Raw genomic sequence first — 288358 nt, forward strand, 5'->3', positions numbered from 1 at the left:
GTTGCATATCTATTGTTTTCCAGAAAAATAAAATGTGCAGTCAAGTTTATGTACTTATTACATAAAACTTAGACTCACTAGTTGTCAGACACACCTCTCCCATTGTGCTATCCATAAGCAAAAAAGCAACAAATTTAGCAGAAAATTTAAACATTGCTTATCCCTTAAAAACAGCACAAAACTCATCCTTGGTCTTATGTAAAGATCAACTGTTGTCTAAAGGGAAAAATAAACATAATTCTCTAGTTCTATATTTTGCAACTTAATTGATTATGCCAATACTTAACTAGCATTCTACACACAATTTAGGTTTTTTACGTTTGGTGCTAGAAAAAATGAACAGATGTTACAAAAAATTATTTTCTTATAGGTGGAACTATAGTTTATTTACTTGTACCTGAAAATATAACAAATTTTTCTGAAAAAGTGTCCTTTACATGTTTACTTGCAGTAAGTACCTACTAGGGCCCTAGAAAGGAAAAGATAAATATAGAAGTCTGCACTCTGTGTAACAAATGAAGATGAGGCAGCATATATTTTTTCATGTAAAACAAAATTTTTCTGATACTCTTGGGTACACTGAGAGACTAAATTTTTGTAGCTATTCTGAACAGTTCTAAGGAGAGAGCTAAAAGAAGTTGGCTATTGTGCTTTATAAAACTCAGAGGATAATGTAAAAAAAGCGTCCCTGCATTCTTACTCATTAAGATCCACTTTGTAAGCATCTAAAGCGTTTTTTTCTGGGAAAAAAATTAACAGATACACTTGAGATCCTTCTGAGGGTTTTGGCATTGCTGCCGTTGCTGCTTCAGTCCCTTAAAGTGGAAGGCAAGCTCAGTACTGGCTTCTGCAATGGCCTGGTTAAAGGGAGAAAGAATTGCTCCTCTTCCACTTTCCCAGTGCCCTTGAATGGTCATGTTCATAATATAACAGTGTTGATATATTTTTAAAAATGGATAAAAATATAAGAACTCAAAACATATAAAAGACTCTCTTTTTTTCTTTTTTCTTTTTTCTTTCAGAGTATTATCACAAGGGAGAGATTTTGACTTGTTCCAGCACAATGTCTCTGAGAAAGATGTGCTTTCAGGTCAATACCAGCTATTTCAGGAAAAGATGCTGGCAATATCAGACCAGGGTTTCCATCAGTGAAGTCACATAGGTCATTGTGGAGAAAAACTCTCATTAATGGTGCAGGTGTTGGTCTCAGAACACACCAGGGTTTCCCTTTGACTTGAAAAAGCAAAAGTCCCAGTGTTACATTTTTTAAAATAGTATAAAATTTTCAAAGTGAAATGTTAGACACATGTATTCTCCTACACTCTGAGGGTTATTAAGCATAACATAATTAATTTCTTTGACAATAAAATTACAAAAACCATAGCAAGAGCTGTAGAAATGATGGATTAAAGATAAGCTATGAAGGAAATGTACTAAATGCTCATTAAATGTTGAGAAGCAGCTGAAATGTTTTACATAGTCAGAAAATATTTAACAATAGGGCAATGACTTCAAAGGAAGCTGTAGATTTCAAATTGCTCTCAGGAAAGTGTATTTGGAATTGAAGAACTGGAGAAGGATCAACTGCACCCTTCAACAGTCTCTCAAGGAAAGTGACAGAAGCCTTAAATGTGCAGAAGATTTAAGAATATGGGGCTAGTGATGGGATGGACTGAACTGGTGGACCATATTAATTTCCCTCATAAGCTTTTTATGTGGCTCCATGATCACATTCAAGAAATCTACAGGATATAAAAATCTTCTGTGCACTCCTATAACATGTAAAGAAGCTTTTAAAAACTTGAATGACTGTAATATCCGCCGTATGCTCTTATTGTTGAAAATAGCAGCAAAAACCACAGTAATGGAAGACAGCTTCTGAGTCTGGTACATTTTTAACACCAAGAAACACACCACATAATCTTGTTCGGAAATGTGTGAAGCTTCATTTCAAACCTAATTAAATGTTGCCCCTCTAATTCAATCCAGTACTGGCAGCCCCAGTACCTCATTCCTTTCACACAAACCTTCATTTAATTTTAGCCCATACTTATTGACTGCTTACACTCAATTGTTCTTGTGCCTGCACCATCCTTTGACTTTAACAGCTCTTCTCTTCCCTGGTATTTTTTTAGAGAGGGCAATTATACCCCATTTTCTTCCCTTGTGTGGCAAGACTAAACAAGCCAAGTGCCTTTACTGTTCTTGTGTAAAATAGGTTTGGCATTCTTCTGATCATCTTAGCACACTAATTAATTGCCACTTTCTTCAGTCTGAATTAATTTTTCTTGCATGTGTATGATCATGCAGGAGCTTATCAAGAGCTTTATTCAGAGGGATTTATAAGTTCCCTGTCTTGAGAGGGAATACCTCACCTGATACATTTATTTTCATGACAACAGCAGCATTTGAGGTTCACAGACATCCTGTGATTGATTAAAACTCTAAATCATTTTTATTCTGTGTCACTTTCAGTTGATGAGTTCTCTGTTTATACTAGTGGATCTTGCCAAATGCATGAGATGCCACTTTGTATGATTAAATTTTGTCCCTTCTCAGTTAGTTCCCTTGACCAGGTCATTTAGTTTTTCCTGTATGTTATTCTGATTCTCCTGTGTATTGATGATGCCTCTCAAATCTGCACTATCAGTAAATTTAATTAATTGCATTCTCATTTCTTGTTCCCAAGTCATAATTGTCTAAGATCTGTCTGTCAAGCCTCTGAAGATTCCACAAGTAGCTTTTGACCAGTCTTGTTAGTACTGTCTATTACAACTTCCTTTCACCCTTTCTTCCTTTCTAGTGATTTCTGTAGTAATGACCATTTCCAACATCTTAGCCTGGCTATGAGCTACCATTCTATGATATGTTTGCTTGAAATCAAGTGAGATAAATCTGTCACTCACCTTTTGTTCAAAAAAATACATGTTATCAGAGGGTCTATCCAACATGACTAAGGCTGTCCTTGTCAATCCCTTTTTTTAATGATTTTTGCCAATGTGTTTAATACAACCTATATTTTTATACTCACATTTCATTCTCCCAAAATTTATTCACAAAGTTTATGTTGGACAGATTGTGTCATGTTTGCTCTTGAATACCTCTCCTTGACAAGTATCTTTACTGTTCTGCAGTCAAGCAGTATCACTTCAAGCAGATCAATCATAAAATCTGTCTACTGGACCCAACACTTTAGACCAGACCATATTCCAGAGACTTCGTCTTCCACCTCAATCTGTGTATGCTGGCTTTCAACACGTTGACATGTCTATTTCAAGTCTTAAATATAATTATACTGGTGATTTTGCATCACCTTTCTTACTGGAAAATGAAGCAAAGATCACATCATGTTTGTCCCACATCTGAATCCCTTCTACTTTGCATCCTGGCCCCTGAATGTTTTTCCTGTCCTTTCTTCTATTTCTGTAACAAGAAAATTTCCTTCTCTACTGTGTGTATATTTTTGATTTTCCTTAGCAAGGCTTAATGTGGTTTGATTTTCCTGGCCATTCTGACTTTATCATATGCCCCCTGCTCTCCAAAAGATAGTCAACAGTCTTTTTTTTTTAACAGTCAACCATCTGTGTCCTATTTCTTGCATATTTTTGTTTGTTTTCAGCATCTTTTACTGAGAGGGAGAAAGATATTCTTTGTCAGTAGAATTCCTAAGGCATCATCTTTATAAACTGCAATACTACAAGTATAAAAAGGCTCTCAAGAACAGAAGAAGCCTGAGATTTATAAAAAACAGGATCTGTTCCCTTCAGTGAAAATAGAGGTGATTGGGATGCTTTAAGTGTGTTAAAAGAAGGAAAAAAAAACACAGAGTAGGGGAGGGAAGGGTGTAAAATAAAAGATCTGGATATTAGCTGGGATTCTCTTACTCAGGTGACTACTTGGGATGGAAAATACTTGTCACAGTCATTATCAATATTTTCACATGTCTCTATTGAAAAGATTGTGTTTTCCCTTCCTTTTTTCTTTGTCCCATCTTGCTTTTCTCTCATGTGCAAGAATCTCTGCTAAATATTTTTGTGTCACTGAATAAGATTTTCTAATGTTTTGAAAGCAAAGAGATCATGACAAATGGCAGGCAAAGCAAGAAAAGCAGCTGAGGGTTCTGGGGTAAGAGACTAGAGGAAAGAAATATTTCATAAGCCCATGACAGAAGACTGGGAGGAGAAATGGATGGATGGACGGACGGATGGACGGACGGACGGATGGATGGATGGATGGATGGATGGATGGATGGATGGATGGATGGATGGATGGATGGATGAATGGATGGATGAGTGGATGGATGAGTGGATGAGTGGATGGAAAAAATAAATTCAAAGTGACTAACTGGAAAGAAAATACTTGCTGTCCTTAACTTTCTCTTCTGTTTACAAAGAAACTCTTATGAAATTGATAGGAATTAAGAAGAAAATGAAAGGCAATCTCTGTGTGTGTTTGTATGTGTTTTATCATGTGTTTCATTGTATGTGTATCCTCTGCCTTTACTTTTTCAGTTTTATTAAGACTGTACTGTCCAGAAAATTCATATCACGTTATGATATATATCATATAGAGTATATATATATTATAGATATGCTTTATATATTATAAGAGACAGGGGAATGGAGATGGGATGTAGTGAAGCACAGGCTTCTATGTGGCTCAAAAACCTGAGCCACACCTCAGGCATTATCAGTCTGGGTGTTTCACTATGTGCCATGGCTACACTGACACAGGTGGTAGTACAGAATCTCTTAGATGAGCAGAAACCACTGAAATGATAAGTAGGAATACAGGAGAAGAATGGCACTATAATAGAATGAACAGGTGAATATTAGAAAAAAATCATAGTATTAGAGACTGTATATTTGTATTATTTTGTTATTGGGGAAAAAGATGCTAAGGAGCAGCACCATGAAAAGGGATATAAAGGTCCCAGTTAATGGCAAGTTGAACATGGGCCAACAGTGCTCTGGCAGCCAGGAGGGCCACCATGTCCTGAGGGGCATCAGGGACAGCATCACAGCTGGGCAGGGGAGGAGATTGTCCCTTTCTACTGTGCACTGGGGCAGCCTCAGCTCCAGTGCTGGGAACAGTCTTGAGTGCCAAAACACAAAACAGACACTAAACTGTACTCAAGTGTCCAAAGGAGGGCAATGAAGATGGTGAAGGACCTTGGGGGAAAGTGATATGCAGCTGAGGTAACTTGGTCTATTCAGCCTGCGAAGGAGACTGAGGTGAGATCTCATTGCAGTGACAACTTCCTCATGAGGGCAAGCAAAGAGGCAGTGGTCTCTTTTTTCAGGTGACAGTGACAGGACCCAAGGGAATGGCATGAAGCTGTGTCATGGGAGGTTTATGTTGGATATTAGGAAAAAGTTCTTCCTCCAGAGGGTGTTCAGGCACTGGAAGAGGCTCTCCAGAGAAGTCATTGAAGCACCAAGCCAGACAGAGTTCAAGAAGTATTTGATCAAAGCAATCAGGCACATGGCGTGACTCCTGGGTCTGTCTTGTGCAGAGTTTCATTGATCCTACTTGGTCCTTTCAGACTCTGGATATTCTGTGATTCTATGATTTACAATATAAATGAGGTATGGTCCTGATCAGCTGCTGAATCAGTGGTAAAATTGTATTAATTGTTGAAGTCAAGGACTTTGTAGTATTAGTTGACAGTTTATTAGTTTATATATGTACTGTGTAATAGTTTGTATTTCTTATTTTCCTTCCTAGTCTTATAGTTTAGGACAAGAGAAAAGTCCTGTACACAAGAAATTGATATTTTGTCCTTAAATCTTGCTTGCAACTGAAAATTGAGAATCAAATAAAAAGCATCTTCAGTTGCAGACCAATGCACATGGTCTAAAACTCTTAGTGACATTTCTGTTGGGACAAGAGAAGGAGATGATCCACATCATCTCATCCTATTCTTATTTGATATTACTTGGTCTTGAGTGTGGAAGGATTTAAAAGGAGATCTTCAAAACATTCATGAATATGCCTGTTTAAATGTACAGGGAAGCTACATTCTTGCAGAAACTAGACTTTAATCTCTAAACATTAAAATAAACATTCTGGGAAGTATTTGCATCTATTCACATTTCTCAATGTCCAGAATACAGTGTGGGTATTTTTAATAGTAAGAAAATTAATAGATATTGAGAGGCATATCAATGGTTAATTAAAATTACATGGAGAGATAATGTGTTACATAAACAACTTTGTGTACTGTTTTGTTCTAACTCTTGAAGCCTTCAATTTGATACACACTTCGAAGAACAATTGAAGTGATCCTACTTTGCACCTGTAAAACAAGAACCAAAACAGTAATGGACATATAAGAGAGCAACAGCTATGGTATTCACATAAGACACAGGTCCCATGACAGTGTGTTCTATTCCAGAGAAACATTTCATAGAAATTACTCTTTTCCTGCACTGTATTGGCTTTGTCCTCAGTAAGAGCAGCTGAGAAGTAAATTGCTAGAGAGGCATGTCAATGACCAGGTTTTAGGACATTATGTACTTGAACCAGACTCCCCATAGGTTGATGAAATAGTTTTCTGGACACAACAGTTTCTGCTACATATTTTAGGCTCCTGCCCTGCGATTTCTTATTTGGGACCTATCTATATCCACTGGCTGCCAAGATGCACACCTGACATTCAGTGCTTCCTGGGAAGCTGATATCTGACAGATGCTGTCAGGTAAAGGTGCTGCTCAAGGTAAAATGCTATCCAAGATGAGGGTCTCTAGATAAAAGAGCTGCCTTACATGGTCATAAGCATCCTATTTAGACAACTATTTAAGTAACATGGTCTTATTTCAGGAAGGTTTTGGTCTTGTCTTATCTTTCTGGGTGTCTAAAGAGAGATCACATTGATTTTTGTCCTCATCTTGGCTCATGAAAGGCTCCACATCACTCTCTCCATAAGGCATTGGCCTCCTGACAGCCAGGTCAATTGCCACAACAATTCATATATAAGATTTCTGTATGTCTATCTGTCCGTCTGTCTGTCTGTCTATCTATCTATCTATCTATCTATCTATCTATCTATCTATCTATCTATCTAATCTTTTCCACTTAGGAAGCATGGCTTAATTCATAAAAGCAGAAGAAAACACCTTCTAACAGGGCTACAAGGCCCTTTTATCCTTTTTAAGACAGGTATCTCTTAATAATAAAAGATTTGCTGCATTCACCTTCTGCTTCCTGAACTAGAAGACTCTTAAGCTACATAAGTTTGGAACACATGTGAGTGAAGGTCTGACAATGGGACTTTCCTTATGAATAACAACGTGGCCAGCATGACATGCCTGCAGACTTGAGTGTTTAGGAGGAATCATGCTGGAGAGTGTTTTTAGGTACAGATCCAGCTATACTACATCATACAGTATGATAGGAAAGAAAGCAAGTATAATAGGAAAGAAAGTAAGGAAAAGAAAGCGTAAAAAGGGATAATAATGTCTTGCTGGAAGGAGTGTTAAATTAATGTGAAGAGCTATCCCTCAAGTAGATGCATAAAAACTACAGGCTGGCTATTCAGTATCCAAATGAATTACTTGCAAAATAATTCCTTGGAGCTGCACCAGATTTTGCCTAGTTAGCATTCATCAACACAACTGCCACAGTTCTGCTTGCAGGCCTGCATACAAGCCCACATGCATGCCAAGAAAGGGAAACACGAGAAGGAATAAAATGAGAGAAGCAAGAGACAAAATCTCCATCAGCACAGCATGATCATTCACTCTTACAAAAACAGCCTTGTCCAGCTTTCCCAGGGCAAAGCCAAAGAGATATAATGAAGAGAGATTACAACAGCTGTGCATATCAGGCACACAGGGTTTCAATGCAAAGATCTTTGTCAGTGTGAGGAAAACACAGTAGGGGCTTCTCTGTTGCTGTGACATATATGTAGGATTCATGTAGTATCTATATGCTATCAATACTCAGAAGTATAGGATAAAGTAGCCAAAACTAGTTAGCATTTCTGGTGTCAAAAACTAAACTGTCTTTAAGAAAATTTAGGTATAGATTTATCTTTCACTTTCCAAGCAGGAAGTGATGCTCCCATCTTTCACTCACTGCCTACTACAAACTACTTTATCAGCCTTTTAAGAGACCAGTGACTTCCTCTGAGAAGTCGTTTCCTATGGGTGGGTGTAAGAAATTTAAAGAAGTATTCTGACAATAAACTACTGTTTATATCACTTAGAATTTCTCTGGAGCAAGGAGTACATATTAACCACCCAAAAACATTAGGCTCCAGGCTGTATATAGCAAAAGCTTCATCCACCATTCAAGTGACTGGACATGAAAAAAAAATTAATATATTGAAGTCAACACAGATTCCTACCAGCAAAACTGCCAGTCCTGTCTGGGGGAGGTTCAGGACTGCAGAATGCCAACTGTGGCTCAAATCCTTCATAGGCTTTATTGTACATCTCAGGAAGACCATTGTTTTAAGGTTTGTCTAAGTTTTCAGCAAGTGTTTCACATCAATTGTCAGAAAAAAATAAATATGGTAGAAAGATTTTGGTCTTTATAAGCTTTTCTTCTCTTTTCGGCAATCTCCAATGATTCCTCATATTTGGATAATATATTACAATAGCGTCATTTCCAAAAAACCTCCATGCTTGTACAGAGGTAGAAGGCAGGGAAAAAGAAAAGCTGGTGAAATGTCTGCTGAGGAATACAATTATTTACATTTAGGAACAGGAATACACAGGGAAGAAGCCACAGAAGGAACAAGTAAAGCATAAGCATAGAAACTGCTGCATAGGATGTAGTCTAGGTAACTTCTAAAATTTCCTTAATCCTTTCCTCCTTAATCCTTTCCACATCCCACCCTATCATCGCCATCCAATAGGAAAAGAACTAGAATTTAATGTTACTAATCATAGCTCCATTTCTTCATCCTTCACTGAATAAGTTCCCCATATTTGTTGCACCAGTTGATGAGATTGCATTAGAGAAAACATTCTCAGTCTCCTAAGGCAAGAAAGTAATCTCTGAAAGGATGAGTAACATATTTGGGAGAGACACAAAATGCTTTAGGTTCTCAAGGCATTTAAAGGACCTGTGACAAGGACCTAAGAAATTTGGTTGGGAAATGCTTTTGTTTTCAATTTCACTTTCTCTAAACAAGCAAGTGTGATTTCACACAATATTCTGTAAACTGATACTCTACTGGGATTTTAAATAACAACAGAAATGTGTTCAATACAATATGGGTGTTGCTAATTAAAGCACAAGAAATATACTTTTAAAACATTGGTTTAAAATAAATAAAAGAGCTTGTAACTGTAAGAAAATAACAATTGTTAGGCTACACCTCAAGTACTAGAGTAACAGGGAAGAGAAGGGCAAACAGATTGCCATCAGTCCTTGGGCAATTCCTGTGTGCTTCTCATATTGAAAGTTCTGTTCCCTTACTTTAGCCTGCTTTTCACTGATAACACATTTTCCCTCCAAACCCTATTGACCTCCTTTCTATCAGCTCATGTACAAGGATCCTCCATAGCAGAGTGTCCATCTTTGGAACAGGCTGTGTGGAATAATTGCAGACTAACCATCCCTGGAACTTTTTCACATATACAGTGAGGCCAAGCTACATCACACCTGGTTTAGTTTTGGCTACCATCCTGCTTCAAGACAGAGGTTGGACTAGATGACAGAGATCCAGTCAATGTTTCTATGGCTCCATGAAATGGCAACACATATTTTCTGAAAGATTTATTTAGGAAGAGGACAGATTTTGCTGTTTGGAGTTCTCCACATTGGATAAACTTCCTTTGGCCAGGGACAATGTCTCTCAAATAATGTGATCAAAGCATCCACCAGAATGAATACACTTTGAAAAATGTTTTTTGGCAGAAGATTCTGCCTTCTGTTCTGAACAAAAGATAAGAAAAACTAAGATATTTTATTCAGTTCTATTACAATCTATTTTGTGGTATTATTACTCATCAGCTGTGCAACATTTTGGATAAATCAGTAATTATGAGAGAAAAAGGGGATATTTTTTCATTTAAATCTTAATCCAATCTTCAAATACACATTATTTTATTTCTTTACTTGAGATTATAAAACAGGGGTTTTTTAAGCTATCATCAAAAATCAGGTTTTTGAGCTAAGAACTGATATATGGTGGAAAGACTTTTACTCAGATTTTCCTTCCACTGAAATTTAAATTGTATTGTTAATGCAAGAACTGAGCTGAGAGAGAAACCTGAAAATAACCTCATCATTGCAGAAGGTCGCATCCTTGTGCAACCTTCTGGTACTTGTAGCAAAAAGGGACAAGTCAATCTGCCTGTAGGCCCCTTCAAATACCAGAAATATTGGCTTGTTCTGTGAACAAGTCACCTTATGAAAGGCTCTTGCTGGGGCAAATCATTCATTTAGAAAGAAATTTAGAATTGAGCGCCAGGAAAACTTTCTTAGGGATTCAAAGAGGAAACCAATTAATTTGTAGAAGAGACCAGTTAGCAGACCAAAGATAGTTTAATCAGATATCCTAGCTATAGTTTTCCTCTTTCTTGGGAATGTAAGCAGCACTCCCACTGGAGACCAGAATGTTGGGGCTTCTTTGCTTCCCATCAACTCTAGGCAGAATCTTGGGCTTCCAAAATCTCTCTTGGGCAAAGCCTGAGCTGAGTTTGTCCAGCTGGAGTTTTCCAATCCTGGGATGTTTGCAGGGCAGAGGTGCAGGTGGCTGCCCCTGTGGTTACTGAGTTTGGGGAGAAGCAGTGTTTCTCCTGGTATGAGTTTAACAGCCCTGTGGTGAAACCACATCTTGCAGCAACACGTGCATTGTCTCTGCTCTTGGCTACATGAAGACCTGCCGGTGAAGTATTTCTATTCTCCAAAGAGTTAGTCATGAGGGTTTTTTATGTAATTAACTGCAAACTCTACAGCAAACAGTTGAAAATTCTTTAATACAGTAAAGTCAAAATCCTTTTCTATTTTGGACTGTTTGATTAGCATGCTTTCTGAAAGTCTAGTGCAACTCACTCTGCAAGACCTTACTACTTCAGTAAAACTGTGTTATTTTAGGGAGAGAAAAAACTGAATCCTGTGTCAGATTGTTTCAACATCTTGTTAGTAAGAATCTGAGCATCTGCAACATGCTTTTCTGTATAGATACTGAGTAACAGATGTCAGGCTCAGTGAGGAAAATACTTAGAAAAAAAACCTACAGAATTATAGAATTCTCATTGCTAAAATGATGAATTGCAGTGGCTGAAGTTTAATATGTCTTGAGAGAGAAAAATGTTTTCTAAAGCAATGATTTTATGTCAAGTTCTAGTTACTAAAGTAAAAATATTTAATTCTGTTATCTGAGTAAAATGCAAAACAAAAGAAATCAATGTAATAAAGTTAGTAACATTAATTCTATGTCTCTCTTATTGAACAACTGAAAACTAGATGTGCTCTGATAAAGTGTACTAATATAGAAATATATTGATTACAGGAGTGAACCTCCTTCAAGTGTTTCCTGAAAGATACTGCTATGTCTTTTAGGAGTAAAAGCTCTTACCAACCTTCCCATTTACACAAACTTTCATGACTTGAAATAAATGAACAGTAGATAAATAGCAGATGCTTCTTTATGAAGTGCCAGCAAACCTGTTGATACAGAATCATTATTTGATTCCAGCTCATGGGTGTAAATCTTGCTAACCGCTGGACACTAAAGCAGAAGAGCAAAACACCTGCATTTGCATAAAATCTGACCCTTGGGAATCTTTCCAAGCTTGCAACCTCTTAAAATATTATTCTGTTTCACTTTCTTTCCTCTCTTCTGAAAAAAAAAAAAAAAAATCAAACTTGATTTTTCTCTCAGAATCTTAAAATTGTTTTTTCTAGTGTACCAGAGACAGTCTCCACTTACACCCTAAACCATGCAAATTGTTGCTGTGGCATGTTATTTTATTTATTTATTTATTTATTTATTTATTTATTTATTTTAATTATTTTCCATGAGAGCAGTGGAAAATATTGTGATTTCCTTTCTAATGGAAACAAACTTCTTCATTTTACAATTTTTTAATATTTATTTATTTTCCTTTTTCAAACTCTGCATAATATAACTTCAAATTATTATTATTTTTTATTTTCTTTCCAGAAAATATTTAAATGTTCATATTCTAGCTGCAGAAGTGAAAAGAACATCCAAGGAGCATTAGTGGAGCTTTCCTCTCAAAACAACATAATCAATGCTTTTTAATCAATAAAAGGATCTGCAGACTCTTATCACACATTAACGATGTTAGAATATCTATAGAGGTTTTGGCCCAGATACTGTAGTTTGCCTACATTTACTGAAAATCACTTTAAATTACTTGAGCTGTTTTTCAATATTTGAGTAATGTATTATAATAGCATGAGGGGCAGTCTGGTGGTCTGACTAAAGCATGTTTAAACAGACTAAAGCTAGATTGCCAAACAGTTCAGTGCAAATATTTTGGGATGTACTTAGAGAAAAGGGCCAATATTCCTAAAAAAATTTGTGCTTCTCCTTCCTTCTGACCCACTTTAAAAATAAGAAATCATCAGAAAGACAAAAGTCAAATATTTTATAAAATGCAGCCTCTTTTTAAAAATCTCAAGTTAGAGATTGAAAAAAATAGGATCCCAAAGTCACTGTCATTATCTGTCCAGAAAATAAAAGAGAAAAACCTGTGAGATGTATGTGTTTCACAGGACTGAAAATTAAAATTAGTTGATTTTTGTAATTTGGAACTGATAATTCAAATCATCCAAAACGCATATTCACCATTCAAAACACAGGTCTTACATTTTTACTATTTTTTCTTTTCACAATTCCCTTCCCTTCCCTTCCCTTCCCTTCCCTTCCCTTCCCTTCCCTTCCCTTCCCTTCCCTTCCCTTCCCTTCCCTTCCCTTCCCTTCCCTTCCCTTCCCTTCCCTTCCCTTCCCTTCCCTTCCCTTCCCTTCCCTTCCCTTCCCTTCCCTTCCCTTCCCTTCCCTTCCCTTCAAGATATGCAAAGACCCACTGAGACCAGTGATGCCTCTGTTCTTATGTTCCTGGTTAAATTGCAATATACATTTTTTATATGAGTTCTTTATGTTTCTGGGAAAATGTTATCTAGAAGAAGTAAGACTAATTAAAATTTTTGTACATTATAATAAAACCGTTTACTATTGGAATGTTTTCTCTACTTACTCTTTGCTTTTGCATTTTAGATAATGATGCATAATATTTTCATTCTTCCTTTGTTTTGAATGTATTTAGTTTTTATTGATCTTCTGGTGACATATTTGTTCATGTTCTCAAAGCTGATTCTGCCAGCATTGCAAATAGAAATAAAACAGCAAGATAATATTTGATCTTATTACAAAACTTTTATTCTTTGGGAAAGTTTCAGCACACTTGGTAAGATATACCAAAAGAAAACTTTTACTGTCAAATATCACTGGGTATAATATTGATTTATAGAATTCTATGTGATTTGATTTTTCCCGAGTTTTGTCTTTCCCAAATGACTGCTGCCTCCCAGATATGATAAGGAACATTTGTTTTTTATTAGTTCTTAGTTTTTTATGGATATTTAGACGGTACTAATGCAGCAGATATTTACTCTTATGGTTGACTTTGCTAATATGTACAGTACATTGAAATCAAAGAAATGGTTTCCTCAAATCTAGTTCAAAATATGGGTGTTTATATGAATCAAGGACTTAAAGTTCCTTTAACACTTTTTTATAATGAAAATCCTTAGATCCATGCTTTTGATATTCAACAGGAATACTATTCAAATTGCAAACTGCTAATACTATCTACATATGCCATTCATACTTGTAAAATTATAAAGAAGATTATTGCAGATGGCATTGAAAAACACCTGAGGGACAATGCAGTTATTGGTCACAACCAGCACAGCTTCATGAGAGGAAGGTCCTACTTGTCAAACCTAAATTACTCTTATGACAGGGTAAACCACCTATTTGATCATGGGAAGCCAGCAGGTGCAATCTTTTTGGATTTCAGTAAAGCTTCCAATACTGTCTCTCCCTGTATCCTCCTGGATAAAACATCCGGCTCACAGCTGGATAAACACCTCATGGGGTGGGTGAGCAGCTGGCTCACAGATGAGGCACAAATGGTGACATCAGTGAATGGGGGGACATCAGACTGGGGACTTCCCCCTCTGCAGTTCCGGCTTGGAGAAGGCAACAGTGCAGGTGTAGCCGCTGTACCATTATGTTGGTTGTTCCCAACGAGCCTGGCAAGAACTTGGCAAGGAGTTGGCAAGGACTTGGTGAAGACCCAGCGTGGACCCAGCACGGAGCGGCCTACTGCAATTCCTGCTTCACTCTCCACCTTTAAGCCAAATGAACTGTTGGGGTGACCCTGGTGGTCTCTTACTGAAGACCCCTCATCTGCCTCGCTACCACCGTGACAGACAGAGATCAAGAACCCTCTGCCCAAGGACTGAGACTGAGACCCCTACCACAGAGATTTGGGGGGGGGGAGAATGACCTGACCTGTTTTTCTCCAGTAACTTCAATGGACTTATTCTTCATTGTGTTTGTTCAGCCTGGATGATTTTATGTACATACACCTGTTCTCCCCATAAAAATTTCAATAGACTCTCATTATTCTGCATGTTCCCCCCTTTTCCCTCTGTGGACTATAACTGGAACACAACAAGATGGATCCCCATCACCCGGACCAGTGAGGACCTTGCCTATGTTGGTAGCTATTCCCATCCCTCCTTCTCTCTCTCTCTCTCTCTCTCTCTCTCTCTCTCTCTCTCTCTCTCTCTCTCTCTCTCTCTCTCTCTCTCTCTCTGTCTCTCTGTCTCTCTCTCATCTTTATTTCTTTTCTGACCCCACTATCACATTTATTGTTTTTGGCCCCTAATAAATGTGCATCTGTTGTGATTAAACTGATAGTCCCCTGATGTTTGTCATTTGCACTTTGGCTAACAAACCACCACGACACCCTGCTATAAGCAGATTGTGACAGTTTATCAGGGGATAAGTAAAGCCACTTTCTCTACAGGCTATTTAGAAAGTTTTGTCAATTCAAATTATGTGCTTTCTTCCTGTACACCACATATATTTCCCAGGACTAAAACATCTATCATGACTAAAACTAAAATTCCTATTACTAGCACAATATAGTTCTTCCATTTTTTTCACCTCCTGGAAATCTCTCAGGTCTGTAAACCTTGAGATTAATCCACTTTAAAATCTTTGGGAACAGATTTACTGTGGAAAGTAGTTGTAGAAAGGAGGTAATTAATCCATGAGATCCCTGGGACTCTAGAAAGGAAGACCTATTGCCACCTGCTCCAAGCAAGCTAAAACAATCTTAAATCTGTTAAACAATCTTAAAATTGTTAATCTGCAGCTTAAGCACTGCAATGACTTGGGAAGTCCAGTCCTGAGTCCATCAAGGTAGGCATCACCCATGGCATGTGTGAAGACAGCACAAGTGGGAAAGGCAGAGCAACACCAGCTTAGATCTGGCAGCACTGAATAGCAAGCAGAGAATATTGCAGCAAAAGGACAGAGGAAGGAGGGGATTGAACCTAATGTGCAGTGCTTAATTGGTAACCCATGTCCATTAGGGGTACTTAGGCTAGAACTATTGCCAAGACACAATACAGTGAGAACTTTTCTTAGTGAGTGTTTTTTGTACAAGTATTTTCAACTTTCTCTAAATTATTTTCTTCCTTATCCTGACATAGAGTTGCCTCTATCTTCAAATCTTTAAAGTAATTTTAATGTAAGCAACGTTGCTTCTCAAAAGAAACCAAGGATCTTACTTGACACAGTTTCCTGGGAATAGGCTCATTTTTCATTAATAAATTTACCTCTTTAGATGCTAGAAATATGAGATATTTTATGGTTTTACACCATTTTATCCCCCCACTCTCAATTTTATTCCCCATTCACTAACTACACAAAACCTTTCTGAGACTGAAATTTTAAATGCTTCCTGTTCATTTCTTAATCCTTGTAGGAGGTTTATTTTTTTCCTTTAGATTTAGAATGATTTTATGCAGAATTCTATCACAGTACTATCCAAGGTATCTCAATGTAAAATTTACAAATGACCTCTGAAAATATGCCAAATAGGCATCTTGGGCTTTCTTCCTCAGTAGATCATACATTGGTATTAAATCTTTTAAAAGGGCAACAGTACTTGTCACCTACACTATTAGGGATTTGAAAAAGAACAAGAATCATTCAGATTATGGCTGGCTAATGTCTCATATAATGATTATGAGATGAAGAAAATCCTTATTTCATGTGATGTATGAAAGTTATATATCCAGTTTCATTTTGCAAGATTACCTTATGCGCAGCTCATGGAGCTGCCTCATGGAGCCTCTTAATACAGAGGACTCCTAGAAGATCTTCTTTTCCCATTATATTTCCACTGAAGTTGAAGGGATTTGTGATATTAGTAAATTTTTTTTCTGCCTCCTTCAAAGTGACTGGTGCATTTTTTTTATCTTCAAAATATATTGTTTTTCTTTTGTTTAGCTATGCAATTCATCTACTCTATCTTCTGTTCTGGTTCCAAATAGCAGTTCTTTGGGGCTCTGCTCCATCTTCCATGAGGCAAGCTGTCCCAAAGGCCTCAGACAGGTGAGGTTTTCTTCTCTCCCTTCTCAGTAGGCATTGATAGCCCTGATCAGTCCAACATATTGAATGAGAGTGAGAGCCTCACACAGTTCTTAGTTCTTAGTGTATCCTGTCTTTCCTTACTGGGCGTGTGTCTATCCACATGTTTTTAAATCCAACTAAAAAAGAAACCATCAGTTATTCTACTCATGCTGCACCATTTGACATGACTGTGGCTTCTTCCTCCTTTTCTTACATACCAAAATTTCATCCCAATAGTGTATAAAAGCCTTGCACCTTTCACTTTTGCTGGTTTCTCCTTAGCCCCTGATTTAACAAGCTCTTTACCACACAGTCCCAGCACTATGATTTTACTTTCCTTATGATGTGTGTGTCTATTCTACAGATTTGGTCACAGCCTTTCCTTACAGTTCTGCAATTTTCTCAGCTATGTGAGCCAGGGCTCTGCCCAAAGCAGATTCATACAGAGCTGAACAAGGGACTCTGAAGCACCAGGAGGTCAGAGAGATGGTGAAAGATTCTGTCTGGGCCAACTGTGGCAGAAAAAAAAGTCTTGAAGGATGACAGCTGCTCTGGCCTCACATTTTCACTCTCTTTCCCTTGTCTCTCCAAGCATCTGCTTCTTAGTAATTATTTTCTTCCCTCAGGATTTCCAATCCAGTTGACTTCCTTGAACTTTGTTCCTTTGTTTCCTCAGACATCTTGCTCCTACTCAGCTCTGCTAACTTCCCATTTAGAGTCCTTTGCAGTGCACTACTTTGTTTTCAAACCAGCACAGCCTTCCAAACAGGTGAAAAGGGAGGCAAATGGTGATGAAATTATGATCTGGCTACACAAGGAAGATAAACATGATTGCATTCATTAAAGGAATAGGAAAAGAGGGTGAACAAGAATGAAGTGGAACAAAAGCTGTACTTGAGATATTTGCGAGCCCAAATAGCTACCAAAATTAAAAACCACACCCAAAAAATGGCATAGTATAAAGTAGCATTAGATGTTCTAAAACTGTGTTGACAACAATAAACAGAAGGATGCCATACCCAGAAACTTTTAAATGAACCATTCAAAATTAAGAAGGAAGACAAGAGAGGGGATTAGAGTGCTTAATTTTTAAGGAGTGGTGAGGGGATATGATGCAACTAATTCAAAACTGAACCAGTGGTGAGAAACTGGCATTTCATTTTTTTGCCTTTATTAGTTCTTTACACTTCTGGTTTCACTTGAGTCTAAAGAGCAAAAGGATCACAAGATTACTCTATTCTCTCTAGATTCCTGATTCTGCTAGAACTGAGGAAGTGGAAAACACTATTATGAAGGTTGTTCATAATAGTAAACAGCCTCATATTATGAGGCTCGCAGCTATACAGAAATTCTAAATCTGTTTAGATGCAACTTTTGAAAAGACAGTGGTAGCTTATGTCACTACCTCTTCACTTCAGCACACAAGATCACATGAAAGTCTCAAGGTCAATGAGAATTCCTTCATTTATCAGCATAATCCTGGAATCAAAATGATGACTGAAAGGATCTGAAAGTTGTCTCTATGCCTTCCTTTCAATATATGTACTGCAGTAAGTGCTTTTCACACAAGCTAAATCTCAAAACAAAACATCCATATGGGAAATATACTGTTTTAATTTATGTTTCCCATCATGAGTCTCCAAATCTATTTATAATAGTGTAAAGCAATAATCAGCAGCCATACTTTTGATATGCAAATACTGTAATACACCACAAGTTATCTATAACCATTACATAGGAAACTTGCATGTGACACCAGGCACTTGTCTGCATGTTCCAACTCTGTATCACAACAAAGGCTTGTTCACTGCTTTGAAAAGACTTCAAAACAACCTTGCATTTTGTCAGACAGAGAGGCTTAAAGGTCTAAATGCCTGAATGGGGATGAAAATCATACTGAAGATGTGTGGATGATGCAGCCCAGTAACTGGGATCTTTGTTTATCTGAGGAGCTCTAAGACATATTTCACTGAAGATTGTATTTTGTCAGTTTTTCCTTTTAACAGACCAAGGAGGTGACTTATGACTAAGCCATGCTGAAATGTTTTCTTCCATATGCTTCAGTCCAGACTGGAATAAAAGGACCCTCGAATTTCCTCCATAAAATCTGACAGAAAAACAAGAACTCTGTTATTTTAAAAAGTTTTGTAGTTTTATTCTAGACCAAGCCATTAAGGGGAAAAGGGTATAAGTGAACTTTCATGGTACTAGGAGCAAAGATTTTACCTGAAAATCTAGAGACTGACAGATACATCCCTGACTCTAAACAGAAGCTGAAATTCCACACTAAGGACAAATGGCAGTTCTGATAAGATTATTTTAGACTAAAACATTTTCTTTCTAAAATACAATTTTATATATTGTCATTTTCTTCATGTGCCATACTACCATTGCATTTTTTTATCTGCCTAATGAGAGTTCAAGTGATAGGGATTGATCTCTCTTGTGAACTGGGGTCTTGTTCCACTGTAATTATCTTTCCTGTACTGTTAATATTATAATTCATCATGAAATTTCTGTTGTACCCTAAGTTTTTTATTTACATTGACATATCTAGCATTTGTCTACACATCTTCTAAGAGCTGCACTGCAGATGACCAAAGAAAAATAATTATGATTTTTTTTTTAAGGCATGGTAGTATGTTTCTATGACTATACTTTGAGAGGTTAAATATAAGTCTTAGAATTTTTAACACAACCTTAGTTATGTTGAAGTTTGTGGAAATGCTGGGATAAACTTAAGCCATATCAGTTTTTTTTTCCCATTTTTCCACTGTGAATACTTCAAAACAATAATTTAAAATAATATTCCCATTAACATGATGCAATATTTGCTTAAAATCTCACTCTTCTTTGCTAAAAATTTCCATCAAGCTGACTACTTTACTCACAGAGAGCAAACATGAAAATAAAGAAATAAATAACACTTTGTCAGTCATTCTAACTAAAAAAACCATAACATTGTTTTCTAAATTATGCTTGAGTTTGTTAGTCTTTCAACAGATTTCAACACCTTTTGGATCCAGCAAAAATTTTAGCTTTCCTCAGAAGAAATTAAAATTTTAGTTAATTAACATAGCTGAAATTAATTTTAATTTAAAAATACTAGTTAATCATAAACTATCTAATTATATCAAATACACACAAAATTTTAGTTCTAAAACCCTTAAAATTCAAACACCTGACTTCACTATTGCTTTCACAATCAACTAGAAAAGAAAAGGGAGAGAGAACAGAAGGAGCAAGGGCTGCTTTCTGCAGAGAGCTCCACAGCAGGACTGCCCCAAGACCTAGGATTAAAGTCCTCAGCCTGGCTCAGGTTAGTTTGATGACTCACAGGCCCTGAAAGCCCAGCAGCAGTTTTGCTTTAATGAAGTGGTACAGGCAGAGGTACAGTGTGATCAGACAGTCACAAGTATGTGTTTCACTGTGCCTAGTTCACTTCTCACTTGTCACCAGAGGACCTTGCTGCATGACATTATGTGCCATGCAACACCTTTGGAAATGGTTGGATTGCTGAAATCACCCAATTTTTCACTAGTCCCTTTTGCTGAACATTAATCTAACTGGTAAAGTTATAACAAGAAAATACATCAGGTAGAGCAGCATCAGAGCAATCAACAGCTGAGGGACAGATAAAGGGGAGAAAAGAGAGGGCCATAAATGGTTGAAATAATCAGAAGCAAACAGTAACAAAGTGAGCAGGGAGTTTGAGGATCAGGAAATGAGCACCTATGGCAGTGAGCCTCTCCAGTTTCTCCTGCTTCCTAGAATTACAAAAGATCAGTTAAACCAGATTAAAGGAAATATTGAAGGGGTAGGTGGAAATAGGAAGTCTTGGAAATATTTTGTGAAAAGTTTACATTATCCAGAAGGCACAATCATGTAAAGATCACAAAAAGCATTTGAAGCTTGTCTATCAATATTATGCACTTTCTAGAAGTTTCTTGTCCCTGGTATAAATTTACTGGTTTATTTATGTTTGGTTTGGTCATAAAAACTAACAACAATGGTTGTGAAAGAGGGAAGTGGAAACTGCTGGTTACATGTTGAATTCAGTATTTGAGATAATAGTATACTTTAAAAATAAGCATAACATATCTTCCTAGGTGAGAATTTCCTTGGCATAGTTATGGTCCATTTTCCTGCTTTGAGATGAAAGATAAGATCTATGATGAATCAGACCCATAAATTATTTTTGGACCAGCATAGTTGGCAGAGAATTTACTCCTTTGCCAGCCTCAGATTACACAGCTTAAACTCCATATCAATGCAACCTAGATGAAAACTTGGGAAACAACCCTTGCAATCATCAAATACATGCAGAATTCATAACTGTAAACTTACAGCAGAGTTCTAGAAGCAACTCACAGCTTAAATATATGGGAAAGGCATGAAACATGTAGGTGTGAGGGTAGAAACAGGATTTCTGCTTTCTCTTTAGATAATTATGATTTCTGAAAAGCAAGTTATTGCTCCTGTAAAACTATTTGCTGAGCCATTGGCTACACAAACTGGTGTAGAAGAGGGTATTTGCCAAAATGTGTATTTACCAACATAGTTATTCTGCACAGTACCCTTTTTGTCTCAGTAGAAGAAATAGCATTCAGAAAATGATCCTGAGCCAGATATAGTGAGATGGGCTAAAATTAGCTTCTGGGATTATTGCAATTCCACTCACAATAATTTAACATTAAGGGATATTTGATTATGTGCATGATCACCAGTATACCTTTCCGGGGACACATTTATCCATTGAATTTTAATAGTCTTTCAGGAAAATCTTTCCACAGAATATGTCAGCAAAAACTATTTCTGAGGTACAGAGTGAGAGTTTTGCAACAGGCACTGAGGACTCTATGGGGCAAGAAAAGCATCTTCTTTAGAGAAATAGATATTACATGATTAAATTAAAAAAATATTTAAAGCCATTCTGGCTCTAGTCCCGTTATACATCTGTCATATTTACTGATTCAAAGAACTTCAAATCAAGCAATCCAGCATTTTAACTAAAGTTAAAAGTTTGTCTTTCTTCAAGGAACATACAGAATGGTAGAAAAAAATATTAAAATGTCGTATTTTAAATAGCGCTGTATAGTTCCTGAAATAGAATTCACCCTACAAGTTGTTTATCAAGTCAACTGCTGGCCATTTGCACAGTTGTGTACCAATAATGGTGATAACTTACAAACTGAAGAACATTTCACATAGGATAAATAAATGCATAACAGTAGCATCCAATGAGCAAACTCCTTATTCCACTTAATAAAGTCATAAAATCACAATTAGAAAAAAAAAAAAATAGTTCCAACCAGATACCCATTTATCAAGACTAAGTTCTGTAAAACTTGATTTTGAACATTTTTTTTTAATTGAATCACCACTGTGGCTAAACAGAGTAACAGATGATAAATTTACAATTGACAAAATGTTGATACAATGAACATTGACATCACAGACTCAGTACAATGTTTCCTTTATTTGGAAGAAGAGGAAATAAAACATAAAATAATTTTAATGACTATAAATATTACTAAAGTAAGCTATTTTTAGGTAGAAAGAAAAACAGAGGCATAGCTGAAAAGAGATACCATAAACATCATGTGTCAAATATGTCATGGATCATGAACCTTTGTCCAACAGTTTTGGACAAGCTAGAAAAAAATTGGTGGACATAGGTTGCATGTTTCCATTGGGTTGAAGTTGTGGAACAACTATTCCTCATAAGTGAAGGAGGTGATGGGGCAGGTGATACAGGGGCAAAGCTGGAGAGAAGATGAATTTTTTACTCATTTGTCAAAAAAAACCCATTTTCTTCATATTGACAAAAAAAAATTGCAATAAGTTTCACATATGAGGATTTTCCAACTGAACAGAAAACAAAAAGTAAAACTGGAGATAGTAATATGGAAGACTGGCAAAAAACCCAGGAAAAATCAATTGGAAGTGGAGAGCAGAGGGAAGGGAGAGGGGAAAAACCTACAAGTATTCTCAGGCTGTGAAGTTTTAAAGAAATACTAATGTGTTTTCCTGTAGGTAAGATTCTGAACAAGTACTGAAGATGAGATATGGATCCTGAAGATTCAGTTAGTTTTGAATCTAAAAGGAGCCATGATGAAGAGCCTATTTCATGTGAGAAAAATTTGGTTATTTTGCTTAACTACTTCTAATTACCATTATGTCATTTTGTAAATGAATCATATTAGTTACTTTCCTTTTCTGACCTAAATTATGAAATGAAAGACTTGAATATTCCAGTATCAAAATTATTTGGAGAGTTGGTGTAAGTATTTTGTTGCTTTAGTAAGTAAATACAATTTTTTAAAATTCTTAAATAAAAAAAAAATGTTAATGTTAAATATTTTAGCATTATCAAATACACTTTCCATTAAATGTAGTAATATGACACATAAATTTGCTTTCAATATATATCAGTATTCTATTGATTTGACAAAGAAAATCCTATTGTGAGATATAAGTTGAACTCTGAAGTAAAAAAAACCAAACAACCCAGTAAAAATAATTGCCTGGCTAAAGGACCACAGAAGAAACATACTGTAGATACTGGCTCATTTCTATCTGCAGGAAAAATACCTGGGCCTATTAGATGCTGATGAATAATAAAATGCTCTTCATTAATGAAGTTGAGAGGAATGAAAGTAAAATAATTCTTAAATGCATATTTTTGTGTGTGTCTATAAGAACCTGTCTTTGATTAATACAATAGAACAATGTACATAAGCAGTTCTTAATTTTTCAATCAAATGTCTGCAAACTTAGGGCAGTAATTAAATAGTGCAGTACAATGGAAATTTTCTCAGTAGACCTTTACTATATGTCAGTACTAAAGTCACAGAGACTTTGTCTAGTCCCTTGTTAACACAAATAAAGGCATTTTTAAAATCAGATGAAAGAAACCGTATTTCTTAGCTCAGAATCTTATGAAAAAATACAAATGAGCTTAAGCAAATGTCCCATTCTTTTTTTCCCACAATAGGAGCTGGAGTTTGTTTCGCCTAATATTGATACATCGGGAGGTTCAAAAATTAAGCACAACTAAATTCTGCTTATGAATGTGCTCACATCTCAAGAAAAAGTAAAAAACCAATTTGTTTCCAGTTGGAAGACACAAAATCAGGTATTTCTGTAGCACAAACCAGTAGACTCAGTATACACTGTCTGAGCCTGTAGCAAACACTTAAAAAAAAATGTAAAGAAATCTTTCATGAGTCAGGATTTCAAATCCTACCTGCCCAAATGGGCACTTTCTTTCTAGCCTACATCACTTCATATTGAATTCATGCCCTGGAGCACCTTTCTGTATCATTATTTCTATTAAAGTGCATAGTATAATTTTAATATTTTTTCTCACTATGGTAACACTTCTTGTGAAACAAATAACAGTTTTTCACTCCTTCTAAACACTTTTTCACACAACTGTCCTGTGGCAGTGTGTTTCTGGTTAATTTGGAAATTTTCTTTCCCTATATTTCACTTTAGTTCCTCTAGAAATTTGTGCCTGCCTCCCCACAAACTGGCCATTGTCGTTAATATTCCCACTCTTTCTCTTCCTACTCATTCTTTTCCTACTTTCTCTAATTCCTTCCATTTTCATGAGAGGAAACTTGCAGTTACTGGGAGAAGACATGAGACTCTAGGGCATCCTCTCACCCTGGACATACCTGGAAGATCTCAAAAAATGTGTTGCATCTTCTAATAAGTTTTATTTTCTATCTAATTCTATTTCTAAAATAGCCTGTTTATTCTTTTACTAAGTAATAATAAGGCAATTAGTACATCATATTTTACCATTCACATAATTTAGAGATCAAATAGCAAAATTATGTGATTTTATGTCCTAGGGACAATTCAGGTCTGGCAGGGGAAGACATATTTCCATTGACTATACCAAAACTACAAAGGCAAAATTAGACTGGATTTCACTTGATAGACTACCAGTTTCAGCTATTTATATTTCTTTTTCTTTTACCTATGTTATAAATATTCCACTTTGTGAGTCATTGCACACAGTTACCCTTCTGACTTTCTCCTAATTAGCAAGCATATACAAGTATATGTAGAGGGGAAAAAAAAAACCACCATGAAGAAACTACTTAACAAGGGATAAAACTTAATATCACTGAAGACTGATCTCAGAAAATTTGCTACTGTTCACCATACAGAACCACAAAATATTTCTATGAAATCAGTCATTTTTTTTAAGGTTTGGAAAAAGGACATCTTTTATCAAAAAAGAATGCAAGAATAGTTGCAAGAACAGTTTAATGTACATCTAAAAAATGTAATTTTGATTAATATCTGTGTCTGAAGGCAAATACATAAAATTCATTAGTATTTTTCTACTTGCAGTGTCAGCAATCACTTCAAGACCATTCATAAAATCTGAACAATATTTGTGATCTCTAAACATAGATCATGTGCCAATGGCTTCACATGTATTGATTTACTTCTATAACAACCCCCAACTAGAGGCCATGTGCCATTCTTTCAGAAATTTCCTATCAATGTATAATAACAGTCTTGGAAATCTTGATATGCCCTAATTTTGAAGATACAGCCAGTGTGGTGTTTTCATGCTGATGGTTTCATGCTGATAAAGGAATTCAGAATAGATTTACAATTTAAAGTATGCCAGATTTGGTTTAATTCAGTCAGAAGCTCATTGTGCTTAAACACAGAAAAACAACAGCAAAATTCCCCACAACAAACAAACAAAAAAACCCTCGAAAAACAAATTCCAAACACTCCAGACAGTATATTTCTGATTTTGTGAAATTCAGATAGAACCAAAGATCTCACACAACCAGTAAAGTTATGGCTTAGAACAGGGAAATGTGCAGAAAGAGGTGAGTATTCTCACTGTTCAACCATGTATGGAGAGTAAAGATACTTATCATCAAAATTGATGATTAAATTTTTTACTTTGACAACCTTTGTAAGCATTCAGGAAAATCGGCATTAAAAATAAGCTCAAATTCTGCTCTGAGACTGAATTAATATGAAAAAGTTTGCAATCGTGGAGTTTCATGCTGTAACTGCCAGATGAGTGGTAAGTTCTAATGCATATCACAGTGAAATTTCAAATTATATTGAGCTCCTTAGCACAAAAACCAGAACAAAGTTATATTTATAAATAATTTCAAGAATCAGATCAAAATATATAAACAGGAGGACAGCATTTATACATTTGTGAAAAAAATTATTGTCTTTTCCTTTAACTGTGTAGTTTTGATATTCTGATACTCAGAGTTGATGACACTGGCAAAGTAATTTCTAAGACAAGAAATCCATCTTTAAAAACTTCATTTTAATTGTTCTTGTGGAGAGAACCCTTGTTCATATCTATAACATTTTATAGTAAGATATCTTTCTCCTGAATGGCTAAATAAGCAAATAAACAACAAAGAAAATGTTTTTATTTCTTTTTCAGTAGATAATGAGAAAACACTGAAGAAAAAAGGTTAAGAAAACTACTTTCTCTGGCAAAAATAGAATCTTCTAATTTAGATCAGAATCTTATTTCAAAATTAAAGATGGCATATTTTTGTCAAGAATAATTCCTCTGGAAATTTACCTTTTGTTACAAAAAATCTATTAGATATTTCTATTCATAGCACTAAATCACATTCTATTAGCTGTATGTTTATCTGTTATTTAGAAAAAAACAATAGATCATTTATTCTGAACCCACAGACTGCCTATTAATATGAGATTATTATAAATTATTGGAAACATTTGCTTTCCTTCTCATGATTAAATGGGAACACATTTTCTTTTGCTGTTTGGCATTTACTTCCTCCTCTACAATTATTTTGGTCACCTGCAGCCCTCCTCTGGATGCTGTTATCTGCAAGCCATGTGAAAAAATAATTTCTTGTGTATCACAGAGTTGAGGAGAAATACGGCATCTGGCAAAGCTGTGCTCACAGAGACATGAAGGGGCTTTTCTGCTGGGGACTGGGGGGAACATTAATGTCTCATGATTTCTGCCCAAACCATCTACAAGTGTTGCACTTGCTAATGGTAGCAGAACTTGAATGCATGCTGAGCACTGCAGCACTGAATGATTTCAGCTGGGTAGTTGGATGGGTTTTTCCTCCCAAATGTGTTACAGAACCCAGTTTTCACACACATATGCAGGACTTCACCGACAAAAATGCAAACTGGTATCACATTGCAGAAAAAGTCACACTCAATGTAGAAAGAGAAATAAATTTTATCAAGCAGCTTGCTAGGGAAAAATGAAAGGAGGAGTGTTTAGTACAGCAATAAATAACCTAGATATCAATATGACTTGTGAAGTCAATACCAATGTCTACTGATGTTTTACCCAGCACCACAAGGGTAATGATTCTAAGTTCAAATTAAATTTAAGAGCACCTGAAAAGGCACAAAGTATGCAAAACCCATGGAATTAATTTTTCCAGCCTTCTTCCTGGTAACTCTTCTGCTATCACAGAATTGCTCTATTACCCTATCGCTGCCAGAGTCTGTTAATTCTTTCATTAGGAAAGGACATTTCTGTCAATGAAAACATGATATTATAAAGTTTATTGCACTTCAGACTCACTCCGTGGACAACAGCAATGAAGTAAAATCCAAATATCCATCAGCTGTATTTCCATATCACACAGAATGAGATGTTTATTATTCAAGATGTCTTTTTTGGTCCAATTTGCAGGTTGGAAATAGTCCAAGAGAGGAAAGTCCAGTAACACGTTGGAGTTGGACAAGTTCAGGAGGTTCTCAGTCACCTCAGACAAGATAAAAACACAAGACTTTGTTGAAATGTCAGCTGAGTCTTGGGTGTGGTTGAGCTGTGTATGGTATGGTCAGCCGAGTCTTGGTAGTATGGGTTTGAAAGTTTGGTCATCCCTATAAGGTGGTACACAAGTGTTTTTCAACAGATTCAGAAGTCCTGTTTTGAAATATCTTCACACAAGGGCTTGTCTAAATTTTGGCTGCTTCCTGCTAGGTCATGTACCAAGACTTCTTTCCCCTAAGTCAGCAAACGGGCAGAGGAAAAGATGTGGCATGTCTGGACCTCATCTCAGAGATGAGCAAGATGAGAACATTCATGCCCAGAGTAAGATACTTTTTAAGAGGACTATCTCACCAAATCACTAGAGTTTTTTCATTATTTCATTTGCTTTCAGGTCTCTTCCACCACTTCATAGAAAAAATATAGCCTAGATGAGCAGAAAGTTAATTTAAAGGATTATTTTAATATGTAATATAAAAAATTTCACCAAGACTAAGCTAGGAAACTTTGCTGTCTTAGAGAAGATCTTGTAAATAAGTTTCTTTTCAGGCTTTCATTTTAAAAGCCACAGGCAGAATCCTTCTCTCACCCTTGTTCATCTTAAAATCTTTTCTGGCATAAGACAATTGAGTTTCAACCTTAAAGCTATGCCATTACCTCTCCTATCAAAAGGAAACTTGCAGCAGCTTTAATTAAACACCAGTGGTTAACATTTGCTTTTACAGATCTGAATTGGATCAAGTATATTCCTCTTTTATTTTTTGTCCCTTAAGCTTTTTCATTGGCAAGATGCAATAAATTGCTTTTTGATGTGTAATTTTTCCCTTGGGGACTGTACTTGTATTGACTGGAACATCTATAACTTTTGGCACCAGAAAGACTTTCTTCTCTCAAGGCTATTGTTTAGGTTTGTCCAAAACTAGGTGGAGCATATCATCTTCCAGGCTCTTCCAGGCAGTTCTACACATTTCCTCTCTTCCAACCCATTTCAACCAGCCTTGCTGTACCAACCACATACCTCAGACAACTTCTACCCCATTGTTGCATACATGACCTTCTTGACCCACACATGAGAGTGACTTACTTTCCTTTTTTCCTGCATTTCCCTTTGCCAGTTAGAACTACTTGGGTTTTTGGTTAGTTTAGACATGATGGTTTGGGTGGAGTCTACATTATGATCAGTATGTTGAAAAATAAATGAGTCTGGTGGTATTTTTCAGGCAGCTCAAATACTCTTATGCACATTGTTCTAAATTACTTCTGCAACTTGCTTAAGTGTCACCAAAAGACTGCACTTCTCACAAGTCAGTTATAAAGTTACTTACTGGAGAAGGAACAAGCTGCCTCTTTCCTTCCACTTGTCAAGTGATTTATGGTGTTTCTATTTAAAAACCAAGCATGAACAGACATCTCTCTGGATATCCAAGGAGTCAACATTTGCCCCAAGCCTGTTCCAAAAGGAATTGCTTCAGGCAGCAAATAACATAAAAAGACAAAGATATTTTTGTATAGGGAAACATACTAAGATACTATCCTCCCATTCCTTCCTCTTTTTTTGTTTTTGTATGTTTGTTGGTTTGGTTTGGTTTTTCTTCTTGGTTTTTGATTTTTGTTTTAAATAGCAAAACAGAAATTTCTTTGTGTTTTGTTTTGTGGCTTTTGCTGGTATTTATTTTCTTGTGGGATTTTCTGTTGCATAATATATAGCTGTTCACTGCTGATGAATTTTGGCCCAATATGTTCCTCATTGGAAATGGTTTGTGCCATTTAAAGTGTAAAAGCTCTGAGACAGAAGATTGAAAAAGAGCACTTGATCTCTGGGCTTAGGAGATAGGAAAATGGATGGGTAAGGGTATCATGTTCCCCACTGCTGGAGGAAAATTAAATACAATATTACAATATTTACAATATTTCCTTTTCACACCGACACACAGACAGTCATTTATCATTCTCAGAAAAACACAGAAAAGCATTAACTTCATAACTATAGTTTATAAATGGTACCTGTGTGAGATGTGCAGGTTGCTCTTTTGGATTTTGTATCTCAAGAGTGAAACTAGATTTTTCCAACTATTGTTGTACAGTAAAGGTGTAGAAAAAAAGCAAAGACTGTCTTCAGAGATGTGTAAGGAGCTCTCTGAAAAGCAGAAAGAAAGGTTTCCTTTTTGATAGCTTTTATTCTATAGCAGGCAACTAGTAAAGAAAAGGGACAGTCTACTCATGGTTTTAAAGAGTCCCTGAAGAGTTTTGCATTGTCATAGCAGAGACCATGGAGAAACAACATGTCCTATGCTGGGATAGTGCAGAGCTGTTCTATGTAAGAGCCAGCTGGAAAATTAAGAAAGGAGAGAAAAATCCATAAGAGTTAAAGCAGAGGACCTATAATTTAAACAATTTTGCAATTATCTACTGCAAAGCCTTAAAATACAGGAAAGTTCTCTCATTTTTTTGCTAGAGAAAAAGTGAAACAAACTACTATGGTTTTAAATTATTTTAAAGAAGTATTGTTATATTGTTCTCACATGCTTGGGAGCAGTTTTCCCATAAAAGCACTAATACTAACACTGTTGTAGATCAAAAAGGAGGAACACTCTTGTATTGCTTGTGTATTCTACTGGCAGATGCAAAAATGTGGTGACCATGAAATAATCCCTATATTTTTGTTCTTCTTTTCTTACCAAGCAATGACTTACAATGCATGTTTCGGCTTTCCAGGAGTTAGGTCATGAGCCTCTGCACACAGTGCCATGCTATATTCTATTTCCTGTTGATAGGTCTCTTTTCAGGTTATCTCTTGTCCCTGATTCTGCCAAAAGTTCAGGGCAATTCTGCTTCAAATTGCATAAATTTACAGACCTTAAATATACTGGATTAAAACAGTGTGCACAGCCTACGAGGTGTTTGAGAATAGCTGTAGCTTTTATACATTTCTTGCTTAATTATAATGCTATCTTTGGCTGGGATACAGTAGGGTTGTACAGTAGTACAGTATGAGGGTTGTTTTAGGACTTGTCCAGGAGTATTCCTCCCTGCTGATCAGGGCTTGTACAGGGCCAAGGCCTTTTCTGCTCTTCACCCCATCCCAGCAGGGTGCTGGCTGGGGTACTCAAGGGCTGGGAGAGGACGCCGCTGGGACAGCTGACCCTAAATGACCAAAGGAATATTCCAGACCACATGTAATGGTGAAGCATAGCACATTAAACTGGGTGAAGAGGAAGGAAGAGGGGAAAATAGGGAATGCTGGTGTTTGTCTCCCCAAGTTACAATTTGCGCATGATGCTGCCCAGATCTCCTGGAGATGGATGAAATTGTACCTGCCCAGGGTAAAGCGTGAATGAATCCCTTTTTTACTTTGCTTACATGTGTGATTTTTACTTTACCTATTAAACTTTGTCTGCATCTCAGTCCATGAGCTTCTCACACTTTTTCAATTCTTTTCCTCATCACATGAAGAGGATATTGTCTGGAGCTTAGTTGCCAGATACGATTAAAAACTGCATTACTTGTTATGAGGTCATGGCTCAGAAGCCTGTTGCAAATGATAGCAGAGAAAGACCACCACCAAATGAATTTTTCAGCATACAAAACTTGTGCTAGATTAGTAATTTGATGTTGGTTTCAGTTTAAACAATAGGATGCCTCAAAACTGTTTAGTTCAGAATGTAACTATCTTCATGAACAGCAGCTGGAAGCCATAAATGGATTTTAGTTTCTCTACCTGAGAATGCTTTTGTGTGTTGACAAAGGTTTTTTATTAATGTCACTCTGAGAAGACACAGAAGAGGATATGCTGAATTAGACTGTATTTCTAGGTCTCTCTTTTTGGTTTTGGGGAATTTTTCCCTTTCTTGGTTAGACAAAGTGTTTGTAGGTTTAAATATCAGACTTTTTTTGGTTGAGAGCAGAAGGTCATGCACACTGATAATAGAATGCTATTTTTATACATAAAAAGCAGGATGGGGATGGGTAGAAGGCAGCTGTAAAGTGGCTTATGTCTGAGATGAATGCAGGAGCTTAGTTCTGTACAACAAATTTTACAGCTCCTTGGCAAGCAGGATGGACATGTAAAAGCTTTGTGGAAGTACCTAATGTCACTTGTATGGTTCCAGACTTCAGTATGAATAGAAAGAGAGAGCTGCCGGCAGCCTCAGGTGATACAGATGGATTAGATTTTGCAATGGAAGCAAAGAGATTCTAAATCTTCAGTAAAATTAGATCGTTTACCAAGAGAGGTTGAATAACAAAGCTCATGAAAGTAAAGGAGATTTTTCAGGGACAAAACCATGGAAATAAGTGAGGAAATGAATCACAGCAAATGGAAATGCAAGTGAAGTCTGTAACTTGAAACGCTGTACAGCTTTCCAATAATAATGATAAATTAAAAGAGAACAAAAAAAAAGAGGAAAAAATTTTAACCAAACCAACCAACCAGCCAACCAATCAATGAACCAAAAAAACACCACTCAAAAAAGCATTCAAAGATTCAAGAAAAACATGTTTTAACACCAAATTTTAAAATCAAGTGTAATGCTGAAACAACACGTAATATCAGATCCTTTATCCTCCTAGAAGAGTTAAAAGATAGTTTGTTTCTTTATGCCAAAGAGAAATCATTTATATCTGCAGAATCAACAAGGAACCTGTATGTTTCAAAATTAATTCATATGCTTAACATTAATTTTCAAGATGAAAACTAATTCTCTCTGAAATGACAACAGCGAAGTTTGAGAGAACAACTTATATGCTGTATCAGGGTACTCTCTCATCTTTCTCATAGTTCACTACTGAATTGAAATTACTGTTATTGGAATTTCTAACATGTCAATAAGCAGACATAATTTCTCAATTCTGGGAAAGCACATGCTCCTTTTGGTAGAGAAGCCAAACAGTACTCCCACAGGGATTTAGCCTGAGTCAGTATTTTAACAGCCATACTCGTTAGAGACACTAGATATAGTAACAGTAAAAGTGAGGATAACTATGATCCAATAATTTCAAATTTTTTAACATTTTCCCAAGTCAAAATAACTACTAAGCTTGTGGAAAATGAAGAGATGATAGGTGTGGGAACCCCAGCCATGCTCTGGGGTCTCATATGGTGGTGAAATTTCTCCTCCAACCTGTGCTTCCAAAGAAAAGCTCCGCAGGCTCTTGCTGTTCGGTCTCAAGGCAATTTATTGTTAGTTATAGAAAAGATTGTCTTCACGGGCTGCGGCTGCTTGGTCAGCAGCCCGGGCAGAGACACACACACACACACTGACATCCTCTCTGTCTGGTGTCTTCTTCTCTCTCCCCGCCCAGGGCTGCTGCTATCTTTTATATGATATATTACCTATTACATGTTTATAGTTTTCCCCCAATACCTACTACCTATATTACAAAGTGTTTTTCTACTCTAAAACAATCTGTGAGTGCCAACATCACCAAGAACATGGAGGCAAGGAAGAAGAAGGAGGAAGAACAGGATCAGCCCACTTTCCTCCATCTTAGAACTGCTGACCCCCATGTACAAAGTAAAACCCCCTGTACAAGTGCTAAAACCCCCCTGTACAATACTAAAAAAAAATTCCCCTTTGTTTTGTAACTACTTTTACTATACTATCTAACCCTTTGTGACTGCTTGTTCCACCTCCAAAGTTGGTAACTCATTCCATGGCTCAAACTCAAAATCACAGCTGTTTCCAGCTGCCTGCCAGGGTCTAAAATGCTTCTGACCAAGGCCTGGAACCTCTAAAAATGTCTGAGAGACATTTTGAGTTCCAACAGATAGGCAGTAACAGGTTGTCATTATTTTCTTGAAGGAAAGTGACTGGCATTAATGTGATGAAAAGTTAGTAGTGCTAATCATGAAGATGATTTGAATTACTCTCTATAATAAATCAGCAGAAGGCATTGTCAAAAATTATCAAGTGACAGATCATAAAAGTTTCTCTCAATTCAGACTTTAATGTTAGATATACATTCTATGACATAGATATAAATTCTATCTGTGGCACAAAAGATATTTTAGGAATATGGGGTCCAAAATTCTTTATAAAATACCTTTATCTATGCATTTTTCTAAACAAAGCTGATGTAGCTGCTGACAAGCACTATTTGACCTTGCATTAACTATTGTTTGCTTCACAATAAGTTATTACATATATTACAATTTCTTATTTTATTGCTTTTCTTAGCCATTGAAATAAAGTTGACATACTGAGTGTCTGAGATGGACCACTCTGCACTGCCGTAACCATTTATAACTTTTTATTGTCTTCATAAACATGATTTATAAGATTCACAAAGATATTAAACTGTGCCAGTATGCTACTTTTTTGGAATAACTAAATGCTAATTAGTTCCCTTATTCCCTGTGGGAGAGAGTCACTATTATGCTGCTTAAGCTCACAATATGGAACAAAATAGTTTAAGCTACTTATCAGAAGAGAATTTTTTCAGAAGTCTCTCAACTTCTATAAAAACAGACCATCAAGAATTCATAAAAAAACATATTTCTGGGGTTTTTCCATGTAAATACAGCAAAGAACCAAAGTTATTTTTTCAAAAATCTTGTAGGATAGAAGTTAGTATGTGCTGATCCTTCTAATTCACTATGGTTTCTCTAGAAATTTTCTTTCAAAAGGTGTAATTTTAAGACTTCCAGGCTATTTCTGTCTCCACTATAAGCACAGAAATAAATTTATTTTCTTAGCCAAGGCAGTGAAAAAAGGTATTTGAACTTTGAAATTTACTTTTCCTTTTTCATTCTTATTTCTGTCTCTGTCCATTTTTCTTTACACACCAGCTTTCCTTATTGTGTTTAGATACAGCACACCTCTCACATATATATTTGCATCTAAGAATTAGATATTTGCATTGGAAGAGAACCTTACTTCTTATTTTTCATACATCTTTTGCAATTTTCCATCTTTGAGAAATTCTTCCCGCTCTCATTCACCTCTCCATTTCCCAGTTTTTCTCTTTTTTTATTTTCCCCACTATTTAATTTATGATTAGCAAGGATCTATATTTCATTATGCTTATGTTCTAGACTGAATAAAAATAAATATTAAACCCAGCATTTTTTTATCAGTCTCTTAAGAGAGAATTGGAACTCAGATATCCTGAGACCTCAAGCCTAACCTTTTTTTCACAGATGATACATGGAAGAATGTACAGAAACATTCTTCAAGCTGTATTGCAGAACTCTGTGTTGTCAGATGTAGCAAATCAGCCTGCTGCCATTTACCTAAGAGTAGATGATCAAGGATGTTTGAAAAGTTGGTCCTTAGTTTGATTTCAAAAAGTCTTACCCTTGCCAGAGCTCAATTCAGATGTGAATACAGGTGCTAACTCACTGTGAGTGAAGTTCTGATATTTTGTTACACGCCTCCACCTTGAACTTTCTATCATCTTGACAGTAGACTCTCATTTGCAGCAAAAGGATAGGAAAGACAAATCTCTGGCTTGACACCTTGTGACATCTTTCTATGGGTGATGAATTTCTCTTACATGACAGGTTCAAAGTTACCGAGCAATGGATAGATGAGTGGCATGGTGACTTCAGGCTTGCTGAGAATGACAAGAATGCATCAAGTCATAAAAATCAAAGCAGTGTGACACCTTTAGGAATGGGTTTTTCTATGTACTTAAGTAGAAGTTAATATATTTTATTTCTTAGGAAGTTAAATTCTGTCAAAAGTAACAGATGCGCAAGAGACCATAAGTATATTTACTACTACTTTCAGCCCTTTAATATTTTAACCTTGATAGAAATTTCTCAATGTAGGATAAGCCTCACTTTTCTCTTGCACAGACCATCAAAGCTTTTTTCCTGATAATTGTTTTGCCTCTTCTTATCTTCAGTTTCTTGTTTGTTTTTTTTTTCTGTCAGTTTTTATTGCTATAGTTTACCTTGCCTCCTTGCCTTTCTTATCTTGCTGTAAGAAAGAATTTCACAGGGAGCATACACATTGATATTGGGAATATACATATGTAAGTATGTACATTCAAAGCCACAGAGCTCTGGTTTAAACTGAGAACATGACATGCAAGGATTGATGCAATTCAGTGTCAAAACCTTGGGGTAAAATCTCCTACTCAAACTATGAAAAACCCAGTTGTAAAGTCGTTCTCTTCCTTATGGAGTCTGAGCCTGTGTTCCTGAGGCAAAAGCCTTGAAAGTCTGACTTGTGGTCTGAGTATAGCTGCACTGTGTTATTCTTGCCAAAGCTGCTCTACTTTCTGTGGGCTACTTAAAGATTCACCCTACCAGAGAGAAGCAGAATGTGACCATAAACCTGGCCAGGGCATTGAGCACAGTTTTGCATTTGAAGGACAGAAAAATAATATCTATTACAGTTTCCAATTCCATGGTCTATGAGGCATCTCACCTGTGATTAATTTAAATAATAGTAATTATATAACATATATTGTAATTAATAAATATATTTATCATATACAAAAATAAATATAAACATAAAAATTATAAATATAAATGCAATTCACTTTCAAAAAGTCTTCCAAAAGGGGAGGTCACAATGAACTTTCTGGGGCAAATATACAAATATACATTGTTTTGTTGGCTTTCCTCTTTTTCTGAGAAATAATGACACTTTAGAAAAATTAAACCATTAAAAAATTTATAATAAAAAAAACCCCTCTTTACCTACTCATGATTTTTCTGAATTTGGAGATTTATCCCTTGATATTTCAAGACAGGTAATCCATACTTAGTAACATTTCAGTAGCAATAGTTAACTGAAGATCTGTCTATTTTTGACAAAATATTCTGTTAGTGCTAAACAGGTATAAAAAATTGCAAATTAACACCTGTTAATCCAGAAGTAATAATTAGTAATAACTAGGGACCACTAATTTACTTTCTTTTTTAGTCCTTCAATTTTTTTCACAGCACTCCATTAAGCTTTTAGAGGGAAGAAACAAATTTGATTTGCATGCCATTTTTTCAACTACTGCCTTGTCTGACTATGGGCACAAACTTCTAAACTCATCCCAGGACTTTGAAATGGCAACTGTCTCCATAAAGCTTTGTTGGCAATGAAAGGTCTGACCTTTAAACAAAATATTTTCTTAGTTTTATTTCCTCCATAGCTAAAAGAAATGAGACTCCTGAAAATTACCACAGGTTTTAAAACCTGTGTCTCTGGAAGCCAAATTTGTTATCCTATTTGGATCCTATTATCCAGCTACTCTCTTTTTCCTTTGTTTGCAAAGATACCTTCTGTGGAGCATGTACTGCCTAGACTGCCCCTCCTGCTCTGTGCAGCAACAAGATTTCCTCTGGCATCCCACTGTGATCTGTGGCTTCTCTAGCATTGTGATGACAAGAGTGGTTACACAAGTTGTAATTTGTCCTTGCCTTGGGTCTGCTCCCAGAACAGCAGAGCTGCTGGCCTTGGTAACTCCAAGTGCTTCAGCACTTCTGTTTGGGGGGCTGCATTTGAAGCCTGCTGCCCACCTCAGGGGTTCTGGGCACCTCCTTTACTTCTAGTATGGATTTGCTATATCTCCTTGCGTCTCTTTATTGTGCTTCTCACAAAAGCAACCTCACTCACCTGGTCATGTGTATGTGCAAAGAGCACTCCTGATGACATGACCTGCTGCACCAGAAAATAGGGAGAAATATGACCTTTTGACCTTTTGTGAATTCTTCTCTTCCTCACACTAAAAAAAAAAAAAAAAAAAAAAAAAAGTCTGGAGCAATTGCATGTTGATTTGAGACTTACTTGAATTCACCAACATAAACACAGGAAATCAGGACTGTACATTTCCCAGTGTCTGCCTTTGACAGGGTAAGGAGATGGTTCCTCAGTAGCTGGACTTCTGAGTAAAACAACAAATCCCAAATTCCAGCCACGAGAGCCGAGTACCATCTTGCTCTTAAGATCAGTGGACGGACCTTTTTTGTAGTTTACACTGCGTTTTCAGATATTTCTTCTTGGAAGAGCTGTTTTATTCCTGTTTTCTACTGAAAGTTATTACTCCTAATACAACCAACAGAAGTCATTGATACAGTATAGAAAGAATGTGGATTAATTATATGTAATATGTTACAAGCTTAGTAAAGTAGATCTTGGGTAAGATATTTTTAATTGATGTAAGGTATTCTGATGTGTTTTAGTCTATAGGTTTCTATATTCTTCTCTAAGTATATGAATTGTGCATTTTTCTACTTTAAAGAGTAATGCACTAATAAGATGTTTGATGTTTTGCATTTCTGTCATACAGGATATGGAAGTGGAAAAGATAGAAGACTGTAAAGTTGTCTGGACTTCTCTGTCAGGTATAGCAGACCAGGAAGGCTTTAATAACCCCGAAACTATGAACGTCAATATAATAAAATAATTGCACTTTAGTGTTCCATGTAAGCATTAAAATTTTTTCTAAAATTTGATGGATAATCCTAATGCAAATTCCCCGCCCCCCCCTAGTTTTCAGTGCAATTTTTGTAATAATCTGATAGATTACTCCGGTTGTAATTTTTACCATGGTCATGATAAAATATGGAAAATTCTTTATTTTCTTGTACAGTTGTCTGTGGCATTGTTTTAATCATTGTAGAAAGGTATATAATATTTTCTTGCAGTCTCTGAAAGTAGCTGAATCCTTTTCTTAATGCTCTTAGCAAGGTACTTAAGCAGATATTTCTCCATGCTCTGGATAATAGTGAGTGCTCCCAACAACACTCAACAGCCACTTTTTTGCATGGTGGCTAGTGCAGGCCTGGAAGGAAATCATATTGATACTACCAGCTCATCCCATGGATATTCAAAATGAGCTCCATCTCCTGTGAAAAAGGAAAGATGAAGAAAGACAAGAATTAAAACCAACAAAAATGTACTGTAAGACTTAAGATGTGGTAAGGTGCAACCACCTTCTTTCCGCATCTATTTTTTTTCCTTCTGTTCACTTACAAAACTACTAGTAATTTTCTAGCACTACAAAATGCTAGTTATAGCTGTTGTAGCCAAGCTTTGTGGGATGAATGCATTATAGACAAAAACCTTCTTTGCACCTCTCAAATCCCATTTTCACCTGTTCACGTGGTATTTCCCCAAAGCTCATAAACAATATGTTTCTATGCTGAGTGAAGGAGACTCAGATTCAGCATGAGACTAGCAAAATTACATTTTGCCTTGTGCAATTTTAATACACTGTGCTTTAGAAAGTGTGGGAGAGGCTACTATGTGAGATTTAAGAGAGTGTGGTGAGAAAGGAAAGAAAGGAAGGAAAAATGAACAAGTGTTTGCAGATGGGAAGTTAGAGAAATATAAATGAATGCAGACCAGAAGTTAGAGGAATATGAATTACTGACACAGAAGAAGAACTACAGAATTTAAAAGCTGCAGAGAGACAGTTCACTGCAGCTACTGCATCTATCCTTAATCCAGCTGCTTTTCAATTTATTTTATAGTCCAGAGAAAAATACTCATCTCCTGTTGCACAGAGATTAAGGTCTGGGCAGTTTAAAATCTATTTTTTTTTTGTTTATCAGACTCAAACTGTGCATTTTGAGTAGTATTCTTCTTGATGTGGATCAGGTAGACTACAAGATAGTAAGTGCATGTTCATATCAACGAATTAGAAGTAGATGAAATAATTTTCTAACTTTACAGATTAATTTCTTTTATCAAAACTTCATATTTGATCAGAAGTTTTATGTACATTCTAATGCATATTTTTAAGAATGGTGGAATGACTTCAACAAAGTCATAGGATATGAATTTACCTTATACAATTTATTGAGAAAAATTGGTATCACTTTAAATTAAAAAATAAATACAGGAAAAAACCAAAACCTGAAATTTTAATTTTCCTGAATAAATATTTAAATAATATTGATTCAGATCTAAAAATTGCTCTTAGTCAATAGCAAAGTTTTATTTAAGATAAAAGAACACTAAGTAATGGCTTCTCAACAGAAAGTAAGATAAATTCTTCTAGCAAGAGTCAGAGATATCACTGGATACAATACTTGCATATAATGTAAGAAAATATATTCCTTTCATACTGCAATTAAACAGACATATTCCCGAGTTTCATAACTATTAGTAAATAAAATGCAAAATTAATAAGGCATTTTATTTCCTTGGCAACTTGCTGTAATAATGTTAAGCTTCATAGATGAAAACTTCATAGAAAGCAGTACAAAATTTATTGTTATATAGGTTACTTATACTTTGATTACCTGTTTTTCTCTATAGACTATTATAGACTAGATGTCTATATTGCATTTTAAACATTTGTATGTTGCAAGGTTTATTTGGAAGCACTTACTGCTTTCACTTCTTTCAAATAGTGACAGTTTAAGGGATCACTAGAAAATCCAATTAAATACTGCAGCAAATGGTTTGCTTCTAAAATGGTATTTGAACTACCATATACTCTTGGTGAAGGCTCATAAAGAATCATACAAATCAGTCTTCAATTTTAGGAGAGAAGGGAAGAAGGGAATTCTGTAGAGTTCACAGCATATGTAACAAACATATAACTCTGCATTCATTCCTAAAACAAATATTCTATTCCAGTGTGATTTTAATCTTTAATTTAGCCCTCAATACAGAGTGTAAATAATGGGATAACTGCATAAAATAGTAATTATATTGTTTAGAGAAATAACATTACAGCTCATATCAGTGTGGCACCTATGAGCAAAAACGAAGATGCAAGAGGAAAGATTCCTAGCTTATAAAATTTCCTCTTAAATCCATAATTCCAGTTATAAATATATAAATAAATACTGGATTTTTAATGAGATATTCTTATCCATCTACATATCTTAGATTTTTCATGTTTGACATTGTCACTTGACTGAGAAGCAGACACCAGTGTCAAATTAATTCCGTGGTTTTGTTATTATGTTCTGTGTTTTTCTGCATTCACTAGAAGAAAGGGCCACTAAGCCAGAATCTGATACCAGTACAAATAAGAAAATCATAGAAATTAATTTGGTTATACAACTGAAAACAATCATTTTCTATTCTTATTAGGTTGAAATATTTAAGTGTTAGTACTATGACAAAAACACTAAAAAAAATCAAAGTCTACCAAGAATATCAACATAATTGAGAGCAGGAGAAGCAACCTGAAATTAGAGAACCACAGATAATGTGAGTGCCCAGTCCATGAGGAATCCAGATGACAAAGGACTGTACTGATATCTTTTACATTGGCTATAAGATGTACTTATTAAAGAAAAATAGTACTTAGCATGACCAAGTCTCACAGAAAGTTTTGATGCATTTCTAGGGTGCTCTTTTTGTCTTTTGTATGAGTAAAACAAATTCACCAGAGTTCAAAAAAGGTTAAATGTGTAAGAGCCAGCAGCACCTTCTAGAATACCTCACTCAGCCATTTCTTATTTTGAAAAAGGCTAAGGCAAACAAGGCAGTTGTTATAGTCAGAAATTCTCCAAAACTAGATCACTGTCCTAAATATTTATCAGTATTAGCCTTTCACTGATTTATTTTCTCTGTTCTGCCCAACTCAGTTGGAAGTGCCTATTTGTCACTCACTACTTTACAGAAGAATGAAGGATGAAAACTTTTGAGGATTTATCATATTGATAAAGATGGTTACCTTCATATGTATTTGAATACACTGCAACTATGTCCAAAACACACTGGTAAGAACTTCAGAAAATAAGTTAGATCCATGACAGTGAACACTTTTGGAAGTTCTTGCCTAGGCTTGTATTGCCCACTTGATGGTGCTGCATGGGTGGTGGCCATATCATTTATAGTTTTTCCACACTATGGTGAGCTCTTGGACTTGTGCAAAAACAAAACAGATATTTAAACCCACCCTCTCTCTACCAGATGCCCCTCCTAGAAGAAGAATTTAGGATTGCAGCTAAGCAGTGCATCCCAGTATAGATATAACCAAAATGGGAGACTTCATCAGTGGTGAGTGATATTAAAGCATCATTGTTACAGAATATCATTTCAGTATGAATGCAAAATTAATAGCAGCAAGTAGATTGTTGCTACTTTTTTTGTTAATTTTTATTACCTAAATCTATGCTTCTTGGGCCAAATATCCATTAAATTTAGAGATGGTTATAATATGTCCACCATAAGCCTCTCCCAGCTGAAATTAATTCCAGTAAATGAATCAGAGCATTGGGTATAGAAAAGACGTAAACAGTGTAATATAACTTAACCTGAATTCCTTTTTTCTCCTGAATGCAGCAGAAGTTCGTATTTTTCTTTTGGTCAAAATTGGTAATTATATCAAATTGCATTGAATTTTGTGGGAATGGTGCTCCTGAACAGAAAAGTTCCTTATGTGATTGCTTCAGCAAAGATTCCACAGTTAATAAAAAGGTTAAACACTTTAATCTTACTTCATAATTATCCAGTATTCTGCTAGTTGATAATTGGAGTTGCACATTTGGAGGTATTCTACTTCAGAGTAGTGCTGGCCAGAGCCAGGCCACAAGGAAATCTGCTTATTCTCCCTGGGGTCTGGGTAAGGTATATGAGAAGGCCCTCTAGTCAGGCATGGCTGTCTGATTATTATCAGCTTTTATTCTTCATATTGTCAGAAGCAAGATAAGTAAGCAGAAGTCCAAGGGCAACCAAAATTTCAGGGTTTGAGGTGATGTGTTGAAGAATGAGGAGCACAGACAGTGTTTTCCTTGATCCTTTCACTAGAAGGGAAAAATACTGAAAGGACTACATAAACCAACCAGAACAAAAATGGAACAAGGATAGTGATATGGGCAGAATGTTTGGGTTTCAATCTTGGGATGATTTATAAAACACCTGATGGGATGCACTTCTCTTAGGGCGTGAAAAGGGTTTTTCAAAGCAGTTAGCAGCTCTGATTGGTAGAGCTTTAGACTAGATTGGCCAGAGGGACAGGCATAGCATGGCAAAATGTAACCCAGTGCATGATAATGACATCCTTCAGTTTGGTCTATAAGATGTTGGCTGGAGTGTTACCTTTGAAATGTTCCTAGTCCAACATGGGCAGCATGAAGATCAAACAAAAACTCGAAGCTTTGGCCCAGTCCAGAGAAATTACATTACTAACATAAAAAAAAACCTGGTGTGACGAGTTCTGTGACTGGTGTGGTTAAGAGATGGTTGCAGCTATTTATAACAAGAAGCAGTGTTGAAATAACACCAGTCCATTCTAAGATGAAGATGGTAACCTCACAAACAAGGACACGGACAAGGAAGAGGGGCTTAATACATTCTGTGCCTCTGCCTTCAACACGAATGATGGGCTCTGCAGGTCCCAGTGCCCTGACCTGAAGGACCATGGCTGTAGGAATGATAATCTCCCGGTCTACTCTGAACTCAAGTAGTATTTTCTGCTCTAGGTGGATCCCTATAAATCTATGATGCCTGGTAGAATTCATCCAAGAATACTCAAAGAGCTGGCTGGTCTCATCAGAAAGCATCTCTCAGTGACTTTTGAAGGGTCTTGGAAATCTAGAGAGCTCCCAGCCAACTGAAGCTAGCAAATATTGTCCCAGTTTTCAAGAAGTGCAAGAGGGATGATCATGGTAACTACAGTCTTGTCAATCTTATTTCAGTGCCCATGGAAAAGGATATTCTGGGAGTTACTAAAAATCACCTAAAAAACAACAAAGTCATTGGTCACAGCCAGAATGGCTTCACAAAAGGAAATTTCTGCTTGTCAAACCTGATTTACTCTTATTACAAGGTAACCCTCCTTGTCAGCAGGTGTACAAGGGAAGCCAATAAATATAATCTATTTTGTAATCTATTTATGAAGTTCTTTAACATCTTCATAAAAAACTTGGACCTAGGACATGAAGGGATACTTAGTAAGTTTGTTAATGACACTAAGCTGGAGGATTTGGTGACTCTCTTGAAGGCAAAAAGGCCCTGCAGAGAGATCTTGATTAATGGTTTTCAAATCACTAGTTACCAGCTACATGAAGTTTAAGAAGGGCAAGTAACATATTCTGACCCTAGAATAGGGCAATCCTGGATGTAAGGACAGACTGGGGAATGAGATGCTGCAAAGCAGCAATGTGGAAAGGGACCTGGGGATCCTGGCTGATGGTAAATTGAACATGAATCAGCAGTGTCCTGCCACCTGTGTCCTGGGGGGCATCAGGCACAGCATCACCATCTGGGCAAGGGGGTTTTTCTGTTCTGCTCTGCTCTGAGGCAGCTTCACCTCAGGTGCAGAGGGCAATTTTGGGTGCCACAATGTAAGAAAGACATTGAGCTGTTAGAGAGTGTCCAAAGGAGGGCCCCGAGAATGGTGAGAGGCTTTGAAAGGAAGACATGTGAGGAGAGACTGAGGACACTTGGTCTGTTCAGCCTGGAGAAGAGGAGACTGCAGGGAGACCTCACAGTAGTCCACTGCTTCCAGTAGACCAACTGATCTCTTCTCTTTTGTGACTAATGACAGGACCCAAGGAAATGGTATGTGTTTGTGTCTGGTTTAGATATTAGGAAAGGTTTTATACCCAGGGGGTGGTTGAGCATTGAAACAGACTCCCCAGGGCAGTAGTCACAGCCCCAGGCTTCACAGAGTTCAGGAAGGATTTGCACCACATTCTGAGGAGCATGTTCTTGAGGCTAGACTGTTCAAGGCCAGGAGATTCACTTAATAATCCTAGTGGGTCCCTTCCAACTCAGGATGCTCTATGATTCACTATTATTTTACTTATTTGTTCTAAAGAAAAAAAAAAAAAAAAAAAAAAAAAAAAGGTTTAGATAGTAAAACTCACATGAAGCAAGTAAAATAGAAAGGATATTTGAATGATACAATATTTTTATTCCCTTGGGGACTCAATTCATTCCCCCAGTCTGATGATGACTAATATAGTTGGAGAAGGAAAGTTGTTACCAGATAATGAAACCTGTTTATTGTGTCTTCTGCTATTAGGATGAGCTATTTTCCCCAGTAGAGTATTCAGGATATCTCAGGGATAGCATTTCTATAGGACATTTTACTTGTTTCTGCTTCTTCCTTCATTTTTTATGATAAGAGAAAAATGCTGTCCATGATCAAAAGAAGCAATTTAAAGGTAGAAAGTTTTTCTAAAGTTTGTAGACTCCTAATATATTCTAGGAGTTTCTGTAATCATTAGGGCTGATGGACTTACCAACTGCAGGCAGGCTATGTCCATAATGACTTGATTCAGGGGTGAGCAATAGCAAGGAGCTTAAAAATATGTGTATTGTGGCTAAAACGACACAAGAGAAGCACTCTACATATGGGCCTTAAGGATGAACAGAAACAGATTTCATTTAGCAGTCTTGGTCTGTACAATAATTCAAGAAAGGTTTTTAGGGACCCACGAGTTAAACTGTACATTGCTTCTCCCAATGCAATAAGGTGTTTTTTCCATCTCCATTCCAAGCCTTGGTTCTGCTTTGGTGCACATGAAAAATGTTTTTTATTTAATGTTATAATTTATCCTTTTATTTATTTTTTAATAATTTTAAATAAATTTTATAAAATATATAATTTTATTTAATTTCTATAATTTTAAATATAATATGAAATATACCTTTCACTGATAGAAGGTCTAAACAAAATATTTCAATACTTCTACAAATAAAATGCAATATTTATGTAAGAAGATCTTGCATATATCACTTTTGCCTTTTCTGATAGAAACATTCCACTGAATGTGGAATATGTCAATAATATTTGGAAATTATAATGAGACAGAAACTTCTTAACTTTTGTATCCCTAATGTTTTAGGCAGTTGTTCCTTGATGAAATTTAGTAGATTCTGGAAAAATTAATAAGATCTCACAAGTAGCAATTATTTCAACTTTTTTTTAAAGTTCCTCCATACCAGTTGTTTTTTTAAGGATATATTTTGATACTGAAGGAATCATATAATTAAATAATTAATCTTTTTTCATTTATAAATCTCATCTTATGTATATTTTGTGTCTCTGTGGTGAACAATTAATTATGCTTTTGTACCAATTCTACTGTCCACTGCACAGGAATGTTGAAGATTGCTCAAGAGCAGCACTTATGAGAATGATCAGGACAGGCAGATGGAAGATGTGACAGGCACAACAGCACAAGGAAATAGCAAGAAATCGTCAGGTTAAAAGGCATTAAAACAGAGAGGGTAAAATAGTAAAGTTTCATTATTTAAAAGGCACACCTTAAAACAACAATAAAAGCAGATACTTTGCCTGAGGAGAGAAAATGAGGGATGACAATTAGAAAATTGTATTCAGTGTATTGCAATATATATTGGCCAATGTACTTCTGAAAACTTTGCTGTAATATTGCTAGCCTGCTCTACTCACCTCAAGTTTGTCCACCTCAGTCTTGGGCCTTCTTACCAAATAACCTGAAAAATTAAAGTTTATATATATAGCATCCTGTTATATATATAAAGCATGTTTCCAGACAGTTTTACCCTGTTAGCACAAGAATAAAGCAAAGCATCATGGGAGCACAAATATCCAGCTTGCGGGCAGCTTTAAAGTGCTAGCTTTATTCTGTTCTTACTGCTTTTGGCACTGGTTTTAGTTGATTTATGTGCTTCATGTATTAGGCAGATACAAAGCTTATGCTTTTGCACTTGAAGGAAAAGATAAATCACTTAGGATGAATAAACAGACTCATGGTTTTAATACAGAAAGAATATAATTATTTTTAAATTCTGTCAAGTGTTGACAATGTGGTAGTAGAGGCATAGGAATGCTCTTTCTTTTTTAAATATATATTTCTCTATTTCTCTGCTTTTAAAATCACAGAATAAATTTGAATATTTGTCCTATCTTTACATTTTTGTCCCAGAAACCTAGACCAGACAGTCACTGCTTGTGGCAGGGTCAGAGAGCAGAAATGTCGACTGTTAGTAATGATTAATCATCACAAAGGGTAGAAACCTATAAAAAACAATTGTTTAGATTAAATGAATGTTGACTTGTTAGAAATACTTATAGAAATATTTCTGAAGTGAAATATTCTCATGCCTTATATATTTAGAATGCTCATACAGAGCACAAGAAGAAATAAAATAATCAGCTCAGTAAGACTTGGCACCCTCTTCATAGCACTGTCTAAAATGGAGGGTTACAGAGCTTGAAGAAGCTCTATTACCTATCATGAAGTAGAAATATTCCATTTCCTGTAGTGCATAGTGTGGGGATATTGGCAACACCTCTCTGTTAAATAGAAATAGTGAATAATCTAGGCCTGTAGGATCTTTCATTCCCACAGTAGTTACAAAACCCAAAAGCATATTAAAAAGAGAATTGTTGCTTGCCACTGCTCTTAATTGATAAAACAAAAATAGGAAAGATATTGTCTGTCCACTTAGAATCATGTAAGAATCATGTAATTTAGGTGAGAGTCATGTTTTCCACTCCAGTTGTTTGAGAACCTACCTGTTGCGGTGTGGGTTGACTTAGTCACTTTGTTTCACCAATGTTAGTTAGCCTATGCTCCCCCATGTGTCCCCTTACCCCAAAGGTTCCCGCACTTCGCTCCCCAGTTATATGTCAATCATCTCACCTCTCCCTGTTTTCTCCTTATTTGGTTCCATCAATCCAAGTTTGTTATCATAGATTGCTATATCCCTCTCTGGTTTATCCCTATTAGGCCAGAGAGGTTTACACCCCTGCCTGACTACCCCCTATTTAAGTTGCTGTAAACATTGATTTCTTCAGCATTTGTCACTGCCCACACTCAGAGGGCACCTTTCTTGCCCCACCTGGGGAAATAAAGGACTCTTTGGGCTGGCATACAAGTGTCCTTCTTTCATCCCTTCATCTCCCCTCAGCATGCAGAGTTGCCCAAGCTGCGCATCCACGAGCAGCGGCCACGCGGCCTCACAAGGGTTGTGCCAGCCCGGGGCTGTGGCAGGTACCGCCGCGCCTACCCTCAAATTTCTGTTCCTCTTAATTCTCTGAGTAAATTGTCACTGCATAGGGAAACATCTCCTTGGATTGCTGTCACCTATAAATTCATATTATTCCTGTCACACACAAATTCATCATTATTATTTTTCTTGAACCCTTGAAGATAGAATATATCCTTCATTGTTTGGCAAACCAGTGCCTCACAACTGTTTTCATAAATATCTCAGAACTAGCAAAAATTATCATTTTAAAGGAGAATTTTTAAAAAATCTGTTTCACAGGCCTTCCTTACTTTAATAGTAATAACTGTTTTAAGAACTTCCTGAATGAAACTGCAATTTGGTGACACAGAGTGTTATATGCAAATTTTTCATTCCCTTATTTCAGTTTAGTAGAGAGCTGTGTTGATTTGGCATAACAGTATGAAGATGGAAGGCAATGGAGGGAAGACAGGAGTGACACTGTACTGAGATAACTGGGTTAAGTAAGGGTGCAGGAAGCAAATTTCAGCTGGAAAGTATTTTCCTTTTTTTAAGAAAAATTAACAATTTTAAACAGTTTAAAACAAAATTAAACTTTCAATGTATACAGTTCATTGAGACCTGTTTTACTTTTGCAATAAAAATGCAAATTGTGGACAAATTATAGCAAAAAGTCATTTGAGAAATAAAATAGTTCTGAGTTTTCCATGAATCTTTGATTTTTTCCTAACAAAAATGTTTAATAAAAGCAACATGTATTCTCACAGCATCACTGAATGAGCAACTTTTCTCCAGAAAGTTCACTTGATTTTGAATTATTTCAGTTTAATACAAGAAAAAGCAATAGATACACTGAATTCACTACGGGCATGATACATCTTCACCCTTTGGTTAAGAACTATTAATTTATGACAGATTTTTAGGAGTAGTTTGCTCTTAGTAGTACAGTTAAAGTCAGTGTTATACACTATGACATTATGCTGTAACTACACATGAAGTGTGATAGTAACTAAAAGCCTGACAAAAGAAATAGACTTCCACAGCATAGGAAAAAAAACCCAAACAAAATTATTGGGTTAATAACATTTTATTATTAGACTAAAAATTTTAAAACAGAACAATGCAAAAAATAAGGAAATGTGAACTTTGCATCAGCAGTGTTGGCAGACAGGCCAGAAGATTGGCCCCTATTCTTCATTAAGATTGTTTGCTGTTTTTGTCATAGATGTTGTATGTGGCAGAACAAGGGTCAACAGACTTAAGGTGAGATAAGAACATTGACTGGTCATGGGTGGAGACCCCCAGCTAACTGGACAAACACTGAACAGATTGGTCTAACTTCAAGACTGGTTTTCAGCACAATTTTGGGTTAGCTGGCCAAGGATATATGCTATGATTGAGCAATTCCCAGCAAACTTTTACTTATTTTGCAGCAAAAACTTTGAGGATGGTCTAAAGAAAAAGATGACTACTTTTGATTCTGGGGAAGTGCTTACCAAACCTGTGGAGTGTACAGTGAAAGGGGAGATGTATTTGAGGTGGGTACTACACACCCACAAAAATGTTAGGAAGATATGCCAGCATTTTAATATGGAAACTCAGAATATATTATGCTGTTTTATTTTTATTTTTATTTCATTTTGTAATTTAGACAATATATTGCTCTTATAGCAAAGTGTTGATAGAGAAACAATATAAGAGAACACAGAGATTATATTGAAAAACACTGATATGTATTTCACATAAATTAAACTTTCTGTGGTGGTCTAGTCATAAATTTTATTCAATAAAATTTACAGTTTAGTGTATTTTTAAGTAGCACTCAATTTTTTATTCCCAGCCCTAATTCAAAGGTAGACCTCAAATCAAACATCTAACAAATCTTCAAGATCAGGAGTTGAGAAGGTTTCTTTTACTTCAGTGACCTCTGAGAATTCAAGGTTGTGGTGAGTTGACCTTGGTTGGATGCCAGGTGCCCACCATGTCTGACTACCACTGCTCTCCCCAGTTGGGCATGGGAGACAAAATACAACAAAAAGTTTGTGAGTTGAGACTGGGAAGGGAGAGATCACTCACTCATTACCATCACGGGCAGACTCCTCCTGGGGAATTTCATTTAGTACTACCAAGATCTTGTCATGCAAACCCCCCACACAAGGAAAGACAGAAGTCTGCAAAGACACTTTGAATGAAATCTGATAAGTTCTGTCACCAAAAAAATTTAGTTCACCTGTACACTTTATACTTTCAAATAATTTCATAACTATTCAGCTAATTGTTTGAGCTCTTCTGAACCAATTATACAAGAGAAAATATTTAAACCTCTATAGTTCTGAAAAATTGCTATGATTTTTTTGGTGTGTCTGTTTGTGCATACAGCTGTTTAACATGTATAAAGTAACATCATTAGGAGTTCTCATTTCAGTATTCTAGTGATGAATAAAATAATTAAGTAAAGTGGCAGAGCTTGCCAGTATATTTTTCTTTTCAATCTCTGTGAAAAAAAAATAATAGAAGTACATAATTTCTTTGTTCTTCAGGCCACTTTTAATAAATTTATGGAAATGAATGTATTGCATATAATGTAAAAATAGAATCTTGTCAGTTAATAATTTCAACTGGTGACATATATTTTCTAGTGAATTATGTGTGAACAAAAGTTTTCCACTTACTGCAAACAAGGTTTCTACAAAAAGGATTAAATGGTTGTAGTTGAAATTATTTTCTGATGAGCAAATGATTACATTGAGAATTAGTTTTCAACTCAAAATGGAGTATAATATGGCAATTTTAATGTAGCAATTTTAATAATACCTATGAAGGTAGTGTCTGGGTTTTGATCACCAGACAAATTATGCACAGCTCAATTTGGGTCTGGAGGGATGATTTTATTCCTCTCACAAAATCTTTGATAATAAATACCACTTGGTTCTGATGATCATGTGCTGTTACTTTTAAAGAAAAATGGTATGGAGAGGGAGCATAAGATAAGATCTCTTGGGAAGTCATTCAAGCATCTTAAAAGAAGAAACAATGAGCCTATGTCATTTTGTCTACATGAGCTTAAAATATTCCTCATTACCTCATTATGGATAGAGTCAAACCCCTTAGATCTTCCTCAACTGCCTCTTACTTTTATATCATATTCTTTAAATAACTTGCAGTTTTGCATTATTTCAGGCTATGTTAATATGATATCTACATTAAAACTTTCATCCTTAAAATTTTAGCTTGTTTCAAATGTTTTCCTAACATGAAGAATAGATAATGTTTATTTTTTACTTGCTCAACTTCTTTCAAAGAGCCCAGCCTTCTTTGCTATTGTTCATTGTTTAAAAAGAGATCACAACATCTCTAATAAAAATATATTAATTATTAATAATTATCCATTAATTTCCTCAATAAAATACCTTTGGTATGTAGATCAAGGAAATTGCAAGTAATATAAGAATATAGAATTGGAAATAGAATTTTATACAAGGCAGAACACTGTAGCCAAATATATATAGTCAAGAAAAAGTAAATTTCAAATGTTATATGGAATGCATTAGAATATTTATTACTTACAATATGCCATTTATGCAAGTCACCTACTGAGATACCAGCAATGCTAAGTCATTTTTATGGACTTTACCAATGTAACAAAAAAATTTGTTACATGCGTTTTCAGTCAAACATTAAATGCAGGAATAGTCGATTATGTGATCCAAAAAAGTTTGACAAGTTCAATTGTTACAAAGACTTGGTCCTTGAGTTGCTAACTGCACTGTCTCAAACTTTATAATCACAGAGTCACCAAGGTTGGAACAGACCATCCGGTCACTAAATCTGTCAACCTAGCACCATGTTCACTTCTAAACCATATCAAGTGTCACATTTACACATTTTTTGAACATGTAGGAATGGTAGGTCCACCATTTCCCTGGGAAGCCTGCTCCAATATTTTACAACCCTTTCAGCAAAGAAATATTTCAATCTAAATTTCTGCTGGCACAGCTTGAGGCCATTTCGTCTTGACCTGTCACTGGTTGCCAGCAAGAAAATGACAACATCCACCTGGCTGCACCTTCCTTTCGTGTGCTAGCAGAGAACAATAAGGTTGCACCTGAGCCTCCTTCTCCAGGATAAACCCCCAGTTCCCTCAGCCCCCCCTTATACAACCTGTGCTCCTGATTGTTCCCCAGATCTGTTGCCCTTCTCTACACTTTCTCCAGCACCCCAATGTCTTTCTTTTAGTGTGGAGCCCAAAATTAGACACAGCACTCAAGGTGCATCCTTAGGTGCCCAGTTGTCAGGGGGATGGTTGTTGCCCTGGTCCTGCTGGCCACACTATTTCTGACCCAAGACAAAATGCCCTTGGACACCTCAGCATACTCTGCTCCTGAGCCACTGTCAACCAGAACACCCAGTCCTTTTCCACTGGTCAGCTTTCCGGCCACTCTTCTCCAGCCTGGGGTTGTTGTGGACAAAGAGCAGGACCCACTGCTTTGCCTTATTTAAAGCCGCACCACTGGCCTTGGCCCACTAAACCAACCTTCCCACATCTCACTGCAGGGCCCTTCTGCCTTCCAGCAAACATTCCTACCATTCAGTGTAATTTTCAATGTAATCTGAAAACTGACTGAGGGGGCACTCCATCTTGTCATCCCTATTATCATGATATTAAGCAGGGCTGGCTGCAGTATACAGCCCTAGGGAGCACCACTAGTGCCTGGTCTCCAGCTGGATGCAGCTCCATTCACTTTCACTCTCTGGGCCTGCCTATCTAGCTGTTTTTTAACTCAGTGTACTCAGCCAAGCCATTGGCTACCAGTGTTCTTCAGAATTCTGTGGTATACCATCAAGGACTTTACTGATGTCTGGATTGACATATCCACAACCTGTCCCTCATCCACTAACCAGATTATCTTGTTGTAAAAGGACACCAGGTTTGTCAAGCAGGATTTGCCTTGATCTGAACCCTTAGTTGTTCTGTATGACATGTTCCACATAATCACACTCAGGTGATCAGCTCCACGACCTTCCCCAGCCCTGAAGTCATGCTGACATCTCCTTCTGGCCCTTCTTATCACATTTGATGGCTTCCAGTTATGCAGGACTGGTGGTAAAAGATTGAATGTGGCTTGACAAGCTCTTCCATTGCCTCCCCAGCACTCTTGGACAGATCCTACCCAGCCACATGGGCTTGTGTGAGTTTAAGTGGCATAGCTATTCACTGACTATCCCCCATGCATTCTACTCGCTCTCTCTGTCTTTCAACTCAGGATGCTGGGTACCTTGGTGACTACTGGTCTCACTGTTAAAGACTGGGACAAAGAAGGAATTCAGTATCTCAGCCTTTTTCTCACCCTTTTTTCTCTATGTTTCTGCCATATTGAACAAAAGGCAGAGATTCTTCTTGGTCCTCCCTCTATTTGCTGCAGATGAATTTCAAGAATACTTTTTATTGTCTTTACTTTTAGTGTCTTTCACATACATACTCAAATTAAGTTCTAAAAGGACTGTGGACCTTCTAATTTTATCTTAATAATTTCACAAGTCTTCTAGTATTCATGAGCTGACTACCTCTTTTCTCCTTTTTCATTGGCCCATTTTGCTTCCTTGATGCTAAGTAAAAGCAGTTAGATTCTTAATTAGAGTAAAATATTAGATGCTCTTGAAACATTACCATAATTTATCATTCAATTCACATTGAAACTCCTACAAATACTTGAGTTAATCCTTTTAATATCTAAAGGTTTTAATTGTTTTTTTTAATATACAATGGAATTAAGAGTTAATGATGAAGTATGATATATTAAAATATAGAGGAGGAAAGAATATTCTTAACTTGGGGTTAACTTGCATTCCGAAATTGAAGATTACTGAAATGCACAGGTATTCTAATTTTTGTTAATTTAATTACAAGATGATTTATATATACTCAACTTTGTTACTGAAGTACATTATACTCTAAAACCTGTTGCTAAACAGACTTCTGTTCTGCCAGCCTATGGATCACTGCTCATTAAGCAAGTCTCTTTTGCTACCATGAGCCTGTTTTTGTAAATACATAGTTAAATATATTGCACAAGAAAAGTTTTCAATTGTAACTGAAGTAAGAGATTAAGTTAATTCTTGTTTTTCAATTAGTGCAATGAAACAAGCTATTAGAATGTGTACATTAATATAGATGATAATTTCTTCTCTTAATTACTATCAAGACTAACACTTGGCTAAAAGAAATCTGATCTTATCCATCTAGCATTTACCTTTGAAATCAATAAATCATAATATCTTTCTCTGAAGGAGTCAATTACAGTTTATGGTGAGCATAATGAATACTTGTATATAAATTTGTGTAAGAATACATTGACAAACACATGAAGAATTACGAGAACTGTGATTTGATTCATAATCCAACATTCCTACCTTGTAAAAAGACTTAATTGGGTGTCATTTTAAAAAAACTTTTACTTATTTTTTGGTTACTGATTCATTCACAAACATTTTCTACATTTTTTGTATATCATACATGTTTATTATCTACAAAAATTTTGCTTAAGATAATTTCAATCTACTCTGAACAGTGAGTGAGTGTTTAAAAATTCAATACAAAATATTGTTATCTCATACAATTGCCTGAAATGCAAAAAAGATCATTTTTTCTTCAGTGACAGGATCAAATTATGCTATCTACAGATAAATATAATGGACTGTAATGATAACTCCAACTGGCTTTGTACTTTTGCAGAGTAAGATGGTCAGAACCCATCTCTCTTGCACCCAAGTAATGATATGTCATCTGGGAGTCTTTCTCCTCTCAGATTTTTGTCAGTCCTTTCACAACATGAAACCAGGATTTTATTTTTTAAATTTTGTGTAAATGGTGAATATATACCACCAAAAGCAGATTACATGGTATTTATTTAGCCTCAACATTTTTATCATATTTTTTTCTCCTTTTCTCAATATGAAAAAACTCAAAGTTAATCCTTTTGCAGAGTATCTATCTGTCGGTATGCATTTGGTGAAGAAGATTACATTTCAAGTCTTTAAGTTTCATGAGTGCAATACTGCATGCATAAAAACTGTATCTTTGATATTTAATGGTGTCATTTAACACTTGAATGAGCCATAGCCAGGAATAAAATTTACTTCTGTTTGACTAACAGGTTTGATTTTGCCAGGAGTGTGACCAGATAAATAAAAGGTGATTAAAATTAATGAAGCTGTGAAAACCTTGAAAGCCTCAACTAAACAGAGAATTTTTAAGCCTGGTGAGTTTTCAAGTCTTAAGAGAACTGAATGAAATTATTACCAAATTCCTCAACCTAGTACGTGCAAAGACTTAAAACAGCTGAGTTCCATTCCCATCATACTTCTTCCTGTACTGAAGGCAACTATTTTTTTCCCTGTCAGGCTTCACAAAATGAAACAATCAACACCCAGGACTGAAATACTGTCAGCTTTCAAGCTGCAGTTTCATCCTGGTAAGTCAGCATGCCAGCCTTAACAGCAAGGAGCTTGTGAGATCTTCTACCACAACAGGCTTGAAAGGGTGCAAAATGGGTGAATGAGATAAGGAAGATGAGTGCTTCAATGATTTACTAGTCTTTTACCTCTGTGGATAGTATTTGATCATCACTGACCTTCACACATTTACACTGAACATGGTATTGATATCATATTGAACAATTGTCTTATTTTTGTACAGATGGCTTAGTGGAATTATAGAATCTTGAGCTCCATAAAGTCCTTTTGTGTATGTTATTTCTACTTTAGTATGATTAAACTTCACTTATGCAGTTTGAGCTCTCGCCTGTACAGGACTCCAGTGTCTCATCTTTATTGTGGCATGAAAATACAACAACTACCAGGAGGAAGTCCTGAGAAGGAGTATCTTTTACTGCCCAAACAACTCAATAAATCACAAACTTCATAATCACATATCTGCATATTCATCATCTGCGTATTCAATCATCTGCATATTCAGAAATTAAAAATGTAAAAAATACCTCTCCTCAAAGTATTTACTTAATGAGGTGATTAGAAAAATTCCTTTTGAGTGGTAATAAAGTCCAGCAACAATGACCAAGGAAGATGGGACCTTATTGCCCATTTTAATTTCCTGAAGGAGTTGATGAAGGATTGATATATTCCACACTTTGTAGTATTTTCTAAGAATGCAATGCAAAAAACAGGGTGATTTTGTTTTTTTTAGCAATAAGCAAACTATACAGGTCCTACAAAAACTAAAAAAAATCTGTCAGAAATAATTATTTTAAGTCCTTGAGACAGCTGACAGATTTTGATTGCCGTGAAGATTTCTCTTCTGCCATGAAGATTTCTAAGTCCAGATAAGTCCAGGACTTGTCTTTTCTGGGTTAAGCAAATGACTTGATGCTAGAAAATCACCTAACATGTAGATGGACCTTTACACATAAGTTGCATGGGAGTAAATGAAACTTTCACAGGGTGAAGTCTGATAGCAAACTTGAGAGCCATGTGACATCATCAAGACTATGTCATACTAAGAGAAGTTTGGCACACTGACAGTTAATTTCACTCTATGCATACAGAGTTTAACCATATACATAGAAAATATATATTTCGTCCTTCCTTGCTGACCCTGAATAACTGAATTAGTAAGATCCAGCATAATATCACCTTTTTCTTCTTAAAAAGAAAAGCATGGGTTCAGACACTAGGATATGGGTGATGTCGAAAGGGAAAACCATCAATATTTAAATAGTTCTGGTAAAATTTAGATCTGCAGCTCGGAACTTCATGTCTTAACCAAGGATAAAAGAGGTTTGATTTCCACCTGATTTTGCTGCAGCATCCACAAAAATAAATCTCAGATATGAAGACCTATGTTCAATAATTTTTAAATTATTGGATTTGGTTTCAATTTGGGATGTTATGACTCATGCCCTATTTAATCTAATTAATACATAAATTAAGACTAAGGCTAAAATAATTTCTCACCAACAAACATACTCAGATAAAGAGGCTTGAAAATGGTACTCCCACTTGTTTTTTTAAAAGCATGCTGTCACTCTTATGCAGTGGTCTGAAATTAGGGATATATTCCTAAAACCCTCAGTACACAAAGCATTTCAGAAGAAGGTAGAGTGTCATGGTATTTCTCATAGTCTTAAGCGTTTGTTTTCAAATCACTTTTCTGCATGGAAATTGTTGGATCATGTTTCTAAAACACTGGAATGTCCAAGGTTGCTAACACAAGATTAAGGATTACATCTGGAAACCACACTGATGTATTTCAACAGTGAATTTGCAAAAAATCTATGGTGCTTTATTAAGCTGAACAGTAAGTAAAAATCAAATAGATACTAAAATTAGACAATGATTTGCAAATGTCTATGGTTTTTTATCTCTTCTAATTTATATTAGATTTACTGGGAGTGTCTAAGCATATGCATTTTAAAATAAATCAATAAAATAGTGTTTGGTTAGAAATTATGAATTTGCCATTGATTATGAAATAATTTTTTCTTGAGCTGAAACTTTAAAGGAGTTCATCTGAAAAGCTGAAAGAGCTTAGGGAAGAGAAAGCTCAGCTGACTGACTTTGCATAACTTCATTAGTAAGAACTTTGTATTGCCTGCAGAAACTTAACATTTCTACATTCAAATCTTCTCCAGCTTAGGGAGAGGCATTACAGTGCTAAATTTGTACATGGAAAAATCTTTGGATATTGTTCTAAATTAATGTATCTGAAGGCATTGGAATTTTTTACACTGTATTGCATGAAGTCTGTAACTCAAAATCAGACTAAATAGACTAGGAATAGATATGAAGACAATAAGTGCCTTTCTCAATTTTCCATTTAAAAATATTCAAATATTTTGAACAAGCCAATTAGAAGAATGAATCATGATAAAGGCTTTATAGATAAATTCTTAATTTACAACTTACTACTTGCAAGCATATTAGACTTTTAGGATGAAATTGCTGTTCTAGGAATTTTATAGAGTTTGATGATAAAGAATAATTATAAAAATAGAAAGTAAGTATTTACAAACCATGCTGCTGGTTTTTTGCAAATCTTTAAAATGTTAACACTTCAGCTTTTCTTCAGCTTGTAAAAATTTGTGTCCTTTTTTATAATAATGCCAATTATCCTGACATGTATTTGGTGTGAAAGCAAAAGGTGTTCCAGGGTGTCAGGAAAAAAAATTATAATTTAAATATACTTTTATAGGTGCTTTCCTAGCCAGATGGAAGATTTTGTGCCAGGCCAAATATGTGGTTGTTTTTGACAGAGAGACTGATGCTTGTATACAGATGTGTGTATTTCTCCTGCTCGAGACCTTGGCATAACAGACTAAGGGCTGAAGCCTGCAGTCTATATCCAGGAAAATTCCCACTGCACACACAGGGTTTAACAACTTCACAGGAAGCTTTTTCAGAAGCTATGAGACAGGAATCATCACTGCCTCATGACAATGCAGGGATCAGCTAGTTACTCTCAGTTCAGTTTTGACCCAGTAACTCATTTTTATGAAACTCCAGACATCAAATTTTGCTCCTGTGACTCAATGTAGTTGTTCTCTCAGAATTTTCATGTGGAGTATTTCTCTCCAAATTTTTATGTTTGTTCTGAAGTGTTCTGAAATTGTTTCTTTAGACTGATATTTGCTGCTTCAAATAAGGTTTTTCCTGGTCTAAAAAAGGGGAATGTAATTTGAAGTAGAACAGTCTCTTTCTAACAAACTCTAACAAATATATTAAATTGTATTTAATTAAACTTTAGTAATCAGGTATTTTATGAAGTTTGGTTTTTTTCATTAAAAAACCAAAACCAAAACTCAGCTATAAAACCATTTTCTGTGACTATGTTTTTCAAGAATAAAGAGTTCGTATTATTAAATTAACATATCTGAAACAGGGCTGATATCACTAATGGATATTGACTCAGTAGGCTAGGTAGCACTAGATTAAACTAGATTGAATTATTATTGCTTAATAAGGCTATTCTCATGTTTATCTTCACCACAAAGAAATGTGTATGCATGTTTAAGCATTAAAGTTACCCTCTCAGAGAGTCATGATGTCATTTAAATAAAAGGGACTTAGATATTTTTTCACATTCAATAATACTATTGATTTAAAAAGTAAAAAAATCAGAATCCTGAAATTACATTTCTCCTAGTAATTATTATTACAGCAATACATGTGACAATTAAAGAAAGGGTGTTTCCTTCTCCTGAAAAATCATATGTGAGATATAATTGGAGAAAGAGATCAAATTGATGGCATTAATTGAAATGCAGCATAGGCATTTCTCCCTAAATCAATCTTTTTAACAACTATAATAAAATAAATCTCACCAGTTGTCAGTGAATAAAGGCATTCATTCTTCAGAGACTGATCACTGATGAAGGTCTTTGAGGGAATTTTTCTGCAAAGCACTCTCTTCATGTGTCTTTTCTACAATTGCCATTTTTTTTTTCACTTGGCAAATTAAAATTTCCAATAAACTCATTATTCTCATTTGGACTCTATTTCAAGTCAGTGTTTGTTTGGTTTCATTCTTGAAAAGTTAGAAGTGTTCCCTGGCATTAAAAAGATTGTAGAGATTCATTCAATTAGAATGTCAATATTCGATTGAGAAAGTGCAGTAATGAAGAGCAGAGCCGTGACAGAAGAGTGTAAACAGCAGGCAGTTCACAGATAAGGGTGAAACCTTAGCCACATCCTCCAGAGCTGGGGCTCAGCAGGATGCTCTCTCTGACACTGCTGCTGAGCATCCTGTCGTGCCTCACTGCTGCAGGGATATATGGTGTCTGAATCCCTCATCTTTACAGTGAGTGTCATATCGCACTCTTAATACTGTCTGGTGCAAGAATAATACAGAAGAGGGCCCTGCCAGGAAGCTCCTAAAATCTGCCTACCTGTCGTATTCATTCTTAGAACAACAAAAGCTTGAACACATGGAAAGTTAGAAGGCAGATGTAAAACCAGAGAATTTATAATGTAATGACTTAAACATTAATAGGTTGAAAGAACTGATGTGTGAAGGCTGTTATTTTTTAAGTGTCAGGGCAGATGAAACACAAATTTGTGTTTGCTACCCTGATGTGAAAACAATCAGAAAATTAACTGCAGAGCAGGATTGCTTTTTAGATTCAATTAAAACATGGTTATATGTGTCTGTATGCATTTTTCTCAATTACTTCTACTTTTATCTCTGTGGAACTCTAGCTGCATTACACTTGGCAAAAAAAAGTAAAAAAGAGGTAGAGTATTAAATTCAGGTAAATATCATTCTGACTAGTAAATGTAGGAAGAACAGTTCCTGAATATCATCAACATGGAAGAGAATTAATATGACTTTTCCTATTTGCTATCATATTCTACATTTACTGTGAACATGCCAATAGCCTAGATTCACTCCCAGAATGCAGAACTGGGAAAAAGAAGATGTTTCCTAATAGCATTAAAATTATAAACTGCAGAAATGAAGATTTAAAATTTTAAGCCCTAAATGGGCCAAGGGAGAGAAAAACACCAACACTGAAGAGGGAAGCATCTTGCATTTAATGTGATAAAACTGTTAAAAATGGAAGAAAATTGCAGTTGCATTCCCTGGAACATTAATGTAATGCTTTTCAAGAATTGGCATGTCATCTCCAGGCTAATGTTATTTCTAACTAAAATACACCTTAAAATCCACAGATTGATACTAATGAAATAGGGAGAAAGAAGACAATTAATTATCAATCACTCTTTTCCAAATTGGTGAAATTGAATCGGTTATGGGATAGTATGAGTATTTAGGGTTAAGGGTCGCCCTGCTAGTGTATTACCAAGGCTGTATTACCAAGGCTGTTGTTTGTATAAGTCACACCCAGGCTGTGGAAACAAATGTCCTTTCAGCCCCACAGCCAGAGCTCTTGTTCACCTCTCCCATTGAAGTGACAGCAGCATGGCAGATGACCATTAACCAAGTTGAAAAGTGTGCAGGTACTGCTCTGTCAGCTCTGGTTTCCAACCTTCTCATCCCCTTAGCCTGCTTTGTACTCTATCAGTCACAGAAAAAACGTGGACCAACCAAATAATTGATAAGTCTTGATTAATAGTATAGCAATGGTTGGATTTCTTTGACCCGTGTGTCATGAAAGATGCCCATACTCCTTGCTGTATAAATAAATTGCCTAGAAAGAAGAACACTGATCTTCTTGTTCCCAGTACTTGTAACATAAAACTGGTTGAACCATTTTTTGATTTATCATGGAAATTCTTCTCCTTGCACAGACACAGTAATAAAAATAACCTTTAGAACATCCATTTGTAATGCCATACTCTATGAAAACTTCAGGAGTTCCCAGCTGTTTGATGTTGAAAGAAGCATCTCAATTTCCTAAAATTGTGTCTCACTATTTGAAGGTGTTTGATCGAGGAAATATGACATCTGCCTTGTTACTAACCAACTTTTCATTATGACCATCTCTTTCCTTTCAGATGTGTACCAAAGCACTGAGAAAAGCACAAAGTTAAATCAGTGTCTCTCATATCAGGCTTTCACCTATCAATGTTGACACAAAATTACCTAGTTTCTAGTAAGTCACCATGACCTGTATGATGGCATTTAAAATACTAAAAATTGCAAGCCAAGATATCAGAGGTGCTAAGTTTAAGATGACCCTCTGTTATGTAGCATAAATCCAATGGGAATATGATTTTACCTGTTGTCTCTTATTGCACCCTCTTCAGTCCAAAATATTATCCTGATTTTACTTTCATCCTGTACATATTAGGAGGAATAATTTCTCCTTAACTTTACTGATGTCCACAATAGCCCATGGTTTTTAGACTCCAAATTAGTGTTTACAGAAAGTGGGAAACATTTGGCTGATACAAATGAATTAATGCATCACTCGGGATGGCAGTTTTCAAATTGTGAAACTGTGCACAACCTCTTGAGAGCTTAGTCTAAAATTTCTAATCCCCAGGCAATAGGAACCACAATTAAAATTCCAGCTCAGATAATTTGGACTATATAGAGGTTTATCCTTCTTCTTTTAATGAAGAGCTGTCATCAGGAGGATGTTGCAGTAGAAAAACAGGTTTATACTGGTTCGTTTCTGTCTGCTTAATTAGGAAAGTCAAATTATTTTAAAATACTGATTTTAAAATACTATTCTTAAATAAGACATGCCATTCCTTTAAGCTTATAGTTTCCTGAAAATTTTGAAGCAATTAATCATTTAATATTGTGATAGAATTTCAAATCAATAGTTGAAATGTCACTAGCAAATAAAGAAAGCTAATTAATTGGAAAATATATAGGAGTTGTCAAATAAATGTTAATCTATGATATTTTAAACATTAAATATGCCCAGAAATGAATGTAGTGATTACTTCAGGTTTGACGGGTAGGAAGGATTGTTGAATAGACTGCAGGAAATTCATACCACTTCCTTATATAAGTAGAGGCTATGGGGTCAAAGTCATACACTGTAAGTTTTATTTGCAGCTTGTAGGCATAGCCCCATATTGAATTACAAGACCCAAAATATAACCCCTGTTTGAATGATGAAAGAGTACTTTAAGATCTGGTTTACTTAGGAAATATTGTACCTAACTACTTTTGGTAATTGAGATTGTTTGACGGATGTCTCTACATCCCACATTGCTTATCTGCTGATTTAAAAGAGAGGTCAAATGTTCAGTCTTTCCTTGGAAGGAAATGTGAATTGTTTATGCTTGAGAGGAAGAACTGGGGGTTACCTACACTTTCTCATTGCTCCCTTTGATTCACTGAGAAGTGCTTTTGACTGGGGCAGCAGAAGCACCCAGCTGAAGCACAGAAAAAAATATCAATTCTCTGGAGGGCAAATTCATGCAAAAGTAACATAAAAGGATGAACTGTTTGTGTGAGAGGAATCAATATTCACATGCAAATGAAGTCTCTGAAGTTTATGAGGCAGTTCCATGCTTAAATGACTCACTCTGGAATAATCACGTGAAGGTTCAGCTCTGGTTTATTCTGCCACAGGGAGTTTTGAAAGCATTCTTTACACCTGAATTTTTATGACTAAAAGGTCTGAGGTAAAAGGGGGGTTTTGGGATCACTTATACATGAAAACATGTTTTTCTCCAGAACTAGAAGTCTTTTGCAATAAAACTCAAGGTTATGTTAAATATTTTGCACCTGCATTTCAAAAAAACATCTTTCAAGTCCTGCTAACATGTATTAGTCTTAAGTCAGTAGAGGGATGTAGATCAATAGTCAAGGGAAATTGCAGAGGCTTTTTCAAGGACTTTTGAAAAAGATTTCTCTGGAGCTTTGGACTCAGTTCATAATAGCAGTCTGCACTACAAAAGGGAATTTTCTTTTGAAAAAAATTAACTAAGTATAAGGGATTCACCACATTGAAAAATATGTGTTATTTGTAGAGCTCTGTTTTGATTTCTATTTTGTTTTGGTTTAAGTTTATTAACAAAGAGGGTGGACTCTTATACTTTCAAAGACAAATGCGACTAAATTGTAATGGTGACTTTCATCTCTAGAGCAGTTAGCCGGAGGGCAGCACAAAGTGTTTAGTCTAAAAATGAGTTTAAATGGCTTTATTTAAAATATATATATTTGCTGAGTGGACTTTTCTGGGTTTTTTTCCATTAAAAGAAAGATTCTAGTTTTATAAGGATCTTTATGAATCTGCCTAATCATAAAAGGAGCATATTTCTCTGCCTTTGCAAGGAACCTTATAACTTTTAACAGATAAGGAAGTAACTGAAACAGCTAATTTAACCATTAAAATTAAATTTTCAGGTCCAGTCCAGCATCTACTGAATGTAATGGAGCTTGCAAATTCAGACCAGAGAAACAAGCTGAGAAACTTAAAAGGCTCATTCCTTCCATATTAAGAGTTTACATCTCTTCCACAGAGTTAAAAGCTGGAGATGATGAAATCAGGTTGAAAATCTCACTGGACAGCTGGAAAGCTGTCCATTAACATAAACTTTTTGCAGCAGGCTACTTCCTCAGACATTAATATTATTGGAGCAAAAGATGTCTTTTCCTTCTGCATTCAGATTCCAAATGAGGTACAGATATGAAATGTAGGGCATAGATATGAAATTGGGAGTGAATGGCTCTGACTAAAGAACTCCAGCTTTGTCCTCATCTACTGCACAGGTGTACTCAGGCTTCATGCTAAGAACCAAATTAAATAGGGCACTACATCACCTGTTATGGTCTGATGTTGGTGGAGCAATCAATCTTTAAAGTACAACTTATTAACCAGTAAGCAGGGAGTTTCCTGATCCTAAAACTTGCTTTATTCTACCCAGTCCCTCTATGCAAATATTTAATAATAATTCTGCAATTCATGTCCCTCCAGTTGTTACAGGTGGGCAGCTGGAAATTTTTGTCTAGATTATAAAGATTATATCTCTCCTATACTTTTAGTTCTTATGTGAAATAGATGTATACTTCACTAATAGCTGTTCAGTCGTCAATATATTAATTATTTAAATGAGTAAAAGATCAATTCCAGCTGATGTTTTAAAACTATGCAGGTATTTTCAAAAGTGGAAGGGACTTCCCAATTTGCCTCTGGAAAAATTAAGCAGACTTTTTCAATAATTCCCAGAAGCACCATTTACCAAAACAAGTAACATGTTTCTTTGTTTTCTTTAACTTCTACAGAGCCAGGTTTGGACCCTTTTGTATTCCTCCTGGAGAAATCTGCTCCTACAGCAAATATGGAAAAACTTGCAAGAAAATCTGGAGCCTGAAGTTCTTCACTGCCAGATAGATCAGTCTTCATAAGCTGAGGAACAAGAAGGATGACTATTCTTTCTTCCATTCATATATAACTTTAAATACTCACAGTTTGAATATGCCTGAATGTGTTTCTCACTAGGAAGTCATCTTCACTGTTTTCCATTAACCATTAGCCAATGCATAATCAGGATGGTCACACTGCTAGTGGATGTGGCTGAACATAGCAGTAAACCCATTTTGGCCTCAAGGATGTGTTAGGATCAGCTCTTTAAAAGCAGTGCATGCCCACTGAAATGTACAATAGCATACATAGCCTACAGTAATGGGCAGGCCTACAGAAAGGTGGTGCAGCAAAGGAGCTCACTTACTCTGAAGTAATGGTTGCTGAGTAAATGGCATGACCTGGTGTTTGCCTAGTGGGAACATCCTACCCTTAAGCTCCAATTTTCATTCAGTTTGGTTCAGCATCAGAGTATGCTCCCGAGCCTGTATTATCGATAATACCTGTTCTGCTATCTAGTTGCTATTGCTCAGTATATAACAGAATAACTACTGTTTCACAGCACCCAGATCAGAAATTATACATTATTTTTCATTAGCATTTCTACTAACAGCTTATTCCTAACTTTCAGAGTGTTTTCTAGTTACAAACATGAAACAAAATTCCTCATGTAGAACTTTGACACTCCAAGACCAAAAATAGATCAAACATTGAAAAGGTGAAATGAGAAAAGGTTTTTGGCTTCTTAGTTACATGTATAAAGCAATTTTTTTAAAAAATTTACTTACTAAGAAAGGTTATATTTTTTGTTTATGTAAAGAAGCAGGTAGGTTTGTTTCCTGTCTGACTCACCTTAGTTAACCAAAGCATTCAGTCTCTTAAATCCTCTCAGATGCAAGGAATACTTCAATTAAAAATGTATCTAATAGAGGAAATAGTCAGCATATGTTTTGTACTGCTACTGGGACTGATAATAAAATCCCAGTACACCAAATGGTCCTTATATTACACAGCTTCTATAGATATCATTTGTAAAATAAGATACCCTGGAAACACTGAGTGAAAGTGCTTACTACTTTAACAAAAAATCAAAGTGTTTCTAAAATGTTTCACAGATAAACTGCATAGATTGGGAACCTTTCTGGGTGCTTTAACAAACTCTACAGGATGGAAAGTGGGACAGAAAAAAATCTTTCTGGGTTCCAAATATATGTATTCATTAGTTAAAGAGAGTTTAGTATAACTAACATTTAGTTTTAGTTCTAACTATCTTGTGGTAGCTATAAAGTCAACTAGAAAACTAGTGTGAGCTCATGTGCAGCTGAAGAACCATTAAAATGTTCTCAATTAAAGTGAATGACTCCTATTTCCCTGAGAATTTCAGTTGGATCTTCTGAACTTGCTGTATAAATCTACTAACCAGTCAAACAAAATTGAGTTATATTGCTAAAACGATTGAATATGAATAACAGATATCTACAGAAAAATTAAATGTTTCTGTTTCAATAAAAAGCAGAAAATATGCCTTGAAGTAGCTGAATATAAGTAGACAACTGTAGGTTTTCTTTTTATTTTCTTTTTCCTTTCAAAAATATATACACACAAAGCCATAAACTTAGACACAATTTTCTGTCTATTACTACTCTATTAATTCCATTAGAAAACAGATTTTCTTTTTTGACTTCTTGAGTAAAAATAACACACCAAACAATTTCATTTGTTTATTTATTTATTTATTTATTTATTTATTTATTTATTTCTGTTGCAAATATCTCCCAAAAGCTACAACTAGCTCCTAAAAGCCAGCTACAACCCTCCAGCAAGCATAGAACCCCCAGATTCTACTCTGGAAGTATTGATATAATAGGAAGATGCAGCATCCCCTTAACTCTTTTGTCATGTGCTATTGCCAAACTAGGAAAAACAGCTCATTCATCTAATCTCATCTAATTAAATATTCTCAATTTTCTTGTGTTCACTTGTTGTACATTTGTTTCTTCTCTTTAATCATAAGGTTTATCATCTAGTGAAGAAATTCATCAGATCTGAAGATAACATACAATGGAACACAACCCTTTTTAAAACACAGAAGGATGAAAATTACCTGAAAACAAGCTACTGCTAGGGAATTAGCAGTTATGCATAGCAGATCACACATACTCTATGTTTATTTTTTCCCTTATGAATGACTGCAACAGGGTAAAGAAATTAGCAGAATATATATCAATAATTTTCTACTATGGTGGGTGAAAAAATACTTCCCATATTTGTTTTTTTAACTTTTAAACAACTAAAAACCTCTCAGCTAGAGCAGTTATATAAATGTCTGGCTGGGGAAGGAAGTAGGCTGCAATGCTCAGTAGTTATCTGAAATAACACCTTCTTTCCTGTCTAGATTGAAATGGCCCTAAACATGTCCTCCTCACTTATTAAGATTGTTTTGATTATTTTCTTGATTCTTGACATAATATTCCTAAAACTTGGCTAAACAGAGTTTTGGGAAAGAGCATAGGATTTCCAAGTGTTAACTGGATGAACTTGGTCAGTCCCTTGGTCAAACAGATTCACTTGATTTATCTGTTTCAGTGACCTTTGGACTGACAGTCATCTGCATTCTGTTCATGCTTTATTTTACTTTCTTTTACTGGATAGCACTTTGGAATGTTTGTCATGAAAAGAGCTGCATAAATATTAATGTATTGATAGTGTTATGGCTTTTCAAGCCTATTTTTCATTTCATGGGTTTTAAGAGCTACAAAATTTACTGACTATACAGAAAATATAGTATTATGGACTTTCTGAAATGCCCCAAATGAGATACAATACATGATTAATCCCATGGATGTCAGTGGTCTCTTGCATATAGAAAAAATTTTCTGTGCCAATCCAAGATTTTATTTTCTACTGTGTATGTTTGTGATGAATATACTTTATACCTCTTGTCTGTAAGTAAGCATATGTTCCTAATTATATTCTAAAAATGCTTATATGAATTTTATATGCATAGTGTAGTCATCAGGATGCACTTTGAACCTTCAAAAATGTCAGGGAACATGCAAGGAGACATTAATGAGGGACATTCCAGTGTTAGCAGGCATCCATTAACATAGAAAAGCAGAAGCAATTTCAGATTCTGAATGAGAAAAAGAGATTGTGCTTTAGGGATGTCTTGACTCAGTTTATTTCCCACTCTGTTGGGGTTTTTTTCCATTTCCTGCTGATCCCCTGGTGGGTTTTGTTTGTTTGTTTGTTTTGTTGTTTTTGTTGTTTGTTTGTTTGTTTGTTTGTTCCTGGTAGTTATTCTGCCACCTGGGCTAAACAGCTAAGTTATAAGCTGTGAGTCTCATTTATCACACCATGGGAGAGAAGCCATCAGAATCTGCAAATCTGCAGCAGAGCACCTAATACAGACTAACGAAAACAAATGGACCTTGAGGTAAAGTGTACTCACACATCTCAACTCACCCAGCTGTTTTAAAAATCATGAATGTTGAAGTTCCCAGAATCTCAGATAGCCTTTATAAGGCAGTGTCCAGATTCAATTGAACCAGTTGGAGAATGCATCAGGTCTGGAATCGCCCTTACTTCTGATTTGTATCTGTTGTCAAGCTACTACAAACTGTGATAATTTTTCCTATCAGAAACTGGACACTGAACATTAACATTCCATGTTTAAGAGAGGAAGTTGGTGAATATCTTTTTTTTCCCCTTACTCATTCAGCTGCAGTCAATCATATCCATGTTCTTATAGTTCACTGTCCCTTGTTTCTTCACCTCTGCTCAGTGTTACTGCATCAAGGAACATTTTTCAGGTGTGTTGTACCCTTAAAAGCCCTGGTACCCCTCCTCTGTATTTTTATGACTGACTAAGGTATAAGAAACCTAACATCCTCATTAATGCTTCTGCAGATGCAGAAAACAGATTAGATAATCTTCCCTATGATATTCTTACCTATGGTTTTGATGTCAATCAAAACCATAGGTAATTCTTATTGAATATCAACCTTCAGCTAAGAGAAGCTTGTGTCATCAAGTACAAAGAAGTCTTTATTTGAGGACAGTCTACAGCTGTACACAATCCATCCATCCATCTATCAGAACCTGCATTATATCACCTATCACCACAATCTGGATAGATTGACCTTCAGAACACACAGAGCAAGATCCATCTACTGACGTGAGTGACTGCCAAAGTTATATAGGGATGTGTGTGATTACAAGTATCTATTTATGCTTCAATGTCTAACAATTCTCTCAGAATTTGTTAGGTAAATGCATTTTAAAAACCAATCAATAAATAAATATCACAGACTCACTTCAAGGGCAGAATATTTAACTACGTCCAAGTCATTTTTATGACAATATTGCATATAACCTCAGGCAAACAGCAAAAAGTAATAGAGCAGTGTGGGAAACCTGAGAACAATAACTCTACAAATATGTTGCTGTTCCATTTCATTTTAACTGACAAATAGCATAAGAAACACCATAAAACTGAAAGAATCTTCATGTAATTTACATACTCCAATAATATTTCTTGTTTAAGCTTGGGCATAGTTACCTATCTGGGTGTGAAAATGAACTTTATTTTGCTTTTTTCTGCTGTTACAGTGTTGCTTTTTTTCACACCCAAAGCTGGAAGGCAATTACAATCTGGTTTTTTAAGGTTCCTTTCACCACAACAGGAATTTTATTCCTTCTAGCAGAAAAAAAATGAGGCAGCTATTTATGTTGTTGAATATTAATTACCATTTTTTTGTATGAAGACTATTTATAGGGAAAAATAAAAAAAAGAAAAAAACAACACAGACCTTAAACTACTCAACTTTAAGACATAGATGTTTTGACTCCATGTAGAGCATGTGCAAAGGATTACAGTTGGTGACCATTAGTGTTTTCTAATACATTTAATACATTTCAAAAAATGTGGTGTATTATTCTTTTGTAGGGGGTTTTCCTACCAGATTAGTGGAGGATGAATGGAATGTACATTTTATGGAGAGAAATAAACAATAGATACCTGGCTACAGATAATTGTAGATGCAGGGGGGGGGGGGGGGGGGGGTTGGTTGTTTGCTTGTTATGGGAGATTTTTTTATATGAAAGGTGTAAGAATCACTGCCTTTCACTCCAACTCATTCATTCCAGAGCAGACAGAAAATATGAAGAAAACCACTGATAGTTTGCCATAAAAGACATATATTTTTAGCAATCTCATACAAGCCACAAACCCTTAGTCCAGATTATGAAGTGCTTTATAGGTTAATTTGGTGCTTATTTTCCCAATTAAAGGTAAAAGATGAGTCTCTTAAAATACCTTGGATCTCTGCAGTGGTAGTGAAGAACATTCCCAGAAACCCACATTTTTTCACTTTTAACTGTGAAGCAATTTTCAGGGAGTGCATATTGGTTTCTTTTTTATTTCTTTTTTCATCATTCAGAAAATTCATAACGTCTTCTGAAGGTGATTAACATAGAACTTTGTTGAGTAAAAAAGATGACCTCTTTATCACTCATTTTTCTGCTAAATTTTTATGAACTTCCTAATTGATTTTACTAGCAACCTTTCTATGGAAGTTAGTTGTTAAATTATGGTGATATTTTTGTTCTTTCTCCTTGAACATTCCCTAGGAATAGATCTCAAACTATTAGATTAGTATTTCAGTGACTTGCTTGCACATATTTTCATTTCCTCTCATTTTCCCAAGACTTTGAAAGCTCCAGCATGCTCACTGCCTGACCTGCTAGGACAGTCCATGCAGCTCTTCTCAAAATCAAAATCAACTATTTCTTTATTATGTTTTGAAAAAGGATAAAGAATAATTCCACATATTAGAAATTAAAATGTTTCATTATTAGCTAAAGTGTATACAGTGGTAATTAATATGCAATGACACCAATGAGATGACACTTTAAAAAGAAAGCAAAGTGACTTTTAACTAAACTGATGCTTGAAGCACTTTGTAAAGTACTGGTAAGGCCTCAGATACAAAAGTTTACAAAATCAATAGCGTGAAAGGTAACTTAAATCTGCTTGGTGTGCAAGGGTAGATGCATGATATGAATGGTAATTGTCCTACAAACTGAGATAAAACAAGTATAGTGCATTATAGACTAGTAAACACAGACCAAAAAAAATATGAACATTGGTCCAAAAAGAGACACATGTGAATAAAAATATATTTAAGCCAAATCATGAAGCTGGAATGAGATCTAATGGGTTTAAAAATATTATGAACATGTTTTGGCAGGGAACTTGCAGACTTTGAACCATCATAAACATAAAGTCTAGAATGCCGTGAAACAAAGGTAATTGCAGTGGAAAAGTGGGAAATTGATGAAGTTCATCATGGGATCCTTGTGGGGGTACCCCTGCATGGTGCAGGAGGTAGAGAACTCCACTGCCTGGGACATCTGAAGTATTGTGCTCCCTCATCACTCTGTGCAGATCTAGAAGGTGAAGTGTGCGGGAGGCAGTGCCGAGGAAAGTTATCCAAATATGCCTTGGGAAGCTACAACTGCATAAAAGTGTCATCTTGAGATTCCCGCCTTCCCCATGTAAATGAAGATATGCCCATCTTATGTTAGATCCTCCCCAGTTTATGCTCATCACTGTTTGTACCATCCTTTAGTTCTAGAAAGTTCTACATTCTCTGTTGCCCCATTGGTTCTCTTGAGTTAACCACTCCTTCCCCTTGTCCTCACTGGTCCAGTTCATGCCACTCCATCCCTGCTCCCGCCTTACACCCCTTCCATTGGACTGTTGGTACCCCAGCCCCCCTTGCCTTTCCCAGTTATAAACTCTGGCCCCTCCTGCCCCGCTCACCCCTGCAGCCCGCTCCCGCTGCGTGCAGGTGTGTCCCTGCTCCCGCTCCCATCGCCTTCGTCCTCATTCTATCCTCAACAAACCCACGTGGATTGCAGCAGCAGGAGTCCTCCTGTCTTTGGTGGAAACTTTATTGTTACGCTATCCAGGCACCTGTGGTCTAGCCAGCAGCGGGCTGCTCTGCTGGACAAGGCACAGGTCACTCGCAGAAGTGGAAGGCGAAGGGGAAGGGGAAGGAAGAAAGGGAAGGGAGAAGGGAGAAAAGGAAAGAGGAGGTAGGAAAGGAACGACAGGAGAGGATACATTGTGTACCCTTGTTGTATTACGAAGCAGAAACTCAGTTTTCAGCTTTAGGAAGTTTTCAGTCAGATTTCAAAATATATATGTGGGTTGTTTAATACTGGCAGAATACCTCTGAGGAACCTATTCCTCTGCAATTTGTTTCATCTTAATTTTTAATTCAAGAGAGTCTGACCCTTTCCAAAATTTCTTTATTTGATCAAAATTCTGATGCCCTTCTTAGAATTTTTTTCTGAATTACATTACACTGATTAAATAGCTACAGTTTTAATTCTGATGAGAATGAAAAATTATTTGAAATCTCGTGTGACAGGCTTGTGTTTGGGAGCTTGAAAATATAGTACAAAAAAAAAAATAAAAAAAATGAGTTTTTTCTCCCAATAGTTTATCTTGCAGTGTTAAATAGGTGGTATGTAACTGCATTTGGACTTCGTATAATTTTGCTGTGCTCAGTCCTACATAAATTTAGAGAAGCATCACTGTAAACATTACTCTAAACAGCACAACTAAGGTTTCATTAAGGGTGCTATTGAACAGTCATCCACATTCCTGTATGGTGTCAGTGATTAACAGCTTACAAGCATTTGACAGCAGCCCATAACGCCCTAGAAAATGATAGCTACAGTATCTGCAAAGATGGAAATTTTATTTGGGAGACTGTTTCTCTAAGCTCCTTTTGTTCTGTGTCAAAACATGATTTGGAAAACTGGTGAAGCTTGATTTCTGGACAAGTTCAGATCTTTGCTTTCGTACAACATAGTGCTGCTGAATCTTGCACTACTGTCCATTCTGGCTTCTTGTCACAGCTGTCTTAGGTCTGTTACAGCAGCACTGGATTCAGCAAAGTTGACTTCAGTCTCCTCTACATTTGTTAACCATCTTGATGATAAGCATTGCTAATGAAGAAAGAACAAGACTTTGTGCAATGTTAAAATATGTCTTAATTTGTAGCCTTTTACATATTTTAGCATGTATTATTATTCTAAATAAATAAAGTCTTCACTTTCAGATCTTTGTCACAAATGCTGAATGATACAACAATTTCAACCTTTCTTGGACTGGCAAAGGGCAGTAGGAGATGTGTCTTTGGGGTGGGTGTTGCGGGGAGTAAGAGAATAACAGGATAAAGAAAATAAATTGTGAAATAAAAAGTGGGGAGAAATATGATACTTAGTAGCTGAAAGGCAGGGGTGGCTGTCAAGAAGATCAAAGGGATGGAGCACCTCTCTTATGCCGAAAGGCTGAGAGAATTGGGATTGCTCAGCCTGGGGAAGAGAAGGGTTTGGGGTGACCCAGTTGCAGCCTTCTAGTTAGTAAAAGGAGCCACAAGAAAGATTGAGAGATAAAAGTTTGGCAAGACCATGTAGTGACAAGGGGGAACAGATTCAAACTGAAAGATAGCAGGGTTAAATTTGATATTAGGAAAATATCTTTATGGTGAGACAGTTGGAACACTGAAACAGGTTGCCCAGAAAAGTAGATGCCCCATCCCTGGAAGTGTTCAGGACCAGACTGCTTCTTTTTCGCCTTGCCTAGTGAAAGGTGTCCCTCTCCATGGTGGGGTGGTTGGAACTAGATATTTAGCATTTTTTCTTTCCAACTCACACCACTCTATGATTCTATGAAACTAAATAGGATTGCAAAGGGATGATCAGGATAGGAAAGAAAAGGAAGCAGGGGGGAAATCCATAGACAGAGATGGGAAATTGTACTGGTGACTAAAGGTACCAAAAGCCCATCAGTTTTACAGTATTTGACTTACCTTTTCTTCTGTGTCCTTGACCACTTATGACAATTGCTGTGTAGAAAGAAACTGCAAAATACTGGGAATTCTCATTTCTTACCTACATGAATTCTACCAAGTTCCTACTATTGGGCAGCTATAGGGCAGAAAATGTAAAAGCACTTTAACACTTTCAACTTTTATTTTTTTCCCCTGAGCTGACCCAGAGAGGAATAATTGTTCTGAGATTGAAGTTTTGCCTGAAATGTAGGGTTTTTCTTGGAACACTTTGCTCAGAATTCTTCCAGGCATCTGTGAACAGCCTGCATTATACACACCAATACTTTGACTTTCTTTTAAAAGTGCAATTTTTTTATTTAATATTAGACCATTAAAATATTGATGCAGGACAGTCTCATTACTGCAAGGTCTGATTTGGAGTTCTCAGCAGCCATTACTTGGGAGAGTGCCCACAGCTTGAGAGTATTCAATGCGTTAGAAGCGACACTTCAGAATTTCAAGATGATATACTACTTATGGTGTCAACTGATTTTCCCTGTGTGTAAGAAAGGAACTGGGGGATTGAGGATCAATCTACCCAAAGAGGTATGCCATCGGAAAATTGTGTAGAAATTTGAGTCTACAGTGATGACAGCTAGATAAATATCGAGTGTCTTGTACAGAGTACAAGGTATAGTATCAAGTATCAAATATAACATCAGTATAGGATGTGATATTTTCAAACACTTTTTTTTGCCAGTCAGAATTCCTATTGTCCCTGAAGTGTAACAAGCAGGGCTCACCAGAGTTGACACTATCAACATGGAATTTCTTGTTGACCATAGAAACCATAGAAACCTCCATCTCTCTATATATTATTGCAGCATTGATGAATGGTTAGACTTCTTTTTTCAGGGAAGTGCTCCTTTTATATGAACTTATAGTTCACAGAATGTTCAAGTGTTATTGTTTTTGAAATCTCAGAGTGATGGAGAGTTATGGGGACTCTGCTGAGAATCTCTGGAGACAGAGCATGATGAGGGTTCTGAGTTTTGGAGATTATTCATTAAATGCTTCAAGAAAACACTTGGTATTAGCTCTGTTTCAGTCTACTTGAAAATACTAGACTATGTGGCAATCTCAGTGAATAGCAAAATCTGCTCTGCTTTTTGGGTAAAACCTTTTGTAGTGCACTTCCTGGAAAGACAGAGCAAAAATGTAAATGTAGTGTCTACTTTTGGTTGAGTTGTACCATGTAAAATATTCCTGATGCAGCAGAAAGTCTTTTAGGATTGAGGCCAAGACAATTACATGGCGTAATTTTGCCTTTCAAGAATTGCTCTCAGTTCTGGCATAAATGTCTGTTTTCTTTGAAAACAGACTTCATCTTAGAGAAGCAGAAGTACAGAATTGAGTGTTGGTAGCTGTGACACAGTGAGCCCTGCAGACTTCTGCAGCCCTTGATTTTCCTAAAATCACTGTGTGCCAGATGCTTTCTGAAGAAGCAAAGTGACCATGTCACTCAGGAGTCTGAAGCTGGTTCCAAGAGTAGCTGTAAGACTATTAGCCAGTGAAATAGCCCTCACCCAAGGTCTGTTCTCCTCATTCAATTACTGCCTGCTATTTAAGATGATCCTTTTGACTAAATTCCTTCTGGAACTCTAAAGCAATACTGAAATATCAAATGTTTTTCTGTGCTGGTGAATCACTATAGAACATGTTGTAGAATTTTTCCATATTGATATAAGTTTGACTTTTTATTCAATTTCTTTGAGAACATCATTCTTCTGAATATTCAATGAAGATTTTTAGGTAAATGTTTCCAATTAGATATAACTGACCATATTATAACTATCCTGACCAAATATTTATGGTTCTTGTCTTTGCCTTTAGGAATTCTCCATAGAAAAAGCTCTCAAAATAAGGCAAATTGAACAAGATTAGATATTTTCTTTTTAGAAAAGCAATTGGGATAATAAACATATTAATAACAGAAGTATAGGCCTCTGCACTATAATCATTCTGAGCAACATAATTTCTAACTGCACCCTTTCCAAAATCATCTAAGTCATGACTTCCCAGTATTCCCATTTCCATCTAAATATGTATTTCTATCAATATAAATATGACTATTTATGCACATGTGCACAACTTCACATTAATAGAAAAAGACTTGTGCTTCCTCCTGTGCTTAAGGTGACCTTAATTTGACCTTCTCAAATTAAATTACACTTTCTAGTACATAATAATGTATCATACCAGTATAGGGCTGTATGTAAACTGTAATGGCCATAGTGAATTGCCTTGTCTATCTATACAAGCTGAGGATGCAAATCATTGCAGTTAGCTGAGTATAATATGCATAGGTAAGATGTATGATGAGAAGCCATGCCAGAGATCTAATAGTGCCACATGCATTAAACCTGTCATTGGATTAAAAAAAAAATTATTGGGGAAATAATATAGATAAAATATGTGCTTGCTGGAAATTAAGAAATTAACATAATTAATTGTATCCAGGGCACTACTAAGCCATATTACAAATTCTACTTTAAGGTTTTGAAACAGTGAAAATTTATGAAGTGGATAACAATTGCTAAACAACTGAAAACTTTTGTAATGTATCTTCCAATAAATCTACATAACAGTGCAGTAGGGAAATAGATTTTTCTGGATGAATTTAATGAATTTAGCAAATGCATGTATTCAGACATTCTGTAATACAAAGATATCCCAGGCTGTCTGAAGACAGTGCAAGAGGGAATGTGTTATTTTTTCAATTAAAATAATATGCTTTTACTGTTGTTCTCTTATTTAGCTCAGTAGAATCTAATAAGTGTACACAGTACTCCCAGAGCACCTTATCTTGTTATATTTTGGGTTTTCATTTCTTCTTCACTTTATTTAAACAAATTTTCTTCAGCTTAATTTTGTACCTGTCCACCCAGGCAAAAACAAAATGATACGGCAAACAAAGCACTGCGAACAAATGTAATTTCTTGCAGGTATATGTGTCTGGGGATTTTTTAAGCCTCATCTTCACACAGGTTGTTTTTAAATTTTCTATGAGAATAGCTGATGTTCCTGAGACATGAATGAAGATGGAGTGTGCAGTCATGGCATTTGGTCAAAATATTTTGTTGCTTGAATGATGATGATTTGATGCTCTTCAACATTACTGAATTACTTCAGGCTCTATTGTATTCAGTTTTCCATGTGCTCTGGTCCTACAACCAGGACATACCCAGACTCCTCTTTGCAAATATGTTATGCTTTAGAAGGTTCATAATCCTTGCTGTGAAGATTAAGGCAAAAATACTGGGGTAATAGGAACCCAAAAATAAACTGGGATCTAATTTTAAAATCACAAATATATGCATACCTATTTTTTGCCTGTGTCAGTCCAACTTACAGTAAATAAAATGAAGGTCTTTTCTCCTAGCTCCCTGCAATTTCTTCCAGTATTTCCTTCTCTAAATCTAAGCTTTTATGTGAAAGAGAAAGGAAAAGAGAATACAGCACACAGAATGTTTATCTGAAATGATGAGAGGAAATGATATGAAACCAAGGAAAGTAGAAGAATGTTACAGTATGAAGATACAGGTAGCAATACCAAACACAAATCTTAATATGTGCACTTAAAGTTTTATACATGATTTCTTACTTATATTAGCTAGTTTTATGTAATCTTAGTGAAACAGAAGACAATATAGAAGTTAATGATATCCTGGCAGTTTTTTACAAGTCTTGAAGCAAATAAGTATGGGTTCTGTAGAACCAAATATTGGAAATGCATACTAGATTTGGGGTTAGTAAGCAGTAGTTACCTAAGAAAAAGTTGATGAAGGGCCCATTCGAAAGAGGACATAGTTATTCTTAGAGGTACACCAAATGATCTGAAAAAAAAGTGTAGAAAATAATATTGGCTAAGATTCAAGACACTCAGCTTGCAACTTCAGAACTGATAAGAGAAAGAACCTGCTCTCCTTGTCACTGTTAAATAACTCCTCATGGATTTCCTGACTTTAGGCAACTCAGTACCTAATTATGCACACTGTATTTCTTTAGAAGCAGCCTAACTTTCCTAGTAGTAGTGTCCTATAAACATAATGTCAATACAATGAAATCAAGGTGTGGAGTTTAACACTGACCATTCTGTAAATTCAACCATTGGTTTAAAGAAAAGTTGTGAAAACACGTAGGAAAGAAGCATCTGTAACTGCTATGAAGATTTTCTCTAACTGAAAAGTTGTTGCATTTCTTATATTTGAAGGGATGTCTCCAAAGCTGTTTGCAAAGGCATGTGAAGTTTCTTGCTTCAAGTTCTGCACAGACTCCAAAGACCATTTGCTGATTGGATATTTCTTAGCTTTGACCAATGATGTTTATAATTGTCCTTAAATAATTGCTTTTTCTCAAACCAGTTCCCTTTTTGATTAGACTTAGACAGGCTTGTGAGGTTCAGATTCTGGATGCAGTATTAAGTCAGAGTGTTGACCTGGAACTGTTCCCCCTGTCTCACTTCTCCTGCATGCTGGCCCAGGAAGGGTATTGAGAGTAGGAGCCATTTCAGACCTTCAGACTGTCTGAAACTGCTCACTTCATGATTATTGTATTCCATTGCAGGATGTGCTGCCTGCAGTGTCTGGAAGAGAAGTGAGTCATTACTCATTGCTAAAGAGTTTCACTCTGATTTGTAGCTTGAAATCATTATGGAAGTGCCTAAAAGCAGGTAGCAAAGATTTTTGTTAAATAGACAAAGAACTTTGAACAAAATATCCTTCATTTTTTATCTTTTTAAAATTTTTGTCAAAATAAACAATGCAAAGGAGGAGAATAAATTTCACTGAGTATTTGTTCCAATTTTGATGCATGCATTTACTGGATTGGAGGAGTATTTTAAAAAATACCCACCCACCCAACTGCCCACCCCAAGCACACACAAAGCCATACAGATGAATCCAGGGAATGTGAAAGAGCATGAGAAATTCCCATTGGAACCATTCCCACTACATTGCATAAATAAAAGAGAAGTTTTGGGGTGTGCTTCCCCTCCTCTATTTTTCAGAGAATGCTAAGTGTGCGGTATGAAGCATTGCTGAGGCAGTCAGCAGCACCTCTTCTTTCTTGATTTCTGCCTTGCTTCCCCTTTATACCCACCAGCTTTCTCTCTCTTCCCCACTCTTCCACAAAAGATTTCCAGCAGAGAGCAGCTGGTGCCTCATTTTGGCTTCTTTCCCCAGACGCTGGAGGCTTTCACCAGAAATCAATGGCTGCTTATTTTCCCCAGTACTGTGTTTTTTATGTGTGGACTGACATGGCCTCAACCATACTGACCCATTCTGCTGAGCTATTTCCATTCAGACGTGCCTCTTTACAAATAGCGGAAATTAGTTGAAGGCCAGTGTCAAACTGCTTGTCACATCTTGTTTTCAATCTGTTCAAATCAGGTTTATAGTGACCTATTCAGAAGCCCAGGCTGCTTTTGAATGCACACAATACATTTCAGGCGTTCCATCAGGCGATAAATGCAGAACTTCACATTGCTATTAAAAAATAATCATAATGATTAGTCTTTTGAACTTTCTGAAGTAACTTATTTGCTCAGAATTTGTTGTCTTAATTGCAACGCGTCACTTGCTCATACGTATTCATCTCCACAAAATTTAAACTCACTCCTAGCTGATCTGTCAGTGTAGCAGTTGTACCATGCGAATAAGTTATCCCATTGCTGCAGCAGTAATGAATGAAAGAGTAAATGAATGAATGAATAATCAGAGGACTGCTAGATTGGATGGACTAAACCTGAGTGACTTGTATACTCTTGAGCTTCTAGGGACTTCTGTCAAATATAGTTTTGTTTTATATCTCCGCCTAATGAGCAACCATGCAAGAATCTCAAAGAGGCTGTATGCCTGAAGTTACACTAGGCATTATGTGTAACTTAAGAACAATAAGAAATTTTCTTAGGTGCCTTAAAACCTCAAAACTTTGTAGAAAGATATGTTCTTAATGGAATTTCAGGACTTTTCTTCTGAAATTTAGCAGTATATTTATGGTATAACACTAAGATATCACAAACTTTAGAGCAGACAATAATTTTAATTCAACTCATTTGAAAGTCTTCACAGTTGCCAAGGATTTTATCCTTGATGAGTAAAAATGCCTCGGGTGTCTGATGACATTCGGTTGCCAAACAACAAAGCTAATGAAATAACATATGCAAATGCACACTATGTGATTTTCCACTAATTTTTAACAATGTGCAGAGGTTTAGAGCTCCAGATAGAAACACAACTCTCTACATGCTCTAAACCAGCTGCTGTCATATTGTGAGAACTTTCAAAGGGTTACTCTGGAAATACTTATTTGAATCGCAACATGTTTTTATTCAAGTGGACAGACAGCCACAATTTTTCCTTTTCTTTGAAATGAGAAAAATTCAAATGGGGGTGTCAAAACCCCACAAAACGTAACTGCAACAGCACAAGGGAGATTAACAAAAGCTCCTCCAAAAGTTATGTAGTACACAGCACAGAAACCTGCTGAAAACTCCTTGTTGAATTCCAATATTCAGTAGCAATTGAGATCTTAGGCCTGATTGCAAGGTCTCTGTATCAATGCCAGTAAGGGACTTCCTCTGCTAAGTGAGGTCCAGCAGTTAACACCAGGAACTGCGTGTTCTTGGATAGAGATCTTAGAATTTTTCATCTACAGGAATAGTAGTAAAGATAGAGATTTCTTGTAAATCAAATTCTTATTTCCTGCACTTGAACCTACTATCTTTTTTTTGGGTGTGTAGACACTGCAGGAGTTGCACAGTTCAGCAAACTTCCTTCTTTCTCTAAAGCCGCTGCTTTTGTGAGTGTGAAAGTTACAGAGAAAATATTAGTAGGGAAAGATGACTTCTTCAGTCTTACAGACTGGCAGGATAATCATAAAGTATGATTTGGGCTATCTGGGCTAAGCCTAAACTATAAAATAGAAATAAATACCACACATCTTAGAGAAGGTAGTATATAATTTTTTAAGTATCTTCTGAGATCTGTTATTATCTTATTTCTCAAGTCTCATAAAACAGTGCTATGGTCAAACATTAATCAGTGGTATGACTTACATTTCACAAAGTTTTTTCTCATTCTTCTCACGTATGACATTCTGAATGTGCCCTGAATCCATCAGGTTCAGCCTATTATTTCAAGTTAACTAGATCCAATGTCAAGTAGTAACATATCTTGTCTTCTAAATACAAGGATATTTTTATTCTGAGCTGCAGACCTTTCAATTTTAAGCAAAATTATTTTCATGGAGGTTTAAAAAGTATTTTTTATCTTTGTATCTTTAAAAATGTATTTTCTTTCTGAAAAGCCTTTGTCTTGCATCAAGAGGGATATGTCAATCACTGCAGTTCTGCAGAAAAGTGTATGGGAAGGATTTGTAGGATACTATTTCTTAACTGGCCTGTGGAATATGGAATCTTGAGCTCTCATTCCCAAAGACTGACATTAGAGGTTGAAATTTACACAGCAAAAGCAGTTTTTAAAAGTCCACCTGAAAATAATAAGTTAGACTTTTTTAAGAGTTTATCTTCATTACATCTTTGTAAAGTTTCACTTTTGCCAGCTGTTTCCAAAACATGAGAATGTCTGGATTTTTATTCTAGGAAAACCCTGATAAGAATATGGCTTCATTCAGTTGTTTTTACAAAATCTCTTATCAATTTTTTAAATCAAAGTGAAAAAAAAAAAAAAAAAAACCACAACAATTAGGCAAGTTTTATTTCCCTCCTAAGTGATCTCCAGAATAAGGCAGAAAGAATTCTGATTGAGAGCAGAGGAGAGGGGTAAGAAGAAAATATTTGGACAGAGTAGGAACAGGACCTGAGACAAAGGACTGAGTTGCCAACTACATTATCTCATCTCTTCATTTTGGCAGAAAGTTAACATAGAAAAATCTTGGAAGAGACAGGGATATCCATGAAATACTGTAGCAGATTACTTTTTCCCTTTTTGCTTCCAAATTAAGAAAGTGAAGTATGATCACAGACATAGGAGAAACATTATAAAAAGTTGTCTGGAGTTATTTGTTTCTTTTTCAAGAGAAAATAAAATCTAAGCTTGTCTAAGACAAAATTAATATTTTCAACATTTTCAATAGTTCATATGATTGAGAAGGTTTTGCTTATGTAATTATTGTTTTTCAACACTGAACTGTTTTGTTGACTATTTAAAAATGCCATTTTTTGTACCCTATATAAATTAGAAAATACAGAAAGTCAAACCTACTTAAGCACAGGAAATGCAAGAATCTTCAATCATTTTGGCCCTTCCAAACAGCCAATTTATTCTAATTTCAACTTTGAATTCTTCCAGTGATGACAAAACTCAATTTTCACTGTGGGAAGTTTGGATGGGTTACTGAGGTTTGAAAGGCACATTAACTCGTTAGGCATATATACACCCCTCTTGTATTAAAAGCCCATCCAGAACTTCCTCTGTCTTAAGAGAAGACAGCTAAATGCATTTGGCAGCATACAGAGTGTCATATGCAGGGAAAGGAACAGCATGTCCCTTCTTACAAGACAATATCCTCTCACACATGGTGAAGGATAAACCCACTCATAATGAATGGGACCACAGCATGAAATATTGATTCCTCCTTTTTATGATCTCTGTGATTGCCAGCAAGAGTGTACACAGATTATAAAATGCGTGAAAAAATATTTCTCATATGCTTACAAGCAGAGATCTCAGGAATGGAGTATTTTCATAAGCAATAGGTATTCAGGACATCTACGAAGCATATAAAACAGTGAATGGTTTGGACAGCAGCATAGGTGAGCTGAGAAAGAACCAGTGTAGAGACCAAACCTGTGAGTATAGACTATAAATGAAACTATAAGAAGGTCTGTATGTTGCAGTTTGGAGAAATAACTTGTTCCTGGAAAATACTGCTGTCTAGTGGTTTTATTACAGCATACCTGCTTGGTTATTTTAGCATTTTTTTTTATTACAGTCAGAAAAATGGAACTATTTTACTATATTCAGAAACAGTTTGAGTTCCAGAGGATACTGTACACACACTTTCACCCCAAACAATACATCAAAAAGGCACTTCAAACACAAAAGCAAATTGAGTGATGAGAAGTGTATCAAACCAGAATAATTGGCCCTGAAGATCACAATTTAAAAGCGGATGGCAAATGCCCTTGGGTAAAAGCAGCACAGAGCTCTTTCTCTCCACAAAGAACCATCAGCAGCGATAAGATTTCCAGAACACTGAACAAAAAGCAGTTGCATGTTATTTTCTATCATTGTTTTCAGTAAGTAGGAAATACAGAAACTATGATGTTGTGTTTATAATCCCAGTAATACAGGATGACAAATTACCAGTGTATGTGTAGAAGCATTAATTGATCCTCTTCCCAACAACAATTTAAATGTGATTTTGAAGTAAGTTACAGAGCAGTTAATAATATGCTTCAAGCAAAATATTATAGCTATAGGCTGCATTTTAAGGCAACCAACCTCTTCCATCCATATGTATGTTAATAATAACAACTACCTCTTCTACAGCACCTTCCCAGAATTATGGGACTTTCAGTATGTCTGGACAGGGATTTTGAAGAAATTGTACATATGTTGCATTCTTCTGTATATACCTTCTGATTGGAAGTCCTCTCATCACACTAAAAGCCTGTATGGACACTGTAATAGGATAGCATATGTGCTGCAGATTACATTCTAGAAAGCCTGGTTATATGTTGCTATCATGCTGGCATGGTAGTGTGGAGGAGGGGTTTTAGACAGGCCTTGGGAATGGGAAACTGAGGAAAAGATACATTTCTGTATGCCCCATTGTTTCGGGAAAGTTTTGCTTCAGCATTCCTCTGTAAACCCCCTTCTCCCCACCCCTGAGCAGTTCCCATTGGACCTGGCCCCTGGGGTGGTTCTGATGTGCCTTAGCTGAACACTGTCTCTATTGTTTAGACCTTAACTCTTAATTTTGCTGTATAAAACTGTATCTGGGCAATAGCCCGGGGCCTTTGGTCCCTGCAACGCTTCAGGCAATACAATCTCTCTGGACAAGCATACCATTGGTCTCTCTTGGTCTCTTTATCTCGAATCCTAGCGGCGACTGAGGCAGCGCCGCAGCTCGGACCGTGCTAACCCAGCCGCTGCCTGGTGAGCCCAGGGCAGCGGGACCGCGGAAAACCCCGGCCCCGGAGGGGACAGCTAGCCAGAGGGTCCCGGGGGGCCGGGGAGGGACGGGGGACAGCGGCGAGTAACCCCCGAGAGCCGCAGTTATATTACACGGAACGTATACATAATATGCTTTATGATTTCACTTTAGCACAACTTCATTTACAATGCTGAAAACACTTTTCCTGCAACAGAAACCATCTTTTTTAACTCATAAGGATAAGCACTTACCCTTATGCTCAATTTCTGTAGCTGTCCTAAAGGCTAAAGATATGTTTCTTATTTCAACCAAATGCTCATAATCTTTAAAAATTATCTGCTTGTATTCAGACTAGTTGCCCATTTTTTTTAGGGCAGATAATTTTAATTCATTGTAAAGGTTATTAGAAAGACTAGAGCAAACACTCAATGAGAGTGTGTGAGAAATTTAGGGAAAGATTGTAGGATTCAGCACATCTCTGATTCTTATTTGGAGTTTCCTCATAAAATATAAATAATCTTCCTCATTCCTATCATACCACATGCACAAAGGATTGACATAGCAGCAGTACAGGGGGATTCTAAAATATCCAATATCCTGGTTTTTTAATATTTGTGAAGAGAGATCGTATTTCAAGGGAGAATGGATTTTGTAAAAAATAAAAAACATTAAACAAAAAACATAAACCAACCAACGAACCAACAAACCAAATAAACCCAAAATTGAATACATATACATTTCTAAAGCTGGCCTTGAAATGTCTAAATTTCAACATTCAACATTCAATCTTTTTTTTTTCCATTCAGAGGGAAATTAAAACTTTTGATTGTCAATGGAATTTCTACAGGACTTGTAGCAGCTGTTGGGTAATAAATTAGTGCCCAATTATTTATATACTGACTCTCGATGTTCTTGTATGTGAATAGCAGTATAGTTACTGAAGTTAGTGGGACTCCTTAAGGCAGAAGAGAAGCCCATATGACTAAGAGAGGTTATAAAGGTGATAAATAAGCAGAGTTCAGATGGCTTTCATCAGCATTTCTCTAAGTGGTGAATGTGAGGGGACATCTTTAAGGCTCCTGGAACTGCTGCACTCTTGGCCTTGTATTAATATTGAGCTAAGAAATCTTTCACTAGTAATCATCTCTGCTGTCAATCTCTTTAATATTGCAGATTGTTACACTTTCTTCTGGAATAAAGGGAAAAAATCAGGATCCTATAGCAATGTCTAGTATAATAGCTAATATAAGAATACCTAATTATTACTAATAAATTATTTGGGAATGTCCTTTCTAGCCAGTGGTGGTTTCTGGATTAAAGACAAAACCTGCAGTATCAGAAGCTTGGGCAGGATTCTGTTTTCCTACAATAATAATCTGAAAGATAAGTCCATTAATTGTAAACTAAATAGTCTGATTTAAGTACTGAAATTTGTTTCAGTGACATTCCTGTGATAAAGACTGATTCTTGGTTCAGTGGCACTTGAAACAATCACTTATGTGATTGATGAGAAATCCTTTATGGGCTCTCAACTTGTCAAGGACAAGATTTTAACACAATACTGTGGTTTGTATTACACCTGGGTGCCTGCAAACTGATGTACATAGTATACCACACTGTGCTCCTATTCCAGAAATATTATGGGGTTTTGTTTTAGGAGGTTTTTTCCCCCACTTCTGTCTGACAGCATCATGACACTGTGTTTTATCTGCTTGTCCTAACCTTCCCATCTTCTCTTTTCAGTCATTACACATGCTTCTAGCCCAACCACAGTCTATTTCACTGGTCCTATGAATACACTGCAATTTACCCTTCATTTGCTAAATAAATAAAATGCAAGGCACACATATCACCAGTACAGAAAGGAAAAAGGAAAGGAGAAACTCTGCAGAAATGTGTCTGCCTGTGAAATGCTTATTTCACAAGCCAAGCTTAATGCATCACAGTTAATACTATGTTAGTGTACAAGGCACACTCAGTGCCTTGGTGAGGGATTAGAGCTTGTTTGCAACATCATGCAAACTGAGTAAACCCTGTTATTTCAGATACAGCCTTTATTTTGCATACATATGTATTTCATACACAGCAGTATGCTGTGTTTTTTACCCTGCTGAAGAGAGCTCTGTTAAGCTGCAAAAACAATTTCAGTGAGTTATATTGTTTGGACAACAGAATTTATTGACCCATTTTTTCAGCCACTGGTTACACTTTGAAAAAAAGCTGGTTGGTGCAGTTACTTTGCCATCTGTGGCAGCAATAAGAAAATATGAGAAGGATGGTCATGATTCTTACTGACATCTTTTATTTTGGTATCTTATAATAGCTTACAAAGAGGCACTTGCATATGGTCCTTGAATTCTTGAAAGTTTACAGACTCAAACGTAGCAAAAACAAAAGACCACTATGCAAGGTGATTTTGATGTGCAAATTTTGTTTACATTAACTATGTATTGCAGAATAAGAGCTACATCTAAAAACATTATCAGTAGCAATACCACCAAAGTTTCTGTTCCTAATGAGTCCAGTCAGGTCAAAGCTCTGCTAAAGATGAGATATGAAATAGCATAGTGTGTTTTCCTTTAGAAGAATTCCTTTGGGTCCTATTCCTATACTATTTGTCAAAACAGCACTTTTCAGCAGCTCCTCCGAGGAAAACAGAATTCCATTTCAGTTCACAAGTTAGTGTGATATTGTTGGACTAGACTGGGGCAGAGTGGGGGTTGGGAAGTGGGAAGGAAGAACAAACAACCAAAGTTCATCAGTTAAGCAAAAGAGAAGTTTGATGGCTTTGATATTTCACAGTTCATCAATATTTTCTTGGAAAACAGATAAAAAGTTTCCTTATTAACTTTCATGAAACGGAAAATGGCAGAAAGTATTTCTGTAACATATCAAAACAAGTTTTCATAAATACATCTACTTCTTTGAGTAATTATTTAAACACAGGGATTAAAATACATGTCTTCTGTCTCTTTTTTATTGACCTAGTTGTCTTAATCTACTTTTTTTTTCCTTAAAGGGTTCTAAATTGTTTTTTTAAGTGGTAGCTCTTGCATATGAACTTAGTGTTAAGTTTATTTCTCAGCTTGTCTGTTAAAAGGAAGTTGTGGATTCACCAAGGGCAAGTCCTGCCTGATCAGCCTAGTGGTCTTCTACAATGGAATGATTCCATCAGTGGTTAAGGGAAGGGCTATAGATGTCATTTATCTGGGCTATTGTGAACCCTTTGACAAGGTCCCTCCCAGCACCCATTCTCTTCAAACTGGACAGAGATGGATTTGAAGGGTGGACTGTTAAGTGGACAGAGAATTTATTGGGTGGTCAATGGCTTGGAGTCCTGATGGACATCAGTGAGAAGTGGTGTCACCAGGGGTCCATAATAGGATCATCAGTGACATACAAAGCAGTATCAAGTGCACCCTTAGCAGGTTTGCAGATGACAAAAAGAGTGAATTAATTAAGTGAATGGTGAGGTGACTCCTAAAGAACAGGAAAGCTCAAGCAAGTGAGTCCATGGGAACCTCATGCAGTTTAACAAGACCAAGTGCAAGGTGCTGCACCTGGGTTTGGACAACCTCTGTTACCAGCCCAGGCTAGGGGATGAAGGGATCAAGAGCAGCCCTGTGAGGAGGACTTGGGAGTGCTAGTGGGTGAGAGGCTGAACATGACCCAGCCATGGGCACTGACAGCCCAGAAAGCCACACGTGTCCTGGGCTGCAACCAAAGCAGCATGGCCAGCAGGGTGAGGGAAGGGATCTGCCCCTCTGCTCTGGTGAGACCCAACTGCACTGATACAATCACCTCTGGGGGGCCAATACTGGCAGGACATGGACCTGTTGGTATTAATTCAGAGGAGGGAAAGAAAAATTATCAGAGCTATGGAACTCCTTTCCTATGAGGAAAGACTGAGAACACTGGAATTGCTCTGGCTGGGGAAGACAGCGCTCCAGGATGACCTTAGAGCAGACTTCCAATGTCTGAAGAGAGTCTGCAGGAAAGCCAGAGTGGGATTTTTTGTATGATCATATCGTTACAGAACAAGGTGGAAATGTTTTTAAGCTGAAGAACATAAGTTTAGATTGAATATTAGAAGGAAATTCTTTGTATGATGGTGGTGAAGCGCTGGTTTTGGAACACTAGTACTGGCTCTGCCCAGAGAAGTGTTGGGTGCACCATCCCTGGAAGCATTCTAGGCCAGGTTGGACGGGATTTTGATTAACCCGGTCTAGTGTGAGATGTCCCGGCCCTCAGAAGCAGGTTGGAACCATATGATCTATAGGATTCTTTCCAACCCAAAACATTCTATAATAGTAGGATATCCATGAGACTATCAGCTCTGTATTTTTGGAATAACAACTGCAAGTGGGAAGGAAAGGTATCAATTGTACAAATCCTTGGTTTTAATACTTTGAGCTGTAAAGTAGAAGTTGAAAGGAAGGGTTTTTTCCCTATGTTTTTCCCCTAAGTATGTCTTTCCAACATTAAACCGTTACCTAGATATGTAAGGAAATAAAGTTTTAAAAATCTTTTCATGAGATCCCATAGGGATGGAATCATCTTCCTTCACTTTAGACATCCACATTTGACCTATTTGTTTAGATTCCCCTGAAGGAAATGGAAAGAAATAAACCTTTCTAAAGTATTATTTATCTTATCTATTTCAGTAATCTATTTTAACATTAGAGAAACTATATTCCAGAGATACCAATTTTTCTCCATCGACTGTAAATAGTATCCAGATTATTAACCTAGAGACTTAGACTTTTAATGCAGAAAAAATCATCTGAAGTAAGAAGAGGTGAATGCCACATCCTATTTTATGTCTCTAAACACTCTTGGCAGCTCAGTTTAAGGAAAATACAACTTTTAGGTGCAATGCATCTCTTTTAAGACAAACATCGCACCACTGATACCATTTTGTTCTTACTTTATCCATGTAGCTGTCAACCACAGGTAACAAGTTTGTGCTTATGTATAATGTTTGCAATTCAGATATATCACAGAATCTGTGCCAAGACTGAAAAATCATATAGGGTTATGTTGGACATTTGAACACAAAACACTATGAGACTGAGGTTTACAAATATCAACACTCATGACAATGTGAATATAATCCTCTCTTCTGGCTTCTGATGTTTTATTACATCCAAGGTGAATGACAGTAACTAGGGTGTAATAAATGTGACCTCTTTTAGGAACAAACTACATCATGGAGCAAATAGGTTGGGATCAGATGCATAGATTCAAATTCTAGCATGAAAATTCTAGAAGATATAGGACTGGAGATCTGCCCTTGATCATGCCACTTACTGACATAAACAAATTGGAATTTGTTTCTGTGTGTCAGACACGGTATGTGCCAAGTTGATTGTAAAGGATTGAGGCCACACAGAATGACACATCTCATTGCAGCATTAACCTTGTATGTAATCTTTTGGAATGTCTCTTCATACAGAAAACTCTACATCTGGAAAACAACTTAGGATCATAGCAATAAAATACTAAATTGAGACAAAGCACATTCAGTCACTGAGAAAAAATCCCTCTATGAGAAATTATTTAAACTAATAATTCTTGAAAATTTTAAATGTTTGCCTTGATATACAAGGGGATATTGCTCAATGCAGTCTTTTCATATTCTGTATATTATTTCAGTAAAACAAGAGACAATAACTTGTGGTCTGTAAGCTGAAAATTAAAACCAGATATACATATTCAAGCCATCTGCTGAACACTGTTTTTCAGGAGAAAGGGTGAGCATATGGATTTTAGGGATGAAAATGCCACTGGAGGAAGTACATGTATGTATTGTCCAGTTTACAGTGCATCTTATAGGAACCACTGTCATATTTTTTCCCTAAGCACCATAAGGTGAATTATGGTCAAAACTCACTTCATTTAGACTAAGAAAAGTGGTAGATTTGTAGTGAAGGTCACTTCACAGGCAGCAGAATGATACTGAAGAAGCTGAGTGGGGAAGGGTTGCCTTGCTACCTGAGTGCCTTGAAGGATGCTGATTAACTGGTGAGTGCTTAGGGTCTGCAGGGAGAATGGGTGAGTGTGCAAACACCCCTTCAGTGTAAATCCACTCCTGTGTTTTCTGAGATAGCCATGCAGCACCACTGCAATGGGAAGACAGGAGTATGGCTACACTCCATGTTGTTACTTAAAGTGCTTTTCTTCCCTGGAGGTTTCAATCTCTCCTTCATGATTCCTAGTTTACAATGGTGCTAGCTATCATAACTTAAGTCTATTCTGGCAGTACTCCAGAGAATAAACACAGAAATGCATGAAAGAAGATGTGTTTCGTGTGCCAGCAGAATTTTGCTTCCACTGAACAAGTGCAGTGGCTTAGAGTCCTTTCTGAGTTGGAAATTTGCCACAGAAAAGATTTTTATAAACCCCTCTGTCACTAATAAATGCAGGGATTTTTTTCCATTACATTCAGTACCTTAAATGAAATATAAAACAACAGTTACCTGTGCTGTAAAGACTGGTAACTGAGGCACACAGAACAAAAATCAGTAAACAATTGAAGGATAAACTCACCTTCCTCCTTCATAACTATGTGTATTACAATTACTTGTTATGACTAAATCAATATAATTAGCATAACACTTAGACGCCATTCTTATAAATGACGGTAAACAGAACTTTTGTTGTTTGCTTTTAAATAAAAGAGACATTTCTGTGAACTTGTTTCGTAGATGTTTTAATTACATAAGACTGCATTAGCAAAATGGTTCCTGAGAAGCCTGATACTTCTAATTGCCATGTATTTGAATGTGCAGTTATTGTACAAAGAAATGTAAGTTGGGTGTTATATATTCGGAACACTGAGAACAAGTGAAATGTATCTTCTTAATTCAGTTCACAGTTATCAGCCACACAATTATACACAAAATGATACTGATCCAAGGCTTTTGGAGGTTCTATGGGTTTGGGGTCTTTTTGTTTTGTTGTAGTTTTGGTGGGTTTTTTTATTTGGTTGTTTTGGTTTGTTTTGGCGGTGTTTTTTGTGTTTGTTTTTTTTTATTTTCTGTTTTTTTTTGATTGCACATATTTCCTTCAAAGAAATAGTTTTGATATATAGAAAACATAAAGGCAGAAATACTAAGAATCAGCTATTTGGGAATACTAAGAAATACTAAGACTCAGAAAATTTGGGAATCATTAAAATAACATGGAGACCTCCTATCTTATCAAGGAAGTCATGTGTACATGTCATGACAGTATTTTGTGGACTTATTCTGTGTGCTATAGCCATAGAACCTTGAAGGGTTAGGGAAGAGGCACAAACAAAAATGCAGAGTTTTTGTGCAGGGACAGAGTCACTCTTTTGTCCTCATTCAGTGCCCTGGCATTCAACTGGACTGTAGGCACTATGGCATTTGTCTCTTACAGTCTTGTCAGGCTACTTCATTCCAGAAGAACACTAGCAGTTAATTACTGTGAGTGTTCCTCATGTAGGTGTTTTTCTAGGGTCAGATTATTTAGAGCTGGAGAACTCATATTACCTAGGATATTGCCTCTGCACAAAGAAGCACTGTCAGCAGGGAAAGGCAAATGATTTGTCCCTCTGCTTTGATGACACCTCACTTCATGCAGTGCTGCATCCAGCTCTGTGTTCTGCAGCACAGGAAGGACATGGATTTTTTGGAGCTGAAAGGAGTAAGATGATGTGTCTTTACAAACAGATGATGTGAATTGCTTGTAGATAGGGCCAGGAACTTGTAGGTAAGGAAGCAAAAAGAGAAATTATCGGTTTCAGAAAATGTTGACATGGACTAATTGACATGGACTGCTGCTCAGCCAATGTCATGCTACATTCCTGGACTTCGAGAAGAAGAACGAAGTCTTAATAAATCTATGTTATACAAAGGAGGAGGTGCATATTAAGAGAAAACAGAGTAAATTAATTGGGACATCTGTACCTTCCTAGTATCTTAGCCAATATGGAAAGGGAGATGCTGATGCAACTGGAAAATTAGGGTAAAAAGGAGGCTGCATTCTCCAATAATTCCAGGGAATGCATGGGGAAATACCCCATGGCCTTTCCCTTTGTTTTTGCTTAAAGTTACAGGACCCCTCTGTCTCCTTTTTGGAAATAAATCCCTGGTGATGTGAATTTTTCCTCACAGAGTGAGTCCAGAGGAGGGTATCAGAGACTGGAAAAGACTGACATCTCAAGACATTTTGGGATGCACCTGTGTGGGGGGCGGGGCAGGTCAGGCCGTGCTGTAGGGAGGCAGTTCTCTGCTCCACACACCAGACCCTTCAGCCCAGCGCCAAAGCACCCCAGTCCCACAGCTCTGTTGACCATGGCAACAGTCGTGCTTAACCCAGCTCCTGAGAGGCTGAGTGAATGAAAGTCCCACCTGGGAGGAGGGTGCACAGAGGCCCAAGGATTTAGAAGGCTGGCCACAAGGGCAGCATATCCTCCTGGAGTTTATCCATGTTGGAAACCAGGAGTTGGTAGCTATACATGTGTTTTGCTAGATATTTTCTGTCTTTCCTCTTTTCATCTTCTTGAAAATGGAAAATGGTAATTTTGGGTAATTAAACATCAAATGGGTTTAAAGTTTGCTAAGTGAAATGGGATAAGTTAAATGCTGTGATTAATGTTTTGTGTTAATTGGATGCTGTATTAAATCCTTTGAAAAATTTCTTTGATTTTCTATATTTTGTCAGTAAACTTTTGTGTCATTTTGACCTCTTGAGAATATCTGGTCAGTATTCCTCCCATGCACTTAACCCAGAGTAAACCTCAGTAAATTTTGTGTTTAAATGTTTTGGGGTGCTACAGAGGGTCACAAAGATGATTAGAGGGATAGAGCACCTCTCCTATGAAGACACTGAGAGAGAACTGGGGTTGTTCAGCCTGATGACTTTATGGTACCTTTTAGTACCCCAAGGGGGCTTACTAGAAGGATGGAAAGGAAATTTTTGCAAGGGTATATACTGACAGAACAAGGAGAAATGTCTTCAAACTGAAAGAGAGTGGGTTTAGATTAGATATTAGGAAGATATTCCTTATTCTGAAGGCTGCAAGGTACTGCAGCAGGTTGGAGCAGTTGTGGATAAACCACCCTTGGAAGCCTTCTTGCCCGGCCTGGTTGGTTGGGGTTTTAAGCAACATGGAAGGTGTCCTTGGTCATGGACAGTAGGGCTAGAACTAGATGAGTATTGTGGATCCTTTCAAACCCAGTCCTTTCCATAATTTGTTGCTTAAGACTGCTTATTGGGACTCTCAGGTGATACTTCATATGTTTCTTTTATACTCTTAGACACAGAATCATTGTTTAGAAAGAAAAATGAGGGTTTGGTGTCAATATGTATCTCCAGAACAGGACGGAAGCAATCTAATTCTGAAGGTATTTGGAATAGGTAAAAGGTCATGAAACAAAAGGGAGCAACCTCTATTTCCTGGTCCATTAATAAAAATGAATCCATTTTATTGTTTTACATGATAGATTAACTTAATATGCCTTAGGCTTTAATTCAGATTTCTCCTAAAAGAAAGGGTAGACTTTGGATGGAGTTTCCAGTAGATCATAGTAGATCATACTTGCAAGTCATGACCCTCCCCTTTATTCAGTTCCCTCCATCCATTCATCTCTGTCCACAAAGTGGAACAACACCAACAGCCTCAGCTGCTGAGTATTAGTTTGGCAGTTGGATTGCTGGTTTAGATGCTGCTGTCATCCAATGATTTTTCGTATGCAGGCAGTAGCTGTGTTAGTCTGGACCTTTTGCTTCAAGTCCAAGAAACAGAAAAGACAATTCACTTCATGTTGCACATCTAGCCTCAGGCAGGTCTGCAGGCTCACTCTGTGAGCAAGGGAAGTTATCTGTGGAATGGAAATCAAAGTTTTGAGTGCTGTGATTCTGTCATTTCTAGGCTTGAATACCTTCCTTTTTTTTTTCCCCTAGATCTTGTTTAGATGTCATATAAGTGCAGAAGATCTATGATTATGGAATGCAGACGGTTTTAGAGGATTACTAGAAATCATCAGACATTTACCTACAAATGACACAACTGTTTTTGGAAATGTCTCTGTCTATAGAAGGGGCTTGGAAGTCTAACTGATTTTTAGAAATGCACCCTACACTCAATTATTACTGAAAGATAGGATTGAAAGGCCTAAAATGACAGTTGGTGCTCATGTCTTGAGTAATTTCTTAAAAACACAGAAGAAATAATGGAATTAATTACTGGAACTAATCTAGAGATGATCTGACTGCCATTCTACTGAAGTGTACAGTTTTTATAAAAGCTCACACATTTGCCTTGAGATGCCATCCTTAAAAACTCATTACCCTTAGTGTCATTATTATTAGTTTACTAAACTCTTAATTGAAATTATTATGTCAGTGATATTTAGGTATTAAAACTAACATCTCTCTATTGAAAAAAACAAAACCAATTTTTAAAATGTTTTAAAATATTTTTTAATAAAGCAAAACCTATTTTATCCAAAAAAAAAAAGAAAACAAACCTGTTTTTTAATATTTAGTATGTAATGCACTTGCACTTTCCTCTTGTAATTTCTAGCCAATAGTAATGACATTTCACTGACACTTTAAAGGTGCTTGGTAATCTCCTCTGAAGGCAGTAGGAAGGAACTAAGTCATCATAGCTAAAAGACCAATCAAAGACTTGCATGTGGGAAGACAAACAATTCAGATGTATTGATTTTTTATTATTATTTCTGCTTTTTGCACATGTCTTTGATTTGATTTATCCTGAACCTGAATCCTGATGACTGTTGGAGACATTGCTTACAGAATAAACAATGATTCAGCACAGTAATATTACTGACCAACAAGTTGTGAAGTTTGAACTTACAAATTGGTTAAGACATATTTTAGGCAATGGACTTCACTTGGCAGAATCTGGCTAAGCTCAGATTTGCATTCAAACCTTGGATTGACTTCTTTATTTGCCCTGTTTCCAGAAATATTTTCCTCATTTGTGACAGCTTGCAACAATGGTAAAAATGTCTGGCCCTGCTACATACCTACTTTTAAAAATGGTGCTTCTGTTTCTAGGCTTCCTATAGCATTTCAACAAAGGGATACATCAGGTACTAAAATGGTATTTTCTCTTTTTTTTTTCTCTCCCAGTTAATGCAAAATCTGAAATTAATTAACTGAAAAATGTGCCATGCTATCACAAATTTTTATTGGATTCCTCTTGCACATTTAAGTGCTGTAATAATTTGGTTTCAGAGTGCTTGAGCATTGCAAACTTATTATACAAGGGGAAATTTGATTTTTACTGGTACAGTAGCTTATGCCTGAAGACCACCCCTGCAGAGGCCCCAAGCAGCTTTACACTCCAGTGGGTTCACTGTAAAAGTAACAAAATAGAATGAAGGATTGTGTTTGGGGGGGGAGAGGGGGAGGGAGGAAGTGGTACTCAATGCTAGCAGTAAGTTTGACAGTACTGAACAATGGAAACTGCCTTTTACTAAATCAAAATACAACCTGACTTTTCCTGAATTCGAAAGTATAGACAGAAGAAAGAAAGCAGGGAAGATAAAAAAAGAGAAAAAAGTGTTTTGACTGAAACATAATTGCCTTCTATTTCTGTAGATCACATGACCAAGCTTTCTATGGTGTGCTCTTTCCTGTAGATTTTAAACCTCAGTGCATGTCTAGGTTTATTTAAAAAAAGAAAAAAATTACAGAAATCACCAAACACAAAAAGAATGGCATTCATGTGCCAACCCAGCTGTACCACTGTAGTTTCAGAGATATGAATACCTCCTCCTCTGTCACCACCTATCCCATACACTCTCCATCTTCCTTCCTCTGCTTTTAATCATCCCTCAAAGGCTGCAGTCACAGTATGGTACACAGCTTTTATGGCACCCAATATTGACCTATACATTAATTTGTTCTGCACCATTTCTACCTTCCAGTATGTGCCTAATTTTCCCCTTAGAACTCAAATGGTTTCGAGTTTGTATTTTAAGATTGGCAGTATGTCTCTGAATCTACCTTCTTTTCTTTTTAGTTCTAAGCACTCTGTCTTTTTTTACTGTTCATGACATTAAAATAATGAAATTTGAATTCAGCTTTGAATGATGCAGTCATGGTGAGGCAGTTTGTCAGCTGCACTACTTTCCATTCAAATCAGTTTGGCAATCTTTAGATTTTTTCCCCTTGATTTATCAGTCTTGCCATGTTCTTAGCTATATTTTTGTAGCAAAATCATGACTTTTATATTCCATCAGGACATTGTTGCTCCTCTGATTTATTCCTTAAATTCTCTGAATTCTTGTTCTTTCCCCGTCTCAAGTTCTTATTGCACATAAATAAAGTTTCTCAGGAAACCATTGGTCATATGTGATATTTTAGATTAATTCTGCATGCTCCCCATAGGCATTGTCATGAGGCTATGAAACCTATTACACAGTTTGAATTGTCACTTTTTGGTTATCAACAAATTCAGCCTTTTTTTTTCGCACTGGTCTCATGATCTTTGAGGGACAAATTGTAACTTTAGGTGGCATTTGAATAATTGTGGATGTGTTAGGGTGTTTTTATCCTTTGCTTCTGAAATGTAGTCATAATCTGCTACCAAACTACATTAATAATAAACTTCTGGATTCACTGTGGACAGGTATAAGTTTAAAAACTATATCCAGAACAAGGACTGTGGAGTAAAAAGAAAATTATTTTCCAACAGGTCCTGGAAAGGGAAGATGACTTGCCAGTTGAAAGGTGTCTATTTAGCAATTTCTGAATTTGGTTGTACTATGTAGAAACATACTTGTGATGCTATCCAGTAGAGGGCAGAGGACATATAGTCATATTTTCTTTATGACATTTCAATATATAAATTTTATGACCAGAGGCAAAATGCCACCATCAGCTATCCTTTCTTCAGGGAAAAAAAGAGATATCAGGAAAATTAAACAACCAGTGTGCATTCATATTGTCCCAAAATTTTCACTAGTACTGTTAAAAAACATTCCAAATGAATATTGGTTCTAGAAGCAAAATGAAGTATTTTAAGGGAGAATAGAAAACTTCACTGAGAATGGTTTGACATGAGTCTTTCTGATGAAGAAAATATTTTAAAAATACTTCAGGAATATTTAATGGAATAAGTCCATTCTTTAATGGCATCATTAAGTTTTAATAGGTCCTCTATTATCATTCAAAATATCAGGCTTCTCAAGATTAGCTATAGAAGACAACAATAGTAATCTCAAAAATTTTCAATTTTTTTTTATTTATAATGCAACAATTCTACATTAATAAACTCATTGTAATTGGAAAACTCCCAAAGACATAATTTCACCATAGAGGACAGACTGGGGTTAAAATGCAAGGAGAAATAAAAATATCCCAGTCTTGCATAAACTTCTTCAATTCAAAAGAGCAAAGCACAGCACTGGATGGTGCATCCTAGCTTTGAAATGTTACAGGTTAGTGTATTATGGGATACAGAAAAGGTTTGAGTGCAATATCAGGGTTTTTTTTAGCTAAGAAAACACAATTTCATATCATATAAAAGAGCTGTTCACAAATCTGCTAAACCTTCAGGAAAGGTCACACACATAAGTGGACTGTTCCCCATACAGTCATTTTTCCTATTTATATCCTATCTTCTTCTAATGAAACAGCAATTCTGCATTTTTTCTTGTATTTGATAGAAATCAAACTTTTTTTCTCCATTTCATATTTATAAGCTATTTTTGAATACATGATTCTGCTTCTTTGGAGTTGTCTGGTGAAGGTCAATAACATGTTAAAGTGATTTGAGATCCAAAGATCATTAATGAGATTTTTTTTTTTTCTCATTGCAAATATAAATTTGCTTTGACAGTGGGTTGTTGTGTTCTTTATTGGCTTCTTTATTTCACAGACTATGGAGCCAGTGGTCAAAGTGCTCAGTTGTGGTTTTCTAGGCTGAAAAGCAGAGGGTAAATGGAAACATATATGGTTTCCTGGGCTGTCTAGCAGAATGCCAGAAAAGAAGTATACTGAAAAACAGAGCCTCTAAGAGATCCTCCTGCAGGAGTCTGAAGCACAGCCCTTCCAGGGCTACCACCACTGCAGGGATGTTTTTTCCCTTGGCTATTTGACTAGAATAGTGACGGCACCCAGTAGAAGAGTAAGGTGATTGAAGCTGGTGGTACTTTAAGACTTCACAAATTATGCACAGAGCACTTTCTTAGGAAAGCAGCACCTTTTTATTCAACTTTGCAGTGAAACTAGAGTATGAAATTTACTGTGTCTCAGTTAATTTCATTCCTACATCTCCTCCAATACAGAAAGGTATTCTCTCACTGTGCACCTCTGTGAGGTGAGAGCATTGTCCTCATTTACACTGCAAATCCTTCCCAAAGATTGTAATACAATTGAATTACCTCTGTGTAACGTCTTCATTTTTTAATAAGCTCAAAGAAGATTTAAGAAATTTCATGGCATGATTTTTTCCATGATATATTATTAACATTTTCCATTCTTACTGGGTATACCTGTTATCAAAATCTTGATGCATATTTACTTATTTTGCTGAAGTCCCTGACCACTGTTCACAGTGTTCTATCAAGCCTTACCAAAATCAATACAAATCATTTTATATATTACTCTGCATGAAGCAACCAGAATCTAGCCTATCAGCTAAAATCTCCATGGTGGTGGGGACCTGTAATTTTCTCCCCTCTTTGTGGTATTATAGAATGTTTGAATATCTCCTCTCTGACATTACAGAAAGGGCAGAACTATTTAATAATCACTATTTCAACCAGTTTTCATTTGAAGTCCTAGTTTTAGTTTCCCTATAATTTAGGCTTAGATGATTGTTTCAACAAGTGAATTTCAAATGCAAAGCACTGTATGACATTTAGCCTGGGAACAAAGGTTACCTCTATCCACACAGCAATGAACAGCCCTCTTCCAAGACATGCCAAAATAATCAGAAGAGATTATTGACATTTTATGTCAACCAAGTGTTGAACATTCTGTTGTATTTAAAAAAAAAAAAAAAAAAAAAAAGAAAGTCTTTGTGGCAGCAGTAACAATATTACTGGAAGTCTCATATTAGAAATCTATTGTAGAAAAATTGAGAGGAATCAGTGAAATAGCCTGTGTGAATAAATATTAAAACACATTTTTATGACAAGACAGCAGATAGTGGACTACTTTTACTGAGACTGAGATAAATACTGCTACAGAGGGGATGCATTCCCCAAGAAGTACACCATACTACTAAATCCCATCTGTGTATTCACAGACTCTAGGTTTTCTTCAAGGCAAGACTTTTCACAAGGCCCCTTACAAGAAGCAATGAAAACTCAGCTCTGGATTCTGAAAGACTGTCTTGGTTTGGATGGAAATAGAATAAGGGGTGGATAATGTCCTGGTTTGTAAGATAAGCTTGTATTCTATTTGCCATCTGTTGGAGGTTGGGCAGGTTTGTTATCTCTTCCAAGAACGATGGTTTGCTCCGAAGAGGTAATGGTTTGTTAATGGGCCATTGATTCAATGCAGGGCTGGTAACGTAACACCATCCCATTGTGAGATGTTCCACCCAGAGGGGGAAGCCAAGCACTCTTTTATTGTATAAAGGGGTACCTTTTGGGGGACAGAGCAGCTCTCTCTTTGCGGGATTCCCAGAGAAGCAGCTCCTTTGTCGGGATTCCCAGAGAAGCGGCCGGAGCGCGGTGAGGCGGCGGCGGCAGAGCTCGAAGGCGGCCCCGGCGCAGAGGAAGACCGGCCCCACTGCCACCAGATCTTCAGAGGAAAACTATACCCTTCTAAAGATCACCACTGCAGCTGCAATTCATCAACCACTGCAAGAGGAGCAGCTATCATTTCAACTGGACTGCTACCAACACCCCGAATCCTCAGGCTGTGGACTTTATCAGGTTGTGGACTTTTTGTTTGTACCGATTGCATTTGCCTTTTTAAATTGTTATGTAGTTTTCTCCTAGTAAAGAATTGTTACTCCCATTCCCATATCTTTGCCTGAGAGCCTTTTAATTTAAAAATCCTGGTAATTCGGAGGGAAGGGGTTTACCTTCTCCATTGCACAGGAGGCTTTTGCCCTCCTTCGCAGACTCCTGTCTTGTCAAACCAAGACAAAGACAGTCCCCAGAGAAAACAAAAATATGCAAAACCTTTATCAGCATGAAATATCTGTATTCTAATTGAACATGGACTGAAATCTGAGATGTCCATAGTGGTGCCTCAGTGGCCTTAGAAGAAAGCTCAGATTTTGTTGAAGTGTGCTTGTGGTAGCAAATCTTTGCATAGCCTTGTTCTGATCCTGTAACACTTTACAGAGAAATAAAGCCATTTTCTTCTTTTTGTTGGCGTCTATTTTTTATAATTTCTTTTATACTCCAGATAATTAGATGTGGCTTTCAACTATGCTTGAGTAAATTCTTCTTCAGATCAGAGAATGATGTCTAACTGTAGGCAAGATGAAAGAAACAAATTTTATCAAAGCAGAACGTTTACAATTGCCTTCCTATGGCATGCAGTAAGATACTGTCCTGAGGCATAAGCATCAGATAGTAAAAGAACCTAAGAATCAACAAGATTTTGTCACAACCACTGTCTTAATAGTTTTGTACCTTCTTTTAGCAATATTTGGACTTACATGGTTTAGTTGTATATAAAAGTCTAAATGTAATTTTCAGAAGTGACAATTATACAAGCTTCTGCCATTGGTTTCAGTGTACGTGCATTCTCTTTCAAAGAGGTGAATGTGTCTTAAGCACTTTTACAGACAGAGGGAGTTCAGGGATTTTAAAAGATGAAACACACAAAATATGAGACACATTGACTTCACAAACTGTAGGACAGAGAAAAGTCCATAGGCTTGATGTTTTTGAAGGCTTTGTTTCTATAGAAAAACATTTGATTACATAGCACAACAAAATATTAAATTGGTAATGATTTGGAAGGTGAAGTGAAAGTCCCCTTGGGGTGTTAATAAAGGGAGATACAAACTTAGTCATCAATGAAAAGTATAGCTAAATTCACTTCCTGAGGGAAAAAAAATAATCCCTATTTGCAAAATCTTCCCTTTTTAAATACAATGTCTTTGTTACCATCATAAAAAAATACATAAAATTTTCCAATATTTAAAGTTTTAATGTTTATATGTATGTTCTTAATATCTATATTATTTGTTCACAGCCAGCATGTCCAGTAACAAAAGAGAGATACCACAGACATGAAATTGGCAAGTATTGAAGAGTTCTGAACTTATTAGGTTTTGATTCAGAGTTCTATGAAAGATTATTTTTTTTTAAGGTTTATAGCATTATTGGCTTTTTTGAAAATCATTGCTCTACTAGATCCCATAACATATGTAACTTTGGGGACTCCATAATTACTCTGATTGGTAATGAAGTGGGCGTGTGAACATGTATGTTTTTATGCACTGATTTATTGGCAATTTGTGAGAACTGGTAAGGGACAGCTGATAGGTAAGGAAGCAATGGTTCAATTTTTCTGTCTCGCGTAACTAGCTGTGTCATAAAAATCACAGATTTTCTAACTGTTATATAAGGAGAAACATTTGTTTTCAAAATTATCAGAAAATCCTTGCAGTACAGCTACTCGCATACAAACTGAAATAATAGAAAATCCAATAGTGCCTCTTTTGCAGCTAGATTCAAATATGATGCGAAGTGACACAATGATCAGCGTTGCAAATTCTTATTTATCTGCTTAGTTGATCGTGCAGTGGAAGCCACACCATTTTATTTTGCCACACCTTCATATTTTGATCTACCCACAAGGAGACTTCTATAAAAAAATAAGCCAAAAGAAGCCAGAACACAGGGCACAGAAGCTAACAAACTGAACTAATTAAGGAACATGATAGAGATGGTTATGATCAAGATTTGCCATTTCAGATTTGCTGCCATTCTGGGGGCATACTTCCTTACCTTCATTAAACAAGTGTACATAGATAGGATGATTTAGAGAGAGAAAGTTACCCAAGATGTCTTTCAAAAAGTAAAAATACAGGAGATGTTGTCAGCTGTTTTTCTTCAAGTGACTTCAAGGCAATCACTGATAAGCTGGGAAGCATCTCTTCCATTTGATAACCCTTCTCCCTGCAAGATATTTTATGTCATTTCTGCGCCCACCAGGTGCGAGAACTGAATGGTTCTCCCAGACTGTCTTGTGGAGCACATGTTTTCTGGGATCTGGTCTGATTAGAGAACATTGTTGTGTCTCACAGGCCTGTCTCTTTGACATCCAAGCTTAGGTGCTTCTCACTGAGACCTGTTGCATTAAGAAAGGGCTGTTTTGCAGTCAGAGCTTTTGGGTGAAAAATTGTTGTATAATTCCCTCATGTTTCCAATGAGAGTGTTCATCAGTAGTTAAAGTATTTGATCCAGCAATGACCTGGAAATAGATGAGGAAAATGCCAAATACATTTTTTTTAACTTATCATGTGATTGAATTAAGAAAAAGGGAAACTCAAAATATATCTGGCCTTTTGTTTGTTCTAAAGGTACCTGTAATATAATTATGAAAAGAATCTCTTAAATTTATGCTCATTGTTAGACTGAACAGTGAATTTTATTATTTCTGCTTTTTCAAACTTTCTGAGGACTCTCAAACTCTTAAATTTCACTTTAGTAGAAAGTTTTGATACTTTAAATGGTATCATTAAATATGCTTACTAAGAACTGCTTCACAGGCTTATGAGACTCTCCAGAGTGAGAGTTTGGAGTTTATATTCATTCCAATCAATTATGACATGTCTAGTTGATTTGTCAAAGTGATAATTAGCATGGTCCCACATAATTAAATCAATAGTATCATGTAATTAAAATAACATGATATGCAAATATTTTCAGTAGTAATTTCACGCATAATCTGTAGGCTTTGAATTATTTGGTAGAACCTATCCTTAGCAGTAGAATATGAAATAAAGCGAAGGATCTGGTGGGTTTATTATCAAAAGTTAATTGCAGGAAAACCTGTACGCACATGGTGTGTCAATTTACAAACTCACTCTACACACTACTCTATGCATTCAGGATATTTCAATGTATCCCACAGTAGCTTTACTAACCGTTATTATAATGAAAGTCATGGGTAAGACAATAGGGGTGAGCTGTACTTTATCCCCAGAATTACAGTACCAAGAGTTCACAAGATTTTATTAAGGTAGCAATTCTATATTATAAACCAGTAATTTCAGTAAAACTTTTGAATACTTTTAAAATAATGTTTTATCTGGAAAAGAAGAGGCCATAAATGGATGTCTTAATTCTGTGACCTAGGCTTTAACAGGTATGATCTTGTGTCTGTGACAAAGAAACAGCTCATTTGAAAATGGTCAGGGCTGTAGTCAGTGGCAAGAAGGTGATTGTTTTCTAGCACAGTACTAAACATAAATGAAGGTCATTAAAAATATCAGTAAGGTCTCCCCCCTGCCCTGTTAAGAGAGTAGAGCCTTCTGAGTAATCTTGTTAGTTATAGCAATTAAAAGCTGCAGAAAAGAAAATGCATTATTAAAATAACTGAGTTAAGAAAGAGTTTGAAAATATTTTAAAATTTTAAGGTCATGTTGTGCTGTTATATCAAGAAATATTATGACTTTATGTAACATAATTTAATGAATATTATTTTAAAAATCCCTTTATGGATGGCCAGTTTCAAAATCAACAGCATTTGTGGACTCTAGTCAGATCCACAGTCATTACACACAGAAAGTTACAGACAGAAAGTTATAATTATAAAAGAATTAATCAGGAAAAAATAATTTCTACTTCTAATCAATTCACAAATACTAATATACTTAACTAATTTTTTTTTTTTTTGGAATGTTCTCTTTGCATTATTTTATTGCTTTTTAAAAGTACAAGTAGCATCTGTTTTATGTAGTGTAATAAGGATATTTTTATAGGTTTCAACAACTTGTTTTTAATACTTGCCATGATTTAATTTAATGTGGTCAACCTTTCTTCCTATATACTGTGTTGTCACCCTGCATGCTGCACATTTTCTTTGTATTTACATAATGCCATTAGGAACCAGAGATGAGTCTTTTCAGTTGCTAAGTACAATGTGAGCAGTCCCTCAGGACATGGAGCTTTCTTTTCTGCTCTCTGCAGTGTTACTTACTATGTAAAGCCTGAAACTGATTTATCAGAGGGGTCACCAGTGGTTAAGGTGGTTTTAATTTCACTCTAGAGTTCAGGCACTATTTTCTGACAGTAATAAAGTAAAACCTGTAATTTCAACAAGCTGTGTAAAGGTTGAATTAGGTATTGCTTGTGTTGTAGCACACACACTAACTTGGCTATTACAACTGTTAAAATTGCTCATGACGTGAAAAGCAAAGAGGAAAACTGTACACCCACTTTGTCATTATTTTATACAATTTAAAAAGTTTCCCCATCATATTTCCTTTCAATCTGCAGAAAGTATTGTCATAGACAATTTTGTTTAGAAAAGTGGAACTAAATTCCAGGGAGTTTATTAAACTGTATCAATATCGCACCTGCTTACAAATCAAAGCTGTCTCAGGTTTTGACATTATCTCAATTGCCAGTTAAATACAATCACATTAGTAAACACATGGACTTCCAGCTTCCCATTCTTTTTAACATTCATTTTGTATATTTTGTCCAAAAAAAACCAAATTTGTGAAACAGTCTTGATTTTCTGTTTCTTTTTCTTTTCCCCACCTGACTAAATTACCAATAACAACAGTGGCCATAACTAACTTGATTTCTTAAGTGCTCGCAAAGGTACTATGTCATGTCTCATCCCTAAAGGACGACAGGAATAGAATGCTTTCTACAAGAATCTAAGCTAATACCATTAATAGCTGTCTTCCTCTCAAAGGTTGCTTCTTGCATGGTACATGGTAAGCAGAAGGCTGCTTCTGCTTACGTTGTTTTACTCTGTTGCTGTTTTAAAAAGTCTTCTATTTTTCACCTGCTTCTTGTAAAGAAGGTAATGCAGTTTGCAGCATTATCAAAAGCTTTTCATGCAATGTTGCATGTACATGATGTGAAAGAGTTTTTCCCACAGAAAATAGTTCTGACAATGTCAAGAGGGGAGTTGTTGTGTACTTGAACAGCAAATTATATGAATCCAAATAATGAAAACCAACACATTTGAAAGTAAAGTTTTTTGTCTTTTTTTTTTTAATCTCTTCCTGTTTGTTTCTCGTAGGAACTTTTAAGAAGAGGGTTAAAGCTCTAAACAGTTGCACTCAGAGTATTTGAGCATGAGTAGCTGCAGCCAGATGTATTTCTGTAGTCTTTCTAGTAGTATGACTCATGGGATCCCATATGGAATATGAAATTTGTTTCCTCATATTTAACCACAGATACAAACATAATTATCACCCTTTCCAAAAGTGGTCAATACATAAGGGTACATGCACAATTTATACAAGGATCAGTGCTATTATTTAAAGATTGTGAATGCCATGAAGCTGTGGTTACCTTTGAAGATTCTGACATGCCTTGCGAGAGGAAAATTTGAATTGAGAGGAGAACAAGCTGGGAAGTGATGGCAAGCATGAAGTTATTTGAGAATGTGCAATGTAGTATCTGAGGTTTTACATGATCCAATATGTGCCATGTAAATAGCTGTGCTGTGTCTTCTATGATTGCAGCGTACTAGTTTGTAGTAAGCCATTACCAGTGGATGGTGGCTATAATTTTTCATGTTCCCTCAAGAAATAATTTCTCAAGTTCTTTTCAATGACTTGAAAAGTGACCTATGAATATGCTTCCAGTAGGATCTTCCAGCAGCTTGCACATCCCATTTTACTGCTCTTTGAAGTCAGAAAGAACATTAAATAAGGGCTGCAACAGATAGGATCTGCTTATCTCTTATATGAGATGGAAGAATCTTATACCCAGAGCCACTAAGCTGAATTAAAACACTGAGAAGATGGTATCATTTTAAATGTGATTTATTTGGTGATACAACATTCAGTAAAGCAGTGACTGGAAAAGATACTGTGGTCTTATTAGAGTAAACGTTATGGGTGGAAAACTCAAACAGATGGCTATGCTGTGTGACAACAGAAAAAAAGAAAGACCTTTCTAGATGTTCAGTTTAAAACTAAATTGTTTAAATGTAATGAATTTATGTATGTAGTACACATGGTAAAACATAATTGGATTCCTGCTGAATGTTTGCTTTGAGAACTATATCAGAAAGCTACATAATGAAAATTTTTGTGTTAATTTTTAATGTTTCTTTAAAGAACATTCAAATATCAACAGAAAGCAATTTTTCTAAAAAATTCATTTTTTAAGGAAACTCCTTTGACCCAGTAATCTCAGTCAAATTGCAAGTAACAAGTGTCTCAGCAGCATAGGTGTATCCAGATGGTTTAAAATGCAGCATTTTAGAGTCTAGTGACATGTGGAAGCTTTTGGTAAATATAAAAGAGGTGACAGAAAAAAAAAATCAGATTTTTTTTTCTTTATGAAATGATATCTTGCTTTGATTTGAAAGAGTGGGTTTAAATATCTTGATTTCTTTTTAGAACAAAACTTCTGCTTAGAAACTTTTAATTTTTAGGTCAGAAATTAACTTTTCCTACATTATTATCCACTCTAAAGTAAAAGATCACCAAAAAGCTTATATGCATTGCAGAGCTTGTTCAAGATGTACTGTAACAGAAGGCAATGGAAACAGAAATAAATATGGAGATGCAGGGCACTGAGGACCTCTCTATACCCTCTTGGAGACTGCAATTTCACCCCAACCCAGATCAGACTCCTCAAACTGTACAGTGCTGGGGTCCATCTTTAGCTTTAGCTTTTCCACAGAAAGCACAGCATGTTCACTCTGAGACCCCACTGCAACAGGAACCCAAATCCTCTAAGAGGATGTGTATGGCTACTTCAGTTGCACTCCTAGCTCAAAATAAAACACTAATGCAGACATATCTTCATTTCCATATCAAGCTGCAAGTGATACAAGGGTAAAGACAGTATTTGAATTCTGGTTATTGCTCTAACATGAACCTTTTATCTATAAGCTGTACTTATTTTCAGATATAAATGTTTCTGCTTACCAAAGACATTTTGCATACTCCTTGTTATTTACATATTCAATGAACAATTTGTATTGTGCCCTTTATTTTGGCATATGGGTTTATCACAAAAAACCCAAATATTACTATTCAATTGCCCATATTAGGGAGTAGAACTAAGTATTTTCCCTATTGTCTAGAGGAAAGTGCTTAGGAAAACATAGCCAATGAAACATGACAAAAAAGAGGAATTTGTTGCATTTTCCGAGTGCATTTGGTTCAGGGATACCTGTGTTCAAATGAGTTTATTTTCTTATTATTATTCTTATTTCTTGGGGGTTTTTTGTGTATGTATTGCTGAAACATATATTTACTGCATGCTAAAAGAAATTTTTTGCATAAATTGAAGCCTCAGAAGGCCCCATTTTGTACTCAACTTACTTCTGCTGAGAAATTACTCGTTTACAAGTGGGCTTTGCTGGCAAAATAAAGACTGTACTGAATTCATTGTGAGACAAAGTACCTCACGTTGAAGGTGCAGATTGGCAGTCTGTCATCCCGTGTTTTCTCCATGTCTGGTTATTTACCTCCTGTCTGTGTTTCATGACTGTCCCAGTGAGCAGAAATACTTATTCTTACATTTCTAATTCACAAGCTGCTTAGAAAACCTTATAGGAAAACTTCTAGAGCCAGAAAATACTAGTTGTTACTGTCTGTTGGATCAACAAACCCAATTTTTAAATCTTTTCTCTTCCTCTGAGGTCATTTGCATGGAAGTTAGTCATCTCTCACTGTTCTGTAAGCTTTTCTCTCCCTTTTGAAATAGGAACAAGGAGGTAAGAATTTGAAACGAAACCTCATTTGTAAATCTGCCTGATTTCATATGTTTAAATTAGATCATTCTTTTCAGCATAAATGCATGGGAGGTTTTAAACTTCGTGTCTGAAATACACTTGATATGAAAAATATTTCAGTTTCTACTGCCATTTGGTATGATGAAGGTTAGCAGATACAGTATGTAAAATCTGAATCCCTCTCAGGAAGATCCTTATTTTAATTGTAGATGAAAAATTTCTAAAAGTATAATTAGCTTTGCTTGATACCTTTTTCTCCTCATTTTGTGAAGAAATATCACCCACAAACAAGGAAAGAAAAAAAGAAAAGATGCTTTCTCTTGCCTGCTAAGCAGCTGGGAAGCATTGCAGTGTCATGTTCTCTGATTCATACTTCAGCTCAAATTCAGCAGATCCCAAGTGGGTTCTGAGTAGGGAGAGTCTTAACAGGCCAAGAAATAAAAAGCAAAATAATTTAATAACACCTTCTCTAATGGTAGCTGACAATAGCACTCCGGGAATGCATTCTAGAAAAAGAAGGTGTTTTCTAAATTTGTAGCAGTTTTTTCCAATTTGGAGGGAGATCAGAATGCATCTTTCCTCTAATTGTAGTAATTTGTCATTCTTTTTCTCATTGTGTTTGCCTTGAAAGGGTTCTTGAAAATTTAGTAAGAGGATAAAAAGAGATTACATGGAAAATTTAGAAATCTTGTCAATGGTCCTCTGAACTAGAATTAAATAAAATAAAGAATTTAAATAAGACACCATTATGAATTTTAACTGCTGATGACAATAAGTCCTTTTTATGTTTAAAAAAGCATTAATATTATTTAATCATTAAAATAAAATTAATTTCATGTCTTTAATGTTAAATTAGATATGTTGATTTGATATCCATATAGACCTCCTTTTGAAGTAATGATGTTAAAAAAAAAAAAAAAAAGTGGGATTAATAAGTAGGATCTCACCTAGAAGGAAAAAAAAGAGAAATGCAAATGTATAACCTCATACTGCCTGTGCAGGTTTTGGGGTTTATATTTGTTTTAATCAACAGATGTTCTACATTTTTTCCTCAATGGGTGTTACTTCTCCTTTGCTAAGAGAAAAAGAAGCATTAAAAAAAGGAAAAGAAAGAGTGAAAAAGGAAACCTTAGAATCTATTCCATCATTTCATTTCTCCACTTATATTGCTTAACTCTTAGGAGCTATGATCTGAAGCAAATGATCACAACTTTTTGTGTCTTGCAACTATTTCTGGATAATTTTGGCACATTTGGGCTGTTTCTAGTGACCTATAATTTCATTTTCATATACTTAATTTCACAGGTTGAACACCTTTAAAGTGATCCTTGAACATGTGTTTAAATTACAAACTTTAGGTGCTGTAAATCTGCATTCAAATCTAAACCAGTCCTAAAGACAGCAGCTGGCAAGATGGCAATTTCACCTTGTGGCTTGCCAAGCAATCTGGGCAGCAGCAGCACACTCCAAGGGGTGGAATTGCTGCTTCTGTAACAACACAGACAGGTTGGCTCTCATCTTGTTGATGGGTTTAGTTGGCTGAGATCATGCTTCTTTGTCTGTATCTTTCCATGTTTATTTGACAGACTCTTTGACAGTGTGTTTTCTCCGGAAGAAAAGTAAGAAATGTATCACTTCACCGATTGGAGCACAGAGTCTTTTCCCTACCAATATTTCAAATCTGTATTTGATTAGTGTTATTACAGTATTGTGGAAAGTCAGAGTGAAAGTGAGAACTCTAATTTGCCCCTTTTGTTCAAGTACTTTTTTTTCCCTTTCTCTCCTATTCATGTATTCCTAGCCCTGTTTCTCCAGTTGCATGACTTTCCCAGAATACCTTATAGCTTTTGCAGAAACAGTCTTTCAGAAAACCATTTAAACTCACATCTTTAAATTCCTTTAGCATTTTCAAAAGTTCTCTGAAGATGAGAAATAAGATTTATAAGCCAGTTGGCTTTTCTTCTAAAGCTGCCCTTTTTGCCATTTCCTTATCCATTTCCTTTTCTCCTTCCATACACTCTGGCAAGACCCTGTAGTCCAGACTTTCCCTCCCATTTCCCATGTATTAAAGTGATTTGGTTTGGTTGGTTTCTGGTGTTGAACTCCAGCACCTTACCTATGGAAATTAAGTGTCTTGTGGAAAATTTAACAGAGTGTGAGGAAGCTCAGGTTTGTGCCAGGAAAACCAACACGTGGTGACTCTGCAGTGGCAAGTGGATGGCTTTTTCAGGAGAGCTGAGAAAGCCAGAATGTGGATGTGGAGAGAGGATATTTTGCTGCACTTAAGCACCAAACTGAGGCAGCTGTTGATGCAGCCCAGCACTAGTTGTGTGTGATGCTCAGCGTTTTCACAGGATTTATTTGAGTCACCCTCATTGAATTCCCTGAACTCTCCGAAAGTAGTAAAGTACTGAGGTACTTATCCATTCAAGAACATCTAGTCTTTGCCATGCTAGTGTGGTTTTGTTGCACATATAATTCCATCTATTTTAAATGTATTGAGCAATCAATTTAAACTTGTTATTGTCACCGGGGCTTGAAATTTTAATAAGCAATTACCAGAGTCCATTCCTTTGTTTTTAATTTTTACTAAGATGTTGTTCAATTTCAGACCTTAAGGCAATCATGCTCTCCAGATTATTGAATTGAATGAGTCCATAAGTCAGACCAGCAATTTACAGTATTTTTCTTCACTGATTTATTCAGCTGAATGGTACAGTATCTCCTTGTAGAATGAGAGAAAAGGAAATGCAAATGTGAAGTTAGATCATAAAGATAAAGCACTGCAATACCTATCAAATCAATGAGCAGCAGACCATGAGACTCTTTTCCTATTTTTTGTTGTTGTATTGCTCTGATTTTTGTCAGCATGTATGGAAAAAAAAAACAACCCCTCCTAGAATTTTTAAATGCATAAAATTCAATTTTCTGTATAGTTTTGTATGTCCCTTATTGAACTTACAAGAGAATATCCAGAGAATCCAGGTCTGTGTAACTGAATTTTTTTTGTTTCCTTTTCCCTTTCTTTTTCCAATTTTTAACAAAGGTCTTGCTTTCCCCAGTGTTTTTTTTTGTTTGTTTGTTTGTTTAGTTTTTTTAGTCCTTATGGAAGAAAAAAAAAATGCTGCTTGATTGGTTTTCTTCTCTATTTTTCATCAATAGGAACAGGAAAATATTCCAAAATGTAAACAAATTATTAAATTACTAAAATGTCATTTAGAGACACTTAGGCTAATGCTTTGAAAAGGTAATCACATGCTCATTCTTGTTATTCCTACTGCCATTTTGCTCTAAAAGGCTCTGATTTTCATGGGATTGTCTTCAATACCCATCACACTGGAAATACAAAAGGTCAAAGTAAAAACTCCACAAATTGTAGACAAAGCTGCAGAGAGACCAGAATTACTATTCGGGAAACCAGTCAGGCCTCTGCGAAGTGATGGCTTGAATGACAGAATTCTGAAAATATCAAAATCTTTTTCATATTTCTTTCCTTAATATTTTGCAAAATCTGATCTTAGATTTCAGCAGGTAAAAATCTTTTTCATGTGTATTCTTGAAAATTTCATCTTAATATTAAAAGAAGCAGAAGAAATACTTCTTAAGAGTTATATAAAATAATTAAATTGAAAACATTCAAAATGTCTTATAAAGTGTTCAGTGGAATAAAGGTACATTATTTTAAAATAGGATGCTATTGCTTTCAGATGGAATAGATTTATTTTTCCCGTCTATATTTCCATTTTACCACAGAAAGAAAATGGAATAAATTGTGATTCCAGTAACACTGTAAGCATACACCATCTTGGGGACCAGTGCTTGTCCCTACTAACTAGGTCTCAGTACTGTACTAGAACACTTTCGTCATCTTATCCTGTGTGATACAGTCAGCTTTTGCCTAATTCCAGTGTTTCATCTTAGAAAAAAAGCCACATCTATTCTCAGGTAAAGCCCATAGGCATGGACGGTATAGGTATTGCCAACAGGGAGTTGGTGTTTTCCTATTTTTGTTTTCTTTCTTCCTTCCTTTCTTCCTTTCTTTCTTCCTTTCCTTCTTTCTTTCTTGGTGGTGGTGGTAGTAGTGGGGGGTTGGTTAATTTTGTGTTTGGTTTGGGGACTTTTGTTGGGTTTTTGTTGTTTTTTTGGTCTTGTGCTTGTTTGGGTGTTTTGCCTTTTGTTTGTTTGGGTTTTTTGAGGGAGGGTGGTTTTTTGAGATAACGTGATTTTTGTATAGTCCTGGATACAGAAAGGGCCACTTTAAAACAGAACAACATGTATAATGCCTCATTTGAGGCATCTTTATATAGCTCTGGCCAAAGTCCTTCTTTTGGAGGTATTTTGAAGCCAGGTAATTCTCTGTTTGACTTCCTTCACTTTACACTGTTTTTTCCTAACTTTTCCTGGTGGAAAACACAGTGATTTAAGTTCAGCTTAAAACAGTGCAATACGATGGCAAAATCATCATGCAGTAAAGTAGCAGAAAGGTCACTTTAGTATGATCAGAATAGGACTCATTCATCTCTATTTTGTATTTATTTATCCTCTATTTCCACTGTCCTGAAAACAAAAGGATTTTGAAAAAGTAAATGAGTAAGCTACAGAGGTTTCATTAGGGGATGCATTCCTAATATAAATAGGTGTCCATTTATGAGTACAAGACAAATTCAAGATTGCTCTGTTATTTGTATTTATTTTCAGGCAATTTCCTTTCATTTACAGGAATGCAGTTGTCAATACTCTGGGGTCAGGTGACTGTGAATTAAATGACATGTTTTTGTTCTCAGTGAAATGGAAAACTTGAAAAATTCACTTACAATCCAGAAAAATGCTCTTTAAGATTACCTTTGTTAAAATAGGTAAAATTCTCACCTACCACACCAACTACCTTACATTGCACATGGGCTGATATGTGGAAACATAACTATCTGATTAATTTCAACATTTAATGTCAAATTCACTGGTTTTTATGTGCAGAAAATGTGCTGAAATTTACAGTTCTTAGGCTTTTGAATCTCAGTCTTTAAAAAATTCACTTTATAATGTAAATTTTTAAAGTAAAAAAAACCCTAGAAAGCACCATAATTTTAAGAAATTAAATTTAATCAGTCAAAAAAGTAGAAGAGGAAATGTTTTAATAGAAGAGGAAATGTCTTAAATATCAAATGGAATTTCAAAATAGAAATAATAACAACACTGTATTTCTCTTGTATTTTTTCTATGTCATGTTGAAAAACCTTTCTCAGTGGCAGCTTTTGTTTGCAACATTCTGCTTTGTATCTTGTGCATTTCTGTTGTGGCTCTCAAGAGAGACTAGAAGAAACATGCAACAGAGGTGTATAAGGAACACCCCTTCACATTTTTCATTGTCCGCTTTGTTTTGTTTTCCTGTGGAGTGGGCAGATTGAGGAAAAAGTGTGAGGTAGCATTTACAGAAAACCCTAAGGAAAGTAAAGCTTCTGATGTGCAAGAATTACACTCCCTTGAAAGACAAACCTGTAATTTTCATGTAAAATTTATTTGTTTATTTGTTTTTCTTTAATTCCTTGTTTGTAATTTCTAGTAAATGAAATGCAGCTCTGCCTTGTTGACCTTTCTCATTGGCATGTGGGATGATCATTTTCTGATTCACAGATATGATGATTGACAGCTGAATGTGAATGTGAACACTTAGGAGAATGGGTTTCATTACCTTATAATTAATAAAAGGTTGAATTTTCTACCTCCAGAAGAAATAAAGTTAACTGACAAGCAGCATTCATGGCATGAGAAGAACAGAAGAATTATTTGTTCAGTGGTCATGCATGCAAATGAATTTAGTCATACATGAATACATGCATACACACACACATGCATCTGTTAATAAATATTAATTGAAAAAGAAAGCTTTCATGGTCTTGCAGGGGTCATTCAACATTTAGTTCTTTCCGTGAAATTCAGAAGCCACCTAAATTACAGATGATGGAGGTTCATTTACTCTTGTAACTTCCTGGTAAAATTCTAAAACTTTCTCTTTCAGATGTGTTTTGTGCACTAAACTTGAGTATTTGTAATTTATTCAGAAGATTAGGCCTCAAATAGGCTTTTCTTCTCAAGTTTAGTTTAATTTTATAAAGGTAGCATATATACAAATTAAACTAATTTCCCTAGCTCCATATTTATGTAACTTATACCCACCCCCTAACTGCTGGAAGCAAATCAACCTGTTAGATATATTGCAGTATCTGCTACCTGAGAACCTAAATTTCTGAAATAGAGGAACATGTTTCCTTTTCTATGTTCCCACCTAACATAATGAGTTCCTGAAAGTAGATATTGTAATTAATGTTCCCTTTGCATGTTGCATGAGGTAGTCTTTGTGTACTCTTAGTATCTGCTTTTGCATATTGGTGTCACTAACTTGCAGCTCTTTTAGATGCAGTTACAAAATGTAACATTTCTGGAAAGAAACTAGTCATTACTTTGGAAAATATCATAGGTAAGATTATGATCATTGCTGGGAGAATAATATATACAGTTTTCTTACAAGAGAAAGAGGAGGGGCAGGCACTGATCTCTTCTCTGTGGTGACATTGACAGGACCCAAGAGAATGGTCTGAAGTTGTGTCGGGGAAGGTTCATTACCCAGAGGGTGATTGGGCACTGGAACAGGCTTCCAAGGGAAGTGGTCACAGCACCAAGCGTGACAGAGCTCAAGAGGTATTTGGAAAACACTCTCATTGCGCATGATGTGATATTTGGAGCTGTTCTGTGCAGGTCCAGGAGATGGACTTTGTTGATCCTTGTGGGTCCCTTCCAATTCAGAACAGTCTATGATTCTATGATAAAAAGAAAGAAATGTGTCTTCCTTTTTCTCTGCATTGAAATATCACTAAAGCATTATTTTAAAAAATATTATTAGATTACACTTTTCTTTGTAAATATCAAAATATGAAAATAATTCTATTATTCCCCCATCATATCTCTGCTCATTATGTGTCCATCCATGTTTCTTATTTCAGTCTAACTTCCATATTTTACTTACTATTGTATGAATCTATCTCAATATTTTCTGTAGTTCATCAGATTATTTCTTCAAAAGAAATGATCCATTTATTATTTGTTCTCCAAATTCTTGTCTTTCACTTTTGTATCTGAAACATCACTCTGCTTTTCCCCACCTTTTTCCCTTACTTGCTGACTTCCCTTCTCTATTTTTTTTTATTCCCTGTGACTATGCTTCCTTGTAAGTAGCATAAGAGTTTCAAAAGCACAAGAATTTTCACACCTTTGCATTGCTTATGGCATATAAGAATTTTTTTCCTGTTATAGTGGCAGAAGTTTTTCCATTTGTTTCTGTATCTTCCTTCTGCACTCTGCTGAGCTCAGAACACTGTTTGTTAGCCAGTTAATCAGTGATTTGCAGGAAGACAGAGGTACTAAGCAGTTCTGTGCTGAATACAAAAAATATTTTTTTCTTTTGCTTTTCTCCCCCTATCTCACACTTCATCAGTTTGCAGTTACAAGCTGGATGTGCTCCTGGTACTTGCAGTGTGCCCAGTTTTGCATTTTTTACCCTTTTTTTTACCCTTTGTGGCATCTGTGCCAACAGAAAAGCTTTTCCACATCGCCTGAACTTTGTATCTCCTCTAATTTTGCTCATACTTTTGTGTTGTATTTAAATCTTTTAAAATAGACATTTTCTGAAGGGTTGAAAAGGTTTAGCATAATGTATTCTATTTCACAGAATAGTAGAGAAATGTAAATCTCTCTTTTCCTAAGGCTAAGATATTATGTGGGTTTAGTATCTACTTTTATAGCTTAACTGTCATTCAGAATAAAACCAAGAGTAGCACAAAGAGATGCTTCCAAAGCCATGTTTTATATCTCCAACTTCTAAAAAGGAAGTAAGAGATAACCCTTCTCTGTCCATAGATCTTAAAACACTCTTGTTGTCTATGCAATAGGATTGGATGATAAAAAATTAGACAAGGTGTGATGTGATTGTACCACCTCCATGAATTGATCTTACACAATAATTTTAGATAGAAAGTCAGTGATATCTCAAAATAACATCCGGACATGCACTTTATATCACAAGGAGCTAAAGTTCTTTCACTTAATGGAGTTACAGAAATATGGTAACAGCCATTAACATCATTGTTGGTTGTGTGCATAGCAGCTTAGATACCCCTACTATTTCCCATTCAAATAAATTAGAAAACTGCTGGAACATTTATTGCTATCTGTGAGTATGGCTGTACACAAAAGGTTGGATTACCGCTGCCTTCTTATTCCTTTGTGGTGTATGAGAAAAGATGTTTTTATTTCAGTTACTTTCATGAGATACAGGAGAAAAAATATTAGGATCTCCATTAGAAAAAGGCAGTTCACCTTGTTGATAATAAAAGATTTTTCTGGTTTTTAAGGTTGCCTTTGAAGCCCATCACTGCTTATGCAAAATTGCTTTATTTGTTGTCCAGTATGCCATGTATTCATGTCTGCAAGAACTACAGATACATTAATTTACATTAACGTAACATTGAGGGACGTGACTTTTGTATCTGTCTTTTCATTTGTTTCTGTCAAGCCCTGTGGGGTAGAGATCTCAAAGATAACACATATCAAATTTCCCATCAAGTATCAGGGCATGCACAGTGAGGGCAGTAGCACAGATGTCCTGAGGAATTCAGCTAAACAACTCCTGCCACTCACTACATGTGGTTTTTTTGTGTGTATTCTCTAGTGTGTAATAATAGCTGAGCTTGTAAAATCAGTTACAGAGAAAAATTCCAGAAGGAACCACTGCCAAGAGTTTTCCTGATGCACCTTCAGTTTAGGGACTGTGGAGCTCAATGGGAGTTGAAATCCTCCCAGGGAACTGCAGTACAAAACCAACATGAACAACAATTCATGGTGGGCAGCACAGGCAAACAAAATTTTTGCTAAGTTGTCCTAAATGAAAGCTGTGTACCTTGATCAAACTCTGAAATTCCTCAACACATTTTCAAAGCAAAAGTCAATGTATTTTTATTTTTATTTTGGAAAAAAAAAAAAAAGGCTGGAAAATGGCAAAAGCTAGGATAACGTGGAAACCATTAACCAGCTCAGTTTGCCAGCTCCCCTGAGGGGGGGTGTTCAGCCTGACCATCTCCTTCCCAGTGGCTGTAAATTCAGCAGGTAGGTCAAGCCTCTGACCCACTGCTAAGATGGGCATTTATTCCTAACAGAGTAATGTGGTAGGTGACCAGGCCCAGAAACTTTGAGTAGCTGCAGTGCTATGGGTTCTGCATAAAAGCATGAATAAATGAGGAGTTTGTGTTACAGCCATTATAATAACTATATAATGTCCTAATCACAAGAAAGTGTAAGCATTATACAGGATAAAAAAACTCCATGGTAATTAGATCTGCTGGAGGAATTAAAATCATAAGATCTGAGAAAAACTTATGTTAGTGGGGACATCTAGATATCAGTGAGTTCATCTTCACACTGAAGGTGAGGCTGACCTCAAAGTTTTGAATAATTTTCTGTTATTTTAAAGTTAAAATAAGCTTGATGAAAAAGGTGACAGCAACAGCGAGGCTGGTAGGAACGAAAATCTTTCTTATGTAAGAACACCAGAAGAAAATAACAGTAGAGTAGCAGGAATTAAAGCACTCTGCAGTGGTGCTGAAAGAGAAGCAATTGTCAGATTTGCGTGTAATTCATTACTGACCTCTTTCTCAGATCTTCTCAGCAACACAGATACTTGAGGCTTTTGTTGCTTCTTTTTCCTTTACAGGTGAAGACTTTGTTGTTGCCTGAATTCAGACAATTAACAGTAAAATGCATTGTTAAGAGTGGTCTCTTACAAATGCAGCTTATCTCCCTCAGTTCTGTGACTTTTTGTTACAGAATACTGCTGTGAAACCCAATAATCACCATTCACGAAAAAAAATTCTGAATTTCATTCAGAACACAGACTGATTAATACAGTTCAGTTACCATATCTCTTGAGTCAGGGCTTGTATTGAGGAATCAAATTGCTCACCAGCCTCCTCTCCTTTACCTGATTTGGCCCTGAGTCTATTTGTGCCTTCCCAATAGCTAAGGCACTATTACTGATATATAAAGTCCTTTATTTATGATGGCTTCACAGGAGTAACTCAAATTCAATAATAAAATTTTACAAAGATTAAAAACATGCATTTTGTCACATAATGAGCAGATCTCAGAATATTTTTTAGGAAAAGCTTTCTTACTGTAATTCAAAGATTTAGGTTGGAATATGATGGCAACTATATATTTTTACAACCCTATTTTAAAATAATGTAAAAGAGGAGAGGTGCCTATAATGCTTTCGGGCAAAGAATATGGAAAAGTATACCCTGTAAAGAAGCAAATAGTCTCTCTGGTTTTCCTGTCAAGTAGCTCCATAAGCGGGAATATCGTAGTGTACCGGGATAGGATTAGGACATGTGAGTTTGTCTGACTTTTTTCTTCAGGACATTAGGTTAATACTTCTGGAAAGCAGAATTTAAATCAATGATACATGTAGATTGGAATAACATACATAATCATTGCCAAGATATCACTTTGGAATCTCAGAAATGCCCCTTGGCTTGGACCAAATGTGCTGTAAGATATTTTCAGTCAATAGCTTTGTGGCACCTTAAGATCTATGACTTACAGTTCTCATCATACTCTTTTGAAGTTTTAATTTGCACTTAAAATTCCATTGAAATTATCCAGTTCAGAAGAAAAAGGCTATACTCTGTTCTTCATTCTCCTTATTTATTTCAGTTTCATATAGATTTTAACATGCTGCTTCACTCTGAGAAGTAGCTGTGTCAAAATAATTGTGTTAACTTAGAAGTTTTTCTTATCCATATTCCAATACACTATTGTGCTTCACTGACCAAAAAAAAAAAAAATTTAAAAAATTTAAAAATATTATGGTTATGCTCAGAAAGTTATCTAGATTTTTTTTTTTAGGTCCTAGTTATCATCAGCAAAATTGGTAGTTTGGAAGCAGAAAGGAATTTCAAGCTCCTCTGTGACACTATCCCCTTCTTTTTCATCCTTTTGTAGTGAGAGGGAAGAAGGTCAGTGCCTAGCAACCCAGAGACTTTGGCCTCAGCCTTGATGAGTTGGGGACAAGAAGCAATATTCATTGTTCATTTGGAGGCTACCCCATGCACACATGAGCTCATTTACTAATTATCATCTATAATATATGTATATATGTTGGGGTCTTGTTATTCTTGCCAAAAAAAGTCAATATTCATCACGTATAATCAATTAACTTTAGTTGGAAGAATGACTTTATTATACTGCAATACATTAAAGTATTTAAAATAACATAGTTTTATTAAGACTCTGAAATGCAGTATAACTGGAGGGACACCATTCAATGTTTTTAACCTTACCATGTCTTTTCAGGTGTAGGGTTATTTTTTTTTAATTCCAAATTGTTTCTGCCTAAGATACTAAAAAAGCTTATCCTCTGAGTAGTACTGACGAGGCTTTCTTTTTTTACATATTTGCTTCATTTTCCCCTTAATACTTCCATACATACAGTTACTGTTCTACATCCCTTCTCTTGTAGGGGTTCATAGGAAATCTTGACATTAGAGAGCTACCTAAGTGTTTGTTGGCCAATCAGTGCATTTGTGTCCTAGACAAAGCTCACATGGTCAGCTGACTGCTCCCAAACCCTTTATATTAGGGTGGTTTTGGATGTCATAGGTATTGAAACTAATGACGCTGAAGTTGAGTCCCTATGGGTAAGAATTAAGGGGAGGGCCAACAAGGCTGAAATCCTACTGGGAGTCTGCTGTCGTCCATCCAACCAGGATGAAGAGGTGGACAACTTATTCTATAAGCAACTGAACAATGTTTCAGGATCATCAGCCCTTGTTATTGTAGGTGACTTCAACCCACCAGACATCTTCTGGGAACTTAATACGGTAGAAAAACAGCAGTCTAGAAAGTTTTTAGTGCGTGTGGAGACATTTTTGTCACAACTGGTGGGCAAGCCCACCATGGGAGGGACTATGTTAGACTTGTTGTTCACAAATAGAGATGGACTGGTGAGTGACGTGGAGGCTGGACGCTGCCTGGGGCACAGTGATCATGAAAGTATAGAATTCTCGACAACTGATGAAATAAGGAGGAATATCAATAAGATCTCTACGTTGGTCTTCTGGAGGGCAGACTTTGACCTATTTTAGAGATTTATTCAGAGAGTTCCTTGGGAAACAGCCCTTGAAAACAAAGAAGTCCAGGAGAGATGGTTGTGCTTCAAAGCAGAGATCTTGAGGGCACAAGAGGAGATTGTCCCTGTGTGTCAAAGATGAGTTGATGAGGCAAACGTCCAGTCTGAGTGAGCAATGAGGTTTTGAAAGAACTTAGAAATAAAAAAAAAAAAAACAAAAAAACGTACCCTCTTTTTAAGGAGGGACAGATTTCTCAGGAAGTATTTAAGGGAGCTGCTCGGGCATGTAGAAAAAAATTAGGGATACTAAAGCTTGGTTTCAAATTAACTTGGCAACATTTGTTAAAAATAATAAAAAAATTTTTTACAAATATATTTATAGCAAAAGGGTGTAACTGACCTGTGTTCCTTATTGGACAAGGTAGGCAACCTAGTAACTAATGATGAGGAAAAGGCAGAAATGCTTAATGCCTTCTTTGCTGCAGTCTTTAGTGGTAAGACTGATTAGAGCAGAAGGTCCAACTCTCCCTCTCAAAATAAATAAAAATAAAACCCATAGAAATTTTTTCCTCCTGTCCTTCTATCAGTGAGAAAAAGTCAATAATAAAACCTTTTCTTATGTAAACTTCTTTTGAGGTTTCATATTTTATTTTATTTTATGAGGAATATTTTATTATACCACCATTTTCTTCTCACATTGAGTTTCTGAATTCCCATTAAGTTTTCCAGATTTTAGGTAATCTTCTTTTTTCAAAAGGGGGCATGGTTAAACAGTTGGCTATTACCTTTACTTGAATTGAAAAATAAAAGAATTTTTTTCTGCATTAGATTTTAGCAGAATAGGAGGCTGAAGATGAAATCATGCAAAAACTTCACAAACTTTAGAAATCAAATGGGGTTTTAACACCAGAACTTGGACATTTATTATCATTAAAAAAATAAGGTGGAATGGTCCTAAATACATATCTAGGAGCTTTTAAATTTTAACCATAAACTCTGCTGCTAAAAGGGGCAAACAATTCCAAACTCTTCCTAATATCAAATTTTTAATAACACTACTAGCAGATTCACATGGAATATTTACAAGATTTACTCAAATATTTTATGTAGCAAAACAAAGCCCTATCATTTGATGAGCAGAATTTTTCATGTAGAAAATTTCAAACTATGTCCTCTTCAATATCTACAAGTGTTCACAAAACTCTCTTGTAGACTAAGCCTATACTGAGGCCAATGTGGGTCTGAATTACTGCCTCCAAAGCATGATTTCACACCTTGTAAAAATTCATTTTGCATCCAAGCTGAGCAGTATGCACAGAACAGAGATGCTGATGTCAAAGTGTATTTTCATGAAAGCACCAAATCACAAACAGTGAAAGAAGCAAATAGAGTGCTAGAAATAATCCAAAAAGGAATATGGAAGGGAAAGCACTATTATGCCAATGCAAAAATTCATTATGCAACTATATTTTAAATGCTTTTACTTCTGTTATATTATTTTTGGGATGTGAGAATAACAATTGAGGAGAGTGTGGGGAAGGGTATCAGGGTTATAATCAAAGTTAAAGAACAATATCAATAGAAGGAATAATTAAATACACTTGTACTTTTCATCCTGAGAAAGAGATGAGTGAGAAGGAATAGAACAAAAATCTATAAAAATTATCAGTAGAATTAAAAAGCATAAGGTGTTATTGTTGCCTTTCTTTTCCAATAGAAGGACTAAGGGGCAGGAAGGGAAATCAGTTGAAAAAAATATAAGGATATAGTGCTTCACAGAGTTCCTCAGGATGTTGTATATGCTCAGACTACATGTAGGCTCAAAAAGATCTGAGCAAATTAAGAAAATCATTGAGGACTATTTAAAAGCAGCACTTGTAACTTAGAAAACCTTCAGTCATAGTTTCTACCTGTGGAGTTACACAAAGATCATCTACTTTACTTCTTGTGCTCTGATGACATTTTGGTCACAGCTAAACTTTGCTCTCACTCAGCAAGGTTGCTTAAACATATTAGTTGCACCATGTGTATAAATTTGTACAGGAAAAGTTGGACTGTAAGGGTAAAATTGCATTGGGTCCCTTTTTCAAGTGTCTCTTGGAATGTTGTCCCATTTAGTAGATGCTTAACTATAATACAGAAAACAAAACAAAACAAAACAATACTCTAACCCAACAGGAAACACATTTTTATACTGTACTTTACTATATCACTTTCAGTAGTAAGATCAATTGATCATTTTTGTTAAATAGCATATTTATAGGTGCAGTGGTTTTATTTGACATAGGCTCTTAAAAAAGGAGGTAGTCTGAGGCAGTAATAGAAAAAGTTTACAGCTTATCTGTCTAGTTGTCTATCCCTAAATTACTTAAAGATCCTTATTGGATTTTGGACTCTCATTTGATATTTTTGTCTAAAAACACCAGTCTCACACACACAGACACACACACAGACACACAAACACACACATGTGTGTGCTCTCCCAAGATCACTGCAAGACCTACAGCATTTACCAGTATAACCACATATAACTCCCCTTAGTTGTAATTTCATTTAAAATGCATTCTATGTGTATTCTTTGGGTTTTCACTTTAACTTTAGGCAGATGGTGCCAGTGGGAGCTCATAATGTGAATCTGTTCTCACAAATAAGGAACTTTTGAAGACATTGCCCTTCACTGAGCTGCTGTAATATCAAAGGCTGCAGAAGCTTTCTTTTACAGAGGCAAGGCTTGGTGTTCTGGTGTTGAATGGAGTGAGAACACAGATTTCTTTTTTCCAGGTCTGAACATAAAGATGGCACTGATTATGACCAGCTTCTGCACAGCAGTGCAAGGCTTATATTGTATAACACAGACCACCATGAGTATCAACACCATTTCACTTCTCTCCATTCAAGTTGGGGTTTTTTTACACTTTGGAAACTCAATGTATAAAATTTATAGTACAAAAGCATGTAAATTCAGCAAATACATTTTATTCAACTTTTTTGTCTTCTTTCTTCTGTTCCAGTTTCTATTCTGACTTGTTTGGTAACACTAGCAAGAAGCTGGTATTTCAAAATAGAGGAATGTACTTTTGTTTTCAATAGGTAAAATAGTTTCTGCTTCAGACAAATATCATAATTAAAGCTATGCTTTAGCACCCTTGCAAAGTGAACAAAAGGAGTTCCCAATACTCAGTGGTACATAGTGGGGAAAATAAAACAATGGCAATTATCCCAAAAGAAGATTTCTCAGTGATCAAGCACAACAAACTTAATGAATTTCATTTTATCTGGAGTCAAGGATACTCTACCAAGTAGAAATGGAAAGGAGATTTTAGCTTTGTGAGACAGCTGATATTCAGATGTTTTACTTTCTCTAGCAAGGAAAGTTTGTTCCAGAGAACAAACATTTTCAGGAAAAGTCAGTTAAGCAATGAAAGTATTTTTCATTCTGAAATTGTTCAGATGTATTTTGTATCCACCTAAGCCAGAATTGTGGCTTACAGCAAAAGCAACACAGTTCTCTCTCATGCTTGAAAAATTTGACTTCTCAACTGCCAGGGACATGTACTTTAGCTAGAAGCATTCCTCTTTTGATAAACTTACAGGGATATGTCATAAAAAATAGTCTAGCCAAGTTGAAGTAGGGCTACATACCCCTACTGTACTACTTCAGTGAGGCTCTAAGGTTGCTTAGTAGAAAGCAAAATTAACTCAAACCATCCAGACTGAAATATGCTGAAGTGGATAGCCATAATCAGGAAAGATAAACATAAAATAATTTGATAATATACTTTGCCATTGACTCATTGATGGGATAAAGCTGTGTTTTGTTTAAAAAACATCTTTACTCCAGGTCATATTTTAAATATTGATGAGCATGAACCAGGGCAAATCACTGACCAATTTCCAAATCTATTCTTATGTTCAGCAACTTGGAAATTACATGCAGGCTTTTTGATCTCACTTGTTATTTGATATAAGGCTACATTTCTCACATGCATGAACATTGACAAATTGGATCCCAAACTACTCTGCAATATTGCACATAATAGGATGTATTAAAACATCCTTTGCAATGATATAAACATTAGTTAAATATTTTACTTTCTTTTGAATGTTTTCATCTGCATTTGTTGGCAAAAAACATTTTCTTTGCAGAAAAGCAATTTTTTCTCTGTTGCCTTTATTTCTCTACTCTTTAGGCTGGTGTTTATAGGAAGTAAGTTACAGTTACTTCCAAACTCCCTCTTTCCTAAATTTCAGGTTCTTCAGAGGACTCACACTTCTTTTATTTTCAGTATTTCATAACTGCAGGGTTTTGAGGAAACTGAATAGCAAATAAAATAAAGGGAGAGCTATATTTATCTATTCCTTTCAGTATTCCATGTGCATGTATTAACAGTGTCTTTTATTAAAACTTTTATTGATTCCTGTGTTTAAAGTCTTATCTTTCCTATGAATTTCCAAAATTCTTTGAAAAGTCATGCTTTTGACAGAGTTAAAAAGTAAGCAAGGTTCAGAAATTCCAGGAAAATATCTGTTTTCAAATAAAATGCACTCTTATCTATGCAATGAGCCAAATCCTTTTGAAATTGGAAACCGTATTTTTGGTATGGTTTCATGTATGCATAACTCACAGTTCTACTTAATCTTATTAAAAAACTGACTGAATTTTCATTCATGTTGCTAGAGAGGTAGGGTAATATTATCCTTTTATCATCCTTATTGAACACACCCTGTCAAGTTTTGGTAAAGGAGGGAGTAGTTTACTTGTCTAACTAACAATTTTCCCACAAGGTGTTCATTCTTATAAGGGCTCAAATTTACTGAGTCCCAGGCCCTGTTGCTGGGCAATAATACAGAATCAACCACAAAACCTACCTCTATCAAGGCTGATATTCTTGTGTACTAAATTCTATTGCCGTAGGAAATTGTCTTCTTTCAACCAAGGCTACAAAGGAATCTGAACATGGACGCTGTATTTAGATAGTAGGCACCACATCAAAAAATGCTTTAATGTGGAATGCATAAAATTTGTTTCCTCTCTCAAATTCCCACAGAAATCCACAGACTTTCTCATATAGTCTTCTGATAAGTCTTTCTTCAGTTAAGCATATCTTTGGCATTCCACTCTAGAGTAGTATAAACATTAGTATGATTTTCCTAGCTAATATGTATGAGTTTATTTCATATTGGTCAGATTTCTTTTCCACACCTATATCTCTTCTCAACCAAAAATAAAAGGAGGACTAGGTTGTTTGTGGTGTCTATAGCATAAAACACAATAAAGTGCAAGCTGTACTGGAAAAACTCTTCCATTATGTTAGCTTATTAAGGTAATGGTCATTTTCACCATGCCTAAATAGTCAGTATGTAGTTTTCTAACTCTTTGGTTTTATGCCTGTGTGTGCACATCCACATCCACAAAGAATCATTCCCTTTTGCAGCATGTCCACTGTAACAAAGCTGCTGGAAAGAAGAGAGAGATTGAATCAAGTCCCTGGATTTTTAAGCATTTTCTTATTCCTGGTTGCTCTTCCCTTTATTCTATCTCCAAACCACTTTTTTTTTTTTTTTTTTTTTTTTTTTTTTTGCATTGATACAGTTTTTAACAAGTACTTTGACAAGAATCAGCTGATATATTCTCATACCAGAATAAGGTTTGTGGGGACTTGACCATAGATGGGCATCAAGTTCCCACCAAAGCTGCTCTAACCCTCCCCTCCTCATCTGGGCAGGGGACAAAAATTAGAATGTAAGACTCAAGACAAGAACAGGAGAACAGGTGCATATTAGTCACCAATTATCATCATGGGCAGAAGAGACTAGATTAACATGTTAATTAATTCATTTATTTCCAATCAAAACAGAATAAAATAATAAGAAATAAAAAGAAATAAACTCAAACTTTAAGACATTTTCCCCCAGAAGTAATTTAGTAACATTTTCTCTCTCTCCTCTTCCCCAGCAGCACAGGCTGGTAGGAAATAGGGGCTGTCGTCAGTTCATCACACATTTTTGTGCAAGAGGAGGAAAGATTCCTCACACCTTTCACCTGCTCCAGAATGAGGTCCCAGTATATGAACTCCTCCAATGTGAGACTTTTCAAGTTCTTCATTGACTGCTCCAGTGTGGGTGGGTCCCTTCCAGGGTGCAGTCCTACAGGTGCATGTAGGTCACCTGTGAGGTCACAGGTCCTGTCAGGAGTTTGCTTCACTGTGGGCTTCCCATGGGGCTACAGTTTCCTTCAGGCATCTGCTTGTTCCAGCAGGGCTTCTGCCGGGGTTGCAGGTGGATCTCTGCTCCCCCATGGACCTCCATGGCTGCTTCACCAGGGTCTGCACCACAGGCTGCAGGGGAATCTCAGGCCTGGTGCCTGAAGAACTCCCACCCTCCTTCCACACCTTGGAAGTCTGCAAGGTGTCTGCAAGGCTGTGCCTCTCATACCTTCCCTCTCTCTTCTCTCACTGCAGTTGCTGTTGGCCAGGGCTTTTTTCTCCTTTCTAAATCTGTCCCCCCAGCTGTTACCACTGCTGGTTGCCTTGGCCAGTGGTGGGCCCAGCTGGTGTTGGCTCTGTCAGACACAGGGGAAGCTCTGAGCAGATTCTTTCTTGAGCCCCTCCTCAGGCACACCCCCAAACCCCCTTACCACTACCAAAATTTTTCCAAGGCAAATACAAAGGAAGAGAATATTATTTTATATCTGGCTCAGATTGTGATAAAAAATAATTACTAAAGGCCAGTCTTTCAAAGCAATACACCCTTAATAATTTGCATCCTTGATAATGGCCAAGCAGGTCTCTAGACTGCTAATTTTTTAAAAGTCTTGTAGAATTAGAATTCTAAGAGACTGGAAGAAGCATTAGCCTTCCTATCAATAACTAAAGAAAGGTAAATGGAATGACCTGGATAATTACTGCCTTGTCAGTATGACTTTGATCTAGGCAAAATAATGAAATTACTTGGGTGGGACACAATTAATAAAGAACTGCATGCATAATTAATACCAATGAACAATTAATATGGAATTTGTGCCTTTCAATCAACTTTGATACTTCTTTTGATTATTTTTATTTACTTGGTTTTTTAAAGACAGTGGTGTTGTTAGAATTTTCTGTAAAATAATTTACTCCTGGATCTAACATTACCTTAGAGTTTCATTAGCAATGTGGAATAAAATACTATCATTATTCCAGCTTTCAGAAAAAATGTTTATTGGAGAATAAGTAAAGAGTACCTTATATACAACAGTCTGAATTGTCTTTTTAAATCCCAAATAGGCTGGGTTCCTTCATGAGCAAGTGTGAAGTCATCTGAGGGGAAATTTCATGTAGATGTTCAAGGATAATGACATATAGATATTACTGTAGATATATGTAGATATTGCTTAAAAGATTTTAGTTTTGGATTAAAAGACTGTAAAAAACTCTTGGGACTGTGATAAATAAACTATTTATCTTGAGCTCATAATGGGTGGTACAGAGGACTGACTATTTGAGCCTGTAGAAACAGTGTAATAATTGAGTAATAATTGCATTACATATTTTGCATTTGGTATCTGTTTCTACATAAACTGTACTTTTCTAGAATATAAAAGAATTCCTTGATGTTTCAATTAAAAAAAAATATGTGGGAAAAAAATTAAACTGTTTCTTGGCGATGAAAATAAGTAGTGGGTTGGATAGTATAGCTTGTAATAGAAGAGTCCTTCAGCGGAAACTGAAAGCTTAGACAAAATGGCTTGTTCATAATCTAGAATATCAATATGGGGAAGAGGAGCTTCAGAATAGAGTCTTTTCAATAAAACAGACAAGGAGAAAATAGCATTCACCAGCTAAAAGCTAAAGCTAGGGAGCATCAGATCCAAATGAGAAGTACACTTTCAACAGTGGCTATAAGTGGCACTTTCTCATAGCAGTTGCCTATTTTCTATAAGTGGAAAACAGAAATGGAGATTGGCAGCTTTACTAAAAGCTTTTTCTAGTTTAAAGAAGCATTAATTCAGCAGAGTCCTGTTATGTAGGAGAGGAGACCAGAAAAGATGGGCATAGTGATGTCATTTAGCTTTATTAGCCACATATCTGTTAAGTGCAGGCAACTTTAATGCTGCTGCATAATATAAGAATGTCATCTCCTCAGATGCATATTCCTCTTGCTTTGACTGTAGGAAAACAAATCCAAAACCTGGCATCTACTCTGTTCAGGGATCTCTAAAGGCTGGAAGCTTCATGTGCTTCTCCTCCAAAAGTATTTTTCTCCCTGAGTACTTTCCCTTTCATAGCCAAGAATATTAAATTTGCCTTAAATCAGACTGATATTCAATACAGTTGTTTGAGAATGAAAAAAATTTAGGAATGTATGTTTTCCTCTATGTTACCATATCATGCTTTGAAAATTAACTTTCTTAATGCTCCTGTCCTAACCATCCACTCACTGACCTGTTCCCTAAATTGACTGTTTAGTAAAAAACTAAGATTTTGCCATACTGTTTCTGTTGCAGGGTAAGCTCTAGAGGAGACACTATGAGACATTAAATTACATCTAGCTGCTTATTTTGCATCTTATCTCTCAGAGTTAAGGCTGAATTGTGTTGCTCAGTGTAATGGTCTCATCCTCAAAGGCTTAATAATCATCTTTAGTTCCTTTCAGCAATACCTATAAGACAGTTTCAACTTGATGACAGAGGTTAAAATTCACTGGTTTCAGTAGCACTAAACAAGGGTTCTTGAGTCTCTGAGGCAGGAGGATGGAGACAAAGGTCTCCTACTGAACAAGGCCATCAGAGCACCTCTGCAAAGACCTGAGAGCTCAGGGGAGCTTGGTTAGAGCCACAATGAGTTAGGCAGTCCAGTGTGGGAAGAGCTGTACTGTGGTGGTTTTCTTGTGCAGCCCTGGAAGCTCATAAGCAAGCTCTGCTCTCAGATATAATTTCATAGAGACTGTCTATAATAGAAAGTCCATGGTGATTTTTGGGGTGAATTTCATGAATCCCCATTATCTCCTTGCTATTTTTACTGCCTAGAGTGCTGGAGAACTCTGTGGGAAAGCCTGGCCTTTACAGCTGTAGTCCAACACAGAATATGACTTCAATTATGCTGGAAAATCACAGCTGAGAAGACATCTTGCTCAGCCACCTTGAACTTGCAAGCAAATTTTTTTATACCTAGTGGAATGACCATTCCCTTCTGCTGCTGTCCAACCTGCCCTTTTGCAGCAGCAGATGCTGTTTCTCAGCTGCTGTATGGTGTAACCAAAGGAAATTGGTTACACCATACATACATCCTGCAACCCGTCACTGCGGAGAGATGTCCCTGTGCTGGCACTTGGCTTCACCACGGCTGGTGACAGTCCTTAACAACCACACCCTGTATGAAGGAGCTTGAGTAGTTAAGTTTACAAGCTCATGCAAGGCTGTTCCATCCAGCTGGCCAAAGCAATCTTTACCTAAGCTAAGGACAGTTATTTGAATATGAGAGATATTAGAGTAGTTCTCCCTCTGTGCAAACTGGTCCATGAAACCCCTGAGATTCTTTGGAAAGAGATTCCTGTGCAGTATCCTCAGGAGTGAAAGGAATGGATAGGAAAACATATCTCCCATGGAGTGGAGGCAGAAGGCACTTATACTTTTTAACTCCATCTTTATGAAGTTCATCCTGACTGCAAATACAAAGCAATTGAGAGACCCCTTAGCTGGCCTGTCTGGAGGCAACAGTGAGGTCTCTGCCAGTGGGTTGCTCCCAGTCAGCTGGAAGGTCTTTTGCTCATTCCTGGTTTCCAAATATTCAAGTTGTTGAACATCTCACCTCACCTGTTACCAACACCTGTTCAAGTGCTGTTTGGGCCTGAAGCAAGGGAAATAGCATCACTTCCAAGTGCAGCTGTTGCAGCTTCAGTGGGCACTCTGTGGCAATGTCCTCTCTGGTGGTCTGGGGAATTGCTCCCAGAGGTACATGTTTGCTGGATGTAACCAAAGCAAACCCAGCAGGCTGGTGACTCATGCAAGCTGTGATGACAGCTTTGAGGAATTATGCCCTGATGAGACACCCACAGTCTTATAAAGCTCTTGAAACATTAAGCAGTACTAACCTGTATTCTTTCCAGGCTCAGCAGTTCTCATGACTGGTGTTGTGGCATGGTGTCCTCCACATAAGAAGGCAGGATGTAAGACTGTTCCTTGAGAAGGAATGAGGTGGTGGAGCTGTGTTTAAAAAGGATGAGCACACTACCCCCTCCGAACACCCTTTTTTCACTTGTCTAGAAAGGGACAAGAGCTACTGTCTGTGGGCTCACACAGTCTTACACAGAGCAATGACTAACATAGGTCAGGGCCAACTTCAGATAATTAACTTCAGAACATTTCTGATATATCATTGCTAAAAATGAATTGTAGATTTATCAAAAATTCTTCCTTCCTTCCTTCCTTCCTTCCTTCCTTCCTTCCTTCCTTCCTGCCTTCCTGCCTTCCTGCCTTCCTGCCTTCTTTCCTTATTGTTATTAAAGGAATTCATTCTAACACCTACTCCTTCTGACTTGGAAATTACTGGGAAGGTTATGTATAGCCGATACATACACTGTGAAAAATGGCAAAGTGCATAAGAATCTTCTGGCCCACGGGTAAAACTGTGTGAGAGGAAAGGCTCTAAAAATATAGTGTCAAAAGATCAAGTGAAACTATTTTCTACATTATATTTAAGTATGTTTTCATCAGCTGAGAACTCATTTTGGACTCATAATTGTTTTATTTTTAAATTAATAAAAATTATAATGGTAAATTAATAATAAATACTGATTGTTTCTAGTATATTTAGAGTGGAATGATTTACTTAACTGACATAAAAATAGTCACTAGATTTAATTATAGTAACAGACCTCTTATGACTCTCAGTTCATGGGATTTCCATATGCCAAGGCTTGCAACTGAAGTATTTCAATGTACTACTGCTATCTATTCTTAAGTAAAGCTAATATTAGCCTCCTGACCTTCCTTTAAATTTATCATGTTGAGCAGGCTAACCTAATACTTCATTGTTTAGCTTTTAAGTTAACAAAAATAGACATTATTTCCAGTCTTACAAATATACTTGGAGTGAATCAACTGATGTGTTATTACTACATTTTATTGTGAGCTTGGACAAATACTTTAGAATGCTTCCTAACATGCTGGCTAAATATATTTATTTTAAAATTGTCATATATTCATTTTCTCGGACTTGCATAAACACTGTTTAATAGTGATGTATTTTTGAACAAGAGATTTTTGTTAATATATTTACTAGATCATGAGTTACAGACTTGTGACCCCATAAGGTGAGATCACCAAGTGCCTTCAGAACTATTTTATAAACACTGATTAAAAATTCAGAAATTAGAATTAGCATCACTTTTTAAGTATTAGCTGAACAAACAAGAAAAATCTTTTATGATACTTACCTATCTAAGATTATAACTAATTCCAATTAAAACCAGCAGTGTAAAGTCACAGATGTTTCTCCGCTAGCTATGGTACTGATCTTTCCACATAGTAGGGCTGGAATCCAAATGCCTCAGCTTTCAGAAAGCCAAAAAATGCATAAAATACTATCCAGAGTACTGTGCATGTGATGATTTTGTGAATACAAATACTACACAAATGCTAAAACTGATGATAAAGTAAGTCAAGCTTCTCTCCCACAATAGTACAAAAGTATCAGAAAGGAAATTGCTAGTTGTCCTAAGAAACAGGTATTATCTCTTTTATGGTGTTTGCACATAAGCATGAATGTTTGAAATCATAATTGTTTTATCATTCTGATGCAGATATGCTTTCTAAATCCTTCAGAGTGGAATGTCTTCTTGGGTAGAAAATTGATATGTATACCAAATTAACTGGGTGGCTTCATGAATCATGAAATGTAACCCCATGAAGGTTATTGTACAGGCTAAATGCTACAATTTCTGGTGCAAATACTAATTTTTACTTTGATAATAATTAATGGTCTTTGGAAAGATAAGAGGTGTGCAGGGTGTGTTATTTAAAAACCTATAACAGGTTTCATATTGCACAGTCAAATTCACATGTAACCTGAAACTCTCTCATTGCTGAATCTTTAGATGGATTAGATCCCTAATTGGACTAATCCAAACTTAATTTGTTATTGAGAGCAAACATATAATTTTAAGAAACCAGTAAATATTTCCTCTGTTTCAAGTTTATGTTGTAATGGCTAGGATATCATTGCATATTGCACAACTGCAGTACAAAATGGGAAATTAAATGTAGAATTCATTTATAGTAGGCAGAAGCATGATGGCAGATATTCATTGGTTAACCAAAATGAGTAGAAATTAAAGACTACAAATTATGAAGGAACTGTAGTCGTAGTTTTTCCGAGGGAAAAAGGAGGACGTGTTACTCCATATAATATAATTACATAACTCAAAATAAATTTCTAGGAAAAACCACTTCTCCATTCAAAGTCTGGAAGTGAAACATAGTCCCTTTAGATCAACATATTCAAACAGTATCAAATGCAATTTATCACAATTTTTTTTCGATATCTCCAAATCCAAGCTTTCCCAAGTTTGCTACACCAGATTGACCAATCAGTATATATGGATGTGGTATGAGAAAAAAAAAAACCTGCTTTGGGAACTGCTTTTATGCTATCAGGGTTTCTACTTCCATCTGTTGGGAATGGATTCAAAATCATTTGGCACTGTAAACATGAAGTTGATAAGAGTTCATGTTGGAATCTGAGTTTATAAAAAATACTAAAATTGTTAGGTTTTGGGGTGAAAAAATTAAGGCTTCAAGTAGAAGCAAAACTTTCATGCTGTTTTCTGGTCTTACCAACAACACAGAAGCAGACATTTCATTTTAACAGTCTAGATGTAGAAATTGTACAGAGTACTCAGTCCTGTTTTATCAGGCATTCCTATGCTCTTCCTCCACCTGGCAATATGATCTGGCTTTAATGAGCACAGTCTGTGAGTGAAATCTCAAGTCTGAGTAGCGAGGAAATGCTGCCAGTCAACTTTAATGGTTGTCTGGTAGAATCATCTCAGGGAAGACGGGCTAGAAAAGGACTCTGCCAAGGTTTAGTTAGTAAAGCTTTTGCATCATTAGCTGCTTATTCTGAGCAATTACAAATCATTGAGACAGACGATCAACATGCTCGTTCTTGAGTATCCCTTGAGAATCTTTGATTAACAAAGTTCTGCTTCATGGTATAGGTGGCTTCTGTATGTCCTAGAGCAGGCCTATACTTCTTTACCTGGAGAGCTAGTTTTGCAAATTTAAATAGCAAATTTTTGGGGTTGCAATCTCAGACACAGAGCCAATGTGCAAGTATTTTAGAAGGCAGTTCTTCTGTCCTTTCAGATTTAAAAAATAAAACCAGTTGTTCTGTTTTCTTTTGTTTTTCTAGCAACTACCCTCAAAGGTTTCTAAAATATTATAAAAATCAGTCTCAACAAGGCTTCGATTGCTGATTAATCCTTGAGAACATGCTTGAGGGCTCCCAGGGATTTTCTGAGGACTTGTCTCTTATTTATGAGTTTAGAAACTGTGGTGCTTGGACAGGGTGGATAATTGTTCTCTGTTGTTTTTCCTTTGGTGTGAATTACAGAGTACAGTGTATACTGCATCTGTACAAGACATAGCTGCAGCATAGCTGTGAAGAGATGAATGAGCTACAGGACTCTAGATAAGGACAAATTATATACCATAGAGTGAGAGCAAACTGTACTAAGAGCACATGTCCTTATGCTAACCTACACTTGATGAATTCAGGTTATGCTCCACAGCCCTGAGTGGTGTCATGCTCAGTATCACATCCATCATCTCAGCTCTTGATAGCTGTGGTGCAGTTCAGGGCTGTAGCAAGCACAGCCAGGATAGCAAGCATGTCGTGCATTGCTCAAGAGTAAGGTTTCTGAGTTTTCTAGAAGACATCCGACTTGTACAGTGAGACACAGAAATATCAGAAAAGTGGTTAACAGTGAAAGAAGTGTGACATTCAAAAGCAGTCCTTTGCACTGTTGAAAAAGTGAACTGGGGTGGATTCTTGCAGTTTTACAGGGCAGAGTTCAGTTTCTGTAGTGTCAGAAACTTTTCTTCCAAGACAAGAGTATGACAGTCAGTAGTAGAAAAGGATGACATTCTTTATTGATACTTAATATACAGACATCACTTGTAAAATGCTGAAAAGAAAGAGTTTAGTAATTAATTTTGCTCATGGAAAGTGAATTCAGTATTTCAATACGTTATCCAGATGTAAATCTGTGACACTTGATAAAATACTGTTTATAATGTTCATAATTAATATTAATTTTATATTATTTCTTTAGAGAATTGTTTTGGTGAGGCTAAAATTGCCTATTTGGGATTCCTAATATTACCAGCATAAAACAGTGGGAGGAAAGATCATAAATTAAACTCAATGCTTATGCATGAAATTTTGTACACTTGTAAGGGGGATGTGATTCCTTTGATTTAGACAAACCATTAATTGAATTTTATCTAAATGTTCTCTTTCCTCAGATGATACAGAAAACTAGTATTGATTTGTCTTGCAGATGAGTGGAAGTCATCACAGCAGTTATAAAACGTTGGGAAAATCTGCATGGCACATGTAATTAAATCTGACTCAGATATAAGATGAGAAAGAAATATGGTAACATGAAATGTTACCTTCCTAGAATATCCTTCCTTTGATGATGCATTTGGAATGACCGAGGGTGGCATGTTTCGGCTCACCAATAGATCGCTGTGGCTTTTAAGAATTTTAAGATCCACTGCTTTGTGAGCAGCTCTGATTTTGTTCAAGTCTTAAGTTAGGCAGATGCCTGTATCATAGACAAATATTGGGAAGATGAAAATATAGAAAATGCTTCAATAAATTTTCCATTTGGTGAGGTATGTTGAACACAGAGAATGATATTTTTGTGACAGCATTGTGTAAATTATTGGTTACACTGATCTAAAATCTGACCCAAACAATATATTATATACTTTCTGATTTTCAACTTTACTAGTTTTGTCAGCATAAGCATTTATTTGTTTTGTGGAAGGTGTACTCAAAGATTTTGAAAAACTGAAATGTTTAGTTATCACAAGGACATTTTTTTAAATTTAGGCATTTTAAAAATTCTATTTTCTTTGACAGTCTACCTTTTTTGATTAAAACTTTGAATGCTAGTCAGAACAATAGTAACTCTAGAGACTTAAAGGATTTTATGAATTTCAACTTAACAGAGTGTTTTAAGTTTCAGATCAAAGGTAATGCTGTGTTTGAACATTTGCCCCCTTTTCTCTTGAATATTTTTTTCTTTCCAAAGAAACAGATTTTTTTGTCATTAGGATACAACTTTTCCTCTCAGTTAAGTGATAAATTATAATTTACTCTCTCCGTTTCTTCCTGCTTTTAATTCTTGGATTATGATCTCTTCTTTCTTCTTGGATTTTGGCTGTACAGTCACTTGCTGGGCCTGCATTTTAGTTAAATCTGTTTCCTACCAAACTGGAAATTTTTTTCCAGTGGACTTTGTGCACTGTCAGAATTAATTGATCAAGACACAGCAGATCTGCTTCAAATTCCCAGACTAACAGCCAGAAATCAAGTAGTCAGTTTTGTAAAATACACTCAGGTGACTTATAGACACTGCAACACATATAGTTACAGAAGATGTAAGTTAAAAATTTATCAGTCTGAAAACTAAGATTTTACATGTCTACAAATGTTGGTCACTAAACTTGCCTTTTTTCTAGTGGTCTTATATGTCTGATTCCTTCAGAAGCTTTTAAAATCTTCATCAGAACAAACACCATATTTTTCTATTGATATTTTTAATCTCACCAGCTGGTTTATATCCTCTAAATTCTCATCTATTTATCTATTTAGATGCAAGTAGTGTTTCACAGCTGATATTCTGCCTCTAAATTTTGCCACTTCCATGGCTGTGGTAGCCATTGAGACTCCATTCAGAATGTCACTTTAGTCAGGTATAAACTATTCTGTTTTATGATAAGGCTAAACCCTAATTAAACACAAAGGAGAAAACTCTTCTATCATTTTTGTACTAGTGACAGACTTTGAATTTATAAAATAGAATCCCAAGATACTTTAGCAGATTTGAAAGTAACATTTGCATGTCTTGTTTAAAATTGTTATAAAATTTTGCTTATAACAAAAGAATACTTAGAAGAAAGCATTGAAAATACTCAGAGTAGTTTGACTCATCCAAGTGCTTATGGCATTGTCTACAGCCATCACATTTTATATGACAATCAGCAATTTCAAAATATATCTGACCCCCTGAAAGGTGAAAAATTATTTACCTATAAATAAATCTTTATTTGTGACATTTCTTCATTTTTTCCCATGTGATACTTTTAAAAGTTTAGCTCAGTATACATCTGTACCACTCACTGAATCATAGTAATGATATTTGGTACATAAATATATTTTGTTTTCTTAGAGCATGTGTGCTATGTACACGTATATTCTACAAATTTCAGCTGGTAAAAATAGGGAAAAGAGCAGAAAGAGTTTTTAAAATATTTTTCTACTTCATAGAAATAATATTATTTAACAATTTGGGCAATATGTGGCCACTTGTTTTTCCAGTGAAGTATGTGCATATACCTAAGCATATTTCTGTAAGTGATGCAAAAATATTGTCTGAGGTTAAAAAATGCCAAAAAAAAAAAACAACAAAAAAAAAAAAAAAAAAAACAAACAAAAAAAAAAAAAAAACAAAACCAAAAAAAAAAACACAACCCAGCTACCTCTTGTCACTAATTTAAATTAAAAAACCAGATATCTGTGAGCTGTTATGGTAGGTTAATGTCATCTGCTTACCCTTCAGGTTAAATATAGAAATTCATTTTGACAAAGTAGTCCAAGACAGCTTTAAGTTTTCATTGCCAGCTTTTCATGTTAAGTCAAGGCATGCAATATTGCCATAATATACACTGGAATCAGTTTCTCAGCATATACACATGCAGAATTTCAGCTGGAATCAATGGGGTTTCATTGTCTTCCATACAGTCATTTTGCTGAAAGTCAAGTTTTTCCTATTAATAATGTTTTAATTTGTATTATTATTATGTCTGATTATCCTACCAAGTCTCAGTGGTCTCTGGACCTAGTGGCAGATGAAATTGCTATTTTAATAACCTCTTGCTATTTGTAACTGTAGTTTTGGAGACAGAGAAGAAAACAGTGAGTACATTTGAAAATGATAAGCATTTTCCTAAGTGGCTAAAAAATTTCCACACAGGAATGTTCAGTTTTTGTCAGTGTTCACATCTGTTTGGGTGTAAGAGATGTGCCTACTGTACTTACAGCTATAAGAACCTGCCATAAACTGCAAATAAACAGTCTCTTTAAACAGGACCAGCAGGCTCAGACCATTTTAATGATCTCCTTTGTAAGAAAAACTACCTGAAATAACTTAAACAGTAAAAGTGTCTTTAATTTTCTTTCCTAATCACATGATAGTAAAACTAGTATTCTAGCACACTGTATTTCTTATGAACCTGTTGTTTTATCCCTATTTCTACCTGTGCTGTTTTTCCATGGAGGTAGAGGAGAGAATCAAAAATCTTTCAAGGTTTTCCCTGGCTTCTGAGACTAGTTAAATCTCTTTACCTCTTTCTTTTAGACTAAAAATTAGGAAGAATCTCCTTCCAGGTTTACATTCAGGGTTGGAGACCTGAAAAGGTCTTTACTTTAAACAAATAAAGTCACTTGGCTGATGGTGAGGGTCAATGACCAATAATGCTGTTTCTGCAGCAATCACTATGGCAGAAAATTCCCTAGCTATTTTCAGACACAGTGTATGTAAATGTTCAGTTACAATGTATGTAAATGCATATGTATATGAATGTGTAGAAACATTCTGATCGGTGATGATAGATAGGTAGATTAGATAGATGATAGATAGATAGATAGATAGATAGATAGATAGATAGATAGATAGATAGATAGATAGACAAACATCTGCATAGGCTTCAAATGACTGGACTAGCAAATTGAATTGCAAGGTTTTCCCTTTGTTCCCAATAATTTATTTATCCCTGCACTTGTTTGACAAAGGTGGCACCTTAACTATTTTAACCTAGGTGTCTATAGTGTCAGAATGCAAACTCCACAGTGGGACTGCAATACTTGTTCCTGGCAACTGTATTTTACCCCCGGAGTCTGATCTGTTCCACAGACCTGGAGGTCAACAGTGCACACACAGTAAGATTTTTGCTATTCAAATGGAAAGTAGTTAATTTGGTTGCTTTATATATATACTTATGCTGATTTTTAAAATTTATCTGAATGTCTATTGCTCCATGAGTAAGCTGTTTGTAAGAAAATAGTGACAGATGAGAAAATCATTGCATTTAACCCTTTGTTGGCATGCTTAACTTGACTGTTGGTCTGTGATGTGAGTTTAAAGTGCATCCAACCATGCCATTGTATTTGTGTTCCCTCAAGAAGCTCCCAGGATGCCATCTTAGCATCTTAGCTTTCATTGCTTCCAAGAAAAGGCAGGAAAATTGGGAAAGTAGCTTAGGTGCTTGTTCAGGATCACAGTGCGACAATGCATGTCGGTGCGGAGCACAGCAACCCTTCTCCCTTCTCATCCTTTGCCAGGCCATCTAGAGAAGTAATAGAATGCTGCTCCTGATTTTATTTGATTTTATTTGATATGGGGAAAGATGGGGGACCTGTGTGAGCATGATCCCAGGCTTCCTTTCACAGTCCTGCTGGCAGCTGCCTGGAGCCTGCCAGGGTGGTGGCGTGCTGTGTGTCACTTGCACAAAGCAAAGAAGGAAGAGGAAGACACATCATGCCCATTCCTTCAGCAAAGGGTGGAGTGTTTCCTAACACACAGCACCTTCGACAGCATACACCACTGTCACAACCCCACAGGGAGCTCCATCAGACCCAGCAATGTAATAGTTTGCATTCATTTATTTGCAGCTGTATGTGTTTATTTATAGCTTCTGTTCCTTTGGCTGCTGTTAGATTTTTTTCCATGGGTAGGCTCACTTTTCTCCCAAGAACCTCTTCTTTTCCTTTTTCTTGTTTTCCATTTTTTTCCTTTACTCTTCACTAAGATAAAATAACTGTGTCTACTTCTATTTTATGCTTCTTTGAACACCAAGTCATTGTGGATGCTGCATCTTGTGCCGCAATTTTAGCAAGGTGCAGGCAAAGGGCTTTCATCTGGCATCTCTTGGCAGGTGCTTTGGAACTCCTCAGCTACAACCAGAGATCTAGTTCAGGGTATTTTATAGCCAGAAATATCCCTCCTTACTCAGTTGCATTTGCTGACACAGTTCAAAAAATTCATCCTGAAAGAGAGTCCCTATTATTGCTTGAGACAGTAAAACTGTATTTTTTGTCATTGCTGCTTGGATGAGTTTGATCTTATCTTGAGGGTCTAGCTTGGGACTAAAATAAATAGTCTGCACAGCAGGTTCCCATGGTCTGCTGGACAGTCATGTAGAAAAAGCAGAATTTCTTTGACGAGAGTTGGTGAATAGCTAATGTTCAGATATACTGTTTTTAACAATATAAATATTACTAACACTGCCTAGCTGTCTTTAGAAGGTACTTACAGGAGTTTCAGGTCAATGCCAGTGAGAATAAATTGGATTATACCATCCTAAAGCTGAGTCTGCAGCTGCATCTGTTTGTTTGACAGCACCAGTTCAACGTCCAGAGCTGTAATCTGGCCTTGGGTACTGGGTGACAGGACAGTCTAGGAAAGCGTGTGATGCTACTAAAATAAATAATAACCCAAAAAACATATGCACAAAGCAGTAAGATGGGCATTGCAATAAACTTGATTAGTCAGGAGAAAAGAGGGTTGGACTTGAGGCTTCTGGTACCAGTTACATGTGTTATGTGTAATTATTACATATAATTATTATGACATGGAGTTGTGATTAAAAGTACTTTTTTTTAACAGATAAGAGAGGTAGTTGCTGTTCTCAGAACTATTAATATGACTTTCTACTAAAAAACATAGGGAAATAACTTCCAAAATATTACTTTCATAATAACAAGATAATGAAAAAGAATAGTATGTGCTGCAGCAAACCTTCTTTTACTCACAAAGCACAGTTTGCAGGATAAACTTGAAGACCAGCAAATTCCTCAAAAAGCAATGACACACTCCAGTATCAGCTGTTCAGTTTCTGCCTGGAATACGTGCTGCTACTGTTCAGCTTCAGGATATCATAACCAAAGACACTGGAAGGAAACAGATGCACTCCTGCTTGGCATGGGAGCCAAGCTGAATTTTATTGTAAAAAAGTACTTATGTTGTGTCAGGATATCAGGGGAAAATTTTCACCCACCCTTCCTTTCTGATATGTACAATTACAAACTTACAGGGTTTTTGACTGTATAGAACTCGAGAATAGTGAAAATTGTTGTGGCACGGCATGCGCTCCTCTCGCCGCGGCACTCCGAGCCGTGCCGTGCTGGGCGGTGAGGGAAGAGAACGGGCGGCCGCTTCCCCCTGCAAGCTCTGCAGTTCAGTTCGTGGCGCGCGGGGACAGACGAAGGCGACACGGGACTTGGGGGTGAACAGGATGGTTTTATTCAGTGAGCCCCAAGACCCCCTCGGGGGCGGGAGCAGAGGTTTTATACAGAACTCAGGAGGAGGGGTGTAGGAACAGTAACCACTAAGGGAATAGCAGGGGAGGAGTTTAGGGCACAACTAACATGACAGGGAAGGTTCCAGGGAAAGGGGCAGGGAAAGGGAGGATTGGCAACTTGGAGATGAGGGGGGGGTTAGGGGAGAGCTAGGGAAGACTGACACTGGGGAGAGGAGGAGATTGGGGGGTTGGGGGGGGAAACAGATATTAAACAAATATTAAATGAAAGAAAAACACACCACCGCAGAAAATAAGATTGAATGCCTCAGGGTAATGATCAGGGTAAAATTCAGGGCAACAAGGCACACTTCCCGCTGGGAAACCACCCAGCCAGGATGAAAAGGTATGTAAAGTATGCTATCAGTGGCTGGATGAATCTGATGCTTCATGATCAACAGCCCTTGGTCTTGCAGGAGATTTTAAATTCCCAGATGTCTGCTGGAAGCTCAGCACAGCAGAGAGAAGGCAGACTAGGAGGCTCCTGGAACATGTGGAAGAAAACTTTCTGATACAGATGGTAAATGAGCCTACTGGAGGAAGTGCCCTGCTAAACCTGCTTGTGAATAGAGGACGGCTGGTGAGAAGATGTGATATTCAAAGACCATTTTGGGTTTAGTGACCATGAAATGATAGAGTTTTCAATTGATAGTGAAGTAAGGGAAGGGGTCAACAGAGCCTCTGCCCTGGTCTTTCAGAGGCCAGACTTTGGCCTGTTCAGGATACTCATTAAGACAGTTGTTTCGGAAACAACCCTTTAAAACAAAGGGCCCCAGGAATGCTCAACACCTTTTTGGAAGGAAATCTTAAGGGTGCAGGAGCAGACTGTCCCTACATGTCAAAAGATGAGCTGGCAGGAAAGAACACCAACCTGGCTAAATAGAAAGCTTTTTCTGGAATTCAGGGAAATAAAATGCTTGTGACCTTCAGAAGATGGGGCAGACAACTCAGAAACAGCATGAGAATGTCATTAGGTCACATAGAAAGAAAACTAGAATGACAAAAGCTCAGCTAGAACTCAACCTGGCCAGTCACTTTGGTAAAAGATAATAAAAGGTGTTTTTAAAAAGTACCAGCACAATGATAGCCAAGGAAAATTTCCATTCTTTATTGAATGCAGGAGGAAACATTGTCATCAAAGATAAGGAAGATGCTGAGATACTTCAAGGCCTTCCTTAACCTTAGTCTTGGACAAAAACCTGTTATCCTTAGGGCAACCAACCCCTTGGGCTGGTAGACAAGGTGGGGGAGCAGAGTAAAACCCCTGCAATCCAAGAGGACATAGTCAGTGACTTTCTGTGACACTTGGACACTCAGAAGTCCCTTGAGCCAGACGGGATCTGCTTGAGAATACTTAGGAAACTGTTAAAAGAACTCACCAAGCTATTCTCTGTTTTCTGTCTTAGTTAATGGTGTGGTTACTCAAGGTCACGCCCGTCCATAAGAGGCTTCAGAAGGAGGACCTGCAGAACAAGAGGCCTGTCAGCCTGACCTCAGTTAAGAAGGTTATAGAACATATTATCATGAGTGCTATCACATGGCATGTACAGCACCAGACAGCATGGGTTTAGAAAAGGCAGGTTCTGCCTGACCAGCCCCTTTTAATACCAGGTGACCCACCTGGTGGATGAGGGGACGCCTGTGACTACATCTACATGGACTTCAGACCTTAAAGACCTTGACACTATCTGCCAAAGCCTTCTCCTGGAAAACCTTCAGCTTCAACAAGACCAAATGCCTGGTCCTGCATTTCAGTCACGACAACCCCATGGAGTGTTCCAGGTTAGAGGAGGAGTGGCTGGAAAGCTGCCCAGTGGAAAAGGACCTAGGGGTGCTGGTGAACACAAGCCTGATCACAAGCCTGCAGTGGCTGAACACAAGCCTGTAGTATGCCCAGGTCACCACAAATGCCAGTGGCATCCTGGCCTGTATCAGCAATGGTGTGGCCAGCAGGACCAGGGCAGTCACTGTCCTCCTGTACTTGGCACTGGTGAGGTCACACCTCAAGTGCTGTGTCTATTTCTGGACCCCTCACAACCAGAGAGACTTTGAGGTGGTGAAGTGAGTCTAGAGAAGGGCAGCAGAGCCGGGGAAGTGTCTGGAGCACAAGTCCTGTGAGAAGCAGCTGAGGGAGCTGGGGGTTCTTAGCCTGGAGAAAAGGAGGCTCAGGGGGGACCTTGCTGCTCTCTGCAACTGCCTGGAAGGAGGCTGTAGCCAGGTGGGGGTTGGCCTCTTCTTCCAGACAAGCAGTGACAACACAAGTGAAAATGGCCTGAAGCTGTACCAGGAGAGATTCAGGTTGGACATCAGGAAGAATTCGTTCAGTAAAAGAGTGGTCAGGTATCAGAACAGGCTGCCCAGGGCAGTGGTGGAGTCACCATCCCTGAAGTGTTCAAGAAATGTCTGGATTTGGCATACAGTGGTTTAGTTGGCATGCTAGTGTTCAGTCAAAAGTTGGACTCAATGATCTCTGAGGTCTTTTCCAACATTAATGATTCTATGATGTAGTGATTCTGTGATTCATCATGTTTCTTTCCTCTGCTTTTCATGCTGAAAATCTGCAAGATTTTGCATGGATATATTAGAAAGACACATAAAGGCAGGCATCAATTTATGGAGATGGAAGAATGTCTAGTTATTTGAAGCAAAAATAGTGGAAATGGAAAGCCCATATTCACTGAAATGTCCCAGTAGTGAGAAAGGCAGCATCTCCAAGAAACCTTTCTTTAAACTGTAAAGGGTTGTTAGTATAATGATAGTTTGTCCTGTTAGTTTGGAGCTCTAACATTTTGATGACACAGCTGTGAAAAACTATGGCCACCAACTATTGTAGTGCTTAAAATAATTCTTACGTGGACATTTGTACCATCCAGCAAAAGCCTTTTGTAAATACACTTTAAATCAGTTTGCTTAATGGAATAAGCCACAGCTGTGAAGTGCATAAATGCATCAGATACAATAAGCACTGCTTCTACAATAAATTTTTTATTAATGTAACTCTGGCTGTTTATGTGCATCAGCAAACTGGTTTAAGAACACACTTTTTCTCCAGAGTAGTGTTGTATTGCACAGCCCCCAGAGAACCCTTGGCATGATCCTCTGTACCACTGAAGTGGGGATACAGAGTATTTGTGCTGTTTTCTGTATGCCTCCCACATAAATATTGACTGGAATAAACACTTGCAAAAAAAAAATCTCACTCTTCTCTGTGTTTATAGGATCAACATGAAAACTATACAGGAGGACAACAAAAATTTTATAGTTCTTGAATAATGCCATAAGATGAGAGAACATTAAAAAAAAATGTGTCATATGCAGAGAGGGGAGCATTTGGGGAAGTCAGATGTGGGGTATTTAGGTGATAGTTTGTAAAATGTGTTCAAAGTAATACTACAAATGAAATAGGAAAATTTCTTAGACCTAGCAAGGAAGAAAAAGCAATGCAAGTTTGGACTTAAGTATTCAAGCAAGACAACAAAGCAACAAAGAGGATTGGCAGAAGAGAGGATAATGAAGTAGAAATTCTATGGAAAAATATCTGTTGAGATCTCTTGGTAGCAATGTTGTAGAAAATCTAGTGTGACCAAAGGGATGTTTTCTGGCTCTGTTTCCTGTGAGGCATATCCTTCTACTTCCTCCACAGCTACAGAAAAAGCTTGTCTGCTGTGGGATTGCTGCAGTGGTATTACTGTGGAAAGAGTGTTGGAGTTTCTGTATCTATTTATACTAATTTTATGCATGCAGCATTAAAAGAGGTGGTTGGGTAAAGCTAACTACTTCAAGTTATAAGTACGTCAAGCACTAAGCTACATCTCTAGGCTGCTTGAAAAAATGGGATGACAGGAAAGAAAATTATTGTCAAAAAAGCCCTGATCATCTGTTCTTGTAAAACTGAATTGTGAAACTAAGAATATGCATTTCATGATTTTTCAACACAGTATGGCCAGGAAAATGAAGAACTTAGTTATTAGATTAGCTGCATAATAATTCTTATATGTACACATTTTCATAAAATGTTGCAGTAGATTTTATTATTTCCTAGATCCACTTTGTGCCTTCAGTGCAATTGAAATGATTGTAGGTATGATCTGGTACTATGTCCAAAATCATCTTATCAGAATCAGTGACTTGGTAGAGAATAATTTATGGAATAGTAAGTGGTTCTTCACTCAATCTCGGTGTTTATAATAGCCTGGAAACCTATCAAAACCTGCCCATTGCTGAAGAATGGAAGTCATTGATGGGATGTGAAAAAGTATGGTGACAGAAAAGACTGGGCCTCCTAAAGCAGTTTACCTAGGTCAAATGTATAGTATCTGTGTACTCTCCAGGCAGTGGTAATTTCAATCTGGTAACTGTAAAAGGAAAAACTTGTCTCCGGCTTCAAAATAGAAAAGCCACACCTCCCCCATACTTCTTCCAGTAACTTTTCCAGGAGAAACTCCTACACTAACTTTAGTACAGTGGGTGGTTCTGTTCAGGTGAACCACTTACTGTGTTACCATTTGTTTTCAACACAGTGAATCATATTCCAGTAAAGCTTGACTAACTTACTATCAAAATATTAGCTGGATATGACTCCTTACTGTATAAGCAGCTTACTCCTATATCTGCCTAGAGCAGCAGTATAATAAAAGTACTGATGAGAAGAGTCCTGTTTCACACAGTATTGTGCTAAGCTAATACAATGACACAGAAACTTGCTAAGACACTCTAAGGAATCAAACTGTAAATATTTAATATTGATATACAGAATATATGAATGTTAATCTTGCCCATTGTAGTTCCTAGATACTGCCTTGGAGCATTAGGAAATAAGGTTATTTTTATTAATCCAAGACTTGTAGCACATGAGCACATGTGCATTGTCCTGATAAGGTTAAAAATTATCCTTCACCATGTAAACATATTAGGAGTCTAAACTATTGTGAATTACTCATGACTTTGAGGCTTTGATAAAAACTTATTAACTTTTCTAATTGAAGAATAATTCTTTCTTTATTTTCTCCACTGGAATTTATTAGCAATTTCTAGAACATTTTAGAAGTCTGTAAATCTAACTTATCAATGGCTTTGCTCTATTTGTAGACAGAAGTGCCTGAAATTTCTTCTTTACATTAACAAAAACTGAAAGAGTATAGCTTTAGATTAGATGTTAAAAGAAATTCTTCACTGTGAAGGGAGTGAAACACTGGAACCGGCTGCCCAGAAAGGTGGTGGATTTCCCATCCCTCTAAGTATTGCAGACCAGGCTGGATGAGGCTTTGAAGATTTAGAGGAAGGTGTCTGTGCCCATGATGCAGAGGTTGGAACTAAATGATATTTAAGGTCCATTCTCAGCCAAACCATCCCATGATTCCATGATTATGTGAAAATAACCACATAACAGCTCCCCATCCCGACCCATGATCCTAGTGCATGATAGCCATCATTTATCAGATAAAAACTAGAAAGTCTGAAAAGGTATGAAGAAAGAAACCAGTTCTAGTTATCTTGCCTTTGTCAAATATGTACTGCATAACAGCCTCATATCTTTTCTTCATTAAATATTCTGAAAGGATTAAAAGAATTAAGGGAATATTTAATGAATTTCTGAATATGATGGAAAAGTGGTACATGGAAAAAAAAGCTTTCCTGTAATATTTTGCAAGAAGTGTTTGCAAATTTGGTACTGAGATTGGCAATGACACCCACTATAGCTGTGTATTCCCCATAGGAGTAAAACTTCATCTTTTTCAAGCTTCCAAGGCAGCTTTTAATAGACGATTTCTGCCTCTATCCAGCTGCTCAGGATTTCTGGTTATTTTGTTGAGAAGCTGTTCTGTGTCAGCTGCAAAATGTTTGAGATGAAGCTAGCTGTAGTGTCAAGCTAGGAAATTGCAAATGTCATATGGAAATTATATTCATATTATCATGAAATACATAGTATTAATAATTAAATGCAGAGATGTCATGAAATTGGCATATGAATAGATACATAAAACAGACACATATAGGCAGATCAGTTTTATACAAAGTGACTTCAGTATGCATATAATTAACATAAAAGCTTGTGTTGCAATTAATGTAGACACCAACCACTGAAGATGTTGCATAAATGCGGCTCTTGTTAGTTTAATATTCTGCCAGGCATAAGGGATGCCAAGTCTGATTAACCTCTGGGTACCATTAGGCGAAAAACAGTTAAATAGTAATATTGATTTACAGATGCATACAAAAAAATTTACGTTGATGGAAGGCTTAGAAAATATTTAAGAGAAACTAGGAAAAATAAGGTCATCAGCTGGAATATTCTGGGCCCAAAAAAGGCAAACTGAATTTTAACAAGTTCAAATGAAGGCCAAAGGTGACAGATATACAAAAGAATATGCTGAAATTGGCAACAGAAGAAATATATTTTTCAGTAAAGAAGAGCATTCCATGGATTTAAAAGTTAAAAGAAGTACATAATAAAGAATATTTGGTAAAAAATAATTTGGTAAAAAAATCTTTACTCTGAATTTCAAAGACTATAAGGGAAATGGCATTGTGATACTAAGCTGGTAAAGGGGATTGAATGTTCATACAGAAAATTGACTGACTTGGTAATGAATTAATGCATATATAAGCAGATTTAGCAACTAACACCGAAAAGAGAGAACAAACATAAATTATTGCAAAGAAGCACCAACCTTTGGAAAGTTTTATGCCATTTTATGAAATACTAAATGCATTTAAAAGAAAAAGAAGTTACATAGACCCTTGATGAGTTTTTTCAAAGATTTGTAACTTAACATTTTATTTTTGTATGACAAAATTCAGAGAGAGAAGTCCTTCATAGAAGACATGTCCTAGTAACAGACTTCTAGGAAAAGGAAAGGAAATCAAACAGGTATTCTTCAGAAATGCATCTCATTTATTCCCAGAATTTTTACAGAAACATCTCAGATTGATGAGTCACAGGTCATAGTCAATCCCTGTGGAAATACAATGGGGCCTAAGGCAGTCCTAGTAGAATCCTCTGATAAAGACAGGGATAGATTTAGGAATAAATTTAGGACATATCATTAGGTGTCTTTCTTGGGAAAAGCAGTGGTCTAATTGAGGGATGTATATCCTCCCTCAGAATCAAAAGATATAGCAATGACATGAGGATACAAGCCAGCAGGAGCCATCACAGATGGCTTGGAAGACAGCAAAAAGGGATTGGTGTGTGTGAATTCATGAAATCCTAGGATTGTAAGGAAGAGCAAGATGTGGAGCAAAAGAAAGAAGATGTACTGAAATTTTCAGAAGAGTCTGCTCAGAGCACATATGACTGTAAGAACTGGGCGTTGGAACATCTATTGACAATAGACACCTGGTCCTATCTTTAAAGTGAGAGAGCCAAAAGTCTCAGACTGCCTTGAATAGGAACCTGGCCTTAAATGTGGTTTTAAAAGTAATATAGAAAAGAAAATTTGAAGGCTTTATAAAACGTTTCATCAAACTTGTGGTGAATTTATTATAAACATTGAAAGATAGCCTGAAATGTTTTAAAATAAAATATTTAGATTTTTTTACTGCAAAACTCCTACTTTACTTCAAAACTACATGTAATTCCAAAGATAAAAGGAAAAAAACAACAACAAAGCGAAGTTAAGGATATGGTAATATTATTAAAACATTTTGGAGTATTACTTATGAGTTTAAACACTGGGATCTTATGCTTATTCTTAGCTATCTAAATTAGAAAGCAATATCATTTCAGCTTAATTTCAGGAGAGAAGATTGTAAACTATGCTGCATTTCATTCCAGCTGAGAAAGGCTAAGAACACATTGGTATATATTGATAAAATAAGTAGAAATCAATGTTTAGTCCCACATTATTCCTAATTTCAAAAGCGTTTTGGTAATTAAATTCACTGTCTTAAGAGCAGTTGTTAAAACCTTTTGCAAAATTCAAGAGATGCATTCTGTGGTGACATATATATATATATATATATATATATATATATATATATATATACACACACACACACACACACACACGTGTGTGTGTGTGTGTGTGTGTGTATGTATATGTATATATACATGTATCAACCATAAATATTCCATATCTTTTCACAGATTTTTATCTGATATACTGCAGGGACGTTAATTACAAACTCTGAAATTATTAATTAAACAGAACAACACAACCACATGAAGTGGCAGTCAGCTCTGGCTGAGCCTAACTGGGAGACAGAGCACAGGCAAGTGGCTTCCTGGAGTCTGATGTCCCCCAGCCACAGAGTCATAGAGCACTTTGGGTTGGAAGGGACCCTTAAGGGCCCTCTAGTCCAACCCCCGTCCACTCCTGCAAAAAGTAGAAATATCTTCAAGTAGATGTGACTGCTCAAAGTCCTATCCAGCCTGGCCTTGAATGCTAGGCTGCCTCTGCAATCAAGCTGTTACTTCCTTGCCAGCTCTGATTTCTTCAATGATAGTGTTTCACTAAGAGAAAGCTGTTAATACAGATATAGCTGTGTTTTCTTGTTATTTTGATGTTTTAGGATTTTAGCTTCTATACTTTTCAAATCCTGCACTGCATTAGTGTGTACCTCCAAACTCTCTATAGGTCTCTACTTGTTTTCACATTTTGGTCAGATAAAAATCCCTCTAGGACTGAACTCCAAGGACACTTTACTCAGGCCCCGAAAAGTATAATAAAAAGTGAGTTGGAGGGGAGCAAACTGGGGGTATATGACTTCTTTACCCAAAGATGGATTAACCCCTGATATGTAAATGGACCAAACATAATTGTTTGAAAATCATGCGACCATTGTCTTGGGTGTGGCCCCTCTTGGAGACTTCTGACTGCCTTAGGTGTATCTGTTGAAAGCCTTTAATAACACCTGCTTTTTTTCCTCTTAATCCTATCTAGCCTCTGTTCTAGGTACCCTCTCCAAGGCATCAACTTCTGTAATGTCAGTTTCATTATCAGTAGATCTTATAAGCAAAAAAAGGTCATTTCTATCATCTTAAAGCTGAATGTTGTGAAGGATACAATCCAAACTCCTACCCTTTTTTGAACTCACATGGAGAGCTGAGTGATGTTTCTTCTTCTATAAAAAAGTACCCTGAATATCCTCAGACCTCTGAAGGAAACCGTGTTGCTCTGAGTTTTGCAGACCTTAAATTATTTTTGATGGAAAACTGAAATTGGCTAGAACAAATATAAAGATATATAAAATGCTTTTCACTCCTGACACATTTTAGTCTCATTTGCACTTTCCATTGCCCTACAGCTACTTGGAAGGATCAGTCCAGTACAAGTAATTTTCTCAGGTAAACATTCTCATTAAGTTATTTTTCAGCCTGGTTTTTGATTCACTTGGTTTTGGTTTTAAATTTTTATTTGCTTTTCCTTTTGGTGCAGCTAGATGACTTTATCAATTCTCATGAGTGTGGCAATTCCTTCATCCAATCTTCCTCAGCCACTGTACTGAATATTTCCCTGCTGTCAATGTTGCAATCTGAAAGACAGGAAATTCCACCCTACTAGTTTTCATCTGGGGATAAAAGGTGATTAGGTATGTGCATTTCTTCCCTGCTTTGTTCATTTCAGTCCTGATCACTGGTAAAGCTAAGTGCAGATGTTCTCTCTAGGACTCATTTCTGGGAAACTTAATTTTGAAATTTACCCTCATGTATCTACTGCTGTAAGGCTTATTTTGGACTCAAAGATGTCATGGTTATGATTGTTAGGGATATTTTCTTTGACTTCATAAAGCAGCTAGTCAACTGGAATCAATTAATATTGTGTTGCCGACTTCTAAAGATCTATATTGAGTTGCCACAACCACAGATTTGGCCTAAAATTTCTTTGGCTTGGGGGCACGTTCCTCTGAGAATTCCTTAATTAACACCGAATTTTCATCAATCCTTCCTCCCTACTCCTCCTAATTGCTACTTCTATGGTACCTGCAGAGAAGGGACATATCTTTGAATCATGTGTCTTTCTGTATGATCACTGATGTATGTCTTACTTTTCACTGTTATTACAGGTGAAGATGCTTGGTCTTTCCAAATGTGTTTAATTTTTCATTTAAATTAGAGTTTCCATGTATTTCTTTTTATTCTCACTTTTCAATAGCCAAATTTTCCCCCTCAAGTTAAATATTATAGCATTATTAAATGAAGACAATAGACATGATGGTCTATATAAAAATTAAGGGTTAAGAAGGACTGATCCATTTATTTTACCTCATGTTTATTTTACATCTTAATGTTTTAATGTTTTTAACATTTTGAAATCTGCCAAACAAAAGTAATTTTAACCATTCTCTATTTGGATATTATGTGTTAAAATGTTTAACTAACAGCTGCTCAGACACTAAGTTTTTTGTTTAGAGATCCAGTTCTGTAGCTTGCTTTTTACATTATCTATGTTTACTAAATAATCACCTAACAATTTCTGTAAGCAAATATTGCTTCCACTTCTACTGATAAAGTATGTATCACTGAAGAGGTAACATCTCACACATTCACTATTTCTGTTCTGAGCAAATGTTCTGTTAATTACAGTAATAAGTTTTCTATCACTGGTCTCTGTTCATATGATCTATTCAGTCATAAACAAAAGTTTATTCTCACTTCTGTCCTGTACAAGTAAATTTCTTGCATAAGACACAAGTGCGATGTGCTTTAAAAATGGATGATCATCAGCTATGCTAATTAAATTTACTGAAATATTTGTAATATTTCTTTAATTCAGTATTCCTTCTATACATTGAGAAAAAAAGAGGAAAACATTAGCAGGGAAACAGTTTTGTTGTTTAAGAAATTAAAGTAATTGTAATACATAAAATTTGGAAAATCTTAACCTTGTGGGTTTTGGTGAGAAATCATATCACATTTATGTAAAAACAACAATTGCTTATGTTCAATTCAATGTTGTTCTGATCTTTTCATGTTGATTTGGGTGTATTCATTGATCTGGCTTTACTGTGAGAGTCATTGTATATCTTGCATTTTAGGAAATTATACTTCCCATGGGCACCCCTTTGCTATTAGATACTTTGATCACCACTACTTCAAGTACAATTTGCTTTCATCTTCTTGTTGTAAGTGACAGAAATTATAAATAGAAAAACCTATGAAGTCATTCCCTCCTTTCCATTTTGCCAGAATAAGAATGTTTCCTGCACTATACAAAAGAGTTTATTTTGCTTGGCAGTGAAACAGCCACCACCTCATGGTGCATCTTGCGATACATGAAGGGCAGTGTGAATAAAAAGCCCATGGGCTTTGTGGAACTTCAGGCCAATTGTAAGTAAGCAGTAAGCTCTGGACTGCATGAGCAGACAGAATACTGCTATATAGTAATAGAGCAGAAGCTCAGTGCAAGATGCTTGTTGATTTTCCCAAGGTATGCCATCAAGAGAAGGAAGCCTAAAAAAAAAACCCTCCGTGCTTCATTTCAATCTTTACCAAAAAAAAAAAAAAAAAAAAAAAATTGTGTCAACTCAATTGAAAAAGATAGCTTCTTTTTACAATTCATATTTTTAAAAATACTGAAACAGGAATTTTTAAAAAATACTTATAAAATATTGAAGTTTTCAGTTTAACCCAAAACACTTTTTCAACTGCTGTTTGTAGAAAACAGAATGACCAGCTGTTCACATAAGTCTGGCAAAAACACAGTTTCGTAGAGGGTGAGATTGGTGAGACTATGATATGAGGTCTGTCTGTTCCCCCCAACACTCCGAACATGGCTGATTTATTTCACAGTTTCACAGTGGATTTTACATGCCTCATCTCTGAGATTTGTAACCATCCCTTTATCTGTCCTCTACTGGATCTGTCCATGATACTGACAAAATCACAAAAAACGAACTGAGCTTTAATGAAAAAATCTAATATCCTCCTCAAATATGTTATTCATATTTATCTGATAAATTCTATTTGTTTCCTCTATTCTCCCTAATCTCAACTTTTCCTATGCATGTAATAATTTTCAAATATTTGTACATGGGTATTACGGTCTTTCTAGCTAATCATTAAGCAAGGTAGCCATGTTAATTTTTTAACTTTTCCTCACAGGGTAATTCTATCTTCTTAATTTTCTGTTTATTATTTTCCCGCTTTCTTTTTTGTTTGAATCAGTCTCATTGACACCTTCATTGATTTAGGTTCACCTGTACCTTATAAACTAATGGAAGCTCACCATGGCAGTGATGATCACATAGGATCATCCTAGAAATAGGTATCTCCCTGATAAAACTCAGACTTAGGCATAAACATTGCAGAAGAACAGTGCTACTTTTTCCTCTATCTGCTGAAAGCAGAGGGATTCTGCCAGTCTTTTCTGTGGTTCCTAAGACAAACCTTTTGATAGCTTGTATTTTTAAGACTGATCCTGTAAGGTGTTGCAGTGAGCTTTCCATTTGCTTTCCATTTCCTGAATTTATTATCTGCTCTTCTTTGAAGAGAATCTGGAAGCTCTCCATCCCATTGTAATGCCATGGAATATTTCTCTCTGAGAAGAACTGGACATGTTTATCTCAGTGGTTGTTTGAGAGCCTAGTACGTCCCCTGTAGCTTGAGAGCTTAGTACTCCTCCTGCACTATTTATCCATAGACATTTCTGGGGCTGTACATCAAAAGAGAAGAAAAATCTAAGTGCAATTTTAAAGCTCTGATTTTGACACAATTCACCCGGAATATTTTCTTTATTTCCTGACTTTAATATTTTTCCCTTTTTTGAAGAAGCTTTAAAAAACCCTTGCAATAATCACTAACAATTCTGAAGACTGCACTGAAAAGCATTTAAGATTTGGTGGTTTTAATTTTGGCTTAAGTCAGAATAGTCCTTTACCTTTTTTTTTTTTTAAAAAAAAAAAAAAGAGAGAAGAATAGAGAGAGAAAAGAAAAAGGAGATATTACAAGAATTAAAAGGATTTCTGTAATGACTGGGCTCAGGAGATTTATGTGGAACATATCACAACTTCACTGCTTGTTACACATATAATTATTTTTTGTATTTTCATATTTATATATATTTAAGACAGCTAAATTTATAGAAAAATAGGTAGTGGCTTAAAAAATAAATGAGGGAGGTTTACATCAGATACCAGGAAAAACTTCTTCAGTGAAAGATGGTAAAGCACTGCCACAGGTTGCTCAGAGAAGTTGTGTGTGCCCCATATGTGGAAGTGTTCAAGGCCAGGCTGTGAGTAACTTGGTCTTGTGGAAGGTGACTGCCCATGGTGCAGAGGTTGGAACCAGATGTTTTTTATGGTCTCTTCCAGACTAAACCATTGTATGACAAAAAAAATGGCAATTTTTTTATATGCTTGAAATAGAGAACAGAACAAGTTTTATTTCTAATGCTAGGCAATGATTCAGACACAAGGGTGTGATTTTTATTTTTCCACTCTGCAAATCCTTTGTTTAGGCAAGTGCAGAGGTCCATGCTTCATACATTGCTGATGAGCAGATTTTGCATTTTTTTTTTGTTTTGGTTTGGTTTTTTTGTTGGTTTTTGGGTTTGTTTTTTTTTAAGATTAAAAAAAACCAACTAAAACAAAGTTAATCTGGAAAGGCTAGGAGAGTTGAGGCATTTGATGGAGAAGGCAATGACTCATTAAATCAGGGACATGAATATCTCTCTCTCAACAGTACTAGGCACTAACTGCTTTGGCATGTATAATGGCTCCAGGAGGGAAGATTTGGTAGTTACAAGAACTGTGCTAACATTGATCATACCATACACCAGATTGTCTGGCTGTGACCTATTTAATTTGAAATTGTTGTGTGTGTTATGCCAATCTTTTGAAGTAAAAAAAATGCTCACGATGGGTTGTTGGCTGTTAATTTAAAGCACTGTCCAAGTCTAATTGATTTGTGATCATGATACATATTAACAGCTGACTGGAATTCATAACAACCTACTTATTCAGGCTTCTTGTCTTCCCTTTGATTGTTCAGTGCCATGACATGCTGTAGTTGATCCATTACAGGGCTGTGTTCATCTCCCATTGCAGGGAGAAGGAAAGTAGAACACAGGCAAAGTATATCTTAGGTAGTCGGCAAACGCTCCCAGCAGCAAGGCTGGAGTCCTAGTCTCTTTCCAGCTCTTTCCAGTGACAACCCCATCCCTCTAAGGTCATATTCACCACACTTAATTGATAAGTTAAAGCTTATCAATTCACCCAGAGAAAGAACACTGGCAGCCCAAGCTGCCTAGGAGTTCTACACAAGAGATTCTGAAACTATTCCAGTTGAAGAGAGAACAAGATTCATGTCTTCTGACTAAATGTCTTTTATGGGAGTGAGGCTTGTATGTGAATGATAGGTGAAATTAGCAAAGAGATTATCTGCAGGGAAAGGATCAGAGGGGCAGCTTCACTTCTATCTACCTATAGCTGTGTCTCAGAAATACTCCTTGGGTTATAAAAGAAAAAGAAGGTATTAAAAAAAAAGTAGAGAATTATGCCTTATGAGTAGAGGAACTTCTCCCTTATCCTTCAGTTTAAGGCACAAACCACAAATGGAAGCAATATTTAAGGACCAGCCCTCCTGATGGCAATCCCTAGTGGCTAGTGGCACTGTCTTCTTAGCTGTATAGCACTAACTACACATTGTTAAGGAACCAAAATGCAAAATGTGTTTTGGAATGGGTGTGAAAGCACTAGAGACTAAAGACTCCTACATTTAAGACATGACCCTTTTGAGTATATAACTTCTTGACACCTTGAATATGAGAAAGGACAAATAAATTCAGGCAACTACCACCATTTTATTAAGAAATTATCTACAATACACTGAACAATTAATGGGTGTAACCCCATAATCTCCATGTTGCAGGAGCATGTGCTTTTAGCTGTCATTCTGCTTTGATTAGAAATAGAGGCACAACTGTCACACAGCACCATCATGGGGAAGTTCACAACACGGACAGGTCACAAATTCTTTGCCAGGGCTAAATTGATGGCCAGTTCACACGAAATTAGTTGAGTTTTTGCATATGCATGGGTTCCAACAAGCTTCAGATACCTTGAATCTGTTAAGTACCTATTATTTTGCTCTGAAAAATTTGGATGCTGCCACTTTTCTTCTTTTTAGTGGCTTCAAAATCTGCAGGGATCCTTCAGAAATGCACAGCACCAAGAAAATGGATATGGGATGAAAGAATCAGCTTCAACATTGTTTCATTTATCAAAATACAGTGGGTCTATAAGTTTAAAATATTACATTTGTAGCATTTTGCAACATAGTTATTCTGTCTAAAGACTGTATTTGCAGTCTTCTTGAGTTACTGTGTAGTTCTTTATTTTTTCATATGAAACACAGAAGATGTATTCTCAACTATGAATAATTTTCTAGGATAAATAGTTTCCAGAGACAGCCTATTCAAATATTGCAGACTTCTATGACTGCTACATCAGAAACATCTTCAGAAGTAGTCAACCAGACACAAATCTAATTGCCCTAGCTGAAGATAAATGTAATTTAAAATGTGACACAGATATATCCAGATCATAGACCCTAGAATATGTTTCTGCAATCTTCTGGTAATTTAGCAGTCATGAACTAAAGTTACTGCTAGAATTAGAAGAAATAAACTCTTTTCAGCAGGGCAAGATATGTAGTTTTCCTGAATTTCAGTCATAATTTCAACAAAACTGTGCAGAAAAGGGGAACATTTTAATTCATTCCCTGCTATGTAGAAACATAGATCCAAGGAAAAACAAGTGTACAGAATGTACACAACAGCCTTCTGATGGCCTATGAAGGTTTCTAGTTTTCAGCAACTGTAAGACACAGAAATGTAAGACAAAAGTGAACTTCAAGAGGTCATATAGCTTGCATCTGTGTTCTAAGATAGGATTAGATACACATGTGCAGGTTCTTGCCTAATCTGTTTCTGAAAACACTACATGGATGTTTTTACACAGCTGCAGTAGATAATTTTTTGTGGCATTAATTACCCTTACAGTTATACATCTTTCTGTAATATCTAGCCTCAATCTTCTTTGCTCTCAGTTAAGCTGATTACCCATAGTAATACTTAGACCCATAGTAATACTACTCCAAATATAGCTTTAAACTTAACCCACTTCAAAGTTTCACACAAGGCAAGTATCACAGAGAGAACCATTTTTCCAATGCATCCTCCAATCTAACAAGTGAGTAAATAAAAATTATTCATATGTAGCTTGTCATGTGACAAGAGGATAATTCAAGAAATAAAGCTTTGTAATATATTATCTGTGGGTTTTTTTCTTCCCACCAGACAAGAATTAATTTATTCCCTTTTTCGTCAGGAAATAGACAGTATTAAAATAATGTAATTTCAAACTCAACTGAAATGTTGGAGTGGCTGTTGACCAAGCACAGCCTTTTATATTAGCAGCCAAGTTCACCTTCCTGCAGTATTCCATGGTGTCTGAAGACGAATCCTTCCATATAGGATTTGCTGTCTTGAACACATATGTGTTTAAGGACATGGCCTTCTGGCACATTGTCCTCTTTTAGAAAAGTTTGAGGTGACATGGCAGCTGTTCTGCAGGACACTATGGTTTTATGCATGTGACTATGACTATTTAAGATGTGCAAGTACTGTCTTCTTGCTGGGATTTACTGGTGACATGAGATTTATAGCTGGGAACAGATGTTCCTTGTTCCCTAATAGCTGTAGAAGACTTAGGTGTACTGGTGAAATATTAAAATTATATACATATATTGTGGAATTAGATCCACTAGGAATGCAGGGCAATTTGAAATCAGTATCAGTTTGGAAACTTCCCCTTGGAACTATTTTTAGAAATAAGAACAACAACAACAAACAAACAAACAAAACAACAACAACAAAAAACCCCTACAACCAAACCTTAACATAATTTCTTTTACACCTTGTTCTCTATCTGAAAGCTATTAGCCTTACATCCATCCTTAAAAACACTGAGGTGAAGTAGTTCCTGCACCAAAACACTAATTATTTGCTTCTCTGTCTCATCATAAAAATATAACAGCATATAAAATATCAAATACTTATATTTAAAATAGAAAAGCAATATTTCTCTCCAATTTTTCACAAAAAAAAACTGAGACTGGGTTTAAGATAAAACTTGACAGTAAAACACAGTGAATATAGTGATCCTTGATGCCTTTTTAATATGGCAAACTTATAGACTCTATTAAGTTGATGCAGCTACTCCAATGCTATTTAATGTTACATTTTTTTAATAGTGAGCTGAAGGCTAACATGTGTTACATTAATATCTATGTTCTGTTTCCATGTTAAGGACATTCAATTTTCCTTTTTAGTTTGTTCTCTGTGTGAAATTTAATATAATCTATCTAAAAATTCTGAAGGTTGTATAGAAATGCACGCTGGGTTCTTTACATTAATTTCCACCAAAAATTAAACATAAAGTTTAACATTTTCTTCTCACAAGGATAAACTGGTAGCAGAAGGAAAGAGATATCGTCCTATGATTATTTTTTGTAAGGTGGCTTCTCCATCTTCTTTTGTTTAAATTCTCTCTTTATTACAGAAAAGTGAAATAAAAAATATAAAAGGTGTAACTTCAAGTTTTTCTCTGCACTGTCTTATGGTGATAGATTCTTCACTGTAAGATAATTACTTTGAAGAAACCCCATACAAGTAGGCCTTAATAATATCATCTGTATGCTCTCAAAAGAGGGAACAAATTTAGCTCTGCTTGTAAGGTGGTGTTTTTCAGACTCATAAATTTGCTCCATGATTCAGGAAAAAAATTTAAATTAGTTCAAAACTTCTTCCATCCAAGCAATTTCATTTAACCCACTCTAAGACCAGTGCTGATTTAAACTTATTTTATGAAGCTGAAAAACATAGCTTGGTGAAAATTTGTTTCACTTGAAGCATGAATTTATGGGGCAGATTCCTCTGCTGTATAACTGTCCACCAGAGATAGCACCTTGGCCCATGACTTGGGGGACCCAGCCTCCATGGGCACTGGAAGCTGGAGCCAGGCTTGGCTCTGTCAGCAAATATTGTGCAATGCTGTGCAGAAGCTGGAGAAGGTGCTACTCACAACGATCCCATTACTATTTTGCTTCTAATCTGCATAGTAAGGTTTGGATGTATTCTTGGTAGAATAATACTTCCAAAAAACATGTCGTGTGGTCATGAAAGAATAATACTTCAAAAAAATGCACAGTGTGGTCATGATAAAATAATACTTCCAAAAAATGCACAATGTGGTCATGGTAGAATAAAATTTCAAAAAATGTGCAGTGTGGTAGTACCTCTACAAAAAGTAAGAGACTGACTTGCCTGTCCCCCTGGTCCTCCCTGCAGCTGGTCTGTCCCTGCTGGATCAGGGTATGCGTGCAGCAGTTGTGTCAGCCTGCACCCCTGTTTTAGCACAGCTGAGAACAGTGACTTATCTGAGAAGGTACCACACGCTGTATTTCCAGCTGGGTATGGAGATGTGTTTGAGCATGTAGCTATCTTGCGGGTAAGTGTCCCAGAGAAGTGGTGAGTGCACTTTCCTCTGTCCTTTATCACACAGCCAAGATCTGCTACTTAAAGTTTAAATTGTGTCTAAAAATTAAATGGTGAAGCTATCTCATCATCCTGCATTGCTAAGGAATTTACAAGATGTTTCAGGAAAGCAGCTGAGCTTCATTAGGACATGAGATTTCTAGCACTATTGGTATATTCATTTATTTTAACCCTCAATGTGTGCATTTAAAAAGAGATTATAGACATGAAACACAACCTTGGTTTGGATTTTTTTAAATGACTTTACATTCCAGAGTCCTTATTTGGAAGGTGTAGTGAAATTTGTAAGTATTGTTAGCTTATATTTTTATTTTGTATTTGCTGACATATTTGTCTATTCTTCAGGAATTTTCTGAGAGTTCAATCTTTTATTTTGAGAGTCAAATTTTGTCCTTTTTACCCTCAGATTGCTAATGAGTCTAGGTGCTTAAACTGTTTTGAGCAGCACCCTTAGCTTTTCTTCAAGTCTGCAGAACAGAAAAGTATTTTCCATTTTAAAAATTGTTCCTGCTAGATGCCTTAGTGGAAGGCACTGTTTGTACTATGACCCTCATATTTGACTGACAGGCTGATTCTAGGCTATCTCTATAATTTGTCTGTGCTGAAATCCAGGTCTTTCAAGGAAATGAACACAAAATACTTACCCATATGCTTACACATTTTAAATTCAAAAAGGAATAAATCTGATTTAGGCATTTTAGTAGATGTTTCTTTCCTTCCACAGTTCTGTTCTTGTCATCTCAGGTACTATTTATACTGAATTGATTCATTTGATATCTTCATTTATACCAATCCTCTGATATTACATCAAGACTAACAAATATCTTGATTATCAGTTTATACTGCTTACAGAGATACCCATGTGGATTTCTTAATGAGCTAATTATCCACAATCTGTTAGATTAAGTACATTACATGATATTGCAGGTGTGATTTTATGCAATCTTTTCTGGAATTTGGGGGGAAGGGAGTTATTTTTGTCAGTTTGTTAGGGTTTGTTTTTGTTTGTTTTTTTTTTTGTGTAGTCCTTGGAAATGTATCACAATTTTGGCATTTCCAAATAATAGTTTGACTAGATTATCCTGAGAATAAAGTTAATCTGAAAAAGGGACTTCCATTATATCATTAATACAAAATGGGAACTTCACAAGACTGCATAGAGATGACTGTTCCTATTTGTCGAGTTCAATGCCCACTGCTACTGTTGTTGACAACTCTTCCTTACGGAGAGCAGTAGATGGTTTAAAGAAAGATTGGGCTGCAAAATATCCTGTTGTAAATGACAGAGAGCAACAGGGGTAGGGCTGCCATCCCTGCCACAAACAGAATGTTTGGAGACATTTTTTTTAAAACCTGACTGTCAGCTAATCATCAAACCTACTTCCCCTGCACACTTTTCCACTGAAATAACCATAAGCAACTGGAAATGTAGCTGGAGGGCACTTACTGGCCAACATCCCAGTTGCCTCTGTCCTCTGTCTGGAATTCAAGCTATTGGACATGGGAGGCTGGCTAGAAAAGAGATTGGTGACCTGCATTATATGTTGTTTGTCACATTATTAACAAAGAGTCCTACCATTCTGAAAATGGTAGAAATGGTCCACAGTAAAAGAATCCACTGACAACTCTAAACTTTTCCAAATTTAGTGTTGTTCCAAACTGTGGGTTTGATTTAGAGCCAGTCTAAATTAATATACATTTAGTAATAGCCATAAGGGCTAATTGAAGATCTGTTTGTGCTAGTAGCAATAATCCTTTTTTACTAGAGCTGCTCAAACACCAAAATTCATTAATTTCTATATACAAAATAGTATGATAATTTCTATTCTGTGGTGCTGTATCATTCAATATTTATTAAGCCCCTAAAAATCAGGTGCTTATAAATTTTCCAGGTTTTCTGCTTAGGCTAGCAATAAATACTACATGATTGATCAAAATTGAAAGAGATGATATGTTGTTTTGCAGAGTACCTCAAATTTGAGAAAATAAACAGCAGAAGTAATTTACTTATGCTCAAAAATAGAGCACAATTAGTAGTCATTTTCTAAAAAAATTCTGAATATTTCCAAAGCAATGCAATTTTAAGATCATTTTGGTTGCCTAGGTTGTGAGTCACTGTAAAATGTGCATCCTATCTAGTAAATATAAACTCTGCTAAAGAGATTAATGCTTCATTTTTCTGCATTGTTACCAGATTAGGCTGCAAAGATTCAGATTAAATTGTTTTAAAATTTCAGCTCTTATTTTTTATAACATGCCACAAAACAAATTTTATGAGAAAGTTTAGAAGTTAAAGATTATCTGTCCATAGAATAAGTCTTAAAAACAGAAGGCAACATGGTGGACAAAGTTATTTTGCAAAACATTGGGCAGCAGTACTCTTACACAGCACATTTTCCTGCAACAAGAGCAAGGGACTAGGTCAGACTTCCTGTTTGTCTTGAATTTTTCAGCATTGCTGCCGAAGAGAGAAGGTACAATATTTTACATGATTTACATATAACATCTGTAGAAAGAATGAGATATTTTTTTATGTACATTAAAACAATAGCCAGTGCAAACTTTTCCTACCAATTGAAAAGCTTCAAATTAATTTACACACTGGATTAGAAATGTTCTCAGGAGCTAAGATACCTGCAGTCTTAGTGCAAAGATTTGAATGGCATGGTTTTTCATGTTAAAGAAATTACTTTTTTTTATCTTCATATCTGTGACTTAAACACCTCTCTGATATTCTTTCTTATGTTCTCTAATTGTTGTATTTTAGCTACAAAACTACCATATATAATCTGAAAAAATTCCATGCTCATGGGGGTTTGCTGCTTTAATAATGCTGTCCCCAAGTACTGTTTAGTGCTGATGTATTTCTCTCCTTTGTCTCTTTGAAAATAGTGTTCCAGTAGTATAAGTGGCAATAATTTTGGTTATATGGATTCTCTTTCTCAGAATGTTCAATTTTTTTGGTGTCATAGTTCTTAAAATTGCAGGATTTTTTTTGTTTTGTTTTGTTTGTTTGGTTTGGTTGGTTGGTTTTGTTTTATTTTGTTTTTTTTGTTTAATGTGCAGTGCACATTACTGCATGCTGCACACATGATGGGCACAGTTTTGGCTGTGAACACTCATGTGCAGAAGCAAACATAATGCATTTTTTCCATAGCACTTTTCAAACAGATAGTAAATTCATTCATGTGGAAAAGGCCATGTGAAGATTCATTTATTTTGTTTCCTTTGTCCTTGTTTGTTATAAATATGTCAGCTGAAAAGACAAGCCTGATGTGCAGGATGGTTGGTTACCTAATGTTACCTAGCTGGTCTTGGGAAATTTCAATGAAAAATTCAGATTACTCTGAGTATTTTATGTAGTTTATTGGTATATCCTGTCTTTTAGAAGCCTTGATAGCCATGAGAGAATAATTTGAGTTTTAACACTGACAAGCAGAAAATGAGAACCTGCTCAAACAATTTTTTATTACATTGATGGTGATGATGGTACAAACTAAAGGTTTGGTTTTGGATTAGCTGAAACATTTATTATATATTTATATAATCTGTGTGTATTATTTGGCTGATCATAGATGAAGTCCATGCCAGCTGTACCTTGGAAATCCACCTAAAAATTACAGTTGATTGTGGATTCAGTGTGTGAAGACCAAAATTTTACTTTGAAAACATTTTCCAACCACAACTGAGAAAGGAGGTTACTATCTGAACATAAATTGCTACTGTGTACAGCTAGACTGATCTGGTATCTTAAAAGTCAAATTCTCGGCAAAAGACAACTGCTTCCATTTTGAAAGATTGTTCTGTAGAAAGCTAGAGAACTGATTTGTGATTTGCATCAGAAGCTACGTGTACATTAGACAACATCAATATGGTATAATTCCCTTATTTGGTGAGAAAGGAACAAGCATGGCAAAAATATCAGAAGGTTATAATGAAAGACTGAGGCAAAGTTCAGGTCACCTTCAATAGGATCATTTTGTTGAAAGTGTTGATCATGGTAGTAAATATTTATCTTGAACAGAAATTCTAGCATCAGTTTCAGTGTCAGACATAACCTTAAAATCACTAATGTACTGAAAATTGTTTTTTCCTGGTTTTATTTATAATGTGTTCTGTTAGGCAAGTGTCCTTTAATTTAGCTGAAGTTATTCCTTATCCTTTATCAAAATGAATTCAGCACTTCCAGAAAGAGAGTTTTTTCAGAAATGTAATTAATTTTTAATTTCAGTGAGGAGTGGATGACCACAACTGACTGCCTTGTGTTCAGCCTAAAACTGAACGTGGTAGTATTAGCCAGCAAGTGGATGAAGTTACATGGATATTGACCTTCCTTTTGTATGAGGGCATATTTATTTCTCTGTGGAAAGGGAGAGCAATCTCAAAGTATTCAGTATTTCTTTTGACTTCTTTAGTGTATCTGTATCACCAGGTAAGTCTAAGATTTTATTATGTCTTACAGATATAACTAGTGAGTATTCTGATTTAATGCCTTCCTGAGCAGACAGTTAAAAACCCTCCATCTATTACTGCTGTAGAGTTGCCTAGAAACACTTAAAGCTTCAAAGCTAGGGCAGACCAAAGAGAATTCTTTTCTTGTGTCCAACTCTCTAGCTGTTAAGTCAGTTTGGGATTTAATACGTTTCTGATCTGCATGCCTACAGCTCTTTCTGGTAATAACTCTGTCTTTCTAGTGAAATAGGATTTGGCTTTCAGTTTAGTGGGCAGAATTTGCAGGAAAAAAATGCCTTCTGTTGAGAGAGTCCTTGAACATTGGATTCAGTGCAGCTGGAGATCCATCTGAGCCAGTCTTGACTTCTATAGGGTAGGGTAAAAGGCACATTTTTGTTCTGCCTTTCCCCATCTTGGATTGTAGGCAGCACCTATTTTGGATACTGCCTTGTTTTTTTCCATTTTTGAAATGAGCTACTACTCCATTGGGACAGACACTAAACTTTATTTCTGTGTGTAGTATAAAAAATGCTGAAAGATATTATAAAAAAAAGGAACAGAAAGATTAAAAGTAATTTGCAGGACTTTTTAAGTTTTGCTGTATTTGGAGACTTATTTGTAACATTGGTAAAGGCATGATGCATTCATATACCACCAAGCATTAAGCTTTTATCACATATGGTTTGTGAACAATCAATACTTAAAACCAGACAAAATTCTTCAAATGTAAATAAAAATCAGGGTCCCCTTGTTGACAGCTGGCAGCTGTTAAATATGTATTTTTAACTCTGCCAGGTACAGAGGTTATGAGGTGATTCAGCTGGTTGTTGCAAGATCATCATGGGAATGTTTTTCTAGTTTATCTCCATATCAGAGAATGATGAAGTTTAGAGTGGAAGCATGATGGAAAGAGAATGATGTGGAAAGAGAGGATTGAAACAATCAATCAAAGAGAGGATGCAATCAAGGCAAGGAGCATTTAGAAACAAAATTAGGGAGTATTCCAGAGAGACACAGATGGAAAGTAGGCAAGGGAAAAGTTACTAGATGAAGCAGGAGCATGACGTAGATTATGCAAAAGGCCCTGGATTTTTTGTGTGTTCATGGGCCCAAAAATCTCTTGCCAGCTTTGATTGTCATCAATAAAACTGCTTTCTCACAATTACCATATGTATCTGGAAGCTAGCCACACTCCTTGTTTAACCACAGTACATGCTTTGGAAATTTCATTTAAATGTCAAAACTGTCTGTTTGAATTGAATTGGTTTCTATTTAACTGTTTGCTTTTATCTAAGTCAACTTCCAGCACCAAAATAACTATGGATTTTTCTAACTTTTAAAATCTTCCTCTCCATTTCTTACTTTCTACAGTGTCAAAGTGCATGTCACTTTTGCTGTGTGACTGTCTCACATGCACATGCACATACATGCACACTAATGAAAAAGGGAGAAGGAGCCTTGAATTTTGTAGTGCTACGAATTGGCCTGAATTCTGTATTTAAAGTTTAATGGCATAGCTCTGAACTATCACATGTAGCATGACAATGGTCCATAAAATTATCTCTCCAGTCCTCTCTCTGGATCATCTAACTCATTTGCTCCTGATTATGAAGACATCCCACAGCATGGTTGAAACTGTCTCTGCCTTTTTGTATTGGGTTTTCTTAGATACTTATGAAGGGTGGATCAAGTGGGTTGTTTACATTTTTGTGATTCTAAAAACAATATAAAAATAAACAAAGAAAAACCCCCTTCATTTAAAAGATACTTTACCCACTCGGTCAAATTTCGAATGAGTTTGTTCAGCAGCCATTAAATCATCTATATGCATCTTACTAGAAGACTTTTCAGTTCTTTATCTATTAATAACTGAAAAAAACAGCTGGTGCCAAAGCTAGAACATATGGCAGATCTTCACTGACACAATTGCTTATGGTAATATAATAATGAATGAAAAATAGAAGGATTAGTTGATGATATAAAGTGTGGAAGAGAGGCTTTGAGACATCAGTGTTTGTATGGATCACACAAACAGTTCTGACCTGGCTGTTCAATATAAGGGCAAGGTTTTTCATTTATGCTTACACTAATGGAGGACTGTAGTTTGGACCAGGCAGTTCTAACTAACCTCTTGCCTGCAGAGTAACTGGATTCTCAATGATCCTTCTTGGTTTTGCATAATTTAGGAATGCACAGTAATATAAAATCACCTTTGTAGCTCATTTTTTTACCAACTTCCTGTTAGAGACTTCAAGCTGTGCTGGTTCCATTATCTTTCATCAGCTGTGCTTTCACTGTGCCATCTCTCCCATTGTGTCCCCCTCAGCTTTTTACTCTTTCTTTCAACTCACATTTTAAAATGCAATGCCTTAATATTAACCCTCTTAAAAGCATACAGAAAACATGGATGGTTTATCTGATTTTCCTTCTTTACTTGTCTCTGAACCCCTACCATCTGTACTTCTTCCCTTACCTGTATTTTTTTCACCATTTTTCTCAACTTAAATCTGAGGCAGTATTTTTATCTTTCCTTGACTTGTCAAGTATCTGCCTGTCCTGTCCTTACCCCTTGGTTCCCTTTCCATATTTCCATACTTCTGTAATGTGAAATCAGTTAGTCCTTTACTAGTCTTCATCATTACTGTATTCTTCCTCTTCCACAAAACTCTACTGCCACTACTTTGTTCTCCTTCCTAATCTTACCTGATCATACCTTCCTATCATCTAGCTATTCTTTCTTGGTGATTATGCAAAGCAATTTATTACTCAGGCACATTATTACAAATAATGATTTTATTCTTAGAAATATCACTGAATACTCACTTCCATGGTGCATGGTGTATATGCATATATCTCAGGCTCTTTGAAGCCTTGGTCAATTATTCAAACTTCCTTTTCTTCACAGTCTTTCCCCATATGTGTCCATCTTGAATGCAGCTGCAGGGAATGTTATCCTGCCCATTATTTTCTGCTTTCCTCTTTGTCCAGCATGACGAGTTTTGTCTTTGGTTTCAGAGCTTTTCAAGAGAAATCTGTGGTTACGCTCCAACCTTTCCTTGATGTACTTTCAGTAGTAGTGAGTTGCTGCAAAAAAGAAAGCACCTTCATAATTTTTTTCCCTGTGATAGTTTTTGTAGTTTTTCTCTGTAAAACTGTCTTTTTATGTACTGCTTGCACATCACTTGATAACTGTTATCTGTGCCAGTCATTTCCACATACTGAAATCATGTTATCACAGAACCCACTAGTCCTTATCTATCTTATTATTATTTATATCATATGCACCATTTTAATTTTTCACTCACGTCTTGAAGAAGTTTTTTTAAAACATTTTCTATGGAGATTTTTTTAATTTGTTTTTAGGTAGAACGATCAACATGTGTTTGTGCTGTAACTATGACCTGGTGTTTTGCTGCATATTCAATAAAAACTTCTAGAGCTGTTTGATTGTACAACCTTTGGGATGGGAATATACAATTGATTTTTTTTTCTTCTAAATTCCATCTTCTGGCATTCTTAGACATTCATTTACTTTCTAGCTAAGTATCTTTATTTTTTGCCTAAGTTTGGTTTGTCTGGTGCTTCTCATAAATTTATTTCCCTTTTTTCTTTCAGTTTCTTTCAAGTTAGCATGTCAATGCTATGATTTTCTATATAATTCTATAATCTAGCTGTTCAGTAAACTTCATAATAAAATATTTTTCATGTGTTGAGCTTATTGTGTGAATGGTCCACTATTAATTTTTAATGTTTTTGTCTACAGTCACATAACTTTTTGTCTAAACAGCTTTTCTCACAGACACATTCTTCCATAAGAAGTCTGTAGTAGCAGCTTTTGTGTCATTCTCTAGAAGAAACTGTCCATTAACACTCTCTGAAATCTATACCTTTATGATGTGACTGCATGTTTAAATATTTGTGTTCTTTGAACTGAATCCCTGGTCTCTTATCTTCACCCTAAGCAGTCCCTCAGCAACATTCTCTTTATGATACAGATATAAGTTAAATTGCCTAAATTTTTTCTGTTGGAACTTATGTCTCCACCTTCTAGCTTTTTACTCCCCTAGTGTAATATCTATGAACAGACCTCACTTGTGAGAGTTTTAAAGGTGGCAAATCCTTTCAGCTACATGCAGCAGCTCCCCAGGATGTAGCAGTGTCTCCCACCCTCCCATGTCCATCCAGCCTCTCCTTGACAGATTTCCCTAAGTGAGAAGGAATGCTCATCTAGAAGCTTTCTGCTGTTAAAAATTATGTGGAAGTATTTTTCTATTTAATTCCCCCAATACTACCATGAGACGTGACTATCTAGATTTATTTCTTACCGTGTTAGTATTAAGTAAATGGATGTTTGAATTTTCTTAAGTTTTCTGTGTTTTCATAACAGTTCCTAGCACTTTATTTTTTGCTTTTCCTCCTCTTCAGCTGTGCAGTAAATTGCAGTTGAACATCAGATATATATTTTAATGCAAGATACCACCTGAATCCTGTTACTTAATTCAAGATGGTGTAGCAGCTCTATATCCTTTTTACAGAGCTTCACTAAGCCCTCATTAAGAGCACTTAAAGCAGGAGAGTTCCTGTTTTTCTTGTACCATATTTGTATAGAGTTTTAATTATTTATTTTGTTTTAGCAATAGCTTCCTCACTGTTTTACTTAGGGGTTTTTTTTTTTCCATTTTCAAACAATTTACAATTCAAGAGAGAAAGAAATGAAGTTATACCAGCAATGGGGCTATCTGTTTTCTTTTTTAGGGGCACTGCATTTCCAGCTGGAAAAAGCTCCTTGAAAAGGCCTTCTTCCCAGTTTCTTATGAAGTCATTTACATGCCATAACAAAATGAAAACATTAAAACTGAATTTAGGCACCTTCAGGTATCTAAGTCATCGGTAGGGTCATATGATATGACACAGCCCCACATCTGCATGGAGCTGCAGCAAAAGTTCAAAAAGAGTAGGCTGGAAATATTAAAAAGGTAGTAGAAACCACAAGTAGGCAGCTGAATGGTTCCCTTACTGTACACCAGCACTTTCTGTGCCCACTTTACAGAGCTGCAAATTTTATCAAGAATTTGAATTCTAATGGCAAATGCTGAGAGCAGAAATTAACTGCATCAAAGGAAGCATCCTGTTTCCTATAAATCAGGCTGGAGCTGCATGAAGAGCACCAAGGAGATGCATTTCCTATTCTTAGGCATAAGTAACAGACCTATTATAGGGATGTTGCCTCAAATGTAAAATAATATACAAGTGTTTGTTGATTCAAACACAGTCTTTTTTCAAGGCACTTAACTGCTGTTTTGTCTCCAAGGCTCTGAATGTATTTTTCATATTTTATATTTCAGTGTCTTGGTTTAACCCCAGATGGAAACTCAGCTCCACAAAGATGCTTACTCATTCACCCCCAGTAGGATGGGGGACAGAGTTGGAAGGGTAAAATTGTGAGAAAACTCATGGCTTGAGGCATGGAGAGTTTAAGACATAAAGCAAAACCAGACACACAAGCAAAGTGAAACAAGGAATTTATTTACTGCTCCCATGGGAAGGCAAATGTTCAGCCATCTCCAGGAAAGCCAGGCTTCAACAAACATAGTGGTGACTTAGGAACACAAAAAATGTCACTCCTAATATTCCCTGCTTCCTCCTTCTTCCCCCAGCATTATATGCTGAGCATGACACCATGTAGTCTGCAATGTCCCCTTAGTCAGATGGGGTCAGCTGTCCCAGCTGCGTCCCCTCCCAGCTCGTTGTGCAATGCTGGGGTGGGTGAGGAGCAGAAAAGGCCTTGGCTCTGTGCAAGCCCTGATCAGCAGTAAGAAAACATCCCTGACTTATCAACACTGTTTTAAGCACAAGCCCAAAACACTTGTGAAAAAAATTAGCTCTATCCCAGACGAAACCAACACAGACACACACACACACATCATGAATATTTACAGTGCACTAAATTGATTTTACTGTGTTTTCTGTGTTACTGAGTAAGTAACAGTGCATAAGTTTGTGAGTTGGTACAAGATCACTTGTGATCACTAAAACATGATTCACAAGAATCCAAAGACTATTTGCATCTCAAATAAATTTGGAGAATGTGTATAGGATGCCTGATTTATCTCTGATGAAAACCTGGTTATATACAGAATGCTGTTTGGCTGCTCTTTTTTCAAACTAGTCTGCTGTTTTGCAAATGCATCAAAAAATATTAACATTTCTAGAACATATTTACCAGAATATAAATTACCCTCCTAATTTGAACTAGGAAATACCTCATGTAGTCAAAAGCAGTGATCCACATTTCCTGTTTTGTTCAGGGGGGAACTGTTAGTCATATGCCTACATGGTCAGTTGCCACTATATTTTATTTCATATGCCCTTTCATTGCACAATAAACTTCACCATCCACATTAAAACTACAGTTAAAAATAATAATATTTTACTATCAGCCATTTTACTTCTTTTTTGCAATTATTTTTTATCAGATCCTAATACTAGATTTAGGACAACAGTATTAATATTGTTCCATGGCAAGATGTAGTATAGTAGGAATTTCTTATTCCAACATGCTGTCAAGGTAGAAGTTACTGCCTTGCAGTTTTGAATGCAAGTGTAAGTGGAGGATTAAGCTACCGTTGCTAGAAGTAAACATACACAGAATTAATGTAGAGACTAAGCAAGGTCAAAAAATAAACCTTCCCACATGATTAAATTGATGGAAGGTTCTTCAGTGTTAACTATATATTAGATCTATCAAATCCTATACACAACCTCCCTCTTTTTCCTCTTCTCCTCTCTTCCCAGACGAAAGTGGTATGATTTTTTTTCTTCTGATAATGAATAGAAGGGTGATAGGAGAAAGATAAATAGTGAAACATTTTATATCTCCCGTATTTGAAAATGCCAGTCTTCCTTAAGTCCTCTGACCCAGTCCCAATTGATATTAAATGATTTAGTTGTCAAAAAGCAGTATCACTTACTACTCTCTTAAAATTTACTCTAATTTTCTTCAAGTTAGATAGAATTAAGAAACATCTAAATAGGAGTACACAGTTTGCAGACCTCTTAAAGTGTAACAAAATTAGTAAATACAAAAAGGGCTGAATGTTCTTGTTTACATATTTGTGACACATAGGGAACTTTGGTGCAACTATCTCTGCAGGGATAAAAGTTTCATCTCTGTTCATGGAGAAGGAAATACAGTTAGCAGAATGAGTGCTTGGAAGACTAATTATTAGTTATTGTGGTGTACTGTATGTGAATTTAGAATTCTTGAAAGGCAGTTTTGGTCATTTAAGACTAATTTCACAACGTTTGAATAGTTGTGATTTGAGAGGTAGAGTTAAAAAGGTAGAGTGAAAAAGGTAGAGTGAAACCCTGTTCTAGAAGTACATATTGTACAAACTTAATACCCTTCTGCATGCAAATTCAAGGGAATTAAGGTCTTTACAGCCATTTAGCCCTTATAAGTAGCTTATCATAGGTAAAGGTAGTATATGGTGTATGGATAACACAGCCCTGGTCAATAGTCCCAGTTTTTTTGATGTTTACCTAGCTGCCATGCTGAACTTGTGTCTTCATGCTTTCTGGACTCCAGAGGCAGCCTGCCCATTGTCCATACCCTGTCTTTCCAGGATTCCTTTGTGGTTTTTTGTCTTTTTAGCGTTTAAAGAGCTAAGAACATTTGCCAACTTTTGCAACTGGGACCAGTTTTTCATAGAATGTTCTGTTAGTCAAGCACATCTTTTTTCTACAGCACCAGTCTTGAAAGTACTTTAGTTCAGATGTCATCTCTTTAAAGAATATGGAAGTTGATCACATGAAGCTAAGCCTTATGTAGTTCATGATGATGAAAGAATACCATCCAGTTCTGGAATTCACTTCTGGTTTTCAGCTGTGCAACACTGGTATTATTACTGTACACTTTATCATTACAGCTGCTTCTGTATTATTCCAGCTACATCAATAATTCTGGTTCATTCAGGTTAACACAAGGCATGGTGTGTGTGAAAAGTCTGAATATAACTTCCTCTACCATGCAGAAATACACGTATTGTATCCAGTTATCGTATATTCCATCAATATTACTAATCATTTTAGGTGATTCATCTGCAATATTTATGGCAGATTAATCTTTTCATTTTAGCCCTGTTATTCTTTATACTGTATTCTCAGAATGTGCATGGGATAGGTGGGTATGGAAGAACTCCTCTTTGCCTCCATTCAGAAGAGCAGTAGACCTCCTGTTTGTTTGTGCTGTTATGTTCCTTGGACTTCTCTGCTGGAGTAAGAATTTGCTCTTCTGCACCTGAACTCTGGCTGCTGTGTTTGGGAAAAGTTTGAAAGCCAGAAGAAGCATGCATTTTTTTGCTCCTCTCTTTTGAGTATGTGACAGAAGTCATCTTAAGCAAGCATGGAAATGAAAGACAGGTATAAGAAAGAGCATGAAAAAGGGTTAGAGAAAATTTGAAAGTGAAGTTGCAAGCTTGATTTGGACAAATTATGGTTGAGAAGTACAGAGTGAGGAAGAGGGAGAAATATGCATAATTTGGGAGCCATGTCACTTCCCTTCCCAGAGAACACAGTGATCAGAAAGAGTAACTAGCTCACAGTGTAAGTGTAGGTGGTTTATGAGTTTTCTGAAAAAAAAAACCAACACACTTTTTTCATATTTTCTCACATAAAGAAGTGACATAGAGTTTTCAACTCTATCACTGTAAAATATCAAACATATTTTCAAAAGATTTGTGGTAGTTTTCATAACTTAGTGGGTTGGATATAAAATGTTATTCTAATCACGTTGCCTGAAGTGCTTTGAAGATAATTTTATATATTGTTTAGCTGGTTCTTCACATAATATATGGTTTAACAACAATGCATCTGAAGATAAAAAAGTTGTCTTTGGACAACTTCACAAGTCTTGAGCTGGACCAGTGGGTGAGTAACAGCAAGATATGTTTTAGGACTAGCATTAAAAATTTATGTTATAGTAAGTTTCCTCGATTCATATAATTTAGTTTTGGGAGAAAATTTTCCATGGTTCAGTCAACAGTCCATGTAAAATCGGAATAAACATTTTAACATGTATGTCTGCAAAGTAATCAAAACAGGGAAAATATTGCTGTAACTTTCATGTGACAGAGACTTCTTGCAGCTCAAATTCCTGAGATTTAAATGCATGAGAAAGATTATATAAATGGGATGCAAAAAAATATATATGCAAAATCATAACAAACTGCCATTTTCTCCATTGGTATGCCTCACATTACATTTGCATCAATGACCAACATTTAACTGGACTTCCCTTTTTGTGTATTACTTCCATGCCAACATGAAGTCAGAACACAGTTTAAATAACAGCTGGAAATAGTAGCTGGAAAGCACTTTCAATTTATTAAATGTCATGATTTGGGTTATACAAGACTACAAACTGTACGACACCAATGAATTTGCAATGTTTTTTAGCAAATAATGTACTTCTCTTTCATTTTTTTTAAATAGGTGGTTATCTTATAGCCAAATAACTAAGGCACATCAGTTTAAGATCATAACAGAAATGAGGTATGAATAATTTTTTTTGCTACCACTTTGTTACTAGATTATGTTAACATTAAAACATTAAAAAACTAGCCTCACCTTCCTACATTATGGACAAAATTTTCATTGCCATTAGGATTTGATAGAAATCTCTCTAATACATCCAGTTATCTCACTGTAAAAAAAAAAAAAAAATTGACAGTGAAAACATAACCTAAGTCTACATAGTAAGACAGATGGGGCTAGTTTTGTGAGTGAACAGGATTTGGTTCCGTATGGCTCTCCATCAGAGAAGCCATAAGCCGAATGGAGCAAAATAGCAGGAGGTGGCTGAAAAATATGAGGGACATTTGGAATAGAAAAAATTAGTATCAATAAAAAAGCAGGTTTATATGCTAATATTAATTTTAGAAAAAATTCTGCCAGCAGATGCATCTTGCTAAGAGCAGTTTATTGCAATAACAGATGTATATAATTGTACCCTGAGAAAATGGCATTGGCTGACATCAATCCCATATGCTTTTTGTTTGAAGGTAAAAAAAATAAGGTAGTTATGCTCTAGCCATTCTGCCAGCATTGGTTCATTTACAATACTGAGCTGTGTCTTTTAAATCTAAAAGTTATAACCTGAAATGTTACCTGATTTAAATTTCAAATTCACAGGTCACTATAAACTTTTATAGTCGTGAATAGATGTTCATATAAGCTGTACTCAGATGTAGAGCACCTTAAAATAAAAGCATGCCAATGGAATGTCAAAATTAAATCTCCATCAGAAATGCCAGGGGGCTAAGTCTTTCAAAAGTATTGGTATTTACTATTAGTTTTGCTGTAGTGCCTTGTTCTTTGTCCATGTGGCTTTACACAAACCACAGACTACTGCTGATTGCTTTAGAAATTTAGATTCACTTAAAAAATAGTTTCAAGACTCAGAGGTAAAGTGAAATTGCAACATGCATCTATGTACATCTGCATAAATACTGTCTTGCTCAAATGTAAAAAAGACTTGTACCTGTTAAATTGTCACTACTGCCATATTTGTACTTGATTAAAGGCCTCATGACAGTTAATGATGATCATAAGAATTCAGCAAAGAGAAGTTAATTATAAATATTACATTTTTCGACGGACATATTCATTGCTTAGTAAATGAGGAAAAAATTTAGGGAAGTGTGACAAACATTATCAAAGAAATTAGCTATAATTTTGGAATCTGAAAACCAAACCATTATCTACAATTATTTGTAGCTATACAAATATCTAAACTATACTTCCCTTTGGATTGCTATACTCCAGGTAACGACATAAATTATCTGAATTTGCAGTGGTGAGCAGCAGATCAAAATCACATCCTCAGAGTTTGATTTATCCACTTGACTACAGGTATCATAATTATCAAAGCTGTGAATAATTTCAGAGCTTGGGCTGAAGCATTACAGAGTTTTTTCTACCTCTCACAGATATATATATATATATATATAGGCTTAGAGTGACAAGGTCATTGTGTATATTCTAGCAGATCACAAAATCAGTAAGTATGACCAACACTTCTGTGTGCTGGGAATGACTTGGGGCCTGAGTATTCTTCATTTAAAGAGAAAACTGGCACAGTCATGAGCATAGATTCATGAACCACTCACAATACAGGCTGCTTTAGAGGACAGCAGGCTGATGCAGCATGGTCACTGCTCTCCTGTCTTCACCTTTTCATATGGGGCAAGAAATGCAGAGGGTTTAGTGAATAAGGAATAGAGATGATTTTCTCAGGCATGAGCATTGGAGAGCAGTCTGAACACAACGCTATTGCTCCATCTGGAAGGTTTCCAAGAACAAGCTTGGATTTTTTTTCTTTTTTTTTTTTTTGGAACAAGAACATTCCAGCATATGAAGCATCTTGACAATGCTCTCCTCCTAATGGAAAACATTCAAGTATTTCTGAGTGAACATTCCTCTTCAGTTCTGCTCAGTCCAAATCAACATGTGCATTTGGCTGGCCACAGTCAGATGAAGGTCACTGGTCAAAGAGGGTGGGCTTACATTCCCACTTCAGTGAAAGCAGAGTTCCAGCTCAAGTTTAGCAGAACTTATGATGACATCTAACAGTGTCTTCCCTGGCTCCAAAGTGGTACTTTTATATTCTTGGTAAAAATCTTGTTATCTTGTTGAATTCTTATGTAATTTTGCAGGCTGCAAACCTCTATTTTTCTGTCTAGAAGTTTGCTTTCTTGGAATAAAGATAGCAAAATCTTAAAGTGAGACACTGCATCTTCACTACTTAATCCCTTTGGATTAAGCTTGCTTTCTTGCACATTGCTTTTCGTCCTACTGCATGGAAATAATTTTTAAAACTTTATTTGATGCTATGTGTAACAGAGACATTGCTCTGTAAACACGGGGAAGGATTGAAAGAAACAGTGGGTAAGGATGGTAATGATAGGGCATGACTGGTTACTCTGCTGTCATCTTGCTGTGATCTGAAACATCCCTTAGATTATCCCCTCATTTGCTACCTTCCTGAGTTTAGCTGGGATAGAATCATGTTCTTTCTAGTAGCTGGTACAGTGCTCTGTTTTGGATTCAATATAAGAATAATGTTGATAACACATTGATGTTCAGATTGTTGCTGAGCTGGGCTTACCTTAAGTCCAGGACTTTTCTGTGTGTTATGATCTGACCACGAGGAAGTGCACTCTGGCCCCTGCCCAAAGCACCAGATTAGTTGTATCAGACCTTTTGAGCATTACAATATCCCAATTTTCCTCGGACTTCTCAAGGCAGAAGAATTTTAGCATACAGCCTTTGTTTTGTTGTTTCCTCTTCCCTGAGTGCCTTCCTGAATACTTAGGGCTCCCATTTCTCATTAGGATGAAACATTCTGGGGAAACAGCCAAGGAGTATTTTCTAGCTGTACAATAAGTTTATTTAGCATTATCTCCCAGAATTTACAGCCTGTGTTTTACCAGGAAGAGTAAAGCTCAGGAGGATGAAGCTGTCATCTGCGCAACGTATAACCCCTAACCTGAGGAAAGAAGATGAACAAGAATGGATACCAGTAACTTTTCCTGTTTCCTTTTTTGTGCTGCCGCATGGATTGTTGCACAAATGAAATTCTCTAAGGGACCAGCCTCAATTACAGTAGCCTGCCAATTATACCCCTTTTCATGTTAGAGGTGGCTGGGACAGAGAATGTCAAACCATATGTTGAAATTATCCCTGTCTTCAGTGAGCCCTGTTGTGTTTGTGCCTGCATCTCTAGGGACACATTTATATAATCATGATACTCATCTCTAACAGAATATTAAACCCACTTTAATTTTGACTCAGAAACCCTTTTTTGGACTTGAGCATTCCTGCCTTGCTTTTATGTTTCTCATGTTCATGTCTCAGAGGATGGAGCGTTATTTCACACCACTGAAGGGAGAGCACATCTGGCTATACCTGGCACAGCATTGCCCAGTCTCCAGCACCACATGGTGGGCAAGGCAAAGATGTTCTGATGCCATTTCAAAGGGATACAAATCTAAAAACAGGGGTTTTGCAGTACCTTTACTGCTGCCTTAAGTGGAGGACTCTCTTTATTAGAAGTTGAGTTTATAGACTTTTTTTACATGTTCCTCACACTTTTTCTGCAAAAGGAAAGATATTGAGCAAAGGACATATATCCTCCTTTTCCCAACACATCGCTTGTAGAACTGCAGATCACCTAATAATGCCTAGCATGTTAATAGCAGGCTGAAACCAAGTTCTCTATTCATAGAAAGCCTTAATGAATACATCAGATGTGTCACAAACTGAGTCTGTGTAGCCTTCTTTCTACAATACTTCCCCATGTAAAGAGCAGCCCTTTCTCATGCAAATAGTTCCAAAAGCCCACATGGTTTCTGAATGAGAAATGGCAGTCAGAACTGGCCCTGCTTCCTCTCACAGGAATCATGGCTCCTATGCCCAGATAGACTTCAACCATTTTCTTGAGCAAAAGGCACACTTTTCAAAAACATCCTGTGCCAGTTCTGCAAACATTGCCACTATATAGGATATAATTAAACATGCTCATTGACAGCTATTAATCCTATTAATCTCAGACTCTGATCTCTTCAAGAACAAAACAAAGAAGACCCAAACCAATCTACGTTGAAATGCAAAACTGTTTATCCATGAGTGTAAAGTTTAGAAAATTATCAAATCAAGAGAATAATCTAACTGCATTGAAGCTTGTGGGAATGATTATAAATCAGACATAAATTGTAAAATAGAGCCTGTGAATGTATGGGAAGGTAATCCCTGACCATTTACTGGGCAATAAAATGGACTATTAGCCAGATAATGAAATCATAAAACACTGACTATTTTTCTAGATGCTTCCATGAAAGGAAATATAAAACCACTTTGGTTTTTTAACCAGATTTTCAAATTTTGTATATTTAATAGTTTGAGTCAATTGGCAAAAGAGCAATACCAAAGAAAAAAGAAAAAGCTAAATTGGTGTTTTCTTGCTCATGAAAGTTATAGCAATGATTTAGGCAGAATGACTGATGCTAGTTGGTTAAAATGCAGAATAATTAGCACAGCCTTCCTGGGTCAGGCCCACAGAGATCATAGGGTTCAAGGGAAAAAGGGCTGTTTTTTAATCAAGACATAACATTCACTCCTGATCATGTTGAAGATGAGGAGTGCTTGCAGCCAACTTCAACATACTTGCATTTTATGCCAGCCTTGCCATCTTTTGAAGTAAACCTTTGAACTGGATTTAGAGTTAAATTAGCAGCCGAATGATTATTTAGTACATTTTAAAAGCCAATTTATTTAAGGTGTCAACTCAAAGATGAAAAGTACCGCATGGTTTACTAGAGCACCAACACTTGAAGAAACTAACTTCCAATCAAAGTAAGTCAACCCAGCATTGTGCTGCAGAAGTGTTAAAGTCACATCTTTGCACTGGAGCCTGAACTTTTGGCACACTGAGTAATGGACATGAAACTGGTGTGTTTAAGAGGAACTGGATTAAGCACAGTTATTCATGGCCGAAATACACTCTTATGAAGGTGTTTTATGCTGCTTTTGCACTTACAGCTTAACAGAGATCTGTGAGAGTATTCCTAGCCTGCTTATGAATTAATTGCATGCAGACACATTCACCAATTCACATATTCAGCAAGTGGCAGCTTAGAGTGAGGATCATTTATTTAAGTGCAATTTTTGTGTTACTCTGCAGTGGTATAAGCTGAGAGAGGGAACATAAGCAAGGAAGCTTTCTATATATTTTTTTTCAAATACTAATAAAGTATTTTAAACATCTATTTTAAAATCACTAGAAAAGAGAAGATACAATATTTTGTTCAAGGGATATAGCTCAGACATCTGACATGATCTTTACATAAAATGCAAGGAATATACAGAACTCTAGTCTGTAAAGATGAAATTTATGATCTACTGAATATACACTGCATACAAGCTAAGATTTTAAGTTGTCTGCTCTTTCCAAACACACATCCACAAAATTTCTCAGATACTATGTATTTTTCTAGGTTGTTGTTGCTGATGATGTTGGTTTTGAGACTTGTATATTTTAATTAAGTTTTTAAGACATTTTTATTTTTTAAAATATTTTCTAAAAGGGAATGAGGGGAAGACCTGTAATCACAGATATCATAAGGTCATTACATTCCAACACTAAAACAGATATACAGGATTCAATGTATCTCATTTTAATCATTACTGAGATGTATAGTGCAAAACCTATGGTTCTGTAGAACAAAACAGTGGTTAACAGTAATAACAGTGAGTGATTAGAGGATTGTTTATTTTCCTTTTACTATACCATAGACAATATGGTGCAATACAAAAATAATCTTAGTACTGTAACTCACTTCACAATGCAATGTCATCTGTCTAAAGAAGCTTTTGGCCACCTGAGGCCACAGAATCGTTTAGGACCCCATTTTTAATCCACTGCAAGGAAAAAAAAACTTTGGCTAGAGTTAGTAAAAGCATGGAACTGCAAGAGATGCAGTATGGGATCTACACTGGCCCTGATTGTACCCTAGCCGTTTTTTAATTGCTCATGAATGTAAGCGAGATAGCAGTACAGAGAGTGAAGAGTGAGAACATCAAGATGCTGGTAAGTCAATCGTGCCTCTGCAATTGCATCATTTGGCACTGCAAACCAACAGATCCTGACAGTCATCTCCTGCCTGCTCCCTGCCATACTTGGGGAAGGATTTGTTCAGCAGAAAGACCAGGAGAGGGATAGGACAGAGGGAAACTCTGTTCCTGTAGAGCTCCTACTTTGCACTGGAACATAAGAAAATTTAGCTGAGCAGAGGGAGCTCTGACTTTCAGCAGCTTTTGGTAAAGAAATTTACCAAGACAAGAGTGAAGACGATGACAAGAAAAAAATATCTGATTCAAAGTTTAGGAAAGATGCTAAAAAGTGTAGAAGACAATGCCTGCTTCCTGAAATGCCTGCTTTAGCACTGTGAAGTGCCTCCTTTAGCACTGTGAAACATTAATGGCATTTGTTATTAATTTTACAGAACAGAAATATGGAGGATCACATCTTGTTCACATTTATTCTAGGAGAATTCCAATGACTTTTGGAGGAATAAAACCAGTTCTTTTCCAGGGAAATGTTCCATGGTTCTATAACAACTGAGGATTTCAGTAGGTATGGTTTCATTTCAGTAGAGTTTAGAATCATCTTCTATATTTTGCAGAGCAGATACATGATATTTTAAGACCTTATTTTTTCTCACTTTCTATAAAATTATTAAAAAATAGTGAGAAACAATTACATGCATAAACAGAAACAGGATCTAACCTTGTGTTTTCTATACATTTACAGCTTGTATACTTTCAAAACATTAAATTACACTCATGAGATGAAAATTTGCCAACTCAGTTCTTCTAAGGTTCCCTAAACTCCAATTGAAATCAAAGGGGCATGTGCTTAAACACTTTCCAGGAGACATTTTCTGGAATTAGTCATAATGAAAATTAATTAAATTTGGTCTATTTCCCAGTATTTCCCTAGAGTCACTGTTCTTACATTTTCCTCCCAGCTATAGTCTGGGTGAGATTTGGAGCCTGAAGTTTTTGAGCTACATGGTTTTGTAGTCAGTAAAGCCTATTTCTGCTTTTCACAATATCCTACTTTGCCAGTTTTGTCCAAAAGGAGGAAAACTACATCACAACACTAGAGTGCTTTCAAGAGACCATGTGCATATGCATGCGTGTAGATCATGCTGAAAGAGAACAGCTGATGCTTCAAAGTAAAAATTTTAACGTCTCTGTATCAGCTACAAGGCAGTAAATCTAATCTATTAACAAAAATAGAGCAACCCCAGAACAAATAGTATAGGAACAGTACTGCCATCTTGCTGGAGGAATAAAATAATGTGATTTTGATTTCTCAACATTGTTTGGATAGTCTACAATTATCAGAATTAAGTATAGTAACAGCCTGGTAATTAACAGTAATTTCTTTTATCACTGTGTGAATGGCATTACAGAAGCAACAATGGCCTACAAATTTTTTCATGAGTTCTAAAGTTATTGGCACCATATTTTTAATTACTCTTCCAGTCACCTAAAGTCCTTTAGAGTGGTTACTAAGATGATGTCAAAGCACCCCGATCAACCTGTTTTCTTGCAAAACTGATAAAAGGGTTAAAAAAAATAAATTATTATTTGACAAGCATGGTGTGCTGACAAGCTAATAACTACTATCTGACACTGACAACTTGTGGTATTATAAGGACATGGAAAGAGATTTTTTTTTTAAAGAAAGATTGTTATTGCTTTTAGCTGCTCATTTGTAATTAAAATTGTATATAAAAAAAAAAGTAGAGTTGTTGAAGAAAATGCAAAGCAATTACATCTGCTGCATGACCCATCTATTAATTGCTATTATTGAGCTATTTTATATGCCTCCACAGCATCAGGTGGGAATATCAAGTCTTAGAGGTTCAGAGAGTAGCTAGTGGCAGTTTTAGTTTGATCCTGTAAAAATCTGGAAGATGGATGGCGGGTGCTGCTGCCTAATATCTGTTCCCAACAAACTTCTCCTGTAGAAAAGCAGGTTGGGTAAACATTCAGGCAATGCAGTCACACACCACACTCACCACAGCTGGCTCAGCGAGAGAGGCAAGAAAGGCTCTTTTTGCAAGGTTGTATTCCAGTCAGGTCCCATGAAACTGAAGGTAACTCAGCAAGAAAAGAAGAAACCACCTGCGGCAGGCAGCTTAAGAAGGGGAATGGGTGGGGGCGGAGCTAAGGGCAGGGCAGGGCACAGCCACCGGGGGAAGCCAAACAACAAGGGAACAGGGAAAGGAGAAACCAGGGGAGGTCCGTGGGGGAGTCTGTCTTTTTCCCCAGGAGGACTACTCTATGGTAGTTAGTCACTGCTGTCGCCAGGGCAGAGGACTTGGGAATTGACTGAGAGCAGAGAGTTGATGGGATGCTACAATCCTCGGTTTCTCCTTCCCCTTCTTCCATCCCTGTTCTGATTGTAAAGGCTACTGTATCCCTAAATCCAGAAAAAAAAAAAAAAAAAAAAAAAAAAAAAAAAAAAAACACAACTATGAGATTGGCTGAAACTGCCTTTTCTTCTCCTGTGCCTATTTTTTTGTTCACAGTTCAACTCTCAAGGCCATGTGGCTGTTGCCATCTAAACACATTACCTTTCTGAAACATTTATTCAGTGCACAAATGAGTTCACCTTCTATAGAACTGTTTTAATACTTTAGAAAAAGGTAATCAATTTCAAAGTGTTTGTATTCTCCTAGAAATGGATCATCCTGCCAGTTATTTGGAGAGGAAATGTTGTTTAAAATGGAGCTGATGGGGACAAAAAAGACCAACAAGTGTCACATCACTTATCTGCATGAATGGAATTAAATAATTAGTACAGATATTTGTGTGTGAACATTCAGTTGAAGGAAAAGTGGCAAAAAGAGAAAAGTTATAAAAGGTTCCAATTTCATTACTTTGTCATCTCCTTGACTTTGTACTTGTCCCACCCAATAGTTTCCCTCTCTCTACTCACTTCCTCTGTTCCCCCCCCCCCCACTTCTCTTTGCTGTGCTTTTTACACTGAAAATTCACGTATTGCTCAGTACTTACTTATGAATGCAAGAGCAGTACCCCAAGTTGTCTCCAGCCCTCCAGGCTGAAGGGCTGTGGTTTAAACAGGCAGCTTTGGAGATTGTGTGGCTCCAAGAGGCCCCCACTGTACTGGTGTCAATATTTAAATATTAATAATTAATTTTGTGTATATATCATTGAAATATCATTTGCCTATAAAAACTATAATAGTATGTTTGCTCTGCCATTCTTTGTGTAATGACACGGAGGGATTTGGTGCTTGTACAGTTTAAGTGTTTGTGTATTAGCTGGACTTAACAGTGCTATGCCTGCGATTAACTGTGTATACACTGATTGATCTCATGCAGCCTCTGTTGAGCACATCCCCTGCAATCTCTCAGTCTTCATTCAAACTCCTTAAAGGATCCTATGAGCACCTTAAAAACTAGAAACTGTTAAAAACACTGTAGCACAGACCTCCTCCATTGTTGCTCCTTCCCAAGGCAGTTCCATTTTATGAAGTACAGGTCCATACTTTATATTTGGACTTCCCAAATTTAAAGATATATCTGATCTGTCTCCACAAATGACAGATCAGACCAGAAATGGTAAAACATTTTTAAGAGTTAAGGATTTTTAAAAGAGAAAATTACTATTTATACACATTTTAAAAACCCAAACCCAAACTTTTATCACTTCCCCATAGTTCCTAAAGGGCCATTTGGAGATGTGTGATCCCTCAGCTCCTGACATGCCTGCCCCTCCCTTGGGAAGAGGCCAGCACAGCCTTGTAACCCATGTTTAGGAGCAGATTCTGACACCTGCTATGGCAAAGATGCTCTCTCAGGTCACTGCTCTTCAAGCAGCTGCATGAAATAGCCTTTGGATTTTAATAAAATGAGAAACCACTAAAAGTAGGTATTCTCCAGATCTCAAATAACTTCAGATGCTGCTCTTTATGAAGCAACTCTGACTTAATTTTATCAGCAATGAGTTGGCTTTCTAGGAAGAATTCCTTCTAAGAAAGAAAAGATTGAGAGGCTTGATCCCAGTTCTTATCTACAACAATGAAGCTGTACGTTATCCTCTGTCTCTGAATCTGCAGCTGCTAGGAGGAATTAACCATGAGTGGGAGGTATTCACCAGGGGAACCCTAAATCACCAAAGTAGTAGCTTCTGTCTCCTGTGTCCTAAACAATTTCTGGAAAAAAACTGTTCCTGGCAATCCAGGGTGCTGCACGGGCCCAGCAAGGCTGACTGACATTAGCACAGCCATTGTACTTCTCTCTGTCTTGCTGGTTTCATAGCAGATCCTGAATCAAGAGGTCACAGCACTAGCTGAGCTGTGAATCTTTCTTTTTCCTTTGAGTGTCTCTTTGCATTTGGTGAACAGACTATCCTGGATGTGTGCTTTGTCTCATCCCAGATAATCATACTTCCAGAGAAGCCAAAAAATTGCGTCAGTGAGACTGGAACCAGGGTATTTGCATTAGTGTGTGAACTTATTTTACTTGTTCCATAAGTGGTTAAGATCATTCCAGAAACATGCCTGCAGATGATTCTTTTATTTACTTTTCCTTCTATAAGTTCTAGTATTTTAAATTATTACAGTAACAGCTATGAGAAAAATGTTGCAGAGTTAGTTATTGGCTCTCTACATGGAGAATTTATGTAGTCCTTGAGCTGTGGAGGCTTTTTTTAATATACAAAATATTTTGCAGCTTAGTCACTGAAGCATAATGTGAGAACATATGAGAATCACTATCTAAGAATTCAAATACACGTTGTTATGTAAAAAATAAGTTTAGGGAGGTGAAATTGGGGTCTTGCTAAACTTCAGAGGCAGAGTTAGCTGAGTTTTTTATCTACTATATCTTATACATTTTCTTTCATAGACTTTCGTACTTCCCTTCCCTGAGTTTACTTAGCGGAATGGAAAACACAAATTTGAAGGGAAAAAAATCTGCTATTTGGACAAGATGATAATGAATTTCCACATTGCAGTATCCTACTGCAATGTATCCTACTGACAATCAATACAATGAGTGTATCAATTATCACTACTGCCTACTCACTGTAGTGTCACACAATGGCTATTAAAGTTATTGCAACTCTCAGTCTAATTGCATCGTCTTCAACATGTTAAATAAGACAAAATTTTAATAGCAGTTTCCATATCTCCCAGGATTTAAATTATGTGCTTTATGGTCAAAGGACACTTTCTCTCTTACTTGAGATAATATTAAGTTATTATTGGGTAGTTCTTACTTCTGAAAACTAATTTTAATTGAGAAATACAAACCTTTTATGAAGTCTCTGTTGTCACACACCTTGTATGAACCTTGCTACTTTGAACAAAGAATTTCAGAGGAGAAGTCAAATGAAAAGAGCTATGATCAATATTTAAAATGATACATTTAGCTTAGAGCCACTGCATTTCTGTAAATGAGCTGTGGCATGTATGTGCCTCAGTTTCTTTATCGGCAATGAAAAAAACAAAAATAAGAATTACTATATGCCTCATGAGAGTGTTGAAGCGCCTACATTTACAGACGATCAAAGCAGCAATCCAATCAGTCTGACCTTGTATTTTGTGCAGCATGGATTCCGAGTTGTGAGAAAAAAAAAAAAAAAAAAAAAAACACAACAATTCTGTATCCACACTACACTAAGTTGCAAGTTCATTAGAAATTAGTCCAAGATTTCCCAAAAATTGGGCACATTCTTGCTTGGCAAATCTTTCAGAATTCATAAGGCAGAAAAGTAATTGAGAGTGAAAAAAAAAAGTTCAAATTCTCAGCATTTTGTCTGCTTTGTATTTATCACAAACACAGGAAACATTCATAAAAAAGTGGAAAGCTATCTTTCGAATTGCAGGTCATCTGTTGTGCTGTTTCAGCATATGTCATATGCCCATGTTTCTCAGGAAATAAAACCAAAAGTAGCTGTTTAATCTCAGAATCATCAGTTTCATAACTATTTTAATTGGATTATGGGTTCAAATATGCGATTCACTAACACCACCTAATATATAATGGTAGTTATATATTGCAGTGAAACAATGGAGAGGAATTCTGCCTATTTCAAATCCCCATTGACCCAAGCATGCCTATGGGTAAAAATCAGCTCATTCATGTCTCTCTGCACTCTTACATGTTAAAACGCATTGGGAAAAGAAAGCATAAGACATGATTTCAGCTCTTCTGGGTGCAATGACTTATGCAGAGTCACCCTGTTTACTTAAATACAAGACTTCATATTTACATTAACCTCATAAAGACTGAATTTCTCCTTGTCAAACAGAAGGCAAAGAGGTAAACTCATGTTCTCGTTAACCAGAACATCTGCAGCTGCTACCTGAAATTACCCATTTGTTATTGGGAGATTCTTTCTGAATATGGGGTCACCTAATTGACTCCAAGCACATTACTCACTGGAGGGTAGATAAACTAAGGATGGTGGGAGGTGGAAGGGAAACAGCATGAGTTTCTTATAGGCAGATCTTCAGCCATCTAAGTCCTGCTGACTGTGGTTAAGCTGTATGCTGCCAGAAGCTCACTGGTTTTTGAGGATACCTAGTCAAAAAGAACGGTGATTTTCTTCTACAGAGTTGGCTCTAGATCCCATATGCAGTGTCTGTCTTCTGCAAAATAGTACTTAGATAACACTTATAAAGATGTAGGCTTTATCATAAAAGTTTGCAAATTGGGAGTTTTTGCAGGACATCAGGGGCTGATCAGAATTTCCTGTGTTTAGATAGTAATAAGAACATCAGACTGCTGTTCACAGAATCACAGAATCACAGAATCACAGAATCACAGAATGATGGGATAAATTAGGTCAGAAAAGACCTCTAATTTCATTGAGTCTAACCCATAGCCCAACACCAGCCTGTCAACCACACCATGACACTGAGTGCCACATCCAGTCTTTACTTAAATGTCTCCAGGAATTGTGAGCCCACCACCACCCTGGGGAGCCCACTCTAATATTGAATCATCCTTCTGCAAAGAAATTCCTCCTAATGTCCAAGCTAGACCTCCCTGGGCATAGACCTCATCCTGTCCTTGTGAGGGTCTTCCTTTTATGTGATTGTAGAATTGAAGCAACAGATGATTTTAAGAAACAGACAGATTTTTTTTGTTGACTCCTGGTAGCATTCCAGCAGCACACACTCCTAATCTGTGCCCTGGTATAGACTAGGTACCAAAAACCATAAAACGGGAACATGTTTCATCAGAATGTGTTGATCTTTACGGACTATAGCAAGAGGATGCTGAAACTAGAATTTCATCTGCTAAACATAAGCATAAGTTTGAGAGAATGTTTGGAAGAAAGCTGCAATAGGGATGACATCAATAGAAACAGCTAAGTATAAATTTTATACGGTCTTAAGTGAGGCTTTTACAAATAGTTTTCACTTAGTTTGAACTATGAAAATTTATAAGAGGGTCCTCTTTTATCAAAGAAAAGAAGAGAAATCAAAACTGTGTCATGTAAACTTACTGTACCATTCCTACATCCCGGACTCCTCACACTTTGATACACATCCTGAAGGCATTTCAACCTTGATAAAATTTAGGCATGCTTCAGACAAAACCTGAGATAATTCCATATCCTGGCCATCCAACAATGCAAACAAGAGCAAAGCCTTTTCATTTTCTGAGATTTGTGGCATTTCTGTGCTCACAACTTTCCTGAGAGCTTCTTCAAGTCATTGGAAAGATAGATAATTTCACTTTTACTAGAGGAAGACTTATTCAGCCAATTCACTGTTAGGGTGTGACCCTTAAGTGAAGACATTTCATCATTTGAACATGCAACTTAATTTTTATAAAGTTCCTAAAATTGTGTGCTTTGTGATACCTGGAGGTTATTTATCATTTTTTAGTGAAAATGTTTATCAATTTTTAGTGAAAATAGTCATCATAGCGAAACAGAAATAAATCTTCTGTGAAGTCAAAAGCATCCTCAATAATTTACATGTTTGCAATGCCAGAGATACACTTGGCTGAATATAGATTCAAGCATCAATTTCAAATGAAAAAAGATTCCTCCAGCTGCTGCCACATCTGTTGTCAGGACCTGCTGCTATGCCAGTGAATGCATTTCAGCAATCATTGCAGAAAGTCTCTGTCTCTTTGTGCATACAAGAAAGAGAGATCCATTGGAGTCTGGGAGACAAATATTTGTCAATATGGAATATCAGAAGTGGATTTCAATCTTAATCAAAATGTTAGGACATCAAAGTCAGACTGGGAAAAATAGTATTACAAAATAATGTGCTGGTGAATATCTTCAGAAGCTTAAAACAGTATTAAGGAAATTTATGAAAAGTTACTACAATAAATAGAATGATAAATTTTCAGCTGAGAACAAAAAGATTCATATGTGTAAATTGGTTTGTGTGGCTGATTTAAGTTTGTGCATGTTTATTCTTGACAGATAAAAATCCTCAAAATTTCCTCTACACTACTGTAGTGTTTCTTGACATATATACTATTCTCACAAATTCTGTTTTTACACAGTACATGAAATGAGAACTAAGAAAGTTCTCTGAAAATGTAAATAACTGGATGATTTCCTAAAAAGTCATGTCAGAGAAACAACTGCCTTAATTATATGTATGTGTGTATATATATTCGTACACACATACATATGTATACACACACACATGAAGTACTTTTAAAATAACTAAGATTTTTGTTACAGTTTTGTAAAAATATTGGAGAAAGGAACAGACATACACAGTACATTACAAACCATCTATTCAAGTCTTTAAGAGGCTAGATAGCTTTCATGCCTGTGGTTGTTACACAATCTTTAAAACTGCTCAATCGGTGAAGAATACCAATAAAAACAATCCTCTTCAATGATTTTGTTTTCAGGTCGGTTCTTTCATCATGAATTTGCCTTTTAGTATCTTTCTTACTGTATGTTCACTGCACTAGTCAAACAAATGTAGTGTCACAACCATCATAAAAAGTCAAGCATTCCGAGCTGAACAAATTGGTTTGCACCTGCCAAATATTGCACAATTGTTATTTTGATACATTGTGCATTAAAGCAAAATCCATCTACAGAATAGTTGGAGAGGAAATAAAACGTCTTATCGTCTGGGGAGCCCTAAAAGACCATCTGTAGGGGTGGTGAAATTTCTGTGCCATGGTTTAATTTTGAAAGAACATTGTCTTATACTTTCAGTACTCAGTTTTAACTCAGATAGTCTTCTGACAAGATAGAGGTAGTAGTCCAGATAATAAAGCTGCTATTACAGCTGTTCTTCCCATGCAGCTATTTTTGCACCTTAGTGCTCCATCTGGGGACTGAGGAACTCTCCATGGTGTGCATTGTCCATATATCCAATAAACTGATAGTTCTAGTTCCAAGAATCTGGCTGCTATCTGTGAACAGCAGGAAGCACAGGAGTACAAAGAAAATTTATCAAAAGGTTTCTATTCAACAGACCTTTTCCTTTCCTCTTTTCTATTTCCTGGACTGTCTATTCTTCACTTCACTATATAAAAATACTGAGGTACTGCGTTATAACCTATTTTTACTCACTCCATAATTAGAGTCCCAAATTCTAATCAGCATCTTTCCCTTTGAAAAGGGAATGCCATTTTTACTGGAGACTGTAAATCCATCTTTACTACAGAAGAGATACAATACACTTCTATCTTCCAGAAATTATTTTATATTTCTCAATATGACATTCAAAAGAAATAGGTCATAAGGTTTTCTAAAACATGCATATGTATGTCCAGTATATCCATATAGTTGTCTGGACACTTCTCTGAAGTGTATACAATGGGGACTTAAATATTTGGTAGCTATATTGGTAGCTTTGTAGGTGTAGAACAGCTTTGGTGTATAACAGAAATATGAGCTTTACTAGTAAGAATTTTCCATACGTTTTCAGTAAAATGAGAATTCTTCTTTTTCAGAAAGTGAAGGATTTGTGTTTCACCAATTATTCTGCTGGTGTTTCAAATATGAGTCATGTCTATGAATCCTAAGCAAATGAACCAGAAAATTGTAGAACACGTAAAACTACAAATGGCATGTTATCCTCCTGCAGATGCAAAACATTGAGGTCAGTTCATAAAGGTTCCTACATCCCACTGAGGTGTTTGGAGCACCTGCTATGATAAATGTAATTTTGGCTTTCCTTGTAAGAACTCTAATATGGAAAGGGGCTTTTGGGTCCTATGGTCATATATGGTATGAGAGGTAATTATGCGCTTTTTGCCTTCCTTTGTAATGAAAAGATCCTCAAAGTAGTAGCACATGGAGGATGTCTGGTTTACTGTACAATAGCCTGCCTCTATCTATCAGTGGACTTAAAACACATAAAAATAAAAGTGGAGTGAATATTAGACCTTGTTCAGAAATCTGTTTTCCCAGGCTGTTTTTAACTGGTGGAGTGAAACTGCAAAGTACATGCTGTGTGACTATAGCAATTTTCAGTTATATTTCAGAAACATCAAAGGTAACATGTCTTGTATTTCTCCTTTGGACCTGGAAATTGAAATAATAACAATGAGATGTGTTTCTTTAAACTTTCTGCATGACTGAACTCACTAATTATGGAAGCTTAGTGTTGATGAATAGGTTAAGCTCAGTTGAAAATTAGTCTTTGCTCCCTAAGAGCTTATTTGACTCAAGAAATTTCTTATGTAATTAGATGAAAACTGATTTTCTTCAGTACTTAGGGAACCACATGTACTTATGAATAGTCAGTGCCAACACAAAGTTTAACATTTAACTTTACTCATTTGCTTTTCTCTCTTGCATCTTGGCAAAATATATCAGTCTGGTTTTCCCTAACAGCAGGCTCAGAAGTTCTCCTTCTCATTGGGCCTAATTCTTTATGGTTGGTATATAAGACAGAAGCATAGCATAATAATTGTGTATTTAATTAGAACACTTTTTGAAATGTTGCAAATACCAAAATAACACAAGTTCTGTTTTGGATTGTGTCAATTATATGAACACTTCTAAAACAGATTCCACTTCTTACTTAAAATATGCGTGTGCCTGTGTCTTCTTTAACCCCTCTTTTTTGTCTTTTTTCCTGTCTTGCAGTTGACTACTATGTAAGACTTTTCTCTAGGACTCACATTCAAAATTTTAGACTACCAGAGAAATAGTCCTACCATGATCAAAGCTGGCAATGAACCAGAGACTAGCTGGTTTGTCTTTGTAATACATTTATTTTTCACTCATCAATCCTAACAGATTCAGTCTTCTTTAAGTCTCCTTTAAACAAGTAGCTTTTATGTGCAGAGAAGAACCATTTCCCTAGGATTCCCCTGCAAACAGTGTCATCCATAGGTAGCTGCTGGCTTTTTGCATTTGTGGTACAAGGAGAAGCTGTGCACTTTCATAAAACTCCAAAGAGCACATGTGAAAAGTAAGACTAAGCCCCAGCCTTTGAGCCCTATCCAAGATCAGCATTTCTTCTGAAACAGTTTCCTTTTGTGCTTTATTGCCAGAGGTAGACATGGGAATTGCATGGAAAACGCCATAGTTAATTCAGCAATATTCTCTGCCAAGGAGGAAGAGAGGAAATCAAGAAATATAAGGGCTGGTGTGAAGGAACAAGGCTTCTTTGTACTCAGAGACTATAAGTGCACTCTGTAATAGTTCGTAAATTCAGTATTTCCAATGCAAACAGGAATGGTGGCCATCTCTATGTCTCTCCTGATGCAAAGGGGTCAGTTTCTCCAGTGCTCTTTCTTTCAGAAGAAAACATTATAAGCAGAATCCATTTCTATATTCACAATATAGTATTCTATATTCACCAATAAAGAGGGACACATTTTGAATGCAAGCAGCTGTTGTCATCTGATCAGGGGATATATTACAAATATTTTAGCAAATGTTTCTCCTCCTCCTCTTTTCCCCCTAAGACTCTGACAAAGTTGATGCATGACAGGGAAATGTATTCATATGCAAAGAAACTCCCCATGTCAAAACCTCAGGCAGCAGGCAGTACCATTTCACAAGCACACACATCAAATAGCACCTGTTAGAGTATAAACTGTTCTCTGAAACCTCAACTAGAAAAGTGGCAAGAGTTGTGTGTGTTTTAGGCTGTGAAGTTTGGAGGTGATGAGGAAGTTCAATCCCTGTTGACTGAACCTGAAACAAAAAGCTCCCTGTAAGGAAGAAGCTAGACCTTCATTATCTGTTTCCTTAGGTGCTCCCCTGAGAACAGCAGTGTTGAAATCGGAGGTGTGATAATACTGCAGAAACAGGCTCTCTTGAAGTATTATTATGAGTGCTAGAAAATATTTTCTGTTGTAAATCAAGAAGAGGAAAAGAGCATTAAACTCTCTGAGGGAGATGAGTTGTTTAAACAAAGTCCGTAACTCAGATCTGCAGGGGAGAGAGCAATCTACAGTGATAGAGCTCCTAATCCTTTGTTCTAATTTGATTTACTAGTTTCTTAACTTTGACTGTAAACCCACTGAGTCAATAACTTCTTGCTGGATTTCATGCCGTTACTCTTCAATATGAATAAGGTGAGCAGGATGTGAACAATGCTGTTTTTCTGTGGCATAGAGTCACTTACAGACAATATGTTTAAATCCAGACCCAAATTCTTAGTATATTCTCAAGTTCTCACTGAAAGGTAGAAATATACTCCATTATTGCTTAGTTACTATGCACTTCAAAGAGGAAGTAAATCTGAAAACTTTGATAAAGAGAGTTTTTTTCTTTTTTTTTTTACTTATTTGGTGTGTACAAAAGAAGGTGCATATCCCCAAACCAGATTTGCAGTCTATCAGCTCCCAGCAAGTCCAGTAGACACAGCAAGTGTTGACCTCTTCATATGAAATACTCTGTTATTCTGCCACTTGATACCCCTAGGCAGTTTGCTGCAATTTCAATTTTTAATTTCAATTTTAATGAAAATACGCAATATTGATCTAATGAGGGTTTAAATCAGAAAATGTACAGTCTTTCAGCAGATTCCATTCAAAGTCCCAGGTGACTCTAAAGCATATCGAGCAATCACTGATGAGTACAGAGATGTTCATTCTGATTATTCTAGAACACTATATTTTCTTAGTATATACAGTAAACACCATATAATTATTTTTCTATACATTTCTGTTCAAATAAACTTCTGTTTACTTCAATGCATAGAATGTTATTTCTGTAGGAGATTCCTCCAAGTATAAGGTGCTACACCCACTTACTCTAGAAGATAAAGCTAATCAAGCTCCCATACATTTTCATCTAACCTGTCCTCACTTTCTCAACTGAAATAAATCATATTAGAAACTATGTCCTTATGGTTTCTTCTTTGTGTTCTGTATTTCTTTTTCTGTTAGGCTGTTCAGAGGTTATAAAGATGTTAAGAGGGCTTATGCTTATTAGATTTGACCCTATAGGGAAATATTGCTAAATAAGGATCCCAGACAACTGTGAAACACAAATTGATTTGCTGGATTTTCTAATCCCTTTTCTTCTTGGTAGATCTGTGCTAACTTAAGGTTCCACCAAAAAAAATTTGCAAGTTTTTAAGATTTTACTGCCTGAGAAATTCTCCAATACTTTCTTTATCATTCAAACAAGAAAGGTTCTTTTTATGAGATAAAAAGTTATTCAGCATCTTTGATGAACTTTCAGAACAAAAAAAAAAAAAAAACAAAACACGGAATTTAGTAATAAATAAAAAAAAACAAATGCAAGAAGAAATATGAAATGCAAAACAGGCTTCTAGGATACAATTTTAACATTTTTGGAAAAAAATACTTCCAATTTATTCTTTTCAAATGCAACATTTTTATTATAGAGTGGAAAGCAAATATGTAGCTAAATTATAATCTGATGAAAGTGATTTTCATGGCTGTGCAGACAACAGAGATCAATGTATGGAGCCTAGACAGCTCTGGTGTCTGAATACCCTCCTCAGGAACAAAGTTCAAAGCAGTATGAAAGAGAGAGATTACTCAAGAACGATGAGGAAACTGTCATATGATGTCGCATGGCTTGAAATATGCCTTACTATAAATACAACATATATTAACCAGGAAGCTTTCATGTAAGAAAGCATCCATAGTCACAATCTAATAATAGCAGCACTAACTTTGTTTCCTTTTTTACCAGTAAATAGTTTTTATCTATTAATATTTAATACTACAAGGATCTTTTAAGGATGACAGACTTTATCTTGTGCACTTGGAAACTAGTGTTGCAGAGAAGAAAACCCTTTGTTTTCCTCTGGATGTCAGAGTTCTAGAAAAATAAATGAGAATCTCTGCTTTTCTAGCTGACTGTCCTGTCAAAACAGGGCTTGAAAATGTAAACCAATATGCAGTAGGCTATTTATGTTACTGCATTTTTCTTATAGATGGCTGGAGAGCAGAGGAACAGGCCAAGAAATGGCTTACACACAAATATGTACAAAGGAATGCAAAAGAAACCCTTGCTAGTCAGAAACTAGTTATATTTGGAGTTAACTTAATGTAATTTTCCTGGTTATTTCTCCAAACCTGTAGGCTGGATCTTTGCTTTCTGGACAAGAATAGGTTTACATTTTTGTGGGGGAGGATGGACATGTTTTACAGGCTCAGACAGGCTCTGAATACTAACACATGGGTATAACCTATATATACATTTTGAAAGACTTCCTCTACCCATTTTTGGTCAAAATTGTCTTCTTTCCTTATTCAACCTGACATAAGATGCAGTGTTTCTAAATATTTGGGTTTCATATTTTGTTTGCCTGGGGACCAGATTGCTATGGATGATCAGTGAATATTTGAGAAATGGACAGTAATATTAGAATATTTCTGTTTAGGATTATCTTGATCCTGGTATGATATTTTGTGATTAATGCTACCTAAACAGCACTTTTTACATTTCTGAAATGGAAAAATTATGATCTTTCTATTGTTCAAGTTGAAGTTATTTATAATGTCTTATTTTTTTTCTGTGCTGCTTTATGAATTTTGTGAAATCTGAAAACATATTCATTTTTTATATTGTGTAGTTATATAATATACTAATATTTTTCTTTAGTAAACATCAATAACATGAAATTGTTCATTATATGGAAGTAATTCCCATGCTGACAACATCAATGTAAAGCCATCAAAACAAAGTAGTGCTCCAATAACAAGTACTTCAGATTTTTTCATTCACAAGTGACAAGGATTTCCCTGGATTAGAACTTCTCAAAAAATTATTTCTTTCTTCTGCATCCTGTTAACTTTCCCAGATTCATGGCTTTCTCCACCAGCCTTCTCAAGGCCTGGTGCTCTTTGCCATTTTCTATCTCTTCATCCTCAGGGCTACTAACTGTAGCATTTCCTTTGCTACTGCTGATAACCTCAAAACATGCCAGTGCATGAAGGTTATTTTCCATGTTTAATGAGGTGCTGTGATTATACTGGAATTTCTAGTGTTTGCTATGATGTTAAAGAGTCACCTTGTCTGACACTGTAAATGAACTTTATATGCAAAGTAAATATTTTCTCAGAGGTTTCATTTCCCAAAGAATAAATTTGAAACTACCTAACATTCAGATGTACTGGTGTATGATTACTCACTGTGCTCTATTCTGCAACATTCCTCAAACCAAGAGCCAAACTAAACCACATAATTTTAGTCACCTAGATGACTCTTGGTAACTGTGTCATTTTTCTCATTATCTGGCAAGGGTGGCTGTTCTATACTATACTATACTATACTATACTATACTATACTATACTATATATTCTGTGCATACACCAGTCCACATTCAACAGGTCTCTGGAATCTAAAGTTTTCCACATGGTTAAAAAGCATAATGGAGATGAAAATCTTGGACTGGGTTATATCAGCACGACACCAAGAACCCTACTGCTGATGAGTCTCTGGCAGGAGGGTGCAGCTGGCTTCTGTTCAGGGATCCCAAAGAAAGGGTGTAAGTGGAGGATGGTAGCCCATGCAAAAAAAGTGAGATGCCATAAGTCATCTCATTTCTCCACCTTTCAAATGAAGAAACTTAATAGCTTTGTTAACAGTGACACTGGAAAATAAAGACAATCGTTACTTGTAAGGCACTTAGTTAGAAATGCTCTGATTTTGGAAGTACTAATTGTTTATTGTGCCTACAGCTAATATGTACTTGTGGGCTTGGCTTGCATAGAATAAATGATGTGTTATAGCACTGGGCAATTAACTGATTTTAAGGGTATAAAGCAGACAAATCACTCTGTCTTTAAGGGTATGCTAAAATAATTTAGTTTCTCCCTGATTTTTCTCTCTGCTTTTAGATAGGTGGGTGATGTGATCTTGTAGCCTCTAAAGTTTCTGTCTTTTTACCCTATTTTCTTGATGCATTTATAGCTGGAAATTATATTTATTTGACTCAAAATCTATTCTCTTATTCTATTTCCTTTGAGAAAAAGATTTGATTATGATGATACTAAAAATTTTATTGTATTAGTAAGTGGTACATTTTTTCCCTATAAAAAGTCTGATTTAAAGTATTTCATTCCATGTTTTTATAACTCTGTCCCTTGCCCTAAAAAATCATTGACTTACCATTAAGCATATTTTGTAATCACCAAGTTTGTTAAAAAAAAAATAGAAGATTAATCTGCGGCTGAAAAAACAAATTCAATAAAACTTTAAAAACTGTGGGAATGAAGTGTAACCACTATTTTCATTCTCAATACCACCCTGAAATCATGGGCTGCTCTTATTCCTTTGGCCAAATGTCAACAGGTCAATAGGTGTGTCTTCCAGCTTTCAAATTTGCTGTTAATAATATAGACTTCTTTAGTGTGATAGAAAACTAATCAGCACCAAGAAACAGACTTTCTGTTAACTCAGTTCCACTTGGTTAAAAACTCTTTTTCATAGAAGGCTTTTTAAAAAAATCTTCCTCTGTATGTAGGTAGGAGGAACTCCTATTAACTGGGTAAGCTTAGCTGTAGAAATAGGGACAGCAGTTTCTGTTTGCAAAATAAGTTTCTTTCCTTTACACAGTGAAGATTTTCTGTTAGAAACATGATGCTATTGATTCATTACATTAATTAATGCTACTTTTCACATAGGACACCATAACTTATCCCCATGTGCATTAAGATTGTAGATATGCCTAGAGCATGACTTCATCCAGGGACTCACTACTGAGCAGGGGTCAAGCAAGTCATCAAATGTCATAAAATAAGAGTAAGATTACAGGCTTTGCCCCAGAGCAGTGAACACAGGGACAGTCAGGTGTCAAGAGCTCAAAGTGTGAATGAGTACAAGAAGGAAGGTGTTACACGCCTTTGAAGGGCACCCACCATGCCTCTGTCTCTGTAAATTGCTTGCTAAATAGACAGCTTGGGAGTGGTTGGTTTTATTTCACAAAGCAGAACTCTCTCCTATCACTAGTTATGTTATGCAATTAACTGCAAACCATAGGAAACAAACAGCATATTACACTTATGCAGAAGGCTTTTTTTAAGCAGAGTCCCTACAGGAAACAGCCTCAGCAAATAGCCTCACTATTTTGTATGATTGCTCCATAAAATGAAATATGGACAAAAATGCGGATTCTGTTTGAAATAGTATAAGGATTTCTTTCATGGGATCTAGATCTTAAACAGCAATTCAGCATGTTGTTTACTAAATTATGCTCTCTGTGTGTTTCAACACAGAGCAGGCCTTGAAAAGACAAACTGTTTATTTGCAAGGTGTTTTTCCCTTCCCTTCCCTTCCCTTCCCTTCCCTTCCCTTCCCTTCCCTTCCCTTCCCTTCCCTTCCCTTCCCTTCCCTTCCCTTCCCTTCCCTTCCCTTCCCTTCCCTTCCCTTCCCTTCCCTTCCCTTCCCTTCCCTTCCCTTCCCTTCCCTTCCCTTCCCTTCCCTTCCCTTCCCTTCCCTTCCCTTCCCTTCCCCTCCCTTCCCTTCCCTTCCCTTCCCTTCCCTTCCCTTCCCTTCCCTTCCCTTCCCTTCCCTTCCCTTCCCTTCCCTTCCCTTCCCTTCCCTTCCCTTCCCTTCCCTTCCCTTCCCTTCCCTTCCCTTCCCTTCCCTTCCCTTCCCTTCCCTTCCCTTCCCTTCCCTTCCCTTCCCTTCCCTTCCCTTCCCTTCCCCTCCCTTCCCTTCCCTTCCCTTCCATCTTTCTGTCCAGCTGTCTGTCCTACAGCTGTTTTTTCCAGACTGTTAGAGAAACTGCAGTCCAGTTTTTGGCATGCAGCAGAAGGCACTGGACAGAGAGACGCTGGAGTGGTGTCAGGGTGTCTAAGTCCACATTGCCATGGTTGCAGATCTTGTCTTCCTTCCTGCTTCTGGCAGATGTGCAACTGCATCTCTCTGCCCAAGTTTGGCTGCCAGCTTGAGGATTCAGCTGGTCCTGGGAGTTTCAGCTGCAGAAAAGTGGTGAGGGCTAACTATAACTGAATCATCTTCACCTATTGATCCCAAAACAGTCAGTAAGGACTGAAGCTACTAAAGTTTGTATTTCAATTTCTTGAGATTAAAATGTCCAGTGACTCCACTGTGCTGTTACACAGACTTCCAAAGCCTTTTTTTTTTTTCTTCTTTTTTTTTTTTTTTTTTTTTTCCTGTTATTTCCCAGCAGAATACTGCCTTTTGTCCCTTTCTTTTGGGAAATCTGTCTTAGTCCTTTTTCTGGCTCCAGGATCAGGAGGGCACATGGGATTTCTTCTCACAAAGTGATTTGTTCAAGTTAAGAGCTAGCCCTGGCACCAACATGTCTAAACACTCTTTAGTTTCCTTGACTTTTCTCATCATTTAGATCATGCAAATTCAGGTTCCACAGACTTTCTTTAGAGCCACAAATTTATGCAAATATTTGTTTCTTTCTGGGATTTAGTAGTTCAGTTTTATTGTCCATCTTTCTCAGATTTTCCATTCATCTTTTACAATTCATCGTGAGAATTACTTGGGGCTACTATTTTATCATTAAATGTATTGCTATAGCCACTAGACAAATACTTCTGCAAGCTAAGACAAATACAAATGCTAATCCAATGTGAAATCTTAGGGTGTTAGTACTGGTTTCTAGAAGTACCTCAGCACTTCAGGGCTGTAGTGCAACTTATGGAAGATTCTGGGTTTGTTTGTTTAGGTGGATTTTTTAGGAAGGGCTCCCACATATTCTTCCTGTGGGATAAGAAAGGAGTGTTCAAGCATTTGGCAGTTTTAAACTGAGGCTCCTGCCTCATCATGAAGGCAGGCAGTAGTCCTTAGCAAGCACAGGCTATAATAGCATTTTCTGCATACTCTTACTTTGCTGTAGAAAACACAACTTAGTGATTTCACTGTAATGTCACAAAGTTGGCTGGAGTAGAGTTTGGCTGGAGTAAGTTAATTTTCTTCACAGTTTGGGATTTTGTTTTGGATTTGTGCTGAAAATGGTGTTAATAAGAGGGCTGTTTTCAGTTTTTCTGAGCTGGTCTTGCACAGCATGTTTTCTGCTCCTTATCCCAGCAGTGATTGGGCTGGGGGCACACAAGGAATTGGGAGTGGACAAAGCAGGGACAGCTGACCCCAAAGACCAAAGGGATATTCCAGACCTTATGGTGTCATGCTCAGCCAAAAGGCTGGATGAAGAAGAAAGGAGGAGGAGCATTCAGAGCAATATCATCTGTAACACATGGGAAAGCCAAGTTTAAATGCATTTCCCCTTTTATGCTTTATGCTTTATGCTCCATCAGGAATGCATTAGCCTCAGAAACCTATTGTCTATTCAAAGACAATATCAGAATATCTTTTATACTGCACAGAAAGAAAAGAAAGAAAACCTCAAATGAAGGTTTTAATTAGATTCATTCTTACTCTCCTGGAGACAAGAAATTCCCTGCAAAAGTTTCTGGAACTGGGTGCTTTCTTGTATGTCCCAGCAGTAACAAATACTAGAAATGCCTTTTATTTACAGAATTTTGCTGCTTTTTGTGCTTCTTTCTGTGGTACTAGATGCGGAAGTTTTCAAATGCACTTTTAGAAATCTGTACTGAAATTTCCATTAACATTTCATATATTAATGTGATCAGCAGGAACCCATCCCTCATTTATTTCCTAGTGGACATATTTGCTATGAAATGGCTAAATCTCACCTTGTCCTCTCTCTAGAAGTATTCAGCCACAGATACACTAGTGACCATCTGTCATCCAGCACAGGATAATTTGCAGAGATGGTGAGTACTTGCAGATATTTTTGCCATGAGGAAATAACAAAATGCTAAGCATTCTCCACTGCTAAGGAAATCAATGAAATCTGTGTTGTGCACCTCGTAACATGCTCTCATAAATCTAATCCTTTTGAGGAAGTCAGCTCCCTCCCCCATTTAAAACGGGCACCTACAATTAATGCACTCTTTTGAACACTTTGATTTCACCATGACCTATCTCTCGTATCTAAGACTAGGAAAATAACACCTCCTCTGATAGAGATTATAAGGATGAATGCAGTCCTTACAAAGCTCTTGGATAATGTAATGAGAAGAATTATAGAAAAATCTATGAGGAAAATAATGATTCTGCACTGAGTACAAGGATTGACTGACATATAATAAAAAGCAAGGGTGGTGACTGAATTCAGAGGTTTCAGTACAGTCTGTGAACTGAGGAATATAGAATGTTACAGGGGAAAAGACTACAGGATTATGTTGTCAAAAACTATGTAAAGGCAAAATAATTGATATTTTGTCCTCTTGAACCCTATTGTGGTCAGCAGGGAAGAGTTCCTTTGGGTTTTAGGAAGGTCTGGCTTCAAACCAGGGGGTCAAGATGGGGATCCCAAATGAGGTTATCAAACGGATGTCAACAGAAGGCCCATGCACTGCTTTTTCACTGTGCGTGGAAAATTGTGCAGAAACCTTCACTCCACAGTGAAATTTCAAACCTTTGTCCTCTGATGGAGATATTTGGGCATGGTATGCATGTAAATAGGCTCACTGCAAATTCAAATTAATTCAGAAGTTATTTGGGAAATTTTGGGAACATTTGGGATTGATTCAACCACTTTGTGTTCCACTTAATTTAAAAAAGGGAAAGATAGTGTCTAAAGACTGGAGAAGGAAAGAAAATATAACCCTTTATGCTTATTAAGATTCATCCTTGAATTTCAGCAATATTTTAGAAATGAAAGCACATATTTTGTTTATATGTAACTTACAAGAAAAAGGGTTTTGAAACAGTAAGAGAAGGCAAACAAGGCAGAGTGTACTGCCTCCATCAGCTCTTCCTCCTAACAGCAGAAGTCAAGACTGTTGTCTTTCTGAGTGTCAGCAGTGAAAATCTTCAAGCCACAATTTTGTTAAATTAGGTAGGAAAAGTAATTTACAGCTTTTAGTGATACATATTTTATTGCATGCTGAGGAGAAGCTGCAGTGGCCTCATATCACTGTGATGTAAAAAGATTCACTTAATAAGTCCCAAAAATAAAATAGAGCTAATTAAAACTGTGGTATAAATGTCATGCTGCAAGTTTTAGTTGGAATGAAGGATCAAGCAGAAGTTTTAAATAGGAGTAAAATATTCCAAAAAGGGTACTGCAGAGTCAGGTGTGCTTCATGCATATTGAAAATAGTATGTGTGATGAGCTGATACTGGCTGGATGCCCAGGTACCTATGAAAGCCACTGTGTCACTCACATCCTCAGCTAAGCAAGGGATAGAAAAATACAGCTAAAAGCTCATGGGTTGAAGTAAGAGAGGTAAGAGCAGGGAGAGATTATTTACCAACTACTGTCACATTTAAACAGTCAAGGGAAATAAATTAACTTAATTTATTAATGATCAAATCAGAATAGAATAAAAACCAAACTTAAAACAACTTCCTACCCACATTTCTTCTCAGGATTTATTTTCGTCACAAATTCTGCACCTTGGCAGCAGTACAGGGAATGGGGGGGCTGTGGTCAGTTCATCACATAAAAGTACATATCATTCATGCTTTTAATTTTACTTATTTTTTAAATATTAGGCATGGAACTATTAAAAGTTCCTTGAACAGAGTCATGGATTTTAACAGGTCAATTCTAACACAGTGAGTCCTAATGAATCAATAAAAATCAGAATGGTTTACTATAAACACTTTAGATTAATCCTGGCAATCTTCTTCCTTCTAAATGCTTCATTACTGCTGTTGTAGCTTCATGTGCCAGTGTCATCAAATATTATCCATGAGATACAAGAAAATTCAGAGCTTATCATGAGATATCCTAGGCAAATTTAATGTATGAATTAGTGAAACCCATCACTTCTCACTTAGCACTGCATGCATGTGTTTCTTCACCTGAGGTCTTTGGTTGTCACTTTTCTGCCTTGACTTAGCATAAGTAATCAAAATGTTTTATCTATTTGGAACCTGCTTTCAGAATTACTGATTTCCATATGAAAGATGATTGACAACATTGTTGATGGAAGATGATGATCAATATTGTTGATGGAATATGCCAAAAGGTTTTCTTTCTTGAGTTTCCTCTAGATTGCTCCTCCAGAAATCACAACCTTCATCACTACCATAGGCAGATGGAATTGATTTATTTGCATAATATTTGCCTAGAATGCATTCATACCAACTACAATGGATGGCTTTATAACCCCTTTTGCAAAGGGATTTTGTCTGTCTCCATATGAACACAAAGCCCCTTCCTTCAGGGAGACACAGTTGCACAAAGAAGAGGTAAACAAACTCTTCACTCCCATAAATGACTGGAACACTGAGAGCACATGCCCTGACCAGCATAGACATTGAGTTCAACTTTATTTTTCAGACAGAGAAAGGTGGCAGGGAGATGCTGGGAAGAAAAAGATCTGTGTTCCTTTTCATCATAATAGCCTGACTTACATTTTATCTGGCTAGAGCATGTTGTACAGAATTTTCACAGTATGAGAAAGACACTGTACATCTCAGTCCTGGTGTTTTTCTAGGATACCCTCATTGAAGTTAAATGAGAATTAATTAAAGAGTTAGGAAGTATGTTTGATACTATATTACTTTGTAATATAAGAAATTAAAATGCTACATTTTAGGCACTTTATAGACATTTAGGATCCATCTATCTTATGCCAGCTGGGAAACTTTTTGGCTCAGCATGTGAGGGTGATGAGTTTATCTCAGTATCAGTAACTGAGCTGGTGATTTGGAACTGATTAGTCTGAGCAACTCATTTGCAAATTTGAATGAAATAACTGATTTGTGACTTAGGGAGAGAGAGTAATATCAATAATGCAAATCCCTACAGCAAAAAGTAACAGAGGCAGTGAATTTCTCCTAGACTTACCTTACTGGCCTATACAATGGCAGTAGAAACACAAAGACTGTCTAGGTGATTGCTGTATTTTAAGAGAAACATCAAAGTAACATTAAGGCATGTGACATCACATTAAAGCGAACCTTCTTACTCAGTCAGAATGACTCAAAATTTTCTGACAATAAAAGTTGTGGCTTTGAGCAGGGAAAACTCACTTGCCTGAGGTATTCTTGAATGGGAACATCCTTGACAATGGGATTAAAATGTCAAAAGGGCTGTGATAAGGAAGATGTTAAGTAAATTTGTTTCTTCCTCAGAATATATTGCTTTTCTGCATTAGCACTGTAAGTGAGTAAACTCTTGAGACAAACATCCTTGGTCCATAGATTGTAAAAGCAATAACTTTAGAAAAAAAAATAAAATATCTGTACAAATAGATATAGCAAGTGGAGTGGGAATGTGGAGTTCTAAGCAAAAGGTCAGCAAAGCTAAATGCAAGGCAAGGTTCAGACCTCTTACCTAAATTCATGTTATTATTCTGTAGTGATTTGTTTTGCTGGAAATTAAAGCACAGTTGTCCTCCTTCTCATGTTTAATTTTAAATGTAAAATGCCAAAATGCAGTTGTCTAGTAGATAAAATTACCCTGAAAAGGGTATTAGTTGAGTCAAAGTTCACAGCCATGACTTGCATATTAGTTATTTTATTTATATTAGTATATTGCATGTAATTTTTTGTTCATCTGGATGTCAAGCAGTTAAATTATTTTTACACATAAAATGTCATCTCTGATACTCAGACAGCATGGACTGTAATTTTGAAATACAGAAGAAGGGGTTATGCACCAAGTCCAAAAAGACCCTTGAGGTCAAATGACTTTGGAGCTTGGAGAAGAGTGTGTTTATGTATCTGTGGGTTGGTTTGTTTGTTTGCTTGTGTGTTTGATATAGAAAAGAAGATGCATATGATTTCTTTGTATTGCCCCTCATCATCCCCACTATTCACAATAACATTTCTTTTTGGTCAGCTTTCACTGAATTTCACAGACAGAAGGGATCTTAAGGAAATGAAGCTCCCATAATTTTAGTGCCTTTGACAGCTAAGCAAAGAATTGTACCCTAGTATGGGACCGGTTTTGGGGACAAAAGTGGGAAAACCAGTCATATACATTTGGCAGCTCCAAAGCAATGTAGGGTGAAGCACCACCAGTGCTGTATCTTGCTAAGCTGACACACCAAGCAGGCAGGTGGGCTGTGAGAAGGGAGGTCCATGTGCTAGAAGACCGGAATTAAGGAGCCCAGATTGCTGCAGTGATGGTCTCAGGGAAGTTATGGAAAAGCTGAGATGAGAGTATAAAGGTTATAAAGAAATTATGCACTCTCTCTTCTGAAAACACTTCTTTGTTCCTGCTTTTTTATTAAAATGTCAATTTTACTTTGACATACTATTCCCTCACAATCTCTTACCACAGAGAAAGAGAGGACTTCATGGGTTAAGAAGATGGGGAAGAGGAAAATCGGGAGGTCATAAGAAATTGTTTTGAGATATTGCATGAATAAAACTGTAACTATGTGGCTGCAGATTTGTAGGGGCAAAGGAGAAAAGGTGAAGCATTTTGACACAGCAGTCCAGGATATTAAGCAGATCCTATGCCAGTGCCAGAATAACAGAAGAGAAGCAGGTGAGGGCAGAGGAGGTAAGAAAACAGAGAGAGCAACTTGTCCAACACAGTAGGAAAAATGTCAAGTTGCTGGGGGACTTCCTCCTCTTGAGCAGGTATCTTTGAGCACCATGGAATGATCCACAAGGTATTTATTACCTGACCTGCAAGGCACTGTGACCTAACAGTTTGAACATAAGGAATGAAAAGTTTAATTCTCCTCTATCACTGATCATCTATCTCCACTGAAATAACTTTTATTGTTGTTTTGGTTTTTTTCTAACCTCAGTTCCTCCTAAAAAGTTGACCTCTTGTCAGCCTGTCAGTTGATAAAATCTGCAGGCTGCAGTGGGTTTTTCCCTCCCATGCTGTGTTAATACTGATTATTAGTGGTTTATCTGGTCTTGGAATCTCCTCTGGCACACTGAAAACTATTGTTTCTGGAAATAACCACTCAAATGATATTGCTGATAACCTACATGCAGCCATTTATCCAGGTGTGCTGGCCTTCCCAGCACAGACCTATTTTGTCCACTGCCAGCCCTCACCACTATATGGCAGAAATGGCCATGGCAGAAGCTGGCAACAGCACCACTGCCTGCTTCCCACAGGGTCTGTTGGGTGACCTTCAGGTATGGCCAGAAATCTTGATGAGCAGAAACAGTGGTTTATCCTGCTCTGTGGCTCCTCTTTAACCAGCTGGTTCTGCCTGAATTCAGCCTTCCCTCCACCTGGTACAGATATGAATTGAGGTTGGCATGAATGCAGAACTTAAGCACCCCTGACTAGTCACACCAGCACCTGGAGCTCCTGAATTTCAGTGGAGCAGGCACTGCAGGCTGTGGGAATCTGCAGTATCTGACAGTTTCTTTTCAGGACAAACCTGTTAGGCAGCATTTATTCTTTATCAGCATGCAACTGGGAATAGTTTCAGGGCTGAGACATATCCTGGGATTCTGGGGAAGAGTGCTTTAAGCAGTGCTGTGGCATCATATGAGAGGAGGGAGACTTTTGTAATAATGTTTGTTACAACTCTGCTCTCAAAAATGCAGAAAAACTCAAGCTAAATAGTGCATCTTCTAAATCACATATTCTTCCACAAAAGAGAGGGAGTGTAAACACAGCTGTGAAAAACCATGGGTTGTAGCAGCAACTTCTAAATTTAACTTTGCACCTTTACATTGCAGGAGAAAAGAGTAACACACTACAGGGTTCATACACATCAATGCCTCCTCTATTTCAAATGTCATGTTCGAATGCCTCAGGCCTAATTGTTGGTTCAGTTGTCATAAACCAAGGCGAATGTTGACTGAAGGTCTCATGGCAAAGAAGGATAGGCGTATTGTGTTTTAAGTTGCCTAGGGCATATAGGACAAAGGCTTCCTTGTTTCAAGCAGAGCAAACTAATCAAGCCCACATTGTTTCAAGTTGCGGTTTACCCTGGGATCAAAAATTCTTAGAATGACCAAAAGCACAAAAAGATAAGTGATTTACAACCCCGTGGGGGAAAATAACATTAAGTGCAATAATAGACCAAAAATAAAAACATATTTCTTTTTTTTTTCCATATTCATCTATATGTGGTAATTGTTGTCATCTCTGCTTTGTACAGAGAGGGACTGAATTCTATCACTAGTTAGGTTTTATGTTCTGTTGGTTTGGGTTGAAGGGTTTGTTTTTTTCTTGAGGGTTTTTTTTTTTTTTTTTACTTTGTGAAGTGAAGAAAAATCTGAAAGAGTAGCATAACATGACAGCTTCCATGTCTCTTTTGGTTTTTTTTTTAATCAAGGAATAAAAATGTTCAAATGCACTCTGAATCCTCCACTAGAAAGTAGAAAGTGTTCATTCGTGACTCTTCATACTGTAATTAAGCAGTTAATGCTCCAGATGGCTTAGTTTTCAAAATTAATAAATTTCAGCTCTGCTGAACACTTTATTTCAAATAGTGCAAAATACTAACCAGAGCTTTTAAAAATTTCAGTTTTAAATGTTCCAAAACAGTGTAGGCTTTATGACATCTGCTACATAGGCCAGAGATGTAATGTGCTTTGTGCTCTGCAGCGTGCCACTTGGCTCATGCAGTTCCCAGGATCCAGCCCACACCCAGCAGCCCCTCTGGTGCAGATTCCACACTGCTCCCAGTCAGGCATTCCCTCTTTGCATCAGTTTTCATGGGTGGATTGAGACTTTGGCAATGGATATTTGAAGGGAGACATCTGGCCCTAACACACCAGTCAACATGAGAGTCCTGCTGATTGCTTGGGAAAAATATGTGCAGTAGCACCAGCAGCAGCATTAAAGCAATTTGCCACAGTTGCTCATGGAGGTCAAGTGAACCGAGTTTACATTTGTTGCCTGTCTGTGGCAGCCATCTGCTTGCTCTGGGAGGTAGTCTGCAGATACATTATCATGTGCTTGTCCTGCACACTCAGACCTGAAGGTTTGTGCCCTTGTATGCTTCTCTAGACCAAGTCAAAACCAGCCTTCAAGCTTAAATTGCCTTATCAGCAACTTAATGTGTGTTGGGGAAGGAAAATATTCCCCTGAATTTTTGTGCAGGCTTTACTTATAATGCCATGCACATGTGAAGTGCTGTTTAATGGATGATATCTTATTTCATGTTTTCATGTTGTTTGCTCCTGAGGACAGACTACTTTTACAAATAAACACTGCATTGAACTTAGAACGCTACATGCATTATAAATGCTTTTTTTCATATCCTACATTATTTTTGCTGGATCATTTTTGTCAGCCTTTGTTATGCAGCTCCAAACTTAAAAAAATTCAAGCCTGAGACCACTGAAAGGCATATTGCTTGTATTTTCCAATGCCTTTGCTAAAGGCATGGCACTTAGGTTGGAAAACAAGTGCTTGTCTATAGTATGGTTTTGGGACGGTTTCATGAATAAGATTAAGATTAATTTTTAAGGCTACCAGTGATGCGAGTGAACACTGTAGTAACAAACTACTGAAACAGCATCTCATATAGAAAACCATTGAAAGAAGCGTGCTCATTTTTCTAGGTCATAGAAGACACAGAGCATTATCATTGCTACTTATTTCTTTAAAGTAATTCTCCCATAGAGCTGGGACACAGCTGGTTGTTTGTATTCTCACATTCCTGAGTTGATAGTACTGAGTGATTTCAAATACCTTGTACGAAGAAAAATCACTTTGTGGAATTGATTCTGGTCAGAGTCCAGGCTGTGCTCACTGTCTCTTGGCAGAATCCATTCCTGGCTGCTTTCTCACCGCCAAGAGCAGAGCAGAGAAGATGCACAGTGTCTCTGCTTTGTGTCAGTGTCCAGAGGTCTCCTAAGGACACTTAAACAATCCAAATTTGTCTTTCCTTGGCCTTCCAGTAGCTGAAAGTTGTTGTATTAGGCAGTCTGTAAGGCCAGCATCACCTGAGTATTTGATTTTGCAGATGGAGCTCCTCAGGTCCCACATATTGGTCCATCCACATGAAACTGCTACAACACAGACTATTCTGGGCCACCATTTGTGATTTTTTGTACCTTATTGCATTTTTGCAAGTGAAGACTATTCAATATCAGACCAAGCTGGTTACAAGCAGCTTGAATTGCACTTTCTGGTTTTATAATATATTTTCAAGTGCAGGTCAGTCACAGTACTTTTACCATATTTTCTCTGAAGTTACAATAATAAAAGAGCTTTGAATTTTATCCACTGCAACCCAAAACACCTTTTTCCACCTCGAAAACAGGCTCATTGTAAGTGATTCAAACCACAGATGAGAGCACAGGGAAAATGATTGTTTGATTTACTGTAAAGCCACAATGAGATTTATTTCAAGCTCTGATAAACAGACTTCTCAAAGATCTTAAAAGGTATCTCTAGGGCCAGGACCTCTGTTTACTCATTAGACTCTTAACCCACTTATGAAAGTTTTCACTTAAATGAAAATAATTCATTTCTAAGACCATAGCTCTTTGTGGTGGGCTTCACATCCTGCACAAGAAATGGTCTGTGTGCTGAGAACTGTGAAGCATTGGACAATTGTAGGAACTGCAAGACTATGAGAGCAGTACAGAAGCAAGTGTAACTTGCAGACTTGGGGGAGAAATAATTTCTAGTTGATTTTAGAAAAGATGGGAGCTGAAAGTGGGAGGAGAAAATGCATCCTGCTCTTTGCTGTGTCTCAGCACATTTGTCACTGCTGCCTGTAAGACAAGGAGCAGGCTGTGCCAGCCCGAGCAGCCCCCAGAGCTGGTGTCTGTCCTGCAGCCAGCCCAGCGCCCGGTGTGCGCAGCGCTGCGGCACTGAGCGCCCCACGGGCACCGTGACCCCCTGACACCGTGCTGCCTGCTCCACAGGATTTTCTCTTCACTCGCCCTGCTGTTGATAACAGAGTTTCTTCTAAAATCCTACACCTCCTGGGTGGCTTCAAACATTCCTGCTGGTGAGGCTGTTAAAAAAAAACACCACACCATCACATCAATTTCCTCCTTCAAGACAAATTAGGAACAGAGTCATTCCTAGACATACATGAACTATTGAAATGCTGTAGTATAACATAAATAACATACAACATTCTATCCAGAAACATCCATTTAATTATTCTACTGGGGAGCTGAGGCTCAGTTTAGGAAGATTAGTTTCTAGTTCAGGTCAAGCATAAAAGAGTTTGTTAGCTTTTTTTATTCAAGAACATTTCTTGAATTTTCTTCTATGTCTTTTTCTCTCTTCTACAGTTCTCTAAAACACTGTTTTACTAAGGACTAAAATCTCAAATATTTACACAAATCTAATGCAAAGTAGCCTAATTGTGGTAATATTTAACAGAATTAAACAATAATACATAGGATTATACATTTATGGGTCTTTCACAGGGTTGCTTTTTGTGAACAATGTCACCTCATTAAATTCACTGTACTGAATGCTCTGTTGCATATCTTGAAGTCAACAAAGTTCCTCTGAAGGCATATTACCATTGCAGATCCCTTTTGAGTCACTCAGATCTCTGAATCTGTCACAATTCACCCTTCACCAATTAAAATATAACTTAATCAACCTTCAGATAGGTCTACAAATTTTGATAGAGGAAAATTGCCAAAAATATTATCCAATGTTTCATCAAATGTTATCAATGCTTCATTACAACTTAGGACTTAGAAAAATCTGAAAATCTGCTAACTGGAATGGAAAAGAAGTGTTTGTGTCAGCCTGAATGATTGAGAAATTCAGTGATTTCTGTGTTATTCTCTAATTTCACTGTTCTTAAAACAGTAAGTACTTTTTAAAAAATCATACCAAAATCCTATGTTTGAACACCCATCTCTTTCCCAGACTTAATGTAGTCTGTTAAAAAAATTGTTATAAAAATATTCTTGTTTTTGAGCTATGGAAGTGAACAACCCACATGCTGTGCTCTATTATTTTTATTGCTTTTTAGAAACCTGTTTTACGTTTCCATAAGATTTCCATGAGATTTTAACTCACTTAAGTCTGTGACCTATCATTCACCTATTTCAACATTATATACACTGATCAGTAAACATGGGGCTAATAACGACAGCTTTGAGATAAGTTGCTCAGGCATGACTACTAAATTTTTGAGAGTTCTGCCTTCATGGGTAATTCTGGCAGGGATGGTGATTACCTGACTCATCTCAGGTTAGCCTTGGGAAAGACCATGCCTGAAGGAGAAGCAGAATTCTCCTCTGATCTTCTGAGCAGTGAGAACGCTGTCCATGCCCAGGTCTACTCAAAGAATGCAGCAATGCTCTCGCTGTTGCTCCAGTGCATTTGGTTGAGCGTTTTGGTGACTCAGCTCCACAATAAGGTCACCTAAGACCCAGAGGAGCACGACCAAGCCCTGCTGCTGCTCTGAGTGCTTCCTCTGTTTCTATCTGGGTAGATGATAAGGACAAATAAGTAACAATAAGTAAAGTACAAGTGGGATATATTTGCAAAATATAACTAAGCACAAGTTTAAGACCAACAACTGAATCACACAGAAGAAATTGTTAGAGAATGAATTTCCACTTAACCTCTTCTTTTTTTCCCCTTTGTCACTCTTAATGCAGAGAGGAAAGAAAAATTTGACATTCAGAAATTTTCTATAAGGTCCACTTGTGAGGGAAAGATCTTTTGGTACAAAAAACTGTGGTCACATTCCAACCCAAAAAATATTTGAATAAACATTGCAATATTTTAGTGTTATCAAAAGCCCTTTGAAAGTAAAAATAAATAAAATAGTGCAATATGCCATTTTGATATTTTTAAAACAATTCTGTTTCTAAAACAAATACTGATGTATGAAATGTTGTTTGAAAGATGTCAGCTTTACTGAAATGCCTGTTTCTGGGGCAACCCTGTTTGATTTACACTCTCTGAACAGATTTTCTCTGCAGAACTTTCATGCTATTACCTTCTATTGAACTCTGCAGTCAAAACCTCTTCAGTACCTATTAGTCTCCTACCCTTTTTAAAGTGCTCTGTAGTAAGTCAAAGTAAGTGGGTAGGGAGAAATGGCCTTTAATATTTTACTGAGAAAACCTGGTTATAACCAGCCTCCTGTCACGCAGCCTTGGTTCTTGAAGTGTGTTTCATTAATTCTTCAGTGTGTCCTGTGATATCCTTTCTGATCATCACAGGCTAAAGTTCATTTCCTTCACACCCTTTTTGGAGCTCTTTGAGGTGGTTTTCATTTTTGTTTCCAGATGTATCAATAGTTTTGTGCTTCTAAGCCAAATATGGTTTAAATTTCCCTTCTATTCAGGAAATGAACAAAGTAATCCATGGCTATATTCATGTAAAGCACATAATTTTTCTCCCAAGTGCTTTCAGTAGAGTCAGAAAAAGCAACTGAGCACTGGCTGTCCTTAGCAACGAAACCTTCTAACTTCCAGTCAAAGACCCATTACAGAGCTGAAGTCCATTCTGCAAAGGAACTTTAAAATATTTTATCATTATGTCAGGCATGTCAATTTATTAAGTTAAAAGACATCAGGGATATTTGAGGGAGGTGCTTTAGTGCTTCCTGCTTCTCACACCCTTTTGGTCCTGAAGCACAAAAGCAAACATGATTTTGCCTCAAAGTTTAAAGATTTGTCTGGTCCCAAATCATACCCGTCTATCTCTGCACTCTCCAGACCACTGGCTAGACACCCAGCTCCTGCTGTCTGTAGCAAGGAAGTATCAGGAGAAACATCCTTCAGCTGCAGTGGGAGGGAAGTCTCTGGGCAGGTTTAGGATGTGAGAGCCCAGCTGCCCCCAGACCCCAGTGTGAATCGTCCTGCAGATGTTGCAGTCTCTCTAGCAGCAGACATTTGATGAGTTGCTTTCTAACCCAGTAACCTGGCAAACACTGTGTAACCTTTGTGAAACAGTCTGGACCAGACCTGAACATTAGGCAAAACTTCTTACTTTTTTCTTTCACACATATATATATCAGCACCTCATTCATAACTGTTCATTGTTTAGCTGAGCAGGGGGAACCTTAATGGTTCTAAAATATGAGCAAGCTGATATCTTAGAGAAATATGTTCAAAGCTAGACATAGAATTGCTCACTCTGTGAGTCAAAAAGTGTGGGAGAAAATGGAGACACTGTTATATGTTGTCAAGTAAATGCAATTATTTTTCCTTGAATGCACACTTATACTCTCTGTTCAGAAACAAACTTGATGTTTGGTGGTTTTATGCTAGAAAAAGAGAGGAGATTTTTGTTTAAACAAAGAGGCAAACAATAAATCCTGGGATTTTGCTCCAGTGGTCTGAAGCCAAAAATCACTACAAATACCTTGCTGCACATGTTTCAGATTGACATGATGACCCATCTATAGGGGAAAAAATAGTCCCTTCAAAGTCATCTATCATTTGAAACAATAAAATTCAAACTACTGTGATTGACAGCACCAAACCTGGAAAATTTTATTCTGATGGGATGTGCCATGACTCAGCCTAACACATTATCTGTGGACTTTTGATTGTTTGGAACAAGTGAACAGATTACTCTGAACTGACTCCAGACCTGGCACACAATTTTGTATGAGTTGCACACAATACATTTTGGAGCATTATTAGTATGAGCGTCTGACTCAGGAAACAGGGGAGCACTCAATTTCTTATCAACAAACAGCATCAACACCTTAAAAGGTGTTAAACTTTCCAATTAAGCAGGCAGTAGCAAAGACAAAAAGTTTGCAAAATCCACTGTCTGGGGTAGAAGTTGCTTCTTGCTGCAGTTTGAAAGCCCTTCTTTTCATGCCTGCCTGGAATGGGGTGATTTGAGAAGTGCTTGGAAGCAGCTGGAGTCTCCACAATTCAAAACAGTTCAACATATTTCTGTTTTCTTAATTTAATTCTGGAAAAAATGAAGAAGTAAAGAATGGGTAGGAGTCCAGGATGTAGTCTCTAACAGCTAAAATTACTCTAAAAACCAGCAAACATTTAAACAGATGGGCTGTTCTTCTCTTGACTTTAATAGGCATCAGACAGACAGCCAAAACTAAACTTCTTGTAAGAGTAAAATTTTATGATCCAAGAAATAGAGATAACAAGCTAATAAAAATTTCTAGCTTCATATGACTTACAAATTAATGTGCTGTGTGTGGTTACAAGAGAAGTGATTTTCATGTGGATCCTTTATGGCATGTTGGCAATACCCTGATCCTGCAGCCTTCCACTTGTACCTCTTACTGGAACATAGAGTGGTCAGGATGCACCCAGATGCCCCCTCCACACACCTTTTTCCTACACCTTTTCATGAGATTAGGTCTCATTTTGCTCCCAATTTATGGACAAAGCCATATAATCAGCTTGACTCAAAATGAACAGGCACAATTTATCTAAATCATTCTGGCTTTCAGACCTAAGAAATGGAACAATAGCTGTAACCTGCTGCAGCGTATTTTTGGTGCCTGTGGCTCTGAACTATAAATGGTAAATTCTGGATATTCCTTATTACTAAAATGCCTGCTATCTTAGTGATTGACTTAGTCAGCTAGGTCAGACAAAACAGACCCAAACTTTTCTCTGAAAACTTTCATCAGATTACAAATATGGAAAGAAACAAAACTACTTTTATTTCCTTCTAAATTATCACAAAATGTATTTTGATTACAATTTATCATTTAGTAGATTACGTTTTTATATTTAATGTTTTAGCTTTGGACCCAATTTTATCTATTTTTATGAAAGAGGAATTGGCATTAAGTATCTAACATGACAAAAAATATTTTGTGTAGTTGGAAGATTTATATATCACTAAAGTAAAATAAAATATTCACACTAATAAGGTAAATACAAATTATAATACTTGTCTACTTCTTAAATGAGATATATTTTAAAAATACTGCTTTCAAAACTTCAAGAGAAGTCAGGTAATTTAAAAACATTCAGGCTTATGTAGTATATGGAGTACAATAACAGCAATCATAATACAACTTATTTAAAGGTACTGGTTTAATTAATTTTTAACCTCAGAAAACTCCCTTTAAAAATTAATGAAAAGGCTTTGACCTTTAAAAACATGAGGAATTAGCTATACAAACCTTATCCAGGGCTCCTCAAAACTGCAGTTGCATTCTGTGGGCCTTAGATCAATCAATAGCTTAAGTTTCTTATTTTAACTTAGCATATTTGATTTCTCCATTTAACCAGTCACCCTTTTAGAGACAGGTTATTAGAAGGACAGCTTAAGTGATCATTTCAATTTTCTGTGCACATAAATTCTGTGTCAGATTGGTTTTTTTCAATCAGAGAAGTGGTAGGTATATTAGAGAGACTCTGAATGTAAACTTAGGCTAATTGTACCATGTATCAGACCTCATTCTCTCTATCAGGTGAGTAACATTAATTTGTCTCACCTCCACTCTACATATTTCCTGTGCAGTTGAAAATACATTGCATCTTTATAATTTTTGACAGGCTGCTTTCTCCTCAGAGAGCATGTCTCACACCACAGAAAACATCTGTCTACTGAGGCATAATCTGCAATGAGATACATAGGTGCCTTACAATTTCTGGTCCATGTTGATACAGAGCATTTTCTTCTCTAAAACCTTATTTGCAACATGACGTCTATTCTCTTAGACTACAGAAATGAATCTATGAGCAATAATAGGTTTTCTTTTCACAAGTAATTCCTTACCTTGCTCATACATATTCCTCAAATAACACATGGGAAGTGTTAAGCTGCACTACTATTTTCATATGTATCATTCCTTCAGATATCAGCAAGCATGAAAGTTAACATGAGTTTTGAGTATTCCTGACAAGATACATATCAGAAGGTCAGATTATTTTTGGCAGCCCTCACTACCATTGTAATTATTATTATATATTAATAATATAAATGTAATTATTGGGGACATGTAAAACACAGGATTAAATAGCAGTTTGTCTACTGCAATCTGCTATAGAACATAGGTGTTTCCAAAAGATTGTAATGATGCACAAAGTTTCAGTATTCACCCATGAACAAAAGTATGATTTTTCCAATGTCCCGTGAAATACAAGACAATAGAAACTGCTGTCAAGATGTGTAACACTAGAAATTCCCAGTTAGTCTGGCTATTAGAGATGGTGTTCTTAGCAATTTGTGTTTAGCAATACAGAGCTTGAAGGCAGATATGAATTATTCCTTTCTGCATTCCTAGTCCATGGATTCTTTTTAGCTGTTCAGAAAAGCATAAATGCAGAGCATAATCTGAGATTCTTCAAGAAATACAGAGATTAGGAACCAAAAACTTAGCCAAGTTTTGCTAAACAGTATGTGATTTTGCACTTAGATAAAGACACATTTGTGCTAACTGCTCCTGACCTATTCTGTGATAGGCACAGAGAAATATACTCCACAAAACTGTAAGTGCAAATAGACATTTTTTTAAACCATGACTGACTTTTACATGACATATCCCATGGAAAAGCAAATAGAAAGTTTAATTAAAACTGAGCTCAGTCATGTTAAACCTGCAACCTTTGAAATAAGTCATGGGGCTGTTATCTACTTGGGTACCTGTTCTCCATGGTTGTGTGTATATATGTATACATGTATATATGTATGTGTATATATATATACATGCACATGTATGGATTTTTATATATATATATATATATATATGTATTTGTGTATATTGTGTATATAGGTGTTTACTTCCTGCAGCCATGTCCCCAGAGAATAATAGCAACCTGGAGAGGATACAACATTAAAAATAATTTTCAAAACCAAATATAAGTAGTTCTCAGTTCAAACAAAACCTATTCTCCAATTCAAACAAAGATTTAAGTGCATCGAAAATTTAATGAATGTTAGATTTGCAGTAATAGTTTGTTATTTTGCTTGAACCAAAGATATTTGAGTACTCCCAAGAGCCAACATTAGCACTATTCAGTACATGAGTTACTGATTTCAGTGGGATCAAGGTTTGGCCCCTCATGGCCTGTTTTGGAATTCTAATGAATTTATTGTTTGACTGCTTTGGAAAGTCTCTTGGCAATGATCTGTTGCAAATATAATGGTTTGATAATGAAGGGCCATTTTTTTCTCTCTATGCTGTACTGGCTGTACTTTCAGTTATTGTAGATTAGAAATTGTTCAGCAAAAGAACTATATTAACATTATGGAGGGAAGTTAATTAAAAGTCAGATGTAAATGCTAAATGTAAACAACATTAAGTCCTTCATAACTCCATACATAAATAAAATATAACAAAAGGTGATGGTATTCTACTGTTATATTATTAGAAAGAACATCTCTGAAAATGAATGATATACTTCTTTAATTCTTAATCCATAAATACATATAGACAAATGGCACCAATAATGTGACTTCAGGATATGGGAGTGATTGTGTCTGTCTGTGCAAACCCATCAAGGGACTAATATTTAAGGGTTTGGTATTAAAGCTCATATTTGAATTTGAATTATTCCTCGGTTGTCAGACAATATTTTAAAGTCTAGAAGAGACTACATGCTTGTATATCCTAGCTTGTTTATGTGAGTTCAGTAGATTAATAATTTTTTTTCCCTGTGAGTGTTTATTTGCAGTGTTTAGAGTTTTTTTAAATTCCTGTGTGAATAATATGCTATTTCACTCTTCTAAGTTTTCTTTTGAAGATATAACTATTTCTGCTCCTGATAAACTGTATTTTGATATGTTTCTATTTTCAGTTATTTCCCCACATCTCTCTGGTGTGTACATTGTCAACATGGGAATTTGGGAATCTGAATTACTTCCCTCAAATATTCTGCCCTCTCTGTATGAGATTCCTGGCACAAGTAACTGAAATCATGCAGGGGTTCAAGGTGAACTAACAGTATGAAAAAATTGCATGAGCTCTCTTAATATCCAGCTTTTAATGGTTATCTGTGATGTCCCTCCCAATCACACACACAGACACACACACACACACATACACACACAGACAAAAAAAAAAAAAAAAAACATTCCATATGAAATGAAGTCTGGCAGGGAAATGTTCAAGTTCTATGGATGACTGCAGGAATGCTGGTTTTGACTACAGAACTATGCTTTATATGCAAAACATATGAGATACTCTATCGAGTGTCTTCTTGCCTACACCACATTCAGGAAACTCCCTACTCAGCTGAGACCAATCAAGCATAATGAGAAAGATATATGTTAAAGTTTAGTGTATGTTGATGACTTCTGATTTCAAGCAGCCTTTCTGAAATTTGACTTTCAGAGGGTCCTCTACAGCCCCTCTGTAATGTGAGAAAGGTAAAAGAGTTCCTTTTGTCCAGCTGGAGGCCACATCATTTTTTCATGGAGTGAAACACACTTCATGTTTCACTCTGATAACTCCTCAAAGGAGAGAGGGAGAGGTTGCTACCACCGCTATGAAAACTTGTTACATCATGCTTCTGGAGAACATCTAAATAATCCATGTTTGCTGTCAAACTGAGACAACTTAATGAAATGCTCTGTGTGTATGATGGCCCTCTCCAATGATATGTAGAAAAAGGAAAGGGAATTCAGTGGAATTGCCAAAAAAAGGCCAAAATAGCTGTTGTGCTTTACAGGACATCAGAGATAGCTGCTAGTGTTTCTCATTTACATATACCACAAAGAAATTCTGGCATGATGGACACATCTGAAAACAAAAGGGAAGGAGCTACTGTCATTAATGTGGTTTCAGGGCTTCTGTAGCTTATGCCTTTGCAACAGCTCCATTGTGAGGCCTAGGCCATTCTCACTATCCTTTTCTAAACCAGGGGGTTTATGTACCTCAGCCTTCTCCCCTCTTTCATTGGAAACCTAGCTAACTTGTTGGGACACTGGTGATTCAGGCAGGTTGACAATGTCACCCATTGCAGCTGGAACAGGTCTTATTTTAGCTTATATTTTGGCAATAGAAGCATTCTTGCTGACAGCACTAGGACAGTCAACAGAATCCCCACCCTCTCTGCAACTCAGCAGCAGTGGGTGACAGACCCCAGACAGACTCTTTGCATATTTTAACTACAAGTTAATATGTTCTTGACACACAACATTGTCATCATTATGGCTCAAATAGGGGAATTAAAATCACAGAGGAAGTGGTATTTTTTAATAATTCCTAATTATTTAAATTATTAAAATATTATGTCTCCTCAGAGAATGGGGACATGAAGTTATTATTTAAACTTCCTATCTATAAGTACACTGCAAATAAAAGTATTGGGCAGCTTTTGGAAGAAACTATTCCCCAGTCCTTGGACAGCAAAAGCAGGTTTGTGCATATTTAAACAATTTATAATTACTTTATCCATTTTCTCCTATTAGTCTTCTTGTGTACCTCTGTCTCTTGCTGAAATGTTCTTTGTGAAATTGTGGGAGCTTACAGCTTTCAGAAAAATTAAAACTTATCAAGGGAGAAAAAGTTCTGTGACTTTTGACTCCTGAACGAGTATACTGAATCTTAATGTTTGAGCTGCCTACAAACATATAATTTTAAGGGAGAAAAGGAAAGGGAGAAAGAGAGAAAGGGAGAAGGGAAAGGGAAAGGGAAAGGGAAAGGGAAAGGGAAAGGGAAAGGGAAAGGGAAAGGGAAAGGGAAAGGGAAAGGGAAAGGGAAAGGGAAAGGGAAAGGGAAAGGGAAAGGGAAAGGAAAAAGAGGAAAGGCACAAGATCTCAGGTAACAGAATTACCTTAGTGTGACTAGAGTGACTTGCTCTAAGATGCTGTAAGAACTTTTCAAATAATGTTTCTCCAATGAACCAGCAATCCTGGTATGAAGCAGAATCCTGGTAGCATTGGGTGGAAATCAGAGAGAAAACATAAATACATAAGTACACTATTTAATGATGTTTACAAAGACTCCATAAACATTTGTCTTATGTTTCCACATAATTTTTAACACACAGAAAATATCTAAGAAAAACATTTGAGGAAGAATGAAAATAAAGGAGAAGCAGAGTGCAGAAGCCTCCTGATTAGCTGTAATCCTGAGATAAATTACACATGTTTATGCAGGAGGTCAACCACTACTATAGCAGAGAAGATACAAGTATCTGGTTAGTCAAGTAAAACAATTGTACTCTGAACACTTGGCAATTGATGGAATTCACCATTTGATAAAACTCTTTGCTTAAATTCACTCAGTAGGAATAGCCAATGTTTAAGTGAGGCTATATCTCACAAGGGCATAATCTATGGAAATGTACGTCACATCCCATGAATACTAAGCAAATTCATTATGAACAACAGTATTTTCCAAGAATCTGTAGTGATGGAACCTTTAAATTAAATTGTATGTCTTATCTTTGCATTGTAATCATATTCATTAGCCCATTCCTTTTTTTCCGTCTTTAAGTCATCAAACCTATCAACATAAAAAAGCATATTTGAGCAGCTCAGCTGAAGAACAAAATGGGGAAAGAGACAAAAGGGTCGTTTCTCACATGATGGAGCACCAAATTCTTTACTGTAGAAAGCACAGTATAAAAACTGTGGGATTAAGAAATATAGAACTAAATACCCATGCTAGAGCAATATAAAGGACTTGATTTCCTAATCTCTATGCTACAAACAGATTGTAATGCTTAAGAGAGACAAGATACCCTCTGACACTTGGATCAGTCAGCAGGATTTCTAAAAGACAGTTGTTATGGAGCTTAAACCAGTTTCCTCCTAATAAGACAAGCTCCTCAATCATACTGTAACAGAAAAACGTCAATCACTATTTACCTCTCAAACTTTCCCAGGAGCACCTCAGTGCTATCATCAATAGCCTGCTTGGCCTGCTTGCACCTCCATTGGTCAGTAAAGTATTTCCCTCATCTGACAACAAAGTGCTTTATTCTTTGGGTGAATTACCTACCAATTACCACCTACCAAGTGGCACACAATTTCTTTCATTTCTTCAACATAACCATCAAGTCGTCAGAGAAACAACAAATTATTGTTTTAACTTCTGTCCCAGTCTTATACAAGACCTTACCCACCTTCATCTATTAGTGACAGTCTCTTTGTGACATTGTCTTCCAGCATATTTCACTACCTGCAATGACTTGCTTTCACAGTGCTCAAAACCTATAAACAGTCACCAAAAGGCAAAGGGTACTGATTCTGCACAGCTAACAGTTCTGAGTTTACATCCTCTTATTTCCAGTAGACAGATAGGACAAGTCAATATCAATTCTCTTCCTTTTATCTAAATAAGGAACACCTCGAGTGTCTTACCTCTTTTTGAATATTACAGCCATCTGGAATGTATACTTTCAAGCAAAAACTTCTTCAGCATCCAGAAGAATTGTTGAAAAGAACTTTTACGGAACGTTAATGGCAGCCTTTATCACTTTGTGTTTAACTGTATCAGTAAATCTCTATATGGATTTCAATATTTACCCCAGTGAATACCTTCTTATCTTAATTTCTCTGTCAGAAATTAGTTGCATTGATATACAAGAAGTGTGATTTTATTGTCTCAATCTGGTGCCTAAGTACATTTTAAAGCAGAGCATCTCAATTCACTGTATGTAAATTAGAATTAGTAAAGAAATCAGAGAAACTTTGTTGTCATTGTTGATGACAAGAGGTATTGACAACTTTAGCTGGTCAAAAATTAATTGCAGCATTCTTATTAACCAGCAGATCAAAGTGCATACACTTTGCTCCCTCAGCATCTGAAACAGTTCTGTAAGTAGTCTTTCCGTGTCTGACTTTTCATGTACAAAAAGACAGAGATGATACTTGAATTTTTCTTTTTTTTTTTTAGTAAATGTACTTAGATTTCTCACAAATGTTACAGTATGTATGTAAGATGCACAAAGTTATAAACTTGGTTGAGTTAAATTCCTTTGGAAATGAAAAGGAGTCATTAAAGAATGATTTTTTAATTTTGGTTTTAATTTGCTCCCTTACAGACTTGGTATCTTCCCTTTTTTCACCTAATTCCCCATTCGGTATAGATACGTGGAAGAATACCATTTGTCATATCAAATCAGCCCCAAGCTCCATCTAGCAGTGTATGTCTCCTGTTGGTGATGATAAATGTTAGATACACCAGAGAAAGTTTAGGACAAAGCTGAATAAACTGTCCCTTGATCTCTATTAACAGAGACTGACTAAAAGTGACTTTGAAGTCACTCTAAGGTTCAAATAATTCATAGTCTCTTCTGAGTAAAGTAATACAAATCCTGAAAAATGTCCATGTATTTCATACTATGGGGAGATGTCAATTGCCCAAACACAAGGTTTCTAAGGTCCTTGGTGCAGCCAACACCTGCTCTCTCCTGAGTTCACCTTGCACCCTTCCAACACCCATGCTCATGTACTTTTGATCTGGTTTTCTTTGCTGCAGCTCCACAGAAGAACTAATAGGATAAAAGGTGCTCAATGCCTTGAAGCGCTTGCCTTGTTCAGACCTTTCTCTTTCACTGTGAAAAGACTGCAGTAATACATATTTACAGGAAGTAAGTAATAAGCAGAGCTGGGATATGTTACTGCAAGTAGAAGTGGCTTCATTAAATTGCTTCTCACTTTCCATTGTCCTGCAAAATGCTGTTTCAATACAGATTCCTTCTAATCAGCATTTCACTGCTGTGGATGTATTGTGTTTAACATGCTTTCTCATTTCGGGCAGATGTATGTTTTTGGCAACACTATATTCATCTGTTGAAGTCCCTACATGTGGCAGCATAGCACTGTCTGATTTTCCTGTGCCTAACTCTCACATAAGCCTGGATTTCTGTTGGTGGCAGAGGAAAATCCCCTTTTGATCATATAAAGAAGGCAAAGCAAATCTTAATAGATTTAGTTGCTATTCATTTTTCCATTGGCATTTATTAAAGGTCTCATCCAATACCTATATGAATCAAAAGCAAATTTTCTTCTTTGGTTATCAATAAGGATATGGGTAAGTGCCCAGCACATCTGCTCATCTTTTCTCAAAACTGTTAATTATGTTAACACAGACAACTGAAAGTACTTAGAAACATTTCTTATAGTGCTACATCACTAATATCTACAGGAGTGCCACAGTGTTTTTGACATGACTTGAACAGAATGGGTGGTATAAATGTTCACCAAACTTTAAGTTACTTACACCATTTCACATGGCAAATATTCATATTCATTAAAAGAAAATAAATAAATAAAAGGCACGCCAACCTGATGTAAGGTTCTTCAGCATTTACCATCTGGAGACATTCCAACAGGTATATTGGCATGATTGTTGCAGACTTAAAGAAGCTGAATCTTTTAAATAGATTTATATCTACAATTCAGTCATAACAAGAAAAGTATTTGGAAAGTCTTGATTGACAGAAGATGGAAAAGATTACTATGTTTGACTAGTGGGAACTAAATTAGCTCCTTTAAAAAGTAAGCATATAAGTATTAAGGCTGTGATGACAGAAAAACATAGTATGTAGTTTTAAAATTTAACTGGAAACCACTCATATAATCTCTTTAAAACATGTGTGTGTGTATGTGTATGTGACAAGTCTTTGTGTATGTGATTCCTTGAAAAGATGTGCTGCCATATGGAAGAGCCTTCTAAAGACACTTATTTCAGAATAGAAGTAGCCTTATTTATTTATTTATTTAAATCAAAAATCCAGTGAATATCTGAGGAAGAAGTAGCTGAAAAATTAGATTAGTTGAAAAACTTCACAAGGTAGTTCATTATTTTCATGATGTGATTAACAAACACAATAGTCTGAGTACTTTGAAGGGATTCAGAAGAGCTAGAAAGAAAGGGAAGTATCCCCAAATGTGTCCCATAATGAGAGAAAAAGTCCCCTGAATCTTACTTTTATTCTTCCTATAAGAATTTCTCATAATAAGAAAGAATTTTCAAAGAAACAAACATCAGGTATTTATGGAGCCACAACTATCTCCCAAAAGTTCTTGTTAATTTGTCAGTATTTCTGTAGGCAAAATAATTGCCTGTTCTTGTAGATCTTATGCCTGTTATCTTCCTTGTCTTCCTAGACTGTCATGTCATCTTGAAATTCAACTAGAAATTGACCTTAAGTTTGTCAGCTAACTAGCCCCTGATATTTTCTTCTTATTTAATAACCTCAATTTCAGAAGGTAAAGAAAGAACACACCTTCAAAACTCAGGCATTTACCAGGAACTTCTTTTTTTGTTAGGTAAGAGAAAATATCTCTGACACATGTAGAAATGTTGACAATTTTTGAACTGAAAACAAGTTGACATTTGATTATATAAAAAGAAAAATGAAATAACATTGTTGCAACCCAATGTCACTTTATGTAGTTCTTCCCTGAAATGAGTAAGAAGAATGACTGGATGCAAAATCTATTTTCATAAAATGACAACTATATCACCAGTACATCAACTAAGTTAGCACCACAGCAGACTAGCCAGGGAGAATGGATTGATGTTTGAAATTAACTCAGAGTTTCTTGTTCAATTCACCTGAAAAACAGAAAGTAGTATGATGCAGTGTTTACTGCCAGAATGATCCTGAAGCTTCTTCTCACTATTGTATCATTACACAAATGCTTGTTTGTATTGACCTTTAGCAATAGTGGAGATGAAATTTCAAGATAAACTAAAAGGAGCACAAGTATTGCTACCAAAACAGTGAAATTGTCATCATTTGTTCACTTTGTACCACAAACCTGTTTCTGCTGTGTGAAACACCTTGAGCAAAATTGCAGTTACATATAATGCTGTCTAGAGGTTTTTGGCACAGTGCTTTTTAAGTTTTTATTGTCAGTGTGCTGGAAAGTCCAGTGTACAGAAACTCATGTAAACAGCATTTCAAGAGGGTCTTAAATATCTCTAATATTGAAAATATTAGCTATTACTCATAGAGCACAAGGTGGTCCTCTTAGGTTAATGGCTTCCTGGTCAAAAATATCCAGTTTGTTTACACAGGAAGACACAAAAACTAACTTTCACTGAAGTGGTTTTCCTTTAAGCAAACACAAGTATGAGAACAGCAGTTGACAGGCAAGAATTGGATTTAGTAATACTGAATTTTAACGAATTTTCTATCAAACAAACACTTCAAGAAAACCCTTGAACAAACATTTGAACTAAGTCCATACCCTACCTGAGACGGGACTCCAAATATTTCATGGAAACAACAGAATTACAAGCACAATTTAATGTATCTTTAAAGTTGGTTCTACTTGGAGGAGAGACAGGTCCTCCAGAGGCCCCTCCCAGTCCTAGCTGGCCTGTGATATCACCTATCTGTTGCTTTGAGCAATGTCTGTTGAGAAATCAGGCGTCTCATTTCTAAGCCCTTGAAGAGTCCTTGTTTGCAAAGAGAGCTACTGCCAGAGGGGAAAGACTTACTGGTGAGGGATAGGGGATTTACATTTTCCTTACAGGGCACTAATGGCAGTAGACAGTCCAGGCCAAAACACATAAGAGGGGAGCAAAGTGACATCTGGGCCAGGAGACCTATTTTGTATTTCTTCCAGGACATGCAAGTATAACTTCTACCAACACTACTAAGAAGGTACTAGTACTTCTTCTCCTCTGTCCTAATACAGGTATTCTCTGTACATTTTTATCTTTTTCCAGAGAGCAATAGCTCCAGATGTTTGTGGTGATATTTGCTCTCACAGATCTTAATATTAGCTCAAAACACTCTGATCATTGTCTCTGAGTTCCATCAGACCCTTTAGGGGAAGGGGAGTGCCCAAGACTCAGAGATGCTCATTGTTAAAAGGAGCAACAAAAGTCAGTGGATCTTCAAAAGCTTTTCAAAAGCTTACAAAGTAACACACTTTCATAGAAATTGGTATAACTTAGACCCTGGTCTCCTATACATGCACATGACAATGGGTTTTGATAAAGGGGTAGGGCAAAAATGGAAGAGGGAAATTCAATAAAGATGGGGAAAAGAATGAAAGGAAGAAATATCAATCCAGCTGAGGGGCTGTCCAGAGTCCTGAGCTATACACATGCCTAGCCTTCATGTGCATACCTTTTTATAGACAAGTTTTCATCATCCTGGAAATAAGTTTCTTGCTTTGTATGCAAAACAGTGACCAATCAGTCCATTCTTCTAGACCCATATGGAAATAGTTCAGAGGGCTTTGGGAGTCTTTAGTGATCTTGATCTCCCCTAAGTGTGTCAGTCTGTGGTCAACAGCCCATTCTCACTTCTTGACTTCATTCCTGCACTTGCACTGTACTGTACTCTGCTTTTGTCCAAGATCCAGAACAAGGACAAGCTGAGGACAGCAAGTTGTTGAACATTTCATGTTACAGGAAACTGAAGCAAGAGGTTTATTAGACAGTTCTGCATGAGAGAAATGTTGTATGAACTCTTTTATGGTCAAAGATGTAATTTAAATTAATGCATAAACTGTGCATACCCTGCTAAAATAGGTGGCATTAAGCTACACTAAAAAACATAGATTATATATGTCTTCTTTTTCAGCTGCCATGCTTGTGAGAAATTGAGAGGATTGGTGTTGGTCTGGGAAAAAATGGAACAAAAGAGTATTGGATAGACCAGAAATATTGTGGAATACCAAAGAAGTTTCAACAAGTAGAGGTTGACTATGTGAGGTAATATCCTTTTGGAAGGCCGATATTTCTCCAGCTTTCCCTGTTTTCATTACTAAGTGTAAAATTTTCTTTCCCTTTCATGAGTAAAACAGCACATACTCATAACACTTTATATATTTTTTCAGATTGTTTCATTCAGTAAAATGAGATTCCTTTCACCCAGAAAAAGAAAAGCATAGCATCCTACATATGGCAATGCTGAAAGATTATAAATTCTAACTCTGTAGGGACAATTTAAAGTCTATTTTTCGTCTTCCAACTGTTGGGTGACTTGAGGTTTCTTTTTCATTATTACTCTGTCTGTATGTTTATTATACACTCCCCCTCTTTTTCTGAAAACACAGATTGCCTTCAACTGCTTGTTACTATTTGGTTTTCTGTATCACTTTAGTATCTTTTTAGAACGTCTCCTCCTTCTCTCTTCTTTCTTTGAGATAAACTTGATTCTATTCTATGCATTTTTCTTTTTCTAATCCTCTTTTTTCCCCTCTGTTTTCTCTCATTATATATTCTTTCCCCTCCATAAGTTTACTTTATTAGCACAGAAGAAAGTAATAAGGCTCATTTATAGCTGCTGTGTCTCATAGATTTGGGGTAAGAAGGTCTATAGTGGATCCAGAAGTTACTACTCTCCATAATAAGCTACTCCCCCAAATACAAGATTTTTTCTCTGTACCCTGAGATAACCACAGCGAGTCTCATCAGAAAGACCTTGCACAGAGGACAAATGCCAGAGCTACAGACCATTTTGTCCATATATCTCTAACAACTCCCCCATTTGAGTCAAGGGTATGTAGAGTAATAAGTGATAAAAGTTTTGCATCTTCTATTCATAAGAAAAAAAAAAAAAAAAAAAAAAAAAAAGCCTGTGCTATCTGCAAGTACAAAAAGATAGCACAGAAAGCAGCAAGAGCTCAAATGCCAAAAGCTCTGGCTTCAAAGAGACTCTTCCTGCTGCTTCTCTAAAGTATGTTCCAGAGTAGACTTGAGGGAAAGATTTTATGACTGTGACTCCAGACAGCAGGAGCTTTGCTGTTAACAACTGTGGGCTTTAACAAAATAAGTACTTTTGCTACTGATCTTCTTTTTCCTATCAGCAAATAGCACATATAACAACAATTTGGACCCAGTGCTCTATTTGTCACATCATCTTTATGCATTTCAGTCTATCTTTTTTGCAGATCATTGAGAATGAAAATACAATAGAAGTCAGCACTTCCAGAGATCAAACTTTCCATTGTTCTTTGAATAAGAAATTGTATTTGAGTACAGTGGTTTGCATAAGAATCAGTCCCTTTCTTTTTATCAAGTCTGCTATTTTCAGCTCAGAGTAGCAATCTTTGATTTCTTGGTTGTAACTATGGCAATAAGATTAGATGGCATTCAGTAAAATTGATTTTGCAAATTAGCATGACTGTGATAGGAGAAATGTAAAATATTGTGGAATGAGATTGAAATTAAATCAGAACTCAGAATACTCCTTAAAAAATGATTCTTAAACTCATCAAGCACCATCTGGTAGTTTGTGAATGATTTACAGTTAGCCACAATAAACATGATGGGATCAATGGGCCTGATGGGGGGTTATATTTCATAGTCAAAGCCATTTTTAAAAAGCATTTTAAGCCCTTTTTGGTTGGATGCTGACTTCTTTGATCTGGGATTTTCGTTAACAGTAGCAGTCAAATCAATTTCAAACACTTTCATTACAGCAAAAAACTACAAAGCTCATTATGATCTAAGAAGAAAAAAAATGCAAGAAATATAGAAGTTTTCCTCTAGGCTTCAGGCCATGTTTTAATGAGAGTAGAATGAGCAGTGGTAGATACTATTTTGAGTTCTGCCTCTGTGTTTCTGCTGCATGGTGCAGTCCTGTCAATTCACCAGAACAGCAGACCTTAATTTGCACACACTAAAGATAGCTTCCTGAAGTTTTAAATAATTTTCAATAAATCTTTGGTTTAATCATATTTCTTTTCTAATGAGTCTTCTGTCAATACCCAGCCTTTGCTGTTCTTAATTATATATGCCAACAAAATCAGAAGGAAGGCAGGTTTAGATACACTTTTTTCCAGAAGTTTAACACCTTTTTTATTACTATTGGCCTTTTTCCCAAGGAAACTGTTACCTTAGTAAGAAAAGCATTGAAAAGGAGATGTATTTTAAGGAAATATTTTGCTAACTTGTTTTTTCATTGGTTTTCTGTGATATAACCATTTTATATGATCTGATATTGAATTGATATTGATGTTTCTTTCAATGTATATTAAGAAAATACCAAATTTCAAAAAGCAAGTGGCATTTTATTTTGCTACTGCTTCTTTTTCTTCTTTTGAATACAGCTTTTCTTGAATGTAAGCTGACACATTATAAGGCTAACAGTGATCAACCCTGCAGCCCTGCACAGCAAGAGAGTAACATTCATCTCCCAACACAAGTTAAGCTCAAACAATGCCCTTCCATATTGCATAAGGCCTGTACTAGCCCTCCATGAAGTGAGTTTTCCTCACAGAAAAAAAAAACAAAAACCACATGTTCAAATTTCATAACTAGAATGGGTAAAATAGAATTTTGTCTTTATGAATAATATGCAGCATCTCAGAATTCACAGTCTATCCAGGTCATACTACCAAATTGCATGGCCAGCTTCCAGGATCGTGAGTAGCAAAACCTGACTCTTCCAGAGGAAGTAAAATAACATTACCTAGACCTATGGACTATTGCTTCTGTCAGGAAAGATCATCTTCAAATATTTTGTCAGGGCTCAGTCCTGAGGTAGCAAAGGTCTTAGAAAGACCAGTGAAATCCTTTCAGGATAAATCCATTACTTCTTATTTGACCATTCTGGGTATTTCCAAAGTAAATGAGTGTTCAACTATGTTCGTTACTTTTTTTTTCCTAATACCTTCCTCTGAAGTTATTTAATTGCAAGTCCTCGTTTAAAGCCAGAAATGGGGACATTACTTCAGCAAACATCATCCATTACCAAAATTCCTTTCTTTTTCTTCTTAAGTGGAAACAAAAGCTATTTTGGTGGAAACTTACTTGCTCTCACTATTGGTTGTCTGAATAATTGTTTACTATTCCAAATGAAAATACATGGATGTTTGCATACATATAATTATAATCCATATTCTTGCTAGCAATATATATTCCTGTTGATGGTATATAAAGTACCACTTGCTCTGTGGTTCAGAAATTATTGTGTTTTTTAAAAATGGTATTTTCTGCAGCATAAAAGTTTCTAACAGCATAGGCAAGAACTTTCAGTCACTATGTTAAACCATTCATGCTTTTACATCACAGGATTCAGCAGTATGCTTAGTTTGTAGTGAATTTCTGAAATTAATCATACCATGGCACAAGTCATCTTATACAGGGTATGCATTAAAACTAATGAGTAAAATGCAAGACAAAAGAATGACAGTGCACATTCCAGATTCCTAAAATACATGTAATATATAGTTCTCAGTGTAGAGTTTAAATGAAGCAAAAGAATGGGAAAACTGAAATCAAATAGTGTAACTGAGTAGGCAACATGATACCCATGCTAATGTCAAGAGCAAAAGGTGAAAAGATCAGTAAGGTAGGTCTGTGGGGGCTGTTCTCTTCCCATGTAGGAAGAATATCAGTTGAGGACACAGTTTGCCAGGCTAGGTGAGAAGGTGTGGAATCAGACCCTTTAACACGTATCAAAGTATTGTTAGATAGTCCTCCCAGGTTTAGCTTGAGCCATTTAAAAGAAGAACTCATAGGATAGGTGGGAACAAGTTAAGGACAGCTTTTCAAGAACAACCACAATGAATATCTACTGCTACATCCATATGTAATGGAGAGGTTTTCCTTGGATTTAGCTCTAAATCTAATTTCATATTTAGGTGCTGGTAGTGTTGCATATAGGCATTTTATGGGTAGCACAGCTCCCTGAATATCTATCCTTATAGCAGTTGCCCAATAAATCTATTTTCTTTACTTTTCCAAGCACTAAAGTGAATGCAGGCCCTCCAGTTTGCCCTGTTTCAAGACAAAGAAGACACCCTGGCTTGTTTCTTCATTTGACTTGAATTAGGATGATCTGGGTTGCATGTGTGCCACAAGCACTATGAAGTTGCTGACAGTCCAGTCAGAGCAGGTGAGACAACAAACGTTTGCTGAAAACCCATCCTGCCTGTTGTGGTAAAAGCTCCAAATCATGTGTATAAATAAAGAGAAAGGAAGACTATCTTAAAAACAAAAGCTAGTTTTCAGGCCCTAAACCAACCTGCAAACCTGCTTATAACATCTCTTTCCTGTCTTAGCCAATCCAGCCTTGAAATGCTATGGGGCAATCAAGTGTATCAACAGCCTTTGTAATTGTTGACTGTGTTTTTGCTTTTAATTTGTGAATGCACTGACTGTGTTTCATAATACCTGCCTCTGATAGCAGGAAATGCCTAAGTGTAACCAGAACCTGTGGATAAGGTTTGCTCTCCTCTTGTCCTTCACATTCTGAGGACAATGCAGAAAATGAGTCATTACTTAGCTGACAGTGTAGGGGATCAGAAGTAGCTGATATTTATCTCTGATTAGGAAAACATCACTATAATTCTTTTTACCTGAGCAACCTAAAACCTTTTCTTTAATTTGAGAGAAAGGAAGCTCTGCTGTTGCACTGAGTGGAGGATATTTTTAGAGTTACTGAATACTCTAAAAATATTTCCACCTGTCTTTAAAGCATGCAGGATCTTTCCTGTTCTTGTGGACTAGATTCCTTTGTCTCTCTATAGACTGTCCATCTTATTCTTTATACAGTTCCCACACAATGAAAGAAATACATGGGGGCACATTGGTATATAGGGCCCAAATATTGCCCCATTCTCTGTGCAGGCAGCTAACCTGCTAACTTTCATCTCCTTCAGGTGCATATTTCCAGGGTTATAAGGCCCTATATGCTTATGCCTCTGGTGCAGTTATGAACATCACTTGCTGAAAAAAGATTTATATCGTATTAAATTTTGAATTTGTGGGCAACTGAGTGGAAAGGTGCAAAGGCCAGTAAAAATGTTTAGATGGAAAGAAGAAAAAATTAGTAATTCTGATAAATTTTTGGTGTGGGTGAGGTATTGAATTATTTTTACCCCTTTTAATCAAACCACAAGAAAAATTATGCAATATATTCATTTTTGTAGGGTTTATATAGTTGCTGTTTATCATCAGTACAAGTTAGTTTGTCAGCAACAGAACATTCAACTAAAGCAGTGAGATCAGTCATCTTTTTTGATATAGCTGATACAAAGGAAATTGGTTACCTTTATCACAAAAACACAGGTTAATCATATACGTAATTTTTTTCTGCAAAGTCATATGCTATTTCACAAGACTCATGAGGAAAAGAGAGCTTAGTGTAGCTTAATTATGCTCCATTTGTGCTTTGGAACACTAAGGAGTACCAAATGTTTGATTCACAGACATGAAGAGTGCACCCTCACAGACAAATCCATGCCTGGAGCAGGAAGCTCTGCTTGGAGTCTACTTGGCTTCATCTTGAAAAATAAGAACAATCCCTCCATTGAAGATGTGTTGCAAGGGAGACAATCTTCAGAACAAGGACTCTGAGGAGTGAAAACCCACAAGCAAGCATTATGAAGAATTCATTACATTGAGAATATAGAGAAAAAACCTGCATTTTCACCACAGCACCCTTCATCTGTTTACTAATGAAAATACTTCTACTGCTGTGGCTCATTCTCAGCTTCTCACTGTCTCATGATTAAGTATATAGTACAGTGGCTGGAACTGGGAATCTGCCCCATCTGCAATTTGGGAGCCACCCATGGGTCATCATGCTCAGAGAGCAATAAAATGTAGGACCCATCCTGAGGCAAATACCATAACTCTACTGTCACAGATCACTTCTGTTATTACAGCAGATCCTGTACAAGTGCTCCAAATCCCCACACAATAACAAAAACATCTTTTCTGAATACATATTATGATGCAATCAATTACTTTAGGGGATGCAGCATTTAATGTGAAAATATCCTCATTCAATCTTTGCTTGTTCTTTCTGAACCAGTGAAGCTGCTGTTCACTGCAGAATGTCCCTACTGTGCCCTTTCCTGATGTAAATCACACTACACCCAGCTACAACTCTCCTGCCTGCTTACTTGCCAAATCGACAGGAAGGCTCACACTTAATTTACAGGTACCTGCATTTACTGACTTGTGCTATTAAGCATGTTGTCTGGCTGTTTTACTAATTAAGAGTGCAAGAAAATGAGAAAGAGGAAGAAAGAAGAATGAGCTACCAAGCACAAACTGAGAAAACTGTCACTGACTTTCTGGAAACTTGTGATAATTTACATGTTGTAATTCAAATGCCTGACTGCTTGATAGAAATTGGCTAAGGGGTTCAGGGCTGCCAGTAAGTAGTGAGAGAATGCCAGGAGAGTAGAAAGGCAATGTGGTTACATAGATCCTGTTTCCCTGGTGAAAGCAGCAGGGAACAAAATAGCATTAAAATAAAAACTACAACAACATCTACAACAAAAAAGTTGTCATGGAGACTTTTCCTCAGAAAACTCTGGCCTTTCCAGCTCCTTTAGCATTGCGGTCCATCACTGGCCACAGGGCCCATGTGCCACCTAAATCCCACATAATTTTACTTGGGGGTTAAGTGCAGCTCAAGAGGGATGGATTTTTGTAGCTCGTGCTCTCTGCTCAGGCAAGCATTTCATTCTGGCTGAGTGATACTTGGTAACAGGTTGAATACACAGGACATTGCTCACTTGTCACTAGGAGTAAGAGCAAATTGCAGATACAGAAATCAGTTTTCATAGATCTTGATGATACTGGGATTCCTGCTGTTAGTTCTATTTCTAATTGTCACAGACAGGGTAGGGTTGTACAAGCAATGTGCCTTACCAGGATATGCTAGATATACCTAGAAAGAGTCACTACACAGCTACCCAGAAAAGGAGATTGTTTTCTCAAAACAGAATCAACCAAAAAATTAAAACTACCTAGAAAACTTTTAAGCTGCATTATATTAGCACATATGTTATGGTGAAGAAGATCAATAATGGATTTTATTATAGGAGTTCTCCTAAGAAGCGTTGTGTTGCTTTTGTATATTACAGCTTAGACACTGTTCAAATAAAATGAATATTGGTTTTGATGAATAAAGACTAGAATTTAAGCTTCTTAATCTCATCTAAAGCAAAGCTATATCTGAATCAAAAAGTCCCCATTTCAAACATTTTTTATTCTGATTTATTGAATGACTTATCTTCAAAAACCTTAAAAATTCACTGGTTTATTCATAAATCATCTGAATTTTTGCAGAAAAAAAATCGCCTTTCCTTTGTTTGGGACACATACTGTGTGCATTTCCCTTGGCAGCTTTCTATGGAGAAAAGACTGAAATTCTTCACAATGCACCCCATTTTTCTAGTGGAAGTCTTGACCAGGGCTTGTGGCCCTCTGTCTCTTATAAAAATTACCTACTTGAAGGAGACACTCCAGGCAGGAATACCTTTTTTTTCCCCTATTTTTGAAACTCTTAGCTAAAGAACAGCCTCAAACACAGAAAAAAAGAAAAAAGTAGTTGGTTATAGAAGATGTAGACATATGGAGGTAAATAACATCAGTTTAGACAATTAGTGCACAGACAGTAGCAGACTGCATACGAAAATATTTTCATTTACAGCAAAAAACATTATCTGTGGAAATGGTCAAAGTACATACTAACACAGATACAGTATCTGACTATGAACGAAATAAAATTATTTCTTTTCTAATTATGTTTTCTTTTTTACCTGCAAATATTGCTTGATTTTTTTCTTTGTTTCACCCAATGTATCATAGCAAGAGATTGAGAATGCTAGACAAGGCTTTGAACAGCCTTATTTAAATTGACCCTGATATTAGAGAACAGTTAGACCTCGAAAAGGCCCTTCTCATCCAGATTACCATACAATAAAAATAATTTTAATTTATTGAAAAATTATAAGCATGAGAAACACTCTACCAAACACTGGAGGCAGATGGTAGAAGGCACCACAAGTGGGTCAGCAGGAGACATAACATTTCTGCAACACTTAATTCTCCACAGTTGACATTAAATATGTCTAACATGTCTTTTCACTACTTGAAGTGTTCAAGAACCTGGTTATGCTTTGTCTTGCTTTGTCTGGGACTTTCCAAAGCATACATAAAATTTCCCATTAGTGACGGTGGAGATCTTGATTTTTTTTTTTTTTTTTGTCTTGTGCACAAACCTGGACAAACTTTATCAAGGCAAAAATGATTATTCAGTGTAGAAAAGAAGCTAACTCCCTATGTAGTTATACAGAAGAGACTGTATTTCTTAACTGTGTCTCTTAGGGAAATGAATGATACATGAAATCATAAGAAATAGTCTTTGAGATATGCTCTTTTCTATCCCCTTCATCTCTCTAAGGCATATCTGATCAGCACAAATTCAGAATTTTAAGGTTTTATGATAGGAACTGGACTTTTAATTCCTTGCAACTTGCAGTATCATCATCTCCACCAGACTGTTCCCTCCTCCCATCTGACATTGCAGGCTAGTTTTAACCCAGTTTTTTGATTGCTTTTTAAATGCAAAATTCATGTTTTTTCCAAAGGCTGTGTAACATAAAGTATATTTTCAATGACATTACATGAAATAATAGTGCAGTGTTTAGCCACTGCACTCATTTTTTAATTTTCACACAGTCTTTGCAGGGAGCATGCTGTGACATCATCTGTAGTAAAAATACTTCCTGTATTACTGTTTGTATTTTTTAATATTAGCAATTTTGAGCCAAATTCTCATGAAGCTATTTCCTATCAGATCTAGCTGATTTAACTTACTGCATACAGATGAAAAACAATTCATCAATTTCCTTTACCATTGGTTAAAAAGAACATCCAATAACAATCTTTAGCATCTACTCAGATTTGCTTCTTCTTCCATGACATGAAAAATTTCTTTGGAGGTGCCTTTGCCTTGTCTCAGACTTGTAGCAATTTATCATCAAGAGCTATGGCTTCTTTAATCAGACAACCCTAATAGCCATTGGCTCTGTTACAAGCATTAGGTATATACCTTCCATCTTAAAGTTCTTGTCCTAACATTTGCTAATTAAGAAGAAAGAAAATACAATTTCTGAAATTAAAGGAGGACTGTATGAGAGAGTTTGAACTCACATTGAAAAAAATGTCATTTATCTAGCAAAAGGAGAGTGTATTCCTGGCCTTGGATACCCTGAGATTTGCTTCATAGTGTTTATCTGAAATGATGGGAGGGAACGCCTTTACAAATCTAATATTTTTACTTATGTTAAGACAGCTCTGGCCAAGATCAAGGACTCTTTGTACTAGTTTCTCTAAAGATATGTGTAACTGCTTGGCAGAGATTACTACCAGGATAGTTAGTGAGAGGACAGTTTGGGAAGAAGGACACTTTATGATTATTCCTCATGTTCTGCAAACAAGGGATTGGAACCCAAGGAGGACTGTGCTGACATTCTGCAGTGTAATAAACACACACTGGGAATAGAGTAAGATATCAGGCAAGTGGCCTGGTTCTCTGCTTCCTTGACCAGTGCCTATCCCTCTGAAGGATAAGGCCAGGAATCTGAATATTCAGCATGGAAACAAGGATGTTACAGAAAATGCACAATGTGGGAAGAGTTATAACCCATAGCTTATGATATTCTTTGCTTTTCTTGTAGCTGATGGCAAAGTAAAAATTTTTGATGCAGAATAGTGACCTCTTTCCTGAAAGAAACTACCCTCAGGCCTGGCCATACATACAGATAGTGTCATGGTCCCATGTGTCTGTGGTTATGCCTGATTATGCCAGATTTTCCAGTCTGAACTGAACTACAATGGATGCTCTGGACTTTCGTAGGTCAAACAGGATCTTAGGTGTAAAGAGAGCTAGATTAAAAAAAAAAGAAAAAAAAAAAAAAAGACAGAGAGCTGGTGAGGAGGTGAGGAAATAGTGTCACCCTTTGACCCTTTGACTGATTGTGTATGCCCATTTACATCAGCCTGATCTTTTTCAGCTCTTCTCTGAAGAATTATCCACCATGGGAAGGGAGCACAAGTATATGTAAGTCCTGCTGCACAGGTTCATGGCAAGGTACATTTCATGCCTTTAGTCCTTCTTCAGTCAGTTCCTTTTTAGTTCAACCAAATAAATAATAACCTTTGAATGGAGAGAGATTTGGTGAAGGGGAAGTACAGCCTTATTATTGTTCTTACAAAGATAAGATTCAATGGACTAAAATATAAATAAGTTTTGTGTCTCTTTCATTCTACAGTGTTCCTATTTCTGTTGAGCAGCAATTTCCTTATGCAATGAACTTTCTTTTATACTACCCACCGCTTCTACGTCTTTTCAAAAATTTTCCATGCTCATTTTCCCAAGATTTTTCAACTTGTTAAGGAAAGTTAGGGTACCTGATTCTTATCCACCAGCATCACCCATTATTGCAAGAATTACAAGTCAATAAATTGGGGTCTGATGTACATAGCTTGTTATCTTGTAACAAGCTTGTATAAACACATATGTGTGTTTATCCAAGATGTAAGAAAATAATGTCAGTTGCAGGCTTTGACAACATAGGACAATTTCATATTTACTCATGTATTGCCATCACACTATATTATTATTTCTGAGGCATACGCAGAAATGACCTTTATTATTCAAATTTCTGCTTAATTTATTTTAACATTGTGATGCTTTTGATGCATGTAAAATAGGGGTTTTTTTTCTAAAATTAGACTACTTAATAACAATAATGAATGTGAGCTTTAATCCACATGTAGCCCTGTTCTCTTACTCCATAATGTACTAAATTGGGATCTTTTCATGCATTATCATTTGGGAAGTTGTTCCTGAGCAATTGCACACAGAGCTAAGCTAATCTTTCTTCCTCAGGATGGGAGATTCCTTCCTGATGCAAAAGTAGGAACTATGATTTCCTTTGCCAGGATACTTGACTTTGACTGATAGCAGCCTAACCTATTCCTTAAAATGTTCCTGAAGCTGATGCTGCCAAGGCCAGGGTTCTGTGACCTGCTCTGCCTGAGCAGAGGTTCCTGTGCGTAAAACTATTGTGTCCCAGGGTGTGCGTGAAGTGGCAATCTCTATGGCTGTGTATAAGGGTGCACACAGAGGGCAAACCTCTTTTGTCAAGATTGCTGCAGACTTCCAGCTAAAATAGCAAGAGGAATACAAATACTGAATTAAAGTCAGGGCAAGAAAGCAAAAAAAATTTGTTTAGGCAGAATATTGACATATATTTAAAAGGCACTTTTTTGTTACTGACACTACTAAGAAAACGCATTGACGTAATTTACTGAAACAGGAAATGATATGTTCTTCTGATCTATTTATAATGTTCCTGAGTAAGTTCCTTATTGTTGTGAGCTTACATGGTCATTTATACCTGCCTGTGTCAAGTACAATTTTAAAAATCAACTTTCTTCATTTTGTCCCCTGTGTTGATGGTTTCCCTTTAGTTTCTTATTCTGCAACAGCAGCGATGGGCAATCCTCTTTCCCAGAACTCCATACTAGCTTATTTCAGTATCACACCTTCCACTCTCACTTAGATAGAGGGTAACAAATTTGTATTAATGTCATCTGAGTTGCTTTAAGAAGTGATCACTTTTAAGACAATCTCCCATCTCAGAGCATTTCCACTCACACTCCCAGTCCCAGCTAGTCCCTCCCTCTGTTCAGACAGTTGTAACTTTTCTGCCTTCTGTCAGATCCCTTCTTCTGCCAGGTCTGACTGGTATTGTTTGTCCAGCATCAGGCACTCTGTAATTTCAGTGCTCTGCTATCTTACAGCCTCTAATTTCTGACTCTAAATCCACTCTCCACCTAATTCCAATCTCTATGTCAAGAAGACCTGATCCAGACTGCTCCAGTGTTCTGCCAGCTGGTGCAACATTTCTGTCCTTGATGCAGTTATTGCGTGTCTGGGTATTTGCAGGGATAGCACAGGAGGGATGTTTCTCTTACTCCAAAATGTAGATGCTGCCACCACCTTGGCTCCTCAGGGACAGGTGCAGAAAGGTTGCAGAAAATTCAACTGTGTCAGGCTGTAGCCATGGGCTGTGGCATGCAAAGCACAGAGCTGCTGCTCTCAGAAATGGCTCCTCTGCCCTAACAAGTCTCTCTGGAGCATGCATTTTCTCCCAAGGGCTTCTAGCATACATTCACCATGTGATTTAAGTGGCCAGTTACTCCAGTCTGTTTCTGAATAGTAAATGCTTATCATGAAGCAAGGCGGGGCCAGCCCAAGAGTAACTCACAGAATTAATATTTCTGAGTACAGAATAAATCAGAGTGCATAACAAGCTGTCTTCTGAGTTGTAGCAAGCATGAAAAGAAGGGCGGAGGGAGAACAAATTAAAAAAATGCCTCGTGGTGAATTTGTTATAACAAAGGCAGAGGAACAAATCCACAGGTAATCTAAATCACTATAATCTCACTGAGCTCAAGTCATATATTTTAAGACCAAGTGGGACTTGTACATCATGTAATTTTACCTCTACTGGGACCTTTACCATTTCACTTCTGAAATTAGTAGTAAATATTTGTCAGAACAGACATTAATCAACAACTCATTAGTTGTTGATTTTGATAAGTTTTTTCACTGTTTCAAAAATATTTTGTCATGATGGAGCATATATATACAGTTTTATACATATATATGTATATATATACACATACAATTATGTGTGTTTACATTCACTGTAGGCATTTGGTGAGTTCTTTAATGTTATGCTTATTTAATTAAGCTCAGGAAGGGACTTTTCATCTTATTTTCAGATGAGGTATACAAGTGTGACTGAGTGAAATTCACATCTCCACCTCTTTTTTAACAGAGCCTTATTGTTTCCTGGTAATTCTGGCTAAACTCTCTCTGTGACACACAGAGTTTTTTCCAGACTGCTCTCCTTGGCAGTACCACAGAAACACACTCTAAGTGGCTGGTGTGAACAGAATTTTAAAAATGCAGTAATGCATCTATGAGGGCCATTGGAGAATCTGGTATGGTTCCAGAGCTCAATGATGTGTAAAAAAAAGTAACACAGAGAGGGGGCCCCACATCACCAAGTCAGCATGTGATCCAAAATATAGGTGTTTTTAGGTGATGCTCAGACATTAAATATTTGCTCTCTGGGACTGTATCACAGTAGCTACAAGGAGTGTGAACACAGGCATTGGCCTGTTGCATTACTTCTGTCAGCCCTGAGAAATAGCATCTGGGGCAAACAGAAGAACTAAGGTAAAAAGGGTACAAAACTGCCCATCTTGCAGAAGGCAGATTTGATATCCAAGAAAAAAATTGGGTCTGGGATGGAGATAACTTTCCCCACAAGCAGCCCTCATGGAGTTTTGCTGTACACCAGTGTCCAGGAAGGTGATAACACAGCAGTGTTTTGGCTATCGTTGAGCAGTGTTCCCACAGCATCAGCTTGTCCCTTCAACGTTCTGACCTGCCATGTGTAGGCTGGGAATAGGCAAAACCTTGAGAGGGGGCACAACCAGGACAGCTGACCCTAGTCATCAAAGGACTACTCCATACCATATGACATCTGCTCAGAAATAAAAGCTAAGAGAAAGGAGGGGGGGAGAGAGCATTTGTTATTTATATCATTTGGTCAGGGTATATTTCACTGTTTCTAGAAGTCACAGTGACACTTAAACCAAAGACAGAAACCTAGTATTTTCATATGCATGAATTACACACTATGAAACATCTTGTATTTTTTATGTTAAGTGCTTGTGTACCTGTATGTGGTTGCTAATTGGTATATATAACAGAACAAAATATAATTAAAGGATTTTATACTAACTTTTGCCATTAAAAATTGCTACAGCTAATAACCTGTTTTCTGAGTTTAGATTAATGGTGACATCTAATTGAGCTGTAACTGAGCTACAGCTGATCATCCATGCATCATTACAGGAGTGCCCATAGTCACAAAGACTGATAGAGATCAGCCTGCCATGCCTGTCCTTAGTACCTTCTTTAACTTGAGAGGATAAAATCAATCATATGCAATTAGGCATTAATTTCATTATTGAAAATATACTGTAAAGAAAAATATGTCCCTTGTGCACATTAAGCACAAATAGCACAGATCATTTTCACTAGGCAAACATTTTCATCATGTGAAAATCCTGCTAAATGTCTTAACAATTTTTAAAGAGTAATTACTTTTAAAAAATTCCCTGGTAAGTGGATTATGATTCTTAATTCATGGTCCAGTGCAAGTGAAAAATGCTACATATCAATTTGACTAAATATTCTCCCACTGATTCTTTTTCTGTGTTCAGAATATCTTCTAAATTGCTGGTTGTTGTTGTAATGTTTATAAGATGTCTTTTTGCCAACACTCTTTTTATTGCACAACACTAGTCTCTCCTTAGTGACCAAGTAATCTGGTTTTTTGTTTTCATTCATGCTCTGCTGCTCCTAGACTTCTTCCTGCTATGTTTGTATGGAGAAGACAGGGGAGGAGGAAAGGATTTTTGTTCTTTTATTTTACCCTCCGTTGCATCTGGCAAGGTTCAAATTAGTCCCAGTTCTGCAACTTCAGCCCAAATGCCTGACTCCTGCCCTGCACCCTCAGTGGTCATATCATCTGATACTTTTTGGATTTTAGATTGCATTCTATCAAGGGAGAATCCATGCCTTTTTTCTGTACCTGGTATATATATTAAAAGAATCAGTAATCATAATAATAAAGGTCCAACAAATATTTGCAGAACTAAAAGCTTTTGAACTACTCAGAGTATTTTTTTCACACTAATGTCATGTATACTTTTTCCTATAATTCAAGCAAGTTTATTGTTTTATTTTCTAACTTATCCTCCAGGCCTGTATATAGCATAAAAGTAAGTGTTTTGGACAAGGTCTATCTTTTTAATGTATAAATCAGGCTTTTTAACCCAAAGCATTCAAGTATTTTCATGAGAGTGTCACTCATTTAGTTATTAACTTCCTCAAAAAATCCCATTATAGGAATTTGGATTTTCATCAAGGGATTTTAGTAACTATATAAGCCACAAGAACAAAACTGGTAGAGGTTTAACTCAAATTTACAGCTAAATAAAAAAATTACACACAGGCATTCTAAGGTGTAGTCTATTTATATAGCTCAGAGAAGATATGAAGAAAAAAACCAAAATCATGTCATACAAACATTTACATTTGGATAAACAATGTGCAAGTTTAATCATATGCCGCCTTCATTTCTGGTATCATATTGCTAAAACTCCCCCAGCAATGCTTTGAACATGTAAGGTAATTGCAAATTTGAGTAGCTTTTCTGAACATTTTGGTTAAAACTTGATAGTTCCTATCAGAATCACATTGAGTAGATATTTATAGCATTTTCACTCCTGCTGCATTCTTCCTTTCATACTTGAAAGCTTCACATCATCTTATTCAACAATCCCAGAATAAATAGCTTAGAAGATCATAGCATTTAATTTTGCCAAAAGAGCTTTTCGTATTTCAAAAATTCTATTACTTTTTGCTATCTTTTTTTTGTGATATTAATAGAATTACTACACTTCGTTAACAATTACCAGTTAGCAGTAGCAAGACCACTTTTGTAATCCCTTTCATTTCAGTAATTTTGTTTATTTGATTATCTGTCAGAAAATCAGAGATTTCAAGGCAGATAATATTCCCAGTGACACAGATGTAGTTTCCTTCCAATAACAGAGCAAAGTGTGTTTGCATTGACTCATGACATATGGGTTAGCTAACAGCTAAACATAGAAAGAGCACTTTGAAGATACATTTCCTTTCAGTAATATTCCCCACAGCTTCCATTATTTCTATTCTAGACCCTTTTCAGACTCTCATTTTGGGTCAAAAGTAAAGATTAGAGAGGGGTATATATTTCTTAGCTTCATAATTTTTTTGGAGCTTCAGTTTGCAGTGGTAAATGGGAATATTGCACTTCCCTAAGAAGCTTAGTATTTACAAGAATAGCAATGCACAGCTACCTCGGAAAGTCATGAGAGTAAGTGAAAGAGACATAGCAAGGCAGTGCCTCAAATTACAGGTGCTTTGTCCTGAATTTGGGACAGATTCACCCTTCTCCCCTAAACAGTGCCACAGCTGCCCATTGTATCTCTGTTTCTTCCTTCAGGACATGCAGCCAAACTGAGGTCCAGTTTTAGAGTGCACTGCTCACATGAATCTCAGTATATATTGCCAGTAATAAATGCTGGATTAATTATTCAGATTCTGCATGTAGTTGTCACTCAGCTACATAGGAGTAACTGACTCTGGAACCATGATTCCCTTGTCACAGAAAACCAAACAAGAAGTCATTAGTTCTTCATCCTGAGATGACACAGTAGCACAGTGAGTCTCTGGTCATCACAGGAGCTGAAATGACAATCTGTTATGATCAGGGGAAGGTGTGAGATGGTACACAGGGGCTTAGCTACAGGGGCCTGTGGTAATCTGTCTAAGATGGAAGAGAGAATAGTTGAGCAGGATAGGCAAAATTTTGGGGTTGAGGGTGAGGCAGCATGAAGGTTTTTGAGAGGAATTCTGCCAACTCTTTCTGAAAAACACAATAAAAGCAAAAAAGTAGTCTTACTTCTAAATTTCCTCGTGATTATTATGATACTGAGGAATAGTTCTCTACACCACAGCAACCTTCTATGTCCATGTGTTCAATATACTTATTTTTCCTTCTGTACCTCACATAAGAGCAGTCAATGCGAGCATTCCCAAGGATGTTTTGCTACAGTTGAGCAGTGGAAATTAGTCTATCCATTTGTGATCCAGGCATCAGATGACAAAATGGATAGACTGTGTATGCTCTGTTTTACCACAAACTCTCTTTACACCTTGTGGAGATTTTCCCTTTTACATGGCATGAGGTACTGTACATTTCTCTTTCAACATTTCACATTCAGTAACAATATTTTTACAGAATTTCACAAGGTAGAAAGCAAAGATAAATGCTTGAGAGCTTTGTCAGCTGACTGTGAAATGGACTTCCCTTCCCCCTCTCTGGCTGATATACAGCATCCCAAGTGGTGGTCTGACAGCATAAACAAGGACAGAAATTTCTCATTCACTGTGTCATAGTTGAGAGTAATTTCTCCTCTGCATGCACTGCAGTGTTCTATGGAAATGCAGAGCTGCTACAGGGGATGATGGACAGTCCTGCTGTGCGTAACTAACAGGTGCCACATAGAGAGATTTCAGTGGCCAAGCTGGATGCATCTCTGCAGAGGGTCTCTTCACAAGCTGTCAGGCCGTTTCTGCTCCTCCCATCAGGGCTTTATAAAACCACAGGCACACATGTAAGTTGCAGGAGGAAAAGAAAGGTGATAGCAAAAGATCTTCCATATAAATCACCTCTCTCATGTAGGTTCACACAACACAATTTCTGGTGTAATTTACAGAGATGAAAAGCTGGAGTTCCACTATTGATCTCTCCAAAATCATAGCTGGATTTACACAGGTGTGACCAAAAGTCATGTTTGCTTTCTACAGAAATCTATGCTAGAAATCTAGCATATTTATCCTTCTTGATAAAGTGCTGAAAATTGTGGGCACAAAACTGGCAGTGTGCCTTAGTTGCAAACAAAAAAAGAAAGACAGGGAAAAATGATGACACATTTAGAAATTATTTTTCCCCCATATTTGAGAGTCAAATGGATTCTTATATCTTGAACTGTAGAGCCATAAAAAAAAAGGCAAACTATCATATGATTTCCTTAGGTTTATAACACACAGAGATGAGGTAGGGAAAAAGGAAACAGTGTTATTTCTTTTCTGTTTTACAGTCAGTCTGAAACCTCTCTGTGTAAAATGCTAAACTTTTTCTGACCTTTCCCACCATGAATTTAAAAAATGTCTCCTCTCTTCTCAGATTTATAGCAGAACTTCTAATGTCTGGTTTGTGCATACGCAATTAAAAAAATAAGAATTGCCATTAGTAATCCGTGTAATACCATGTGGGTGAATTTGGGTGAGCATGAAAGCTCCAGTGAACTGTTCACCTCCACAGTAAATGTAGCAAACAATTCCCTCTAAGTTCACAAAATGAATGCTGTTTTCCCATGAAGAAAAACTCTTTATCATTCAGCCTGAATGTGCCCATTAGGATGGCAAAGGAGTGTGGGTCTAAAAAAACTTTCTGGCATCTGTGGGAGAGGGATTCAACAGTCCCATGGCAGCACAGGGTCCTCTCAGCCTCAGCCTCTGCATCCTCAGTGCTCCCAAGGACTGTATCCTTTCAGCCAGAGTCAGGTCTCACCACCTCACTCCAAAGCCAAATAATTCTGAATTTTAAAGCCCAATGAGTTGTTTCAATTTGCATCACTGGCCTGAGATCTGAACCTCGTCCATTGTGATGATCTGTCTGAAAGACTCATTACTTTTCCCTCTAAGCTTCAAGGCAGCATCTGGGCTATTGATAGCAATCTTGGACCCAGAAGCTGTGAAATGCATCATGAAAACCAAGCTGAGTGCCTGAGTGAAACAATCACTGAGGACTGTTTTTCAAACTAGGGACTCAAACATCTTACGTGGTTGCTCACATAAGCACTTGCCATCAGATGGATTGAGGCTAGAAGACTTTGAAGCGTGAAGAGTTATCCCTAATTACAGTCTTGACCTATCTAATGTAGCTGTGGATTGCCTAATTGTCTACATAAATGTTTAATTACTCTCTGAATCTTACTAAGCCAATGGTACCAATGATTCACAAAGGTTACAAGTTGCAATTAGATACCAGTAGGGCACATTCCAGAGGAGAGGGACTGACAGCCACCACCACATAACTCTGTTAGCAAGCCAGCAAGGAATTTCAGTTTTTACTACCAGAGAGGACAAAGGTCTGGCTTCATAATCCTCCTGGGTATTTTAACCATAGGTCCTTATCTAACAAAATCTCTGTATATAGCAGTCACAGTCATGTTGCTTTGTTTTTGAGAAGTCTGCCATTATCAGGGTTTCACCCTTGAGAAGGTTTTCCCTTCTAAATGAGTAGGACTAAAGGGCAGAAATGTCCCTGGATTCCTTGATCAGCACACCTTGACCACCTTCTGTTGGGAAAGGTGCAGTGATAAAGCAGAAAGGCTCAGATAAGGCACAGGTGAGTGGATGTTGGTAAAATTAAAAAGAAACTTAACCTAAAGAACAAAGAATGGCTGCAATCTTTGCTTGACTGATGCCACATTGCACAGATGTTGCTACTAAAGGGGCGTAGCAGATACTCTGATGGACAACAGGATTCCTGAAGGGGCAGCACTGGGGAATTCACAGGCAGCTAAAACCTGTCGTGGCTGCCCTTAGGACGTCCCTATTGCCAAATCCATTTGAGATGGTTCAGGTTTGCCTGGAGCAGAAGGTGCAGAGCTCAGAGTGTTTTGTGTACTTGGATGTGGTGGAGTGATGCACAGGAGGCTGCTACAACTGCTATCCCTTTTACCAACCCACCCAGCTCAGAGGGAGAGGGAATAAAGCAGGAGTGCTTTTAGAAACCCTGTCATCATCTGCTTGATGACTGTCCACCAAAGTCCAGATTTAAAGAATGATGAAACACTCTCAGATCATCTGGGACTTGGGTTTGTCACAGATGTCTGCTTTTTGGCTTGGAGATGGTGGAACTCACCAGGTGGATACAAGCTCACCAAGCAGGCGGGAACACAGCTTCCCTCTTTGGACCAATTCCCATTACACTTCACTCTACCAGCAACCTGATGATTGAAACCATATTCACAGCATAGCAAGGTACATCACAGTTTCATATAGAAAGGAAGCAAATCATGCTTGAATGCCTGTATCTGAGCTGTCTTGTATCTTCCTTGCTGAGCTGTCCCATTAGCCAGAATGTTGAGAAACTTACATAAAATTGAGCAACAACTTTTCCCTCATTTTATGGCCAAAACAATCAAAAATAGTAGTCAAGAAAAAGCTTGTGAGAGATAAGCATCAGCATTCTGAGCAGATATTTCTGTGAATAACTTTACCTTCTCCTAACTATCCTTTCTGAGCACTTGGACAGACATTGGTCTGAATATTGTTGCAGAACAACTTGGCTATTGGAGCAACTTCGTTTAGCTGCTGCTGCTTGCCATTGTTTTTTGCTGTTTTCCTAAATCCCAATGAAGGCCAACAGTGCAAATGTTTAGTTTCTAATTCTTGCACGACAACTATACATCACAGAAATCCAGTCTTGTACTCAAGGAAATGAAGGGCTGGGTACAAAATGACACTCTCTGAGGGTATTACTCTGTAGATTAATGTTCAGATACAATTTGCACTTTTCCTGTGCATTATTACTTCTAAAGAAATGACCCCACTTTTGGGGCTTACTGCTTGAGCCGCTGGATAGTTCTCTCTGCAAAGTCAAGGGCTGCATTCCCCAGGCCTGCCTGGCCATGCTGTGTGCAGGTTGCAGTGAGCTGCAGCACACAGAGCGCTGCAGGAGAGAGGAGGGCACTGCACTTAGCCACCCTCCCTAATCAGGAGCAGTCAGGCAGGAGGTACTGTAACTCAGCAAGGACTGTAAGGGTGGAACAGGGAGTAAACAGGTAATTTATATGTGCTGAGGACCCCTGTGGGAACTGGGAACAGGAGAGCAAGCTGTTCTGCGTTCACTGGCTGCTGAGGGCTTGCCACTGGACTTTCAGCTTTCAGCTCTCTCCTGACTTACAGTGAGAACCCTGGCCTGCAGCTCTGGGACATATGCAAAGTCTGACTGCAGGGTAGGAATCTCCCTTCTCCTCTTTCCACCCTGACACATGGCTGTTGTGTCTGCTCCCATTTCACACAAACCTTCTAAACGTGTAAAACAGAGATGTGGAGAGGCTGAACAGGGTTCTCAAGTAGAGGTGAACCCTGAAGGTGAAGACAAAAACAGCAAGAGACCACAGTCTCCAGAACACCTTTCATTTTTTCAGCTTAAATACTGGCACAGTAGGCACCATTACTTTATTCCCATGACATTTCATCATTAGAGTAAGTGCAGCTTTGGACAAGATGAGTGGAAAATTACTTAAGAGTCAGTGATGAACTAACATTATCAAAATCTTCTCTTGTTCAAGGCTCAGAAATATTCACCCTGCAAATCTCATTGAAGATCCAACTCAAGAGCAAAGATTCTGATGATAATGACACAGCTGATTCTTGTGGTGGGTCAAAGAACAGACCAATTGTATCAAACTTGAATGCATTTTGACTTGCCCATTATTTTGCTCTGGTGTTTTATCCTGTTGCCTAAAGGTTTGTGTAAATTCTGCCTTATCACTTATCTTTCTGTTTCTTGACCTGCCAAAATAAAATGCAGAACACATGTAAAAAAAAATAACAAATGTAAAAAATGAAATGGTGAATCATTAGGCATTGCTGGAAATTGAACAGGGAAAACTTTCATAAAATGTCACTCAACACATTCAAAAACATATCAAACATTTTCTGTACTAGAGAGTCAGTGTTCCTCATAAAAAATCAGCCTCTTCTTCCATCTTCCAAAATAGACAGAACACTATAGATTATGGTTGAGAAACATTTTAGAGAATTGTGTTTTTTTCCAACTAGAAAAATGAAAAGTTTATTCATGTGTAACAAGGAAATAGGAACCAGGAAGACTGCATTATATGAAGATTATTTTAAGTTTTTTTTTTTATTTGTGCTTCTTCTAACTTGTTAGTTAATTTTTAGAACTCCAAAGATTTCAAACAATGTTTGTCCTCTGGGCGCCTGGGTGTCTCATAACTGATAGTCTGGTGCTTACAAATGTAGAGATGAGATGTTCAAAGTGGCAGGAAGAATTTGAATGCCTAGTTTGATTACTTCAAGACCTACTGGTATTAAAAGACTTATCCTAAGTGTTTAAAGCCAGACACTCATACTATGTTAAATTCCATTGTAATGGTAACAGCAGCACTAAGCTTATTGATTTGTAATTTTCTTTTCATAATCAAGGTATTTATTTAGAAGGTTAATGATGGATTTGTAACTGAGATTCTCAACGTGAGTGCTTTGCCTTTATAGTCAGTACGTCATACTTACACCCACCCACACACACACACACCCACACCCACACACAGAGACACACACACACATACACACATACACACACACCCCCAAACACACACACACACACACACCCACACACAGAGACACACACACACACACACACACAGAGACACACACAGAGACACCCACACCCACACACAGAGACACACACACATATACACACATACACACACACCCACACACACACACACACCACACACACACACACAGCCACACCCACAGACACACACACCCACAGACACACACATACACACCTACACACACACACACCACACACACACACACCACACACACACACACACATCCACACCCACAGACACGTGCTTTTTGGTGTCATGGCAGCTGCTACATAAAAGGCAGGTCACACAGACAGCTCTCACTCCTCCACATGCCAAATGTAGGAGCTGCAAACGTCCCAGGGAGGATCTTGCTGGCTTACTAGCAGTGCTCAATAAAATGACACCCTTACAATGGACAGTAAAAGACACATGTATTACAGATCTTTTGGACTTAATAGATTTCATGGGTTTGGTAGTAAATACTGCACAGTATATAAGAGCTGGATATCTGCAAAGTTGGTTACCTGAAGCTTCCATTTACTTCTTAAATGTAATCCTAATTGAAGTGCTTACTTGTACCCTCTCTCTGATAATTAATGGATAAAAATTAATTAAGCCTTGGTTAATTGAGAAACAGCTTCTGGACAAAGTATAGATACAGAACAAATGATATGTTTATGTCTGTGATATGTATCAATGAGCAAATTTCAATTTACTAGTTAGAGAAGATCTTTTACAAAACGTAAGCCTTAACCTAGTTTCTCAACTTTGCTTCTTTATCATCTGGAATTAGATTCCTCTTATTCCTTTCATCTACACTCCAGTCTCCTTTTTGTATCTAGGAAATCAAAATCACAGTATCACTTAAACATCTGGGATGTCATTTGATCCAAGCTCAAAGAAACATAACATTATGAAATACATTGTCTTCAATTGTGTGTAAGTTTTATGCAAGTTCTTATGTAAGTATGCAATGCCCATGCTCTCTGACTTTTAGAAATTGGAAGGACAAGTCATTTAACCAGCATGCTCAGTTTTCTTCAGGGAAACCCTTAAGAAATGGAGGTGGTGAACTTGTCTTAGTCTGACATTATCATTCCATATGCCTCAACCAGCAAGAAGTATTACAAGTTCCTTTAATTCTGACACTAGTATCATCTTTTAAGAACAATATCCCATGGTGAACTGTTACACTTCATTCTGCCTGATATAAATAACTATATTAGGTTAATATGATTAGGTTAATGAGGCTCTGAACTTCATCCAAAAATTCTTTCATTAAATCACATTTACTACTGATGAATTCATTACTGAAATACAAATCACCTTTTAAGTAGGATGCCTGCCAGGGTTGTTCCAAAAATTCCAACATCCAAGCATTTTCTCTGTGGTGGCTTCAGCTTATGTATCCAAAAAGGCTACAAAGGAACAAATATTCTGCTGATGGCACTGAACCTCAGAGCCCAGAGAGCATAATTTAGCATGGGGAAGGAAAAGGGTGGGTATTTACCAGCACCTTTAGCTCAAGGGACTGTTGTTTGCCATTCTTCCTGCCTGTTTTTACCCTCTTTTTGGTTATATTTAGGAGCAAAAATGAGAGGAATATTTGGCACAATTTTGTGAACAGCAGAATATAGTTCTGGAGGTATTCAGGGAACTATAGATCCTAATGGATTTTCTTATGAGACATTTGTGAAGAGTCCACAAAAAACTTACAAGAAAACTGTAAAAATCACAACTGAAGCCCTGGAAAAAGTGTTAGCCTCACTTCTCTGATATTTAAAGAGGCTCCAATTTCTTTCTAATTTACCTAATTTCAATTTAAGTTGAGAGACTAATAAAATCCAAGCTGATGTGAACCAAAATTATTACCTAGTCAGGCTTCTCCTGACATCACTTTGTCCATGACATAAACTGTCCAATCATTTTTCAACAAGCCTGTATCTCCTTTTTCAGCTCAGGCATCCAGTCATGACTCCACTACTTCCATTCAAATTGGTCTCAAAATTGATAATGCTGTTTTAGTGTTATTTCTAATAACCCTCAGATTTTCTCAGTGGGTCAGAGCACAGAACTAATAACAACCAGGTTATGAGTTTGATCCCTGTATGGGTCAGTCACCCAAGAGCTGTGCTCTTGTAATTAGTCTTGTAGTCATGAGTTGTCATGATTCTTGCGGGTCCCTTCCAACTCAGAATGTTCTGTCATCCATTATCCTAATTATTTGTTTTCTGTTGATTCAGCCCAAACCTTTGAGTTTGAGCACAATTTGTGTCTCTGCAAGGACACTGAGTTCAATTCAGCCAGGAGAGAGAAGCTGATCTGTACAAGCTCCCACAGGGGTTCGAAAAACTTGAGTCGTTAATCTACAACTACTTTCCTAATTCAGTTGTACGATGACCACTCTTAATTATTTTGTGGCCTCTTTAAAACTGCCTTCTACATGACTGAGAAGCAAGTTTATCATGGGATGTGCATTTCCTAAGGATTACTATCCTGATTTTATGCAGGCGTCATGAGAAGCTATATGGAGTTTGCTCAGAGACTGGCTTGATAATCTTTTTGTGCTTCCCAGGAGAATCTAGTTTCTTAAGACAAATGGGAAGTAGACCAGTTTCAGCCTTATCAGGATGTTCACATTCTCATAAAATATTGTTGAGCGGACTATGGACTAGATTAGGAAAATCTTCACAAGCCAACTTTAAAGGTTTCCTGGTAAATATGTATCAGTTTCTGTTTAATTATTTAGTCAGGCTGCTATATGGATATGTAAAACCTTTAATCCATTAGTATCAACAAAGTTCCATCTGCATTTTTTGTCTGCTAAGTGTTTGCTTTTGTTTAAGCTATCAAATACATTTAGTGGTATGGTAGAAGGGCTAAAAGAGCTACGAGAGGCTTGATATTATATACTGAAGTTCTTTTCACATCATTGCATTAGGCAGCAGAGACCTGAGCCTGTAATTGCTTTGTTTGGCATAAAAGAGCAGACACATGACCCCAGCACACCTCCAGCACACGTGGCATAGTGTGGGTGTGTGGCCATGCACAGGAGGCGGGGCCTGGGTGTGCAAATGCCAAGTGCCATGTGTGTGGCATACGGCAGTGCCAGGGAATTGTGTGCTCACTGTGCACAGTGTCATTGCATCTCCACCATACGCAGGCTGCAAAAACTGCCATGATTGAGGAAATGTGAACTGGCCAACACTGTAATGCTGTCACCAGTCTATTTAGAAAGAGTGATAGGTTTGTTCATCAGTACCTGAGCAGCTGTAACAGTGAAACAGACAGGATCATAGAGTATGCACCCAATTTACAGTCTAGCTGATCCACAGGGATGTGAAGGTACATCATCATCAGTCAGAAAGCACTTACAGGGACAGTGTGTCTTTGCAATGCCATGCATGTAATTAATTTACACTGTAGGGCAGAGTGTGGGCCAGTTACTCTCACCGGATGAATGCAGTTCCTAAAATGAGCCCTCTGGTTCAGTGCGGACTTTGGTCAGGGATTCACAATCTCCTTCAAGTCATGTCTCCTTCAAGACAATATCTTTATCTCTTTTTTTGTTTTATCTTATGGACTGCAAAGGCAAAAACTGTCTGAATATTTTAAATCCAGCATTATATTTCCATGCGAAGAGTAACACAATCAAGAGCCACTTTACAATACACATTCAAATAACAAAACATTGCTTTGCATATAATTACATATGTACTTAGTAATATATAAATGTAAATTCAGTAGTTATATGTGCAAATACACAGAGCTGTGATCAGCACTCAGAGATGTCTGGAATGTGTCTGACACTAAATTGCTGGGCCAGGGAATTTTGAATTGGACTGATGTTAATAGTCTTCCAATTATGTGTATAATCATTACCTGACAAATCTCATGTACAGGGTGTGTTTAATTGTGATCTCTAGCTCTTATTCAGTTCCTGCTGGAAGGTTATAGCTCTCTGAAGCATTAAAAATTCATTTCTTTCTAATTCAACAATCTTTTTTATCCTTTCTTCTTTATTTCTTCTAGAATTTTTGTGTAGCCTTTATTTTTTTTACATTTCTGTTTTACTTTTATAAAGTAATTCTTCAGAAGAAAACAAAGTCCAGGGTTTCTGGACCTGAAGACCTATATTTAGACTTCTGTAATAAGATTTATGGTACCTAAACAAATACCTCATCATCAAAGTTGTTGAGAACCCATAATTATCATCAACTTCGCCATGTATCTTGTTTCCACAAATCAAGAGCTACACAGGCTGGTTTTGAAAATATGCAGACTAGTGATGGTCTGTTTTTAAAAATACACTCTTCTGTGGCTTGTCTGTGAAACTAGTGGCAAGTTTAGAATAGAGGAATTCCTAGCTTCCAGGCCTATTGTTGATTCTTTCACTATTATAGATGGTTACAAAAGCACAGGTAATTCTTTCATTGAAATTCAGTCTTGTTTTAACAGGAAATTCATTAGTGTTCTAGGGCTTAAGGTAGCTATACAGTGAGCCCATGCATCAAACATTTTTATAGTAGCACAAGAATCTACAACCCATCATCAGTCTGAGACTGATTCCTTGCTACATTACTCTAAAAATTCTTAAATATATAATTTATCATCACTGACTTATTCTAGCAATCTGCACCTTTTTCTAGTTTTCTTTGTAGGTGAGTACTAAACAGAAGTGGAGAAAGAAAATTACTAATGAAGACTGTTAAAATACACCTATCCACTGTATAAATTTGCAAGAAAATGCAACTGTTTTTTGATATTTTCTCACAATTATTAAAATGGTTTTGCCTGTGGAAAGAGATGTTGAATGGTCACAATAGATCATCCTAAAGGCATTATCTTCAGGTATGCATGCAGTTCATTATTGAGTTTTCCTTGTTCATTGTGCTAGCGTGTTCCACTACATCCTCTCTAGAGCCATCTGCATGCTGCTGCTCATAAAAGCTGTGGTCAATCAATTCTCTACAAGGAGGAGGTTCAAGCTTTCTTTTATCCCAAGCTTTGCAGGAGGCATAGGAGCAGAGTCAGAAAAGTTAAGACTTCCTAGCTTCCATAGCTGCTAGACATGGCAAGATGAAAGCCTGCAGAAAATACTGCCTGAGACAATTACGTGAAGCTTGAGAAAGAAAAAGTTTTAATTTGACACTAGGAAATGCTTTAAAAATAGTCTTTTCCTGATGGTGTGAATTGAGGGGATAGAATCCACTAATAGATCTCTTACTAATGAAAAAGACTTTTTATCTAGATTCCAAGCTTTATTTTGTCACTTTATTTTGTCACTGCTTTGACAGTCTGTGATGTCTGTAAGTGCTTTTCTGATATTCTCATGTATTGAATGAACCTGATGTTCATTAACTAGCTTTTGGCTTTTGAGTTTGCTTCCAGCTTAATTAATGTATTTAGGCAGTGAGCAGCTACATTTACATGAAAATGAGAGTATAACCAGCAGAACATCTACTGATCTTTTCTTGTGTATACATAGAAATATACTTGGGAATGAACATGGTCAGTAAAAAAATCCAAGCACAGACTTCTGTATTTAGGGTAAAATAAAGAGAACAAGTACATATAAAATATAAATACTTGAACAAGTCACTTGAAGAAATGTGGCAATGATGTATGTTGTGAGAATGAATTTTCCTTTGTTTTGTTTTTGTGCCATTTGGATTAGACATTTCAACACTGTAATGCTTTTCCAGCTTGTAGTTAATTAGATAAGGTTGGTTAGAAGATACCAGAAAAGCACTTTGTATAGTGTCACCATGTCATTAGAGCTAGTATAGAGCCAAAACTTGCCAAAAATCCTGGAATCAGGCTGCAAATGCTGATAAAGTTTCTCAGAAAGGGATTGTGTGTCAGATACAGCACAGAATTACAAAATTAAATTGCTGTGCAGGGTGCACAGTGCAGCAATATGGGAAAGGGCTTGGAGCCTATGCATGAGGGTGACACACTGGTTTGTGTGGGTGTTTATCACTGAAAGGGTTGTCAGAGCCTCTCACCAACAGGAGGAAAGAAATAGATCAGAGAGACCACACACAGACCAAGCTGGCATGAGGAATAGGTTCGTTTTTCAAGCCTTTCTCCACATCTACTTTAGATTATTCATATATCCAGTTAATCTGGTTTTTTCTGCCTCATATTAGTGAGTAATTTGCTTAAATGAAGAGCTATTCAATGTCTAAAAATAAGCCAAGCTTGACAGCCCTAAACTAAAGGAAAATACTAGGGAAGCTTTTTCAGAAAATGGGGTGTTGCATAAAATAAGGGATTTTTTAATTAATTACTCTTAAAATTAGGATCTGCAGGCTCAAGCAATTTCACATCACAGGCTTAACCTGCTAAGTAAACAATTTTTATATCAAAATATGTACCTTAAAAGGCATAAGACATTTCTGGTTGTGTACAGATGAAATGCATCTTTTGACATAAATAACTGGGAGAAGACATTCTATAAATAAAAATGGGCAAGGAAACATTTCTGTTTTGCTGAGATGTAATAAAATGATAATGAAAAATTTATTCTAATTCATCAAAAATATTTGGCCCAAACTGATCCTGTTAACTCAGGTGAAGGGGAAAAGATTTATTGTCCTCAGAATAGAAGGAGTTATTCACTTGCTGATTTATTTCATTCCTCTCTGTGTCTTTCCTTTACTTGTATTTTCTGAGGCGGAATGACACCATGCTGACCAGTGAAAGCAAAAGGTTTGACTGTGATGGTTTTGCTGCCTTGCCTGATTCCAGGAATCTTTGCAGCACTGTACAGGTGGCCATGAGGTGTCCCCTGTAGCCACCCAGCCCTTAAGGTGCTTGTTGCAGCAGAGGGAGCTGTAGAAGTTCAGAAGGGACTAAACAGTCCAAGGCAGCAGGGATTTTGATGGCTGTCTTTCCTAACTGTAGAGCACAACATTTCTATTGCAAAGAAGTCTCATTTCCAGGGTATGTCTCAAAGCAGCCAAGATTTTGGGGTCTGTCTCTTCTCCAACAAGAGTAATCACTCATGATGCCACATTCATCTTATGAGTTTTATGACCCCTCCCGGTCATGTAACTTCAACTGTGGTGTAAAGCTGTGAAAGTCATTTGTACAAATTGATCTCAGAACCACTCAGGGAAACTTTGTGTGACCTTCTGCCAACATGACTCATGTCTGTGCTGGGGGGAACCCTCAGTGAAAGAGCAAACAGCTTCAGATTTTAGCTTCTGTATTGAGACTCTTGGGTGTTAAAATTACAACATTTTTGCATCGTACATCAGTGATTCCTCTGCTCTGCCATTACATGACCAGAAGGTCATATGGAAAAAAAAATAACCAACCTGTAAAAAGCTATAAAAATAAAGATTTAGAGACTTGTAACAAATACTTGAGCAAAGACATGAGACTGGAGAAAATGTTCGGGTTTTTTTATTTATACAGGGGCAAAGAAAGTAAGATTGGGCTCATATCTCCTACCTATCTTTCAATATCATTTGACACTTAAATATTGGTGTTGATCAGAATTTCTATAGCTGATGGTAACAGGCAAGGTGATTTAATAACCCTAGGTGAGGAGAAAGTGCTATGGCATAATGAGGATTTTTTGATATGTAAATAACTGTTAGATTTATTTTCCTGACACCTATTAAGTGTTTTGCTAAAGTCAGACAAATATTTTTATAACCATTAAAAAATGTTTAAAATTAAACTACTGAGTTCTCTCATAAAATCTTCTAAAACTCAGATTAGACAAGTAGAATTTCATGATCACACACATATAGATGTGATTGATGAGGTAAGATGATAGGTCACAGGAAGTGCATGCAGGTCACTCATTCAGGTTCTTCATCTGGCAAAGCTAACATCCTGGTCTAACATACAGAGAAGTTTAATACCAGGTTTGCACCCTAGGAAGAAGTCCCAAGGTCTGGTACTGGGACAACATTTCAGCTTGGATAATGATCTAGAATACCTTTAAAATAGGGCTGTGAATTTGTGTGTGGGTGCACAGAAGACACAGATAAATACACATTTACTGGGTTTGATGAAAATCATTTCAGCAAAAACCCTGTCTGCTAGCTGGACAATAAAATTTAGTTTTTTTGCTTTCCCCTGAGTAAGAAAGTAATGCAATTTTTCTGAAAACTGTTTCATTAAAATCTAATGGTTTTATGGTTAAGAAAACAGAAAAATAGTTAGTTTCCTTATGTCTTCAGTGATTAACCTGTCCTTTGGGCCCCTGAAGACATACTACCCCCTAAATTCCTGAAGGTCTCATGCTAGTAAAGTTTAGACCATTACATAAGGGAACACAGCATGAGCTTACTTAAGCTAATCAGATCCTGAAATGCCCATGAACTTCCCAAAGGTACAATGAGCACTGTTAGTCCTTAGAATAGTGCATGCAGCCTGCCAGCCACATTTTCATAAAGGTTAGGAAACAGCACTACTTGGTTGCTGTTGACTGATTTGTGCTGATGCTACCCTGTGGGCTCTCCTGGCAGACACCATGCTCCTGCCCATCTGCTCCCCTTCCCAGCCAGGTCTCCCCACCTGCCATGGATGGGCAGGAGGGTGGGGGAAATGCCATCTCCAGCTGGTTTGCAAAAATACAGAGAGATACTTTAATCACCGAGAAACAACTTGCAGCAGGAGCTGCAACACAGAGAGTGTTATCTCTGGTCCATTTTTCTTGCAGTGGATGGCAAGAACAGCAAGCCTGTTTGTGCTCAGTGACATATGCCCAGGGTAACTTGTCTTAACTGACTATATTGCTGTTAGTGGTCCCTAACTTTCTATAAACATTCAACAGAATGTTTAGGGGTGGTAACAGAGGTGAAGGTGAGATTGTACTTGCACAGCTCCTGTACAACATAGCCTGCGCTATTTCCTGCTCTTTGAGACCAAAGAAAATGCAGAAAGAAGAGGGTGACCAGCAGAACTGAATTGTTCAGAGCATGCTTGGAAGGCATCACAAAGTGCCCAGCCATGCCACAGATGCAGTCACAGGTGGAGTTTTTACTGATAACATCTCTAGCAGATTACACTATTTTCAGAAATACTTAGGTACCAGAATCTGTGATTTGCATCCTCAGTGGGCAGAAGGGGTTAACCACACTGGAAAGATTACTTCAATGTAAAACATGAGCTCTACAGAACTTGACAGTTTCATCTCTGTTCCTTGGCTTTAGGAACACTTCTGACTTAATTTGAATTTTTAGTTCACCTGACTAGCTTGAACAGTTTTTCCCGATGATGATGATGAGGATAATGATTGTTTTCCAAACCCAAACACAGCCTCAACCTTTTATTCCTCATCTCTTCCTCATTATATTGGACCCATTAAAAGGAACACTGCATTAAATAATGTCAAAACAAGAGATGAGATCTAGTCACCTGAGCACTCCTATCGGCAAATAACTTCAAGCATGTTTTTAGTGCTCTACCATTGCCAGTTTACCTAGGAGTAATTATGTCACTGTGCGATTACAACACACTCTTGTGGGGAAAAAAAAAATGAAGAAGAAGAAGAAGAAGAAGGAGAAGGAGAAGGAGGAGAAGGAGAAGGAGAAGGAGAAGGAGAAGGAGAAGGAGAAGGAGAAGGAGAAGGAGAAGGAGAAGGAGAAGGAGAAGGAGAAGGAGAAGGAGAAGGAGAAGGAGAAGGAGAAGGAGAAGGAGAAGGAGAAGGAGAAGGAGAAGGAGAAGGAGAAGGAGAAGAGAAGGAGAAGGAGAAGGAGAAGGAGAAGGAGAAGAAGAAGAAGAAGAAGAAGAAGAAGAAGAAGAAGAAGAAGAAGAAGAAGAAGAAGAAGAAGAAGAAGAAGATGAAGATGAAGATGAAGAGAGCCTTTTCTGAAAATCTTCTGCCCTCAGAATTAAGACATGGTGTCTGTTTGACAAGCGGAAGGATGCATCTCCTATCCCATCAATGAGCTGACCTTGTTTTCACCTCTCCTCTGTAGTCTAGAAGCATCAATTCATCATTATTAGCATGTAGGAGTTCAGTGTTTCCAGCAGACATGCAACAAGAGAGTTGTCTCTACTTCATTCCAGGATTTTTGCTTTCCAATCTAATGTTGTAAGTTCAGTCATTTATTGAGCTCAGAGCACTCCTATAGCTGTGTCCTAAGAAACCACCTGATGCAAATGGGGTGACATTTTCTACTGTCTTTCTGCTAAGTCTCCGGCTTTAAAAATTAGCTTTTAGGATTTTCCATTAAAAAGATGGAGAAAAAAAAAAGGTTGCCACAACAATTACAGCAGAAAATAATCCTCCTGCACCAACATCTATGGAACTTTTTCATTTTAATTTGCAACTTTGGCTCTATTAGATGCAGCTATGAATTAACCCCTATGTTGCTTGACCGCTGTTACCATTATTCATGTTGCTGTTCTGCCTGGAGGCCCCAGTTCAGTGATTCAAGTTTTTTGCTAAACCCTGCATAAGTCTGGAGTATGAAGACAGCCCCTAATCTGACCTCAAAAGACTAACAATTCAGAGTTTGAACAAATACACCTTTTCCCACTTCTCTTGAGGTTTTCTCCTTATGTTGTCACATCTGTGCTCTGATAGCTAAACAGTAACTAATAATTAAATAAGGGGAAACTGCAGAAGCTCTGGTGTGTCTGCTTTAACTCTTCATCAACCCAGTTAATTCATAGTTGAATCTCTTCTGTGCTCACAGAATTGCAGCCATGGTACCCTGTCATGCACTTTCATACAAGCCTGCAAGAAGAGAGGATATCATGGGCCCCTTTACTGCCTCTCTATGATGGACAACAAAAGAACACAAACCTTGCATTGGAAGGTCTTTGGGCTCTCTTATATTTCTGGGTTTGTTTGTTTCTGTGTTGATTTCAAATTCTGCTCATTGTGCTGAGAAGAATGAACTCCTCAAATATATACATTGGAAAAGTAGTGAAGCCTTGTCTCTATTTTTATTTTATTTGCAGGAAGAGCAAAGGTTTGATGACAGCTTATACAAACACCACCATTATCTTGTCATAGAAAACAGAGTAATTTTAATTCCAACAGAAGAGTATGAGACCTGGATAGATTCTCATCTATATTATATGGCATAGATACTAAGCAGTTCTTTGGTCTACCTGATTTATTGTAGCACAACTGAGTTCAAAGTAGGTCTTAGTATCTAATCTGCAGATTAATATTTTATTCATATTTAGAAATATTGCCAAAATTGACCAAGTTATTAATAGAAAGAGACTGATGCAATACAGAAGCAAGTTGTTTTCCAAATCTGCCTCATAGAAATCTACTACAAACTCACTGCAGATTACTGCAACATATGAAATAGTAATAGCTTGAGATGCCTTAGAAGAAATCCACAGAACAAATCTATATTAAAAAATTTGGGTCAGAAATGTAACAAGTCTGTACAGAGGTTTTGGAAGAAAAATAGTAGTGCCTGTGTGAATTTGTGTGAAACTTTTATATTTGTAGTGATCCCAAAGAGGGAATCACAGGAACTGTTCTTATAGTGGTATTCCTGGGCTGAATAGTGCCTTGGGACAGCCAAGAGAAGTATATGAAGAATTGTAGCCCATGCTGTTCGCTGGAAATTGGTTTTCTCTGTCTCACTAAATGCTACTTTTTCCCATCCCATTTTCAAAGGCAGAGGAGTGGCCATATATGCAACTGCTGTGTATACAGTACCAAGACTAGGTTGAAGGTGAACTCTGTGTTGGACAGTCAAGGACCCAAAATTCAGAAGTACCAGTCTCCCACCTGTGTCATCACTATAATAAATCTGTTAGATGTATACTCTTACAGTACTTCCCATTTGGTCCCACTATTGCTTGTAAATAGACTAATACTCAGCTATACCAGCTTTTGCATTGTTGTCTTCCCTTTACTGCTGCTTTTCCATTATCTTCCCTTTACTGCATGGCTTGCCCCAGGCCCTATTGGGTGCTTTCAGTGTAAAAACCTTGCTCCATTTTTAGGGTTGTTTATTTCTTCCTGGGCTTTTCTGAGGCACAAATCAAAATTTCATACCAGAACCAAACAGAAATGGATTTTGTGTTTTGATCTCAAACGGCTCTGTGCCTGCCCTGACAAATGCTGAACTAGCTGGCCAGGTCCCCTGAATAGTATGTGTTGAGTCAGGCATTGCAAGAAGCAATCCACAAGGAGAAACAGAAACATGCAGAATCCCCCCCATGAACAAGAGGTACCTAAGTTGAACCAATGGCAGAAAAAGGAAGTCCTGTTTTGTGGTAGGGGACTTGGGAAAAGTTCCCCCGGACATGCCGTGGGAGGAGGCTGGGGTGTAGATTCCCACCTCCCAAGTTGTCCATCCAACTTACCACTCCCCCCACATTATGTAATCTTCAGTTATACCCACCTTTAGGTGTATGTCAATCACCCTTTGTACTTGCCCTTTGTTCTAGAATGTTCTTGAGTTCCCTGGTTGTAATTGGTTCTTCCCCAGTTACCGCCCCCTTCCCTCATCCTCATTTGTTGTATCCCTATTACCTCACCTCAACTCCTCCTCCGAGCCCCGTTCCCATTGGAACCTTTGTATCCTGCCCCCTCCTACCTACCTCCTGATATAAAACCTACCCCACCCCTTGTTCGGGGCTCTCTGAGCCTGCTCCCTCGCCGAGTGGACAGGTCACAGATCCCTGCTGACACCCAGCCCTCAGCGAATAAAGCAGTGCCTGAGAGACATCCTGCCGTGGTGCAAGTTCTTCATTACCATCGTGTCGGCCTAGCCACCATACCCAGGGCAAACCCGGCACACTGTTTCTCTGTGGGGAATATAACTCCCCAGTGAATAGTGAGATGTGATATTTCACTACAGACAAACTCTACATCTTCCAGGACTAGTGGTCCATTCTTCTTGCTTTGGGTAAAGGAGCAGGATTCACTCCTTTCTTTCAGAATGTAATCCCTAATAGAAGAGAAGGAGGTGATACTCCCAACTTTTTACTGGAAAGCAATAGGAGTAAAAGGAAACATGCATAGTCCATTTCTTCTTGCCCTCCAGGAGAAAAAAGGTATTGTCCCAGAAGGTTTACTAGTTTTCTCTGAGAGAAAGTTGGAGAGACATTTTTTTCCCAGTTCATAGAGAATTAATTAAAACTATGGTGTCTGAAGACAAACGTTCATAACGGGAGATTGAAAACATCATTAATAAACTTTGGCTGACTTTCTGCTGGTATGTTCTGCAACTTTTCTCCTTCCCAGCCCTTCCACTCCCAGCAGCTTAATTTTTCTAGTCTTGGCGAAAAATAAGTACTTTAGTTCCTTGTGTATCCACAGAGATGTGGTGCAGTGCCTCCCATGCCTGGAGAGCTGGAATGAAAAGATACAGGCTCTCTGGGAAGAACATGCAGGCAGAATTAGGAGAGGGTGTCACCCTCCATGTCCCTGACTGGCTGGAGTGCATGGAGTTCTGCCAGGATAAAAGGAATGGCAGGGACAGGGGACGTGAGTCCTCTGTAGGCATGTAGGAGCAACCTTATTTTCACTAGTCCTAGTCCTCATGGGGGACTTCAATCACCCTATTATCTGTTGGAAGGACAATACAGCAGGGCATTAAGCATGGAGTTTCCTGGAATGCCTCAATGGTAACTTCCTTCTCCAAGTCATAGAGAAGCCAACAAGGAGATGTGCTGTGCTGGACCTTGTTCTCACTAAGAAGGAGGGGCTGGTGCGGGATGTGAAGCTCAAGTGCAGCCTGGGCTAGAGTGACCATGAAATGGTGGTGTTTGAGATCCTTAGGGCAGTGAGGAGGGCCAAAGCAAGCCCTGGACTTCAGAGCAGCTGTCTTGGCCTGGAGGGATCTGCTTGGTAGAGTGCCATGGGATAGAGCCCTGGAGGGAAGAGGACCCCAGGAAAGAAGGTTGATGTTCAAAGATCACCTCCTTCAGGCTCAGGAGCCTCCCAATGAACAGGAAGCCAAATGAAAACATTAGGAGATGTGCACAGATAAATATGGAGCTGCTGGACACATTCAAACACCAAAAGGAAGCCTACAGAGGGTCAGGGCTAGGACAAGTAGCCTGGGAGGAATATGGAGTGATTGACTACCCAGGGATTAGGTTAAGAAAACTAAATCACTGATAGAATTAAACCTGACCAGGGACATCAAGGGTAGCAAAACAAAAAAAGCTTCTAGGTACACCAGTGATAAAGGAAGACTAGGAAAATGTGGTCCTTCTCCAGAAGGAAAGAGGAGACCTGGTTAGTCAGACCATGGCTGAGGTACTCAGTGACTTTTTTGCCTCAAGGTTCACAAGTTCTCCAGTCACATCACCTAAATTGGAGAAGGTAAAGGCAGGGGTTGGAAGAATTAAGACCTTGAGCCCACTGTAGGAGAAGATCAGATACAAGAACATATAAGAAACCTGAACATGATGCACAAGTCTGTGGGATCTGATGAGACAACCTCAGGTTAAGCCAGTATCAATTATATTTGAGATGTTTGGAAATCCTGTGACTGGAAAAAGAGAAATGTAATCCTGATTTTTAAGAAGATATGGGGAACTTTAGTCCCATCAGTCTGACCTCAGCACCTGACAAGATAATGGAGCAGAAATTATGCTAAGGCAGGTGAAATAATAAGCAGGTAATTGGTAGCAGCCAACATGACTTCACTAATGACAAAACCATGCCTGACAAATTTGGTGGCCTTTTACTACAGGGTTACAGCACTGGTAGATAAGGGAAGAGCAGCCAGCATCATTTACTCAGACTTGTGCAAGGCATTTCACACTGTCCTGCATGACAGCCTGGGTGATGAAAAGCTTAACATGTCTTGGCAGTTGTGTGCTCGCAGCACAGACAGCCAGCTGTATCCTGGGCTGCATAAAAACAGGGACCAGACAGGCAAGGAAGGCGGCTCTTCCCTTCTATTCTGTTCTTGTAAGATCCCATCTGGAATACTGTGTCCAGCTCTGGGGCACAGAGCATAAGAAGAACATGGGCATGCTGGAGGAAGTCCACAGAACATGTTTATGGAGCATTTCTCTTCTGAAGAGCAGTTAAGAGGGATGATTGTTCAGCATGGAGATGAGAAGGCTCCAGGGAGAACTTAAGCAGCCTTCCAGCACCCAAAGGGGCTACAGGAAAGCTGGAGAGGGACTGCCGTGTAGTGACAGAAAAAGGGGTAATGGCTTTAAACTGAAAGAGGGTAGGTTTAGATAGATATAAGCAAGAAATTCCTTACTGTGAGGGTGGGGAAGTACTGTGAGAGTGGAAAAGATTTTCCTGATAAATTGTGGCTGCCCCATCCCTGGAAGTGTTAAGGTCGTATTGAATGGGCTTTGAGTAATCTGGCCTTGCATCCCCATCCAAGGCTGGGAGCTGGAATTAGATGATTTTGGAGTCCCTTCCAAAACAAACTATTATAGGATTCTATGCTTAATGGTGTCCAAATGGTGGCAGTAGGAAAGGTGAAGTAAAGGTCCTGTGCAGAAAAATTTACTGAAAACAAGTGATTATTTTGAGGGAGAGAATTACTATTTTTACTGGAGTGAATTATTATTTTTACTATCTTGTCAATCTTTTGCATTTGAAAGAAATTATAAGCATGAGGCCAAAGCACTGATGAGTCATTTGTGAACAAAAATGCTTTGCAGTGATGCTCTGAACATGCAATTATGTGCAAATATTCATGCTTCCCCACACATAATTAATCTGAGGATCAAGAGCTCTCTTCACAAATTTCCTTCAAGGTTGCTTTCAATTCAACTATGCTTTTCAGCATATAACTATATCACAGATTACAAAGTCACAAAATAGTGCTACCAGCAGCAAGACACACTGTTAACATCATATAAGTAAAGGCAAAATTGGTCCTAGAGTCACACTGCCTTACATTAATAAACCATGAAAATGAGTTTATAAACCCTGGGAAGAAGAGGAATGAAAAGACAAAGGCCATCAGTGGCAGTTCCTGATGCTTTCCCAAGGCAGCAACTTCAAGAATAAATTCCCTCTCTAGTCCTCACTCCTTTCTACCATTCTTCTTGTCACTGATGAATTTGTTGCCATGCCATATTTCCAAGTAGGACATTATGAAGTGTCACTCATCCAAGAGTGCATCATGAAAAGGGAAAATATTCTTTTAGATAAAAACTAAAAATTAGTCACAACAAAAGATAAAATGGCAAGACCTCCTACTATAATGTCAAAAGTCCACTTAAAAATCTTATTATCAATTATCCTTTACTGTGCTACTCCCCTTCATTGTGTGAGTTGTTTGCAGCATGGCAAGCTTCCAAAGCTATTTTCCAGGAGCTTTGCAGCAGATGTGATAATTACAAGATGTGCCATTGTAGGATTTTTGATATTTATCTTTTTCCCTTAATTTCATTTTTACTGCCTTTCTGTTAAAGACAACATTCATTGTAGCCCTAAACTTTACAAACTCTGTATCTTATGTGGCAACCAATATCAGAAAAGGCAAAATTATTTAAATTTTCAGTCAAATGGACAGAAATAAAAAAAAATACTACAACTTAAATAGAAGTATTTAAAGGCTCCCTAGTGGAATTTCTTTTCACCTCCTTCTAATCTGTAATTTTGGTAGTAAAACTAAATTAGACTTTGAAGGAAATTTTCATGTCCAAAATTAGATTTGGTTAATAATAGGATCCTAAAGCAAATCCAAAGCTGCTTCTCTCCTTCTTTTCCTTGTAGCTTTTAAGAACTTCCTTCCCCAAAGAATCAGGCTCTGTGGCATGATTAATTCTTGCTGGCAAGAAACAAGAATGCTATGACACTTGCTAATCAGGAGGGTAAAAGTTGGGAAATAGTCACTCATCTGCTCTGAAAGAAGGATTTCTGTACCTAAGGATGTGAATATTAATAAATCAAAACTGGAATTGACAATTAGAGTAGACAGTCTGTGGACAAAGCAGCAGATGTGGCTATTCATTTTAGCTAAAAAAAGAGGATCTTGAGCAAAAGCAATGTGCTTCTCCTCTGTCCCACCCCCAGCCCCCTCAGAATATGACACTGTGAGCACACACACACACACAAGTGCACAACCACACACACACACACATCACCAGTGAAGCAAATTTGTCAGTGGCAGAGAAATAGAATACAACCCGCAAAACACAGGGAGAAGTGGGGAGAAGGACATATGATGATGTTTTGCTGTGCTTGATATTGTCTTGACATGAAAGACAACTCTGCAGGAGGATTTGCAATGCCCATCAACATGCAAAAGGCAGCTTTCAGCTAAGCAGTTCGGATAGCATTCAATGGCTAACAGGCATGGAGAAGTGTTGGCCACCTGGGGTCATTGAATAATTAAATTCAATCCTGGTTTTCTCTCCTTCACTGTGGAAAGAAAAACCAACAAAACACAACAGAAATAAAATAAAAACAATAAGCTGTGGCATCAGACAAACAAACAAATCTGCAGGTTTTTCCTCATGTAATTAGTTACTTCTGTTACTACTTCTGGTTAAGCTTTTGTGCTCAAATCTTGAAGCTTTCACACCACTTTCATATCTCTGTGTGAGATGTCATTGGATAATAAAAGACCCAGGGGCAAAACTTCAGATGAGGCAGAAGGAGGGTAAAAATTCTATTCCCACCTGAACTGTTGGATGCACTTGCTCCGGTTGGTCTTGTCAAATTATTTTGCATCAGAGCCTTTTCAGGGTTGCAAAACACTTAGCACACAGCAAACCAAGCTTCCCTGCAATCAGGAGAACTTTAAAGGTTCTGCACACCATAGGTTGCAGAGCTGGGTAAGAGTTTTTAATGAGCTGCACCTAAGTAAAAGCCAACATATGTTTTTTGTTTTAACTGTGGTGTGGCTCAGGTAGGAAGGAAATTTCAACATACAAAGGCAAGAGCATTTGACTTTCCAGCTAACCTCTGTTTCTTCAGATACAGGTATCTGAAGCCTTATTCTTGCACAAGGATTTAATTATGGAACCAGGGATTTTTATGCAGGTAGGATTTTGCATATCTAAATACTATGCATTTAAACTGATTGCCTTAACTTTGCTTTATTAATGTAAAGATTTCAGGCTTTTGAAAGTCACAGTTCATGGAAATACTCCCTTTTAAATGTTTTTTCTGAAATTACTAGTAGCAGTGTAGTAGTTGGACTACATATTCATGATCCTCAGTTCTAACATAATATTATCACTTTTACGTTTTTAAAACTACTTCCAAGCACTGCACATGAGGTGAGAGCAAGTCCCACTCTTTCCACTTTATAAACTTAGGCATTGAGGCAAGAAACTAAGACTTTACTATTTAAGATCTACCATAAAACCTTAGTTGTTGAAAATATTTTACTTTGTTTTCCTCTACTATTTCTGCTCATTCAGCTCCAAAATATCAGAATCTCTGCTAGTTAAATTTTCCAGCTAGTTATCCAGCGTTGCTAACTCTACTCAAGTTTTTGATGTATCTTTCCTGATTTCAAATGTATTTATTATCATATTTTCTTTTTGTTAATCTACAATGTGTTCATCAGTTACCAGCAGGCAAAGAGAAATTTTATTTCTGTATCTCCTTTGGCCTAGAAAGAACTTCGGACTTTTACTGACGTTGCCCTGTAAATTATTAAGCCTGAGGGTCCACTCATAAATTAAGTGCTGTCTTCTGCACAAATACTTACCAAAAAGTATATATACTCCTCTTGTTAGGAGGAACTGCACTGTACAATTTAGGTAGTGCTTAAGAGGAACACCACCTTTACTGGAGTTTAGGACTAATTTAATACAGCTTGAGGTTCATGGTTTCTCACTGGAACCTGCAGCAGGCATGCATGAGACAACATGACCATTACATGCTTGCATTCTTAAGAAGCCTAACTTCAAAACTTACGTGAAAAAATTTTCATTTTGCACTGTTTGTATTTCTGCATTTCACTTTTATTTTAGTATTTCATCCTAAAATTTTAGTACTAGATTTTGGAATTATTCAGATGATTGTGTTAGCATAACATCTGTTTGACAATGTGAAAATGCATTTTGCAATAAATTTTTACCTTGAATCAAAATCCACACTACTTAGATATCAGTTGCTTTCTTCAGACAAACACCAGAGTATTTTGCTGTGGAGTGGGCTGACTGGCTTGATTGTCACCAGCTTGTTCTAGAGCTGGTAATTCTGTGTTATTTGAGCTATAGTTTATTTTATGGAATAACAATATCAATTTTACTTATTTCAATTTGAAAAAAACAAAGACAGACTATGGATGAAGGTATATAATGTAATGGAGAAAAAAGAGGAGGAATTGTTTAGAGCATAAACACCACAGGCATTTCATCATTTCATGAGCTTAAAACATGCATTTTTTTCTCCTGTTTCCCCTTCTATAGCACTGTAGTCCTTACAACATGAAATGACATGAGTGTGAGCTAATACCCCATATGTTTCGGTGTATGCAGAAGAAAATTAGACTGCAAAATGTAACGATATATTCCAATCTAGCAGATAATACATTTTAAAGTCATTTTTTTATTTAATTGTTCAAGTGAATATTTGCCTCTGGCTGAGAGAGAGTGACTATTCAGCCAGTAGTATCCTTTGGTAGCCTCAGACAAAAACAGCTGTCTCGGCAAGGGAGACATATCCCACGCTCCTGGATTGTAATCTGCTGTGCTTGTGGCGCAGCCTGCGCAGCCCAGCCCCAAGTCCCTGCTGCAGCCAGAGCTCCTGGCAGAAGCTGCACAGACACATGCAGCTGCAGGGAGAGTCAGGGACATCATTCAAGGCCCAGTGAGCAGGGTGAAGACTGGGACATTGATTAGGCACCCTGGTTTCACATCTATGAGTTTTTGGTGCCTGAAACACTGTACAACTATTAACTCCCTGCGGCTGAAAAGAGCAGTACAAAATACATCCAGCAGCCATTATCTATTTCAGTCCTGATGAGATATGACTTTTTGCACTCTTTTAACTTCCTTTTGTAACCACATAAATTAGAAGTTTAATTTATTGGGAAATTATTTTCATTTCATTTTAAACTAGCTGAAAATTCAGATTAGTATTTAGGTATGTGCATGGAAATCTCTCTCACCACACCTGAGCCTTTTTTCTTTCTTCCCTTATGTCCTGGAAATCTGCTGACGGTAAAAGTTATTGTAAAACTTTCTGAAAAGATTCAAAAGGGAAAAGAAGATACTGTGGAAAACAAGTCCAACAGCATATCAGTGAACTTGAATGAAACTCTGAGATGCAGTATAGTGTCATATGCAGTTGCCCTTACCCTTAAACCAAACAAGAGCTGTCATATCTGCAAGTCCTATTAAATGAACTGTGAATTTTCTTGGGATCAGTTTAATTCTATGTAAATTCCATGCAAGCTGTAGTTTGCAGAAGGTGGGGTTTATATCTGATACAGACCACAATTAATGAGATAATCCCTCTAGGTACAATTCTTCTTATGTCTCATGCCACAACAGCTGGGAATAACTTGCTATGTGAGTCATCCTATTGACATCCATATGAAAACTACTGAGTAACTCCATTACAATAGGCCTTCAGATTAAACAGAAGATGCTCTTTGGTTCAATTACACAAATAATTAAACAATAAGAAAGTGATAAGACCAACATCCACCACTCTTAGACTAGCATAGCCACACACATACAGTTCATTGTGTCATGAACATTATGACTTCATGACATTAGAAAAATTACATTTTTGTTAGCCAGAAGGAAGATTGCCATGATGTCTCCCATTAATTTTAAGTTACAAGCCTTTACATGATTAAATTTGCAGGATCTCAGCTTCCCTAGCAAAGCAAACATTCTCAGAAAAGCCAGACATCAAAATGAAAGCTGACTTTTTCAAGAGTATTCAGTTCTTATTACAGTTCATGCATGACAACTTTCTCTGTTTTCATAAGAACCCAGTATTTAATATGATGATGAAATGATTTTGTGAATGTTGATCTATTTTGAAAATCCTGGCCATGAGGTACTGTTCTCAGAAATGGCGAAGACATTGTTTCGGAAATTAAAATACGATCTCAAATACACAAACAGGTTCCCATGAATAAACAAATCAAGATTTACCAGCATAATAAAATGCCTGCATGAGCATTTGGGAGAACACAAGGGCCACAATAACCCTTGGTTAACCCAGTAATTTTGGTAAAAAGAGCATATAAAAATCAACAGGACATCTTCAACACTCAGAAGCTTTCAACTTTCAACTTCTACAGAAAGCAAGAAAGTAGATATTTTTGGAAACAGGAAGAAGCCTCTTATCTGCAGGTTCCTTAGAAGTTTAAAACAATTTTAAAATGTAGCTATAAAGCACTTTTGACCTAAAGTGGGTACATTCCTTTAATTCTTCTGCAAGCATGTATTAGCAGACAAGGATGAATGATTTAAAAACTTTTAGTTATTTTGATAGTATTCCTTCTTTTCTGTTCAGATTTTGCCTATCAGGAGTTATGTTCTCAAAAGCAGGCAAATACATTTGCTGATGTGTTCCATGAATCATTTTTTTAATCTAGAGTTCATTCAGAAACAGTTCACTGCAAATATTCAGAAATGAAGATTTGTCATTTAGTTAAATAAATTACATGGTACTATTTATTTTTACCTGAATGGGTGATTCAGATGACTAAACTGCAACAGGAAGATTCTCAAAATGCAGTCTGAGTGTAAAATCAGACATTTGTAAATACAAGAAACTTGCTGAGAGTTATGTGTGCAGTAAAGGGTTCATGTATCCACATGAACATGTCTTTATGTCCAGATAACTTTTGTGAGAGCTAAGATTCTGGGTCATATCTTTAACTTCACTTTTCAGAGCTATGTAAATCGAGTCAGCTTGTATTTTCATCTTCCTCAAAGTGCTATAAGGAGTGCACTGCATGTTTAAATGGCTGGTGTGCTGCCCAGAAAGCAGATCCACATGCATCCCTGTGATAGCCTTCCCACTAAAATGATAAATTAATAATTAAATATACTCCCAACTATCTTAATTCTAGCTCATAGCCCAGCTTGGAGGCCTGAGAACAACACTGCTTCACAGTAGCCACAATAGATTTGAATTTTTTAAGGGCACTTTGTGGGGCATCTACACCAGGATACACCTCACTGCCTCTTGATCAACCTCCTAATTGACTTAAAGAGATTGGTGCAGCGACACTCTTCACACCTGATTCTGATTTTGCTTACTCTCAAGCAGGAACTGCTAAGAATACCTGAGAATTTCAGAAGTGTAAACTGGGTAGAAATAAAGATCATAGTCTCTTCTGTGAAAACTTAATAGAGATCCAGATTGGCCTGTGCTCTGCCAGGGCATTAGTCACTTTGAAAACAATGATAGTGCAGCTTTAGTGAGCTGCACTCCTGGGTCTGTTTTTCTTTCACTGAATGGAGTCAGCACACCAAGGCCGATCACACAAGACAGTGTAGACTGAGTCACTGGTTCTCTTACCGTATTTGTCCATCAACAGGTCTGCCATTTGAAGGATGACACTTCATCTTTTAGAGTTTACTCATACATTAAAGGTATGTATTAATATTTATCTCCCTTAAGAAGTCCTGCATCACTTACAACTCTCCGAGACACATGAGAACCAACAAAGAATCCGGTATCGCCACTGTTGCCTCAGCATGTTAGATTATATAATAAAAATTTACCAGAGTGGCATGCTTGCTGATAAACATTGTGGCTCAGAGTGGTTCAATTAGGCTGCTTAAAATGTTGACAAAACTATGCATCTCTATGTTTCCTGCGAAACAATCTACAGCATAAATTACCGTTCTGTATTTAGTATCTGGTAACTACATGTCTTAGCAGAAGAAACTTTGAAACAAATGATGTGTTGATGAATTCTTCCAAAAAAAAGCTGCCATGCATTCCCATGATTAGCTGGCTGCATATACTATGTATTTAGCTATATCACTAAGAAATTTAGTCATGGGGAGAAAAAAACCACTTTCTCTCAACAAAAAAGCGGACACCACAGCTTGTAAAATAAGTAAAAATTCTGAAGGCAGCAGTTTCTTACATGTGAGAGTAATACAAGCATGTTGAGCAATACGGGAACACCTAAATTCATTTTTAAAATTCAGCCATGGGAGGAATTTGCAACCACAAATAAAATACAAGAGTAAATCAGAAAAATTTCTCCTCTGGGTGTGTAATTGAAGGGACAGTTAACATAATTAGAGAAATAGGTTTACAGAGATATGTTCATAACTCAGTTTTTCATCCCTCAAAGCCCTTTGAAAAATGTAGCCCAAGCAGGATTTTATGAAAATTATGACATATTGTTCCTTAAAATATACTAAACTACACTGCCTAGCATTCAACACATAAGGTAAAGGCAGGTTTGAGTGTCAATATTCTCAGACAGAAATATTGTACCTGTGAAATAAGTGATAATGTGTGTGACATGACAGCAAGAATCCAAGTGCCTGGGAGAAGTCCTCTCTTTCAAGCATCTTCTAGATGTAACCAGAAAGATATGAACTCTGTGAGAGGGAGGTACACAGCTCAGGATTAGTCCAAACTTAGCTGATGGCAAAATTGTAGCGAGCAAGTCCTGAGAAATTTTTTTCCAGCAGAATTTCATTTTAGAATTCTGAAGTTAGTTAAAGGATTGCATATCTCCTAAAGAAGATACAAAAATTAAGTGTGTAAGCCTTGATGAGGATGCTTGATCAGCTGCCTCAATGGATAATAGATTTCAGCAACAGCACAGAGGATATAGTCCTTTCTGGAACTCTCTTGCCAGGCTCATTCATTCTGTTGGCTTTATTTAAAAAAACTATACAAAACTATATATAAACTAGAGCTCTATGTTGCTCTAGTTTATGCTTCACTGAAGTTATTCCAACTAAAATCTTGAGTAAGGTGTGAAACAGCTCTTAAGATTGCACAATGTTTTCAACTCACTTGTGGCTGCTAAATCTTGCTGCAGCTGACATGCTATTGATTTTGCCCAAATATTTCTTTTTAATTGATTTGAACTATAGATATGTTTTACAGCAATTGAGGAAATAAGAATTGAGTATCTAGCAGAACAATATAGTCTGTAGACCTCTGGTAATCGGGATGACAGTTTATGTGGTAAATTCTTTCTCTGCTTTTACCAGTGTATGTAAATTAATACCCTCTGCAGATTTGCTTTTACTGTGATGGATGTAAGAAGGTGTAATGAAGCAATAATTCTCATGCTGCAAGGCAGTTAGGTACAGCTATTGCAAATTTAACTAAAATTATATGGACAGCACCTGAGAGTTATTGATGTTGAGCACCCACAGCTCCCTCTGAAATCCATACAAGATAGGAGTGCTCATCATTTCTGAAAGTAGGCTAGTAATGTATTCATTACAAACTTTGTATATAGAAGCCAGCCTGTGAGCAGCAGCACTAATTAGGCCTGATTTCAGGAAGACTGTGTTCACACTTGCCTTGCCTGCCCTGCAATAACTCCTAGTCCTTCCACCATGGCATTCTCTCGCTTCTGTAACCTCAGTTCCCCCTGCTCTGTTCCTAGAGCTGCTTCAGCCCACACTTCCACCTCTTCCTACAGGTATCCCCTGCCCTATTCCCTCCTTAATATTTCTTTGTTCTTTCTCCTACACCTCCCCTCAGGCACCATACTTACCTCTTACCTCCTTTCCAGTTCTTTTCTACACAAACTGAAAAAAGCCTGATTCACAGATTTGCTAATGAGCTTGAAGTTATTTGACCATGTTGGCTAGCCAGCCAGCAGAAAAAAAAAACAGCAGGTAATTATTTAAATCATGGTGAAACACTCCCCTCATTTTTGAGTACCGATTTAGCTCCTTTCCCTGTCTAGCTGCCAGTTTTCATGAAACCTGGAGGAACAGAATACATCTAAGTCTGATACCTCTCTGATAAAATGAGATGTAATAAGCCAACAGAATCAGAAGTTATATGAGGGCAAGACAGAAAAACACAAATGGGCAAGTAATACTGTTATGCAAGTCCTATTTGCTTAGGAAGTCAGGCTAATAAAACATGCAGGCAGATGTTAATTTTATTTTTATTCTCATGACCTTTTCTTTCAACTTGGATCCCAGTTCTACAACTTCACCCATATTAGACCTTTGCCCAGTCAGTATCTCAGTTACACCTCAGTGCAGCTACATGCAGATATTACCCATGGACCCATGGTCTACGTGGTCTATACCCATGTAGAGACCATACAAGCCTCCATTTCCTTCGGAAAAGCCATTGGCTTTAGACAACCACTTTTTTGTTTCAGTGACTGTGAATGGTCTTCCTTAATACTGTTAACATCCTAGAGAACTTCCATCACTTTCTTCCTTGACAGTGCACATATTCCTGGGAATCTAACCCATTAACAATAACCTTGCAGTCTTATCAGTCTCTGTGTTATATTTTATGGTGTGCTTAGAATTGCAAGGGATGTGTGGGCTTTTTGTTTTTCTTCTTAGGTAGCAAACTAAATATCTTTGTCCCTTTGTTCTATTATAAATGCTTGTTTTTTTTTTTCACCTCCCAGCAGCTTTTGGAGGTATCCATAGAGATGCAGCATACAGATATAAAGTAAACAGTGACGACGACTCCTTGTATGGGAGCTGTGGATGTGAGATAGATGTTGATTCTCAGAATTTCCAGAGCATTGTACCAACTTGTGGGAGAAGGCTGTCCAGTTGTAAACATGAATGTGCTTGTTTGCCTAGGGCAACTGTAGTACTGTGGTCGACACAGTAGTGCTAATTTTTTTCATGAGTAGTGAAACAGAATTCATGGGTGGTCCTGTAGATTTTTCAACAAAAGGAAGGACTTTTGTCCTACTGTAGACAAATTCCATATTGAGCAATTTGTGTGAAATTAATACAATATGGTTTCTTCTCTTCTGCCTAAGAGGCTGAAAATTTCTTTTAGTGTCATCTCATGTAAAAGCACTGGAGGGAGCTGGGTTTAGAACATACCCTCCATGGACTAGTGTATGCTGCCCTTGAGACCAGTCATAGCTGAATGCAAAACTCACAGTGATTCCACAGCATACCCTAAATACAGCACACATGTATTGTAAGAGGATTTTTACCACAATTACCACAAATGTTTCTGATTATAGCTCCCCACACACTTGTGGTCTCAGTACTGCCACTTCTGAGGAGACATTGCTCTGCACAGACTTGCTGATCCACCAGCCCTTTCCCCACACCTAAAGGCACTGCAATGCCACACCAGCAGCCATGACAGCCAGATAACTCATACTAAACTCCAGTGAAGCAAAGTCCAAGGCACAGAAGAGGTGCTGGGTTGCAGCTTCCCAGCAATGCCTACCTAACTTTCCAGATTTGTGCCTTATTGCCCTGAAGGCAGATAGGTAAAGGGAAGAAGCAACTTCAACTACAAGTTCAAGGAGATGTAACCTGTGGTGCTTCATCTCTCCAGATGGGTACAAAACTCAACAGGAATGGCTGGGGGCTTGGTCCACAATCTGAACTTCTCCCAACCCACTACTGAGGCATGGAATTGTTCGTTTGTGAAGCGTCCTCAACAATATGTGCTTAGAAATTTTGCTGGCATTAAGCTGGAAAGCAAGTAACTTCCTTGGACAGATTTTCAATTTGTCCAGATTTAATGGAGCCCTTATTCCTCTGAGAGAACTCAGAGAAGTCATCCACCAGACTGGGTCCATTTTGCCTATCCCTGAGCTGTGAACTTGAGAAGGATTCAGCAGGGATGGCAGATGGGAAAGTCATTACTACCTCTTTCCTCCTCCGTGGGGTCCTGTTTGCTGCTTGGGTCCCTCCAGTCCTGCCACTGCTAGATGCTCCCCTAAAATAATGGCTGGTGGAGAGGGAAGCATCTTCAGCTGTAGGGAGCAGCCCTAGTGCCACAGCCATTGCCTCTGCTCAGAGTAGTAGTCTCTGCCCCCAGGGGATGTCACATCTGCACAATGCACAGTCTGCCTGTGGCCAGCACGAGGCTGAGTATCAGACTGTTTCAATGAAGTCAGGCTCAGTCATTCTTGACCAGAGAGCTGAGACAGCAATTAAAAGAAGCTGGTGTAGAATGATGTCTCCTTCTGATGCAGATACACCTTTCCCTAATTGCTGGGGTATAAAACAGCTTCCAGCTTGGTCCTGCACACACCCATAGTGTTTCTGACCATCCTGTTCAGCCACATTCCTATCAGAAGCATACCAAAACTTTTGGCAGGTGTGATTGGTTGTCTGCTAGTGTGGCAGAGGACCTGAGCTACTCTGCTCCTTGCAATTTCACTTAACTGATTCTACATGTCTACATATTTGTTAGCTCTGAAGGAGGAGATCAGCACATGATTTTACACATTCAGCAAAAATGTCTTTTGTTGTCTGTAATGAGACAGCTCTTCAGAAGGGTAATTCAGAGCACTTGTAGAGCACTCCTTGGAAGGATCTGCCTCTTACTTGAGAGGAGGCAAGTCTGAGTCTAAATGTGGGCTCCAGTAGAACTTAAAAACTACAACACCCATAATACTATTTCAAGTATATGTTGTCTTCAACCCCAAAACTTCTTGCTGTGTTTCTACAGAAAAGGAACCTAGTTCTAAAGCTCAGATGGGAGCCACAGAAAGCTCAATGGATCAATAAACTCAATGAGAAGTACCTCACAGTCAGTTTAAAAAATTGGTGCAAAAGCCAAGACCATCTTCTCTGGGTTGCCTAAACTAATGAGACACCAACTAATAAGTTTGGAACAGATCCTGCAAAATATTTATTACATTATTGATAAAGTCCTGATTCTGTGTGGTGTATCTTTTTGATGCTTTATCTGCATGTAATCGGAATTAAGAGGGTCTTCTTACGTGCTTCAGTTACCACCTCTGTGGAAAATCTTATTTCAAAAAGCAGGTTTGCACAACCACCCTGAGAAAAAGGATGGTAGAGAAAGCTGTACGGGGATAATTCTCTACACTCAGGTATCCTGCCTCATGAACAGTACTGGGTACTGCAGATATCAGTAAAAGGAACCATGAAAAGTCCCATAGTTAATGTTGATTTCATTTATTAACCTAAATGTGATTCTGCTTCATCCCAACTATTACTTGAGAAATTTTACACATTAAAATGAAATAGCATCATTTGACTTACATGTTTGCACAATGCAATATAATGGAATAATAAAAAAGCTTCTTGAAATAATTTGAATGATCCTGGAGTTCTCTTCCTTTCTCAGAGGTGAGTGCAATAATGGGACAGGAAGCTGTAGGGATCTACTTCCCAGAATTTATTTTCTTGACCAGCATCAGGTGACATTTGTGACTGCACAAGGCAAGACTTTAAGGAAGGAGGCTGACTTCTCTGCTGTGACAGTCCTGCAAGCCAGAGGGACACTAGGGATCCTTGACTACAAAACAAATAGCAAACAGTTGTACCCTCTGAATATAAATAAATTGCTTCCATGAATAGCAATGCAGACAGTTCTTTACTACATCTTTGCTTTTGCCCACTTACTCCCCAGGTCTCTCTGTAATTAGGTGGAGGGCCCTGCAGTGAGGGAATAATTTTGGGACCTTCAGACTTGAAGCATGGTCTCCCTCTCCTCCAGTCATGAGGGTGAAGGCCTGATGATGCTTTTTGTGTGCTCAGATGGAGGCCCTCCATACATGAGTGTTGTCTCTGAAGTGTGCTGGAATATATTCCAACCTGTCTGTTTTCCTAGCTTTCCCCCAGCTCCTTTTGACACAGATGATCATCTGCAGAGCTTGCTCCCATAATAGCTGTATCTTGACTAAAGTATTTCACTTACTAATTCCCCATACTAGAGATCCTATACCTGTTCTTTAATGTGCACAACATAATGCAAAAAGCAACCCTCCCATTAGCCTAGCAACAGCCAAATTATACCAAAAATATAAAGAAAAATGGCTGAGACTTCTAGGCTTTGCAAAAACAAATCCTTAGGGGAGATTTAATCTCTAAATGCTCTGAAGCTACAGCTGAACAAAAATAACAATTCAGTGGATACAGACCAGAAGAAGATAAAAAATAGAAGTCCATTTAACCAGTAGTAACACAAACAATAAATACTCTGTGGGACTGAAGAGCTTTCATTTTATGATGTGAAAATACATATTATTCTTTCTGCTTATACTCAGCTCTTGGTGAGACCATTTGTCCATCTCTTCCCCTGTCCTTCTAAGATTTCCACAAAATGGACCACTTTTACTTCACATTTGCTAATTCATTTCAGTTCTGGAAGAAAAGACAGTTCTGTCAGTTGTAATATCTCTTCAACACTCAACAACAAGCAGGGGGCCTGGAAAATATATGTCATGCAACAAGTCAACCATTTATAATATTTCAAAAGTTACTTTCCTTCTGATTTCTCTAAACAAATATGAAAGGCTGCTAAACCTAAATCACATTCTAGCACTGAAAACAACAGTGAAAAAATGCCAGTAGTAAACTTTAACTCATCTGCTATAACCATCAGTGGGTGAAGAACAAATCTTTCACATTGCAAAGAACTTGGTTAAGATTTTTTTAACCTTTTCAGCACCAGGATCTAAAGAATGCTGATTTTCATAGTAACTCTTTAATTCAGTCCCATGAGACTTTTAAATACATCTGTATGAAATGTTAGGCTTCTATCTTGCAGGAGGTGGTAGTCTTTTTATTCTTTTTTTAAAATATTTGTTGCAGTTTCATAGGAACCTCTAAATCTCATGGCCAAGCACTGATAAAAGTGTTGCTCTCAGGTTGGCTTTGGCATCAGATTTATGAAACAAAAACTGGGGTCAGACCCACTGAAAACCTGCAGTTTCTCTGAATTTCCTCTCTACCAAGCTCTCTTTGCTAAATGCAGAACTCAAAACAGACCAAAGGTTTCTTGCAGCCCTGGGGATTGCTTGGCTGGTAGATAGAGGAGGGAGCCTAGCCTCCTTCCTCTCTCTCCCAGACAAAGTGTCAGGATTGGATGCAGATGCACTTCACTGCCTCCCAACTTCCTGCACTAACTTGGGAGTCAGTCAGATAAAATTAAAAATTAGCACAATGAGACGTGAAGTGAGGTTGCTCTGTATTTCTGGTGCTGGTCTGACAGCTACCAGACAGGAGGAAAACCAGGGTGAAGTCCATCTGTGTTTCTTGAACAAAGAGCTCCTCCCTACAGGACAGCAGTCTGAAAGGTGGTCAGTCACAAGATTTCAGCAAATCCCACTTCTGTAATACCAGGAAACTTAGGTGTGATCAAAGTACTCCTCAAAGACTGGGCCAAATGCTGAGCTCAGTTTTATAGGGCATGTTCAGAATTACTTCTTAAGCCAGCAGAGTTGCTTCTACTTAATATCAGTATCCATTTGGTCTGATGCAGTTTGGCTTATCTTGCTGAAATTATAGCAAAGTATGTAAATGAGGAATGGTTTTAGTCTCTTAGCTCTTTCCAACGGTTTGCTTTTTCCATTTTGGCTCCTGCTCTCCATTTAATTATGCCAGGCTCTAAAATGCGTTCTCAATGGCAAGCCAAGATTTTGAGTAATTGCAAGGAAGGGAGGATTTCTTGTTCCGACACACACATTAGCTAATTTTCCTTGGGTTCTGATACTAACTATCAGATTCCACCACCCCACCCCCCATCTCTGGGCTCGGTTGGGTTTTTTTCCCCCCTTGTTTTTCAATCGTGAAGCAGACATCTGGCAGCTCTCTGGTGGCAATAGCTGATACATTCACTCTGCTTACTGAATTTGTCCATTTCTCTGTGGGAGGTAGGAGAAGAGGCAAAGGAGCTGTGGTTTTGGATTCAAGCCCTTATTTTTACCCTATGTAATTCCACAGTGGGATGTTTTCTTCCTTCAACCACCCTCAGGCTTGTGCTTTCTATTATCATTGAAAGACCAAACTAGCAAAAAAAAAACTTTCCCTGCCTTTAATATTAGGGAAAACCTTTCCTTTCGCAAATACCATTCTTTCTGTCTTTTCTTGAACCTCAGATGAACTCTTCCTTCTCCAGCAGCCCCCGAAGAAAACGGTACCTGAACTGGGGCAGGGGATGCCCAATTCAGCACTGCCACCTGGCCTGCCTGATGCTTGCTGCCTTGGAGGTCACAGCAATAGAAGGAGTGGTGTGGAGAGCACCTGCCATGCTGTTTTTCTGTGGGAAGAATCCCCAGGGGACATATTGACATGTGGGATGGGGAGGGGAGAAGGGAAGCAGTGTCTGAATGTATCTGCCAATTTGCCCTGTTTGTCCCGTGAGTTCTTGAAAAGGAATATAACAGAACCCTCCATGACCTCAAGCTTTCACCTAAGTATTTAATAATGATTTATATGACTGTGATGTTGATTAAGACTGAGTAAATATATACTACACATAAATAATTTCATTCTAAATCAACAGCCACTTTTTTTTTCCCCAGTAATGATCATCATTAGCCTCGAATGTTTCTCATGCTTATAATTTTTTAATAAATTAAAATTATTTTTATTACAAAATAATCCCCACATGCCCCTGTGTAATTTTGAATACTAATTTTTTCCTACTCCCATATCTGTGACAATCCTGCCTGAAGTCACTTAGGCTCATATGAGAATTATCAGATTTTATTCTTGTACAAACTGTAGAATCTTCTATGCTTTTATACCAATGCATTTCAGCTTCAACACTGATGCTGACACAAAATAATTGTCAAGTCATCAAGTTGTCAGTATAAGGGCCTAATTTCATGTGAGACTTCTTTCATTCTCCATCACAAAATATGTGTCTGATAGGCTAAAAATTATTCTGATATTTGGTTCCAGCTGTGCAAGTTTATACACATAACCAATAGATACCTCTTTCATGTTTGCATTTTTATCATATTTACCCTACTGTCTTTATTTCCACTCAGTTACATTGCAAGAAACTGCTCCCTGATATTTAAGAAAAAAAGAAAGCACTGAATGTCACTATTAAGCAAATTTACATCTCTGCAAAAATAACAACTATGATGTATCAGCCTCAGATAGCATCAGCAAGTAATTTTCTGACAATTTATCCTCAAAATGGCACTTTTTAGTTTCTAAACAAGACATCATAATGTTTGGAATTGTCATATGAATATGTATTATAAAGCTTTAGTACCTCAGAATGTCTGAATGTATAAATATGAAGAACACAGAAGAAAAATTAAAATGCTTTAAAAATAGGCTCAACCGATGGAAAACTCTGGCTAGAAATTTCTGCATTGTAAACTGGGAATGCACAGTAGCAGTGAGGATATTGAAAATGTGCCATTACTTTTTAACCATGTAATCTCAGTTTGAGACTGTCAGCAGCTCTTAATATACCCTAACAAAGGATCCTCCTAGAATATGTAGAACAGGCTTGGTGAGTAGATAAAAAAAAACCAAGAAAAACCTGCAGCTCACAGTTCTGGCTTCATTGCAAGTGATAGTAATTATCTTCAGTGTTCTCTTTAAGCTCAGTCACAGGGCAGGACTATGAGGGCTGGGGAAGAAGGCTTTAAGCAGAAACCTGAACATGAGACAGAGTGCAACAAGTGTAAAAACAATACTTTTCTGGTAGTATGTTTTGTTCTAAGCACACTTCTGGTTAATTTTAAGAATGACTGATACAACACTCCACCAATTAGAGAAGTATGTTCGAGTTCTGCAGCGATAGAATTGGACTGATACCAGCCTAAGGGCAGGCTTCTACCAGCACAGGAGTTTATTTATCCAAATCACTGGTCCATTAGCAGCATTCTAAGTTTCAGAGGCCATTAGTGCTACAACTGCTGCTTACTTGCTTACTTATCCTGCTCCCTGCTACAAAAGGAGGTCCTTCTCCAATGTGCTGCGTGAGGGCAGATTTGGGCAGATTACCTCTTCTGTCTACAAAGGGTAGGCAAGGTTACACATGCCCTGTCTGTCTGGTGTGTCACCCTCAGCACCCAGAAGGCATTTAGCCAAATCTATCATCACAGATGGCTGCTGTACACTAGTGGTGATTTGCAAGACAATTGCACTGCTTTACTTTATGGCTCCTCCATTAAGATGACTAAACTCTAGAGCATGCACAGTGTCATGCTGTCAGTCTTAACTCAGAGTGAGGACACAGTAATCTTGAGATGTTGGCTCATTTTCAGTTTCCATTGATTTTAAAATTGCTTTGATGACCCAAATTTTGGGAAGGGGTGGGGGGGGGGGGTTGGGGGGTTAATGAGACATCCTCACCCTCACCAAAGGTATAGGTCAGAGACACAGCATCCTCATTCTTCAACTGTTGAACACCCTTTTACAGGGCTTTTACAGGAGGAAGAAGTCAGTAAATTAATTTTAAAGGAAACTTTCAGTTATTTTTCTCCAGTATTGGTTTTTAAATGGATCCATTCTGTAGCACAGAACTTCTGCCCTCCTCAGATTTTTTAAAGTGATATCCTATATATTTTAGATTCAAGTCTGACTTGGCTTTGCACTTGAACAGAAGTTTATCACATGTTAAGTATTGGCTAAAGTAAGAAAAAAGACAGACTCAGCAAGAGAGTTGTAAGCACTTATATTTTACCTCACATTTGGAACAGACCAAGTGCATGTACATGATTGGTTACTGTGGCTCTGCTGATGTGCACTAACTCGTTGAGCTGCAGTAAACTTAGCATCTGTCTGAGCCTTGAGGGTTTGTCTGCAAACAAAAGTTGTTGCATTTAACCATACCATTAAAGTGCAACATAGTCCTCAAGGACAGATGCAGTCAGTTTGATATAAAAGCATGCAAACCCAAAGAATTTGGCCCTGTAAGAGAATAGCAGTAAGCTAAAGGTATATAAATTATCTTTATACCTTAGTATAAGATTGCCTATAGGAGAAAACACCAGTGTACCACCACTTCATGTAATTAAGTCAATGAAAATACTGTGCAGAAAGTAAGGCTTGAAGTAATAGAGTACCATTACTGCTGTTAAAATTATAACCGAACACATGTTTCAAATCATTCCACGTCTGTGGTGTGTGTCATTCAGCAGGGAAAAAAATTACCCAGACTGCACACAGGAAAAGTGTTTGGGGTGGGAGGGAAACACACAAATGGTAAAATGCCACCAAGAGTCTTGTGTAAGAGATGTTAAAACTTTCTGTTCAAGTACAAAATGGTACATTAAAAATTCAGGAACAGGAGAACAGGAAGGAATCTGAATCAAAAATTCAGATTAATTGAACAAAGAGTCAATTGCTAAGATTTCTTCATTATGTGTTCATTTGGTAATTCATGACAATTTTGTGACTTTAGGAAGGTAGAAAGTATGACAGTAACATGATAGTTGGCAAATAAGTTTTTCTGTTGTTCTTGTAGGAGCATGATTTGAGACTTGGAACCCATATATAATGCATTCACTGTTTTAAAGGGGAGCAAAAGAAAACATAAGCCTTGCACATTGGTATATAGACCTAAAATCTAATACAAATTATACATTATATGCTGAATATATGCATAGAATGTGGTATATGTGGACATTCTTTGTGGTGGAGGGACAGCATTGCTCCTGGAATGGATAATAAATTACAGACCATTTCTTTTGGCATGATTTACTATATTTATTGCAAGTATCTGCCATAACATAATCAGCTGTCTGACACAAATTAGTAAAATATGTTTTAGTAAAATACTCTGTTGTCCTCTGAGGAAAATGTGAAATCTGAACTTCAGTGTAGCAAAAGGTTTCTGTTGAAATTGGATCATCACAGTCAAATGCAAAATGACAGACACTGTTATAGAAAAAATGGCCATCTTTCAGTAGTAATGCATGACTTTATGCTGATGTACTTCCTCTTCACTTTCATGATGTATTTATGTATTAGAATCTATTTGGGTTAGATGGAGAGGTTTTGGTAGCAGGTAGGCCACAGGGATGTGAGAGACTGGAATGTTAAGTGACACACACAGTGAGTCCAGGTTTGCAAACCCCAGCCAAAAGGGAAAAGGAGAGGTTTTGGGGGTGCAGAGAAAGCTCTGATTTGCACAAGAACAGCCAAAGTGTGGAGGGGTGGGCACCCACCACTGGTGGATGACCATGACAAACCAATCTTTGTTTAGCAACAAGAAGGGTTGGGAGCCAGATGGGGGAAAATAAATAGACCTTGTGGAGATATAATTGTGCTTCTTATCATGCCGGTGTCCTCCCTTACACAAGCAGGCTCAGGTGTAAAACTGCCTCCTGGGAGATTTGACAGGACACAGGCCTGAGGGCTTCCATCCTTTCTGATGTGCATAGCTGGCTCAGCCACACTGATGTGAGAGGCAGTTTAGGAGGTGTTATAAACCATCAAAGACCCCCCAAGCAGCCCCAGACTCATTTCTGAGGCCTTCCACCAGACAACTGTGATCCAGAGTGTTGCAACAGATAGACGATGTTGCAACAGTGTTAAATTCCCTTAAGAGAGGTACCTGGGTATTTCTACCCAAACGTACTAATTAACACATTGAATTCTGTGTTTCAGGCACTTCCCCCACCCCAGACAGATTAGGACTGAGACCACCACTTCACCCAATGGATATCAGAATTGAACCAACCAAGTCTTGTCACTGGATTCATGGGTGGTGACTGTATCTTTCAACTCTAATCCTTTCTTTCTGGCTTTTTCCTTATAAATTTTCTTAAGTGTTATTTTTATACTTTCCTATGGCTAGATTTCTATAGATGATAACCAAAATGCTGGCTACATACCTCCTTTCCATTGCAAACAAAATGTGTGTGTGTGTTTGTGTTTATATATTTATATATATATATATGAAAACATTGTCCATTCAGTGTCATTTCACTCTAATCCACCCCAGGGGATCTACTAATAAGAACCCCAGCTACCCTTGCCTTCAGGGATGGGTTGTAACAGGTTACTGTCTGTGAGATGACTCCAGAAGATGCCCCCATGTTGGACAGAAGGAGTTCCAGATGACTCCAGGGTGTGCCAGCTGGGGACCGAAGCTAAGCCTATCCAGGATGTTGGTCTCACTCACCTCTGTAATAACATATTTAGGGAGTGCTAACAAAAGCTGCACAACAGCATCTGAGAGAAAAGAGTGATAAAATGTGGGAGAAAAGTCCTGCAGACATCATGGTCAATGAAGGAGCTTGACTCATGAGCCTTTCACTGTATATTCTCCCCCTGTCCTGTTGATGGAGAGAGAATGATAGAGCAGATTAGAATATTGGTGGACAGCTGACAAGCCAGTCAAGGTGAACTCACCACAGAGAGAGTAGTGTTAAAGCACATATTCTCATATGATTTTATCTTCTCTTGCATTATCAACTATCTCAAATAGGAAAATGCCAATCAAGTGTGACACAAACAATAGACCCTACACAGCTACCTCTGTAAAGAACCTTCCTCTGACAGAGTCACCAGCCCTTTAGAACCAACTTTTCAAAGCACAAACATCAAAGTGCTGATTTCATTTTGTCATAAGATATTTAGTTTTGTCATTATATTTCCAAATCACAATTCTTCAGTACCAATATATTTAGCATTATTGGAAGGATACAGATTCAAACCCAAAAAAAAAAAAAAAAAAAAAAAAAAAGCCTAATCATAGAAGCACAGCACAGCAGTATCAGGACACACTGTGGGAGACTGTTCCCGGAACAGTGATGCACTAGTGCTTTGTGCTGATTGTGCAGATACACACATTCACTAAATCAATGGAGTGGACATTTTCCAGACATATTACATCCAGAAATAGTTATTTGCTGGGCATTTCATAAGGATGAAAGCAGTTACAGCCAAAACCAATATCTGACTGTTACACCAGTGTGGAACAGGCAGTTCCTCTTCAGGCCTTTTATAACTTAAAGAGAGAAATATTAGGAAGAGTGCTAAGCTACTGAGCATTAGCTCTTATAGTGCTATTTCCCCTAGCCCTGAAATTAAGAGGGACATACTGACAAAGACATATCAGTAGAGTTTGAAGCTTCTCTAATTCCAGGTAATGTTAGGTGTATCAAAGATTGTCTACTTACCAAGTATTGCCACTCAACTCCAGCCTAGCACAAAGAGGTAGCCTGGTGTTTCCTTTTGTCTGTAACTTGTGACACTTTCTGATACTCAGCATACAAAGAGAAAGTGGCTTTCCAGTCATCCCTTATACTTACCTCTCCCAGCCTTTAATATGCCTTCAGTATATTCCTCTGTAAGGAGAGCTGCACAGAAGGAGTTGTAGGTGATAACTACATCGGGCATCATTCTTGTGTGAGCCAAGTGGCACTGAAGAGAAAGTGCTCTGAAGCTGGTGCAAAGTGAGCCCAGCTTCCCTGCAAACTATCCTAGCACCTGGTGTGAAGTACTTCCTAGATGGCTGCAGCTCATGCCACCCCCACTTAACACACTGACCCAAGTATAAGTCATATGAGGAAAACTGTCACATACAAACTCATACACTGGCTCAACCATGCAGTAAAATGCAGTAACACAATAAGTTCCAGATTTCATGAGGTAGAACAATATTTTACCTCACGTTTTAAAATAACCATACATAAAAATACCTATCAGTCATGCATAATAGACATGTTAAGTCAGTCTTGTATCTCACCCAGATATTAGGGCTAATAGATTCATTGGTATATGCAGATATATATTAACTTTATCTTTTTTCTTCTTTTATCATTTTTGCATCTATTCAAGCCAACTGATTTTAATTTTTTCAATTCTTTAATTCTTTCAAACAATAGCGAAAGAAGAGCCAGCTTCACGTATCTGAATAACCTGTAACCTTTAAAAATGCAATTTCACCAAACACTTGTGGTGTAAACGAACTGTTTGATTGAGTTTAGACACCATTGCTGCACTATGGCCAAAATGACCACAGCCCAGTAGGTGTGTCTTTCTGATTTTAGTTCTTTTTCATTAAAATTTTTATGTAAAGTAGTTTTGATCATAATAAAAAAATCATGCATTAGTGATGCATATCCAACAATGATAACACACTGACTACACAGCAGAGCAGGGCACTTCAGCTGTAAAAGTGCATTTCTTAAGAGAGCTTTCAGAAAACAAGAGTTTATAGCATATGTAGAGTAACATATGGGCCAGTAATAAGTAATGAGGCCATTAGATGTAATAAATGGTATGAAACACGCGAGTATGTGGGGTGGAATCCACAGTTTTGAATTAGGTGCTTTTTGCCCCATACATACTGCCAAGAGAGTCAAAATCCATTGGGACTATAATCTGGAATATAATCTTGTAAATTGAGCAAATTAGGGATTAGGGAGTCACTGTGACACCCCATGTCAGGCTGCAGGCAGTCCCTTCCCCGTGCTCCAGCTCTGAGCCTAGCTTTAGTGAGTAGAGTATAGGTGAAACTGTACTTGTGTTTTGCTGGGAAGCAATGAGAGATTAAGATGTCCTGCCCCTCCCTGTAGCTCTTTCCTACTCCTTGTAACAATATGGAAACTTTCTGACCGCAGCACAGCAGCGTCATTCCAGTGCTGAATGCCTCGGCTATCAAAAAGGTAAGGTGGTGCTGTGAAGACACAGGCATCCTGTGCTTTCACCAAGAGCTCTGCTGTTGCAACTTGCAACCTCCTTTCTCTTGACTAAAAGTCTGGAACACAATGAGGACAATCAAAATTCTTCTTTCTTGCTTTGGATAAACAGGAGTGGGAAATCACATATGAACTTTCTCAGGCTGTGAGAAGGACTGAACCCAAGTCTCCCACAAATTGACTGAATGCTTTTGTTACCCAGTGAGTGGTGGATGCTCCTTTCTCTTTTGAGACAAACAAATTGACCAGATCAGCATTTAGATGACAATCTGATCCCGACAACAATATTTGGAGGGTAGCACATAAGTGGAGGTATGCATCATATCAGGCAGAGACAGAGCTCAGCACAGAGAGCTGCAAAAGGATCTCTGAATCAGAGCTCTTTTAAGACTTTTCAGTCAGAGAAGTATATGCCCAGGGCTAAAATTGAAAGACAGTATCTATCGACCTCAGTCTTACATTTTCATGGTGTAGCTCCACTTTAGTTCTACTTTAGCCATGAAAGCCCTTTATTTGGCATAGTTCATGCTTTCATCTTGACACAGATAATTGGATCTTTCAGTTAGGATGAGCTAATATATTAAATCACTGGTTTTTTTCAGATATTTGATCTTTTGAAAGTAAGATTTTAAAAAAGAATATGACACTTTTTATCAGATTTTATGTTTTATATGCATACTCAAGCACATCAGAAGCTCTAGGACAAAACTAACCTCTGATGCCTTGGTGATTTTGTGGCCATTGTCCTTCCAAGATGGGGGATGTCCATTAACAGATACTCACTGAAGGAAGAGTCTATGTCAAAATAGGCATATATATGGAAATATTATTTGTTCCTTAAAAAAAGGAAAAGAAAGGAGCAAAAAAAGTGTTCTTCATTGACGGTATTCTTAAACTGTCTTTTCTTAAACTGATTTTTATGCAAATTATTATTATTTTCAGGATCTCAGTATTAAAAATTTTGCAGGCTTGAAGCAAAATGTTATCTCCTTTGAAAAATAGAAGCTACATAAATAATTATTAGTAGATTAAAAATAACTTACCCATTAATAGGTAAAAAAAAAAAACCACACAATTAATATAGAGCTCTATTTATTAATACTTTCTGGCCAAAAAACACTTGGAAAAAAATTGGCAGAAAACCAAAACTCCCTGCAAGTGTGAGTAAGAGACAACAAAATTAACACAACCTTGAGTTCATTTTAGCTGTGAATAGTTAAAAAAAAAAAGAAAGAAAGCTCCAACCGAAAAGTCTTTCTTTCAATATGTTTATTTTTTCTTCATTGTGTACTCCCCCTCCCCCCCCCCCCCCCACCCTTAAAGACAAGCATTTGGAAAATCTTTATCAGTTAAATTGACTACTTCATACATTTCAAAGAAAAACATTTAGATTACACACAAGATTCATAATTCCAAAGTAGAACTGCAATATTCAATCAACTTTTGTCACTTAGAGCAATTATTGTTTAAAGAACTTTAAACATTACCAGTGGTTTATGCCCAGCTTGAATCTCGGTCTTATGTGTGTTTCTATACACTTTTAAAACCTTACTACAATCAGAGAAGCCGAAAACTAAGCCTAATAAGCCTTTCTGTCAACTTTGTGTCCTCCTTCTCTGGAGGGGCTTTAGAAAGTTTATCTATATATTTTATATCATATTATTATAAAAATTGCCTGAGTCAGTCAGAATTTCTCACCTGTTTTTGCTAAGATGGACCAAACGTTATCTCCTAGAGAGGTGTGTCTTCATAACAAAGCAAGGATACAGTTAGTCTTCCCGTAAATCTTTTCTAGGTTCTCAGAATTTGCAGCTTGTAGGGCTCCTGAGTCAGAAGTGATTTTTCACAATTTAGAAGGCTTCAGGTATTCAGCTTCCATTAGCTAGTTTGATTTTCATTAAGAAATGACATGAAATGTTAGGTGGGAAACATCAGGTTTCACAGGAACATGCAGTGAAAAATTTCCACCATGTAATTACATGTAGTGTATGCAAGATCTACCTCCTCTATCCTGACTTGTCCTTTTCTGGATATTTTCTAAACCTATGATAACCATTCTTAAAGCAGAAGGAAATAGATCCACTACAGATTTCCATGATAGTAAAATTCTTTTCTCTGTATCCTTTCCTAATACTTTCCAAGAGTTAGTGTGCTTTTTTGATCATTAAATAACTTTCATCATGAAACGTTCTGTTATAAACTGAAGTCCAAATCCTGACTAATTTCTGTCAGGTCAGACTATTTATTTTATATTTTCCTTATGAACTCATGGGGGCAAGGAGAGCAAGGCCATGTCCTGTGTGCATCAGTCTGTATTTACCTTGTAAAATTTCATCTCTAATTTTAATCCCCAAGTTCATAGTCCCACAAAGTTCTTCTGCAGTTCTGCAGTTCTACTATCCCACGCTCCTTGGTTTTACCATCAAAATTTGTCATCTCTCTATACACCCTTGCCAAATCACATAAGTTTCCGAAGTCTGTGGCAGTCAGCTGTCAAGAACATCTGTGCAGTCATGCAGAAAAGGGAGAAAAACTACAGAGACTGCAGGGCTATGGAGGAGAACAATGAAACAGTCACAGATTTTATTTATTTGTTCATGCATTCATTGGAGTCTACATTCCAGGAGACTGACAATGGAAAGGTATGATAAAATCACTCTTTTGGAAAAAGCCATCTCTAAACCACAAACCATGATTTTGTTCATGAAGTAAAATTCCTGCAAGGTGTATCAGTTGATAATATTTTAATAGGTTTAGATTTTAATACAGTTTAACCAAGTCACACTAAAATCAATTTAGAGCCCCTCTTGCATACTTAAGTGAATACATCACAAAGTAGCTACTTTGTTATTACTTTCATAGCAGAACTACTACAGCAGATTACAGATATTGGTGCCATGCACACTTTTCTAGAGTAGATAAGAAATGAGATACCTCAACACAAAATGCACTGTTACCATAAATAATACATAGATCCACAGCAGTCTTTCAGTATGCTTCATTGCGACAGGAGGCAGAAATGTTCTCCCAATTATTTTTATTTATTTACATGCTAATATGCTAACACACAGGCACTGCTTGAAAATGCTGTTGTACTTACCACAGTCAGACCCTCCTTCTAGCAAACCAGAGCTAGCGTGTGAGCTGTGTGCCTTGGGTCAATAAATTCTGATGCTGCAGGACATACAGATGCGATTAGGATATGTACCAGATACAGCTGCTGCCTCTTGCTAATGCCTGGTTCCTTGAGCTTCCCAAAGTCAGCACTCAGAAGGATGCCATAGAAGGTACAAGAGCTAAGAAATTCCCAAGATATATAAAAGTACTATCACAAAAATAGTGCTACAAAAGTGCTTTTTGGAGCAGTGCCTACCATACAACCTGCAGATAACAGAGCATGGGAATTGCTGGGAGGAACATAAGCAGGAGCAGTTGTGATCCACAATTCGTTTGTACCCCAGCCATTTTTTGCATCACCCCAAAGCACTCCAAAGTGGAATGGAGAGTAAAAGAATCCAAAGCTGTTAAAATTTTTGATGAACTGTTCTAGGATACTCTGCATATAGATGCAACCTTTTCCTGGCAGCTTGTGGGCTATATAATACATTCAGAACTGCCTCTGCATGCATGCCATACCAGCTGGTTTTGTTTTCGTATTTCAGGTGGCACCTGATGTGTGGCCTGCCAAAGGCTCCT

The sequence above is a fragment of the Lonchura striata genome, chromosome Z (genome assembly GCF_046129695.1).
Source record: "Lonchura striata isolate bLonStr1 chromosome Z, bLonStr1.mat, whole genome shotgun sequence".
NCBI lineage: Eukaryota > Metazoa > Chordata > Aves > Passeriformes > Estrildidae > Lonchura > Lonchura striata.